At 39.9% G+C, this 224,528-nt stretch overlaps 1 protein-coding gene, 1 non-coding gene and 2 pseudogenes across 40 annotated transcripts; 3 read left to right on the top strand and 1 right to left on the bottom strand.

Annotated features, from left to right (window-relative positions):
* Nucleotides 1–10,172: 10,172 nt before the first annotated feature.
* TRNAK-CUU (transfer RNA lysine (anticodon CUU)) lies at nucleotides 10,173–10,245 on the top strand. The gene has a single exon. It is a non-coding gene; the product is annotated as a tRNA-Lys (tRNA).
* A 12,883-nt stretch (nucleotides 10,246–23,128) lies between these two features.
* SLMAP (sarcolemma associated protein) lies at nucleotides 23,129–177,538 on the top strand. Of its 39 annotated transcripts, none has more exons than XM_036071439.2 (25): nucleotides 23,129–23,227; nucleotides 23,433–24,743; nucleotides 90,436–90,583; nucleotides 107,218–107,290; nucleotides 111,958–111,994; nucleotides 113,633–113,695; nucleotides 117,169–117,264; nucleotides 117,518–117,589; nucleotides 118,897–119,037; nucleotides 120,152–120,289; nucleotides 121,581–121,749; nucleotides 121,835–121,885; nucleotides 122,368–122,418; nucleotides 126,965–127,027; nucleotides 140,531–140,590; nucleotides 145,739–145,819; nucleotides 146,105–146,164; nucleotides 159,118–159,240; nucleotides 160,291–160,365; nucleotides 163,030–163,350; nucleotides 163,796–163,913; nucleotides 168,001–168,172; nucleotides 172,057–172,191; nucleotides 174,162–174,251; nucleotides 175,633–177,538. In XM_036071439.2, exons 2-24 carry the CDS (start codon nucleotides 24,546–24,548, stop codon nucleotides 174,243–174,245), a joined length of 2,529 nt encoding a protein of 842 aa, XP_035927332.1. In that variant the 5' UTR covers nucleotides 23,129–23,227; nucleotides 23,433–24,545; the 3' UTR covers nucleotides 174,246–174,251; nucleotides 175,633–177,538. The 39 variants fall into 39 exon arrangements, with proteins under 39 accessions (XP_035927332.1, XP_035927326.1, XP_035927340.1 ...); XM_036071433.2 differs by having other exon boundaries at nucleotides 90,436–90,589; nucleotides 140,531–140,644; XM_036071447.2 differs by lacking the exon at nucleotides 121,835–121,885.
* LOC118522432 (pyruvate dehydrogenase E1 component subunit alpha, somatic form, mitochondrial-like) lies at nucleotides 61,124–65,139 on the bottom strand (annotated as a pseudogene).
* On the top strand, nucleotides 91,740–95,923 carry LOC144382431 (rab GDP dissociation inhibitor beta-like; annotated as a pseudogene).
* Nucleotides 177,539–224,528: the final 46,990 nt, after the last annotated feature.

Raw genomic sequence — 224,528 nt, 5'->3', positions numbered from 1 at the left:
AAATCTTGGATGGTTCCCCACTGTTAGGGACAAACCTAGGCTTCTGAGCTTTGAGTTCAATTTCCTCTGCATTCTGCCCCAACCCTGCATTTCCAGTCCTATCTCTCACCAATATCCAGTTTTCTCATGCACTTTTAGTGCAGGTTACACCTACCGCTAGAGTATTTCCTATTTATAGGCCTCTTATCTAGTCAGTTCTTTCCTGGAATGCCTTTTTTCTAATCTGTTCTTCAAAGCCAAGTTTAAACATAATGATGATGATGATGATGATGATGTATCAACAATCTATTTACTTAGTCTTTACTGTTTGGTAGGTACTGCATTATCAGAATGAATTCCAACCATGACTCTGAAAGGTAATGATTATTATGATTGTCCATTCATTTATTTAGCAAATATTTATTGAGCCCCTAAGGTGTGCCAGACACTACTCTAGGCACTTTAAAAACTAGATAGACAAATTCCTTCCTTCAACAGGTTTACATTGCAGTTTAAGAGACAAATAATAAACATACAGTATGTCAGTGGTAAGTGCTGTGTAAAAAAAAAAATGAAGTAGGGCATGGGGATACTGGTAAAGGGAATGGTTTGAGCAAATGCCTGAATAAAGACAACTGCTACCCTTGAGGATAACTGGAAACAGAGAAAAAAGCAAATGCAAAAGGTTTGCTTGACATGATTTGCCAAGGAGAGAGTGACTGAAGAAGAAGATGGTTGGAGTTGAGGAGAGGTGGGGCTAAATCCTATAAGAGGGCTTTGTAGGTTAGTCTAAGAATTTTGCCTTTTCCTCTAAATTAGATCTAAAACCATTGTCCTTTTTCAAGGAGTTAGGGGCTATTGCCTTGAAAATTGATCACAGGGGAACAAGAGCAGAATCAGGGAGATCTGTTAGGAGCCTACCACAAAGATCTAGGTGAGACATGACAGAGGTGTGGCTCGGGTAGAAGCAGGGGAGGTGGGGAGGAGTGGTCAGATTCTGAATCTATTTAGAAGGTTCAGGAGGCAGAATATAGGAGGCAGGGAGAGAATGAGAGGGGCTAAAGACAGCTAGGTATTTTGGCCTCTACAATTGGTGGGATGGAGTTGCTATTTGTTGCTATCTTATAGATGAAGAGTTTGAGGTTTAAGGAGGTTCAATAACTCCTCCAACATCAACTGTCTAGTTGTCTGTTACAGGTTTATCTGAAAAGATTGAGTGGAAGTTCTCCGTTTTCCCATCTCATCAAGAAAATAGACTTCTTATGTAAAGAAGCACTGAATATAGGAAGAGGTTGTGGGATTTTATGATTTCCAAGTGTTTCCCTCTCCCAGAACGCCCAGCAAAGGACAGTACTCAGGTTGGGACAGTTCTGCAGGATGTCCTAGAAACAGGTTACAAAGCACTAAGACCCTAAATGCTGCGCTGCTTTGCCACCTGGAGTGGAAAAGACCTCTGGGGAGGGCTGTCTCTGGCCAGATGGAAAAGAATTAATAGCATATCCCCAATTCAGTGTCCCAGGACCATCAAACCCCAGAGGTCTTGTACAGTCCACTGCAATGGGGAAAAGAATACCAGAAATAAATCTTGCCTACCTTGATGAGTGGGGACTCTGAGCCATGTTTTATTTGAAGGAAGGAAGGAAGAAAGGAAATAATGAAGTATAATAGGGATGTTCATTATGGCATTGCTAACTAAAGGAAAACCTTGGGAACAAACTAAATGTTCAACAATGTGCGAATAGTTGATTAAATTATGGTATTTATATAGAGTATAATACTATGTATCTGTTTAGAGAGCTGGAACAGGTCTATATTTATAGATGTGGAAAGGTGTCCACAATGTGTTACAGAATGAAAGGATCAGTTTACAGAACAGAATGTAGAGTATGATTCTATGCAAGTCAAACCATGTGTACACATAAGCATACACAAATACATGAAGAGACGGTTGGAAGCAAGTTCACAAAATGTTAATAATGCTTATCTGTGGCTTGTGAGGTTTTTGTAATTTAACTTATTTCCTGCTTTTCTGGATTAACTGAATTTTTTTAAATGAGCATGTCTCAGTTATGTAATCAGTAAAAACATTTTCATTTTAGGAAAAATCTATTAAGATTCTGCAATTTTACCTTTAATTATGCTGTAAAACAGTTTTATCTAAAGCTAAATTTAAAATATTAATTAGACATTTTGTTCCTTGAAAAATTTTTATTAAGCCTCCATTTTTATCAATTAAATGTTGAAAAGTTAGGTACAGGGGTGCCTGGGTGGCTCAGTCGTTAAGCGTCTGCCTTCGGCTCAGGTCATGATCCCAGGGTCCTGGGATCGAGCCCCGCATCCGGCTCCCTGCTCTGCGGGAAGCCTGCTTCTCCCTCTCCCACTCCCCCTGCTTGTGTTCCCTCTCTCGCTGTCTCTCTCTCTGTCAAATAAATAAATAAAATCTTAAAAAAAAAAAGAAAAGAAAAGCTAGGTACATTAAGCGGTGTCTCTTCATGCTAACTGCTAAGCACTTTGGTAAAAACACTCAGCTCCATTTACTCATTTTTAGCATTACTTTCCCTGGGCTTCCTTGCTAGCAAAAATTAAGTGGTTATTTTTTTAAAACCACAGTTATTTCCACCAATAAGATGACATGAATTCCACTGATACTAATTTTTTTACCGAGGCAGAAATATTTTTGAAACAACCAAAGAAAAAAGTACTGTTCAAGGTCTGGGATTTTATCACATTTTTCACAATAGTTCTTCTTCCCAACCTGATTACAAGACTATTTGACCTGTAAGTTATTTTTCTATAATCCTTAAAATGCTAAGGATATGGACACTGCATTTATCTACATGATATTTCTAAATACATGGTTCTTGGATAAGTAGATCAGGTCAAATCAGGTGAACTGGTTGAAATCCAACTCTTAGAGTGTTAGGCTCAAGACCATAATTAGGGGGCGCCTGGGTGGCTCAGCCGTTAAGTGTCTGCCTTCGGCTCAGGTCATGATCCCAGGGTCCTGGGATGGAGTCCCACATGGAGCCCCACATGGAGCCCCACATCGAGCCCCACATCGAGCCCCACATCGGGCTCCCTGCTCGGCGGGAAGCCTGCTTCTCCCTTTCCCACTCCCCCTGCTTGTGTTCCTGCTCTCACTAACTCTCTCTGTCAAATAAATAAATAAAATCTTAAAAAAAAAAAAAAGACCATAATTAGGTGTTAAAGATGAAAATCACTATATTAGTTGAAAAACAATTTCAAAGCATTAAAAGGCTATTGACAATGAAATCAAGACCTGTACCATGCCTGAAAAATACTGAATAAAGGAAATCAAGCCACACCTGTTATATATTTAATAAAGAGAGACATTTTATTTTCTTTTGTTCACAAAAAACAGGAAGAAGAAAAAGGAAGTAGAAAATCATGAAACTGATACGAACTTACTGGTAAATAAACAAAGTAAACAGAAACATAATTAAATTTGAAAACACATTTACAACAGTGATACAGATGAGGCATAGACCAAAAGATATTAGAAGTGATGAAACAAGTAGATCTAAATAAAAAGGAAATTTATTTGGAAGGGCAAATAATAATTTTTTAGACTTTGCCCTATCCTTCAATCTCTATATCTAATCAGTCACCTGGGTCTGCTGATGGTTGAATTCCCAGCAAAACTGGAAGATATTCAAAAAAATCGTCTTCAAGGGGCTCCCACCTGGCTCAGCCAGTAGAGCATGCAACTCTTGATCTTGGGGTTGTGAGTTTGAGTCCCACATTGGGTGAAGAGTTTACTTAAAAATAATGGTCTTTGAGTTAACTCTTACTACCTGTACCTGGTTCTAACTCTCTTCCTTCAATCCTATCCCAGGTTCTTACTGTAGATCTTGTTTCTAAATAGCTTTGCTATCAGTGAAAACTAAACTTAAAACTCTGAATTTTATTGAGATTTTATTCCACCCATGGGCTTATTTATATTTTTATTAAGGGATGCTGGCATGAAAAAGCCTTCAAAACTTAAGTGTCCATCTTCAGCCTGACCTTGCCTTCTTTTGGGTTCCATGCCAGACCAGTGTTCCCAGTGGCCCACTGTACATACTTACCTGGACCACAGACCACTCAAACTCACCGACTCAAAACTTGCTTCTCCTCCTAGATTCCACATCTTCCTTCATCCCTCACATTCTAAAAATTATACCTCCTAAAAGCCCTCTAATCAATTCCCCCGTCTCTGTTCACAATGCTAAGGCCTTAGTTGAAGCACTAATCACTTAGTGCCTGGACTTGCAGTAGCTTTTTAAGTGGCCTTTCTGCCTCCAATCCACCTTCCATTTGACCATCACTCTAGAATGTACAATTTAGAATTGTAAATTTAAAAGTGATCATGTCAGTTACCTGCTAAAAAATTCTTCAATGGCTCTTCATTGCCTTCAGGATAAAAAGACACCTGGGCCTAGCATATAAGGTTCTTTGTGAACTGGTTCCTATCTACTCTTCTAATCTCTCTCTATCTCATTCTTTAAACATACTGCACCCCAGTCATGCTGAACTGATTACTGTTTTTCAAACAAGTCATGCCCTCTTATGTCTGGCCTTGTGGCCAGGCTGTTCCTTCGGCCTTAAATGATTCCCCTTTACCTTACATCCACCTGCAAGCTCCTACTCATGCTTGAAGACTCAACTCATGTCCCTTTTTCTGAAGACTTTTCTGATTCATTTAGGCAGAGTTTCATATAGACATTTATGAAATGTATAGTATAGTGTTTTATTTATTGCTGCATAACAAATTATTCCAAAACTTAGTGGCTTAAAACAATAATAAACATTTATTATCTCTCATACAGGTCAGGAATGTGGGAGCCACTTGGCTGGAAAGCTCTGGCTAGGGGTTTCTCATGCAGTTCAGTAGATGTTAGCTGGGGCTGCAGTCACCTGAGGGCTTGAATGGAGCTGGGCGATCCACTTCCAATGGCTTACTCACATGGCTGGCAAGTTGGTGCTGGATGTTGGTGGAGGTCTCAGTTTCTCCTCTTGTGGGCCTCTCCACAGAACTGCTTAAGAGTCTTCATATGACTGAATAAAAGGCACTTAAAGTTAAAAAATTTAAAAAAAAGAGTCTTCATATGACTGCTGGCCTTCCCCAAAGCAGGCAATCCAAGAGACCAAAGCAGAAGTTACAAGTCCTTTACAACCTACTCTTGGAAGTCACTGACTATGACCTCTGCCATAGTCTGTTGTTCACATAGACTAGCTCTGATTCACTGCAGGAAAAGACTAGTGAAGGACATGAATACAACAAAATGAGGATCATTGGGAGCCATCTTGGAGGCGGGTTAAGGCATACAGAGTAACAAATATAGATCCTATCTCACTAGCCAGTGATGACAAAATATCATACATACTTTTAGTGTTCAAATTATGATGGCAAAAACCTTCATAGAAACCTGTTCCTCTTCTGCATTTCTGATGTAGCTCTTGTGTTCCCAGGATCAAGCCTTTCTGTTCTTATGCCCCAAGTTTCTGGACCTCTATAGCCCTGCTGTGTCTCATCCCTATGAGGATGCAGCCCCGCTGGGCACCACTGTCTTGTACAGATGACTGTCACCATTGCTTCTACCACTAACTTTGAGAAACGCTTGATATTCCTCAGAGAAAGTGGAACAAACTTAAGGGCACAACTAAGAGCTGGCTGTGATGTTAACAAGTCCTTTTAGAAGGCTTGGGAAATACTTGAAAAGAAATGTAATAGAGTAACTTACACTGCTATTAGCAGGGGTAACTCTGAGAAGTCTACTGTCTAAACTTACCCTCAAATAGCACAAACCTAGGTCCTCTGGAAGCTCTATCACTGCCAGATGATGTTCTTTTGCCCTATGTTCTACAAAAGACAAAGGACAACATAATTTGTCACCAGTCCAATTCTTAAGGTCCTGGATTTTCAGTCTTTAAATAACACAACAGGTGGAACGCAAAATCCACACCATGGCATGCTGGGCCGAGCACTCTTTGTTTTTTGTTCATAGTCTCTCCTCCAGCACTGGCTAAAGGACATAAACCTGTGCCCTCTCCCACCTCATCCCACTTCCATGACCCTCACAAACAATTGCCCAAAGAATAGTTCTCTCAACTCTGCAAAGATACTCTGATGCACAAGCATTGGACAGTCTAAATTCACACTTACAGGAATAATAATCTGTAGTGGCAGAGAACTGCTAAGAGATGTCTTATTAACAGCTCAAAGCATCTACATTTGCTTTACCTTAATTATTCTGGGCCTTTCCCAAGAACTAGACATGGGTGAGTGCTTTACATTTACATAGCCCAAGAGATCACCTCAAGGTGTTTCCCAGAACTAAAGAAGAGTTAGTACCAAAGGGAAACTGGATCTTTTGCTCTTAGAGGGTAGTGTTTCCAGCTGCTTTACTCATCAAGGTTAAAAAATAAAACCCTGGCTACAGCCAGCCTGGTTATGTCACCTGCTGTAATTACTTCTTGGAAAGCATGCCTCCTCTTCATTAGAGAGCCCGGAGGTCAGACAACAGAAATAGGAGCTGAAAGAGATACTAGAGGAATAAGTGGTGCCTAGAGACAGAAAATAATGTCAAGCAGATTGTCATGTGGAAACAGTGGGTTTCAGTGAAATGATGAGAGATTTTGGAATAGGGCAAATGTAGGACCACATCACGGTGATGGGGTAACTCATACTTCTCTGAGCCTTGGTTTCTTCACCTATAAAATGATGGTAACAATTATACCTTCCAGGGTTGAAGATTAAATGAGAATATATATATGTGTAATCAAACCTTGGCAGGCAGCCAGGCTGTGCTCCAGGTACAGCACTGGGTGCTGGGAATAGAGTGGTGAAAGCAAGCCACTGTCTTCACTTAGCTTCCAGTCCGGAAGGGAAGACAGGCATTAAAAAAAGAACTACCTAATTACATGTGTGATGAATGCTATAAAGAAGAAGCCTAGGGTATAATAAAAAGAGACCTGACCTAAATTAGGGTGTCAGGGAATGTGGCCTTGAGGTAGTAATGCCAAAGGTGGGGAGTGTGGATTAGGGAAGATCATCTCAGGTTTCAGTAAGAGCATTCTAGGCTCAATAAATGGAAACCATTATTATTATTATTTATCCAATAAATATTTATTGAATATCTACCATGTGTACTGCACTACTATGTATAGTGAGGGTACAATAAATCTGTGAACTTGAGCAAATAATTAATTTCTCTGAGCCTCAGTATGTTCATCTGTAAAATGGGGATATTAATAGTACCTACGTCTTTAGTCCTTTTTTGAAGATTCAATGAGATCATGTATGTAAAGTGATTGACATAATGCTTGACATAGGGAGAAGATAATATGTGTTAGTGATATTATTATTCTTCATTAGTCAAGACTGGCTACATAATTTGCAGGGCCCAGTGCAAATGAAAACGCAAGGCCCCATGTTAAAAAATTGTTAAGAATTTCAATACAGCAATAGCACAGCATTAAACTAAGCGTGGGGCCCTGGGTGACTGTACAATGAATGCACTCATGAAGATAGCCCTGTCGCTAATTATGTCATATGTACATATATGTATTTATATAGCTTATCTATCCAAAAAGGTTGAGTTTTTCTTGGGGGCAACTTCCAGAACTCAATTTGCTGAATTCACTTTACAAGGAAAAAATATATACCTATTCCATATATTCTTAGATGATTGGTGCTTATATTTTTCTTAACATTTTATTATGAAAAATTTTCAAACAGCAAAATTATAAGAATTTTATTATGAACACATGTATACACCCCACCTAGATTCTACAACTAGTGTTGTATTATAGTTGTGTTATTAGGTATCTATCCATCTATCCATTCTTCAAGCCATCTATTAATCTATCTTGTTTTTGGTGCGTTTCAAAGTAAATTCCAGACATCAATATCACTAACGGAAATCCAATTTATTTATTTTTTTCTTTTGTTATAAAATTGACATACAGGGGAATGCACAAATCTTTTTTTCCCTCAATGTTAGTAGGAATGCACAAATCTTGAGTGAATTTGTTGAGTTTTGACAAACGCATATTATCTCTGTAACCCAAACCTCCAGAACATACCATCACCCTAACGTGTTCCTTCATACCCCTTCCTGATCAATCTCCATCCCAACCTCTCCAAGAGACAACTATTTTTCTGATTTTTTCCTGATGCTCAAGTTTTTAAAACTTAAAGCTACATTTAGTAACTACTTAACTTCAATATCTTCTCACATGGGCATATAGAAAATTCTGCAGACTGTAAAATAGGAAAGATAAGTCTAGGATACTCTGGTGTACTCAACAAATATTTATTGAATCAAAGAGTAAAACTAGGGAAATCACTTGAACGCTTTTTATTCTTTAATAGTTTCAGTTTTTGGTAAAAGTGATACAACGTGGGCTCCAGAAGAAAATGTAAATAATATGAAAAATACAGAGAGAAAATTAAAAATCACTCATCATAGAGGAATAAACATTTTTAGTATTTTGATAGAATTTCTCCCAGGTATCCATTTATATATAAATATAGTGAAATGGTCTATGTATGAAATTTGATAAAAATGGGATCATACACATGTACAGTCTATCACTTAACAATATCCTATAGATATCTTTCCTCATCAAGAAATATACAGTGGAGGGGCACCTGGGTGGTTCAGTTGGTTAAGCGTCTGCCTTTGGCTCAGGTCATGATCCCAGGGTCCTGGGATCGAGCCCTGCATCGGGCTCCCTGCTCAGCGGAGAGCCTGCTTCTCCCTCTCCCTCTGCCTGCCGCTCCCCCTGCTTGTGCTCACTCTCTCTCTCTCTGTCAAATAAATAAATAAAATCTTAAAAAAAAAAAGAAATATACAGTGGAATCATCATTTTTAATGGGCAGCCTAGATGGACATACCATTCTTTAATTAACCACTTATCTGCCCATGAACATTTCAGATTGTTTCCAGATTTTCAGTACTAACAGCAGCACGGCTATGAACATACTTGTGCATACATCTTTTTCTGAACTGTGTAATTATTTCCTTAGGATAAAATGCTAAGGATGGGATTACTGGGGTTACAACCTGAACATGTTTTACATGCTGGTTTATGATATCAAAATGCCCTCCAGAAAGGAGGCAGAAATTTACATCCACCGGCTGGCTAATCTTTAAATTCTTAAGAATACAAAATGAATATTTTATCTTTTTTCCTTTAGGATAGAAAAGAGGAAAACACACGAAGGGCTAATACACCTAGATTTAAACCAGCAAGTAAGAATGTATACAGAAGTGCCCCTAAAAGCCTACAAATCAATCCAATTAAACTCAGTTCAATGAAAAGATTACTGGGATGCCTGGCTGGCTCAGTTGGGGGAGCATGTGGCTCTTGATCTCGCGGTTATGAGTTCAAGCCCCACATTGGGTGTAGAGATTACTAAAAAAATAAATAAACTTAAAAAAATAAAAAAGGTTATTAAGTGACTACTATATGCAAAGATAAGGCTAGCTTTTGTGGGAGCAAAAAGATGAGAAGCCATGAACTCAGTATTCAGAATACTCACACCCTAATAGCACAAATTCCTTGGCTATTTATCTTCACTTAAGCCTATATGATAAGAATGGGCCCTAAGGATTTACTCTTAAAGGGGCAATGACTCCTACATTAAATTTGGTACAAAACTCAAAAGATGTTAAGTGAAAAGCAAGTCTCTCTCCCATTCTTATTCCCCAGTTCCATACCTTCACCCACTGCTCTTCTCTTCAGAGGTTACCATTGTTATTAATTTCCTGTGTATCTTCCCAGAAAATGCTCTGCATATGTATATACAGGAATATGCTGAGCAGGCAAAAACATTGTCCACTCATCGCTTACTCATTCAAGCAGATTTTTAATACAATAGTATTATACTCACACATGATTTTACATGTTGCTTTTAAAATTATACCTTGGGGATTGTTCCATATTCACTCATATAGAATTGCCTCATTTATTTTTAACCTGAAGATTGTTCCATAGTCACTTTAGGGAGCTGCTTCATTCTTTTTTACCATCAACACAATTTTTCATTGCATGAACGTATTTAACCAGTACTCTATTTAATGGACCACTAGGTTGCTCCCAACATTTTGCTGATATAATCCTGCAATGAATACCCCTCTAGATACTGAAATCATTTTGGAATAAGAAATGACTGTGTGGGGGGCGCCTGGCTGGCTCAGTCGGTAGAGCATGGGACTCTTAATCTCACGGTCATGAGTTCAAGCCCCACGTTGGGCATGGAGATTACTTAAATTAAAAAATAAATAAATGAAAAAAAGAAAGAAATGACTGTGTGAAGGTAGTAATATTTGGCTTCAGATCAAATTGGTAAGTACTTGGTAGAGACATTTGTTGGGTTATAAATGAGTCTTAAAAGAACAAAGCATTAAAGATATGCTGTGTCTGAAATATGTTCCCCCCAACAATTGTTACAACAACAGAAAAGCATAAAAGCCAACAGGAAATCTCCACCCACTTAGACTCCTCAGGCGGAGTAAATAGATAGGCCTTACCCAGTGTCTTCCAGGTCCACAGTGGAGCTTTGTCCCACTAACAGTGGGGACTCCCTGTAGAATCCATGTCTTGGCACTAACAACTTTCCCTAGAGAGTTTGGATCCAGCAATATGGACACACAAATATTCATTTGTCACACAAATAATTCATCAAAAGGCCTTTGGACATGCAAGTGGAGGAGCAGAGTTCCTTTTGCCCTCTCCATTGGCTTTTTTTTTTTAAACTTCATTTTGAAATAATTACAGTTAGAGAAAAGTTTTAAGAATAGCACAAAGAACTCCCACTTTATTCAAAGTCATTACTTTTTTAAAAAGATTTTATTTATTTATTTATTTGAGAGAGAGAGAGAGAGCATGTGAGAGAGCATGAACAGTGGAGAGGCACAGAGAGAAGGAGAAGCCGACTCCCCACTGAGCAGGGAGCCAGACCCAGGACCCTGGCTAGGATCATGACCTGAGCTGAAAGCAGATGCTTAACCAACTGAGCCACCCAGGCGCCCTTCAAATCCATTACTTATAAAAAGTTTGGTCACATTCTCCTCTTTTTACATATATGTATATATATTTTTTAATATATATATATTTTTTTTTTTCTCAATTATTTAAGAGTAGGTTGTATACATACTGCTCCTTTACCCCTTAATACTCCAGTGTGTGTTTCCTGGAAACAAAGATATCCCACTGATTTTATTGGGGGAAAGACTGACCTGGCTACTCCCATCTAAGAGCTAGAAGGAACCTAAAGGGGTCTACTTTATTTTACACAGGGAAACCCAAAATTGGCAAATAAGTCAGCCAAGGTCACATTGCCAATATCTGGGACGACACCCTCTCTTCTGGCTCTTTCCACTCTACAAGCCATTAGGAATCATCTGGTCCAAACTGTTCAATAGATTTTATAAATGAGGAAACTATGGCTCAGAGATGGTTTATGATTTGTCTAAGGTCACATAGGTTACAGGCAGCTAAACCTCTTTGCTAAGGGGCTCAAAGACAAGACTAATTTTCCTGAACGCACAGTCACTGAGTAAACTGGTAAGTGGACATCAGGAACTTTTGCCTGCCTAGCAATCCGTCCCCTTCTCCTGACCACAACTTTGGAAAACCATCCCTCTTTCATTGGATACAGAGTTAGTGGGATGGTCCTTCAAAGTGCCCCACCTTCTGGCCATGAAATGGGCATGTAACCTAACCTGGATCAGTGGTCTCTGTGGCATTTGGATCTCAAGAAGAGGGACTCAAGGACTGAGAAGAGGGTGAGTTGATTTCTCCTGAAGCTGGTGCTGAAGAGGCCTCCTAAAGACAGGCTGCCTATTGGCTCTGTTGCTGATTAGCTTTGCTTCCCATCCTTCCTGAGATTTGCTTCTTCAGCATTTAGTTCCATTCTCTGAGCTTCCCCCATGCCTTTCCAATAATTTCTATACGTTTAGGTTGGCCAGGGTTAGTTTCTGTTGCCTGCCTAACCAGCAACAGCTGACTAGGAAGGAAAAAAAAGTGCTTTCAGAAACACTTGCTCAAACAGAACTGTGACTTAGGTTGTATATAAAAAAAAATGGTGCCCGGGTACACCCTTCCTTCCTCAAAGCTTAGCGTGGAAGTACTTTCCAGGCTCATCACGCTGCTGTTCATTCTCACTAATGACGCTCCACTTTCACACCCGCAGAAGTGGCTGTTCCTGGAAAAACAGAGCAACCTTTCTGTTAGTTGTGGCTCTTAGAAATGTCTCTAGCAAGGGGGCTCCACTTAGCCGGTATTTTAACTCCAGTGCCCCCAGACTGCTCCATCTGGGTGTTTAGCATGGTGAAATACAATCTGACTGGAGCACCGTAGCCCAGGGTCGGCTCCCTGCCTGATGGACTCTAGGGCCTGCTGCCAGCCGGAAGTGAAGACACCACTCTTTGTCTTTCCTGACAATCTGTTCCTGACCTCCTAAGAGGACTTTTGGAAGGAACTCACACATACACAAGAACACACCGATGTCTCCAGAATGACAGACAGTGCAGTCTGAGTCTGTATCCAGGAAAGAAATCTCCATAAAAGCATAATCATTGGCAAAGAGGTTCCCAAGCTCATGTTGAAACACAGCTTTTTTTTTTTTTTTCTAAAAAAAAAAAGTTATTTTAATGTTATATATAATTTAACATTCTTTTAAATACTATTATGCAGAGCACTTTAGCTGCACATTAGCCACTCAAGAACCAGATCTTTCATAGCCAAAGATCCAATCATTTCGCAAATATGTTTGTCCTTTCTATGTGCCAGGCACTGTGCTCGGTGCTGAAAAAACAACAGAAAGCAAAATCTGACAGACTCCTTACTCTTAAAATGCTTACAGCCCAGAGGGAAAGCAAACATTAATGAAGATGTTATACTCGTACCCCATTACAAATTGTTACAAGTGCTATGGAAGGCAAGTACAAAGATCCAGGAAAGAGATTAAGAGTAAACTGTTTTCCTCAAAACAAGTAGTTTCCATAATTCCAAGTAAAAAAAAATTTTAAGTAAACTCTACACCCAACATGGGGTTCCAATTCACAAGCCTGAGATCAAGAGTCCCATGCTGTACCAACTGAGCCAGCCAGGTACCCCTCCAAATGAATTTCTTAGAAGGACTACAGAATAATCCCTCCCCCTATTACATTAGTCTGTAAATGGACCAGCCCAGCCCTTATCAGAATCACCATAGGAGATTTAGTTGTCCTCTCAGAGCAAAACCAAGGAGTTCTGCCTTTTTTTTTTTTTTAGTATTTTATTTATTTATTTGACAGAGAGAGACACAGCGAGAGAGGGAACACAAGCAGGGAGAGTGGGAGAGGGAGAAGCAGGCTTCCCGCGGAGCAGGGAGCCCGATGTGGGACTCCATCCCAGGACCCTGGGATCATGACCTGAGCCGAAGGCAGACACTTAATGACTGAGCCACCCAGGTGCCCCAGGTTCTGCCTTTATTTTTCCATTGCATTAATCATTGCCATTTTCAAAGCCAAATGGAAGAGGAAAATCACTCAGACAAAAATGTCCTAAAGAATAAAAGATTATTATTTCAAAGGCAAATACAAATGGGGATATGTATTCATTTTCTACTGTTGCTATAATGAATTGCCATACATTCAGTGGCTTAAAACAACACAAATTTATTATCTTAAAATTCTGTAGGTCAGAATTCCAACTGGGTCTCTCTAGGCTAAAATCGCAGCATTGTTAGAACTGAGGTCCTTTCTGGAAGCTTTAGGAGAGTATCAGTTTCCTTGCCTTTTTCCAGCTTCATTCCTTACTTCATGGCCCGCTCCTTCCTCCATCTTCAAAGCCAGCAAGAAGGTGAGTCCTCATGTCACATCTCTCTGACCTACTCTTTGCCTCCCTCTTCTACTTTTAAGGACTCATGTGATTAAAAGTAGATCCACTCAGATAATCCACAATAATCTCCCCAGCTCAAGTTCTGTACCCTTAATCATACCTGCAAAGTCTCCTATGCCATGTACTGAACATATTCATGAGTTCTGGGGATTAGGACATGGATATCTTTGAAGGACCATTATACTGCCTACCACAGAAAGCATGAAAAATGTTCTTGTGAAGGGTGAAAAAAAGTAGAGGTGCTTCATTCTGTGTGGACAAAGCAATGGGTACAAGATGATGCCATTTTTCTCGATAGCACCAAACTGCTTATAGTGGTTATCTCTGGGCACTGGAATTATGGGTGGTTTTTCTTTATGCTTATGTTTTCTCAGTTTTCTACATTAAAAATAAGATAATTAAAAAAAACCCCAACCTCATATATTGTGATTATTTAGGATAATGTCTGTATTGTTAGGAAATGCATGCTGATCTATTTAGGAGTAAAGTATATTGGTGTCTGCAACTTACTGTCAAAAAGTTCAGAAAAACACATAAATAGGTAAAGCCAATATGGCTAAATGGTAACAACTTTGAATCAAGGAAGGATATATATGTGTGTTCATTGTAATTTTATTTCAATTTTCCTGTACATTTGAAACTTTTTATAATAAAAAGTTATAATAAAGTGCAAAATTTTATTTTATTTTATTTTATTTTATTTTTTAAAGATTTTATTTATTTATTTGAGAGAGAGAGAGAGCACAAGAAGGGGGAGTGGGAGAGGGAGAAGCAGACTCCCTGCTGAGCAGGGAGCCCGATGCGGGACTCGATCCCGGGACTCCAGGATCATGACCTGAGCCGAAGGCAGTCGCTTAACCAACTGAGCCACCCAGGCACCCTAAAGTGCAAAATTTTAATGGGCAGAGATTCTATATTGATTCTATATTATTCTCATTATCATTTCCAGAATAACTTCAGAATCTAACCTAGAGTGAGAAGATAAGTTATAAAATCAAGGCAAGTTTTCTTCTGTAACCATCTTCACCACTGATACCAAGTTATATAGTTAGATCTCAGGAAATGGGGAGATGGACCTGTCTGGCTTCACTTAAAAAGGTCTCATTCCTTTAGGGATGCCTCTTCACTAATTTCTCCTACAGCGTTTCATGTGTTGTGCTAGTCAACATGCTAGACTTGTAGAGAGGAGACTGGGGGCAGGACCAGCTCCATAATTTGAAGGGCCTAATGCAAAATGAAAATGAGGGCCCCCTTTGCTTAAAAAAAAAAAAAGTATTAAGAATTTCAAGACAGCAGAGTCCTTCTAAGTGTAGTCCCTGTGTAAGGCCACACACCCATGAAATTGGCCCTGCACAAAGCCAGCAGACTCCACAAATGGTCTCCCCACCAAGCCTTGGGCATACTTGGTGGGAATGACGGTGGAGGAGAAGCAGGCATTCTAGATTCATCTTCCTGCATGGATCTCTTCACTCCATTTCCAACAGTGTTCTTAGGGCTGCTTAAGACCAAAGATCTCTGAGGAATCTATCAATTCCCCAAATTATAGCCATTTGGTAAGATGCTGTTGATCATTATCTGTGACAGTGTTGGACAGTAGTAGGAACAATGCATTTGTCTGAAACAAAAGCTCTAATGAAACTTATTAAAAGGAAACACAAATAATTATATTAAAAAACGGTGATTCAAAAGTCATAGTTTTCCCAGAATAAAGTATATACTTAAAATATTTTTTAAAAAATCACTAGGTGAACAAAAACACCACGTATAAAGAATCTCTGATATTTTAATTGGTAACTAAGCTATTTATTATTTTTTATTTTTTTATTTTTTTAAGATTTTATTTATTTGACAGAGAGAGACACCGCGAGAGAAGGAACACAAGCAGGGGGGAGTGGGAGAGGGAGAAGCAGGCCTCCCGCTGAGCAGGGAGCCCGATGCGGGGCTGGATCCCAGGACCCCAGGACCATGACCTGAGCCGAAGGCAGACACTTAACGACTGAGCCACCGAGGCGCCCCGGTAACTAAGCTATTTAAAAACAAACCCAGGGGCGCCTGGGTGGCTCAGTCATTAAGTGTCTGCCTTCGGCTCAGGTCATGATCCCGGGGTCCTGGGATCCAGCCCCACATCGGGCTCCCTGCTCAGCGGGAGGCCTGCTTCTCCCTCTCCCACTCCCCCTGCTTGTGTTCCTTCTCTCGCTGTGTCTCTCTCTGTCAGATAAATACATAAAATCTTTAAAAAAAAAAACACCCAAATATACCAATAAAAAGTCATAAAAAATGCCTTATGTTTCTGACCCATCCCTTTTATTCTTAAGCATTTGCTGCATTCAAAATACCATTCTTTTGGGGCGCCTGGGTGGCTCAGTTGTTAAGCGTCTGCCTTCGGCTCAGGTCATGATCCCAGGGTTCTGGGATCGAGCCCTGCATCAGGCTCCCTGCTCAGTGGGAGGCCTGCTTCTCCCTCTCCCACTCCCCCTGCTTGTGTTCCTTCTCTCACTGTGTCTCTCTCTGTCAAATAAATAAAATCTTAAAAAAAAAACAAGATAACATTCTCTCTCTTTTTTTTTTAAAGATTTATTTATGTTAGAGAGAGAGAGAGGGGCATGGGGGGGAGGGGCAGAAGGAGAAGGAGAGAGAGTCTTAAGCAGACTCTATCCTGAGCGTGGAGCCCATTGCAGGGCTCAATCTCACCACTCTGAGATCATGACGTGAGCCAAAACCAAGAGTCAGTCGCTTTAACCAACTGCACCATCGAGGTACCAGCCAAGTAACATTCTTAAATTGATAATAAAAAGCAAGAGAACACTTCAAGTAATCAAAAAGGGACTTACACAAGATTGAGAAAATAAACATTTCTTCCCTTCCTTACCCCCCACCCCCCACCATACAGGCTTTTTACTATTGATTTAAAGTATTTATCACTTTTAGGAATAAGGCTCCTAGTATTGCTGTTCCCATTTCTTTTTTTTTTTAAGATTTTATTTCTTCTAGAGAGAAATAAAGAGCATGAGCAGGGGGAGGAGCAGAAGGAGAGGGAGAGAGAGAATCTTAAGCAGGCTCCATGCCCAGCCCCAATGCGGGGCTCCATCTCACCCCTATTATATGGTACTCTTAAAAGGCCATGCAGGGGCTCCTGGGTGGTTCAGTCAGTTAAATATCTAACTCCATGTCCGGTCAGGTTATGATCTCAGGGTAGTGAGATCAAGCCCCACCTCAGGCTCCGCGCTGGGTGTGGAGTCTGCTTGGGATCCTCCCTCTCCCTCTGCCCCTCCACCCCCACTTGCATGCTTGCTTGCTCTCTCTCTCTAAAAAAAGGGGGGGGGAGCATGCGTTGTGTGGCTTAGAAAAATATCTGGAAGGATATAGTTAATAAACTGTTAACAGTAGTTGGCTCTAGACTGAGGATTTGTGATGATGCTAGAGAGGACTTTTATTTTCCTTCCTTTGCTTATTTGAATATATGCAATGAATATGTATTAATTTTATTGATCCAAAAAAATCAGTAAAGATATTTTTAAAAAGAAAAAGAAAAAAACCCAGCATGTACTTCACATTTAGCATTTAGGATCAGTCATTTAATCTTTTTGAGCCTCAGTTTCCCTATTTATAAAATGGGATTAATACCACACAAAGATGTCATGAGAAAAATGCCTTACCACATGGTAAATACACATTCAATACAAGTCCCTTTTCTGAGCCTCAGGTTCCTTGCCTGCAAACTTAGGGAGCTGGATAAGTTGTCCATGATCCTTTTGAAAGTTATTCTGATTCCCTCTATTTATATTCACAGAAAAAGATTGCTAAATGAAAAATAAATGTATTTATTTGTCATTAGGCAATTATTTTTCTTCTATTTTTCTTCTATTTCCTGAAGAACCAAAAACAGATGAGCAGTACCTCTGGAATGTCTGGGCCACTCCACCCTGGGCACCTGGGAAATGACAGGGTATTTCCACTCATTAGCATCTCTCTAATGAGGAGAGCCTTCCTTATTGAAAAGAGGATGAAACTTTACTTTTAATAAGCCATTGTGTGCCATAAAAAAATATTATAGACTCTCAATTTTAATTTTTGACTACTCCAGGCCTCCTCTTTAATTAGTTTGCCTACCGATATTTGCAATCTAGATACTCTGTTTAAGCAGTTATGCAAATTTTCCATAATTCATTATATCATGTGTCATTGGTTAAAGTCTAATTAGATCACTATCACTTGGGAGGGTTGTATATTAAGTCAGTTTACCGAGTTGTCTCCTACACGTCTGAAATACTAATAAGGGCCTATCTTTCATGGTACCAGGGTAATGATTTTACAATTCTGTCTTTGCTTTTCTAAGATTGAAAACTATCGGGGCGCCTGGGCAGCTCAGTCGTTAAGCGTCTGCCTTCGGCTCAGGTCATGGTCCCAGGGTCCTGGGATCGAGCCCCGCATCGGGCTTCCTGCTCGGCGGGAAGCCTGCTTCTCCCTCTCCCACTCCCCCTGCTTGTGTTCCTGCTCTCGCTATCTCTCTCTTTGTCAAATAAATAAATAAAATCTTTAAAAAAAAAAAAAAGATTGAAAACTATCACGGATCATGGATCATAGCAGTGGTAATAGTTATCAGTCTATTAAAAAGGTAAAAATTTTAAAAAAGAGAGAGAGCTACAACATTGAGAAATACTACCATTCCAAATTTCTCAAAACATTATATATATATACATATATATATATATATTTTTTTTTTTTTTTTTTAATGTAGGCTCCATGCCCAACATGGGGCTTGAACTCACAACCCTGAGGTCATGGGTAGCATGCTCTACTGACTGAGCCAGCCAGGCACCCCAAAACATGACCTATTTTTTATTTAATTAAAATATTGTATGGATACAGAATCAGAGAGAGGAACACCCACATGGCTTAGAATTCAAAATATCTCATGTATGAGATTTCTTAATTTAAGACTTTTCTGTGCCTGCCGAATACCAGTGGGTGAAGAATGCCTTCAATGTCATTTTGGCATTTCTAGTGCCCTGCATAGCTTGGTAGGATTCTTTACCCTTCCAGGTTACAGCAATCCCAGCTTTTCTCACAGAAAAAAACCCTATTCTTTTTGTTTAACATTAATTTTAAGAGATACTGTAGTAGAACTTAACATAAGGAGATACTTTTTATTTCTACATTTATGAACATGTTTCTCCATCTATGAATTAGGATAATACAACTTGCTCCTTACTGTACGTGGAAGGCTGGGGGAATTCTTACTAGTAGTAAGAATTAAAAAAATAACATTGATCTAAAATAACTATTTCTAGGCATCATGGAAGGATGGCACTTTGTCTTGCATTATCTTACTTAATCCTAACAAAACTCTGTGAGGTTTGTTTGTTTGTTTGTTTTTTAAAGATTTTATTTAGGGATGCCTGGGTGGCTCAGTTGGTTAAGTGTCTGCCTTCGGCTTGGGTCATGATCTTTTAAAAAAAGATTTTATTTATTAGAGAGAGAGAGAGAGAAAGCACAAGCAGGGGGAGCGGCAGAGGCAGAGGGAGAAGCAGGTTCCCCGCTGAGCACTAGATCCCAAGACCCTAGGATCATGACTGGAGCCAAAGGCAGACACTTAACCGACTGAGCCACCCAGGCATCCCAAAACTCTGTGAGGTATTATCTACTTTTTTCAAAGACTTAGAGAAGCTAAAAAAATTATGGTTTACAGTGCTGGTAAATGGTAATGCAAGGTCTGATTCTGAAACCTTGATTTTCATTACTCTACTTTAACTTAGGAGAAAGATAAAGATGTTGTGAAGTCCTTTATTTGCCCTCAGGTCCTTCAACAATTGAAACCCACTTCTGTGCGCCTCTTCTTGACCAATTCCCGCCCCTTCTGCTTCAGTAATATAGGCCCACATGTAATTTCTGTAAAGTCCTGTTCTCTTAAGTTTCTGGGTCTTTGTTTATGATGTTTTCTTGGCCTAAAATTTCATTATCCCGCTACTACCAGAGTAGCTGCCCTACTCCTACTCATTTTTCAAGTCTCAGTTTAAACTACTCCACACTGTTACATGGTCAATTAATCTTTGACAAAGAAGGCAAGAATATGCAATGGGAAAAAGACAGTCTCTTCAACAAATGCTGTTTGGAAAACTAGACAGCCACATGTAAAAGAATGAAATTGGACCACTCTCTTACACCATAACAAAAAAAAAAAAACCCTCAAAAATGGATTAAGGACCTAAATGTGAGACCTGAACCCATAAAAATCCTAGAAGAAAGAACAGGCAACAATTTCTCCAACATCAGCCGCAGCAACATTTCTCTAGATATGTCTCCCGAGGCAAGGGAGACAAAAGCAAACATAAACTATTGGGACCACATCAAAATAAAAAGCTTCTGCACAACAAAGGAAGCAATCAACAAAACTAAAAGACAACCTACTGAATGAGAGAAGATATTTGCAAATGACCTATCTGATAAAAGATTAGTATTTAAAATATATAAAGAATTTATATAACTCAACACCAAAAATGAAATAATCCAATTAAAAAATGGGCAGAAGACATGAACAGACATTTTTACAAAGAAGACATACAGATGGCCAACAGACATGAAAAGATGCTCAACATCACTCATCATCAAGGAAATGCAAATCGAAACCACAATGAAATATCACCTCATACTTGTCAAAATGGCTAAAATAAAAAACACAAGAAACAAGTGTTGGTGAGGATGAGGAGAAAAAGGAACCCTCATACACTATTGATAGGAATGCAAACTGGTACAGCGACTGTGGAAAACAGAATCGATATTCCTCAAAAAATTAAAATAGAATTACCCTACAATCCAGTAATCCTACTACTGGGTAAATACCAATAGTATTTACCCAAAGAATATGAAAACACTAATTCAAAGGGATATAAACATCCCTATGTTTATTGCTGCATTATTTGCACTAGCCAAATTATGGAAGCAGCCAAAGTGTCCATCGACTGATGAATGGATAAAGAAGTGATATATGTATGTGTATATATATATATGCATATACACACACAATGGAATATTATTCAGCCATAAAAAAATGCAATCTTGCCATTTGCAACAACATGGATGAATCTAGAGAGTATAATGCTGAGCAAAATAAGTCAGTCAGAGAAAGACAAATACCATATGATTTCACTCATATGTGGAATTTAATAAAACAAATAAAGTAAAAAAACTAAAAAACAGACTCTTAAATATAGAGAACAAACTGATGGTTACCAAAGGGGGATGGGTGCAATAGTGAAGGGGATTAAGAATACACTTATCTTGATGAGCACTGAGTAATGTATAGAATTGTTGATCACTATATTGTACACCTAAAACTAATATAACACTGTATGTTAACTGTACTGGAATTAAAATTTAACAAATAAACTACTCTGCCATGTTCCCATCACTCTTGATATACTCACAACAGCAAGTATCTTACTATGTCATCACCTAAATTGTGAGCAGCTTGAGGGAGTCAGGGTTATTTTCACTGTTGCAGGGCTTTTCAAAGTAGCTGTTTCCCAGTTGGCATTCAATTAAATATTGATAGAATGAACAAATGAAACTATGCACAAATAACTTATGAATTCATTCACAGAACTCATTAAGGATTTGTGGAGGGACCTGTATTACTTTATTCCACATAAGCCTAAAAGTGACCAGAAATGAAAACTTTTCATCCTCTTATATTAAAACTTTTCAACATATCTTTATTATTTTTTTTTCCAGAATAAAGTATCTGGAACACAGTAGTAGTTAAATACATATTTGTTGACTTAGTGAAGAGTCCTAGAAAAGTACACAAATATACAAAGTCTTTATAATCTAATGCATATTCTTCCCTCCAGACTCACTTTGTGCCATTTCTACTTTATCCTGTACTAATGAGTAACAGTATGTAATTTTCATTCATGCATCAAATATTTATTGTCACTATTATGTGCCAGGCACATTGGTCCACCGTTTCAAATAGCTTTGTTCCTTTCTTGCTATTCTCTCTTCCTGGAAACTTAAGAAGCCATTCAGCAAATACGTCATTTATTGTGGTTTCCCTACCTTCCTTCCTTAAGTTCAGTTAGTTACCTCCCCTAGAAGGCTGTCCCTGACATCTTTAGTACTCAGTGCTTGCTTCCATCTTAGCCCTCATTACATCAAAGTGAAATGATCTGTGTCTATGTTTGTTCCCCGCCCCCATCCCTATCCCACAATACCGAGGTATTGCTTTCAGAGGGCAGGGATGGAGGTTTTGTTCACCTATGTGTCCCCCGGGCCCAGCACAGAATTTAGGACAGGTAGGACAGGGCCAAAACCCTATATGTAAGTATTGAAAGAATTCCCACAATAAGTGAGTTATGTATTATCTCCAAATTATAGACGATAAAAGGAGGCTTGAAAGGGTTTAGAAAAGTTTTAGAAAAGCCCAAGTTCACACAGTGGTAGAGCCTGTTGTCAAAGGAATTTGAAGAATGAAGCCATCATTGGTTCTAAATGAATAAAACTCCTTCCCACCATCTTTTCTTGAAATTTTCGTTTAGATTTTGTATTCGTTCCTTCTATAGACTAATGACTCCTCGACCACCATAATATTATGAGTGGGGACAATACCCCCTTTTTTTTCATACTGAAAATTGTTTGACCTCTCTCTGGAAGCAACGTGATTTTAAACTTTCTGAACTCACACTCTTTCCGGGGTAGAATCTGCATTGGAGTCCTGGGGGGACGTGATAGGTCCCATGAGAAGGGTCATTCGAAATGGAATGCGGGGACTAAGAGTTTTTCTCTGGACAGGATTCACAGAAGTAGCAGGGGGAGGATGGATCTCATTTTTGATGCACAGATCCTGAGACTTGTGGGAATTCGGTTGTTCACACCTAAGGCGGCGGTAGGGGATTGTGTTGCCCACAGTTAAGATGACTGCAAATGAACATCTCCTTTGGATGGGTCTGTTCTCTTCGTTCATTGGTATTTTCAATGAGAAGTATAGTGAATAAAATTTAGTAAAAGTTGGTGTCTTCTTACCAAGATGGTAACGTAGGAAGTTGGCACGTTTTGTTTGGAAAACCTTCAACAGGTCAAATTTTCTCTTGCCCTTAACCAAAATGGTCGCAAAGGTTGTCCTATGGTTTGAAGCTTCCAGCCCTTAACTAACATGGCGTCTGGAGCCCGTTAAAAATTAGCTTGCCCTCTTTTATGCCCTTAACCATCATGGCCTCCACGGCGTCTAACACGTGACGACCCCGGACTACGGCGCGGGAGAGGGGGTAGGAGGGCCCTTGAAGGGTGCGCGTTCCCGTGGCGGTGCACCGGGTAGGTTTCAGTCAGAGTCACTATGGCGGCCGGCGCTGGCAAGGTAAGGTGAGGCGGCGGCAGCGGCGAGGGAGGCTGGACCCGTCGTGGTGTCCTGGCTCTAAATCCCCGCAGCTCGTCCGCGGAGAGGTTGGCCGAGGTCGTGGCCAGTCGCGGAGACTGGCGGGGGGCGGGTTGAAGGGGGTGCGGGCTAAGGCGGGCGGGCACCGGCGCCTGACGGCCGTTTGTTTTCATGTTTTCCCCACCAGGTCGGAAAGTTTCCTGCCTTGTCGGGCACAGCCTGAGCGTGTCCCACCGGCCGCGAGTGGTGGAGGCTGCGGCGGACCCAGCCCGGGGCCTCCAGGCCTCTCCCCTAATCTCCGGGCCAGCCTCCCTCCCCCACCTCCTCGTCCGCTGGGAGCTGTGGCTGCCGTCCCTGAGATGCGACCCTCGCGGGGGCGACCCTGAAAGAAGGCGGCCGGTGTGCTGAGCAGCAGCCAGGAGCCCAGGCGTTCAGGGACCAACTTCCTGCGGGCCGAGACCCCTGAGCCTCCCCGGGGTTGTGCCTCGCTCGGTCCGCACCGGCCTGCCGAGCCAGATCTCCGCCCTGGGCGCGGGGACGCCCGCCAGGTGCCCGGGAGTCCCGACTCGGCCGCTGCCCGCGCCTCTGCCTGTCCCCGCTCCTCGCGCCAAGGACCCCAGCTACCGCCGTCTCGGCTCGTGCCAGGGACCTCGTGCCACCTTCCGGGCGGCCTCCGCGCAGCAGGAGCGATGCAGACTGTCCCGCTGGCGGTCTAGACCCTCTTGCCGCCCCCCTCGCCTCTGCCTTTGCACTCCCCGAGGCCCTCGAAGAGGGGCGGTGGCTGCCCAGAGGTGCTCGGCTACACCTTCCTTCGGCCCGAGAGGACCTTCCTGGCCGCACGGAACCGACCGTTCCTTCATGCTGCAGTGCCGCAACATTTCCGCCACCGAGGGGGAAAAGCGGCCGCGATCCCAAACAAAACACAAGAATTGGTGTGTGACTCATCTGCTTGGATACCTCCAGTCCCCAAACTGTCTTCCAGGAGTTTTCTTGGCCGAAGCTGGCCGATGTTTGAGCCTTTTCTTCCCAGGGAAGAAGATGGACTGAAAGCTGCCCGCTGGGGACTTTGTGCGATCCGGGCGCTGCTGGGTTTTAAAGGAGGTGATGGGGCTTGCGCTGGCTTGTCTTCCCACTCAAGTGAAGAGTTGTTGATGTTCACTGGTTATGCTTAGACAATGCGCAGTTTGTTTTAATTTAAAATTTTGGGGGGGATAGGGGTATAGGCTTGTGAAGGGCAGTCCGGATCCGGTGGAACTCCGCTTTGTACCTTGGTAGGAGAGACACCCCCAGTCTGTCCTCGATGCCGTCAGCCTTGGCCATCTTCACTTGCCGCCCGAACTCGCACCCATTTCAGGAGCGCCATGTCTACCTGGACGAGCCCATTAAAATCGGCCGCTCCGTGGCCCGCTGTCGACCAGCGCAGAATAATGCTACCTTTGATTGCAAAGTGCTGTCAAGGAACCATGCTCTCGTCTGGTTTGATCACAAGACGGGCAAGGTAATGTCACTACATTATCTAACAATCTTTACTTTTCGTTTCCCTTTGCTCTTTTTGCATAATGTATGCAGGATCCCAGCGTTTGCACCCAGAGGAGACTTTCAGCAAGGCCATGGACCAACTTTTTGTGTGTCTGGTTCTATTGGAGATTAAGTTGAGGTGGTTGAATGGAAAACAGAGAAGGTATTGTAATTAAATGCCTCGGGAGGGCGATGGCATCTTGATAATGTGGTCATTCCCAGTGAAATCCCAAACCCTAATTCATTTAGGGAAAACTAGATAGTGAAACTTGGCTTCTTGCTTCCAGTCTTTTTAGAAAGGTGAATTTGCCGTTCAGTGCTTGAATAAGCAAGCAGCAGTTCCCAAAGCAATGCTGGGAATCTGTGGCGAGTATTACACTGGGGCTCAGGTGTCTCAGTGGTGAGATGTAGTTAACACAGCTTTTAGTTGAGTTCAGATCAGGGTCTTTCTAGCAAGGACAGTTGTTTGTGTAAATTTACAGTTTTGAAAGATTTGATACATATTTACCCATGAAGGAGTAATTTGCAATTTTCAAAGCCAATTTCATTAAGCATGAACAACTGTAACTTTACGTTTTCAGAGTTTTGTTTGCAAGTTGGGTGAACATGTATGTATTGCTTTTGAAAATCACTTTTTGATGTTCCCTGCAAGAACTTATTAAAAATACTTAATGCATACTTACAGAGGTGATATTTAAAAATCAGTGTTAGGAAATTAATTTACTTTCTGAAATTATATCCAATTCTATCAAATATTGCATTACCTAGATGTGATAGGATGAATTTAACGCCCTTTATTTTAAGTGTGACCCTTTTGCATTTTTAAGTTGGCACCCTAATTTACTATACATGTGGGTGCTTATATTTTAAGAATACAAGAAAAAAATTAAATAAGACCCTTTCAATTTTTAAAACCTTATGTGTGTGGAGAATATACTGAAGAACTCATTTTTGTGCTTTTACCTCAGGTTTTCATTGAGGTACTGAATCAGTTCCAACTTAGAGTAAGTTATGTAAGACTAATAGGAATACCTTGGGCTTCACCTCCTGACTTTTCGCTCCCTCTTCCTGAGTTAAATGATTAAGTCTTTTTTTAAAAGAAGAATTTAAGTTTTCAATAGTGGTATTTTGAAATGAAAGAAACCTGAACCTCAGAAAAAAGAGAGAAAGCAATACTTCTGTTGCTACAGAATTAAGGAATTATTACAGAAATCATTTTTCAAAGAAAGGAGGAAAAGATTGCACTTGCATAATACCTATGCCCTACTCTGTGTGTAGGATGAGAACTGAAAAATATGTTAATTTTTCTGTGTAACACCAGATGTTCATTTACCTATGGAACAGACCCTTTTTTTCTCCCTAGAAACTAAAGTTTGGGTGTCTGAAAGACTTCATAGATTACCCATAATCATTTAAAGTGAGTATTCATAGAACTCATCTTTCCAGCTATCGAATTCAAACATCAGTTAACTGCTAGTGCCTTAACTCAGCCAGCTTTGATCTTTTTGTCTAAGCTAAGGTCCAATTAATCAAATAACAGGTTTGCTTAAAGTACATAATCTGCAAATGCACCTGCTTTACTTTGGTACACTACTCAAAGGAGACTCAGACTTTTTTCTTCTACTTATTTAAAAAATAGTGATTACATGAGCAGTGCTTTTCATGGCTATACTAAAACCCCCACAGTAGGTTATTTTGAGATGGCTAAGGGTAGATCCATAGTGAGTATTGTATGAATTGAGATGACATGTTAAAATTTTGAATGGAATTTGTAATTAGAAAAACTTATCTTTAAAAGATACACAGCTCATTTCTACCATTTTCACTTTTTTTCTGCTTTAGCTAAAAACAGGATTTGAGGCCATTACTTAGGTAGAGATATAATTATTGATTATTGCACAACCTAATCTAGTAAAAACAAATCACCTGTCAGATTTTGCCATGTGATCAAATTGTTTTAGGAATAAAATTATTTAAAATTTAGGTTTGAACAGACAGGTTTTTATTGAGCACCTATTATGTGCCAGGTATCCTGAGGCACAATTCCAAAGAAAACCCACAGATTGACCAAATATCACTTACTGTTTTCTATGTGTGAAATTTCCAGTTTGAGGATTTCTGCTATAATTGTCTCATGACAAGTCATTGAGCCTAATATATATTCCCAGCAAATTCCTTTATACAATAATATAATCCCTTCCTATAAGCATCACCTCAGGCAAGTTTTTATTTTTCAAACATCTCATCTCTAAGCTTTAGTTTTCTGGGGATAATAGTGGTACCTACTATTGTTTTGAGGATTGAGATAATCATGTAAATTACTTAGCACCCTGTTTGTGGCCCTTATTAAGGGCTTAGTCCTTAGGGAGGAGGGTGTTTGAGGTGTGGGGAAGAGCGAACCATCTAGGCAGCTCTTCGCAATTTCTCTAGTGCTGTGGAGTCCTAGGAAGGTAATGAGAATTGTTTTTTCTTTCATGTGATGGCATATGTAGAAGTAATCTTTTAAATTGAAACATATGAAGTTGAAAACTTTGTTCAAATTGGCACTTTCCCTGGGCGGTGGAGAATTGGAGTAATATATACCCTTTGGTTGACTTTTACCTTGTGATTTTTGCATTCTGCACTGGCCATTAATAGGAGACCCATTAAAAGCTGGAAAAAGTAATAAACACTTGAAACTTTCTGATTATTCAAGTAATACATATTCATTGTAGAAAATCTGCAAAACATAGGCACATGGAAATCTAGGTGACACTTTTTTTTAAGGTTTTTTTATTTATTTGACAGAGAGAGAGACAGCGAGAGCAGGAACACAAGCAGGGAGAGTGGGAGAGGGAGAAGCAGGCTTCCTGGCGAGCAAGGAGGCCGATGCGGGGCTTGATCCCAGAACCCTGGGATCATGATCTGAGCCCAAGGCAGACACTTAACGACTGAGCCACGCAGGCGCCCCTAGGTGACACTTTTTAATGCTAAGTTTGTGGAGTGTGTTATGGTACTGAAAACCTGCAGGTTGGAGGGTGACAGGTTTGCCATAGAGTGGAATTTAATACGTTTTCCCAAATCATCTACTCAGGGGTGTAGCAGTCCGTTATTGCCCTGCTTGGATGCTGACCCTGTGTATCATACTTCACTTCTCTTTGGAGGTCAAGCTCTTCAAATTAGATGGCATATAATAGAATGGTTATTAATCCTTCTTTTGACCAAGGTACCACTGAACAAGCAAATCTACCCATATGGTGGTTACATAGGAGTAGTGAGTGGACTGCCTCCTTCTGATTTGATTTGAGTCTCTGTGGACAGGTGATAGTCTAATGGTTGATACAGTAGTCTATTTCCACTCTCACTATAGTTTACTTAGTAATTAGGTATAAGTGATAGTAGTATTCTACTTCCATTTTCACTTTTTTTACTTAAATTCAATGCATATTTTTGAGCACCTGTTCTATAATGATCTGTTTTAATGGAGGGCACAGTGGTGAGAGGGAAGAAAACAACTGGTTAGAAATTGTTATTCTTTCTGGGAGCTTATATTTTGGATACAGAGGGTGACTATACACCTTAATAACAGTTGATTGAGAAGGGCGCCTGGGTGGTGCAGTCTGTTAAGTGTCTGCCTTTGGCTCCAGTCATGATACCAGGGTCCTGGGATCAAGCCCTGTATCAGGCTCCCTGCTCAGCGGGGAATCTGCTTCTGCCTCTCCCCCAGCTCATGCTCTCCCTCACTCTCTCTCTCTCAAATAAATAAAATCTTAAAAAAAACAACAACAGTTGATTGAAATAAAATAGTATTAAGTAAGTTTAAATGGCAAGGGTGATGGTGTTTGAATTAGACTTTACAATAGAAGTGGATAGGTACACCTTAAGAAAAGGTCTTTTTGGGTGGTTTTTGTGTGTTTTGGGTGGACGAGAGTAGAATAAAACAGACAAAAGCAGGTAATTTTGAATGAGTTTGACATCTTCCAGTCACTGATGAAGTTGATTTTGTTGGATTGGAGTTTTTTGGAGAGTATCTATGTGTGAACATCCATTCTGTGTGACGTTTTTATGTTTGTATCTCTTTTTTATAAGTAGTTGTCAGACTCTGGAAGAGAGGGTGTCTGCCTTATATGTCTGTTTCTTATTTTGTATAAAGCAGATGCTGAGTAGCTTAAACTGAGGAGATAGTTGTGAGTGCCTTGATTACCAAGCTAAGAGCATGGACCCATGTACTGTGGAAGGCCAGGGAAAGTTCTTTGCAGGGGACTGACACAGCAGAACCACCATTTAGAAGTGATAGAACAACAATATGTAGGGAGGCCTTGGAGCAAGGACAAATGGGTAACAGCTTAATTAATACTTGTTGTGCGCTATGTACCATACCCAGTTCTGAATGCTTTACATGTTAACTTAATCCTTAAGTAACTATTTAAGATAGCTGCTTATTTTTCCCATATTAACCTATGAGGAAATTAAGGCACAGAGATATTAGATTAGATTAACTTGCCCGAGTTCACATAGCTAATAAATGGTAGAGTTGGGATTTGAATGTTGGTATTCCAACTTTTGACTCTTAAGAGTCTAGAACCCAAGCTCTTAACTACTCTGCTACTGCAAGGCTTTTAACAGTTTAGATCTGATGTCATATTGTCAGGGCATTGACCCTATTCACAGTGGGAATAAAAATGATTAAATGCCAGAAAGTGAAAAAAGATAAGAATATTAACTTGCTCATTAGGACTTCAGCAAAAAGAGAGGTTCTGGGGGCGCCTGGGTGGCTCAGTCGTTAAGCGTCTGCCTTCAGCTCAGGTCATGGTCCCAGGGTCCTGGGATCGAGCCCCGCATCAGGCTCCCTGCTCCACGGGGGGCCTGCTTCTCCCTCTCCCACTCCCCCTGCTTGTGTTCCTGCTCTTGCTATCTCTCTCTCTGTCAAATAAATAAATAAAATCTTAAAAAAAAAAAAAAGAGAGGTTCTGTAAGTACTGGAGATTTTAGGATGGTTCATGGATAGGATACAATTTAAGTTAGACCTTACTTAGGACTTTTAAAATAAGGCAGATGTAAATAGAGTCAGTCAGGGGAAGGAGTTTTGGGTGGGAAGAATTGCTGAAGTAAGGGTATGAAAGCAGGAATGATATGTCACATTGCAAGGAAGTCATTGCAAAGGAAGAATCTTCAGAATTTGTCAGTCAAGATAGTTTTTTTCTTCCCCTATCTAAACATGACAGCAAAGATCCTGGCCTCAGCTTTTGGGACAATAGCAGATTATTGATTTTATTTGTTTGTGTATTGTTTTACCAAATTTTTTTTGTTGATAGAAGTAAAAATGTCATTAAGAGGTGCTGGTTTTTGTGAGAAAGTAATATAATTGACAAATGTTATGTTTAAGGCACATTGATGTAAACATGTTCAGAAGGCCAGGTTGTATATCCAAAGCACACTTTCATTTCATACTTTTCACAATAGTGGAAAATTAATGAAATCTTTTACCTATTCAAGTTAAAAATGTGGATGGTGTATATACTTAAAGCTCTTTTTTTTTTTTTTTCCTGCTTAGATATTTGACTTTTCTCCTTAGGTTGAATTTACTCTGCCTTCTCAGGCTCCTATTTGGTTTTCTCAAGTGGTATTTATGTTAGAGCTTAGTATCTATTCTCTTTGGTAAATAGGGAGGAGAGTGTCTGTCATTTAGACTTTTAAGTGAAAAGACTGTGAGATTGGTTCTTAATGTGTTGTCAGTTACTTGAATCAAGAAAAATGATGGCATTTGTTAGCTATGGAAATGTTCTAAGGACTCTTCCTGTGCATGTTTCTCTCACTGCCACTATAAGTAAATGAACAGTTTACGTCTGCCCCCAAATCTTGGTTGTTGCCCCATTAATTTTTAACATGATGTACAAACCCCTTCAAAATCTGTCTCTTATTTCCCTTTTTTCCAGCTCCATCTTCTATTACTTTTTTCCTTTGCCCCAAACTGTGCAGTAGCTGTGTGACAGTGCTCTCTGTTCCTAGAACAAGTGCCTTTTTTGCTGTTTTGTCTTCCAGAATGACCTTTCCCCTTCATCCCTTGAGGCCCAGTTTCAATGTGAAACCTTCCCTAACTCCCACTGACTAAAGAATTAATTGCTTCTTCCTTTATACCCCCATAGAACTTTGTATATAATTTCATTATGGGACAGACAACAAAATAACTATAATGCAAATGTGCTTGCCCTGCCAGATGTGAGCTCTTGAGAACAAGAGGATAGGCACTACATAAATGTTTGAATGAGTGAAATGTGGACAATGGAGTGGTCTGTACTTCTGCAAACCCTGAGGAGGGTCAAAGGGCAGAAGGTCATTTGAGTTAGTCCTTAATTTGAGATCATGGACTCAATTACCAATAAGTAGTCTTTGTAAAAATCATTACTTATTGAGAATTTGCAGTGTGCATGACAGTTTGCTAAGCATTTTGGGACTATAGATTATCTTGTGTTTAGTGACATTAATTTTGAGATATTACATATATATCTATTCTCATGCAAAATAATACTTTTATTTTAAGGGTTTTATAGTCAGAGTGCTTTCTTCTTTCACTTGATCTGTATAACACTCTTAGGAGGTAGGTAGAGCAGCTACAGGCTGGGTACCTTTTATCCAAAAGGAGTTGGATGTTTAGAGGTTATTTGTACAAGGTCATCTATTAATAACTATGGGAGTTGGGACCAAAATCTAGATTTTTTCCCCCTTGAAATGACAGCCAACTATTAGACATTTATTCTAAGCTATCTTATTATGGACTGAACAATTACTATAATGAAAATCTGTCTTTTGCTCTCTTGAAAGATAATCTAAGCTGTTATTTTCTGGGTGCATAACTAAAATGCTTGTCATATGACAGGCTTCCAAAGACTGCAAGAACCTGAGTTAATTATTTCTCTGAGTCAACTAGCATTTTTTTTAAACATACCTCTAATACTTCCAGCAATAAATATATTTTTTCTTAGGCTTGCATTCAGGCAACTGATTCGGATTTGGGTGTTTATGCAAATGAATGAAACAGCCTTGGAAAAACTTGCATCAAGACTGCTGTAAAATTATCTCATTTAATCCTCACAACAAACTTTTGAAGTAGATAGTGTTATTGTCCTGTTTACAGATAAGAAGACAGGTTCAGAGAGGTGAAGGAATTTCAGGGTAACAAAGATAGATAGTGGTGGAGTCAGGATTCATATTCCAGTCATCTAATTGCAGAATGCACACTTTTGGCCACTCTATTTTTTGCTACCTCAACACTCTTAGTCATTATTAATCTCATCACCAACCTGTTAGTGAAAAGTATATCAGAAGAAAAAAAATGCATTGAAATAAAAACCTTATTGTCTATGAACTCTAAGATATTTTAGAGTTGTTTTTCTTTCTTTTTTTTTTTTTAAAGATTTTATTTATTTATTTGACAGAGAGAGACACAGCGAGAGAGGGAACACAAGCAGGGGGAGTGGGAGAGAGAGAAACAGCCTTCCTTTGGAGCAGGGAGCCTGATACGGGGCTCGATCCCGGGACCCTGGGATCACAACCTGAGCCGAAGGCAGACGCTTTAACGACTGAGCCACCCAGGCGCCCCTAGAGTTGTTTTTTTTTTAATTTTTTTTAGACGATTTTATTTATTTATTTGACGGAGAGAGAGACAGCGAGAGCAGGAACACAAGCAAGGGGAATGGGAAAGGGAGAAGCAGGCTCCTCATTGAGCAGGGAGCCCGATGCGGGACTCGATCCCAGGACCCCGGGATCATGACCCGAGCCGGAGGCAGACGCTTAACGACTGAGCCATCCAGGCGCCCCTATTTTAGAGTTTTAATTGAAGATTAGTTCCTCAAACAGTATTTATTAATCTTTTAACATTTTACAGGTTGAATAAAAACACCTCTTTACATGAAAAGATATTGGAGTATCGCTGTTCAGATACTATAATATATGAAAAAAGATATTTTTTTCTAAGTTTAGTATGTTTGGAGGTTCTGTTTTAAGTAAAATGTGTGTATATATAAATACACGTATGACCCCCATACATAAAATCTAATGTAGAAAAAATGACTATATTTTGTTTTTTAATTGTTTATTGAAATACTAACTATATTATTAGATGCTAGTTATAAAATTCCTTACATTTCAAAAATTCGGGGATAGAAAATAAGACCATGCTGTATGTTACCAGTATAGCTATGGTAGTTATGCTTGTAGAAGAGACAAATTTATAGTTCTGAATTGTTTCAGTTTGCTTGGTGAAAAGGAATGTTATAGAGTTACTATATAACCCAGCAGTTTTACTCCTAGATATATACCCAAGAGAAATGAAAGCGTATGTCCGTACAAAAACTTAGATGTTTTAATGTTCATAGTAGCATTATTCATAATAATAAAAAAAGTGGAAAGAACCCAAATTTACCATCAACTGATGAATGGGTAAATAAATTGTGGTATACCATATAATGGAATATTATTCAGCAATAAAAAGGAATTAAGTACTTATACATACTACAATGTGGATGAACCTTGGAAACACTATGCTAAGTGAAAGAAGCCAGACACAAAAGGCCACATGTTGTATAATTCTGTTTGTCTGTTTGTTTGAAATGTGTAAGATAAGCAAATCCATAGAAAGTAGATTAGTGGTTTCCAGGGTTTGGGAGTAACAGTGAGTGTGATGGTTAATTTTATATGACAATTTGGCTAGGCCATAGTAGCCAATTTTTGGTTAAATGCCAGTTTAGATGTTGCTCTGAAGGTATTTTTAAAAATGTGATTAACATTGGGGTGCCTGGGTGGCTCATTTGGTTAAGCATCCGCCTTTGGCTCAGGTCATGATGTCAGGGTCCTGGGATCAAGCCCCATGTCAGGCTCCCTGCTCAGTGGGGAGTCTGCTTCTCCCTCTCCCTCTTCCCCTCCCCCTCCCCCGCTTGTGCTCTGTCTCTACCTCTCTCTCTCAAATAAATAAAATCTTTAAATAAAATAAAATAAAATGTGATTAACATTTAAATCAGTAGACATTGAATAAAGCAGATTACCCTTCAGAATGTGGGTGGGCCTCATTCAGTTAGTTGAAGACCTTAAGAGAAAAAACTGAGGTTCCTCTGAAGGAATTCTGTCTTTATAGAACCATCATACTCAAGACTGCAAGAGCAGTTCTTGCCTGTGTCTCTAGCCTGCTGGTCTGCCCTGCAGATTTCAGACCTGACAGTCATGTGAACCAATTCCTTAAAATAAATCTCTCTCTGTATATATACACGCATCCTGTTGGTCCTGCTTCTCTGAAGAACCCTGACTAATAGAGGGAGTGACTGGTAAATAGGTATGGGTTTTTTTTTCAGGTGATGAAAATGTTATAAAATTGATTGTGGTGATGGTTGCACCACTCTGAAATGTATACTTTAAATTAGTGAATTGTGTGGCATGTCAATTATATCTCACAAAAGCTCTTCTAAAAAAAAGAATGTTAGATGGAGTAATAGCTTAGTGAAAGCAGATTAGGGTGTAGGAAGTAGAAGTGTGCGGAACAACCGTTCAAATGTGGGTGAGATTAGCAGAGCCACTTTTGAACTACCTGTAGCTTAATATTTGTCACTACTTCTTAGTGACAAATATTCTTAGTATCTTATTGGTTAGATGTTCTAAAAAATTTAGTAGATGGAGAGTGTGTTTCCAATATTGAAATGTTTGTGAATAGGCACAATTTTGATATTACTGAGAAGCCGTAGTGCCAAGGTCTTAATGTGGGAGTTGGGAAATGGTGGAAAGATAGAGTTGAAAAGCCCCAATCTGAACCTGGGGAGCTTAAGATAATAATTTTATTCACCAGTGAATCTTTTTCTTTTTAATTGAAGTATAATTGACACACAATGTTACATTAATTTCAGGTGTACAACATAGTAATTGTACCACTCTATGTATTATGTTATGCCCACCACAAGTGTAGCTACCATCTGTCACCATACAATGCTATTATAGTACTGTTGACTATGTTCCCTTTGCTGTGTCTTTTATCCACATGACTTCTTCATTCCATAACTGGAAGCCTGTATCTCCCACTCCTCTTTACCCATTTTACCCATCCCTCCACACTCTTCCTCTCTGGCAACCATCAGTTTGTTCTCTGTATTTATGGGTCTGTTTCTGCTTTTTGTTTATTTGTTTATTCATTTGTTTTGTTTTTTAGATTCCACATGTAAGTGAAATCATATAGTATTTGTTTTTCTCTATCTGGCTTATTTCACTTAGCATAATACCCTTAAGGTCTCTCCATGTTGTCACGGATGGCAAAAGCTCATTCTTTTTTTTATGGCTGGGTAATATTCCACTGTGTGTGTGTGTGTGTGTGTGTGTGTGTGTGTGTGTGTGTGTGTGTATGTGTGTATATATGTGTACATATATCTTCTACATCTTCTTTATCCATTCATCTATCAGTGGACACTTGGATTGCTTCTATATTTTGGCTGTTATAAATAATGCTGTAATAAACATGGGGGAGTGTCACCAGTGAATCTTTTGGGTATGTAGGCACATAGAGGGTAGTAAAATATTATGAGAATGAATAATGTTGTCTTGACTAGCAAAAAGTGTTCACTTAAATTATAGTCGAACTTAAACTTGGACCATTATGCATTCCTACTCTTTAACAAGTATCTGAGTGTCACATGCTTGCATTGTGGTATAATGCCCAGTAGGTAGTACTGAAAAATAGAATTATAACACAAATAAGTCCAACAATAGAAGTATCCGTGAATCATTGTTTCAAAGTAGCTAAGGGAGTGATGTATTCCTTCCCCCAGGATTGGAGGCAGAAAATGTGGAAGGAAGGAAGAGGGCTTCACAGAGAAAGTTGTTTTTAAAAAACACTGCTGTTTGAAGAGTGAATAGGGTTTTGCTAGCTGCCTAGAAAAAGAGCAGGGCATTCCAGGGGTGCCTAGCTGGCTTATTTTGTGGAGCGTGGGACTCTTGGTCTTGGGGGGTAAGTTGGAGCCCCACATTGGGTATAGAGATTACTTAAAAATAAAATCTTTTAAAAAGTGGGGGGCAGGGCATTCCAGCCCAAGGGAACAGTATGTATTTGAGTCAGAAAAGCCTAAAAGAGAATGGTGTATTCTGGGAAATGCAAACCCAAAGTTAATGGAGTTGGGGAGGGGCAAATAGAACTATCACGTCTTTGGGGTAGTTGAGCACTGCTGGCAAGAGGGGCTAGGGGAGGCAGTGTGGCTAAAGGTTAAAGATTCTGGAGCTGGACTCCCTGAGTTGGAATCCTGGCTCCATTGCTTGCCAGATGTGTGACCTTAGGGAGTCTCTGTGCTTCACTTTCCCCCATCTGTGAAAGTAGGCTAATACTGGGATTCACCTCATAGAACTATTGTAGAGATTTAATGAGAATTCATGTAAAGCAGTTAGCAGAATGCCTGGCATAGAATGAGTACTCAATAACTTGTCGCTGTTGTAATTTTTCTTTATTTTAGTTGGTGTGTTTGCACAATAAGACCTGTATGCCTTTTTTCCGTAAGTGGGCTTTTTCATTGCTAAATAGTTTTCTCCTTTGAATGTCTGTCCTTAGAGTCTCCTGAAGTTGATACTCAGTTCTTTTGTCAGCTAAATTATTTGCAACCTTGGAACTCTTTTTAAGGTGTTAAAGAAATAGTGTGATATAATAAAAAAACAAATATTCGGTCTTCATCCCAGGTTCTTGGTGTACTACTCCTAAAACTCTTGCAATCTCTGGAGTGATGAATGTCTTTTGTATGCTGATAAGATGACTGGAGGCTGGGGGGATCCTAGTAGCTTCAGGATGGGGGCTGGTCACCAGAAAGACCATGTGATCAGAGGATTGGACCTTTCAGCCCCATTTAACAATCTCCAGGAAAGGGGGTGTGGGCTGCAGATTGAGCTCTATAAAAACTCTTAACTATTGAAATTCAGGGACCTTTGGGTTTGGTGAACAGTATGAGGTGCTGGGAGGGTGGTTTACCGGGAGAGGGCATGGAAGTGCCTTCCCCCAGACCTTGCCCTGTGCATCTCTTCCATTTGGCTGTTCCCGAGTTGTATTCTCTGTAATAAACCAGTAATAGTAAGTAAAGCACTTTCCTGAGTTCTTCGAGTCATTTTAGTGAGTTTAGTGAGGCGTGAATTAGGAATCCTCTGAATTTATAGCTAGTTGGTTAGAAGTATCAGTGACGACTTGGGACTTTTGACTGGCATCTCAAGTGGGTGCAGTCTTGTTGCACTGAGCCCTTAACTTGTGGAATCTGACATTAATTCCAGGTAGATAGTGTAAGAATGGAATTGAAGGACATCCAACTTGTATTGGAGAGTTAGAGAAGTGATATTAGAAGACACCATGCATTTAGTGTCAGAATTGTTGTGTATAAAAATAGTTCAAATATTAAAAGGGTGCCTGGGTGGCTCAGTTGGTTAAGCATCTGCCTTTGGCTTAGGTTATAATCCTGGAGTCCTGGGATTGAGACCCATGTTGGGCTCCCTGCTCAGCTGGGAGCCTGCTTCTCCCTCTCCCTCTGATGCTCCCCCTGCTTGTGCTCTCTTGCTCTCTTTCTCTGTCAAATAAATAAATATTTTTAAAAAATAGTTCAAATAGTCTTATAATTAATATCCATTATCCAATACTACCAAGTTTGTAGAGTTTCCCTGTTAATAACAATAAAAATCAGTAGCATACTTGGTTTGCCTTACTTGAAGATTTGAAATGAAAGGAGCTGAATAAGTAATATGATGAGAATCTAGTCAGTCATCAGGGAATATGTAAAAGAGCACATGTCCTGTATTAGGCAACGTGGGACATAATGAAGGATTAAGATGTTACTTCAGTCTTTAAAGAGGTTAGAGTTTAATTTGGAAGCCAAAACTAACTTCCATAAACAATTAGGAAAGAATTAAGTTCTAAATGGAATTAAGTGCTCTATGTGATTAAGGTAGGGAAGGCTTGTTTAGGAAGGGGGACTTGAACTAGATCTTAAAGATTTAAGGTAGAAAATAACATGTCCTGGGTGCATAAAGGTCTACATAAAAAGGCATAAGCTCAGAAAGATAGTCAGGAGACAGTTGTATTTTTTTTTTTTTAAGATTTTATTTATTTTTTATTTATTTGTCAGAGAGAGAGAGCGATATTAGGGTGATTGGAAAGTGGTGAAGGGCGCCTGGGTGGCTCAGTTGTTAAGCAACTGCCTTCGGCTCAGGTCATGGTCCCAGGGTCCTGGGATCGAGTCCCACATCGGGCTCTTTGCTCCGCAGAAAGCCTGCTTCTCCCTCTCCCACCCCCTCCCCCCTTGCTTGTGTTCCCTCTCTCGCTGTGTTTCTCTCTGTCAAATAAATAAATAAAATCTTTAAAAAAAAAAAAAAGAAAGAAAAGAAAGTGGTGAAGATTGGATTCATAGGTATAGTGAATAGGCAAGATTTAAAGGTTCCAAGGTATGAGTTCTTATTTTCAAGATTGTTTCTCTCTTGGCACATGAAAAGATTGCGCTGTGTGCATCGTTTTAAGGTGTAGTTCTTTTGTCAGTCATTTTAAATTCTGGAATACGTTCATTTAAATACCATTTCTGATTATGCCAGAAGTATAGATTTAATATTTTGAATGAACAATAAAGGAAGTTACAAAGATAATGATGAAAAAAATAATGCATGTGAATGTCAAAGTCAGAGGCAGGTGTAAAGTGATAGACCCTATATCAGACTTCCAGTAGAAATATGTTTTAAAGCATAAAACTTATGTGGAATTACTAGTCTTGCCATTTTAAAGATTTTAAAAAGAGAGAATGTGGGGGGGGGAGGGGCAGAGAGAGAGGGAGTTGGAAAGAATCTCAAGCAGACTCTGCTGAGTTCAGAGCCCAGTCTGGGGCTCCATCTCACAACCCTGAGATCATGACTTGAGCCAAAACAAGAGTCATACGTTCAACCTACTGAGCCAGGCACCCCTTGCCATTTTAAATTGATACTCTAAGCTGAGTTTTTGGTTCATAGTTGCCAGTTGTGTGGAAGTGGTTTTCAGAAAAGCATCAGTCAAGTTTATTGGCACTGTACTTGGTTTTAATAATTCTTCCCTCCCACTTCCCTCACTAGTGACCTGATTTGAGAATTGTATCAAAATTTTATCCTTTGTTTTAGCTGCAGCTATTTTGAAAGCTGATATAATGATAGGTAAACTGTTAATGTGTGAGAAAGTGACTAAAAAGCACTTTCAAATATTAGGTGTTGTGTTATAAAAATTAGTAAATATTCCTTCCTACTTTTACTAATTTTTATTTATTACTGCTTTGTCATTGTAGTGGTATGGAGGCTTAGTTGTGCTAGTAAATTATAAATTTTGAGAATTATTTTCTGAAATGAGTGTTTTGTTATAGGCCTGCTGATTAACTGTTACGTTCTATGCTTCATATATAAAGTAATTCTGATATTTAAGTCCTGCTTCCAAAATATTATTCCCCTGAAACAAAATATTTGTAGTGTTGGTATCTGAATGTTGGGGCTGGAGAAAAATTCTTCAAGTTTTAAGTTCAGTTACTTTTAAAAAGACTTGCAAGAAGAGGGTCCTCTTTCTTTTTTCTGGAATCAGTGTCATAGCTCCAGTTTTATGACTATATAATACTCTGATAGTAGCAGTTGATTCTGTTATCCAACTCATTTAAACTGCCAGCTGTCTTTTGCTTTTGAATTTTGAATTTTCTAGTTGTGTGCAGAGTTGCGCTGGTTAAATCTGATTTATGTAAGACCCTAAGCACTATAATGTTTATGTGTGTTTTACATTGTTACTTATATTTTCCATTTTCTGTTACTGTCACATGCAAGCTTGCATTAATTCAGACTTTGTGGTTTTTATCTGTTGGCTATTTTATTATTTTATTTTATTAATGATTTTTTAAAAAATACTTTAATCTCTATGCCCAGTGCAGGGCTTGAACTCACAACCCCAAGACCCAAGCGTCACATGCTCCACAGACAGGCGCCCCTCTGTTGACTATTTTATTTTATTTTATTTTTTTAAGATTTTATTTACTTAGAGCACAAGCCGGGGTGGTGGGCAGGGGGAGAGGGAGAAGCAGACTCCCAGCTGAGCAGGGAGCCCGATGGGATGCGGACTTGATCCCAGGACCCTGGGATCATGACCTGAACCGAAGGCAGATGCTTAACCAACTGAGCCACACAGGCACCCCTAAAATATGGATATGTTTGGTTAAATTCTTGTTATTCTAAGTCAGAATTATTAAGTGAAGGTTTAATGCTTTTCTTCATGTAATTTTACTGAATGCCACAGTTCTCACCGATCTATCCCTTTTCTTACTATTTTGAACGTTGATCATGTTTATCACAAAACTTAGCCCTTTATTATGTATTATTCTGGGTTAGCTCTTTAATTATTATTTAGTTTACAGTCTCCTTATAAGTAAGTGTAACAGCCTATGCTGCCTTATAACCCTACAATATAGGTGCAGTGCCTAGTATTTAGTAGGTAGTTAAAAAATTTATTGCCAACACTTTCTCCAAAGGAATTATAGAAGTACTAACTTAAGAAATTTGTCTTTTATTTTTTTAAGCCTCTTAGAGTATGGAGTATCTTTATGACCTTGGGGTAGGGAAGGGCATAAAGAATTCACAAAAAGTGCACATTGGAGTAAAAGATTGATAAATTCAAATATGTTAGAATTATTTTTTTCATTAAAATGAAAAAAGTGAAGAAGAAAAACAACTAGGGGAAGAAACTTGTAAAACATATGACTTGCAAAGGATTAGTGTCCAGAATATAGAAAGGATTTGTTCAAATTAATAAAAAATGCAACCCAAGGGGAAAAAATGGCTAAAAGACGCAAAAAAGAATTTCACAGAAGAAGAAAGAAGAATGACCAATAAACTAACACCAGATGTTCAACATTACTAGGGGACTGTAAACTTAAACCTTCAGATACCGTTTACGCTCACTTACAAAGTTGAATAGGGGCACCTGGGTGGCTCAGTCGGTTAAGCATCTGACTCTTAATTTTGGCTCAGGTCATGATCTCAGGGTTGTGAGATGGAGCCCCAAGTCGGGCTCTGTCTGTTGGGCATGGAGCCTGCTTAAGATTCACTCTCTCCCTCTGCCCCTGCCCACCCCCTGCTCATGCGGGCTTTCTCTCTCTCTCAAAAAATAAATAAATAAAATAAAACAAAAAAAGTTGAGTAATATTGGGGTGCCAGGCTGGCACAGTCAGTAGGGCAAGAGACTCTTGATCTCAGGGTCCTGAGTTGGAGCTCCACGTTGTATGTAGAGATAACTGGAAAAAAAAAAAAACCAACACCTTAAAAAATTGGATAATATCAAGTGTAGATGACACTGTAGAGCAATAGGAACTCATGTGCTCTGTTGTTGATTTGATGAGTTACAGTGATTGATTTTTGAATATTAAACCAACTTTACATTCCTGGGATAAACTCCACTTTTATTTTTTTTAATATACTGCTAGATTTGATTTGCTTATATTTTGTCAAGGATTTTTGCATATGTGTTTATGAAGGATTAGTTTTAAATACTTGGTAGAATTCACTAATGAAGCCATTTAGGTCTGTTTGTATTTTATTTATTTTTGTGTGGAAAGTTTTAAACTATCAATTGAGTTTCTTGATAATCGGGACTTTTCAAGTTACTTATTTCTTCTAGAGTTAACTTTGGTAGTTTGTATCTTTCAAGAAATTTGCCTATTTCATCTAAGTTTTTGGGTTTATTGGCATAAAATTATTCATAATGTTACCTTATTATTCTTTTTTTATGGTTTTTTTAAAAGATTTATTTACTTATTTGAGAGAGAGAGAGAACACACGAGCAGGGGGAGGGGCAGAGGGAGAGAGGAAATCCTTAAATACACTCCCTACTGAGCACGGAGCCCGATGTGGGGCTTGATCTCTGGACTCAGAGATCATGACCTGAGCCCAAATCAAGAGTCGGACGCTTCATCAACTGAGCCACCCAGGCACCCCTTATTATCCTTTCAATGTCTATGGAATCTTTAGTGATAGCACCTCTGTCATTTCTGGTATTGGTAATTTGTGTCTTTTCTCCTCTCTTTTTTTTTTATCACTTTGGCCAGAAGTTTATCAACTTTATTGATCTTCTTAAATAGTACGTTATTTTAAATAGAGCTTTCTCAGTTATTTTTGTTTTCTATTTCATGGATTTCTGATCTTACCTTTATTATGTTTCTTTTTTTTTTAAGATTTTATTTATTTGAGAGAAAGAGAGCATGGGGGCGGGGGGGGGGGCATGGGCAGAGAGAGAAGGAGAAGCAGACTTCCTGATGAGCAGGGAGCCTGATGTGGAGCTCGATCCCAGGACCCTAGGATCATGACCTGAGCCGAAGGCAGATACTTAACTGACTGAGCTACCCAGGCACTCCTATTATGTGCTTCTTTCTGCCTGTTTTGGGTTTAATTTCCTCTTCTGTTTTCTTTCTTTCTTTTTTTTAAAAGATTTTATTTTTTTGAGAGCGAGCGAGCAAGAGAGAGCATGAGCAGGGGGAGGGAGAGGAAGAAACAGACTCCCCTGCTGAGCAGGGAGCCCGGTGTGGGGCTCGATACTAGGACCTTTGGGATCATGACCTGAGCTGAAGGCAGACACTTAATTGACTGAGCCACCCAGGCGTCCCCCCCACCATCCGTTTTCCACTTTCTTAAATTGGAAGCTTAGATCATTGATTTAAAACCTCTCTTCTTCTTCTTCTTTTTTTTAAAGATTTATTTATTTACTTAAGTAATCTCTACACCAAACATGGGGCTTGAACCCACGACCTCAAGATCAAGGGTCACATGCTCCATCAACTGAGCCAGCTGGGCACCCCAAGACCTCTCTTTTTTAATGAAAGCATGTAATGCTCTATAACCATTTTGATAAAAAAGCTGACATTGTTAATATGCTAAACTGTGTATACCTAAGGAGACAGTAGTTCTTCACCTAAGTGTATACTCTAGAAAAACGTTTTTATATCTGCATCAGGAGACATGTTCAAGCAGTTTTTAGTAGTATTTTCCATAATAGCAAAAAACTGGAAGTAATCCAGATGTCCCTCAACAAGAATATATAAATAAATACTTCTGTTAATTTATATCATGGAATACGGTACAGGAATGAACATGAATAAACAACAGCTGTGTATATCAATGCAGATGAATCTCAGAAATGTTGAATGAAAAAAGGAAGTTGTAAAGGAGTACTTAGACTATGATGCCAGTTAAAATAAAACTTAGAAATCATGATACTTATTCATATATATATATGTTACTTCATGCATAGTAATAGAATAATAAACTATTTCTTTGAGAGGGAAGCCGAGAGTGAATACAAAAATAGCTAAATTTTACATAATATATGCTGGAAAGTGTTTTAAATACTTTACAAATATGTATTTATTTAATTCTCATAATTAAATGAGTACCTGCTATATGAAGCAGGCACTATTATTGTTCTCATTTATGAATAAAGGAACTTATAAATAAGAGTGCAGAAAATCTTAACTACTCTAAATCACTCTGCTAATAAGAGGTAAATCCTGTAATCAAACCCAGGCAGTCTGGCTCCAAAGTCTGCAGTCTTAACCATTAAGCCATACTGCTTACCCTTATGGCAGGGGCAGGGGTCTTCTCAGGCTGGCTGCTAGGTACTTAGAAGTTTATTTTAATACTCTTTAGTTCTTATTCCTATGTTTCTGTTTATTTTTGTATGTTTGATACTTCATTAAAATTTTAAAAGAGGGCGCCTGGGTGGCTCAGTCGTTAAGCGTCTGCCTTCGGCTCAGGTCATGATCCCAGAGTCCTGGGATCAAGCCCCACGTCGGGCTCCCTGCTCGGCGGGAGACCTGCTTCTCCCTCTCCCACTTCCCCTGCTTGTGTTCCTGCTCTCACTCTCTGTCAAATAAATAAATAAAATCTTTAAAAGTAAATAAATAAATAAAATTTTAAAAGAAAAGTAACAGGCCAAGCTAACTGAAAACAATGTAAGAAACATAATCCCCTAAACTGTATCCCAAATGGAAGTTTAGGAAGTCAATATTATTAATTTTCTCTAACATATGTCCTAGATACTAATAGATCTTAAAATATTAAAAAATCAGGTAGATGATGTATTATTAATGTTTTATATCTTGACATGGGTGGTAGTTATAAGGGTGTGTTCACTTAGTGGTGATTCATCAAGCTATACACCTTTGATTAGTTCACTTCTTTGTAGGCATTCCATACTTCAGTAAACTCTTTATAATAAAAATGTCAGTTAAGAGTTTTTAAATTCCAAAGATTTCCTATTGCAGGTACATTATGTATGTCTTTGTTGGGATGATCGTAAGGGGATTTTAAGATGAGTTATAAAGTAAAAGGACTTACTTTTTGAGATTCTACTTCATTGAAGAGTATAAAAAGAATAAGATATATTGTCAGGTAACAAAACAAATAAGGCATAGCACAATATATACAATAATCTACCTTTTATGCAAAAGAGGGAAAAATAAGAATTCATATTTGTTATTTATGCATAATGAAATCAGGAGGGATATATAAAGAGTTAGTAACCTGGTTATCTGGGAGTGGGTAGGGTGGAAACTGGGTCAACATGAGATAAGGATGACAGGAAGACCTTTTTAGTAAACTTCTGGAACCTTGAAACTATACCTCCTACTCTTTAAACATTAACTTATTAATTTAAAAAGAAAATGGGACGCCTGGGTGGCTCAGTTGGTTAAGCGACTGCCTTCGGCTCAGGTCATGATCCTGGAGTCCCGGGATCGAGTCCCACATCGGGCTCCCTGCTCAGCAGGGAGTCTGCTTCTCCCTCTGACCCTCCCCCCTCTCATGCTTTCTCTATCTCATTCTCTCTCTCAAATAAATAAATAAAATCTTTTTAAAAAATAAAAATAAAAAAAAATAAAAAGAAAATGTATTCAGCATAGCTCTTTTAAGTAGATTCAGATTTATGTCCTTTTGAGACTCATATTTATTTATTTGTTGACTATAGGATATTTCCATTTTCAGGAGACTTGGTCTTGTATCTCTTGAAATAGAGAAATTTGGGGAATACTATACCATCAATAAGGGGTTATGTTCAGAGGACTTTTTCAGTTAAATTGCCAAAATCTTTTCAGAGTTCCTCCTTTTCCAATGTTACTTCAATTCTTTTTTATCTTCTGCCTTTTTTTGGATGTTGTACGTCTATAGGCAGAACTTTTTTTCTTTCCTTCTTTTTTTAAAATTATTTATTTACTTAGTAATCGCTATACCCAACGTGGGGCTTGAACTCATGACCCTGAGATTGATAGTCCCCTGCTCTTCCAACTGAAACTGCCAGCCGCCCGGCAGAACTTTTCTTTTAATGATAAAGCTTTTTGTTAATAATATGACCTTATATTTAAATAGTTTTGTAACTTAAAAAGTGCTTTGGTACTTTGACTTTGAGCTATTTGACATCATTTAATTTAAAGCAAAAAATAAGAAGAGTTAGTGTTTAAATGGCCAAAGTCTCCCTTTTTTTTAAAGCTTCACTTATTAAGACACATTTTATTTACTTATTTATTTTTAAAGATTTTATTCATTTATTTATTAGAGAGCGAGCGAGAGAGAAACAGCACGAGAGGGGAGAAGGTCAGTGGGAGAAGCAGGCTCCCCGCCGAGTCGGGAGCCCGATGTGGGACTCGATCCCAGTATTCCGGGATCATGACCTGAGCTGAAGGCAGTCGCCCAACCAACTGAGCCACCCAGGCGCCCAAGACACATTTTATAAGCATGACAAAAATTACTGTTTAAATCAAAATCCCCAGAAGTTGAAATAGGGATTAAGAGTATAAATCTATACCATTTTAAGGAAATGTTTAAAGCTACTCCCTTAAAATCTGGTCCAGAATTAAATTGAAGGAAAAAAATTGTTAGTTAATTTTTTGTAGGGACATTGAAAGAAAAAATTTACAATATGCAACCTCAGCTACATATTAGAATCATCTGGAGCTTTTAAAACACATTGATGCCTGGCCCAGTCCCCCAGAGATTATGATTTAATACTACTAAATCATTCATATTTTAAAAAATCTGTAAATTGTTAATATCTATGAAGATCATGTTGGCTGCATGACTATGCTATTTTGATGGAATATTGAGAAGTGAAAATACATTAACTTAATCATACACTTCTGTATTAAGTGGAATAAGGTGACAGTTTCTGTCATAGGCATTTATTTTCCTTTCAGACTGCTGATACCAGCTAAAATCCCCTACTTAAAAAAAAAGAAAGAAAAAGCCATATACAAAAGATCCTATGTGACTTTTGGTTAATGATGTTTGTAAACTGCCTATATAATGTTGTTATTGTGAAATTTACTTGTAAAATGAGTGTATAACTCATCTTGGATTGCTGTTATATAGTTTTAGACGCCTTAAAATAAAAATAGTATAAGTGTTTAGGAAAATCACAAAGATTGAGACTCTGTAGTATGAACTTTTTTTTTTTTAAGATTTTATTTATTTATTTGAGAGAGAGAGAGAGAACATGATCAGGGGAGGGGCAGAGGGAGAAGCAGACTCCCCCTCTGAGCAGGGAGCTGGACATGGGGCTTGATTCCAGGACCTGGGATCATGACCTGAGCCAAAGGCAGACGCTTAACCAACTGAGCCACCCAGGCGCCCCTCTGTAGTATCAACTTTTTTTTTAAAGATTTTTTTATGTATTTGACAGAGAGAGACACAGTGAGAGAGGGAGCACAAGCAGGGGGAGTGGGAGAGGGAGAGGTAGGCTTCCCGAGGAGGAGGGAGCCGGATGTGGGGCTCGATCTCAGGACCCTGGGATCATGACCTGAGCTGACGGCAGACGCCCAACGACTGAGCCACCCAGGCGCCCTACTGTAGTATCAACTTAATGTTAAAATTTCTGTTCCTATCACTGTGGGGTGTTTTTTTTTTTTTAGAGAGAGAGAAAGAGAGACCAGGGGGAGGGGCAGAGGGAGAGAGAGACTCTCAAGCTGACTCCACCCTGACTGTGGAGCCCTGAATCTGAATCTCAAGACCCTGAGATCATGACCTGAGCTGAAACCAAGAGTTGAATGCTTAACCCAGGTGCCTCTGTATGTGGTTTTTAATGCATGTACTCCAGTATAGAATAAAATGCTAGCAATATTTAGCAAACATAAGTGTTTACTTGATTTTGGGGGAATTTGAGGTACATATCAATCTAAATCAAATTTACAACTCAAATATATGGTAATAAATTAGGGATTATACCAATTAAAATTATGCCATTGTTTCCTGATACCCTGAGGGAATAAGTCAATTTAGAAAATAGGATTTTCTGATAAGTTGAAAGTGTAGACCTCTTCCAACCAAATCGTTTTTGGATGGAAATTTTTCTAAAGTGATTAATCATTTCCCTGTCACCTTAAATAGAGTAAAGGACAAAAACTTTACTTAATGACCTAATTATATTTACTAATAGATTTATGCACTTAGAGGTTATAAGTTTTTTACAACTCTGTGCTAGGTGACTTTATATTAGCATGTTTTAAAGTTACTGAATTATATATTTTTGTAATGTGTTCTTCCGGGTTGTTAATTTCAGTTTTCTAGGTCAGCCATTACTATAAGAACTGTTTAGAAACAAAATATATGTTTTAAATATATATATATATGTTTATATATATAAGTGTGTGTGTCTAAAACATATGTAAATATGGATCTGTGAGGAAACATGAATTTTGTAGTGCATGAACTTGGACATCTGCTCCCACACTTCTCTTCTTTCCTTCTGGTTATCAAGTGAATATGTTTTAAGTAAAGTGGTATTATTGGAATCTTTGATAAATATATTGCTGAAACCTTTAAGAAAAGTGTTAAGATATTTGACCTAGGATCAGGTAACAAATGGCCATGAAATCTCTTCAGCTTTTTACAATATAAGTTATTTGATCTCTTCAGCCTTTCTTTACAATACGTAATTTTTGTGTTACATGTTCAAAATTTTTGGTAACTGTATAGCTTCATTTATTGGAAAATACATAATGGGTACCTCTATAGTTCTTTCAGCAAATGTTTGTCAGTCTTCTACTATCAGGTGCTAGAGATGAAAAAACAAATGTCTGACTTCTTGAGATCATAGGTCTATTTGAATAAAACAATAAAAAACCTTTGAGTATATATAATATTTTTATAGTGATATATGCCTGGGTGTTATGATATTATAGAGGAGGAGCACCTAATTCAGTGGACCAGTTAGTTTATGCTAGTTATACTGTGGTAATGAACAATCCAAGACCTCAGTGATTTATTTTTTACTCATGTTATATGTTTAGGTAGATGGCAGCTCCATCCAGAGTTGTTTTCCTTTCTGGAATTCAGGCTAAAGGAGCTCCTCCTGTCTGGGCTATGTTTTAGTGGTAGAAGGGAAAGAGCTCTGCAGAGCCATGCAATTACAATTAAAGGTTCTGCTCAGAAATGGCACATGTCACTTCCATTTACATTTTATTACCCAAAGCAAGTCACATGGCCAAGTGTGACAAAATTGAACAGGAAGGTATAATTAATATTCATATAGGAAGAAGCAGTAGAATAATTGAGCAGTCATACATTTTACTACATTCAGCTTACTTCCTGACTCAAAGTGAAAATTATATAGCTTTGGGAACTATCAAATAAGAATTTATTTTAGCAAAAATAAAGTTGTTTTCTGGTCTCTTGTGAGCGTTCTAATATCCATAAGGTAAATGGTTTGTATTTCTCTCAGAGATAAGAAAATTAAGACATAAATTATAATTTGAAGTAGTGTTTTTGTTGTTGTTGTTGGGGTTTTTTTTTTTGGTTTTTTGGGAGAGATCGAAGACTGTATCATTGATAATACTACTTACTTCGGAGCTTTTGTGAATATTTCTGACAGCTGACATTGAATTATGGGATTTAGTCATAAGTGTTTTTTTCCAAACATCTCTTCAGTCTATCTTGCCTATTTGCTTTATCACAGACTGAATCCACATTAATCTTATTTTTAAGTAAAATACTGAGATATGTGAGTTCATAGGTCAAATATTAGAGTAGGTAGAGAGTGACATAAATTACATAGCATTTGCTTATTGAGCATCTCTTTATTAAGCATCTACTATATGGCATGTTTGCAAGCTGATAGGGATGTGGGGTGACAAGATGTGATCCCTGCTTTTAGTGATTCTACATAAGTGGACATGTATACCGATAATTACAATACAGTGAAATAATTGCTAAGAGAGATACTATTCAAATGAACTGCAGTAGAAATGGATGAGGATGGAATGACCAATTGATAAGGCAATGAAGGAGGGAACAGAATGTCACCAGAAGTGACATCTAGAACAAGTCTTAGAAGAAGAGCAAGATTTTAGCATGCAAATGAAGAAGTACATTTTAGGCAGCACCAATAAATAGCATGGCATGAGGGAGAAAAAATAGGTGGCTTGTTTGAGAAACTTTTTTTTAAAATATTTTTTATTTATTTATTTGACAGAGAGATGGAGAGCACAAGTAGGCAGAGAGGCAGACAGAGGGAGAAGGAGAAGCAGGCTCCCCGCCGAGCAGGGAGCCCGACGTGGGGCTCTATCCCAGGACCCTGGGATCATGACCTGAGCCGAAGGCAGCGGCTTAACTGACTGAGCCACCCAGGCGCCCCTTGAGAAACTTTTTTAAGAAAGTAATCTCTATGGGCGCCTGGGTGGCTCAGTTGGTTAAGTGACTGCCCCTTCGGCTCAGGTCATGATCCTGGAGTCCCTGGATCGAGTCCCGCATTGGGCTCCCTGCTCGGCAGGGAGTCTGCTTCTCCCTCTGACCCACCCCCCTCTCGTGCTCTCTCTCTCTCATTTTCTCTCTCTCAAATAAATAAATAAAATCTTTTAAAAAAAAAATAAAATGTTTAAAAAAATAATCTCTATGCCCAACATGGATCTCAAACTCACTACCCTGAGGTCAAGAGTTGTGTGCTGTACCAACTGAGCCAGCCAGGTGCCCCTTGTTTGAGAAATTCTGAGTAATTTTGTGTGACATAATATGGGGGAAGGGACAGAAGATGAGGCAGAAGGGGCACCGGGGTGGCTCTGTCGATTAAGCATCTTCCTTTGGCTCAGGTCATGATCCCAGGGTACTGGGTTCGAGCCCCATGTCGGGCTCCCTGCTCAGTGGGGAGTCTGCTTCTCCCTCTCCCTCTGCTCCTCCCCGCTCTGCTTGTACTTTTTTCTCTGCCTCTCAAATAAATAAATAAAATCTTTAAAAAAAAAAAATGAAGCAGAAAAGGTAGTTTAGGACCAAATCATGAAGGATTTTATTTTATTTTTTTTAAAGAGTTTATTTATTTATTTGAGAGAGAGAGAAAAAAAAAGCAAGCACAAGTGGGGGGAGGGGCAGAGGGCGAGGGAGAAAGAGAATCTCAAGCGGACTCTGTGCCGAGCATGGAGCCCGATGTGGGGCTCAATCCCACAACCCCGAGATCATGACCTGAGCTGAAACCAAAAGTCAGACACTTAACTGACTGAGCCACCCAGGTGCCCCCAAATCATGAAAGATTTTAATGTCATACTGCTTTTTCCTTTAGAACTGGTAGTAAGGAGTTCCAAAAGATTTTCAAAGAATCACATGGTTAGATCTTTTGTTTTTAGAGGAGCAGTCTTGGTGACAATGTGGAAGACATTGGAACTGTACCTAGAGTCAAGGAGACCTGGTAGAGTGATTTAGTAGAAAGGACAGTTAGAAACAGACTGGAATGCAACAAAATCATCTGCATGGAGGGAGACAGATTTGGGAGTCATCAACCAAAGTAGTGAAGGCTGTAGGAAATATATTCCCAGGGAGGTTTGTACATTTCTAAAAAAGTAGAGGCTAGAGAAGAACCCTGGGGATGATAAACATTTGAACAGCTGGTAGGGAAAAAGAAAACAGAGTTGGAAGAACAGCCAGAGAAGTAGGAAGACCAGGAAAGACCGGATTTGTGAGAAACAAGGCAGGGGAGAGTTTTTGAGAAGATAATTGTTAACAGCACTCAAATGTCACTTTATAAGGAGTGAAAGTAGTTTGGGCTATTCACCGGAGTAGTGAGTATGGAAGCTCACTAGCAGTGGGTAAAGGGCTATAAATTAGTGAGTGATATAGCTCTGAAAGTGCTTGAATAAGTGGATGCAGAGGGTAATTAAGAACATTTCCATGTAAAAGATATGTTTCTGTACACTTCTGTGATGGTAATTTTTTTTCTCCAGTTTTAGTTGTTGCTAATTCCATGGAGCCTGTGGTGGTTGCCTACATGGGTGGGGCAGGTGATGTGGAAGAAGAAAAGCCTTATAGGTTAGGCATTCCCTATCCAGATTAATTTTTCAATAGACTTAAATGTAAGTTGAGATCTTATTGGATTAAATATAATTTGTGCAAATGGGACATGAATCACAGATGTCAAAAATGTATAGGAATGTTAAAATGTTTTAATTCCACACATTAGAAATTCAGTAGCATAGATGATATTCTCTGGTACTTTTTTGATGTTCTGAATTTTTAAAGCTAGGAATTTATTTTTCCATTTCTCTTGGTACAAAAAAAGTCTTTCTCTGCAAAGTGTGTGTGTGTGTGTGTGTGTGTGTGTGTGTGTCAGCTCTTGCTGTGTCCAAAGTGTATGAATGAGAGACTCTTTGAGGACTCCTTAATCTGGGGATGATGGATAGTTATTTTATATTTGGCCAAAATGAAATTTTTAGCATAAATCCTATAATATTCAACAAAAGGGTTAAATATTTTTGCATCTACCCTGATGAACACTTAACTATTAAAGAATGGTTATAGGACCTTATAAATCAAGATTTAAAAAAATGAAACACTGATGAAATTTGGATATTTTTGCAGTGAGAGATATATTTGATGAATTATCAAATTCTTTTACATAATTTTATGTTACTTTGGTCACTTCTTTTCTTTTTTAATGAGTTATTTATTTATTTAGTTAGAGAGACAGTGCGCACATGCAGAGAAAGGGGCAGAGGGAGAGGGGGAGAATCTCAAGCAGACTCCCTGCTGAGTGTGGAGCCTGATGTGGGGCTTAATCTTACAAACCTGAGATCATGACCTGAGCCGAAACCAAGAGTTGTACACTTAACCGACTGAGCCACCCAGGTGCCCCTGGTCACTTATTTTCCATTCATATAATTTTATAATAGTTTTTAAATTTTGCATTCTTGTTGTTGTGGTAGGTGCTGAATATGTGACTTTTATTTTTTAGTTTTTGAGAGAGAGAGAGCATGCATGTGTGCATGCATGTGCAAGGGGAGAAGGAGGGAGAGAGAGAGAATCTTTTTTTTTTCTTTTTTTGAGAGAAAGAGAGGGAGAGGGAGAGCAGGGAGGGCAGGGAGGGGCAAAGGGAGAGAGAGAATCTTAAGCAGGCTCCATGCCCAGTGTGGAAATCATGACCTGAGCTGAAATCAAGAGTTGGTCACTTAACCGACTGAGCCACCCAGGCATCCCAATATATGACTTTTAAAAACATAGTTTTAACATTAAGTAAAAATGAAGATATCAAGCAATTATTAATTAAACATGTAAGACTAATAATTCCTCTGAATTTATACTATATAAAATGAGGTCCTGTATGTGAAAATGTTTTTATAAACTGGGTAGTTAGAAATTAAGTAGCTAATTTTGAATATAGGAGAAATATTTAAAATTCACTCTAAATTTAATAGAAAAACATAATTAAATTACTCTGGAGCAAAGGGGTCAAATGAAATATTTCCAGTTTCAGAGACTTTTATCCATGAATGTAAAGATAATAAAGATATACTGAACTATATTTTAAAAATACATTTTATAGAAGTTCTAGGATAGAAAAATTTATTTTGAGTGGGGAGGGTAGAAGAAGACGACTTTGGAGGAATGGCTTTTTTGTTAGTTTTGGTCCACTGTAAGTATATAGCAGCAGTCTTACTTAAAAAAAAAAAATGTACTATTTTATTTAGCATGTGTTGCAGTTCTAAACCTTAGTACTCTTACTTGCACAATGTTTTCTCTTGTAAAGCATGAATGTCAAAACCCAGAATCTGCACTGTCACTTCCTTGTTGTAAATCCGGCTCTGCTAATAAGATAACACTCCTGAAACTGAGTGTAAATTTCTCAGGGTCTTGAAAAACAGTTTGAGGGTGAAATAAAAGTTCAGGTATGATTAATTTCCTAAGTTATGGCTATTTAAAAGTTCATTTCAGTATTTTCAAAAAACTACTCCTGTATCAACAGAAAACTCCAGAAACTGCTTAAGTTTTTTGGCATGGCATCTAAATTTACTCAGATTAAGTACTCAAAAATTGTAATTATAGTTAGTAATAGAGATATCTTATACTTGAACCAATTTACGCTCTTTACTAAACTTTAGAGCTGAAACTCTGTAAAGACATTTCATCTCAAATTTTGCTTGATATTTTAGATTGTAAATAAAGTACTTAATTGAGATAAATCCAAAATAGTATTCAAATGTGAGAAGTATAACAGGACTTTTTAGTGGATTATCTTTTTGGTGTGTTCAGAGGGAATTGTTTGAACTTAAACTACAGCTTTAATTGCACATCTATTGCCTGCAGGTATCTTTTTTAAAAGGAAAAGCAAAGTAAACTAGTGACATTTGTCATTCTAACAATGGAGTACTTTGATTTAAGAAACAAAGTTTGTCATAATTGTGTTAATTAAATATTTAAATGCAAACTTGCTAGTGATATTTTTATATAAAATACCTTTTGTGGGTATTGATTTTATTATTTATGTGACAAGCCTAGAAACTTTCTATAAAACACCAATGCTTAACAATAGGATGTGGCTTATTTTATGCTCCATGTAAACTTGTAAGTAAATTAGCTGAATTGGTCATTGTTAGAAATTGTCCTCATCTCTGTTATGACATTATCGTTGTAGTTTCTTTTTGTCTATTATCTTGAATTGAATTCCTTTAAGGTGGGGAACTTTTGTCTTACTTCTGTGCTCCATGTTCTAGGTTTAGCTAGTATTGAATAGGTTTTAATAATAATTAGGGTTTATATTTTTTTCTTAGATCTTGTAGATACTGATTTTGTGTATTTTATTTTACTTAAATCATATCTTTTGTCTTTAGAAGGTTTTATTTTCGTATCATGTGTTTCTTTTCCTTGACTATGATGAATTCTAAGTGTCTATTGTTATTTTTGTCATTTAAATAGTTAATTCTTTAGAAGTGTATGTTGCCATTTATATTTTCCATCATACTGATGTTGTAAAAAATAAAGGAAATATATGACTATGTTTAAACATTTAACAACAACAAAAAACCAAACATTTAACAACAGCAAGCAAGTTATGTAGGTTCTTATCTGCCTCCAGTGTGGTATTTATTTATTTATTTATTTATTATTATTTTTTTTTTTTTTTAAAGATTTTATTTATTTATTTGAGAGAGAGAGCACAAGAGGGGAGAGCGGGAGAGGGAGAAGCAGACTCCCTGCTGAGCAGGGAGCCCGATGCGGGACTCGATCCCGGGACTCCAGGATCATGACCTGAGCTGAAGGCAGTCGCTTAACCAACTGAGCCACCCAGGCGCCCTCCAGTGTGGTATTTAAAGAGAAATTCTTTCCTTCCCTGAAACTCTAGTTTTACATCTCATATATCTCTGGCTTTTTTCATCCATTAAATTCCATTTCTAGATGTGTAGAATTCCCTAACCTAGATGTGAATTCCTAAAACATATGCATAATATTCTACAGATTTCGAAGTCCTGTTGATTCATTCAGCCATCATTATTGAGCACTTCCTATGTCCTGAGCACTATTCTAAACAAAACAAAGTCCCTGCCTCCATGAAACTGGCATTCTAGCATGCAGATACCATCAATCATCTTTCATTATCAACTCAGCCTATTTAGGACAAATGGGAGTGCTTCTGGTTTATTGACAGGGAATCCAACATAGTTCAGTTCATCTTGTCCTATAAATTAGCTGTGTGAGAGCAATGCTATCATATGGCCCCAAAGTATTCTGGGTTAAACTTGAGTTTTGTTCTCAATTATCTGCATTTGGTGAAATCTGTACATACCTCCTTTAATTTTATAAATTTATATCATATATGTATCTTGTTGACCTCTTCTATACTACCAGGTAAACCTTACTTAAATTATTTTTGAAAGTCATCAGGGTACTGCTTAGATGAGTCATTGAATGATTTTGTTTTGGTAGTTGTTTTTTTTGTTTGTTTTCTCTCTACTCTGAAACTCACTTTTCCATCTTCTTCAATATGATTTTTTTTAAGATTGATTTATTTATTTTAGAGAGAGAGAGAGAGAGTAGGAGCAGGAGGGGCAAAGGGGGAGGGAGAGAGAATCTCAAGCAGACTCAATGCTAAGTGTGGAGCCCGACTCGGGGCTCGATTTCAGGACTCTGAGATATGAGCTGAGGCAAAACTAAGAGTCAGATGCTTAACTGACTGTGCCACCCAGGTACCTCCCTCAATATAATGTTTACTAGAACTTTTATAACTTTTGTTTGCATGACATTGTACTTTTCTAGTTCTTAATTTTTTGATAGTTTTTATATTTCTATCTTTATTTCCATTGTCTGTGGTTTCCATACAGACTTTGTCTTTATTCTTTCAATTTCCCCACCAATTTTCTCAAAATTCACATACTTACAGTCTTAAATGACCACTTCTAAGAACTTTATTTCAAAATTTATTTATCATGAATTTCATAACCATATTTTTAATTTAAATTGTTTAAACTGTATACTCTAGTGGTCTATAGTGTACTCACAAAATTGTACAGCTGTTACCACTATTTATTTCCAGAACATTCTTATTGCCCTCCAAAGAAACTCTGTGCCCATTTAGCAGTCACTCTTCATTTCCTCCTCTCCCAGCCTCTGGCAGCCATTAATCTACTTTCTGCCTCTATAGATAGCCTGTCTGGGACATACTTCATGTAAATGGAATCATATAATATGTGGATTTGCGTATCTGGCTTCTTTCAGCATAGTGTTTTCAGGGTTCATCCATGTTGTAGCATGTATCTGTACTCTGTACCTTTTGTTGTCAAATAATATTCCATTGTAGGGATATACCACATTTCATTTATCACATTTACCACATACTCAGTTGATGGACATTTGGGTTGTTTCTATTTTTTGGCTACTATGAGTAATACTGCTCTGAACATACATGTACAAGGTTTTGTGTGGACATATGTTTTTAGTTCTCTTGGTGATGTACCTAGGAATAGAATTGCTGGGTCATATTGTATCCATATTTAATGTTTTAAGAAACCACCAAACTGTTTTCCAAAGCAGCTGCACTGTTTTACATTTCCACCAGCAGTGTACAAAGGTTCAATTTCTCTACTTCTTGGTCAACACTTTTTTTTTTTTTTTTAGAAGATTTTATTTATTTATTTGACAGAGAGAGATAGCGAGAGCAGGAACACAAGCAGGGGGAGTGGGAGAGGGAGAAGCAGGCTTCCCACCGAGCAGGGAGCCCGATGTGGGACTCATCCCAGGACCCTGGGATCATGACCTGAGCCGAAGGCAGACACTTAACGACTGAGCCACCCAGGCACGGTGTCAACACTTGTTATGGTCTTTTTTACTGTAGCCATCTAGTATGAAGTGATAGCTTACTGTGATTTTGGTTTGCATTTCCCTAATAACTAATGATGTTGTGAGCATCTTTTCATGTACTTACTGGATATTGGTTTATTGTTTTTTGAGAAATGTTCATATCCTTTTCCCACTTAAAAAATTAGGTTGTTTATCTTTTTATTGCTGAGTTATATATTCTAGATATAATTCCCTTATCAGTTGAATGATTTACAGATATTTTTTTTTTCATTCTATAGGTTATTTTGATGGTGCCCTTTTTTGTTATTACAGTAAAATATACATTACATAAAATTTACTATTTTTTAGCATTTTAAGTGTACATTTTCAGTGTACAATTTACAATGTTGTGCAACTATCACCTTTATTTATTTCCAGAACTTTTCCATCATCCCAGACAGAAACTCTGTACCCATTAAATAGTAACTCCCCTTCTTTCTTCTCCCCCAGCCCCTGATAACTGCTGTTTCTACTTTGTGGTTCTATGAATTTGCCTATTCTAGGTGCCTCATATAAGTGGAATAATATATTTGTCCTCAAGGTGTCTTTTATAGCACAAAAGTGTTTAATTTTGATGAAGTTCAACTTACCTATTTTTTGTATTTGAAGTAATTTTTAATAATCTTAAAATTCTTCATTTATATTGTCATTTGTGCTTTTGATGTCATATCTAAGATGCTGTTGCCTAATCCAAGGTCATGAAGATTTATTTTAATCATTTTTGAGTACTTGCTTATTTGGCTTTTTCATCCATATTCAAAACATCAGTATAACTATCAAAGGTTTTATGAGAATGGTTTATTAAATAGTCTTTTTAAAAATTTTTAGATTGGGGCGCCTGGGTGGCTCAGTTGCAGGGGCACCTGGGTGGCTCAGTTGGTTAAGTGTCCAACTCTTGATCTCAGCTCAGGTCTTAATCTCAGGGTCATGAATTCAAGCCCCATATTGGGCTCCATACTGGGCATGGAGCCTACTTTAGAATAGAATAGAATAGAATAGAATAGAATAGAATAGAATATCTAGATATTCTTACCTAAACTACAGGTTCCTCAGAGGATTTGTACAAAACATTTGTACAAAATCCAATTTTGTACATCTGTAGTAAACTTGTAGGAGACTTCATTATGTTGAAAAAGTGTAGAAGTAAAATAGGCCAGCATAGTGATTAAGGGCCGGAACCTGACTACCTGGGTGTGGATCCTGGCTGTCCTTTTCTAGCTGCATGATCTTGGGCAAGTCGCTCATTCTCTCTGGACATTCATTCCCTCTCTTATTGGGTCCCTTGCTCTCTCTGTTGCAAGGATTAAACAAGCAAATATCTGCAAAGGGCTTAGTCAATTTGGTAATAGTGTTAACCACATACATGTTAGATACTGTCATACCCTTTAACTTTAGTAATGTCATTTCTAGGGACTTAATCTAAGAACATTATCAGAGATGTTGCATAAAGATGTAGGTATAACAGTTTCATCACAGAAATTAATTGCAAGAATTTACCATATGTACTCTAAATTTATGAAATTTATGAAATATCATTTGCTCTTTTGTCATATTTTCAAAAAATATTTAATGCCATGAAAAATAATGATGTAAGCGAAAAAGGCAATTACATATACAATGGTATATAAAGTATGTCTCTAAACTTCTTTGAAAATATGGGGCAGGGAAGCAGAGTGTTGGTCTTACAATACATATAAAGAAGTATGTTAAACTGTTGATCGTGGTTATACTTGGAAGCTTAGGAGGAGTGAATTTAATTTTCTTCTGAACTTTATTGAAGTCTCCTGCCTTCAACAATAATAAGTACTTTATATTCAGAAAAACAATTATTTTTTTAAAAAGACCAAATATGGGGGAAAGCCCATTGTAAAATGGGAAAAATGACAGGAAAATAGGAAAAGCCCAGTGTGAAATAGGAAAGCATAATGTAAATAGGAAACCTGAGTCCTCCTACTAGTATTGCTATTAAATAGTTTCAGGCCTTGGGGCGACTGGCTGGCTCAGTTGGTAGAGCATGTGACTCTTGATCTTGGGGTTGTGAGTTTGAGCCACACTTTGGGTAGGCAGATTACTTTAAAAAAAAAAAAAGTTTTGAGCCTTGAATGAATTTTCTCTCTTCCTTGGGGGACACAGTTTCCTCATCTGCAAAATGAGGAGTTGGGATAAAATTAAAAAGACAGTGTGCAGAGTGGTTAAGAGCTGGGAAGTGAGAGAGGAGAGTTAGGGACTACAGTTGAAGAGAGATCACTGTGGGTTCATGTCCTGCTTCTTCTTCCTGTTCACTTGGTGACTTCTGGCAAGTAATTTAACCTCTCTGTGCCTCAGGTTTCTTGTTTATAAAGTGGGGATGATGATGATTATTATTATAATACCTCATGGGGGATTGTGAGAATTAAATGAGTTAATAATACATGTAAAGGACTTAATAATATAGAGTCTGACACACAGTAAGGACTCAATAAATGTTAACTGTTTTTACTGGTATATAAGATTCTTTCTAATGGAGTCATTTATTTCCAATAATATTGTTAGTCGAGTGAGTGATTCTTAAATTTGTCTATCATTTGGAAATTTAGCTAATTTTTTATTTAGATATTTTCGAGATGGTGGAGACTATTGATTTGTGAAATTGAATATTTTGAAGTCCCTGTTCCTCTCCCCCAGCTTTACTTGTCTTGTGTCTTATTACAGGCAACTTCTTTGGGGCCCTAAGTTATCTCATCGTTGAGATTTTGTAGACCTTTTCAGCAGTAAAAATCTCATTTGATTTTATAGAGTTTTTTTCTAACTCTTTTTGTTCTGAAGCTAATGTATGTGGCTTAATATATTTGTAATTAAGTTGTATAGGCTGTTAGGTTGTACCTGTATTTCTTCAACTGGTGTTTCAATTTTAAACTTAGGAAATGGCATAAAGCCCAATGGAATGTTATAGACTAGTCCATTCTAGGAAAAGCTAATGTTATAAAGTCAACTGGAAGTTGTTAGAGCATGACCTATAGTGTGACTGGATTGATGCATAGATGTTACTTAATTTAATCCCAGAAAAAAAATGTATCCAAATGCTTTAAGAGACAAATCCAAGTATGTGAAAATCACTTTCAGAGTCAGCAACCGTGTTAATTCATTTTGGAACTCTGAACACAGACTACAGAAATAGATGACTTTCATAATATATCATTTTCTTTCACTGACTGAGATACTTAATTAAGTCTTCGTTGAATAGTGACTCAGCTAGTCCATTGCTTTGGAAATTTTTGTCTGTGAGCAAGTCACTGTATGGTACCTCAGTTTATAATGGCAGTCATAATGAAGATGATTACATTTTTTCCATACTGGGGATAAGAATGAAAGCTGTATTTTAATACATTTATTCTTAGATCTTTAGAAGCTCTCCCCTTCTCTGCAGGGTTGTAGCTGTAGTAGGCAGCCCTACTACAGAGGTCATTATTTCTGTGTTAGAGAACAAATTAGTGAGTAACATTGCCAGGAAACAAAAGGCAAGAGTTTGACTTCCACAGTTAAGGGATACAGTTTGTTACTTAAAACAGATTAATTATAATAACTTTTGTTTATAAAACATACCTAGCTAATTCCCATAGCAGGAGAAAAGTGCTGTGTCTAGATAGACAAAATCGGTTCAAGACAGCTTTGTGACTCACTGACGGAAGAGGGGAGAGTTCTTTTTGCCTTAGGGATTGGATTTTAGTTTAGGATGAATTCTTTGTCTAAGTACAGATATGAGAGAATTCCCATCCTACATGTCAAGTATCTTATTCTGTCTTCCTGAGATTTAACTCAATGCCTCCAAGTTCCCCAAGTGTATACTTTTGTAACTTCTGCTACTTGGTTCATGTTAATTACATAGTTTTTATATTTCTCCCTCCATATTTCTCTTCCTGAATGTAAGAATTTGTGAACTTTTCCTTTAAACATTTTGAACTGTGTTTTTGTGTTTGTTGGTTTGTTTCAGTTAAAAAATCCATTTTTTCATATAGAAGAGACTGGTAACCTGTTTTCTTCTGTGGAGGAGAATTAGGAAAACTGTGGGACATAGGAAAGAAGTTGTACTTTTCACTGTACCACTGGACCTTTGGAACCCATTACATTTTTCCCCCAAAATTTTAAACTTAATTTTATAGCATGGCATAAACATTCATAAAATTTTTGTTTGTTTTATGGGTTTTATTTCTTTTAAAGTTGAGACCACAAAATTTCTTAAAGTTGATCATGAATGTTCCATTGAAGGCATAATGATAAATTTACAGTCTTCCTTTAAATGATCCCCTTAAACTTGATTCACTGATTTGCACCATAATCTTTATTTTTTTTTTAAAGATTTTTATTTATTTATCTGAGAGAGAGAGCATGAGCGGTGGAAGAAGCAGATGGAGAGGGAGAGGCAGACTCCCTGCTGAGCAGGGAGCCTGATGTGGAACTCAATCCCAGGACCCTGGGATCATGACCGAGCTGAAGGCAGATGCTTAACCGACTGAGCCACCCAGGCACCCCTGCACCATAAACTTTGAAAGGTGGATTGTTGGGGCGCCTGGGTGGCTCAGTCAGTTAAGCGTCAGACTCTTGGGTTTTGGCTCAGGTCATGATCTCAGGGTTGTGGGATTGAGCCCCAAGTCGGGCTCCACACTCAGTGTGGAGTTTGCTTGAGAGTCTCTCTTGCTCTCTCTCTACCCCTCTCTGTTTGCCCCTCCCCCCGCTTGTGTGCTCACACCGTGCTCTCTCTCTCGCTCAAATAAAAATAAATAAATAAATAAATATTTAAAAGGTGGATTGTTGCTGTAGATAGATGTCTAATTCTTCTAAAATTGGTTCATAATCCACTGCTGCAAACTGAACTGTATTTTCAGTTTTTTTACCCACCTCAACATCAGTTTCCTTTAATTCTTCAACACTGACAGTATTGCTGTCTACTATTCTATCTTTGAGAAGCATAATGAGGTCACTCTTGAATTTCTTCTTGGGTATGATAAGTGACTCCAGGATCACTCATACTGCGTCCTTGATAGTGGTGAGTCTGCAGCTCCATCAGCATGGCCCCCTTTACAGATCTGTAATAGGCAGCTGCAATCTTTGTTGCTTCCTGGACACATAGAACATACATTCCATCTGCTCTTACCCCAGGAATAAAATTGTCTCTCTTGTAGTAATCAGTGCTGGCTGCTGCTCTCTCAGCAGATGCTCCCATTCCATAGCGGTTATTCTTACGATGAAAATAAATGGTGATTTCCACAAAACTGCCATATCGTAATTTTCAGATATAAAGTCAAGCAGAACTCCTCTTTTCCATTGTGATTATAGGCCAGACCAATACCAGCAACCAGGGGGACCAGATCTCTGACGATGCCATTGCCCCAGTAGCAGTTCTTGGTGTACGTGTGCCTTGATCCTTCCTTTTCTTTAGTACAACCTTCTCTTTGTCCTATAAACTCTATAGATTTCTGGGACAGAAGGTCCACAAGTAAAGTTAAAGCAGTGAGCCCAGTAAGGCTGAGATGAGATGGTCCATGATATTTATCCAATCTCAAGTTCCCCACAACCTTCCTGACATTTCACAAGTGACAACAACCAGGAATAATGGTCTGTTAATGCTCTTGGCAGACAGTCCGTATCATTCTGTACTATTTGACTCCCTTTTCCCTGCCGAGCACTGTTGTGATAGGAGGGCCCTCTTTTAACCCATGAAGGTCACATTTCTTGATTTCAAATGTAGCATCATTTGCAAAGTTATAGGATATGCCACTAGCAAGCACTCTGCTAGCCGTGCCAGGCAGGAAATAGTGAGTATCTTCCTCTTAGAGCATCTTCCTCTTGAGTGCAGGCTGTGGTGGTAGCTGCAATGGTGGTGATGATGTCCTTCTCTACACTGGGCCATAGGACCACAAACATTTTTTTAAGGGTGTACAATATTCATGAATGGGCTGTAATTTTCTTAACCATTCTTCCTCTGGTGAATAACTGTGTAACTACATAGTTTCAAGTTTTTGAAACTATTATAAATTTTGCTTTGCTGAATATCTTTATACTTAGATCTTTATTCATATTTTTTCTTTAGACTGAATTTTTAGAAGTAAATCAAAAGGCACATTTTAAGGGGCGCCTGGGTGGCTCAGTTGGTTAAGCATCTGCCTTCAGCTTGGGTCATGATCCTGGGGTCCGGGGATTGAGTCCCGCGTCGCTTCTCCCTCTCCCTCTGCCCCTACCCCCTTCTCATGTGCTTGCTCTCTCTCTCTCTTTCTCTCAAATAAATAAATAAAATCTTTAAAAAAAAAAAAGAAAGGCGCATATTAAGAGCTTCCTTGTATATTTTGCCAAACTGCTTTCCAGACTGGTTGTGCCAATTTATACTCCCATGATCAGCTTGTGAAAATGTTTCTCTTATGTCACTCTTGGAAACACTGAATATTTATTACTTAAGATACTTACTGCTACTTTTATCAGTAACAAATTGAATCCCTTAAATTTTTATATTTCAAGGTTATTTAATATGTGTGTGTATATATTTATTCTTCTTATCCTTCCTTTATTCATTGGCTTTTCAAAAACAGCCTTATTAAAGTATGATTTACACTCCATAAAATTCTGCCATTGTAAATGTAAGTTGAGTGTACCTGAAGTTAAAGATTTTTAGTAGATCTATAGTTTTGCAACCATCACCATAATCCATCTGTAAAACATTTTCATCACCCAAAAATTTCCCTTTGGCCCATTTGCATTCAGTCCTTGATCCCACACCCAGCTTTAGGCAACCACTGATATGCTTTCTATCTCTGTAAACAATTTGCATACTCTAGAAATATCAGATAAACACAGTCATATGCAATCCTTTGTGAATGGCTTCTTTCACTTAGCATTATGTTTTTGAGGTTCATCTATGTTGTAGAATATATCAATAGTTCATTTTTTTATTATGTTATGTTAATTTTTAAAAATTTTACTATGTTAGTCACCATACAGTACATCATTAGTTTTTGATATATCTTATTTATTCAGTAGTTGATAGGCATTTGGTTTGTTTCCAACTTTTGATTATTATAAACAATGCTACTAGGAACATTTGTATACATTTCTCTGTGTCTTTCATTTCTCTTGGGTAGATACCTAGGAACCCTTTAAATTTCACATCATTACTTAGCCACAAAAATGTTTTTTCAAAAGGATAGTAGCACTAGATTTGAGAAGAAACACAGTTATATAAAAGAATTAAAGTGGAATGATTGGCATGGGCAAGTGAAAAGTTCAAGACATATAGTATGACTATGTAATAATGGAAACCACTTCAGGATTTTTTGGTGGATGAGCAACTATCAGAACCTAAAGCCAAGTGAAGGCAAATAAAATCAGTGGGCGTCAAAATAAACATTGAAAACTTTGGCTCCATGAAAAATGAGAAAAATGGAAATGGGACATCATTTGCATTCATTATGAGAGAAAAATGAAAATATGTAACACATAAAATACCCTTTTTAACATAAAAGAAGGCCATTAAGTAAGACTATTGTAGATAAACAGGCCAACGAAACAAGCAGTACATTCATTCAAGATAAATATACGTAGCAAATAAACATTCATTCTTACTAGTGATCACAGAAATAAGTATTGTACAAATAGATTATATTAAGTTAGCAAAATTGATAGTGCTAGAAAGATTATGGTAGTAATGTTGCTTCGTACGTTGATCTAGTTCACGTGCAAAGCAACGTGGAAAGCCTGTCCAGATCTTTGGAATCGTAAGATTTTGAGTTAACTTTCATTTTAGCTTCCTTGAATGTAATTAAAAGTTTTTAATAGTAAATTACTAAGGGAGGGAATAAATCAAAAGGTAAGAAAACAGCCGCAGATTTTCCCCATGTGCTGAAGTTGAGTCCGGTTGTGCTTTCCTCTCCACTCTGTGTCTGGGACTCATTCCAACTCTGGAGGCACTAACCCAACTCAGCTTTTTGTCTTTCTGGCCCAGAGAGCGCATGTTTGCTCCACTGTAGTCTGAATCCTGCTTTTACAGCTTTGGCTAAATCCTGGATCCAGTTGTTCTTTAATCCAATGACTCACACCTTGGGAGTTCCCCACCCCACTGCAAGAGAAAATGCTATAAACTTTCCCATTTGGAGTAAATCTATCACGTTCTTTCTTAATTTTACTGATTTTGCTTTAGGCTCTCATATGAAAATATGCTTCCTGTTGATTTTTTTTTTTAAGTTCCTTGTGGAGTTCTTCTGTATGGGTGGGACCAAACACTTGTGTCACTCCCAGTTAGTACACTATAGTACAGTTATCCAACAATATGTGATTTTTTAGTTTGACAAATTATCTACCTAAAAGTGATAAAATCAAGAAATGGAAATTGACCCTTGCTCTATTTATTTTCCCCCTGCATCTTTCAAGTTATCTTTTTTCTTCCAACATCAAAAATTCTTTCCATTTCTGGTAAGTTTATTTATTGCATTGATAATATTTTTCCCTAATTACTGACATTATAGGTTTCTATGTCATCTATGCTTATAAATACTTTTCCTTGTTATATAAGGCTGTAAGATTTTTATATTGTTGGTTGAGCTTATGTGAAGTCATAGGTAATGTGTAACAATCAAGAAGTTAGGAATGATAAAAAGCAAAAAAAAATCTTAATCATTTTATTAATGCTTGACAGTGATTTTGGTTTATTAAGAAATATATTACCAATTTTCTGTATATAGAGCAACCATAAATACTCTTCTACTACAACTGGAATAGTCTCTTCTGTAGGTAGTGGTGTAGCTGTGTTTAGTCTCTTTAGGCATTTCCACTCAAATTGGCTTGACTACTTAAGGATATCAGGAAGAGAGGGCCCTGTAGGTTCTATTAATTTTTGAAAAATTAATGCAACAGAATCAAAAAGTTCAGACTGTTATGTGATTTGACTTCTTGATCTCTGGTTTCTGCCAGCTTATTTAGGTCACTTATAGCGTCTCTTGTTACATTGGGAGAGGTATATTTCCCTAGCCTCTTGGATGTTTCTTTCCCTGATTTTTCTTATACCTTTCTGACTGTCCTATTTGATATTCCTTCAAGCATTTTCTTCATTAATTTCTCCTTAAATGCTTGTGTTCCTAAAAGTTCAGTCATTGTTTTCCCTGTAATTGTTACTTTTGGATCATCTCATACATCACAATAATTTTAATAACCACTCAAATGCTGATGCCTTTCAGATATCTTGAGTCGGAAGGTCCAAGTTTTCTATCTTCTGCCTGCTTACGTTTACTCACTTGGATATCCTATGGAAACTCCAAAAGCAATAGACCCTAAACTGAAATGAATCATTCACTCACCCCCCCCCCACATATTTCCAAATATAGATAATGGCATTATCATCTGCCCAGTAACCCACACTAGACACTGCTGCCTTCAACACTGAGCCCATAGGTTCTATCACTAAACCCCTTTTACTACTAACGCTGCCCTAGTTTAGAACATTATTATTTCTTTATTTTAGTAGCCTCATAACTGGGCTCCCTGCCTTCAGTCTAGTACCCCTCAAGCCATCCCCTCCCCGTGTGCAATGTCAGTTTGATCCCAGTACTTTCCTTCCTAATCCCTATAGTGGCAAGTCCCTTATCATCATGCAATAAAAGTTGGTCTGCTATATATGTCTTAAAAGGCTTGGTGACTGCTTACCTCTCCAGCCTCAGTCCTGTACTTCACATGCCAGGCCCCCTCCTCAGTCTCCCCCCACTCCGTGTTGTTTCTTACCTCTCTCTGCTCACTGTGTTTCAGTCCCTTCTCTACTCATCTTGACTCACTCTTACTCACCTTCATGACTCAGGATGGACAGCTCCTTTAGGAAGTCACTTCTGAATCTTCAGGGTGCCCTTCCAAGTGTCCTTCCTCTCTACTGGATTATTATTTGCTAGTATATGAAACTGTGATTTTTCTCTTATTTAAAGAAAAAATTATCTTGACTTCACTTTCCCTTCTAGCTATTGCTCATTTTTTTATAAAATTTTTTTTTTATTGAAGTGTAGTTGATACACAATGTTATATTAGTTTCAGGTATGCAACATGATGAGTCAGTATTTGTATATATTGGGAAGTAATCACCACAGTAAGTCTAGTTAACATCGATCATCATACATAGTTAGAGAATTTTTTTCTTGTGATGAGAACTCTTAAGATCTCTTGTAGCAACATTCACATATACAATACAATAGTCACTATGCTGTACATTACATCCCTGTGACATATTTATTTTATAACGAGAATTTTGTATGTTTTGACACCCTTCATCCATTTCTCCTGACCCCCAACCCCTGCCTCTAGCAACCACCAGTCTGTTCTCTCTATGAGCTTGTTTTTTTTTGTTTTGTTTTTAGATCCCACATGTAAGTGAGATCGTATAGTATCTGTCTTTCTCTGATTTATTTCACTTAGCATAAGTGAAATGTGTGTATCACATTTTCTTATCTATTCATCCATCAGTGGACACTTAGGTTGTCTCCATATCTTGGCTATTGTAAATAATGCTGCAATGAACATGGGGGCACATATATCTTTTTGAGTTAGTGTTTTCGTTTTCCTCAGGTAAATATCCAGAATTGGAATTCCTGGATCATATGGTAGTTATATTTTAAGTGTTTTTGAGGAACCTCCATACCATTTTCCATAGTGGCTGCGCCAATTCACATTCCCACCAGTAGTGCACAGGGATCTGTTGTCTCTGCATCCTTGCCAACACTTTATTTCTTGTCTTTTTGATAATAGCCATTGCAACGGTATGAAGTGATACCTCATTGTGGTTTTGATTTATATTTCCCTGATGATTGGTGATGTTGAGCATCTTCTCATGTACCTGTTAGACATCTATATGTCTTCTTTGGAAAAATGTCTGTTGAGATCCTCTGCCCATTTTTTAATCAGATTGTTTCTTCTTCTTTTTTTTTTTTTTTTGTCTTGTGTTGGATGAGTTCTTTATATATTTTGGATATTTACTCCTTATTAGATAAATGATTTGCAAATATTTTCTCTTATTCAATAGGTTGCCTTTTTTGTTGATGGTTTTCTTGGCTGTGTAGGCTCATTTCTTTGCTTCCCTTTAGAGCAAAACTTCTTCTTTTTTTTTTTTTAGAGTTTATTTATTCATTTGAGAGAGAGAGCACGAGCAGAGGGGAGGGCAGGGGGAGAGGGAGAAGCAGACTCCCCACCGAGGAGGGAGTCTGATGTGGGGCTCGATCCCAGGACCTGGAGATCATGACCTGAGCCAAAGTCAGATGCTTAACCATCTGAGCTAGCTAGGCATCCCTAGAGCAAAACTTCTTAAAGGATTTGTCTATATGTGTGGTTTCTCATTCGTCTCATTTATTTTCTCTTGAATCATTCTGGTCAGGCTTTCTTTCCTTTTTTTTTAAGAGAGGGAAAGAGAGAGGTGGGGGGAGGGGCAGAGGGAGAGGGAGAGAGAGAGAATCTTAAGCAGGCTCCACGCCCAGCATGGAGTCCAGTATGAGGCTCCATCTCACAACCCTGAGATCATGACCTGAGCTGAACTCAAGAGTCAGACATTTAACCTACTGAGCCACCCAGGTGGCTCTTTCCGGTCAAGCTTTCATTCACTGCTACTTCCATACAGTTCTTGTCAAGGTCATTAGTGGCTTCCAGGTTGCTTTTCCAGAGGACAGTTTTTGTGTTTTTTTATCTTACTTGATTTTCCAGTATTATTTGACATAGTTGATTTCTCCCATATTCTTGGAAAACAATATTCACATAGTTTTGGGGACACACCACTTTCCCTTGGTTCTTCTCATATTTAACTGGCCAACTTTTTTATTGTTATGTTAATCACCATACATTACATCATTAGTTTTTGATGTAGTGTTCCATGATTCATTGTTTGTGCATAACACCCAGTGCTCCATGCAGAATGTGCCCTCTTTAATACCATCACCGGGCTAACCCATCCCCCCACCCCCCTCCCCTCTAGAACCCTCAGTTTGTTTTTCAGAGTCCATCGTCTCTCATGGTTTGTTTCCCCCTCTGATTTCCCCCCCTTCATTCTTCCCCTCTGCTATCTTCTTCTTTTTTTTTTTTCTTAACATATATTACATTGTTTGTTTCAGAGGTATAGATCTGTGATTCAACAGTCTTGCACAATTCACAGCGCTCACCATAGCACATACCCTCCCCAGTGTCTATCACCCAGCCACCCCATCCCTCCCACCCCACCCCCTACTCCAGCAACCCTCCGTTTGTTTCCTGAAATTAAGAATTCCTCATATCAGTGAGGTCATATGATACATGTCTTTCTCTGGTTGACTTATTTCGCTCAGCATAACACCCTCCAGTTCCATCCACGTCATTGCAAATGGCAAGATCTCATTCCTTTTGATGGCTGCATAATAGTCCATTGTATATATACACCACATCTTCTTTATCCATTCATCTGTCGATGGACATCTTGGCTCTTTCCACAGTTTGGCTGTTGTGGACATTGCTGCTATAAACATCGGGGTGCACGTACCCCTTCGGATCCCTACATTTGTATCTTTAGGGTAAATACCCAGTAGTGTAATTGCTGGATCGTATGGTAGCTCTATTTTCAACTTTTTGAGGAACCTCCATACTGTTTTCCAGAGTGGCTGCACCAGCTTGCATTCCCACCAACAGTGTAGGAGGGTTCCCCTTTCTCCGCATCCCCGCCAACATCTGTCGTTTCCTGACTTAATTTTAGCCATTCTGACTGGTGTGAGGTGGTATCTCATTGAGGTTTCGATTTGTATTTCCCTGATGCCGAGCGATGTTGAGCACCACCTTTTCATGTGTCTGTTGGCCATTTGGATGTCTTCTTTGGAAAAATGTCTGTTCATGTCTTCTGCCCATTTCTTGATTGGATTCTTTGTTCTTTGGGTGTTGAGTTTGATGAGTTCTTTATAGATTTGGGGTACTAGCCCTTTATCTGATATGTCATTTGCACATATCTTCTACCATTCTGACGGTTGTCTTTTGGTTTTGTTGACTGTTTCCTTTGCTGGTGCAAAAGTTTTTTATCTTGATGAAGTCCCAATAGTTCATTTTTGCCCTTGCTTCCCTTGCCTTTGGCGATGTTTCTAGGAAGAAGTTGCTGCAGCTGAGGTCGAAGAGGTTGCTGCCTGTGTTTTCCTTTAGGATTTTGATGGACTCCTGTCTCACATTTAGGTCTTTCAACGATTTGGAGTCTATTTTTGTGTGTGGTGTAAGGAAGGGGTCCAGTTTCATTCTTCTGCATGTGGTTGTCCAATTTTCCCAACACCATTTGTTGAAGAGACTATCTTTTTTCCATTGGACATTCTTTCCTGCTTTGTCAAAGATGAGTTGACCATAGAGTTGAGGGTCCATTTCTGGGCTCTCTATTCTGTTCCATTGATCTATGTGTCTGTTTTTGTGCCAGTACCATACTGTCTTGATGATGACAGCTTTGTAATAGAGCTGGAAGTCCGGAATTGTGATGCCGCCAGCTTTGCTTTTCTTTTTCAACATTCCTCTGGCTATTCGGGGTCTTTTCTGGTTCCATACAAATTTTAGGATTATTTGTTCCATTTCTTTGAAAAAAGTGGATGGTATTTTGATGGGGATTGCATTGAATGTGTAGATTGCTCTAGGTAGCATTGACATCTTCACAATATTTGTTCTTCCAGTCCATGAGCATGGAATGTTTTTCCATTTCTTTGTGTCTTCCTCAATTTCTTTCATGAGTATTTTATAGTTTTCTGAGTACAGATCCTTCACCTCTTTGGTTAGATTTATTCCTAGGTATCTTATGGTTTTGGGTGCAGTTGTAAATGGGATCGACTCCTTAATTTCTCTTTCTTCTGTCTTGGTGGTGGTGTATAGGAATGCCACTGATTTCTGTGCATTGATTTTATATCCTGCCACTTTACTGAATTCCTGTATGAGTTCTAGCAGTTTTGGGGTGGAGTCTTTTGGGTTTTCCACATAAAGTATCATATCATCTGCAAAGAGTGAGAGTTTGACTTCTTCTTTGCCGATTTGGATGCCTTTGATTTCTTTTTGTTGTCTGATTGCTGTGGCTAGGACTTCTAATACTGTGTTGAATAGCAGTGGTGATAGTGGACATCCCTGCTGCGTTCCTGACCTTAGGGGGAAAGCTCTCAGTTTTTCCCCATTGAGAATGATATTTGCTGTAGGTTTTTCATAGATGGCTTTTATGATATTGAGGTATGTACTCTCTATCCCTATACTCTGAAGAGTTTTGATCAAGAAAGGATGCTGTACTTGGTCAAATGCTTTTTCTGCATCTATTGAGAGTTTCATATGATTCTTGTTTTTTCTTTTGTTAATGTATTGTATCACGTTGATTGATTTGTGGATGTTGAACCAACCTTGCAGCCCAGGGATAAATCCCACTTGGTCGTGGTGAATAATCCTTTTATTTAATTAATTAATTAATTAATTTATTTATTTATTTATTTATTTATTAAAGATTTTATTTATTTGATAGAGAGAGACACAGTGAGAGAGGGAACACAAGCAGGGGGAGTGAGAGAGGGAGAAGCAGGCTTCCCGCCAAGCAGGGAGCCCGATGCGGGGCTCGATCCCAGGACTCTGGGATCATGACCTGAGCCAAAGGCAGACGCTTAACAACTGAGCCACCCAGGCGCCCTGTGAATAATCCTTTTAATGTACTGTTGGATCCTATTAGCTAGTATTTTGGTGAGAATTTTTGCATCCATGTTCATCAAGGATATTGGTCTGTAATTCTCCTTTTGGATGGGGTCTTTGTCTGGTTGGGGGATAAGGTAATGGTGGACTCATAAAATGAGTTTGGAAGTTTTCCTTCCATTTCTATTTTTTGGAACAGTTTCAGAAGAATAGGTATTAATTCTTCTTGAAATGTTTGGTAGAATTCCCCTAGGAAGCCATCTGGCCCTGGGCTTTTGTTTGTTGGGAGATTTTTGATGACTGCCTCAATTTCCTTAGTGGTTATAGGTCTCTGGCCAACTTTTAAATTTATTTTGCTTGGTCTTTTTCTCCCTGACCTGTAAATTTTAGACTGCTCCAAAGCTCTGTCCTTGGTCTTCTTGTCTGTTTTCTTGCTGTCTTGGTGATTTTATCCTGTCTCTTGACTTTAAATTCTTTGTATTTGCTAATGACAGTCAAATTTTTATCTCAAGCCCAGACTTCTTTCCCGAGCTGTAAGCTCATATCCAACTGTTTTTTGACATTTCCACCTGATGTCTAACAGATACCTCAAATTTAATATGTCCAAAGCCAAAGTCCTAACCCCTCCTTCAACATCAATAAAAAAACAAAAACAATGGGGTGCCTGGGTAGCTCAGTTGTTAAGCGTCTGCCTTTGGCTCAGGTCATGATCCCAGGGTCCTGGGATCGAGCCCCGCATTGGGCTTCCTGCTCTGCAGGAAGCCTGCTTCTCCCTCTCCCACTACCCTTGCTTGTGTTCCCTCTGTCACTGTATCTCTCTCTGTCAAATAAATAAATAAGATCTTTAAAAAACAGCAACAACAACAAAAAACAAAAATAAGAAACAAAAAACAAAACCTCTCACCTTCAGCCCTTCCAACTCACATAGAGGCAACTGCATCCTTCTAAGTTGCTTGAGTTAAAAACTTTGGTATTGCTCTTGACTCCTCTCTTTCATATTGTACACCCGATCTGTCAGGAAATCTTGTGCTGTACAAATTGCATTTCATTGTACAATTACAAATTGTACAAATGTGCTGTGTTGTGTAAAAGGTTAATGTTATGCTTTTTCAGCTTTACAACACTTTTATTTTAAGGGCAGGAATCCTGAAGACCATAGTTTTACCAAGTCTCTTAGTTTGAATTACCCCAGGTAAAGAATTCTGGTGGGTTGCTGAAGCTATTCCATTCAGAATTGAATCCTATAATATGAAAGAACAAAAAGGAAGTGAACTGCAAAAACTCTTAAATACAGTTCAGAAGTCAGTGATTTTACCTCCGAAGTCTATTCTTCACGTGTGCAAGATATGACTAGTTTACTAACCCTTTTGAATTTATTGAACTTCTTTCCTCTTTGATCTCCCTTGATTGTTTAATTCTTTTCTTTCTAGCAGATTCTGTTTTTCTCTCATGTAGTTAAGTGTGTATCCCTGGTTTTTTTTCCTTCTTTTCATCTTCCTTTCACTCTCTTCCCCTAAATGACTATAATGTGGAATTGAAAATTTGCTAGACTTATTTAATAAAATTTTATATCTTTCTTAATTTTAAAGTTTAACTATTCAGGGTTCTTTTTGTTGAGATAAGCACTATGAACATTTTATATACATTCTTTCAGATTTTTGTTTTCTAATGGTGTATTACCATTAGAATCTATTCATTCTTTTTGTAAAAGTATATATCATTTTTGTAAAAAGGGATCACTGTACATCATGATATATTTTAATTTCAGTACCAATAACTCTACCTCATTTTTTGATGATTGTGATATTGTGATTTTGATGTCTGATATTTCATCAGATCAGCATAATGTAGTTTGGTTAGGTGTTAGCTATTTCCAATTTTTAACTTCTATTAAACCTTGCTTAGTAAACATGCTTATGCATTTGCCATTGTACATGTGTGTGTGAATATTTCAATGTTTCTATAGGTTTTATTTCTGGATGTGGAATTACTCAAAGAGTATAAGCATTAAAAATCTTCATAGGTATTGCTGAATCATTTTCCAAAAATGTTGTAGCAGTTATTCTCATCCCAGTGTGTGAGACTGCTGTTTCTCCACATTCTTGCCCGAGCCAAGCATAACACTAGTTTTAATTTTTGCCAAACTGATATTGACCACTCTGTTAATTGCCCATCTTCCTGAGCTTTTAGGTCTTTTGAGAGTTTTGGAGTTAAACATGCTTATTTACCCCTTCCCATACATGTCTCTCTCTCTTTTTATTTTATTTTATAAAGAGATTTTTATTTATTTATTTTAGAGAGAGAATGCGAGGGGGGGGCTGGTGGTTGCAGGGAGAGGGAGAGAGAGAATCCCAAGCAGACTCCTGACTGAGCACAGAGCAGGATGTGGGGCTCAATCGCACGACCCTGAGATCAAGAGTCAGATGCTCAACTGACTGAGCCACCCACACAACCCCTTCCCCTTTTTAAACAGAAAATTCAAATAGTATAGGAGGGTGTAATGGAGAGACCTCTCCGCCCCGGTAGTTTAAAGGGTGTCCAAGTGGCATTTTGAGTTTTGAACTGAGTGAGTTACAGCCTTCTATTTGCATTATTCTATGACTTGACTGTGTTTCCAGCCTGTGACTCAGAGCCAAGAGTATAGTAGGGCTCTTGTTTAGAAATGGAATTATGACATCTGCTAAATATCTTGTGGCTTAACTTATTCATAAGTTAGTTCACAATGTTAGTTGAATTGTATGTAGATTGCTAATCTATGTAATATTTTCTAAGTTTATTTACATATACCTGAGAGTAGTATTTTCCTTTTGATTTAATTTTGATTAGGGAATTCCCTGATCCATATTGTGATATGTGTTTTACATTTTTCATAAAATGTTTTTAGTTTACGCTGTGAGACAAAGATTTAGCTGCTTTCCTTCTGTGCACAGGTTGTCGTTATTTATGGTAATAGTCACATGTAATGGGGGCAATGGCATTCTATTTTTAACACCTGTATGTGTTAGAGTTCAGCTGTTACTGATCTATTTATATCTCTATCAGCTGTTTACTATTTAATTAATTGACAAAGAACTTTATTTTTAAGAACTTTAACTAATAAAGGAAAGTCTTGCATCAGTTCCTTTGACTAAAGAAAGTAAAAATTGACTACATATTTATGTATCTTCTGTGGATTTAATAGTAATAGTTGCCATTTGTTTATTTTTTTATAGCTTAAATATGATTTAATGTGGTATATTAATCTATAATTATCAGAACTGATCTGGCTGGTTGACAATGTTTTATATGTATATTTTTTTCCCTCCCATTTGTTTAGTGTGTACAAATACTGTGCTTAGTGCTTTACATGCTTAGCATAACACTTAGCAAACACTCTGAGCTAGGTACTGATATTACCCTCAATTTATAAATAGAGACTTTTTATAAGCATCTTTTTATAACTAAAGGGTGGCTCAGAAAGGTTAAGTAACACTAAGTAATACTGAAGGTCACACAGTAAGTTAGAAAATGATAGAGGTGGAATTCAAATCTTTCACGTATGCTCTGTTTTCTATAGCATGTTGTTATTTGGATGTAATACAGTTTGGCCTATCCTATGTAAATCAAAACTTTTTAGCTTCCATTGTAGAGTATGAATTATTTAATGTATTTGTTCTACATTTAAAAAAATCATTTGTGACTTGTGCCTGTGGGAACTTTCTGACAGGCAATGAATGTTATAGATTAGAAAAGATGGGATAATAGTGCTATTCCAAGTGTGATTTGGACATGAAGGTTTGGGAGTTAGCTGCTTAACTTAGAATAAAGCCTCAAGTCTCTAATTTAGGTGTTTATTTAGTGAGAAATGTTATCTGAGCAAAATCTTATTTGTTAAAGTGTTTAAACTGGGCTTCAGAAAGAAAAGGAGGCTTTTAACAAGTGAAGAGTGTGGGTGGGTGGAAGCAAGGGCTCTTCAGGTCCAAGAACAGCATAAGCAAACACACAGAGGCTTAGGGCTTGTGTGGGGAATTGCTAGTAGTTAAGCAAGGCTGGAATGAATAATACTTTTTTTTTTTTTTTTTTTTTTAAGTAGGCTCCACATCCCATGTGGGGCTTGAACTCACTACTCTTAGATCAAATGTCACATGCTCTACCAACTGAGCCAGCCAGGCGCCCCTGGAATGGATGATACTTTTAGGGAGAGTGGAAGACCAGGTTGGATAGAGTGATTGATGTCATTTTGAAAGTTATCACAGCTCTTGGATTTGATTTTGAAGACAGTAGAGGGTCAACAGCCCTTTTATAAAGGGAAACAAAGTGATCAAGTTTGCATTTTAGGAAATAACTCTAGCATCAGTGTGAAGGATGGAGAGTGTAGAATCACAGTCCTCATCTTATGGGCTCAGGTTATGGGCCTGGGTTAGAAGGACGGTAATGAGAAGGAAAAGGCAGGGTGGAATTGAGAGATTGTTCTGAATCACAATTCGTAGGAATTGGTGACATATTAGATGTCTTACGGGGTTATTGGTATTATTTATTGTTACTAATGGTATTTGTTATTTCTACTGTTTTGTATTTGCTCTAAGTGGCTTCTGATAGTCACATTTACTCTATTATTAGTAGGCTGATGGCTGAATTCTTGTCCAGAGGTGCTCAGGAAATGGTGGGTAAATGATGGAATGACTCTGGGGTGTAAATATTACATTCATGAAATATTGATTTAAAATACAATTTGGTGTTGGGGCACATGGGTGGCGCAGTTAGTTGAGCCTCTGACTCTTGGTTTCTGTTCAGGTCCTGATCTCAGGGTCATGAGATCGATCCCTACATCAAGCCCTGTGTCAGGCTCCATGCTCAGCGCAGGGTCAGCTTGAGATTCTCTCTCCCTCTCCCTCTGCCTTTCCTGCTCGTGCTCTCTCTCTCTCAAAATGAATAAATAAATCTTTAAAAAATACTATTTGGTATTTATTCAGCAGGCATTTTGTTAATGTCTAGGGATATCACTGAGAAAAAGGGATACCACTGATCCTGATCTTCACAGAATTTGCCAGAGTGATGAGGAGTCTAATAGAACTTATTTGCTGTTCTTACTTTCTGTGTAATCCTTGGGCATATGATTTAACTCCGGATCCCGTCTGATCATGTGGGATACTACTTATATCATAGTGTTCTGAAGTTTTGATGAGGTAATGTGTGTAAAGTGCCTAGCATAGTCCCTGGCATAAGCAAATGCTTGTTCTCTTTAATCTCCCTTGGACACAGAAGCTAGGAAACACAATTTATTAGGATTGTTTGTTAAGTGAGTGATAATAGGTAGCAAATGCATTTTTGAAAGAAATTTTACCTGTCATGATGATTTGGTATCATAAAACCTAATTGCTGTTTTATTTTCTCCACTATAAGTATAGATAGGTCACTTGGCTTGTGTGTCAGCCTCGATTTGCTGATCTATAAAATGATCAGAAGCATTCTTATTTCACAGGGTGATTGGGAGAAATATTAGATAGTGGATATGAAATTACCAGTCAAACGTAAGTACATAGCTGAATGGGTGAGGTCAAAGAGTTTAAAATGTACATCTCTCCCAGCTACTAGCTTGGGAGGCCCTTTGGCAAGTTACTTAACCTCTCTTAGTTCTAATTTATCTGTAGTACAGGGATAATAAAACATGTATCTCTATAAGATTGTAAAGATTAAGTGAAAGAATGCATAGGAAGTAGTTTATCCAAGCACATGGTAAGCACTCAAAAACTTGTGATTATTGTATATTATGTGGTCTCCTTTTGACACTATTGAACAGTGAACTCTTCTTTGTTTGGCTTTGCTCTGTAGTTGAGATTTCTATATAGCTGAATTCTGAGTATAAGCATGTTACCATTCATGGTAGTGAAAGAAATCAATGATCCTTTTCAAAGTAAACTTCACTTTGGCCCTAAAAGTTTCCTAGGGAAAAACATTTTAGGCCCTGTGTTTAAGTCATAAATGGAGGTAGAATTTGAATGTGATGCTAAATTTCAGTTCAAAATAAAAAAAGAATTAATAACTCTTAACTGGGGCATTACCTACCCATTTCCAGGAGCATGGATGTCATGAGGGATATTGGGAGTAGATGGAGTTTCAACATCTGAGTCATGTGACAGCAGACAAACTAGAGCCTCTGGATTATACTCAACCCTGTAAGGGGTTTATTTTCTTCGGTCCCAATATTATTTCCCATCTTAGTCAAAATGATTGTTCCATAAATTACATTGTTCCTATTTCTATTTATTCACTTAATCCTCAGTTAGTGACTTTGTTTTCTTTTCTCTTTCCAAGTAGAATTATTATAATTTTTAAAGAACTCAGCTGCGAATGTGTGACTTGTCAAAACCTTGAGGCGATAAATCTCTGGAAGAATTAATTATCACTAAAAATGAAGAGACAAGGGAAACAAATAATGCAATATATGTTAAGAAAGAAAAAAAAGAAGAAGAATGTAGCAGGAGGGGAAGAATGAAGGGGGGGAAATCGGAGGGGGAGACGAACCTGAGAGACTATGGACTCTGAGAAACAAACTGAAGGTTCTAGAGGGGAGGGAGGTGGGAGGATGGGTTAGCCTGGTGATGGGTATTGAGGAGGGCACGTTCTGCATGGAGCACTGGGTGTTATGCACAAACAATGAATCATGGAACACTATATCTAAAACTAATGATGTAATGTATGGGGATTAACATAACAATAAAAAAATTTTAAAAAAAATGAAGAGACAAGGGGCATCTGGGTGGCTCAGCTGGTTACGTGTCTGCCTTCTGCTCAGGTCATGATCCCACCATCTTGGGATGGAGCCCCACATCAGCCTCCCTGCTCTGTGGGGAGTCTGCTTCTCCCTCTCCTTCTGCCCCTCGTGTGTGTGTGTGTGTGTGTGTGTGTGTGTGCGCGCGCGCGCGTGCGCGCTTTCTCTCTCTGCACTCTAGGTCTCAAATAAATTAAATCTTTAAAAAAAAAATGAAGAGACATGATTAAAGACCAAGGTGTTCTGACCGTTGTAATTATATGCCAGGGCACCTGCTCAGTTGGAAGAACATGTGACTTTTGATACTGGGGTTGTGAGTTTGAACCCCATGTTGGGTGTAGAGATTACTTAAAAATAAAATCTTTAAAAAAGATTATATGCCAGTCTGAGTGGCTGTGTCTAAAGGATGGAAAAGGCCATCATGGTTATTTTCATTACCTTATTAAGCATTTTAAAAAGCTATAAATGGGGGTGCCTGGGTGGCTCAGTCAGTTAAGTATCTGCCTTTGGCTCAGGTCATGATCCTGGGTCCTGGGATTGAGTCCTGCATCGGGCTCCTTGCTGAGCAAGGAGCCTGCTTCTCCCTCTGCCTGCCGCTCCCCCTGCTTGTGCTCTCTCTGACAAATAAATAAGTGAAATCTTTAAATAAAAATAAAAATAAAAAGCTATGAATGTTCTTTTGGGGGGTAGATGTGTTATTTTATCTTTCAACATTTCCATTGAATTTGTTTGCCAAATAAAGTGTTTTATGTGTGGGTAGTTTTATATATATATATATATTTTTTTTTTTTTTTAAAGTAAGATCTAGATTCCTGTATTTTCCAATTTTGCCAGTCTTTAATGGAAACTTTTTTTTTCTTAGTTTCTTCCTCTCCCCCACCTCTTATGACTATATACATTAATGTCAGCTGTCCTTAGACTGAGCCTATTGTGTGCATTATTAAATAATATAAGCCTACATCCTTTAAACCTAGTGACCTTGTTCAGTGTTTCCCACAAATGTGATCACAGTGGTTTACTTTTGTGGCAAACAAGGCTGTTATTCTATGGGTGAGGTTTTTAACTATCAGAGATGAAGAGTGGAGGTGCAATTATTTTGTTGTTTCAGCTGATCTCAGGGTGATTTAAGGTAACATTTTGTGAGGAAAATAATGACCTATAAAATATAATCAGAGTATTGTGTATTTAAAATATCACAATATCCCCTTGTTCTATCTCTACTATGCTAAAATACATGTTTTTGTTTTTGTTTTAAGATTTATTTATTTGAGATAGATCGAGCACAAGTTGGGGGAGGGGCAAAGGTAAGGGAGAAGCAGACTCCCAGCTGAGCAGGGAGCCAGAGGATGTGAGGATGTGGGGCTCAATCCCAGGACCCTGGGATCAGGACCTGAACTGAAGCCAGATGCTAAACTGACTGAGCCACCCAGGCACCCCCATGGTATTTTTTATAAATACCTACTTATTTTATATTTTAAAAGATCTCATTTATTTATTTTAGAGAGAGAGAGAAAGAGCTAGCATGAGTGGGGGAAGGGGCAGAGAGGGAGGGAGAGGGACAAACAGACTCTGTGCTGAGTGGGGACCCTGATGTGGGGCTCAATCTCATGACCCTGAGACCGTGACCTGAGCTGAAACCAAGAGTCGACGCTTAACCAACTGCGCCACCCAGATGCCCCAATACCCACTTATTTTAAATATTGAAATAAAGAATTTGATTTTTTTTGAGGTAATTGGAGGCTTCTTAGGGTCTAAAAAATTGAGTTTGGGATCAGTATCTGTTCTTTAATACCAATTACCATAAGTAGGAGCCTCAAAGACAAAGTTGAATGCATCTTGCTGGGATTAACATACCATGAGAGGAGAAAATAATCAGGATTTGCTTGTCAACCTATCAGTTTTGGGATGTGGGAAATAGGTTAATCTCCTTTGGATTAGAATTTGTTGTAGGCTTTCAAAAGCCTCACCTCTCAGAACTAATATGATGATATATTTATTTTGTATCTTCCTGAGCTTCAGAAATCTAATTTACTTTGTCCTGAATTCTCAGTGAAGGATCGTCACAATTTGCATATTTAAGAAGGATGTAGTCATTCTAGCTTTATTTTGTATGTTTTGTAATGTTCTCATTAAATTTTTAAAAATTTTTTCCTTCCTACCTTCTCTGTTTGTTCTTCATAATCTTATCTCTGTTCCTATGTAGAGAGATAGAAATATTTTTTCTTCTTTCTCTTTTGTGAGCTGTCTCCATAAGAAGAAATTATTGTACAATGAATGTGACTGGAATACCACTTGGAGATGAAAAATATCTTGGCAAGTTCATAACATTTGCAAGACGTTTGGGTTGGGACAACTTCATTCTATTTTTTTTTTTTTTTTTTTAAGATTTTATTTATTTGACAGAGAGAGACACAGTGAGAGAGGGAACACAAGCAGGGAGAGTGGGAGAGGGAGAAGCAGGCTTCCTGCGGAGCAGGGAGCCTGAAGCGGGGCTCGATCCCAGGACCCTGGGATCATGACCTGAGCCAAAGGCAGACGCCCAATGACTAAGCCACCCAGGCGCCCCTGGAGAAGTTCATTCTAGTTTACATGTGAGATTTCATTTTGGTGGAGAACATTTTGCCACTTTTCTATGTGTTTTCCTATAGCGTATGAATAAAACTTTATATTTCCCCCTTCAGTGGCACAACTTAAAAATTTCAGCCACTGAAACATGTGGTTCTTTGCTAGTCAGGAAGCCAAGAAGGTTATATAAACAAAAAAATATATAAAATATATAAACAAATTCATATATAACATCCATTATGTATTCTAAGAAGTAACTAAATTGTTGGTGGCAAAAAAAAATGTATAAGTCATGGATCTCCCTATTTCTAGTTACTCCCGCTACAAATCATCCTACACACAGCTGCTAGGTTATCAGAGCTGTTAGAATAATCTCCCTAAAACAATATTTGCATCAAATCCTTTAGTAGTGGCTTCTCTTAAGAAACCTCAACTCCTTAGTACAGTGTGGAAGGCCCTCTCTTACAGCTTCACTTGATCTTGCATTTCCCCACTTCTTACTTTGTTTGATTTTGTTACCCTCTGGGGCTGGGCATTAACTATATATAAATGTGCTGTAATACCTGTTCCTCCTCCACCTCCTCTTTCTCCTTGCCTTTAATTCAGATCACCACCCCCACTTGTAAGTGCCTTCTTACCAACTAACTGTGCCTTACTGTTCTTTTCAGCAGCCTCTCAGGATTTTGGTACTTAATTCATACCCTCTTATTCTCAGTGTAGAGGTGCTCTGCATTTGATTTTATGGATTTGCAATCTTTCCAAGACAGGTGCCAAGTAAATGATTTGCCTTAATGGTGAAGTTAGAGTTGACATTTATAATAATAATAAAATAATAAATAATAATAAATTCTTATTATTCTAATTGCTTCAGGAAAACTTCATAAACAAAGTGATATTTCATAAGTTTGTACTCAAAGACCAGAGAGTGTTTAATCTAAGTAGGAGAGGAGGAAGACAGCGTGGATGTTTTAAAGGAATAAGAATGTCAAATCTGCAATAGCTGTGAGACCATGGCAAGCTACTTAATATACCTGAGCCTCAGTTTCTTACTCTATAAAATGGAGATGCTAATATCTACTTAGTAGGATTGTTGTAAGGATCAGAAGTACCTGCACATAGCAGGCAGTCAGTAAATAGTAGCTATTATTATAGATTAAGGATCTGTTTGACTTGGCCCTAGAAAAAATTAATAGATTGAACTAGAGCTAATTGGGGTGACGTCATGGAAAATGGCAGAGAAGGGAGCTCCAAAAATTGGTTCTCTCACCAAGACAGCTATTAAGCTAGCTTGCAGCTATTAAGCTAGCTTGAACTGTCCAAAGCAATTATTTTAGAATTCTTCAGTCTAGTCAAGCACTTGCAGCATCCAGTGGAGTGCTTAATGAAGAAAAAAGATGGTAAATTTCTGAGAATTTTGGTGTTTTGTGCAGTGACTACCATTTTCTATCCCCCAGCCTTGTGGCAGGCAGCTGGTGGTAGGGTGGCCCATGGTTCCTGATGTGACTTCCTTGCCCTTCAAAAATCATGGTTGTATGTTTTGACTGCTTCTTTTGATTGCTGAGGGGCCAGCACAGAGACTGGCCATTGTTCCAGACCTCACAGGCTAAAGTGGCTTCCCTGGCATCTACCAAGGGAATTTAAAGAGACGAAATACCCTTTTTTTCTGATTGAATCCTGGCATTTAAGGAAATCTCTGTCAGGACTCTGGCTGACCACAGAAATAACAGAACAGACTTCCATGACAACACACAACCAAGGAATATAGACTTCGCAAAAAAAAAAAAAAAGGTTGGAAGTCACTAAACAGACAACTGTATACTTCATCAAATAATAGCAATCCCTAGAAGAGAGAACCTAATTTCTAGAATTACCACATTACAATATTTAAAATGTCCAATTCTCAGCAAAAATTACAAAACATATGAAGAAATAGAAATTATGGCCCATTCACAGGAGAAAAAAGAAATCCCTGAAGAAGCTCAGACAATGTACTTAATAGACAAAGAGTTTAACTACTTTAAATGTGTTCAGAATGCAGAATGGACAAAGAACTAAAGGAAATCAGGGAAACAATGTGTAAAAAAGTGGGGAATATAAATAGAAATTATAAATCGTATAAGAGCTGAAATAAAAATCAGTGGCAGGTTTGGTGGCAAATTTGAGCAGGCAAAAGAAAGAATCAAAAAACTTGAAAATAGGGGCGTCTGGGTGGCTCAGTCGTTAGGCATCTGGGTGGCTTAGTCGTTAAGCGTCTGCCTTCGGCTCAGGTCATGATGCCAGGGTCCTGGGATCGAGCCCCTCATTGGGCTCCCTGCTCGGCAGAGAGCCTGCTTCTCCCTCTCCCACTCTTCCTGCTTGTGTTCCCTCTCTCGCTGTCTCTCTCTCTGTCAAATAAATAAAATCTTAAAAAAAAACAAACAAACTTGAAGATAGGGCCATTGAAATACCCTGTCTGAGAACTAGAAAGAAAAAGATGAAGAAAAATAAACAGTACCTAAGGGACATCATCAAGTGTACCAACATGCACATTATGGAAATACCAGAAGGCAAAGAGAGGGAGAGAATGGAACAGAAAAATTTTTTTGAAGAAATAAAGGATAAAAATAATTTAATGGTTTAGCTCTTATATTTAAGTCTTTGATCCATTTTTGAGTTAATTTTTGTATATGGGATAAAGTAATTTTATTTTTTTGCATGTGGTTATCCAGTTGTCCCAGGTCCATTTATTGAAGAGACTATTCTTTTCCCATTGGATGGTCTTGGCACCTTTGTTGAAATTCAGTTGGATGTAGATGTACAGTTTTATTTCTAGACTCTTAATTTTACTTTTACTTAAGTATGCCTGTACTTATGCCTATACCACACTGCTTTGATTACCATAGTTTTGTAGTAGGTTTTGAATTCAGAAAGTGTGGATCCTCCAACTTTGTTCTTCTTTTTCAAGATTGTTTTGCCTATTCAGAGTCCCTTGCAATTCCATATGAATCTGAGGATTGACTTTTCCACTTCTGCAAAAAGGCTGATTTGAATTTTAATAGGGGTTGCATTAAATCTGTAGATCACTTTGGTTAATATTGACACCTTAACAATATTAAGTCTTTCAATCCATGAACATGGGATGTCTTTCTATTTCTTTAATATTTTGTAGTTTTCAATGTATAAGTCTTTTACCTCTTTAGTTAAATTTATTCCTAGGTGCTTTATTTAGGTGCTCTTATAAATGGAATTTCTTTCTTAATTTCCTTCCTGGATTGTTCATCGCTGATGTGTAGAAACACAACTGGTTTTTGTGTGTTTGTCTTGTAAGCTGCAACTTTGCTGAATTTATTAGCTCTAGTAGCTTTCTTGTGGGTTCTGTGGGATTTTTCCATATATAGAATCATGTCATCTGTGAATAGACATAGTTTACTTCTTCCCTTCCAATTTGGATGCCTTTTGTTTCTTTTTCTTGTGTCTGGCTAGAACTTCCAGTACAGCATTGCATAGCAGTGGTGAAAGTAGGCTTTCACCTTTCCTCATGTTCCTCAGGTTCCTCATCTTAGGAAGAAAGCTTTCACTCTTTCACCATTGAATATTAGGTTAGCTGTGGGATTTCCTTTATCATGTTAGGAAGTTCCTTTCTAATCCTAGCTTTCTGAGTTGTTTTTTTTTAAATCATAAAAGGGTGTTGGTTTTTGTCATGTGCCTTTTCTGCATCAGTTGACATGATTGTGTGGGGTTTTGTCTTTCTTTCTATTAATGTGGTATGATACATTGATTGACTTTCTTATGTTGAACCACTTGGGATAAATTCCACTTTTCAGCCAGTCTCTGCTTTTCCAACTTGGGTGAATTGCAAGTTAGGCTGAACAGAGTTAAGGGCATTGCGTCAGTCCTTTAGGTAGCCCCAGTCAAGTTAGAACAGATAGAACAGATAATTTTTAATTTAGGTCTACTGTGCTCTCTCTGGAACCAGGTACCAGGGTCCCACACTAGGAATGTAAGTGTAAGACTTCTGTTGTACTGGGGAAAGGGATGGGATAAGAGTAAATAATGCCACAGAGATGTCCTACCATTTTTAAATTGCCTTTTTCCTGATTCATTGTTAAGTTGGTTGTTGTAAGACTGTTTTCCAGAGTTCTAATTCTAACAAAGTTGGTTCTGACAGTTTCTACTTGTTTTTCAATGTTTCTGAAGGGGGATGGGAGCTCGGAGCTGCCTACTCTGCCATTTTGCTGATGTCACTTTCTTCATTTCTTTTTGATTTTTAAAAATTTCTTCCTTTTCACCTTTTATTTCTCTTAATGGATTATTTGTTATAGTTAGTCACTTGTGTCCAAATTTTATGTTCATTTCTGAAATGATTCTTTTCCTTTTCTTTAGTTCTTTCACCTTTTCTGGAGTTTTGTAATTGTGATTTATATTTCTTTTTATGTCTTTTTCATGTCTTGAATTATTTTCTTAATGTCTCTTAGCTTGTTTTGAAATAGAGTAATTTTGATCTCCTTTCAAGGTTTGCCATTCATTATCTGTAGGGATGTTATTCTGTTCTTTGTCTCATTTTTCTTAAAATAACTGTATGGGATGGGACTTTGATATTTTTTTGTTGCTCATTTTTATGTGAAATTTGTTTTCCTGAACTTTTAGAAGGGGGTCATAGTTCAGGAGAACTTTTCTAATGTCACAGAGCTCCCTCTCCTCTTGTTTTTGTAAAATATTCAAAAAATGATGGCTTCCTTTCCCCTTCTCCATTTTTATCTGGATCTTTTCTTTGTCTCTGTTGTCCCTGCCTTGCTCAATTTTGGTTCCACATCAACTTCCCTCACTGTGTAGCCCTATCTTGGAAGGCAGTTTTTATTGGTAGGTTGATTTTAAGAATTTATATGGCTCATACCGCTCCAGTCTTTTTCAGAACTTAACTCATGCTCACTTGTTATTGGATTGGGCTAAACCTTTTCCATTTTCAACTTCTCCTCTCAAATTGGCCATCACACTGTCCAGTGAATACCTCGTGACTGTTTTGATGTTCTCTTCAAGTCCCTCAAATGCGCCATTGCTTCCCTACGCACCTCCTGTGCAGGTGCTAGTTTCATGTATGTCTGGTGGCTATTGATGTTTTCCTCACTCACTTTTATTTTGAGATTCATGTGAATACCTTGTCACCTGCTTTTGTTGTAAATATTATCCATGGAATTTTGGTTTTGCTATTTTAGTCAGTCTGTTTGGTTTAAAAATCTGTGACGTAGCATCTGCCATCTAGAGTTCATAATCCATTCTGTGTTCACATTTTAAAAACTCTCCTGTATGGGCTTAGAATTTCTGGCCCCTGGGCTATGGCATGTCTAGTATATAGTGCTTTGTTCTGAAGTTTTAGTTCAAATGTGTTTGGATATTGCAAAACCTATCAGTGTAGAAGCGGTCAGAAAAAAGCAGTTTAACTACTGGGTATTTACCCCAAAGATACAAATGTAGGGATCCGAAGCGGTACGTATGTGCACCCCGATGTTTATAGCAGCAATGTCCACCATAGCCAAACATGGAAACAGCCAAGATGTCCGTCGACAGATGAATGGATAAAGAAGATGTGGTGTATATATATATATACCATATATATATATATATATATATACACACACAATGGAATATTATGCAGCCATCAAAAGGGATGAAATCTTGCCATTTGCCATGACGTGGATGGAACTGGAGGGTATTATGCTGAGTGAAATAAGTCAATCAGAGAAAGACATGTATCATATGACCTCACTGATATGAGGAATTCTTAATCTCAGGAAACAAACTGAGGGTTGCTGGAGTGGTGGGGGGTGGGAGGGATGGGGTGGCTGGGTGATAGACGTTGGGGAGGGTATGTGCTATGGTGAGCGCTGTGAATTGTGTACGACTGTTGAATCACAGACCTGTACCTCTGAAACAAATAATACATTATATATGTTAAAAAAAAAAAGAAGAAGAAGATAGGAAGGGAAAAATGAAGGGGGGAAATCAGAGAGGGAGACGAACCATGAAAGACTATGGACTCTGAGAAACAAACTGAGGGTTCTAGAGGGGAGGGGAGTGGGGGGATGGGTTAGCCTGGTGATGGGTATTAAAGAGGGTACATACTGAATGGAGCACTGGGTGCTATATGCAAACAATGAATCATGGAACACTACGTCAAAAACTAATGATGTAATGTATGGTGATTAACATAACATAATTAAAAAATTTTTTTAAAAAGCAGTTATTGTAGTGGAAATGAAAGTATTTACAGATTTTAGTAAAGTTGAAAATGATGCAAAATGTATTTGTTTATGGAATGAAGAGCAAGAACTTTTTGAAGGCCAAAGAGCAAATTATGCAACATGTGGAGTATAGTGCCTGTGTCATTGAAAGTAATCAGAATCAACAAGAGATGGGGAAAAGTGTTGGGGGCAGGGAGAACCTTTTAGTTCAAGGACAACTATCAATGTCAGATTTCTGGGAGCTTAACATTTATTTAGGGAAAAACAAGGGGTTAGTCAGAGATTGAGTCTGAAAACAGTGTAAATTGAACTTTGGCCACAGACTACAGAGGGTTTTATAAGTTCAGGGCTACTTAAACACCTGCTCAAAGTGAATGAATGCCTGGTGGCCAGTGCAAACATTAGAGCTACTTGGGCATTCCTTACACTACTAGGAAATAAAGATAGTTAAAGCTTCAACGGGATTTGAAAAACAATTTTAGAGTAGCCAAAACTGATCTCTTTTAAGGGAAAAAAAAGAAGAAGAAGAAGCCTGATGGAAGGTTTATCATCATAGAGGAGAAAAATATTTCTGGTTTAAAAGTGACAAAGGACCAGCTAACGTATCTACTTATGGGAAATGCATAAGCACAGTAAGCACAGTCCCTTGCAAACAAATAGACTTCTTTATACCTTCAGGAACCTAACCCGTACATAGAATAGCTTCTGTACAATTTAGACCGAATAATAGCAGATTGTTTCATAGAAGATGCACAAACATCACTTTTAATATCAATCTTCAGAAGGTTAAAACATATCAATAAAAACAGTTTTGCAGGGAAGTAGACTAATGTGGTCTAGCTATACACAAGTGCAGAAGCTCAGGCGCATGAGTGGGCGTTAGTGTGGCTGAGAGGGATGAGTTTAGAAGGTAGTGGAAGTTAATGAGTTTGGAGAGGGAACCAAGAGCAAGATCATGTAGGGCCTTATAGGCTATAATGGTAAGAACTTCAGGTTTTATTCTAAGGTGTTTGGAAGCCATTAGCAAGTTGAGAGCAGAGAAAGGGTGAACAACTACCATAAATGATACGTTCATGCTAAATGGAGGCTGTGCTTTGGGCAGTGATACACATGTGTCAGAATGAAAAGAATCTGGGTTAATGTTGACTTTAAATTTTTTTAATTTGAAAATTTGTGGTTGTAGAGTTATGTAAGAGGTACGTAAGAGGTGTTGAAACACACACACACACCTTTTTGTTTTCCAAAGTTTGCTAACAGTACTGAAACTCATTTCTTATATTCTTATTTCTATTCTGTTCTTTTTACAGTTTAAATCAAAATGCTAGCCACAGACTACTACATGACTTCATAACACACTGATGAATCAGAACTTGAAGTTTGAAAAACACCGTAAATCTAGTATAATTCCTTTATTTGGCTTGTCAAGGCACACAGTACTACAAATGACCAAGCCAGAATCAAGATATTGCCACATTTCCTATGAATATGTTCATTAAGAAATAAAAACCAAATTCCTCTATACAGTGTAACAGTAGGTTCCAGGGTAGAAAAAAATTGTGAGGGTAAGTGTTCCTACTTGAGTGTATTACCTGTCCTTCTCTCCCTGGTGTGAAATGGTAAGGCCTATGAATTTCAAATGGACTTTTAAAGTATCAACACAATTTTCATCATTAACGGTCTGTAATTAAGTATACAAATTGCTAGCCAAAGTAACAGTTGGTTTCGAATTACAAACAGAGAATAAGTCATTTATAGACAGCTTGGTGGCCTTTAAATTGTCACCTAGAAATTAATGAAAAGAAATTCCGCTTTCATATTTTCTTCAAGTTGTATATTCTTTTGCTGTGTTTCATTTTGGAAAAGAGCTTGTGGGAGGAGTGAAGGATAAGTGAAACATAAAGGTCAGTGTGAAGTAATGGGGAAAAAATGGCCCTTTCAATTCTATTATATGAATCCTTGCTTTGGATCTTTGACCTTTGGAAGATACTTGCCTGTGCCTCATTTTTCTCATTTACATATGGAAATAATATCTGCATCATAGCTTTAATGTTAAGATTAAATGAGGACCTGGTGGTGTAACATATATTTTAATAAATATTAGTTTTCTTCTTTCCTTTCTTCCTTAGGAAGGAATTCAGTGAAAATATGTTGCTAGAATAAGCAGGGCTGGAGAGTGTAGAAAAATGCAAAAAGAAAGGTACATCTTTTTTTTATTGGTTGTTCTCTTCCTAGTAAGTCTGTTGTGCATGATCCCAATTGTTCCTAATTTCTTTTAGAATAGGTAGGCTTTCTGTGCTTCTTGCTACCCCTCCGCTTTTTAAAGATGGAAGTTACCCAAGTGATGAAAGGCAAGTTTAGGAGGCCAGAAAATAGTAGCTTCATAGCTGATTCCAGTATTTTAGTTCCTAGTGTCTCCAATTTGCTTTATTACAAAGAAGTTACTGAAGATATGTCATTCCTGATACCAAGTATGTTAGTTAGCTGATAGCTGTTAATTATAGGTGTTACCTAAAACCAATTGCCCTCGCCTGTGCAATAAACACTTCCTTTGATTTAACTCAGATATCTTAGGAGCAAGACTACAAAGAATGAGATGGAAAGATAGAATTTTGTCTAGCTCGCTTTTTTTTTTTTTATATTTTATTTGTTTATCTGACAGAGAGAGACACAGTGAGAGAGGGAACACAAGCAGGGGGAATGGGAGAGGGAGAAGCAGGCTTCCCAATGAGCAGGGAGCCCGATGTGGGGCTCGATCTCAGGACCCTGGGATCATGACCTGAGCGGAAGGCAGATGCTTAACGACTGAGCCACCCAGGCGCCCCTAGCTGGCTTTTTTTTTTTTTTAAATAACAGCTTTATTGAGATATAATTCACATACTATAAAATTCACCCTTGGGGCGCCTGGGTGGCTTGGCTGGTTAAACGTCTGCCTTTCGCTCAGGTCATGATCCTAGGGTCCTGGGATTGAGCCCCGCATTGGGCTCCTTGCAAAGCAGGGAGTCTGCTTCTCCCTCTGCCGCTCCCCCTGTTTGTACACCCATGTGCTCTCTTTCTCTCTCTGTCAAATAAGTAAATAAAAATCTTTTAAAAAATTCATCACTTTAAAGTGTACAATTCATCGGTTTTTAGTGTATTCACAAAGCTATGTAACCATCACTATTGTTTAATTTTTAGAACGTTTTAATCACCCCCAAAAGAAACCTGTACGCATTAGCAATCATTCTCCACCATCATTCTCCACCACGACTCTCCTGCCCCTTTACCCTTTTCCCCTGGTATCTCAACCCCTTGCAACCACAGATGTGCTTTTTGTCTCCATGGATTTGCTTATTCTGGACATTTCATATGAATGAAATTATATAGTATTGGTCTTTTGCGACTAACTTTTTAGTGTAATATTTTAAAAGTTCATCCATGTTGTAGCACAAATCAGTATTTCATTACTTTATATTGCCAAATAATATAATATAATATGAATACACTGCATTTTGTTATCCTGTTCATCAGTTGATGGACACTCAGGTTGTTTTCACTTTTTGGCTATTATGAATAATGCTGCTATGAAGTTCATGTACAAGTTTTCTGAGGTCATATGTTTTCAGTTCTTTGTGTATATACCTCAGAGTAGAATTGCTGGGTCATATGCTAACTTTTTGTTTAACATTTTGAGAACTTTATATACTGTTTTCCAAAGTGATTGCACTATTTTGCCTAGCTGGATTTTAAATCACTTGGTGTCCAGGTTCTAATTTCCTATATATTAAAGGAGAGCCTTAGCTGAAACAAGTAGTTTGAATTGATAGGGGAAAAAAAATCCACCTGTAGTAGTTTGCAAAGGTGGAAGTCCTTTTTCTTAAAGTAGGTTTGGAATTATTAGTATTAATCTTTGTTCTTTCTTTTTTTTCTTTTTTTTGCAGTTTTATCTCCAAGACACTAAAAGTAGTAACGGTACCTTTATAAATAGCCAGAGATTGAGTCGAGGCTCTGAAGAAAGTCCACCATGTGAAATTCTTTCTGGTGACATTATCCAGTTTGGGGTAGATGTAACGGAGAACACACGGAAAGGTACGGGTATGGATCGATTTTTCCTATTATTTGTCTTTTTAAGTTTAAAAAAAATTCTGTTTAATGTTATAAAACATTTCATGTTTGTAAAAGTATTTAAATATAGCATTATATGCAGTGAAAAATTAAAAATCTCTTACTTCCTCTTTTGCTTTTCTAAAGTTTTAAATTCTGAAATGTTAATAAGTGAATTTATAATTTTTATCACAGTATGAAAATACAGGACACTCCTGTGCTAGTTTAGGAAACAGTTGGCTGCAGTGACAGCATACCCAACCAACAGGAGCTTAAATCGTAAGGATATTTATTGTTAACAAGAATGCAGGAGGGTAGGTCCAGACTTTGTTCACTTGACTCAGTGGTGTTATCAGGAATCCAGGGCTTAACATGTTGGTTCCTTATGCTTTTGCTTATCTTAGGTTTTTGCTTGCCGCCTCATGGTTAAAGAGGGATGATTGCAGCCCCAGGCCTTATTTTCCTCATGCCAGTGTACTTGGCAAAAACTGCGAGGCAGGGACAAAATGTCTTCCTGTATGGCTCTTTTTTTTATGTTGAAAGCACAGTCTTTTGTAGAATTCTCTCAGCAGATTTACATTCCTCTTGTCTCAGTGGCCACATACATACCTATCTATGGCTACAAAGAAGTCTGGGAAGTTACTTACCTTGCAGAAGGGATCAGGACATCCATGATTGTCATATGTCAATTATGACTTATCCCTTCCAGTTGTGCATACATGTTGTCCCAAACAAAATCAGAGTTCTGTAGGCAGTTAATAGTACATATCAAGATATAAAATTTCACCTCTCATAGTTTTTGAAACTAGAAGTTCTTTAGCTAAATAAATGTAGATTGTCTTCAATTTTACAATTCTAAAGCTTCCTGGCTTTACCTGCTTCACTGTCTACTTTATGTCCATGAAATTATATGGCTGGATCATAAAACTAAGTGAATAGGAACCGAAAGTATGCAGCTCCTCTTAGTTTAATATGGACAGTGGAACAAATTGACAGGTTTCTCCTTTTGCTTCTCTGAACATACTTTGATCTGGTGATGACCTAAGTCATCAGTATGTGACATTTTGCACAGTAGACATGGGGATGCGGTTGGGCGGGCAGTGATGCTGCTTCCATGTGTGTGCATGTGCATATATGTTTATATACTTTTCACTGGTTGTTGGAACTGCAGTATTACTTTTACTGGGTTTTGATGGCCTTCTCAGGGAGTTAAATTTTGATATTTGAGTTTGGGTAGGATCATACTCTTAGGAATTTCCATTCACAATTGTAAAATAGAAAGTTTGTATTTTGATGCAAAATATTGAGTACTCCTTACTAAGAGAGCTCACCTTATGTGTGACCATACTAAGAATAGCCCTGTTGGACACTGTAGCATCTGTTGCTGCTCGCACCACCTCTGGTACCAAGTCATTCAGCAAACACTGAGCCCCAGCTGTGAATAACCCACAGAGAAGACAGAGAATTTGATTACATGTTTTCTCCAAGGAATGTCTGTCTTCTTGGCTTGCATTTCCCAAAGAGAATTAATGGGTGTTAATTAATAAAAGAATGAGGTTGTCAAATACACTTAGGAAATGCTTAGTTAAGCAAAGGTAAACAGGACTTTTCAGAGTCCTTAATATGCTAACATATATGCAGATCTCCAGGGAGGTGACTGTTCTAGAATGCAGCTCTTTCCAAACTCCTTCCCACTCTTCTTTCCCATCTAGCTGTGAGAGACATTCTTTAGAACATGCTGTAGGAAGAAGCTAAGAGGACAATCCTGAAATTCAGGGTTATTATTAGTGCACTATTATTTTAGCAACATTTGATTCTTGCAGGGTTCTTTGAATATTTAACTGTCTTTTATGCCAACTTTAAGGAAATTAAGTAAAGAAAAATTTCTTCATCATTTAAAATGTTTCTTTTGGTATTTATTGCTTTCAAAAAGTTGACTTATGCCTGGGCTCTTGGAATATAGCTCTATCACTAGCTGAGGACTACCTGTTTAAGCATATACCAGGGAAAAAGTTAGACTTTGTCCTATGCTAAACAGTACTGTGATAAGCTTTACATCACTTAAAATCCTACTGAAATTATACAACACTACAGGTTAACCCCTGGTTCAAAGAAGAAATCAAAAGGGGAATTTTAAACTATGTAGAAAGGAAAAGAAAGGAGACTTTTATACCAAAATGCAGTAAATCCTTTACTCAAATAAAAATTTATAATCTTAAATTCCTTCTGTACTAAAGAAAAAGGACAATGAAGGAACTTGGCATTTAGGAGAAATTAGAAAAAGAGCAAGAAAAAAGAAGCTGGGAAATAAAAAGCAGAAATTAATGAAATAAGCAAAAAAAAAAAAAAAAAACCCATAGAAGGAATAAACAAACCAAATGCTGATTCTTTGAAAATCATCCAACCAACAAAAAAACAGGTAATTCATAAGCCTTGATTCCCTTATTAGGTTAAAAAAATACTAGCAAAAATATACAAGATAAGGAATGAGAAAGGAGACATAAACAAAGGTACCGGATATACTAAAAGAATTTTGAGAAACTAGTGCATGCCAACCTATGACAAAGAAAAAAGCTGGAGTAAATTGTTTTCCCAGCAAAATTATCCCAAGATGTAGAAAACTTGAGTAAATTGATTTCCTTAAAAGAGACTAAGAAGTTATTAAAGATTGACGAGAAGCAGAGGCATTCATAGCTGAATATGATCTTATTTTTAAAAGCAGATAAATCCAGTTATTTAAATAATCCAAACATCCATAAAGGTGGAAATCTGTCAGAATCCTTTAGAGAAGCCAGCAGTATATCATTAATGCAAATTCTGTTAAAGACACAGTTCAAAAATAGAAAACTAGCACTAATTTCACTTGTGACAATAGATGAACAATTCTGATTAAGGTATTAGTAAATTAACTTCAGAAATGAAGCTATAATAAACAAAGTAGGTTTTAGGGGCGCCTGGGTGGCTCAGTCGTTAAGCGTCTGCCTTCGGCTCAGGTCATGATCCCAGGGTCCTGGGATCGAGCCCCGCATCGGGCTCCCTGCTCCACGGGAAGCCTGCTTCTCCCTCTCCCACTCCCCCTGCTTGTGTTCCCTCTCTAGCTGTCTCTCTCTCTGTCAAATAAATAAATAAAATCTTTAAAAAAAAAAAAAAAACAAAGTAGGTTGTATTCTAGGAATGCAAAAATGATTCAGTATTGGGGAAATCTATTAACATCATCCACAAACTAAAAATGTTACATGAAAAACATGTTACTTTATAACCAGTAGGTATTGAAAAGGCATTTGATCCTTCTCTTCCCATCTGACATGGCAACCAGCCTCCTTCCTCTCCAGCTCTGGCTTCCTTTTTCCATCTAGCCAGCCTGAGCTCTTCCCCTGTTCTTCAGGTTGGCCCTATAGCCTCTGGTCCCTAGAGTCCCTGTGCTTTCTCCTTTCTTGGGGCTTAGGTCCTCACCCTGCCCCGCTATGAATGAGGAGTATGCAGTGCTCCTACTGGGCACAAGCCTGACTGAATATATCCTGTCAAGTATAATATCAGTGAATGGAAAGAAAGTTCTTCACATGGATAGAAACTCATACTATGGAGGAGAAAGTTCATCTATAACACCTCTGGAAGATTTATACAAAAGATTTTAAATACCAGGAGCACCACTACCATCAATGGGGAGAGGAAGAGACTGGAATATTGGCTTAATTCCCAAGTTCCTTATGGTCAATGGTCAGCTGGTTAAGATGCTGCTTTATACAAAGGTCACTTGCTATCTGGTTTTCAAAGGACTGAAGGGAGCTTTGTCTGTAAGGGAGGAAAAATCTACAAGGTTCCTTCCATTGAAGCAGAAGCCCTGGCATCTAGCTTAATGGGACTATTTGAAAAATGTCGCTTTAGAAAATTCCTAGTGTGTGTTGCCAGCTTTGATGAAAAAGATCCCTGAACTTTTGAGGGCATTGATCCTAAGCAGACTGCAATTTGGGAGGTGTACAAGAAATTTGACTTGGGACAAGATGTCATGGATTTTGCTGGCTATGCCCTGGCATTTTTTTTTTTTTTTTTTTTTTTTTTGGCAGAGTGAAAGAGAGATCACAAGTAGGCAGGCAGTCAGAGAGAGAGGGAGAAGCAGGCTCCCCGCCGAGCACAAAGCCCGATATGGGGCTCGATCCCAGGACGCGGAGATCATGACCTGAGCCGAAGGCAGACGCCCAATCGACTGAGCCACCCAGATGCCCCTTTGCCCTGGCATTTTATAGAACTGATGACTATTTGGGGTGCCTGGGTTGGTTAAGCATCTACCTTCGGCTTAGGTCATGATCCCGGGCTCCTGGGATCGAGCCCCGTGTCGGGCATCCTGCTCAGCAGGGAGTCTGCTTCTCCTTCTCCCTCTGACTTCCACTCTGCTCATGCTCTTGCTCACTTGCTCTTTCTCAAAACGAATAAACAAAAAATCTTAAAAAAAAATAATAATTAAAAGAACGGATGACTATTTAGATAAACCATGTTGTGAAACCATTAATAGGATTAAACTTTACCACAAGTCTCTGGCAAGATATGGCAAAAGCACATACCTTTATCCACTCTATGGTCTTAGAGAACTTAGCCTGGGATTTGCAGGGCTAAGTGCTATTTATGGTGGTACGTACATACTCAATAAACCGATTGAAGAAATCATTGTGCAGAATGGAAGAGTGATTGGTGTGAAATCTGAAGGACAGGTTCCTTACTGTAAGCAGCTCGTTTGTGATCCCAGCTATGTAAAAGACCAGGTAGAAAAAGTGGGCCAGGTGATCAGTTATCTGCATCCTCAGCCCACCCCATCAAGAACACCAATGATGCCAATTCCTGCCAGATCATCATTCCCCAGAACTAAGTCAGTCAGAAGTCAGATATCTATGTCTGCCTGAGCTCCTCCGTACACAGTATGGAAGCACAAGGGAAGTATATCGCCATAGTACAACTGTGGAAGCCAAGGAACCAGAGAAAGAAATCAGACCAGCTTTGCAGCTTTTGGAACTGACTGAACAGAAATTTGTTAGCATTAGTGACCACCTTGTACCAAAAGGCTTGGGAACAGAAAGCTAGATCTTTATTTCCTGCACATGCAATGCTACAACTCACTTTGAAAAGAACTTTTGATGACGTTAAAGACATCTGTAAGAGGATGACCGAATCTGAGTTTGACTCTGAGGAAATGAACATAAGAAAAATAACATCTATGGGGAAGACTAACAGCAGTACATTTTATTATCTAATTAGGACAAACTTAACTTTTGGCAAATGATGTATACTGTATAAAATCAATATTATGATCCCAGGGTCCTGGGATGGAGTCCCACATTGGGCTCCCTGCTCAGCGGGGAGTCTGCTCCTCCATCTCCCTCTGCCCCTCCCCTGGCTTGTGCTCTCTCTTGCTTACACTCTCTGTCAAATAAATTTAAAAAATCTTTTTTGAAATCAATTTTTATAAGGCCTGCTTTTGTAATCAAAACTGAGATTGCCGAGCACTATACCAGTAAATATTCCTTCCCTTTCTAACATCATGTATTAACTTGTTTTCATGGAGTGGCTATTCAAAATTGGCAGGTTACCATATTCTGTTCAGTTTAACCAATACTGGCTTTTTTTTCCCCAGTGAAGGATCAGTTTTAAAAAAACACTGTGACACTGATACAGAGCACTTGATACAGTATTTGTATCTTTTATTTTTTTATTTTTTATTTTTTTTAAGATTTTATTTGCAAGAGAGAGAATGAGAGACAGAGAGCACGAGAGGGAGGAGGGTCAGAGGGAGAAGCAGACTCCCCGCTGAGCAGGGAGCCCGATGTGGGACTCGATCCCGGGACTCCAGGATCATGACCTGAGCCGAAGGCAGTTGCTTAACCAACTGAGCCACCCAGGCGCCCCAAGTATTTGTATCTTTTAATCAGTGTAGCCTTTGCAGTCCTGTGCTTCTGCTGTTCAAGAGCTGGATCAGTACAATTTTTCATGCCACTGTCCTCTTGACATTAAAGAAATTAGGAATTGAATATTCCACAATTTGGGAAAGAATCCCTACATTTTCCCTACACCTTTACATTTTGTGTCCTGTCAGGTATTATGAGTGTCCATGTAACACAGCTATAAGTTGGGGTTATGTGGGCCTAAAATTCTAACCCAACTCCAGACTATGAGAGTCATTTTGGAGGAAGCCTGTGTGCAGTGTTTTAACCTTATAAAATTGATGAGAGCAAAGAGAAAGAAACCTATCATAAACCAGGTAAATGTAGAAGCTTCTTTTGTTTTCTAGATGTGGCTTCTTCAGTGGACCAAGCTATATTACGGTATTTGACAAAGCCTCCACTTCAATGATGTCTGTCTCAAAATGGCCCCAAATGATTTCTTTTTTTTTTTTTTAAGATTTTATTTATTTATTTGACAGAGAGAGAGAGAGAGAGCACAATCAGGTGGAGTAGCAGGGGGGTGGGGCAGGCCCCCCGCTGAGCAGGGAGCCCGATGCGGGACTCGATCCCAGGACCCTGGGATCATGACCTGAGCTGAAGGCAGTCGCTTAACTAACTGAGCCACCCAGACGCCCCTCCAAATGATTTCTGTACTGCAAAATAAAGCCAAACTCTGGAAACAAAAAAAAAAAAAAAGGAAAAGAATAGGCATTTGATCAAGTTTAGGAGTTTCCTAATAAAAATTCTAGATAAACAGGATAATAGAAAAAACTAAATAAAATAAGAATTCTAATTAGAATAAAAAGGGGCATCTGGATGGCTCAGTCATTTTGGTGTCTGGCTCTTGATTTTGGCTCAGGTCATGATCTCAGGGTTGTGTGATCGAGCCCCGAGTCTTGCTCCACGCTGGGCATGGACCCTGCTTAAGATTCTCTCTCTCTCTCGGGACGCCTGGGTGGCTCAGTTGGTTAAGCATCTGCCTTCGGCTCAGGTCATGGTCCCAGGGTCCTGGGATCGAGTCCCATGTCGGGCTCCTTGCTCAGCAGGAGGCCTCCTTCTCCCTCTGCCTGCAGTTCCCCCCTGCTTGTGTTCTCTCTCTCTAAGAAAACCTTAAAAAAAAAAGATTCTCTCTCTCTCCCCCTCTCCAGCCCCTCCCATGCTTGCATTCTGTCAAAAAAAATAAATAAATAAAAATAAAACAGAATAAAAGCACAAATACTATACAGGTGTAAAAATGTATGAACTAAATTTACATATATCAGTAAGGATAAGTCTCAAAAACATCTCAAGCAAATTACAGATGGATGTGTGTGGTACAATACTATTTACATAAAGCATGAATTAATGCAAAACAGTACTACATAGTGCTTTTGAATACATTTATAGCAAGAATATAAAATCAGACACTTGAAATGACAAAAAATAGTTTCTGAGGATGTATGAAAGGATTTTTTTTTTGCATCACTGTGCATAGAACAAAAACAAAGGAAGCGTAATTTTAAAATTACCCATTGTGTAGCTATTAAAAAGAATAAATTAGGATTATATGAATTGCAGGGATTTCTATAAGATATACTGCTGAGAAAAGAATTACTATTAATAATTTCATTATTTTAAAAAGTCTCACCAATCCCTATAAATGTACACATACATGTATGTGTTTGTATATGATTATATGAACACGGAGAAAAAAGCATGGAAGGATGCATGCTAAATCATTACTGTGACTTATCCTGGAGTGGGGTGGAGGAGAGGAGTAAAAGAGAAGAGGGAGCCAAATTAAAAAGGGTGGGGCTAATAAGACTACAATTAAAAACCTTCCACTATCTGTGTCATTTATGTATTTCTGTGAAATAATGTATGTGTAAAAGGAAACTTCAAAAAAGAATATATAATACATAAAAAATTTTTTTGTGTATGTGTATAAAATGATTTTGTTAAAAAGGTGATAAGACCCTGATGTCATTCAGCATATCCATTCATATTAGTGACTCTTCTACTCTAATCTCTCCAAAACAAGCTGATTTTGATTTTGATGTTTGGCTTTCTACATAGTGCGACTCCAGGGAGAAAACTCACTGGTCAGTACTATACAAATAACCTACCCTATAGATGTAAAATATCATGGTAAACAAATAGGATGATAGTCTAATAGATTTTTCTTTTTAAGGAAGTGAGGAAGAGAGAAAGCCAACCTATCAGATCCTCCTGGAATGGGGGCTTTAGGAACCCAATGCTATCTACTCCTCTGTTCCCAAGCCCACAAACTGCTCAGACAGGGCATGAGTTTCCTGGGTCACAGAACATTACAGTAATCCTCTGCTGCAAAACTTGGGACCAGCTAGTTCTATAAACTTGACATATAACTCCAGTCAGTTCATCACTGAGGTCTGCTTTACCAATATCTGTTCCTAGGTAAGCCCTATGAACAAGGGGCCTGTTATGAGCAAAGTCAGTGATATCTTCCATTTGCATTGTGCTCAAACTGCCTTCAGTTACTTTTACTTCCCACAATAGATCTTGTCTTTTCTGGTCTTCAAGCCCTTGCACATGCTTTTTCCTTTGGCTAGAAACTTTTCTAGGCTGGAAAAGGTGCCTTTCCATGTCCCTATTGCACACTGCACGCCCCTTTATGTGTTTGCCTCCCTCACTTGAACTACCAGCTACGCAAGAGCAGCCAGTGTGTATGTCTTCATTGTAGAATCTCCACACTCAACCTGGCACATACTGGTTAAATAAATTTTAAAATGTCTTATGAATCTTCCTCCACAATGTTATAAAAGTTCTTTCTGCCACCTTATCTCAACTAAGATTTTGACAACCTTCCTTCTAATCCAGAAGCTTAATATGAGGATTGGAAACTGGCAACCTTCTTGTTCACCACCACCCTTTTTATTTTGCTGTCATTCAGTTACCTCTCCTTAACCTGTCTAAACTTTAATTTGTTCATCTAATAAAATGGAACTCATGATACTACTACCTAATTCAAGGTTGATGGTATGATGTTCAGTGTTCACATTGCAGCACGATGTTCTATGTGAACATTGATACAGTGTATACAGAGTTCTCATCTCAAGGCCAGTCATTTGTACCTTCTTTTCTTGCCATTAAATTTGCTCCTCTTTCACAGTAGCTTTAGCCCCAGGCTCCTTTACCTGTGTATCCTTTGGAAATTATCATTGGCCGTTTCAAAGGTACTCTCGCTAACTTCTAGACTACTTCTTGACTTTTGGCTTTGCTGTCCTTGCTCATTCCTAGCTTTTGGTAACTTTCACCAGAAGCTTTACTTTCTTCCACTTTCTAGCTGCTAGGGAAAATCACAAAGCTGATTCAGCACAGGCTGTGCCAATTTTGCTGGGGTGACTAAGAGAATCTTTCTGATAGCATGGCAGTTTTTTGTTCTTTTAAAAAGTGGATTCTTGACCCAGGAATTATCTGCAGAATTTTTGAAACTACAGATGTCTGGATCCCACTTTTCAGTCCTAAGGAGGAGATTTGCAAGGTGTGGGGACTGAACACACCTATTTTTTAAAAACTTTGGTTGTTCTTTGGGAAACTAGGCTTAAGAACCCTATTCAATTAAGTTCCTGGCAGCAGCTGTTTTATATGCTTTCCCTGTCTTCAAGCCCCTTAAAATTACTCTGTACAAAGCTTAATTTCCCCTTCAAACTGGAGCATTCTACTGACTTCCCAATTTCTTTTATTGCTCCATCATTCTCCCATACACTAGCTCAGAATCCTGAGCTAGGTGTTGTTTCTGACTCTTGTCTCTTCTTTACCTCTAGTCATCCAGGTCATTGGTCTCCTTTCCTTGCTCCTGCTTGTTTCTCCTTTGTCAACGTAGAGCATCATACTACCTCTCCACTTCTGGCCACCATACGCTGCCAACCCACTATCTCCAGAATATTCTTCTGTTACAGCTTTGTTATTCTCCTGCTTTTAGAAGGCTGTACCATACTGCAGAATAAAGTCTGAAATGCTTAGTTGTATGCTTGAGGCCCTCAAAAATGTGGACTCAGTTCAAACTTTTGATTTTGTTTCCCATTCCTTTCCTTAATATATGTTAAGCTGTTAAGCTAGATTAGAGGTAAGATGGTGTATAGAAAAGATTCTTTTGAATCCTAGCATTGCCAGTTGCCAAGGGTATGATCTCAGGCAAGTTACTTTAGCCTCTTTGACCTTGTCTTATCTGTCTCATCTGTAAAATAAGACATAAAAACGACGATTTAGATGGTTTATCATAAGTAGTTAGTTAACATATATAGTGTGATTAGTGTCAGGCCTGGCACCTAGAAGGCCTGGAAATATATTCTTTACCTGTTCTCTCCAGTCTTCCTCCAGCTGCCCTCCTAAGATGTGCACTCTCTTATATCCTTCTCTTTCTGTTTCTTCGCTTATGCCATTCTCTCAGCCTTTCCTTCCATTTCCAGCTTTTGAAATCTTACTCTTTTTTTTTACCCTCTTTATAAATCCTTCCCCTGCCCGTGTCCATTCCAAATTCCCATAGTGTTTTGTACCTTTTGTAGCATTTGTGAAAAATTTCCTCCTTTGTTGTTATGTTAGGTATTTCTTGTTCTCTCTACAAAATAAATTGAAATCTCCTCAAGGACAAGGACCTAGTCATAATCATCTTGGTTTTCTTCATCTTTACCAGCATACTGCTTTGTAGCCAGCAGGTTCTCAGTGAATATTTAGCAAGCAGGTAAACCAAAGAACCACTACTCCTTGTGCATAAATCGAAAAATAAGCTAACAAGCAGTATTGCTCCATTGTATGCTAGAGAAATAAAGTAGCAAATGAATTCACATACCTAGAGAAAGGATTCCTCCCACTGAATAAATAGCTAGGAACAGGATTCCTGGGAGAAATAGCTAATTCTGAGTCTAGGCAGGAAATGTACAGGTTGAGCCTAGAAGATTTTGTCATAGTATATATAAAGCAATGAAGCTATCTAAGACTGATAGGGTTCTGTCAGAAAACTCACAAATTAACATGAAGTTCTAGTTGATCAAAGATGAGACAGTTTGAGGATCAATAAAAACAACAGCAGTGGATTGAAATATATCAACTGTGCTTAAATCCATGAACTTAAATGATACTAAAATGAAAACAAAAAGATTTGATCACCCTTGGAAGAACCTAGATAAACCATCCTGAAAACATGTAAGTAAAGGGAAAGAATAAAGCATTTATGCTACCTTTCCTGGAGGGAATTATTCCTGACGTAAACAAGTAGTTGAGGAGGGAAAGCTTTTTATTACTGAACTCCAGCTCATAAATGAAGACAATGATAGAATATCAATACAAAAACATTTTTTTAGAATTAAAATGTATTTGTCTATTCATTTAACTTTTCCTGCCTCTTTTCTGACTTTAAAAAAAGAAAAGGGGGGGCACCTGCTTGGCTCAGTTGGTTAGGTGTCTGCCTTTGGCTCAGGTCATGATCATGATCCCAGAGTCCTGGGATCGAGCCCTGCATCGGGCTCCCTGCTCAGCAGGGAGTCTGCTTCTCCCTCTGCCCCTACTCATGCTCTTTCTCTCTCTCTCTCTCTCTTAAATAAATAAAATATTTAAAAAAAATAAAAGGTCTTTGAGGAGCGCTTGGGTGGCTCAGTCAGTTAAGCATCCAACTCTTGATTTCAGCTCAGGTCTTTGATCTCAGGGTCCTGAATTCAAGCCCCACATTGGGTTTCACGCTGGGTGAGGAGCCTACTTAAAAGAAAATCGGGGCAGCTGGGTGGATCAGTCAGTTAAACGTCTGCCTTTGGCTCAGGTCATGATTTCAAGGTCCTGGGATCAAGCCCTGGGTCAGGCTCCCTGCTCAGTGGGGAGTCTGCTTTTCCCTCTGCCTCTTCCCTCGCTCACGCTCTCTCTCTCGTAAATAAAATCTTTTTAAAAAATTTAAAAAATCTTTGAATCAAAAGCTTTATGAAATGAAAAATTCAGGGATGAAAGTTTGGTAACTCTTTTATCTTAGATTGCAGTCAAAAGACAATTAAGCAAATAATTTCCCAGTTTGGAAATGTTAACACCTCTCATTGAGATCTTGGTTTTTTAGATGTTTCTTGTGCTTTTATGGTCTTACTCATTATACTTCCTATTACTGCCAGTCATTTCAAGGGATCCTTCAAACTACTCAAATATAGAGTAGTGTTGACCTTCCTACTCAATGCAGGAACAGAGATAGAACCAGACTGCGACATACCCCAGAAGTTTCAGTCTCCCAGTCCAGGGCCTTAAATAGCTTTTAAGCTAATCACAGTGAACATGGGTCCTTTAAGTAATGTTTATATGAAGAGGCAATAGAAAAGACTGACTTCATACCATGAAGTAAATATATTAACTCAAAAGCAAAATAAATAACCTGTATAAGATAATAGAGGAAAAAAACCAAAAATGACAGCTTGGGTAGTCATTTTTATTTTTAATAAAGTCTCATAACTATAAGTAATTGCAGATTTTTCTCCATAGATACCTTGTTTTTTTGATTCAGACATACCTGTTCTTAATGTGTAAACATTTCTGAAATTTGCAGGTAGCTTACAATGCATGTGTACAGGTTTCCTTGCTGTCAGAAAGTAGATCATTCCTATGAAACCTTTTTTTTTTTTTTTAAGTAGGTGCCATGCCCAGCATGGAGCCCAACGCAGGGGCTCAAACTCAACGACCGTGAGATTGAGACCTGAGCTGAAATCAAAAGTCTGATGCTCAACCGACTGAGCCACCCAGGTGCCCCCTATGCAACCTTTTAAAATTGGTGTAAAGTGAAGAAACAATTACCATTAATTTATATGGAAAATTTTTTTAGAGTTCCTAGACCCAAAAAGTCACCTCTCTTAGGCTTTTCTGATACCTAAGGACATATCTTGCTAATGGATACACAAAATAGATCAAAATAAAGCACAGATGCTCACAAACACAGTTCAAAGCCATAGCGGCTGGATGCTGAGATGCTGAGTGCAGTTTGTGGAGGAGGAACTTGGCGGGGCCACTCTTAATGCCTTTGTAACAGCTCGTGGCAAAACACACTGAATGCTATTTGCGCTTTTCACCTTTTTTCATAATAAGCAAAAATCCTCTTCGGATTTCTTCTGGTTAGAAAAACAGGTACTAATGTAGGTCTTTCATAAAAGTGAAGTGATGTAATATAAATTTTTAAAAAGCAAAGTGGGGGGCACCTGGGTAGCTCAGTTGGTTAAGCCTCCGACTCTTGATTTCAGCTTAGGTCATGATCTCAGGGTCTTGAGATCGAGCCCCACATCTGTGCTAGGTGTGGAGCCTGCTTAAGATTTTCTCTCTTCCTTGCCCTTTGCCCCTCCCCCTCTCACGCTGTCTCTCTTTTAAAAAAAAAAAAAGCGAAGGGTACCTGTATTTAATGAGGCAGTGATCCTGCAGCCTTCTTACCCTGCCCAAGAAACTTATAAATTGTGTGTTTTACAATCAGTTTTGTCTTTGAGTCTTGGAAATATGGTAAATAATGTTTCTGGGTAAATTTTGAGAGCAAAATTTGTTTACAGAGTGACTCATAGAATATTTGAGAGCAGTATTTTCCGAAGCATTTTTTTCATAATACCATATATATCATGTATATAATATGGTACTATCAGTTCCTGTGTTAGTGTTCTGAAAACGGGACAGAGATGCTCAATGGTTAAACAAGTTTGGAAAATGCATCTTACTTTTAGAGCCTCATGATGGATAAAAAGCCCATTAGGCTCTGAGAAAGACTGGTTTAAAAAATCAAAACTCTTTCAAAAATCTCTTTTAACCAAGTATTTTCTAAACTTTTCTGACCCCCAAATCTTTTTTCTGTTAACACTTGCTAGCACTCCATTTTGGAAAATACTGCTAAGTATTAGAACAAAACATTTTTATCAGGTCGTTTTAAATACTTGCCCATTGCAAATTAAAAAGACAACTAATAATTCTCTGCATCTGTGTATCTAGTTGTCACAAGAACCTTTTCAAAGGCAGGGCTGGCTAGACTAGATTGTCAGCTTAAAGCTGTGGTCTTTAACTGCCTTCAGTAGTAGAGCAACCTGTGCTGCCCCGTCAGTATTAGCCCTTGATTCATTTCACAGATTTGTACATCAGTCCAGTTGCTGGACTTTGGAGTCATGTATCTGAGCAATGGAAATTCTGATGTAATATATCACAGCTTGTCCATTCTGGCACTGCAGTTTTATTCTGTAACTCACCGCACCTACTTTTTTAGACTTTATTATCAATTTAAATACATTGGTCAAGTGTCAGAACTGCTGGATCTTCTTGTACTGTTCTCCTGTATTTATTATAGCCTATTTATAGTAAATCTCTGGGGGAGTCATAGAGCTGGGATAAATCTGCCCCTTCCCTGTGTTCTACTGGGGAAAGGAGGGAGTTAGGTAGTTCTTACAAGTGTAGGTGAACCCTACTGTCCTCAAAGTAAAAGACATCTTCACCTTGGGTAATGGAAGCTGTAAAATATTAACCAGACATGTTTTTTTCTCACATTCAGTAATTCATTAAATGCCTAGTTTGTACCAGGTAACTCTTCCAAGTGTGGGATTTAAAAAGTGAAAAGCAGGGCACCTGGGTGGCTCAGTCGTTAAGCGTCTGCCTTCGGCTCAGGTCATGATCCCAGGGTCCTGGGATTGAGCCCCACATCAGGCTCCCTGTTCTGCGGGAAGCCTGCTTCTCCCTCTCCCACTGCCCCTGCTTGTGTTCCCTCTCTCTCTGTGTCTCTCTCTGTCAAATAAATAAATAAAATCTATAAAAAGTGAAAAGCAACCAATCCTTTCCCCTCTCACAGAGTTGACTCTAACTGGTGAGACACGGTTGTATAAATGATAAGTATTCACAACGCAGTGTGCTTACTATTTTTTTTTTTTTTTTTTTTTAGTGAGTAAAGCGATAGAAGTTTATTAAGTGAAGATACAGAAAAAGCTCTCGAGTGAGGGTTGCCCGCAATGTGCTTACTATTATAAGAAGTAGATATAGGAGGCTCTGGGGACCCGTAACTCAGATAATGAGTTTGGTGAAGTAAGTAGAAAGTCTGAGCCTAGAGGGTAAATAGCATTTGGTTATGCAGGCGAGAGGATAAAGGACATCACTGACATAACAGCTTGTACAATGCACGGAGTTGTGAAAAGTAAAGAATTTGGAAGTGCAGGTAGCTTGGTCTTGCATAGGGTATTTATGGTAACAGGATAGAGGATGAGGCCTGAATGGAAGGAAGGAACCCAGTGGTTCATGGCTGTAATTGCTGTGTTAGGCAGAGTTTAGAAGACTGTCCCAGAGATGGTTCTTGATCTGTGTTAACACTTTTCAAATAATAAGTTAATGAAAATTGAGTAAACTTCACTAAATTCCTTAAGTTTACTGTGTATTTCCAGATGACAGAATAATCATATTACTTCATGTTTATAATCTCATTTTGATGATTCATGGGCCTGATCACTTAATAAGTTACTCTTACATAACGCATTTAGCTCTATTCCTTTTTTTAAAAGTTATTATTTATTTTTAATCTGAGAGAGAGAGCGCGCGTGCACACAAGCTGGGGGGGGGGGGGGAGGGACAGAGGGAGAGGAAGAAGCAGATTCCTCGCTGAGCATGGAGCCCAACATGGGGCTCCATCCCAGGACCCTGCGATCATGACCTGAGCCAAAGTCAGATGCTTAACCAACTGAGCCACCCAGGCACTGCCCCAGCATTAGCTTATTCTTAATCAGTTTTATTGAGATATAATTTACTTGCAACACCAGTTTTATATGTAGAACTCACTGAGTTTTGACAAATGTATAGTCACATAACCACCACTCTTCTAATCATGAGATAGTATATTTTCATCACCCTGCATTAGCTTTTAATTAGATTTTGATAAACTAAATAAATTAACTCTTTGAACCCTAACCCTGGAAGATATAATCTTGGAAGAACAGAGAAATAAAAAGCCATCAACCCATAAAACCCAATCATAAAGAGAAGCTCTGTATAAACGCTCCTTTTGGGGGTTTTGTCTCTTGAAATCATCAGAAGGAAAAGGAGGAAGTAAGAAGCAATAGTAAGAAGTTGTCTACAAAGTGATTGGTGTAATGTCATGTAAAAATGTTTGAGGGTGGAGGAAGAAAAAGCACCAAGAACACAAAACCACAATTTTAAATACTGAACTGGAAATCTCAGACTTGAGTTCTAGCATACAGCTCTGACACTTAATAGAGTTCTAGAAGCAGTTTCACTTTTCTGAGGTCTTGGTTTTCTCCATCAAATGGGGGACTTGAACAGCATATTCCAAGCTGTATTATGCAGAACTAGAGTTTTGTGAGGCGTGGACAGGAGAATTAGGAATTAGGGCTAAATATTAAATTGGGGAATAGTTAGGTTTTGATGCCAGCAGATAGGGGAGAAAGTGCATTTCCTCTCCTCAATTGTATTTCCATATATTCAACTGACCTTTTATTGATGGATTGCATTGAAGGTTAGGACACTTTTGAAAAACTATTCTATCTGTAATTTTGCCTTGCAACTGTGATTCAGTATGAAGAGGGATGACTTTCTCCAGGGGAGTGAATATTGTCATTAAACCACCAGATTTCTTACCTGGAAGTTACTGCATTTAGGAGTAAAATATATGTTGGATATGAGAGATATGAAGGTTTGAATTTTTAAACAATTATTTAATCCATCTTATTTGTTTGTTTTAACCAGTTACCCATGGGTGTATTGTTTCCACAATAAAACTTTTTCTACCAGATGGTATGGAAGCCCGACTCCGCTCAGAGTGAGTATAATTTAGTGCTATGAACTTTTTGTATTAATTACCTTGGTTAATAATATTCTAGGTGATGGTATACTGTTACACTTCAGGATTATTCTAATAATGGTAGAAAATTGATGCAGTACTTTTAGAATATAATATACTTCATTTTAATTCTTTTTCACATTAGCTACAATTCTATTAAATAATAATGTATAATGAGGTACAGATTATTTTGTTTCCAAATTTAACTTTACAATTTATATTTTGATGGATAATTAGTTGTTTTTCAAAATATTTAGGGTATGTAAGTTACTGGTGAGTGATAACTGTATTTTGATCTGCATTTAATATAGGACTTCTTAAACTGTGATTCCCTGTGAAGTTAATGCCGGTGTCATGATCTTTTAGGACCTTGAGGATGTTGATACAGTTAGTAGCCTGTTTTGGTGGGAGTTTTGGAGGGATTTTCCAAGGCTGTATTTTTTTTCCCCCTGAAGCAGTGGAAAGATCACTTAGAGGAGGACAAACTTGAAAAGGAAGAATTACTCATAAAATGTAAATGTTAAAATCTAAATATAAGTACATTTTAATCTTGTGCTTTTCACAGATTATCATTATGTAGTAATTACTAATTAAACCTAAGCATTTTTTATTTGGGGGGCAAGAAGCTTGTTTCTATACCCAACATAATATTTTTTATCCTTAAAAAGTAAAGACAAAGATCTGAGGGTGGGAGGTTAAGATAAGCAGTAAGTTTAAGGCAAAGTAGAACAGTGAGTAGAAAAGAGAGAATGAAAAAGAAAGCAGAGAGAGGCCCTCCTATTACTATGATAGTCTGTGCTTTCGTTAGGCTTACTATATATTTTGCTTCAGTTAGATGCTACCAATTTTTTTTTTGGCTTTAAGCATATCTGAAGCAAAGCAAAAATTTTTAAACATTTAAAGGTAAAACAATCTGTTTCCTATTCTGTATCATAGTTTAATTATTTTTTTTCATAGTTTAATTATTAAAAATACAGTTAACTTTGGGAACTTTAATGTGACTCAGGAGTCAAGGGTTTTTAAAAATAAGAGTAACTACTAATCAACTAATGATGTGTGGCTTCTTAAAGACCTTGATGTTTGTGTGTGATAATGAGATTTTTCTTTCATGGAGTTAAAAGCTTTGAGCAGTTATATAAAGGGTTATCTGTGATCTCAGGTTCCATCTAGGAGGACATGTAAATTTTTCAAAGTCTATGTTAGTGAATTGTGTCCTTATCCTTCTTGTTTCCCCAATGCTTTTCATCTTTGCCCCGTTTCCTTCTCATTGTTTGGTTTTTCCTCATGTGGTTAAATATTAGTATTATTTAAAATTTTGCTGCCAATTTCATTTTACATAGTCTGGCTGACTTTCTGGAGAAGATGAATTTTGGACAGACAGTTCTCTAGAGCTGGTAGAAGATCAGAATGGTCTTTAGAGGTGGATAGTCTAATTCAAAGCCCAACTCCACCTATTCTGTGTCTTGAACAGGCCTCCCTTTTCTCATTTGAAAAATGAAGATAACAATAGTACCTACTAAGCAGGAATTTTATGAGGAGGTTTAAGCAAGGTTATGCACTTAAAGAGTTCTGTGTGGTACCTGGCATATATTAAGCACACAGTGATCATTGGCTGTTTCTGTTACTGCAATCTTTTTTGGGTATGCCAGAATGCTTAGAATTTCACGTATATTATATACATAGCATTTAATACTTTTAAGATCCTCACTAGCTAATTCAAAAAGCTAGTTCTTTTTTCTTCCTTGACTTTATTATATTGCACAAATAATTTTTTTTAACTTATCTCTATACCCAACATGGGGCTCAAACTCACGACTCTGAGATCAAGAGTCACATGCTCTACTGACTGAGCCAGCCAGGCGCCCCTGCACAAATAATTTTTAAATGATAACAGAGAAAAATTGCCTATAATCCCACCATCCTAACATTAAATAATGGTTTTCCTTTTCTGTATTCCCTTGTTGCATATGAACTTTTTCTATAATTCAAACAAAATACACCTATATCCAGGATAGTATCTGTAAAATACATATATATATATATATTCCTTATGGAATGTTTAGCTAGATTTTTAGCCTTTTGTTAACCAAATTTTCATAAGAACAGAAAATTTTGTACTTGGGTCACTAAGAAAACTGGATTAAAAATAACATGAATACTGTTTGCTTCTATTTAGATTTTAAGTTCATTTGCCTATATGTGCATATCTACAGAGAAAAATATATCTCAAATGGTTATCTCTAGGTGCTGGCATTAGGTAATTTTTAGTTATTTCCTCATGCTTTACGTCACACATTTTCTATAATCAATATGTATTGCTTGTAGAGCCAAGAAAAAGAAGGTTGTGTTCAAACTGTCTATTCCATATTTATAGGGTAGAGAGAAAAACTAAAGTTGGTGTAAGTTTTTAAACCTTCATTAGGTGCCAGCTTTGCTAGGGCCTTGTGATAGGTTCTCGGGATCCAGAGGTAAATTGGTCACAGTGCCTGGCTTCCTTAGCTGCTCTGTTCTCATGGGAGTGGTAGTAGGATCAAGTGCTACTATGTCCTAGGTACTGTTGAAAGCTATTTCTATTAACACATTTAATGCTCACAGTTACCCCATGGGGTTGTTTTTGTGATTACCCTCATTTTATGGATGAGGAAGCTGAAGACCTGTAGTGCTTAGGTAAACTTGCCCAAGATTACACAGCTGGTAAGTAGAGCCAGAATTTGGGGCCAGTCAGTATGGCATCTGAGCCTGCATGCTTAACTGTTATACTACACTGCCTGTCTGTCATTAGTACTTTATAAGGCCCAAAAAGCAATTAGTACCAATTATACTGTTTACTGCTTAGTTTTAAAGAGGTATACCGAGTTTAGTTTCATACCTACATCTAAGCTTTCAGTAGTTTGTGAGGTGGCTGAGTAGAGAGCAGTAATACTATTTGGTTAGCTAAAGTTGTTCTCCACTAGAACAAGTTTCCAAATTATAGCTTTCTTTCTAGTAGAACTTTGGTTTTTAAGACTTTGTGTATAGGAATCTTTAATTTTAAAAAGACATAATTTGCACATTCCAAAATTAAAAATGGATAATTTAGGAGTGCTTCTTTTCTATATAGAAATTCTATAGCCATGGAATTCACCAGAGCCCTCATTAAATAGTGGATCTTCAAAGGGTATTTAATACATTTTGAATTTTGAATTTGTGTTTAGAAATATATTATGTGTATGACTTATTTCGCTCAGCATAATACCCTCCAGTTCCATCCACGTCGTTGCAAATGGCAAGATCTTATTCCTTTTGATGGCTGCATAATATTCCATTGTATATATATACCACATCTTCTTTATCCATTCATCTGTTGATGGACATCTTGGCTCTTTCCACAGTTTGGCTATTGTGGACATTGCTGCTATAAACATCGGGGTGCACGTAGCCTTTCGGGTCCCTACTTTTGTATCTTTGGGGTAAATACCCAGTAGTGCAATTGCTGGATCATACGGTAGCTCTATTTTCAACTTTTTGAGGAACCTCCATACTGTTTTCCAGAGTGGCTGCACCAGCTTGCATTCCCACCAACAGTGTAGGAGGGTTCCCCTTTCTCCGCATCCCCGCCAACATCTGTCATTTCCTGACTTGTTAATTTTAGCCATTCTGACTGGTGTGAGGTGGTATCTCATTGAGGTTTTGATTTGGATTTCCCTGATGCCGAGCGATATTGAACACTTTTTCATGTGTCTGTTGGCCATTTGGATGTCTTCTTTGGAAAAATGTCTGTTCATGTCTTCTGCCCATTTCTTGATTGGATTCTTTGTTCTTTGGGTGTTGAGTTTGATGAGTTCTTTATAGATTTTGGATACTAGCCCTTTATCTGATATGTCATTTGCAAATATCTTCTCCCATTCTGTCAGTATTATGCTGAGCGAAATAAGTCAAACAGAGAAAGACATGTATCATATGACCTCACTGATATGAGGAATTCTTAATCTCAGGAAACAAACTGAGGGTTGCTGGAGTGGGGGGTGGGGTGGGAGGGATGGGGTGACTGGGTGATGGACACTGGGGAGGGTATATGTTCTGGTAAGCGCTGTGAATTGTGCAAGACTGTTGAATCTCAGATCTGTACCTCTGAAACAAATAATGCAATATATGTTAAGAAAGAAAAAAAGAAGAAGAAGAATGTAGCAGGAGGGGAAGAATGAAGGGGGGGAAATCGGAGGGGGAGAAGAACCATGAGAGACAATGGACTCTGAAAAACAAACTGAGGGTTCTAGAGGGGAGGGGGGTGGGAGGATGGGTTAGCCTGGTGATGGGTATTGAGGAGGGCACGTTCTGCATGGAGCACTGGGTGTTATGCACAAACAATGAATCATGGAACACTATATCTAAAACTAATGATGTAATGTATGGGGATTAACATAACAATAAAAAATTAAAAAAAAAAAAGAAATATATTATGTGTAAAAGGTAGATTTGTATATTTATTACCTTGTTTTGTAAGAATTCTATGTATTTATGAAGAATTAAAAAGTAATTCACAGTCTTTTAATTATATGACAGCAAGTGTATCAACTTTGGGGTTTAAGATATTCATTCTGGTACTGTCATACTGTTTCCTCTATTGTCAGGAAATTAGATAAAAAATTCTAAATTTTACTTTTCAGTGTCATCCATGCTCCATTACCAAGTCCTGTTGACAAAGTAAGTTACTAATGATTATTTTTTCTAAACTAACTTGGTTATATTGCTTTGGAAAATGTTTTTGTTTGTTTTTAAGACGCTCTTCCTAGAAACTTATTTTTCTTCTGTAACAAATTATATACAGTGTATGTAGGTATTTGGTTATTGCGGTCTTCTGGAGAATTTAGGATGGATGTTTCTGAGGAAGAAACCTTTATTATCTCAAGTAAATGGCCGATTGTATAGACTAGGAGCACTTCCTTTGTGCCTAGCCAGAGAAGAAGTGTTAGTTACTACTTTTTATTCTGGAATACAATTCTGTTTAGAAATATCTATTGAAGTTTTCTGCCCAAATAGTTCACCCAACATACACTACACATAGAAATAACAGAAATACGGGTTTACAGAAATTGCTCTTTTATTGTCCTTGAAAATTAGTTTTAACCTGATTTGGTCAGAAAATTTGCAGTAATTACTTGTTAGTATTTTTCCCTTTGTTCAGAAATAATGGTGTAATAAACTGTAGATATCATTGCTAAATAGCAAAAAAATACATCTATATCTTTTGACATTAATGTGAATGGTTTTTCTTAGTGTACTAATTGAACTATTGGAAAAATATTTTACATTTTTTTCTTCCATTTGGATAAAGACTGAAAGCCTGCCAAGTGGTTGATCATCAACCTCGGTAATACCAAGAATTATTTCAGAAGTAAATAAAGGCCTTGCCAATTTAAGACTAACTTTTAAAAATAATGTCACTTCTCTGAATTCTAGTTAGCATATGAATAAAAATATACTTTCTGAACTTAATCAGGAATGATGCTATTAACATCATTAATGTTAATACATAAGGCTTGGTAGTATTGAGGATATGGGTAATCATAGTTTCTTCTTTTTTGGGGAGGGTGAATAATGCCATGGTTTTATGTTCCACACTTGGGAAGAACCCCTTATTGAAAGTATTTCTTCTAATACGCTTGAGTTCTAAGTATTTTTTCTGTGATTTGTAATTTAAACACCATTATTTCCCATCTTTTTCTTCTTAAACCTACCTGTAGTTTAAAGAAGAAAAAAAAAAGAAAGCTATTTGCTTGCTTGCTTTCTCTTTCTTTGTTTCTACCTTCCTTCCTTCCTTTTTTTAAGACAAATCTATTTTCATTGCCTCTGGCCATTGGACAAAGTGTTATATTTCATGTCCTGTCTCTCCCTGCACCCCCACATACAACTCCCATTTTGAGGATGGCTACTTCTAAAAGAATTGTGACTTGTTGGCCTATTGAAGAACTATTTAACAATGAATTTTAAAGGGGATAAATATATGTTCATTGATTTAGGACGTATTATTTCTGAATTAAGAAAGGGCTGTATTGCTGTTGTGCTGTGTTTGTGATTTGGTTTATCAAGGAATGTTTGCATGAGTGGTACTCGTTCCACCACCCTGCTTATAAATCTCAGACTGGTCAGCAAAAAATAATACCATTTACAAATTCTGGACATGAGACAGAAATATTTTGAAAACGGAAGGAACTCATTAAGCTGAACAATAATTTTTGTTTTGCATATTTCAGTAAATAGAAATTTCAAGGACTTGGTTTGGCTTTAATGTCTTTTATAAACGTTTGTGTGACTATTGGTACTTGTGTCATTTGTTTCTAGGTTGCTGCTAACACTCCAAGTATGTACTCTCAGGAACTATTCCAGCTTTCTCAGTATCTACAGGTAAAAGTAAATCTTAAAAATTCTTAGTTTTTAAAAGTAGAATTAAACAACTTAGATTTGAATTTGCTAGTTCACAAATATAGCTAAAGAAATATTGCCTGGATACAAATACAAAAGAAGTATCTCTCAAAGTTAAAAAAAGGATTTAAACTAGGTCTTGTGGGGGCTCCTGGGTGGCTCAGTCGGTTAGGCGTCTGCCTTCGGCTCAGGTCACGATCCCAGGGTCCTGGGATCGAGTCCCATGTCGGGCTCCCTGCTCAGCAGGAAGCCTGCTTCTCCCTCTGCCTGCCGCTCCCCCTGCTTGTGCGCGCTCTCTCTCTCTCTCTCTCTCTGGTATATAAATAAATAAAATCTTTTTTAAAAAAAAAGAATCAGGATTATTAAGTCTAGTAAAGATAGGGGTCTGTACAAGAGAAGTTTTTTTTTTTACTCAAATATGAGGAAGTTTCAAAATAGTTCTTTATTCATAGATGACTTTTAAATAAAATTAAACCTGGAGAGATCTTGGGTGCTTAGTATAATATTAATAGCAAATGGTTATATAGCACTTACTATATGCCAGACTCTAGTCTAGCACTTTACCTCTATTCATTTAATCTTCAGAACAATCCCATAAGGTACATATTTTATTTCCATTTTTATAGATGGAGTAACTGAGAGCCTGGAAGGTTAAATAATTTACATAGTATTACACACCTACTCTGTGGTAAAGATGGGATTTGAACCCAAACAGTCAGACCTCAGAGTCCATGCCCTTAACACTATGCTATGCTACTGATCTGATGGAATGGGCTCCTGAAGAAGTTAATGCTGTATTTAAAGAGCCATAGAAATCTCCAAAAAGGAAATAAGTGGCTTTTTTTTTTCTTCTTGATTTTGGGAGATTTGCGCTGGATTATGGTTCTTATTATTCTGGTGAGGGAGCATGGTGAAGAAAAACCCTAGATCAGGAATTTAGAGATTAAACTTTTTATCTTGGCTCTGCTGCTGAGTTCTGTAACTTTGGGTAGATCACTTTACATGTGTAGATCTTCAGTTGCTTTATAAAAACGATAGGACTAAACCAGTGATCCTGATTCCTACATTCTTTTATAGGAATCAGTCATTAAGAGCAGTTCTCCCTCAGTTAAGAATGTACAAGTCTGAAAATTGTTAGAGTATTAATCAGATCCTTCCTTCCACTGGTCATTATGTAATGATGCATAGAAAAGCCGTTTTACACATTTGCAGTTTAGTAGAATGTCTAAAAGCATAGACTCTAGCCGGAATTCCCTGGACTTGGTCTGTGGCTTTAACGTCAGACCTTTTCAGACCTTTAAATTCAGAGCCTCATTTTCTTCATCTATGATGTGGGTATAATAGCATGTCCCTCACAGAATTGTGAATCAATATATGTAAGGCACTTAGAACAGTGTGTCACATACATGTATGCCATACATGTTAGCAGTTGTTTACCACTCAGTAGAAAGGCACACTAGTTGACCTAGATCTCTCTTATTTTTAGAGGTAGAAGAAAACTTTGAGATTGATCTTGTCTAACCTCCATTTTTTTTTAACCTCCATTTTTCTATGAGAAATATGAGGCTTATTATAGGTAAAATGATTTCCTGAGTCTATACCCTGTATAGTTACCAGTCATCATGGACTGTGGGTCTAATGCCCTGACTCACTCCAGTACTTTTTCCAATTTTGTCAGTTCTTTGAATATTCATAGTGGGCATCATCTTTCACTGTTCTTTTCTGGTTTTTGAGAGATTATACTGTGCTGTCTTTTCTGTATACATCTTTTTGAATTGCTAAAGTTCTAATGTAAATCTTTTGAGTAAAAACTGGAATAGATACATTTCATGCCTTAGAACTAAAAGGTATTCCTGGAAGTATTAGATTTCTGTTAGCATGTGGCTCATGGAATTATGAAACTCTAAATGGAATTGAGTTTAAAAAGGTGAAATTACACCATCTAGTGGAAGTAGTGATTGTTTGGTGGTTTTGTTTTTCAGTAAAACTTTTTGCAGCATTTAATGTTAATTTCCTGGATATTAGTAGTGTTTTAAGAGCTTAAAATAAACTTGGCAACCAGTCTCTTGTAAGTGTAAGCTGTGTTTTATGGCTTTTGTTAGATTCCTTAATCTATACTTTTAATTTGTTTGTTTATTTTAAGGATTTTATTTATTTGAGACAGTGAGAGAGGGAACGCAAGCAGGGGGAGTGGGAGAGAGAGAAGCAGGCTTCCCGCTGAGCAGGGAGCCCGATGCAGGGCTCGATCCCAGGACCCTGGGATCATGACCTGAGCAGAAGACAGACGCTTAACCAACTGAGCCACCCAGGAGCTTTAATTTAATTAAAATTAAATTAAAATTTAATTTTAATTATAAAATTAAAAATTTTATATTTTTAAATATAAAAAACGGTACCTGTAACTCTAATTAGATCGGATTTTCTTTAATCATTATTCACCAAGGATGTGGAGAAAAATAAATGCATACTTTAAACCTCAAGTACTGTCTTTGAAGCATATCCTTCTTTTTTGAGGTGGCTCCAGAGGTATTAGGGTAGTAAGTGTTCTTCTTTGGCTAATGACAGGAATAGAAGAAAGTGAAATTTAAAGATGTTCCATAACCACAGCTCAATGCTGTGTGAGCATTTTCACCTTGACTTCTAGTGAAGGAGACCCTCTTAACAGCTATCAAATGTTAACAAGTGACCTAGAGATAAGGGTTTGCTTGCTAATGTCCTTCTCTGTAAAAATATCCCTTTGGAGCTGCCAAATGGTTATAGAACTCCTTGACCCCTTATTACATTGGTGGACTCTTACTTATTTTTGGCATATTTGATTGCTGCTAAGTGGTATACAGTCACAAAGAATCAGAACACCTGAAAATGCAAGAGATTGTGAAACAACAGTCTCTCTCCTTAAATATATATATTTTTATATATGTAACATTCTTAAAAGGAAAAATTAAAAGACATTTCTATTTTAGATGTCATACTCATGCAGCTAAGCCATTGAGAAATATCTTTGCTACTGACCAGATTGTTTGGCTTAGTTTGAAATGAGTTTGTTCTGAAAAATATGTATATATTTTTTAAAATTTACATATATACATATATATATAATTGGAAATGGAGGGTTTTATATAGATATATAAAATGTAGGGTTAAACATTTGTTGGATTCTTCTATTCTGGGTTTCCTTTTTTTTAAAACTCTTGTGAATTATGACTAAAAGGAAAACAAAAACAGGGCACTTGTTTTCTGTTAATAGGGGAAGGTGCAGCTCAGTACCCCTAACAGTCCAGGAAATGAGACTAAAATGACATGGCTTATATATATTTTACAAGGTAGATTTATCAGGTTTGAAAGTAAGATACAAAGTGGGATATAAGATGAGAATATTTTCAGAATGTACTTTGATTTCTCTTCAAGGATCATGCTGAGTTTATTAGAATCTCTTTTGTGATTTGTACTATTAGGAGGCCTTACATCGGGAACAGATGTTGGAACAGAAGTTAGCCACACTTCAGCGGCTACTAGCCATCACCCAAGAGGCTTCAGATACCAGTTGGCAGGTATTCCAGTTGCCTTTATATACAAGAAGCATTTAAGTGTAGTTTAATATCCCTTAGATGTTGATTAAAAGTGAAATTTTTTAGCAGGCAAAGGCAAACTTTTAATGACCAAATATTGAAAATTTAGCATTTTACAGTGGATGTTGGTCAGTTTTATGATTTCATATCTTTTTTTGGCAGTAGCAACCTTTTTGATATGTGTAATTTTTTAATTACCCTGGGATTTTATTTATATTTAATTTTTCTTCAACAGGCTTTAATAGATGAAGATAGACTCTTATCACGGTTAGAAGTTATGGGAAACCAATTACAGGCATGCTCCAAAGTAAGTATTAATCTCAAGTAAAGATCCATAAAGAAAAATGCATTAACTATGCATGAAAATGCATAGTTTTTTATGTAGCTTCATTTCTTTGACTGTCATTTTGAGTACATGCTAAAACGTTTATATGTTTTCACCATTCTTTTAAATTTTTTGTCATTAGAGGAAATTTCAAACACACATTAAGGAGAAAGAATTGTATATTGAATACCCATATACAACTCTTCCTTTTTTTTCTATCACAGTTGATATTTGCTGGAGAAACTGGGTCATTTGTCCTCTATAATTTCCCTAAATCTGGATTGTTATTTACACATTCTTCTAGCTCTCCTCCCACACCATAAACTGGTAGTTTGATCTAGAGATTTGATCTGATTTAGGTTCAACTCTTTTTTCCAACAGTACTTCATGAATAGTATTGTGTACTTTCACCAGAAGGCACCATAATATCTAGTTGTCTTTCTTTTTGAGATATTAGCAATCTTTGATGATCCTTGCCTAGATCCATTATTAAGGCTTGCAAAAATGGTCATGTTGTAGTTGTTATTTCTTCATTTATTAGCTGGATTACTTCTATAAATACTTCTATTCCCCCTCATAAACCATTTTGTTACCCTGAAGTCATTTTCTTTAGGAAAAGGATAAGTGATTTTCTCCATTTATTTACTGGATTTCAAAATAATGAGTTGGTTCCTTCTCATCTACCAAAGAATGACCATGAAGTGTTTTTTTTCTCCAAACTTAGATTTAAATATATTTCATGTGTTTCAGCCTGTTCCATTTGTTGTGGTTATTGATGCTCAAATTATCCCATCTTTGGTTCCTAAGTCCTTTTGGTAGAACCCCAGCAAACTTTGATCGCCTCCTGCTGTCATTTTAGACAAGGTGTTCCAGACTCATCTTGTACATTTCCTGCCTCAGAGCTGGAGTCAGCTTTTTCCTAAGGGTGCTCTTACTCCTTTTGGTTTAACCATTGTTTTAAAATGCTTGGCCCCTTTGAAAGTAAGAGATTATTTTTACCCACAAATGTAAATATTGTGGCTTACAGAGAATATGACAGAGAGGAGACTTAATTCATTTTGTACATTTGAAAGAAATTCTCAATTTCCTTTGACATTTTTTTTTCTATCAGAAGTGTGGATTAATATATTTGTGAAGGCATAATTTACAGTGCAATTTTTAAATACATCATTTGTATTTGGAGGTACCTTAATGTAGAATTCAAAGAACATCATAATGTGTTATTTTTTCAAATGGTAAATACTTAAAAAAATTACTTGGCTATAATTATAAATATCTTCTAATCCTAGAATCAAACAGAAGATAGTTTACGGAAGGAACTTATAGCATTACAGGAGGATAAACACAACTACGAGACGACAGCCAAAGAGTCCCTGAGGCGGGTTCTTCAGGAGAAAATTGAAGTGGTTAGAAAACTTTCAGAAGTTGAGGTATTTCATTTTAACAAATACAAAATGGTAGTATGATTTAAAATTTTTAGCCTAAAATTGCTAATATTTTAGGACATTTTAAACTTGAGTATTATATAGTTAGGAAATATTTCCTGTCTATCAAATGGGAAGGGATAGTAGGCTGTTTTCATTGTTAGGAATTTTCATTGTAATCATGTGAGTCTGGTGCTTGTGGTTTCTACTCGGTGACTGAGCAAGTAAAAACCTAATCAGAGGGAGTCTTAACCATGTGCATTCTGCTTAGGATTTGGCCTCTCACACAGTGGACTGTGATATGTGCCAGGGAATTGATCTCCTGTCACCTAGTTTTTGCTTTTCTTCCAATTGAGAGGATAGTTAGTGGAAGGTGGAGAACCTTACCACTGTTCTTATTTACCCATCCTCTAGAGAAGAAAACTGTGTCTAACTTTGGAGGTCAAAGGGCAAATATCTCTGAGGTCCTTTCTTGGTCTTTTAGGAACAATCAAAATGTGATTCTCATTGCTTTAAAAACAACTCATTGATATTGTAGGTCATTCGTTGAACCACTGCTAAATTACCACAGAAGTTATTTGTTAATGGATTTAGTTAAAATGCCCATTGTAAACAATAGTAAAAATACTATAGTATATAGTATATACTCTAGAATATGGTATAGTAATGGTTTCTATAATAGCCTCATCCCATAGTAACTAATTCAGTGTTGTGTCATTAATTTGACATGCAAGGAAAGAAAATTGTTAGCTGTCTTCTAATTTTCTTATTAAGTTGATTGTGCCTATTAGTAACTTGCTTTCAAGAATTGATAAGCTTAAAATATTTTCAAGTCTAAAAGTCATACCCAGTGGCCTTTTAAAAGAGTAGTTATGTAAAAGTAACATCCTTTCCTCCCCTGCTCCCTTTCTGTTGTTTTGTTTCGTTTTTCAAATTTTTTGTTGTATTTTCTGTTTTAGCATGTACCTAAAGTAAATTAAAATTCTTATGTCGTTTAACTCTTATATAAAGGCCAGGGCAGATGTTAATTTTGAACAGCCCATAGAATTAACACTTTTTATAAGTTGAATTTAGAATGTGCATTTATTCTAAATCAGTTATCTGTAAACTTGAATTACAGCGAAGTCTGAGTAATACTGAAGATGAATGTACCCATCTTAAAGAAATGAATGAACGGACTCAGGAAGAATTAAGAGAATTAGCCAATAAATATAATGGAGCAGTTAATGAGATTAAAGATTTATCTGATAAATTAAAGGTATGTATTTACTCAACCTGAAAGTGTGTTAATAGTCCCTAACACACTGGATAGATTAAGAGGTTAGGTATTGCGGAATAGTTGTTGATGTAAAATTTGGTAGTAGTTGAAATTTGTAGTAAAAATAAGGTGTCATTTAGCCCAAACCCCATTGCCACAGATAATTGAAAGTCTGTAAAAGCTGACATATTTTCTCTAGATGGAAATAAATAGTACTTTGCAACAGGCATCTTTTAATATATAACAGGAAGTAGATGTAAATCAGCAAACCGGGGCGCCTGGGTGGCTGAGTCATTAAGTGTCTGCCTTCGGCTCAGGTCATGATCCCAGGGTCCTGGGATCGAGCCCCCGCATCGGGCTCCCTGCTCAGCGGGAAGCCTGCTTCTCCCTCTCCCACTCCCCCTGCTTGTGTTCCCTCTCTCACTGTGTCTCTCTCTGTCAAATAAATAAAACCTAAAAAAATAAAATAAAATAAATCAGCAAACTCCAAGATATTTAGACTTTTTAAAAACTTGAATCTGCTTAACCGTGGGCAGCCCCAAAGGCAGAGTCCAACTACTTTAGTTCTGGATCAAGGCCAGAAGTAACCTTGGAGTCATCTGTATGGACCCTCGTAGCCTCCAGGGATGCTATTAACTGCTTCAGCTGCAGCTCCCTATAGCTCTAGGGCATTTAGGATAAGGACAGGTGAGGCCATACGTAATATCAAGTTGGTCCTTTAAATGTTATCACTGAGTTTGTGAAGACCCATCTTTAAATAATTCAAACCATGGAATGAGTGGCTAGAAGACACATATTTGTTAGAGAAGACCAGGGCATACCTCCCTCTGTGTGGTTGGTGAACCTGTAATAGTTTTAAAGGTTGGTCTTATTAAAAGGAGGTCATTTTGAAAAGTGCTTATTATCATCATTCCTTCAACTAAACACAGTTTTGTTTAAAATATCAGAGTAAGTTACATTTTAGAACTTACAGGCTAATTTAAACAATAGTAATTTCAGGGGAAAACCTTACATATTTCCCTCTTGAAAACTGTGGAGTTTTTCATTTTGACCCCCTTATCTGTATGTATTAGGCCTGTTTGCCTGCTGCAAGTTTTTTTCCCTAGGTGATAGGGAAGCATGACTTCAGTGCAGACCACTTTTGACATTATTTTGACATTTACAAATATGTTCTATAATACTGAATATTCTCCTTAGAAGTTTATGGTGAATAAAAGCAGTCCTGCTTTAGGCCTCTGAAAGCAAGTTCAGACTTTAGGAAATAACTGAAATTTTTTTTCTTTCTCAACAGGTAGCAGAGGGAAAACAAGAAGAAATCCAACAGAAGGGACAAGCTGAGAAAAAAGAATTACAACATAAAATAGATGAAATGGAAGAAAAAGAACAGGAGCTCCAGGCAAAAATAGAAGCTTTGCAAGCTGATAATGACTTCACCAATGAAAGGCTAACAGCTTTACAAGGTAAGTTGCTAATCCAGAAGTTGATTTGATTTGATTTTTTTTCTTTTATCTGTGAAATATCTTTTTCTTGGACTTTTATTTACAGTACGGTTAGAACATCTTCAGGAGAAAACTCTTAAAGAATGCAGCAGTTTAGGTAGGTGTGTTACCCGGTTTCTTATTTAAAGCTGAATTTTATCATTGGACTTTTGATGTTTACTCTCTCATGGGGTACTTATTTTAAGAGGGATATTTTATGTTTTAGGTATAAAGTATCTACAGTCTTTCAGAAAATTTCCTTTAAAAATATGCTTCATTGCCACCAGTGGGCACCATTGTTTAGTCCTTGAGATAAATGAAATTTCTGCATCTGAGATGCTCTATTTAGAGATATTTAAATAAGAAAAATAAATGCACAGCGGGATCCTTTTTCTTTTGAGGTTCGTTGGAAGGCAGTTGTAGCTTTTTCTCTGAGTCGATAGAAAATGTCCAGTTGAACCCTTCTTTTAAAAACAAATTTAAAGTGTGCTATACTGTCTTAATGTTAAGTAGGAATACAAAATGCCATGGTTACACTTGAGACCAGTTTTAAAGTAACACTTTCTTTGATCAGGCAATGATACACTGTCTTAATCCTAGGGATACAAGTTGATGACTTCTTACCTAAAATAAATGGGAGCACAGAAAAAGGTAGTGTAAAAAACTTAAATGTTTTTCTTTCATGATATCCTTTTACTATTTAAGCAGGATAGAGAGATCAGCGTTTTAAGGTTTTAAGTGTTTGGAATGAAAAGCATGCAGTTCATAGACCCTTGAATCCCAGCTTTTAAAAAAAAAGCTTCCCTTTATTTTGTAATTCTTAATGCTGTGATTTTTGTTTAGATATCCCTTATTATGTGGAAATTTTAATTATTCAAGTAACAGGAAAATGATAAAGTTCAACTTTAGCGTTGGTTTATACAGCATAGTATAGCTTTCTCCCCAGTATATTTTTCAAAGAACTCGACTACAATTTTCTTCCATCAAGTACTGTTTCCTGAGGATATTGGGCCTCCATTTTTAATGTTTGTATCCCGCTGCATTCCCGGCCAAGAGTTTACTTAACAGCGCATTGAGCTCTTGGATATGTCATAGAAACTGCTTTCTTTACACTGTACATCTGTTTCTTTAATCAGAAAAAACAGGATCAGTCATTTCTGCTGTCTGAAAAGTCATTTTTTAGTTAATGATTAGTTTATTGGGACCCTTCTTTCTGGATAGCTTGCATTATCTCTTGCCAAAAATGTATAGCTACTCTTGGTTTTCCTGTTACTGACTGCATGGGGTACTTTTTACCCAATGGCTTGTACATACCTTCAGTTGTGAAGATCCCCATTCATCCTCCCCCATTTCCATCCATCCAACATTAATTGAGCACTAGCTATGTGCCAGATCCTGCATTAGATTCTTTAAGTACAGAATGAATAAAATTATTTTCTGTGTTTACAAATCTATGTACCTCTCATCTTAGTTTTTATACGGAAGTTAGTAGAAGATATCAAGGTCAATACTCAGAACTTCTTATTAAATATTTTTTTCATGTATCAGGGGATATCTTTATAGTTCTTGGGGCAGCAGCCAACTCTGATAAAGTTAGGAGGTGCTTTTTTGTTCTTGTTTTTGTGTGGTTGGTTTTCAATCAGGAACCGGCAGGATAGGCTCAAGTAATCATGTATATGTGAGCTGTAAGCTCAAGACCTAATATTACATATATTCTATAACAAATCTTGAAACTCTAAATTAAAAGTTATTGTCATTCATCATTGTTACTTGACTATTCTATATGTGTTTTATAAAATACATCTACATTTTAGAATTCCAGTTTGAGTTTCAATTCGAGAATTTTTTAAAGGTGTAGTTTATATTCATTACTAATATTACTAATTTCTGTTTATTAATTATATTTAGCAAACATATATAAAACGACTTAATCCTCATCTTCTAAAAGCTTGTCATTGTTAAATGAATTTTTATTTTTTGTTGTCATTATTTGCTTTTTTTTTTTTCTCTCTTTCTGGCACGAGCACTTTTTATCCCAATTCATCACCATTTTATACTCTGGTTTCTCTTCAGATCGCATAAATCTTTCGCCTTTTACCAATTCATCACCATTTTGATTTAAGCATGTATTTATTAATAATGTATAACTCAAGCTCGGAACATGCTTTTCCTTCAGTTAAGAGAATCCCTTTATATACACTAAATCATCTTTATACTATTTTAGAGTTGTGAGATTACTGCTTAAAATTTTTTGCCAATTCCAGTTGATTTAGATGAGAATAGTTGTAGACAACTCCTTGATTTAAGACTGAATATTTTGGATACTTTAAGGTACTTCTTACCATGATTGTTTTTTCCCCGCTGGTGTGTTTGGATTTTTAGTGGTGATAAATTGAGTGGTGTGAGAGTGACCTACAGTATATCTTTAACAAAACGGGATAGTAAATATCTTGATAATGCATAAAAACTTCATTATACCAGATTTAGTACAGAGTGACTTTGGAATAAGATGAGTCTGTTCTGAATCATTTGTTATATAATAACAAACCAGTTATCAAGCATTCCAGTATTACCAAAGCCCATAGCCACAGTATGCTATCAGATATGACTTTATCTAAAATTACTCTTTAAATAGTAGAGAGAGAACCAAGTATAGTTTTAAGAGAATATTTTAAAAATATCTGGAGATGTTAAGATTAATGCTGTTTCTCTAGTAAACTCTATTTTTGAAATTACTTAAATCTAAAGTAGCTGCTATAAGCACAGGTTTTATACTATAAATTTTTTTGTATCTTATCTGATAAGCATAATTTGAATATGTCTTAGTATAGAAAAGCACTGTCTAATAGAAATATTATGAGAACCAATATATATAATTTAAAATTTCTGGTAACCACATTAAAAATATAAAAAGAAACAGGTAAAGTACTTTAGTTAATAATGTATTTTAATAATGTTTAATAATATATTTACTTTAACCCACTATATCAAAAATATTATTTTAACATGTAATCAATAAGTATTTCACATTCTTTTTTCCTTAGTAACTCTTTGAAACCAGTATATATTTATTTTACACTTACAACATATCTCAATTCAAACTAGCCATTTTTTCAGGACTCAGTATCCACATGTGTATCGAGCATGTGTATTGGACAGCACAGGTAGTATAGAAAATCAAAATTTATAGGAAACTCGTGTATAAATAAAACACATTTTAAGTATCACAGTTCTCTCTTTTATTTCTGTATCTGTCTTTTCTTTACATTTCCACAGCCCTATTTGGGATCTTAGACATGCCTCCACCTTCCCCCCTACCTTAAGTATCTGATTCTTTTTGCATTATCAGGGACATCTTTTATAGTTGGCAAAGTGAATTCCCAAGGGGCTGAATTCAAGTAATGAAGTATTAAAAGTGTCATGATCCAAATCTTTTACATATACTATCTGAAAGACTTTTCTCTCATATCTTAGAAAATGCCTTTGTAGAAGTCATATATATATTTTTGTATTAATCTTGCATTTTATCTAAACTAGTATTTTAAATATTTTAATCTAGGGTCCAGATATTAAAATCAGAGTAGATAAAAGGGTGATTTGGGGCTTAGTGAGTGATGGTGGGATGTACTGCATTAATAAATGTCATCTAAAGTCCTGTGATGATAGTCTGAAATTTTTGTTTCAAATAAGTTCTATTAAGTCCTTTAGGTTAAAATTTGGTTTCAAATGAGTTTTCTTATTTAACCATATTGTTGTATAGTTGGAGTCTGAAAATATTACCATAGCTTAGGTAGGATTTATATAAAACAACTTTTGATCATGGTAATTACTATTTAACTGAGGGCTCCTGTTTTGGATTTCTTGGCTCCAATCAGCAAATGCTATTTATTAGATTTTTTTTTTTTAATTACTGTTGCAGATAGCCTTTTTTTCCTTTTTCTTTTTGGGGCTATATTGTATCTCTGTGTAGTGTAACTATATACAAATATATACAACTATACACACCATATTACATGTGTGTGTGTGTATATATATATATATATATGTAAAACTGTTGACTGGAGGCTCTGTACACCATGTAAATAGATAAAGGAGAATGACAGATTTCAGTAGGAAGGTAAAGGAGGTGGCATTAATAAGGATATCAAGAGAAGTTGTAATGTGATCAGAGTAGGAGATGCCTGCCTCTCAAACAAAAGTTGAGATGATGAAGGGTGAGGTGGGTTGAAATGAGGAGAAAAGAGGCTTTCACAGTCCAAGTGGTACTAACTCATGTCCTCTTTGACAGCTTTTAGTGCTTTCACACCATCCAGATAGTCATCCTGGGATATATTTTTAACATTGAACTTCCAAAGTCTATTTAGTAGTTTTGAAAGATCCAGAGTTATAATTGAAGGATGTTATCCAGATTCAGAAGGTAACTCTTTGGATCAATGTAAATAAAGATTATTGTAAGAAAAGGGTTGAAACTTTTCTTAACTCCTGTTAGGTTTTGATTCTCTCCCCTCATTAAAACAAAACAAAACAAATTCTGTTTGACCTGAGCAAAACCATTTTCCAGGCTCTTATTTTAAAATGTATAGGCATTGACTTTAATCATTTGGGTGGAGATAAACAATGTAATATTTTGAGAGTATATAAAGTACAGATTAAATGACTCAAAGGGAAAGGTTATTTGTGAAATGAAAGTCTAAAAATTGAAATGTTGCATCATTGTCTTAAAAATTTTAAGGCATTATTTTATGGTATTCTTAAAATATTTATCTTTTGCCTCTTAAGAAAAATAGCTTTGAAGAGAGACTTTTAGAAAACAGTTATCAGTTAGAACAAATAATAAAATATAAACATTATTTACAGGTATTTATTAAGCTGTCATGGAGAAAGGTGTATTTTAAAAGTGGGAGAAGCTTTTTAAAGCAATATATCTATGGTTTTCTTGAGCTCTTTGGATAGAAACTGTACTTTTAAAAGCTAACCATTCAGAGTACAAATCAATGATTATATAATAACAATTTTCATTCATTTAGCTTTATTTAACTCCTAAATATGTCTGCTATTAATATTAAAAATATATTAAACTTTTATGAATCTTATTCAGAGTTACTTATGTTAATACATTTCAGTTTTCCTACCTTTGCTGTTGGTTTTCAAAAACAGCAACAAACTATATCCTTAAAGGTGTTTCTTTCTTTATTAGAGCACTTGCTTTCAAAGAGTGGCGGGGACTGCACTTTTATTCATCAATTCATAGAATGCCAGAGTGAGTACAGAGTATTTTTCACATTGATTTTAATGAAGCCAGGGGCAAAAATTGAAAAATGAGAGGAAAAATGAAGATCTCAATGTGTTTGTTATGGTAGAAGTGCATTGAGGGCCATCTTCAGACAGCAGCGATACTTTTCATACTGTTTCGGCTTCTCTCTTTGGAGAAAATTATTATTATTTTTTTAAAAGATTTTATTTATTTATTTGAGAGAGAGAATGAGATAGAGAGAGCATGGGAGGGGGGAGGGTCAGAGGGAGAAGCAGACTCCCCGCTGAGCAGGGAGCCCGATGTGGGACTCGATCCCGGGACTCCAGGATCATGACCTGAGCCGAAGGCAGTCGCCTAACCAACTGAGCCACCCAGGTGCCCCCTGGAGAAAATTATTTTTGTGGCATTTGCCTTCAAAGATGGATTTCATATTGCCCACAAAAAAGAGGAAGTTTCAAGCTTTTAAATAAAAAATTGTTGTTGAGCAGGGAATAAAATAGAATGTCAAGCACCTAAACTTTCTGTGTGGACACTTAAGAGGTAGTAGTAACGTTAGCCTGTTTTATTTAAGTTCTAGTTCTATCACAGATTTGCATTTGAAATTCTTAAATAAATTTCTTAAATGATTAAATGAAGTCAGGAAAACAGTGGTTTCGTTTGGGCACTCAGATCTGAAGATGGCCCTTAGGGTAGTAGGACCTTTCTAGGGAAAGAGTAGCAATAGATTGTCCTACAGTCTGACATCAACTGCCTACCCCTGGAAGGCTGTCTTTAATAATAAGGATAGATAGGTTGGCTTTTGAGGTGATTTGGACCTCTGCTGAATTCTGAGTGAAAGTATCATGAATTCCCTCTTACTTGAAAAATCACGTGACTGCTTATTTTAAATCATGAGGTTGTGATAATTCTTTTGGTCTTAGTGATAATTAAAGGTCACTATGTGTAATAAAGATTTATTGATGACATCTGTACTTTTTCCTACCAGACATACAATACACTTTGTTGAGCATTTTTCTCTCCCTTTTCACTCTCTTTTTGAAATGAGTGACTTCCCATTTTTTATGCTCATGAGTTCATCTTGTAGACAGGCAAGCATATGTGGTTCTCTCTCCTCCCCACACACACAATCTCAGGAGCACTTGAGGCTTGTAAGTGTCACACCTGGTAATTATAGCAGACAAACTCAGTAGATCAAATGTTACACTCCTTAGAGATGCCTTAAGGAAACCTGGAATTTCATTTAATAGTTTTAGAAGAGCTTCTGTTTTTGTCCATTTTAGAGACTATGATGTTGAATGTCAGTTTGATATTATTTTGAGGAAAACTATTTAATAAATATGGCATATTTCTTTGTCTTTTAAAATTTTTTCATAGAGCAAAGATTAATCCAAGTTTTTGTTACCTTCTGATTACTAAATTTCACTTTTATGGGAAATTGGCACAGGGATTTGGATCAAAATAACTGGTACCCACTGAAACCAACTAAAAACAGAATATAGAGTCTAAAATATAAATCTTTAGGAGAAGGATTTTATATTAGTTTTATTACATATGACCATTTTTTAGTAAGTTATTTTTATATTAAATTTTTGTGACTTGTATTTTGAGCCCAAAGAAATAAGAACAGAGAACTATCAAAAAAAAGACTAAGTTACAATTTGAAAAAATCATTTAAAATATTATTATAAAATATGTAAAATATTTAGCTGTAGTTGTAATATAGAACGATATTTGTTTTACATTAAGAAAAAGATATTTGGAGGGGCACTTGGGTGGCTCAGTTGATTAAGCGTCTGCCTTCAGCTGAGGTCATGATCTCAGGGTTCTGGGATGGAGCCCCACATTGGGCTCTCTGCTCCTCAGGGATCCTGCTTCTCCCTCTCCCTCTGCCTGCTGCTGCTCCTGCTTGTGCTCACTCTCTGTCTGTCTCTGTCAAATAAATAAAATTTAAAAAAAAAAAAAAGAAAAAGATGTTTGGAGATTTTTATTGTGTCATAGTTATGAGAGGCAAATGGACCAGTAAACATTCAGATACAGAGCAGGAGTTATGTAAATTATAGCAGTCCCCTCAATGGGGATATTAACTAATAAAATTATGTTTATAAGAACTATGTAATAGCATGGGAAAAATGTTAAATGTGGTACATAGGGAAAAATTATAATATAAAATCCTTTTCTTGTGGATGAAGAATAAACCAAAGAACAAAAAATAAAATTAGAAATAAATAAATAAAATTCAAGTATTCCTGATGTCTGAATCCATTGGGTCTCTAAGTGCAAACAGAGGAAGTTTGGACTATAAATTCATATAGCTAGGGATATAGCCCATTATCTGAATCTGTTCAGTTCCTGAGTTTTGGTAACAAGTAGCAAGGGTTTGGTTAATGAGGTTACCAGTTCTATCTCAGAAATTTCCAAATCTGTTGGCTCCTTAAATTTGGATAGCCAGAGTTGGCATACTAAGAGTTAACTCTGATTTGTTGTCAGAGGGGATGTTTTCATTATTTTATAACAAGCTGCTGGTATAGAAATTGTTTTGTTTAATAAGTATTATGGCGAGCAAGACAAATTCAGCAAAAATCATACTCAAGTGAACTTTTGAAACAACTTTGGATTATTTTTTGATAATCTCACACAAATTTTTTTGCCATTATTTTCATTGATAGCCATCTTGAATTGATTTATAATTTTGACATGAAGTTTATATTCAATGAGCAGTGACACTTCATATTCTTATTTCCAGTCTTTTGTTTATTTTTTTTTCAAGATTTTTTTATTTTTAAGTAATTTCTACACCCAACATGGGGCTCAAACTTACAACCCTGGGATCAAGAGCTGCATGGTCTACCGACTGAGCCAACCAGGTGCCCCTTATTTCCAGTCTTTTAAAAAGCAGATGTTAAGTACCTAGATTTCATTACTTACGGTGCTTGTTGTATAACCCAGTTCACCTTGTTTTTTTAAAAATTAGAAAGCAGGGGTGCCTGGGTGGCTCAATCGGTTAAGCATCTGACTCTTGATTTCGGCTCAGGTCGTGATCTTAGGGTTGTGACATTGAGCCCCTGTGTTGGGCTCTGTGCTAGGTGTGAAGTCTGCTTCAGATTCTCTCTGTCCCTCTCCCTCTGCCCCTCCCCCTCTCCCTCCCCCTCTCTCTCTGTCTCTCTCTGGAAAAGAAAAAGAAAGCAAATAATTCACTTCATAGGATTCATAATGTCTATTTTTAATATAGTAACAGATTTTTTCAGTTTATGTGTATGAATCCATAAGAGAACGGTTTAGTTGTTGGCTGTCTCCATTTATAAGGTGATTTTGACGAAGTTAAATGAGTTGGAACACATTTCAATTTGTTTTCCTTTTATAGTAAAAGAGACTTTTTTTTTTTAATTCTCTTTTAGGAGAAAAGCTTTTAATCCAGGCAGAGAGATTGGATTTTGAACAGATTAAAATACAACCTTTTACATAATTCCAGAACTGTGAAGTAAATTTTCTTTGTAAAAATATACCATATAAAATCTAGAATTAACAATTAACTTTAATAAAACTTGCTAAAAAGCTCTAGCAATATTTTCTCTTCAGGGATTTGGGCATGAAGTTTGATTTAAGCAGAATTCCACATTCCATGTTCCCTGCAAATTTTAGTTATTCAAGGTTTACCATGTAAACTTAACAAATAGTTGAGACTATTGTGTTCTGCTAAAGGTGCTTTTTGAGTTAACAAATTGTGCACCTCTAAATCTGTTTCATATATATCCTGTGAACTCTGTCACTTGATTGACTTATATGCTGAGTGCAGAGATAAAGGATAAAAGGTGGAGAATCTCAGGACATGGAGATTCACCTCATGGGCATAGAGTGGAAGACTCCCTTCTCTGGACTGCTGTCTGCACTTTTAATTCCTTTTGCTACTGTTTGGGTGAGGGCAGAGGCATCACAGTTGGGTACCAAAGAAACTTTCTTCTGAGGTTTGCTTTGTACAAACAAACTGTCTCCACCCCAACGGGTATCTTCCTTTTGATGATTGAGTTAACAAGTGCCCTGAAAGAAACCTCATGTCTTCGTATTCTTAATCCATGGTTACTATGAGATTTAATGGTTTTTATTATTAGGCAAAAGTCTAATTCTCTTAATATTTCATGTCTTACTATTTTTTTTCCTGATTTAAAAAAAAAAAATCCTCTCCCCGCCTCCAACTCCCCTTTTGAAATTACAGTCATTATCTGTATATGTTTGTCTCATTCCCTCCTTTCTCTTAGGGCTTTGCTCTCACATAAAAATTGCCTTATTTGGAGTAATGCATTGAATCAGTGTTGCTCTGTGACTGTTTACTTTTCATCACTCTATGAGATCAGCCTCTGAACAATCTCAGGAATAAGCCTGATTACATATTCTACTTGAAACAGATTTTTAAATTTTCATCTTTTAAACTTTTATTTCTGTAAGCCAAAGCAGTTTATTTATAACCAAGAATAAGAAACACTTGGTGTGGTTCCCTGCTCTTAGTAATTTATGTCCCCATTATAGGAAAATTCTTTTTTTTTTTTTTAAGATTTTATTTATTTATTTGACAGAGAGAAAGCACAAGTAGGCAGAGCAGCAGAGGGAGAGGGAGAAGTAGGCTCCCCACTAAGCAGAGAACCTGATGTGCGGGGCTCAATCCCTGGATCCTGGGATCATGACCTGAGCTGAAGGCAGACGCTTAACCGGCTGAGCCACCCAGGAACCCTATAGGAAAATTCTTGAATTTAAACTAGATGTTGCTAATTCTTTATTTCTTTGAATTTGGAGTCGTTGACCAATCTAAGATATATGGGAGGGTTTTTGTTCGGTGTTTATTTGTGCCAGTCATTTTTCCCAGTCGGCTAGCTTTCCAACATTTCTACGAGGTTTTCTCCCAGCATAACTGCACAGAAGATAGTCTTAAATTTATGCCAACAGTGTTCTGACATGTAGATTGTTCCTTTCTTTAAAAAAGATCTGTTTCTGTATTCTTGAAATTGGTTCGTTTCCTTTAGTTTCAGTCTGTCCTTAATTCTCAATTTTTTTTTTATAAATACCCCGCGCTAACCGATATGGACATTAAGGAGGGCATGTGGTGATGAGCACTGAGTATCATATAAGACTGATGAATCACTGAACTCTACCTCTGAAACTAATAATACACTGTATGTTAATTTATTGAATTTAAATTAAAAAATCTACCTGTCACTCTAAAAATAATTCCCAATTTTTTTTCTTTCGTTCTTCCTTATTCTCAGGTTTTAGAACAAGTAGCTTCTGAAACTGTTTTTATGAAAAGGTAGACTATCTTCTATAGCAGGACTTGCTTTAACTAATTTTATTTTGATGCAGAAACGAATCACCTTGTGAAAGTCTGTATTATTAAAGTTAGGCCTCCCCTCTAAGGTTCTAAAGTTCTATTTCTACTTTTTGAACTACTACTCTGTGAAGGAAATAAATAGTTGGGTTGATGTTGAATGCTGATTGTTAATTTTTACTTTGATTGTATTTGATGTTAATTCTAATCTCAGTTTCTTTGCCGTATTTCCTTTTAATGACCTTTTAGGCGACTGTAACTCATTTTCATCTATGATGTTTAGAATTGGATCAGAGGATTCTTGACATAAATTCCCATTTGGTCCCTCACTGGCAGTAGGACTCTGGGCATTTTAACCTCCTTAAACCTCATTTTCCAGGCGCCTGGATGGCTCAGATGGTTAAGCATCTGCCTTCAGCTCGGGTCATGATCCCAGGGTCCCAGAATCGAGTCCCACATCGGGCTCTCTGCTCCTTGGGAGCCTGCTTCTCTCTGTCTCTCTCTCTCTGTCTCTCATGAATAAATAAATAAAATCTTTAAAAAATAAATAAATAAAATAAACCTCATTTTCCTCAATTGTAGAATGGGATGGTAGTACCTATGAAGTAGGTCAAGATAGTAGTTACCTTTATGGGGTTTTCATTGGAACAGGAATTGTAGGAAGCTTTAGGGGGTTGTGGTTAGGTTCTGTTTCTTGATTTGAGTTGTAGCCATATAAATATTTGCTTAAAAAAAATTTTATTAACCTGTACCTCTGTGTTATGTGTCCCTTTCTGTGTGTTATTTTTCACAATAAATAAGTATGGTTTAGGGCCCCTGGGTGGCTCAGGTGGTTAAGTGTCTGCCCTCAGCTGGGGTGGTGATCTCAGAGTCCTGGGATCAAGCCCTGCCATCAGGCTCCCTGCTTAGCTCTGCCTCCCCTCATGCTCACACGTGCGTGTGCGCTCTCTTTTTCTCTCTCTCTCTAATAAATGAATAATTTTTTTTGAAGTATGGTTTTAAAATAGCAGAAAATGAATAATTATCTCTCTAGAATATCCCTCAAAAAGAGGGAGTTTTTAAAAAGAAAGAATATCCTCTACTTTATCTTTCAGTTGTGCCAAGCCAAATAGCTCTTTCAAGACCTGCTTTTATCATTACATGGAGGTTCTCTTCTGAGTCCCAGAGTGGCCTCTGACTTTTAGTACTCCCAAAGAATTGAGGTGTCCACCCCAAGTTTGAGAACCAGTGGTTAGAAACTTTTTTTTTAAGTAGGCTCCATGCCTAGTGTGGACCCCAACGCGGGATTCGAACCGACAACCCTGAGATCAAGAGTCAGGCACCTAATTGACTGAGCCACCAGGTGCCCCAGAAGCTTTTTATAAAAGTGTTCTTTTCGGGGTGCCTGGGTGGCTCAGTCATTAAGCGTCTGCCTTCGGCTCAGGTCGTGATCCCAGGGTTCTGGGATCGAGCCCCGCATCGGGCTCCCTGCTCGGCGGGAAGCCTGCTTCTCCCTCTCCCACTCCCCTGCTTGTGTTCCTGCTCTCGCTAACTCTCTCTCTCTGTCAAATAAATAAATAAAATCTTAAAAAAAAAAAAAAGTGTTCTTTTCCTCAATTATTTATTTTTTTAAAAATATTTTTAGAAGATTTTATTTATTTGAGAGAGCGAGCACAAATGGGAGGGAGGGTCAGAGGAGAGGGAGAAGCAGACTCCCCACTGAGCAAGGAACCTGACACAGGGATGGATCCCAGGACCCTGAGATCATGACCTGAGCCAAAGGCAGATGCTTAATTGACTGAGCCACCCAGGTGCCCCTTTTCCTCAATTATTTAATTACAGGCCACTAATGCTTCACCAGATTTGAGAATATAACCTTAAATAACTTCAATAGTGACAATAGCAGAAGGTAATTATTATTTAGCACTTTGATATTAGTACTGTGCAAAAACATTTTGCATATTTAATTCTTAGTTTTTTAGAATGAGGAAAACATTCAAATAATTTTTCCATATTTGATCCCTTTAAAAATGTTCAATTCATTCATTCCGCAAATCTGTATTAAGCATCTGCATTGTATATACCAGGCCTTCTTTTAGGTGTTGGGGGTATAGAAATGAACAAGACAAGGAAAGCTTTGCCTTGATGGATTTCACATTCTTTGGAGCAAACAAAAACTAATGAACTAATAACATGTCAGGTAGTAATAAGTCCACTGAAGAAAAATAAAAGAATGTAAGACCATAGGTAGCCAAAAGGTACCATGTGGGATTTGAACAGATTTGGGACTAAGCTGAGTAAGGTGTACATGTGTCTTGGGAAGGAGTGTGTGAGATAGAAACTACGAAAACCGGGACTGGTCTCAAATTGGAGCTTTAGAACAATAAAAATGTCTTTTGTGTGTGTGTGTGTGTGATAAAGGGCCAGATAGTAAATATTTTAGGCTTTGTGGGCTATAACGTCTCTCTGTTACAACTACTAAACTCTGCCGTTGTAGAGGAAAGCAGCTGTGGACAATACGTACATGAATGGACCTGGCTGTGTTCCTCTAAAACCTTATTTACCCAACAGGCAGCAGGCTGCATTTGGCCCTGTGGGATTGTAGTTGGCTGACCCCTGGGCTAGATCATGTAGACTTTGTAGGTCATGGTAGGGACTTCAGATTTTGTTCTAAGGGTGAGCATTTTGAGCAATAAATTACTCCTAAGGTGTGGTTAGAATTTTTTAAACAAGGTGGTGCTTAGATCTTCAACATACTAGAGAAAGATTGTAATGGCTTTCAAAGTCTGCATTTATATTATTTTATTATTTGCTATATTCATGTAACAACATTTGTAGAACCTGTTTTATGTGTCGGCATTGTGTTGGGAATTAAATTATTGATGAGATACCTCCCAGCTTCCACTAGACTCTAAATTCCTACATTTAACACGTTTATCTTGGTAATAATCCATGAGGAGTACCTAGTATTTTACCTGTACAGAGTAAATATTTGAAGGAATGAGTGTATTCCTCAAAGAGTTCATAGTATGTTGGGAAAGGTAGACAAAAATAGATAGCTGCAGTGTAGCTTATTAGAGATAGGAATGATGGACTATGAACGAGAAGAGATACCAAATCCATCCAAGAGAAAGGAAGAGAAATTCCATTTTAGACATGGTGAGATGAAGTTCCCAAGGGATTTCTGGATGAAGATGTTTGGGAAGTAGTTAGACAATAGTGTTCTGAGACCTAAGAGAGAGAGCTAGACTAGACATCAACATTTAGAAATTATGCAAATGTAGTTAATACTATTTAAAATGAATTTTTGTTGTTGTGACAGAGATCTGGAAGATTAATACTTTCTTTTTTCTTGGTAGAGCTATAAAAATTTTGTATTCCACTCCCTCCCTAAATACAGACAATGCTGCATTGAAAATCTTTGTACAGTTGTCTCTTTCCTGAGTAATACACAGAATAGGGGCTGTGGGTCAGAGGACATGTGCTTTCAACGTTTGGATAAGTTCTGTCAAAATTGCCCTCTAAAAAAAAATGATACCAATTTACACTCCCACCAGAAGGACACAAGATTACTCACTCACCCCTCCTGGTATTGAATGTTTGCCAAACTGATGAGCGAATAATGCCACAGCATTGTTTCAGCGGATAGACCATAAATTTCACATTTACTGGACATTTGCTTTTCTTGGCCTGTGAATTCAATGTTGTTATTCTTTGCCCCTTTTCCGCTGTGTTGTTTGACTTTTTCTCATTCATTTTTGGAGGGCCTCACATCTTTGCCATCCACATGCTCCCTTTCCTTCTTCCGTGCTTTATTTTTCTACATAACCTCCATCTGATATACTACTTGTTTACTTCTTTATCATCTCTCCCTCCTCACCCATTAGAATGTAAGAACCAGGAGGGCAGGAATTTTGTCATTTGTTCATTTTAATGTTTCTAGCACCTAGGAGAGTATCTGGCACATAGTAGGTACCCCCTAATTAGTTGTTCAATGAATGAATAATAACCTTTTATCTGCTCTTTATTCTTTAAATATTTTCTCATTTGTCTGTCACTGGCCCTTTACCTGTGTTGATAGTGAGTTTGATAAGAAAATTTTAATTTATATGAGGTCAAATCTGTCTGTCCTTTCACATATGGCTTTTGTGTTCTGCATTATGCTTAAGGTCTTTTTTTTTTTTTTTTTAACCTTTTGATCCCCTTCACCCATTTCTCTCACCCCCATGCCTCCTGCCTCTGGCAACCACCAGTCTGTTCTCTGTATGTATGAGCTTGTTGTTTTTTTTTAATTCCACATATAAGTGAGATCATATGGTATTCGTCTTTCTGTGTCTGACTTTTTTATTTCACTTAGTATAATATCCTCAGGGTCCATCCGTGTTGTCCCAAAAGGCAAGATTTCATTTTTTTTATGGCTGAGTAATATATATATTTCTTTATCCATTCATGCATCACTGGACACCTAGGTTGTTTCCATATCTTGGCTACTGTAAATAATGCTGCAATGCACATGGGGGTGCATATATCTTTTTGAGTTGGTGTTAGAAAAGAAAGTAGAAGAAATATTCCAGAAAATATAACAAAAAAGACAAGAGTTAGCTTGAGGTTTTATTTAAGAAAAAAAAAGGGTGGGAAATTTAAGAAAATTAGGGAATTGGTCCTGGAGCTCTAACATCTGAATAATAAGATTTCCAGGGTGTGGGAAGGGAGAGAGTAGGAAAAGAGGAGGAATGAAAAAGAGAAGAATTTGTCAGTGAAATAGAATAGAAGGTAATTCCCCGGGATTGAAGATAATGAGCTTCTAAACTGAAAGGACGCACTGAACGCTCAACACAATATATTTTAGAACACACACACTAAGCCAGACACAGAAATTCACATATTGTGTGATGGTATTTATATGAAATATCCAGAATAGGAATTCACAGAGGGAAAGCAGACGAGTAATAGCTGGGGCTGGGAAGGGAGGATGGGAAGTAAATTCTTAATGAGCATGAGGTTTCCTTTTGGGGTGGTAAAAACGTTTTGGAACTGGATGGAGGGTGTGGTTGCATAACATTGTGAATGTACTAAATGCCACTGAATTGTTCTCTTTAAAATGATTATTTTGTAAGAGGACACGTATTGAATGGAGCGCTGGGTGTTATATGCAAACAATGAATCATGGAACACTACATCAAAAACTAATGATGTAATGTATGGTGATTAACATAACATAATAAAATAAAATTTAAAAAAATAAAATGATTATTTTGTGTTATGTGAATTTCACCAAAAAAAGAAAAGAAAAAGACCATGTTCTGAGTATATGAAATTTAAGAACACCAGGGATAGGGCGCCTGAGTGGCTCAGTTGGTTAAGCGACTGCCTTCGGCTCAGGTCATGATCCTGGAGTCCCGGGATCGAGTTCCGCATCAGGCTCCCTGCTTGGCAGGGAGTCTGCTTCTCCCTCTGACCCTCCTCCCTCTCATGCTCTCTCTCTCTCATTCTCTCTCTCTCTCAAATAAATAAATAAAATCTTTAAAAAAAAAAAGAACACCAGGGATAAAGAAACGATTCTGAAAATTGCCAAAGAGAAACAAAGGCTCTCATACTCTATTAGTCATAATAAACTAAATTATAATATAGCAATAAATAAGCTTCTGAAATCTGAATGGCTTAATTCCACAAATATTTTTTTGCACTTATGCTACATGTCCATGGTGAAGGAGAGAACACTGTTCCATGTTGTTATTCAGGGATCTAAGTTCATGGAGGCTTCACCATCTTATGATAAAGAATTTTGCCATCTCAGCACATGGTTTCTAGAATGGAGGGAAGATAGAAGTATAGAAAACTTCTACTCTTTCTTAAATGCTTTGGCCCTGGCTAGAACCATGTGGACCTTCGTTAGTGCTAGGGTGTTTGGAATATTCAGTCCCCCAGGTGCCCAGAAAGGGCAGGCACAACAGGCTTTGCTGAACACAGGAAGTCTCTACCATGCATACTGAGGAACAGGACTCACCTTCTCATTTGAAGCTAGAAGACAGTGGAACAATGCTTTCAAAATTTTGAAGGAAAATTATTTCCTGTAGAATTGTGTATCTAGTTAAACCATCAGTCAAATGTGAGAGTAGAACACTAACATTTTCAGAGGAACAAAGTCAAAGCATTTACCTTCTGTCAGCCCCCTTTCAGGAAATTAACTGAGGATATGTTACACTAAAACAAGGGAATAAAACAGGATGAGAAAGATTTGGATTCCGGGGGTAGGGGATTTTGGATACAGCCCAGACTGGAGCAGGAATATTAAAGGGCTGGGGGAAGGGACGGACGGGGCTATATAATGTGATGGATTACCTGGTATGTTTGACAGTATTGAGAGTTTTTATGGTTCTATAAGAACTTGGGCAAAAGAAAAAAAAACCAACTTGGGCTATGTTTGAGATAGATATATAAAAAGTTAACAAAATAAAACAAGGTATTACAAGGTATTGCAAGCTCCAGAATCACTACATATTGTATAAGAAGGTACAAGCAGAGAAATATAATTTTAGCATATTATATGACTCAAACATAAATAATAGTCATATTATACATACTGAGTATAGATGGACAAAATGTAACTCTTAGGAGGATGATAGTAAAAAAGGACTTTAAGTCCTTTTTTAGTCATCTGTAAGAGATTGTCAGTAAATAGTGTCTAAAATGGAAAAGTGAAGAAATAGCAGTATTTTACTTAGAAATATAAATATGAATACCAGAAGAAATGGCTTGAAGTTAAAAGTTGTTGCTTAAAAAAAAAGAAAGAAAGAAAAGTTGCTTCTCTGCGAAGTGAATTTCAAGAATGGAGTAGAGTAGGACAGAAGATGGGAAGGACAGCTTACATTATACATCTTGTAGGACTGCCTTTTAAAATTATCTAAATCTATTACTTTGACTTAAAAGAAAAAGATTTAAGGAACAGGGGCAAACAGTGCCACATACTGCAGAGAGCCTATACAAAGTAAAAATTATGAAAAGGAGCCATGGCCTTTGGCAGGGAGGAGGTTATAGTGATCTTGGAACAGTTTCGGTGGTTGAGTGGGGGGCATAAACCAAACTGCATTGGGTTGAAGAGTGAAGGAATAGAGAAATGACTTCACATACTGCAAAAGTGTAAATTCAAGGAGACCAACCGACATACAGGATTAAATAAGGGGATATACAGAACAGATATCCTTCTCAGTAAAATATAGAATATGGAGATCTGAATTTAAATGAATTATAAAGAAGCTACATTATACATTTACAGAGAATCCCCTATAAAACAAAACAAAACAGTATTTGTTTTAATATCTTTACAAATGATTCATTTTAAGGGTGCCTGGGTGGCTCAGTCGTTAAGTGTCTGCCTTCGGCTCAGGTCATGATCCCAGGGTCCTGAGATCGAAACCGTGCATCGGGCTCCCTGCTCGGCGGGAAGCCTGCTTCTCCCTCTCCCACTCCCCCTGCTTGTGTTGCCTCTCTCGCTGTGTCTCTCTCTGTCAAATAAATAAATAAAATCTTAAAAAAAAAAGATTCGTGGGACGCCTGGGTGGCTCAGTCGTTGGGCGTCTGCCTTCGGCTCAGGTCATGATCCCAGGGTCCTGGGATCAAGCCCCACATCGGGCTCCCTGCTCCGCGGGAGGCCTGCTTCTCCCTCTCCCACTCCCCCTGCTTGTGTTCCCTCTCTCGCTGTGTCTCTCTCTGTCAAATAAATAAATAAAATCTTTAAAAAAAAAAAAAAAAAAAAGATTCGTTTTACTGAAGCAACTCATATGTGCATCTCTGCTGAATTGTATCAATAGGGAAAAGTAAACTATTGGTATAACATAATTTATATTACTTCTTTATTTAAATAAATACTTTTTCAGAATTCCTTTATTTCAACTTCATATCCTTGATTTAAAGAGGATTTCTTTGTTTATTCTGAGTCCTTTTTTAAAAGGTCTAGGCTTTTTAGATAAGGTAAAAACTAATGAAAATTAAAGGCAAATTGTCCCCCTACCCCCAGATTTCTGCATTAATCTCATTGCTCTATTATAGTTTGAGTTTTCTTAGTTCTCCTTCCAGCTTCAAGTTTTTGTCCAAGCCTAGTCATGGGAGTAATATTATCATCTTTAAATTTGGTCATGGAATGTGTTACACTGCCCCCGCTCAGGGAAATGCTACTCGGTTTGGGCTTGGATAGTAACATTTGTTTTCTTTGGCAGAGAAGCTGATCGTCGAGGGGCATCTAACCAAAGTGGTAGAAGAAACAAAGCTTTCAAAAGGTTCGTTTTCTGTTGGTTTTCTGTGGGTTTTGACCACTCTTTTGGATAATGGAGGTTAGTGTACATTTCCAAGGTCATAGTATTTTAACCATCAATTTATTTCTTATAGCTCACCAGATGGCAATCCAGTAACAGTATTAATATAAAATAGTTGGAGTTCTGTCTTAAGAAGGATATCTTAATTAGAAAGTTTCTTTTTAAATGGGTATATATATGTATTTTTTCTTAAAAGTGCTTGAAATATGTTTTGTTAGGTTTTAAAAGATTTGTTCTGATCTGTCTCACTTCTAGCATTATTTTCAGCTTTGATATTTGGTATTTGTTATATTTGATAAAAAATTTTAATTAAACACAATGTAAATCTTTTTTGAAACAACAGGTGAAAAATGCTTGCCGTTCTATTTCTGTGATTTTCATACCTTTAACGTTCCTTATGAAATTTAATATTATCTTAATTTTTGGCATATCAATTTGATTTAAACAAAAGTGATTATGTAGCGTCTTCTTATATTTATAATGGGTAGTCTTAAAATTGCCTGAAATAGTTTATTCTATTAGTTCTCTTCTGTTACAATTGTCAGAGAAGAAAAGTGTGTTTTAAAGCATTATATTGTCAAGTCACTCTTATGCATTAGGGAAATTGGACAAATAAATTTGGTATGATATGCTCATTATAATTTTAGGACTTTCATCAGAACCTACTAGCATAAAGTTTATAAGTAGATTCACAATCTTTTTGGTCAGTTAAAACAATGAGTGATAAAAGTTTGGAATACTCCATTTCAGTACATTCTGTTTTATGAAACTAACTGGATCCATTTTGGCTTTTAACAATATTTAAAAGGAGAATGTTATTTCAAGTATCTGGTGGCTTCCATTCTGAATTATGTGCATGGCAGATGCCATATTTGGGGAAAGAATGCATAGAATATGCATCACTAATATTGTTCTGGCAAACAGGCATTGGGTTTCAGAGCAGTGAACTATTTTTAGTACATGTGGCAATTTATTTCATCTAATTAAAGTGAGATGAGAACAGATTTTAACATAGCTTTTACTTCACCACCCAAATGCCTATGCAGATTAGTTGAGTAGCCAGCACACTGAAGTGGAAGTAGAGCCTTAGAAAAAAAATCAGTCCTTTAATTAAAGAAAAATATCTTGCTACTTTAGTGCTTCTATTTAATGCATTCTGAATTAAAATATATTCATTTGAAATTATGTGATGTCATTATTGAAAAAGATTTGTGCCATCTTTACTGATTTACTTTTGAAACCTGGATATAAAATATGTGTTAAAAGCTTTAAAGAGCATGCATTTTGATCCAGCAATTCCACTTCTGGGTTTTTATATTAAGAAACAAATTGGACAAATATGCAAGGGTATTTGCTTCAGTGTTTTAAAAGCAAAAAGAGGAAAACATAAATGTCGAGTAATGAGGGCATTTATTAAATAAATAATAGCAAGTAAGTCCATGCAAGTGAATAAAATACATCCTTTAAGAATGATAATACAGATCCAAGTTTTATATACCCAGAGATTTTTCTGTCAGCAGTCAGCGTTTTTTACAAGCATTTCTCAAACTTAGCATGCAGAGGTACACTAATCCTTGTAATAAACTAGATGGCTGAGATAAGTTACATTTTAAATGCTTTGTATCTGGCTATAAAGTATTTCTTTTGGATTTGTCTAAGTTGTTTTATTTTTAAAAGCCTTTCATGGGTGATGTTTTTGATAGAATTTCTTTTCTGGATTGAAAATAACAGTTGCTACAGATAGCCAATTACCAGGTATTATAAGTCTTAGTATTTCAGATATTTCACCTAATGCAAAATGTAATCATAGGTTGCATGTGCTTTCTGTTTAAACCCTCACTCAACTAGCAGTCATTGTATGTTTACTGAGGCCTTAGGGTAGAAGTAGAAAGAATACTAATAGGTAAAACAGATGTTTTCAAATCCAGGTTCCACAACTAACTAGCTATATGCCCTCAGGCAACTTACGCTTTAAACTTCAGTTTCCTCATTTGTAAAATGGAATTGACAATATTTAACTTGGGAATTCCTGGGAATTTAATGAAATGTTGCTTTTATAAAGCAAGAAGCATTATTCTGGTATTTGACAAATGTTAATTCTCATTTCCCTTCTTGCTTTCTTTCCAATTAATGGTTCCATTGGTGTAGGAAGTGGTCTGTGGCCAGTATGTTTGTTTTGCCCATCCATCATTATGTGTTCTCAGAGATACAGTGAAAATACTCACGTTGTTTTAGACTTTCCAGTTTGGGAACAGTTTTGGTATTGATGTTGGTAGCTATTCTTCTGTTTCCTTCTATATATTATTGGTATGTATCTTAATGATTAAGTACTGCATAGAAAATCAACCAGTAAGGATTTTTTTTTTTTAATTTTTTTTTTTTAATTTTTTTTTTTTTAAGATTTTATTTATTTGATAGAGACACAGCGAGAGAGGGAACACAAGCAGGGGGAGTGGGAGAGGGAGAAGCAGGCTTCCCGCATAGCAGGGAGCCCGATGCTGGGCTCTATCCCAGGACCCTGGGATCATGACCTGAGCCGAAGGCAAACGCTTAACGACTGAGCCACCCAGGCGCCCCAAGGACTTTTTAATACTAGAAAGTTGGGTGCCACTTCATAGCTAAAGAATTGATGTTTTGAAAAGGAAGAGATACTCTACCTCTCATTTGTTGTGTCCTGTGTTTCATTCTTGAATGGATTTGGTTCGCCTCCATATAACAGTTATAATTTCAGGACATAACAATGATAGGCCATGATTTGACTTGTCTTCTTACTCAAAATAGATTCTTGCCTTCAAACATCTCTTTTTGGAGCACCTACTATGTACTATGTACTGTACACTGTTCTCTGCAATGAGGATATAGCAGTCAACAAAACAGACAAAAATCCCTGCCCTCATGGTACTTATATTCTAGTAAGATCTTAATGGAAGATTTGGTCCCACCTTTAATTTTACCTTTCTGGCTAATACTCTAAATATAAAATAAAAGTTCCTCCTAAGCCAGAAGAATCCTTTTGAGAACATATTCTTCTTGGTTTACCTCAATATCTTGATCATAAAATTGCCAAGAATATTAAAATCAGAAGAGAGTCATTTTTTTATTCTCTGAGAATGGTTCCTTTTCCATCTATGTATAGATTAGATGTATTAGCCTGGCTTGTTTGAGACTGTAACTTTGTGATTAAAACTAGAACATTCAGAAATGTCTGATTATAGCACACTGAATGCGCCAGAGGTCACAGATTGGATTCCCATGGGTCTCCATGGTCAGTGACTTCACTTCTAATCTAAGCTCTGTGTCTCTCAGCAGTTGGCCTTTGACTAGAAATGGCAGTGAAAAAAAGAAGCAAAAGGCTTCTTGTAATCTATCACCTACTTCAAATTCTAGGGATGTTCTTAATGAAATAGCCATAAGAAGTTATATTTTAATATTGTATTAAATATATTTTAATATTAATTAATGGTTTTAGATACGTTTCTGATTACTTTCAAAATGGAAAATATCTCTTGATTTAGTTGGTTATAAAACAATATATATTAACAATTTTCAAAAATGTATGACAATATGAAGTTAGTAAATATCTGCCATGTCCCCACCTCCAGAAATGACAATTGGTATCTCTGTTGTGGATCCTTCCAGACTTGAGTAAATATGCACAGCTGAAAATTCATAGCTAAATATATACCTATTTTCAATCTAAATGGGATCACATTATACATACTGTTCTTTAACAACCTTTATTTTTACTCAATAGTAAGGAATATATCTCGAGTATTTTTCATTCCATAATGAACAATGCTGCAGTGAACATCCTTATATATACTATATGTAGTCTGTTTTTCCTTTGGAAAAGTCCTAGAAGTGGATATGCATATTTAAATTTTTGATGTGTGTTACACAAACAACAGCCATAAATTATAAAAAATAATCATATACTCAATGAATTTATAATCTAAAGAAACAAGATACATAAATACACATAGAATGATATAAAATAGAACATGATTAATTACAAAATCATAGGACACAGAGAAGATACAATAAAAAGGAGCAGCATGCTGGAGAAATGAAGACTCCCTTAGAGGTGAAGGGGCTTAAGCTGTATCTCACAGATTGAATAGGCCAAGTAGAGAGAATGGTCATTGAGTTTAGTGAATTATCAACTCAAGCAAAGAATTGGAGATCATAGTGAGCCAGCATGTCTCAGCCCTGTAAAGAGGCTAGCCTGACTGAAACGGAGCTCATGTGTGAATTAATTCAGGGACCAAATTATAGCTAAATCCTGGGATGTAAAGTTTGGCTGAGCCTTGTGGAGAATGGGGAGATGCTGTAGGATTTTGGTCAGAGAAATGACCATCTCTGTAAATGCTATTCTAATGCATGCCATAATACACACAGGTGTGCAATTGTAGATAAGGATCAACAGCCTAATTAATTGTCAGTCATCTTTAATAAATTGTTGGGCTAATAGTTAGGATATTTGAGAGCAGCTTGTTGAAAACGAGGCCTAGGATGTCTTCATCTGCTAGGCAGCGCACCACTTGCAAATAATCCCAAAACTTTTTTTGAGTCTTTCTCAATGTGGTTCAGGTACAGTTATATTTTTTTAAGTTAAAAAAGGTTGTGATTTTCTTGTTTGAAATGTCATTTTTATAACAGTTGTGATTTTAGAGTTTTATATAAATATAAATATTACCAAGTATAACTATTGCTAAGGCAACCTAGCTAATGTTTTTATATAAGAGAGCCATTTCCTTGCATCATCTTCATACAGTGTCCACATTGTCTTGGAATTTTGCTATATTTGTTGCAGTTCTCTGAATACTTTAGCAAAGCTTGCTTCATTTTTGTTTCTGGTTGGCCAGTGGACAGCCTTGACAAAAGCCCCAGCCCTCTGCACAGCAGACATGATCCACATTATAATTTAATATGAGCCACGTGTAATAACCAGCATTCCATTTTGGACTAGAGTGATGAAGAAGTAAGAGACTCAGTGACCTCAGTTAATTTTAAAAGTATTTTGCATATCAGTAGATTTAGAGCACTCAAAGCCTAAAGCAGTTTTATTGATACAGTTGTAATGAGATTCTACTTCCATTTTTTTCTTGGTAGCAAATCAGGCAAGAGCAAAAGAATCTGATTTGTCAGATACTCTGAGTCCAAGCAAGGAAAAAAGTAGTGACGACACTACAGGTGAGTTGTAAGCGAATATTTGCAAATCTTACAGATGTTACTGTTACTGGCTGAGCAGTTTAGATACGCAGGTTAATGTGGGTGGAGATTTCAAAGTTTGTGTTTGGGGGGGGGGAACAGTCTCCATTTTCTAAGTTAACTCCCTTGAATCTTGGATATATTGTTAAAATTACTTTCAACTATCCAGGTACGATAGCTGTATAAGTTTCAGTTGTTTATTTTGATAGTGATAGCTTGAGGATGGAGCTAACTACTGTTTGTAATTATCTTTTTTGCCCCCTGCAGACGCCCAAATGGATGAGCAAGACCTAAATGAACCTCTTGCTAAAGTGTCCCTATTAAAAGGTACTTTAACATGTTTTTATGACATTTTAAGCCAAGACATCAGATTCACCCTTTGCCACATGTATAATGTGAAGTTTTAAATTTAGTTAAGAGATTGACAGGTTCTCTAAAGTAGCAGGAATTAAAATTTAAAATGTTGGTGTTGGTGCCAGTGCTTCAAACAAAAATATTTAAATTGTAAAATAATTTGGATCAATCAAGGTTATAGAAGGGCAGATTGGTAAGTGGTAGAACATGAAATGCAGCTGTGATTTTTTTTGTGTTTACCTTGAAATCTCTGATAGCGCATTACCACTTTTAACATAAATTAGAAAAAAGTGAAAATTCTAATATTCTTGAAAGAACTGCCTGTTTATTCTGTTGTAATATGGTAGCAGTTGTAAATTTCCTCATTTTCTGGTCCTCCTCATCCTCCAGTAAATATCCCCAGGTTCTTAGGACACTCTTCTAGAAATAGGTGGGGCTAAGATAAGCAGTGCATGTAATAAACTTTTACTTGTATCACTTCTAAATGAGAACTACATTTATTACTTGATATTTACTTGTTGAGACTGAAATGGGTAGTAAATAAATCAGCATTTATAGAAGTGTTTTTAAAATAAAGTACATTGGATGGCTTATTGATAAATTTGTGATTGTCAGCATTTAGTCTCTTTTATGTTGCCTTTTGTACACAAGGTAAGTTGACATAAAAGTTCAGCCCAGTGGTTGAACATGTTGTTAGCAGTAGAATAACACCAGGCAACTGTCTGGAATCAGCAAAAACAACCTATGGAAGTTTCTCTATGTAGAGATGCCTATGCTTCTGGCTGGGCTTTTAAGGAATCTCTTAGTCCAGACCCCGGGTTTTGGATTATGTAAGAAGGAAGCCTTAGTTTCACCCTGCATGACCCTGCTGCTGGCCTACTTGTCAATGATGGGAATTGGGGGAGAATCCCAGATTCTCTTAGAGGTTCTTAGTCTGGGCATCTTGGCCTTCTCTTCTCCCCATGGAAACTGAAGCTTACATGGCTCTTTGAGCCACCTTTGACTGAATTCCATTACTAAGGGAAGCACTGAGCATTACTGGCCCAGGCAGCGCAATTGTCACCCTGTCTTTAAGTATGATCATGGTTTCCAGCACTTTTCTAGCACTCTTACTGATCTGCACTCTTCCCAGGTGACTTTTGGTGTTGATGAGGCATGCTTTTTTTCTAGTATTTTAATAGTAAGTCTAAGTTAATGTTTGCATAGTCCAGAAATCTCATCTTGGAGCATTTCTGATTCTTCTCAGAAATGCAATATGTTACTGTTTAAAATGTTACTGATGCTGAAAAACTGTCAGAACCCCTGGGCCTTTGTGGGAACATAGAGAAACAAGAGGGGAGGTGAATGAGTAATGAGCACCTGTCATTCAAAGTTAGCTGTTTTTATGGTCTTTCTTACTGTAGAAATCTCCCAGAAATCTTCTCAGCAGCCAAGTTCAGATTGATTTATAAGTAACATTTATGCTTGTGTTAATTATATTCAACTGTTATTAGTGCTCTTGTGATTTTATATGTCAGTCTGTTTTGGATTTTATTTTTATCCCATTGCTTACCACAATGCCAGATGTTCAGTAAAACTCAGTTATTTGTTGAATGAATTAATAATAGACCTCTTACATCAAAGTTATAAAACCATAAGAGCATTAGGAAAGTAACACACTCTATGGGGCGCCTGGGTGGCTCAGTTGTTAAGCGTCTGCCCTCGGCTCGGGTCATGATCCCAGGGTCCCAGGATCGAGCCCCACATCGGGCTCCCTGCTCCACAGGAAGCCTGCTTCTCCCTCTCCTACTCCCCCTGCTTGTGTTCCCTCTCTCACTGTGTCTCTCTCTGTCAAATAAATAAAAATCTTAAAAAAAAAAAAAAAAAGGAAAGGAAAGTAACACACTCTAGCCAAGAAGCTAAAAGTCTGAGAGCTCTGGGTTCAATCCTGGCTCTGCCATTTATTTATAATTTGCCCTTGGGCAAATTGCTTAACCCCTCTATGCTTCAGTTTTTTTTTTCATTTGTCATATTGGGGCCTATTGTGAGGATTAAATGAAATAAAGCATGTAAATCACTTACTGCACATAACATGTTATGCATCATAATGAACACCCTGCTAATAATAATGATGTTGGTAATTGATAAAAGCAGACCTATCCATTAAAGAGTAGCTTTTCATTAATTAAATAAAATCATGGAGTTTAAAAAATATATTTCCTACTATATCTTTTAGGGAAAAGCAGTTGTTGGTGGTGGATCTTTTCCGATTAATAATGTATTTGTTTGTTTACTCTGACAGATACCAGGGAAAACTTTTTAATCCTTGAGTCCCACAGGAAGGCTAAATCGTATCTATAAAAGTGCCCATGCTATAGGCTGAGGAGTCAGACTCAAGGAAAAGGGAATGAGAGGGGGAGTTGTGGGAGGAAAGAAGACTAGAAAATATGGGGTGCCTGTGGAAGGAGAGTGGATGGACGGATGCTGCTAGTGATTGCTTGGGTGCCATTGGTGAAAATGGGTCAGAGTTTTCCTAACCTTACTTGAAGTTAAGGTGACAAAAACAAAAATGGAACCCTAAAACCTTCCTTACATTTCTATATGATTGCAACTTTTGTTAGTGAAGTAGTATCTTTACCAACACCCCTTAAAAGATTTTGCAGCTTGGGGCGCCTGGATGGCTCAGTCGTTAAGCGTCTGCCTTCGGCTCAGGTCATGATCCCAGGGTCCTGGGATTGAGCCCTGCATCGGGCTCCCTGCTTGGCAGGAAGCCTGCTTCTCCCACTCCCGCTCCCCCTGCTTGTGTTCCCTCTCTCGCTGTGTCTCTGTCAAATAAATAAATAAAATCTTAAAAAAAAAAAAAAAAGAAAAAAGATTTTGCAGCTTGATTTTAAGAACAGGCTGTTAAGTCAGTCAGTGATTAGATATAAAGAAAAATCACCCATTAGAAACAGGCATATTTCAGGGGCGCCTGGGTGGTTCAGTGGGTTATACATCTACCTCCAGCTCAGGTCATGATCCTGGGGTCCTGGGATCGAGCCCCACATCGGGCTCCCTGCTCAGCAGCGAGTCTGCTTCTCCTCTTCTTCTCCCTCTGTAATCTCTCTCGCTCTCACTCTCTCTCAAAGAAATAAATAAAATCTCAAAAAAAAAAAAAGGCATATTTTAGAAGAGTCTCCAAGAAACAGTCACCATAGCCTTAAATGGTTGTTTTTCTAGTGTTTTTCTTTTTAAAGATTTTATTTGAGAGAGAGACAGAGCATGAGCATGAGCAGGGGGGAGGAGGCCGAGGGAGAGGGAGAAGCAGGCTCCCCACTGAGCAGGGAGCCTGATGTGGGGTTCGATCCCAGGACCCCAGGATCATGACCTGAGTCGAAGGCAGACGCTTAACCGACTGAGCCACTCAGGGGCCCTGTTTTTCTTTTGTAAGAATTGTATAAATTCTTAAAAATAATATATTCACTGGCACTTATTAGAAACACTTGGGTTGTGGTTGATTGTGTGTGGTTATGCATTGTAATCTCTATAATTAGGTTCAGTAGGCTGATAGAACTTTTCTCTTAAATGAAAAATATCAATTATTCGCCACGGTGTTAACCTTGAGAGTTGTAGAAAGTAGCCCCTTTATTTTCCTCATTTAAACCCTGTGCCTGACTTCTTGAATCACTGTTTTTAAATTTTATTTTCCCTTTTAAAAAACAGCCAATCTTTGGGGCACCTGGGTGGCTCAGCCATTAAGCGTCTGCCTTCGGCTCAGGTCATGATCCCAGGGTCCTGGGATCGAGCCCCGCATCGGGCTCCCTGCTCTGTGGGAAGCCTGCTTCTCCCTCTCCCACTGCCCCCTGCTTGTGTTCCCTCTCTCACTGCGTCTCTCTCTGTCAATAAATAAATAAAATCTTAAAAAAAAAAAAAAACAGCCAATCTTTATTTAGAATTACAGTGTGCTACTTTTCATGTTAGTCATCTAGGATTAGGAAAAGAATCTGAAATAGATTAAATATTCACCATGAGATATAAATAAAATGATGATAGCAATAGTATCTTTTTCCTGAAATATTAGTTATGTTCAATTAATGCTATTTTTGAAGGAGAATCAAAGATGTGGCTTGAGCCACAGGTTTTTTATATGCTTAATCATTTCCCCAAAAAAGGTAAAAAAGAAAACTGGAGTTCAGTCCAAGTAGTACCTAATGCAAGTTTGCTCTATTTAAGGAACTGTGCCAGGGACTCCTGTGGTTTCAAACTCTGATAAGACTCTCCTTGGGGTTTGAGGAGTTTCTAGTCAGATTGGTGATAGGAGAGGTATAGATAGTAAGCTGCTTTGTGGTTGTTGCCATGAGGAGTTCAAGAAAGGAGAAAGAATGTCCAGTTTTTATGTTTCCTTTTGTTTATCTTGGAAGATGGGCAGGAAAGACAATTTGAGCCTCATGAAAGAAGTATCATTTGAGATGACCTGGAAAGTGTGTCATACCACATACGGCCTATTTAGTGACAAACAATCCTGAATCTGGTTGAGAATCTAGATCCAACTGCCAACTTGCAGGATGTGTAAAGAACTAGAGACATATTCTAAATGAAAGTGATGGAGATACAACAGCAAAATCCAAAAAGCGGAGAATTTTATAGAGCACACAAAAGTAAATTGCAGGGGGGGGTGCCTGGGTGGCTCAGTCAGTTAAGCGGCTGCCTTCTGCTCAGGTCATGATCCTGGGGTCCTGGGATCGAGCCCCACATCCGGCTCCCTGCTCAGCAGAGAGCCTGCTTCTCCCTCTCCCTGTCTGCCACTCTGCCTACTTCTGCTCTCTCTATCTCTCTGTCAAATAAATAAATAAAATCTTTAAAAAAAAAAAAGTAAATTGCAAGGTTTGTGAGAAAAAAGGAAGGAGGATGGGGAAACCTATCAATTAGAAGAGACTTAAAAGATGTTTCAACTAAATGCAATGTGTGAACCTTGTTTGGGACTTCATTCACACAATCCAGCTCTAAAAGAGTTTAAGACAGTGAGAAAATTTTAATACTGACTAGATACTTGATATTAAGGAACTGCTCATGATTTGCAATGTGAAAATAGCATAGCATTACAGTTATTTATTTTTTTTGTTTTTCTTATCTTTTAGAGATCATCTAGATATAGATAGATTTTTTAAGTAGGTAGGATTATAAGAAGATCGAGATACATTCTTAGAAAAAGGAAATATTAAAAACCACAAGCTTAGATAATATTGGTTGTGTTTGACAAGTATAATGAAAGTCTGTTCACATAATCATTTGAGTGTTTTGTAGGTTGGGGTGACTCTTTTGGCAGAATTCTGTAGCGTCTGAGTGCAGAAATGATATGGTCAGACCTGGATTTTGGGGGTGATTTGTCGGATGAACTGGAATGAGTAGAGGCTGGAAGTAAGGCAACCAATTAGGAGGCTTAGGTAATCATTGAGAGTCTGAGCTAATAAGATGACTGCTGTGGAAGTTTAAACAGAAGAACAAAATCCAATTTGGGTCCCTGTTGTTCTGTTCTTTATCATCTTTCCTTTGGTAATCTTATCTCAAATCCATAGGCCTAAGGAACTGAATATGAGAGATAAATGGAAGTTAGATATAATTCCAGCCTTTGACATGGAGTTACTGAAAGGATGGTAGTGTTACTAACAAAAATCGTATTTCTGGAAGAGTGGGTGTCCTGGTGGGGAAAGTGATGGTTTAAGTTTGGCACACTGTTGAACAGGAAGGGTGACTTGACCATAGGTTCTGGTTTGCCTGGAACCATTTATGTCCATTGTCCCAGCACAATTATTAAAAGCACTTTCTTTCACATTCAAAGGTGTCCTAGTTTTGTATTGTCATCCTAGGGACCAGAGATGCAGTTGGAGATGCAGGACAGAAAGTAGGACTAGAAAGTCATTTTCATTTATTTCTAAGACATTTACTGACCCAGGAGATACAGAGATAAGACACAGGAGGAAGCTGCAGTCTTCTGGAGAAAGGAGATATGTGGATAGTGTAGTTAAGTGTTTTAATGGGTGTGGTAGAAACTTTGGAGAGCACAGCTAACTTCCTGGCTAGGGGCAGGGATGGGGTAGAGCAGTAGTCAGGATGGATTCCCAAATGGGGTGTTTAAAGATAAGTGAGAGTATGCCAAGAAGGGAGAGGGAGCCATGCATTTCTTTAAAATACTACTTACATTTATAAGTAGGAATAATGTTTAAAGTCGGAATAGCATCAGGGAGCCATGCATTTGTTTAAAATACTACTTACATTTGTAAGTAGGAATAATGTTTAAAGTCGGAATAGCATCTGTCAGGGAGGAAGTGTACAAGAACACAAGTGTGATGGAGCACAGACTGTGTGGGACAAATGTGATGAAAGGTAAGACTTGGTCAGACAGAAGGCAGTAACATGTTTGGGAATTCTGTGCATAAGGGTAACAATGATAGCAGGGGGAATTTATGGAGAAAGAAAAGGACAGTGGGGTGGATAGAGGAGCCAACAAAAGAACCAGTTGTCAAGAACCTGGCTGGTCAGAAGGAATGGCAAAGGGGTGAGAATCGACAGTTAAAGGCTGCTGCCAAAGTTAAATTCATAGTTAGGGTGCCACCTAGAACTATCTCACATGACTGCATATACCTATGATGGAAAAATGGTCCTTCTCCTCTGTGATGGTTATTCTCATCAACCAAGCCTGCAACTACCAGACCTTCCAAAGGGAGGAGTGGTCGTAGTAGCCTGCCTCAGACAGATCACTTCTTTTTTAAAAAAAATAATAAATTAAATTCATTTAGCCAACATATAGTTCATCATTCATTTCAGATGTAGAGTTCAGTAATTCATCAGTTGCATATAACACCCAGTGCTAATCACATCACATGCCCTCAGACAGATCACTTCTGTTAGTTGATGAGGTAACATACATGGCTACAATCAACCTTCAACAAACATGCAGGTGTAAAATAAAACAGGAAGAAGTGCTTTGATTTGGCCCTTTTCCAAATGGTTCAGAGTATCTCAACCATGTTTAGAGCAAAGGTCAGAATTTAAGTTAAACCTCTAGTCACTTTTCTGAGGAAGTAATGACACGAAATTCAATTTAGGGTATCTTGTAGGGGGACACCTGGGTGGCTCAGTCATTAAGTGTCTCCCTTCGGCTCAGGTCATGATCTCAGGGTCCTGGGATCAAGCCCCGCATCGGGCTCCCTGCTTGGTGGGAAGCCTGCTTCTCCCTCTCCCACTCCCCCTGCTTGTGTTCCCTCTCTCGCTGTGTCTCTCTCTGTCAAATAAATAAATAAAATCTTAAAAAAAAAAAAAAGAGTTTAGCCTTATTCTGAGAAAAGCTGGCCCGTGGCCGAGACTGTATACACCAGGCAGTTGTAAGGATACAGCATTTATGTTAAGGATAAAACAGATTCTGTTTATCTTAACTGCTTATCATGGTTCCTAAAAACCATTTATTTCTGTGTGACTTGCACATCTAAATAAAATGGATTTAGCTCAGAAAGGCTTTTACTTACCTTCATCTAAACACTTTCCACCAGTACTCATCACAACACTTTTCCCAAGATTGTGAAGTAGTTTGATACAGAGATTCCCTTCCCATGACAAAAGTGAGCACCGTGAGAGTAGACCCAAGCCATAGTAAAGTAATGCATTTTCCCACATAGCCATATGAAATACAATGTGCCAACCTTAGCACAAAAGGATTTGCTCATCGGTCTTGGATAAAAAATTAGCACTTGGTTTTCTGAAAAGAGGATCTGCACACTAACTACTTGATTAGTTTGAATAGTAATTGTGTGTATTAAATTTAATTTATAAAGATTTTTGGCCAGTATCTTCATTTCTATGATCAAACACTATGTAGAGTTTGTGTGTGTCCATTATTTGATTTATGGCATCTTATTTGCTCTAATTAAAATGCTGATCCTTTTTATTATGTGGTACAAAGAACTAATTTGCAAATAGTAAATCTCTACGTTATCACAATTTATTAATGCCTAGATTATATTTTGTTTCCTGAAGCATAATTACTTACCATAAAATCTGTTCCATTGTTTTTAGTTTAAAAAGCAAGTATTAGTTTTGCTTCATAACATGACTGATCAAGGGAATTGTTCTGCTGAAGAATTGTCTGCTTTCATAGACCTTAAAGATGGATTATATATGATTCTTCATTTATAAAAGGATCCCCTTCCTCAAAATAAAATAGTTCTGTAGTTATTGTATTAATTCATTTGTGATTATTATGTTTATTTTTTAAATCTACACATTTTAGATGCAAATCTTTGGTTATCTTGTTTATTAATCAGTTAAGTGCTCACTGTATGTCTAGCATTGTATTAGATGGAGTATAGTGTGTCCCATGTAGTATGGAACATAAGTGTGAAACATATATGCTTTTAACATTTGTTACTAAAAAGAAATCAATGATAGGAATTCTCTTATTTCTGGAGAAGAAGTAAGAGTTGGTTGTTAGGAAAGTATGCTAATTAAAGCTAATTTCTATCATATAACTAAGAAGTTACTATGATTTATGGGGAAGACAGTTGGGCTAGAGTGAGAATTCTAGTCCTATCTCTACCACTTTCCAGATGTGTAAGCCATTTCAGATCTTTGAACCTTTGTTTCTTCATTCATCAAATGAAAGGAGTAAGCCTTCCAAAATTCTGTGTATCTATATGGGTTCATGCTCCTTTTAAAAATAAAGCTAAATGCTATTGAACAATTAGAGAACTTGCAAAGAGCTTACTGGTTTGCTTGGGTTTGACTATCAAGCTCTAGAAATCAGGCAAGAGACCAATGTGTGCTACTGGGAGTTAGATGCAGTCAGGGGGTTAGATGCAGAGACTTCAGCCTGGGCTTTAAAGGATGGGCAGGCTTAGAGGAGTAAAGGAGATGGCCTGAGCAAAGATACATGAGGAAAGTAGTCTGGTGACTACTACAGAGCTACTAAGGAGACTAATAGGAATTGAGTGTATTAGTGAGTGAAATATTAGTGAAAATAAGTAATGACTGGATTATGGAGAACCTTAAAAAGTCAGATAAAGATGTCTGCACCTGTCATAAGAGGGAGTCAAGATAGGTTCTTTATTATTTTTTTAATTCAATTAGCCAGTATATAGTACGTCATTAGTTTCAGATGTAGTGTTCAGTAATTCATTAGTTGCATGTAACACCCAGTGCTCATTTAGATCAGTTCTTGATCTGAGTTAAGAGAATTGCTTTAGTATTCCAATATAGGATAGAATGCAGAAGGGCAGGCTAGGTTAAGGGCAAGAATTTAGACAGAAATGATTGGGGCTTATTCTAAGATTGTGACATTGGGATTGGTAATTTCAAGAGACCTTTTTTAATTATGAAAAATTTCAAACACAAGAAAATTTGAAGAGTACCAAAAACACTCATATATGCCTACCACCTAGATTCAACTATCGTTAGTATTTTGCCATATTTTCTTTCTTTATATGTGTACCTACGTAGAAATTTTTCTTTTAACTTTTTATTTTGATACAATTTCAGACTTAAAGTTGCAAGAATAGAACAGAGAATCCCATATACTCTTCATCTAGATTCTCCAAATGTTAACCTTTCACTCCATTTGCTGTTACTATTTTACAGAATTTCATTTATCCATTTCCCTCTCCCTCCTCCATGTGCCTTCCTCTCTCTCCCTGAGCCATTGAGAGTAAATTGCAGACCTGATAGCCTTTACTCCTGAATACTTAAGTGTAGATTTTCTGTTTCTCTTCAATAGCCACCATACAACTCTCAGGGTTAGGAAAGTAACAGTAATGTATTACATTATCACATCCACAGACCTCATTCCCATCTTGTCAGTTGTCTCAATAATGTCTTCTATAAAAGAAAAATAATGTCATTATAAAAGAAAATCTTGAGTCATACAGTGTATTCACTTGTCACATGTCTTTGGTCTCCTTTAATCTGGAACTGTTTCTCAGTTCTTTGTTTATCATGATATTGACATTTTTGAAGAGCACAGTTATTTTGTAAAATGTCCCTCAGTAATAATATTGGACATCATATCAGGAGGCAACTGATGTTGAATTGTTCTGTCACTGGTAATGTTAACTCTGTATAAATATCCTGTTACTTCTCAAATTTTATCTAGTGTTAGCATCTATGGAGGATTCTTGCTTGAATCAGTTATTACTATAATAGTTGCCAAATAGTGATTTCCTAATTCTATCATTCCCTCTACATTTGTTAGCTGGCCTTCTACCATTAGGAAGGGTTTTCTTGTGCCCTCCCTCCCTCATTCCCTTCCTTCTTTCTTTCCTTCCTTATCTATATCATTGTGAATTCATGGATTTATGTGTTATTCAGTGGATTATAACCTTTCACTATCATTATTTATTTTGATGCCCACATTCTCCCACATTTGGCCAGTGGGAGCCCCTTGTATCTTTTCAACATGAACCATTCTTTTAGCCCTTTGTTACTTTCTGACACAAAAGGTGTTCTACATTCATTTTGTGCTTTCCCACCCTTAGTTAGCACTGAAATCAACAATTTCTCCAAAGAGCTCTAGTTCTTTTTTAGTGGAGAATAGTATTTAGAAACCAAGATCTGAGTATTTGGTGTGCTTATTACTTCTAGGCCCACTCAGTAGACATTTAAGAAATAGATGTACACATATACTTATGCTCATACATATATGTGTATCTATATACAGAGTCTCACATACCTATATTTAATTTCTACATCTGCATTTGTCTATACGTTCAGATCTATTAGAGTTCATACTCTAATCCTACCCTATACCACAGGATTAATTCTGTCTTCCCTATTTCCATATAGTTAATTCTGTTCTCCAACAGTAAGAAACCTGTCTCTCTTTATCTACAATATATTTATTTATTTGATCACTTTTAGAATACACAAAAAGCAGTTTCAGAGCTACTAACCAGTGCTTCTGTGGAAAAGAGGTCTACATACAGATTTTTTTTTTCTTGGTTATCAAATTATTAGCCTGGAACAGTAGTTCTCAACATGGAGCAGTTTTACCCCCAAAGGGACATTTGGCAATATATGGAAACATTTTGGTTGTTACAACTCAGAGGGAGTGCTGCTGGCATCTAGTAGGTAGGGACCAGGGAAACTTCTAAACATGCTGGAATCCACAGGACAGCCCCCAGAACAAAGAATTATTCAGCCCCAAATGTCAAAAGTGCCAAGGTTAAAAAAACACAAATATACTACTAAGAAATTATCTATTGAAGGATGTTATGTATGTATGTTTTGTTTTTTTGCTAAACCGCTTGAAAATAAGATGTAGGCATCATGACACTTACTTCCTAAATACTCCTGATAATAAGGACATAATGACAAATCCAGAGGTGGGCAGCTAGGACTTTTGCAGACTCCAATGTGTGGTGTTGGAAGAGAAGTGTTGTAGTTGCTGTGACAGTTCTCCTGCCACTGGAAAATCTCTCTCTCTCTCTCTTTACATGCCTTCCCCCTTACCAAGAGACCATTTGAAGGAAGAATTGATAGGTTGACTACAATAAATGAAACCAGAGTCAAATTTACTTTTTCCTGCAGGAAAAAGTTAGATTTAGTCTGAGTATGAAAATATGTGTATGTAACATCTAAGACCTGCTGTGATCATATTGTGAAATTTTATTCTTAGCTCTTTCTTTTAAAGATTTTATTTTTTTTTTAAGATTTTATTTATTTGAGGGCGCCTGGGTGGCTCAGATGGTTAAGCATCTGCCTTTTGCTCAGGTCATGATCCCAGGGTCCTGGGATTGAGTTCTGCATTGGGCTCCCTGCTCCTTGGGAGCCTGCTTCTCCCTCTGCCTCTCTCTCTCTATGCCTCTCATGAATAAATAAATAAAATCTTTTTTAAAAAAAAGATTTTATTTATTTGAGAAAGGGAAAGAGAGCATGAGTTGGGGGAGGGGGAGAGGGAGAGAATCTCAAGCCAACTCCTCACTAAGCCTGGAGCCCGCGACAGGCTCAGTCTCACAACCCTGAGATCATGACCTGAGCCAAAATGAGGAGTTGGACGCTTAACTGATTGTGCCATTTAGGCACCCTTAAAGATTTTATTTTTAAGTAATCTCTATAACCCAACATGGGGCTTGAATTTACAACCCCAAGATCAAGAGTCACGTGCTCTACCAACTGAACCAGGCGCCCCTCTTAGCTCTTTTGTAATAAAGTTGTTATGCCTGAGCTACTTGTAAACCAAAGTAATAGTCAAATAGAATGCACTAGAAGAATATGGCCTAACTGATGATATATTTATTTCAGGCAGTGTTCAATAGCAGAAGATATTAATACAGTGAAAGATGAGGGGAGTTACAAGAGAGTAAAGAAAGACATTAGGGGAGGGGGCATTTTTGAGATGTAATGTTGGATCTAATTTATTTAGGTCACATTATTTAATAATTGAGCAAATATTTGTTATGTGTTTAGTGTTGGAGAAATACTGATGACGAAGTGAGCATGGTCTATTTCAGCCTGGTTTTTATTTTGTTCTCCACAAGGGGGAAATAACGCTAAAACACTTTTTCCTGAAGAAAAGTTTGTGTTTGTTTTTCCATTTCCAGTTAAGTTCCAAGTGAATTTTTTTCTAACTTGATATCAAGCAATTTCAAAATTGATGAAGAAGAATGCCATATGCCCATTTTACTGAATGTCAAGGCTTACATAAGCTCTACATGAGTGCAATGTATAATTAGTATTTATTAATATATATTTAATAATACCATTGCCATGAATTACTAATATATATTTAGCTGTACTTGTGTTCTTTCTCCAGGGTAAAATGACTAAAATGCTTAATATAATTTGCTTCTAAATTTTATTTAACTCAGTTGTGCTGTGTTCTTTAACTATGCATGTCTAAACATGAAAGAGATGGCTAATATTTGGTTGCAGAGATTATAGTGTGATACTAACTCTTGCTTTTAAAATAAACGTATTTTTGTCAGATGACTTGCAGGGTGCACAGTCAGAAATTGAGGCAAAACAAGAAATTCAGCATCTTCGCAAGGAATTGATTGAAGCCCAGGAACTAGCTAGAGCGAGTAAACAAAAATGCTTTGAACTTCAAGGTGAGATCAAGATTACATTGATTCTTTAGGGGATGCGGAAACAATGTGACATAACTGAGTCCAGAGGCATAGTATCTTGTTCAGATCCACAACTTTATTAGCTATGTGATCTTGGGACATTCACTTACCCTCTCTGAACATATGTTTCAGACAATATAGTGGGGAGAGTTACAGTTGCTCTACTTCCTTCACCTTGTTGATGTGAGTGAAGATCAAGAAGGACCTGTACCAGTGAAAGATCTTAACAGTTAATTACATATTAAATACAACAAAAGGAAAAAACAATGTATTTCAATTTCTAAGTTTTAGTTACACCTGATGTTGCTCCTCAGTATAAGATGACGGAAATTTATATGCCCTGTGATTTTATAGTGTATTCTTCGGTAAATGGAAACAACCAGGCAAGGTAAAGGTATAGAATCTTGAAGTTTCCCAACCACTTTCTTTTCTAGTAGTTTACTTATCCATAGTGTCATAGACTAGTGGAGTTGGTGATATTTATTCCCTAGAGCTTACATTTCCATATCATTCACAGTAACTACCTAGTTGCAGTCACTTGGTACCGTACAAAGTCTTAGAACAAGGAGAAAGTAAATGGCCTGTGGAGTCCTCCTGTTCTCTAAGATGGACAACCTTCCTGATCAGGAGGAAGATTCACATCCCCAGGAGGAACTGGGAACTTTCTGTTAGTTAGTACTCACTTGGCTGTAAACATGAGGGTTTTAAGTCTGTTTTTAAAATTTAAGGTCAAAATGCTGATTAACAACTATCAAGAATGCTCCTCATGTAAAGAATAACACATATAATCTTGGTGATATAAGGTCTAGAAAACTCTGCTACTTGATTGAATAGATTGATTACTTACTACTGTTTTGTGCTCCTAAAATCTTTAAACTTTTAACTGCTAATACTGATAATATTTACTGCTTAGCTTTTGTTTCCTTCAATAAGCTTTAGGTGAGAATTTCTTAGAAATTTCCACCCGCTCAATTCTGAATACTTCCATTAACTCACAAAATTAGATATACTGTATTTTATTTTTATTTTTAGCTCTTTTGGAAGAAGAAAGAAAAGCCTATCGAAATCAAGTTGAGGAATCCAGTAAACAAATACAGGTTCTTCAAGGTATGGAACACCCCAGGGCTATTTGGGATTATTATTGTTTGTAGTGATTCAAAAGGAATGGAAAGTAAGAGTATAGAGAGTTCCCATTTTTCATGTCTTTGGTTTGTCCCTAGAATCTGAGACTATAACTAGGCTCTTGGTGGGCTTTTTGTTTTGTTTTGTTTTAAACACAATTCCCTAGTACTCTGATAGTGGACACTTGGAGTGGGAGGAGCATGGGTGAAGACATGGTTTTGGTAAGACTCTGGGTTATACAGTGAGTTGCTACAGAGGGGGCCTTTAGACAGGAAATCAATTTGAGCTACTCTGTGCATCAGCACTTTTAACTTGGTGACATTATTTCTAATGCTCATAACATACTGCATTGAGGGGCACCTGGGTGGCGCAGTCGGCTGAACGTCCGACTCTTTGTTTCAGCTCAGGTCCTGATCGCAGGGTCATGAGTTCAAGCCCAGTGTTGGGCTCTGCACTTGGTGCGGAGTCTGCTTGAGATTCTCTCTCCCTCCTTCTGCCCCTCCCACTCGTGCTCTCTCTCTTTCAAAGTAAATAAATAAAGCTTTAAAAAAACAAACATACTTGCATTGCAACAAAAATTATGTATCACATGGAATAGAATAATAATCCCTGCAGTGCCTTCATTGGTAGAGGCTGCTCTTCATACCCACCATTTTGCTATCCCTTTGTGTGAGCTATCACAGGTTCATTGCAGAAAAGACCAGAGAGATCCTTGCCTGCCAAGGGTTTACTTCAAATCATAGTTCTGGTACTGTTAGGCTCGAACTGTGAGAGCCCTAGGGGAGATCTTTCTTTCCCAGGCTATTGTAAAATTCCTAAAGCAAAATTAATTTGTCTTCATTGTCAAAGAAGGAACTAATGTTATTTTTAAATTGTAGTTTGAGATGTAGGGTGAGAAGAAATTAAATAGACAATCTCAGTTCAGAAAAAACGGGGAATCATTGTATGAGGCCTATGATATTTGCCCTAAAATATCCCAGAGAAAAAGCAGTCTTTGGTGTTTTCTTTCTTATTTTTGAATGGGACATATGAGTTATTTATATATTTATTTTTAAGAGAGCGAGAGGGAGGGAGGGAGGGAGTGAGAGTGAGCCCGGGAGTGGGAGGGAGAGAGAGAACATTAAGCAGGCTCCATGCCCAGCATGGAGACCAACACAGGGCTTGATCTCATGACCCTGGGATCATGACCTGAGCCAAAATCAAGAGTCAGACGCTTAACCAACTGAGCCACCCAAGCTCCCCTACGGACGTTTGAGTTATTTAAAAATTTAAATTTTATTATGGTCAAGTTAGAATTTCTGGGGTATATTATATATCTTTTTGAAGAGAAAATTCTTTAAACTCTTATAATTTAATGCCTTTATCCATTAGCTTATGTAAATCTGATTTCAATCTATATTTGCATTCTGTAGTGCGTATGGGCAATTTTCCCTGAAGGTTCTGTAACATAGGGCTGCCTTTTATCTTAAAGCGGTCTTATCTAGGCATCATTGAGTGCCCCCTAGTGCCAGCATGTGTGTTTTATGACTTTATCCATAAGTGTATGGTCCTGTTAATCTCCAGCCATTGTGTCTTCAGATTCTGAACTTGTTAACCTCTCAGTGTTTCCTGCAAACTGCAAAGGCCTCATATTTTTTTTAACGCTTATTTATGGAGCAGCCTTCCCCTTTCTCAGCCTTAAATTCTCTTAATTATTTTAATTACTCTTTTCTACCTAAGGAACTTTTCTTACCTATAGTTTTCTTGTGTTATAGTAACCAAGACTGTTTTTCTAGTTCTGAACCAAGTATTTTATACAAATTGTTTCCAGCTCAATCCTTGAGGGCACAGGACCAGATCTGTTAAAAATACACCTCCTTGATTAGGCATTATTGATTAATGTTGTCAATTCATTAATTCAACCAGTAATTCTTGGTTGTTTGCTAGTATTGAGGATAGAGTATGCATGAGATGTACAGTCAGTGGAAAAGATAAACCACAGGCAAATATAAAATGTGGTGTCCAATAAAGGCAGAGTAATGGGCTAGAAAACGAGATGGCTATTTTTAGATAAGACAGCAGAGAAAGCTTCTTTAAGGAACTGACATTTAAACTGCAAATTGAATCAAGAACATCAAAGGTTTTACTAATGCATACCATCTGACCAAGCAATTCTGTGTCTAGGAATTCACTCTAAGAAAAAAATCAGGATTGCATTATAAGCAGTACTTTTTATAGTAATTAAAAACTGAAGAGCCTAAAATGTCTAAAATAAAAGATTAGTCAAAGAAGTAACAGTGTAATTTTTTTGTTATTAAAAGATATTCATCACCAGGAGGATAGAGAACATTATATATATTACAATCCCTCTCTGTTTTTGCTTTTATATGTGTATAAAATGCATATAAAAAATCTAGAAGAATAAATTCCAAATGCTAGAAGCAACTTTCTCTGTGAGGGAGAAGTAAAAAGATCACTTTGGTTTTTTACTCTTTGTGTTTCTGTGTTTTGACATTTTCTGCATTAAACATGGATTGCTTGTACTATTTAATCAAAAGCAACAAACAGCTCCTCCAGCCTGGTCTAGGCAGTAACTATAATCCCATTTGGGCAGTTCATTTATTTGTAATTGCTTTGGACAAAGAGTGATGGACCAATATACTTTTATAGCCCAACTACAGAGGTTACACATCAATATTGAGAATCTCCGGGAGGAGAAGGACAGTGAAATCACAAGCACTCGAGATGAACTGCTTAGTGCCCGAGATGAAATTTTGCTCCTTCATCAAGCAGCAGAAAAGGCTGCTTCTGAGCGGGACACTGACATTGCCTCATTACAAGAAGAGCTTAAGAAGGTGCGAGCTGAGCTTGAGCGGTGGCGGAAAGCAGCGTCTGAATATGAGAAAGAAATCACGAGTCTGCAAAATAGTTTTCAGCTTCGATGTCAGCAGTGTGAGGATCAGCAGAGAGAGGAAGCAACAAGGCTACAAAGTGAGTGTGCATATTTTACATAAAGCTCTTAATTCTTGACAATGATAACTTTATAGCTTGCACAAAATAACGATTTGGGCTGTTTTTCTCTTTGATAACAGTTTGGTTGTATAAAGCAATGTTTTTATATTGGGGCTATAAACATTCTTCAGGTCCACAAGTTCTACAATAAATTGAAATTTTTTACAATTTTATATTTTATTTTAATACTACTGAATTGTTTTATAAAAGTGAAGTGGGAAGAAAATATTGCTGAAGTTCAAGGTGATGGAACTTACCTGAGGTATAGAGGCCAAATAAACAGAAACCAAAGAATAGTCATGTAAAATCTACATGTTTTTAAGGGGCGGCAAGTATGTTTTCCTTTGAAATATTTCCCTTATCCTTTGAATTATTATGGAAGTTATGTTCCTATATTAATGAATATGTTTTGGGACTATTTTAGGTGAACTAGAGAAGTTGAGAAAGGAATGGAATGTATTGGAAACCGAATGCCATTCTCTAAAAAAGGAAAATGTTTTGTTATCATCAGAACTGCAGCGGCAAGAAAAAGAATTGCACAAGTATGCAAGAACTCTTTTAGCTTCAAAATACTTCTTTATCTTAAATTTTCATCTAAATTAAATTTAAATTTGATACTTAAATACCTTTTTAAAGCAAAATGTTCAGCCAGACTTTTTGGCTGTTTGACAGGTTAAGCACACTAACAATACTTCAGCGGGGGTTTTTTTTCTTTTTTTTTTTTTTTTTTTGGACTTCCCCCATCATCCTACATGTCCTTTCCTTTTGGTGTACTCAAGGAATACACATTCGTGGACTACAGCACCCCCACCAAAGCCCTAAACAAACAGCAAAGATCTATTAGTGATTGAATTTGTCCTATAAACTAAATGATAAAAATTTCAAATATAAGTTGTTTTTCTTTCGTGTCAGTGATTCCATCTGTTAGGGTAATCAGGAAATGACTATAATAAAGAATTTATACCATTGAAAGATACAAATTCAGCTTTTGAATTTCACAGAGTTATATAAAGAGTAATAATATATAAAATCAAAAACTCTCCAAAACCAGTTATGTCTTTCTAATATCCAGTACCTTACAAGCATACCAACGAATGCAATAAATTTAGACCAGCAAATTTAGCCGAGTCCTGTTTTCCCACCAACATTTGTTGTATAGTTTAAAATTGATTTTTTCCTTAAAAATTTGATCCATTCCATATTTTTATTTGAACACTATGTTCTAATTCAGAATATGAAAGTAGTACATGTTTATTATTGAAGCCACTCTTTTTTTTTTCCCATTACAAAACAATCCACTTTTATTTTGGAAAATATGAAAAATTTTGAAAAGGATAAAAAGCCAATATCACCCATAATCCCAAAGTGTTGTCTGTGGCTCTTTCACATCCAAGAAAGTAAAAATAAAAATATTCTCCTCGGATACATATAGAAATGTTTATAGATATGTGTATATACAGAGCTTAGTATGCACATATATTTCCTTATTTTGTCAGCTGAGAAGGCCTAAAAGTAACAACATTCCAGTAACCAGGAGCACACTCAGCACCCAGAGCTTGGTTTCTTTCTTTTTTTTTTCCTCAGAAACTTTATTGGTTATTTTTCTTTTATTTTCTTATTTGAGAATTATTTTTCCCTTTTTTTTCTTTTTTTAATTATGTTCAGTTAGCCACTGTATAGTACATAATTAGTTTTTGATGTGTTCAATGATTCATTAGTTAAGTATAACACCCGGTGCTCATCACAACACGTGCCCTCCTCGATACCCATCACCCTGTTACCCCCTCCCCACACCCTCCTCCTCTCTGAAACCCTCAGATTGTTTCCCGGGGTCCCTAGTCTCTCATGGTTCATCTCCCTCTCTGATTTTTCCTCCTTTGAATTTCCCTCCCTTCCGCTATGGTCCTCCGTGCTATTGCTTATGTTCCACATATGAGTGAAACCATATCATAATTGTCTTTCTCTGCTTGACTGACTTCACTTAGCATAATCCCCTCCAGTTCCATCCATGTCGATGCAAATGGTGGGTATTCATCCTTTTGATGGCTGAATAATATTCCATTATATATATGTACCACATTTTCTTTATCCATTCATCTGTTGAAGGGCATCTCGGCTCCTTCCACAGTTTGGCTATTGTGGACATCACTGCTATGAACATTGGGGTGCATGTGCCCCTTCTTTTCACTACATCTGTATCTTTGGGGTAAATACCTAGTAGTGTAATTGCTGGGTCGTAGGGTAGCTCTATTCTTAACATCTTGAGGAATCTCCATACTGTTTTCCAGAGTGAAGCCACTCTTAATTAATCCATTTCCCTCCCCACAGTACACCAGAAATGGGAGTCTTTACTCTCTTGTTAGCCTCTGTTTATACTCCTAAAGAGCATCAGGGTTAGCAGAAACTCAGTGAAGGTCAAGGTCAGTTCCCATAAAAACAAGCTTTAGGAGGAAACAAAGGACTAGATCCATCAGAAAATAGTAAGCCTCATTATCTGCTTAAAACAATAAAATTGTAATAGATTATACATTTTTAAAAATCAACTAGTTGAGGGTGCCTGGGTGGCTCAGTCGTTAAGCGTCTGCCTTCGGCTCAGGTCATGATCCTGGGGTTCTGGGATCGAGCCCCGCATCGGGCTCCCTGCTCCACGGGGAGTCTGCTTCTCTCCCTCTCCCTCTGCCACTCCCCCTGCTTGTGCTCTCTCTCTCTCTCTCTGTCAAATAAATAAATAAAATCTTAAAAAAAAAAAAATCAACTAGTTGAAAGAACAAGGTGCGCTGATTTTTTCTCTGAGATGCCTTCTTATAATACCATGTATTAACAATATTTATTGTGTCCTGTTTTTCCAGTCTTCTCATACATTTATGTGTAGTATGTTTTAAATGTTTAGAGATAATTAGTAACAAAGAGTAAACATGTTTGTAACATGTAAAATTTTGTAACAAGAATTCCAGAACCTGAATAGGACAGAATAAAGGCCCAAACACAACTGTATACACATGTGAATGTATATGTATGTACCAACTGATTGTGTTGACAGCACATTTGGGCAAATTGTTTGGTTTAAAATGAGTGTAAGATGATGCAGACATTCAAATTCTTCATATTTGGAATCTTAGGGAATCCATTTAGTTTGATATTCTATTAAGCAAGAAATAGTGATCTTTGATTACTAGTATTGATTATCTTACATTATTCCTGCCTTGGGATTATTGATATTTTAAAGATTTAAACTTGATCCTTCTTTTTTGAGATGTAATTAATTAGAATCTGGCAGGTTGTTAAATGCTGCATTTTGAATTACTTCAGATTTGTTGAAGTGTTGAAAAGCAGCAAACTCCTTATGAGTTAGAAGCATACAGTTTAAAAATATTAGGTCCCAGAAGGGTGGAATATATTATATCCTTAGTCAAAGTTGTCTGCTTAAACTCACATAAACTGTTTAAGACAAATTCTGTTTCCTAAACTTTTCTGGTTTAGTGGCACTCTAACTTTATTTGGCAAGCCTCCTCAGCATTTAAGTAGTATTTAGAAGTTAGTCTTTCTTTACAGAGTTTCCTATGCCATTTGTATATTGGACTGACGTCACACCCCTTAAGAATTTGCCTGGCATACAATCAGAATGGGATTTATACTCCATAGTTCCTTCGCTAACAATATTGAGTCTGAGTCTTATGTTCCATTCTGAGAAGCATAAAACTGTCATCTTGAAAACTTTATTCTCCTTTCTATTTCTGTTGTAGATGGGATCCACATTCTTTCAAACAGCTACACTATGTAGGTCTTTTGTTTTTTGTTGTTTGTGATGTAGAAGGAATTGAACAAAGAATTCTATTCCTGCCTATTAAGCTATTTTCCTAGTGTGTAAATTGGATTTTTTTACATCAAGTTATAAAAGTAATTATAGAATTTAAGCCAAAGATCAGCCTCAGAAATTACTGAATTCAATCTTCTTACTTGACAATGGAGGGCACTGAGACTCTCCTTGTGTTATTTGTTTCTGTGTAACATGGTGCCTGGCACAGATCTCCAAGCTCAGGAAATGCTTCCTCAGAGAAGGAAACTGAACCAGTTAAGTGACTTGCTCAATGTCCCACAACTGAATAGCGGCAGCACTGGGGTCTAGAACCCCGCCTCCTGGTTCTTTGTTTCATGCTTTTCCCCCAATTTGGTGTGTCTTTTCATTTGAGTAGGTTTATCTTTACTTGAATAGACAGTGGCTCCTAAGCTTTAAGTTTTTGTCCCCCATCCTATTTGTCAAATACTTAAACTAAATAAGAAAATAGTTGAAATATGTGCTGATTTCCTGGGGAAGCCCCACTCTGAATCTTTTTATGAAACAATTAATATAATGTGATATAACAAAATATACAATTAGTCATCTACTTCCACTTTTAAGATTTCAGTCTCTGTGCATATTTCAATCTGAAAATAGAACACAGCTTTAAACATGTAATTTTTTAGTATTTTAATGCTTTTTATTTATTGAACATATCTTATTCTCTTTTATGTATTTTTCCCTCCTCTGTAATTTACTCCATCCCTCCTAGTGAAATGTATAAGAAATTAGACTTCCTGCTATGTCTAGTTTCTACATGAATTGAATAACTGTCAATATTTATGTTGCAGTTCTCAGAAGCAGAGTTTAGAGCTTACCAGTGATCTCAGCATTCTTCAGATGACTAGAAAACAGCTTGAGAATCAAGTGGGATCCTTGAAAGAACAGCATCTTCGGGATTCAGCTGATTTAAAAACTCTTCTCAGTAAGGCTGAAAACCAAGCAAAGGATGTACAGAAAGAGGTAAAGCGAAAAGACATTATGAGCCCAATTATGGTTGGACTTAAAGCCAAAAGCAAATCAGATATTCATGCTAGTTAGAAATAAAGGGAAGCAGAAGTCACATTACCTGTCACAAAGTTGATACTTGGAGCATCTCTGCTTGATGATTTCTAGCTATGTATCATGGTCCATATATAGAGAATTCATCAGTAGGATTTGGTCTCAAAAATACAAATATACAAAATTACATTAAAATTTTTTCTCTACCAGTTAGTTGACCTATATGAGAAGCCCTTTGTATACCAGATTACTCAATTCATTGTTTATCTTTCAAAGACAGTATCATATTTAACTTAGAATACTTTCGAAAAGCAAACTGGGGCCACACCATAATGCTGTCTAAAGCCCTCAGTAACACTGGCCTGAAACGTAAAATTTACCTCATAGCCAGCCAGCCAAACACAAGTTCTGTGACCTTTTACTTTCTTCTCCTGCACTCCCACCCCATTTTCCCCTTCTTCTCCCCTTCTTCACAAATATGCATGCTCACTTTTCATGTCATTTTGCTTAAAACCTTGACTTGGGTGGCTTTTAAAAAAAATCATGTTAAAAATGGTGAGGGCTGATTTTGGAGTAGAGACCCCACGCAGCTTCTTCTGAGCAAAACCTTGAAGTTGACAACGGGGCAAGGAGAGCTGCGTTCAGTCCTGCTGCCTTATCCTACTCCCTGCATTGAGTCCTGGCCAGCTCAGGGGACAGAGAAGGCTGGTGCATCTTGACCTTCTGGTCGGGGCCCATCCCAGTTGTAGACTCTCTTAAATGAAGGATTCATTATACATAGAAGGAAGTTGAAGACAACTTTTTGTCTTTAATAACAAATTTCCCCAAAATTATTTTTAGAAAATCTGTTCAGTCAATGCAGTTTTTCTTTGCACTTCCCTTTCCTTGTAGTATCCTGAACGTGGACATGATTATTGTTCTTCTGTCTTCATGTTTGTTCTTAACGAAAGAAAAAAAAAAAAACCTGTAACATTTTTTATTTATGTGTGGCCATATTGATTTTGTAATATGTTCGTTTCTATCTTCTTGCTAAGGATATGCGTTCTGGGAGCAATCTCATTTTATTTAGTTGGAACACAAATTTTGTGCCAAAGTAAATATCCTAGTATTTAATACTGTAAGCACTTTGTGTCCTTCCAGTCCGTATGCCATATTTCTTTCAAAATCTGGGAAGAATGCTGTGGTTGGAAGATGATTCTGTTGTATGTTACTCTGAATGCATTGGCCGTTTTGTTGCATTATTTGTTTGCCTGTTTTTGGTCACTGAGCAATCAGTGAGAAACGCTTTAACTGCTTCCACAAATGGGCAGTGGCATGTTGTCACAGCGTCTAAATTGTTGATAGCTTTGGATTGCATTAAATGCAGCACATTTAAAAATATGTGTGAACTTGTCAATATGTTTCTTTTCTACTTTCTTGTTCAGTGTTTTCCATTGTGAAATGATGTGTAGTCATCACACTCCTTTGTAATGTAAGATTGCTTCTCTTTCTGTTTGTCCTGATGTTAACTATTGGATACTAGTCTGTAACTAAAATGTTCTTTAATGAGGTTCTTATATCTGTGTAATCCACTGCAAATGAATTACTACCTTTTATTAATGCACATATATTCTCTTTCAACATTTCCCCTTTGTTCTCCTTTCTCTCATAGAATCATGCTTAATGTGCACAGTATCATGTATCTTCAGCACTGTAACAGGCTAAAATATTACAAGCTAAGCAAGCCAGATATGATTATTTTTATGAAGAAGAACCAAAGGTGTTGGTAATATTGTGTGGTATTTTCCTCTTAATCAGAACTGAGCTCATTTCTCACCTTCGAGTTAGAAAGCAAGATGGGGCAAAATTGCTATCCAAGCCAGGTGTGAAACTAAGGCTGCAGAAGGTGACCTTTTGTTCCAACAATTAAATTTTATATGTATGGCAACTTGTATTTGAACATTTAACCAAAAAAAAGTACATGAGAAAGTAAATTTTAATCCTCAAGTATTAAGAGAAAAATAATGGTATATCACCTTTATATCTGACTTAAGAAAAGCATCTTTATACTTTAGTAGGTATATCTATAATTTAAGAATTCATAAAACGTTGGTACACAAGTCCACGGTGCAAAGACTGACTCAGGAAAGCTGTCTGGCTTCACCACCTTGCTGTGGGCCCAGAGCCCCTCCCACCCTGCTCACAGGCTGAAGGTAAACAGCAGGCTCTTCCTGACTGAGCTGTCTTCCTGTCACTCTGCTTCACAGCCACTGGAACAGAGAAATGATTAAGTGCTTTGGTGTAAAGGGCAGGCTGGATGTAAGAATAGTGGAAAAGGAAAGTAAGGGAGCATTTAGGTCAGCAAAGCAGTTTTCACTTACCCTTTATTAGTCACTGTTAAGAATCAGATCATTGAGAACTGATTATGTTCTAAGAGACTAGTCTAGGCACACTGAATTTGTTTTGGCAGCCTGCTGGCAACCTTCTGCCTTCTGGAAGGAAGTCCACAGACCCCAGAAAAAAAGCTGTCATAAAGTCCATGAATCTTATTCCATAGTTCATTGTCTGGCATACTACCCAGACTTGTTCTGGGAACACTATTAGGTAACAGGGAATTCCTTTTACATTTTACCTCCCTCTCAGTACCCGTATCTTTCTTCCCACTTACTGGTGGTCTTTCTGCTGATGCTAATCCCCCTGCTCCCACCTCTTCTGATTAATGTTTTTATACATTCGCATCCTCCTTAGTACTTCTCTTTGGAGTACATAATGATGAGCTCCTAATTGATCTTTCCAGAGTATTTGCATTATTCAGAAGCACCACGTAAAGGTGTCCTCTACTGAGAAATTTCTTGGAGATAGACTGAAAGAGGAAAAACCTTTGTGGTACGCTGGTCCCATGGTATATTTATATTATATTCAGTCCTTGTCTTTCTTCCTTCTAAAACCTTCAGAGGTGGCAGAGTGGGGCAGTGGAGGCTGAGACAGAGGCATAACCAACGGCAGAACAGTTTTTGCTCTTTGACTGAGAGCCCAGCTTGCATGTAAGATGCAGTATCTAGAAATAGAACCAGTCAGAATTCCTGCCTCCTCAGCACTTAAAGTAGAGGCAAGCCGTACTATGTCTTGCATTGACCTCACCTGTATTCAAAGGAGAACTTGTCTGTCTGAACGTCAGATTATATTCAATGAACAGTTTTTCAGAGCAGGAAGTTTCATGTTTCACTCTAGAAAAATATTTGTCAGGAACAGATTCGTAAAAATTACTTACTGATGCTTATAAGTTTTAGGTCGAAAAATAGAAATGTCCCAATCATAGTGGTTAGTACCTTAGATATATTTCTTTACATCATTTGGCTAGAAATTCATTTATCTGGAACACTTTACTACCCAGTGATGCCTGGGTGAAGAAGAGCCTGATGGGAGTTAGTTAGTACTTCTTACTTTAGGACTAAAATAGCTTGGCGGACATTTGTTACCAGGATATAAACTCAGACTTCATAACCTTGCCATTTAATTAGCTTACAAAGTTTTTCTGTACTTGCTTTTCTTTTCTCAGTTTGAAAATTATTTTACTTTTCTCCTCTAACTCACTCAATGGAAAGAGTGACCCTTTATATTAGAAACAGATGACACAATGGTGATTTCTCTTTTTTTTTTTTTTTAAACTCCAGGGCCAGAAAGTTCTTACATAGAATAAACTTAACATTAAAGACTTCCTATTATTAGTACAAATGATTCTTACAAAAACGTTTGACTTTGGTGTTGCAGGTGGCTAAATAAGGTCTGGTATTAAGCCTGACTAGAACCATAACTTCATACCCATTTTAAGTTGAGTCTGCACACTCTTTTTTCTTTGCCTTTAGTATGAAAAGACACAGACTGTACTCTCAGAACTGAAGTTGAAGTTTGAAATGACTGAGCAGGAAAAACAATCAATCACAGATGAGCTCAAACAATGTAAAGACAACCTGAAGCTGCTCCGAGAGAAAGGAAATAATGTAAGTCTTTGCAAACTTGGCTTAGCTTTGACTGAGAGGCAGGTGAGAGCCCTGAAATGGATTTTTCAGAGGACTTTATTGCTGATTTGAGAAATTAAGGCCTATAGTACATGAACTGAGCTTTTCATTATGAAATTCCATGATGGAATCATTGTGCTGTCAAATTTCTGAGTAAGAATTTGCCCCTTTAACTTGTATCCCTAGAAGAGCCTGAGGACTGCCTGGAGGAAGAGCCTTGTTTGCAAGAAAATAATTTACCTAAGAACTGTCAGATTTTCCCAGATGAATCTGAAGTTCTGTCACTAAGCCATTGTCTGGCACTTCATTTCTCCTGCTGAGAAATGAAACACTAAACCACCAGGGACCCACCTAAGAAAGAGTAGTACACGTTGATTCCTTAACATTTGGCTGTATCAAAAATGGAAACTTAATTATGGTTTTCATTTTATACTAATAATGTTCTCACTAAGGCATATTCCTAAAAAGCTTAGTGTCTTTTTGACCTCCTATAAATATTTGGGAGTATTTGTTGAGTTTCTGTAGGGCTGTGTGTGTGTGTGTGTGTGTGTGTGTGAGTGAAATTGGAACATTTTCATATAAATTGAGTTTACTATTTGTTTTTCATTTATTAGAAAGGCAGATGGTCTTTAAAAAGATGTTATACTAAATAAGTGTTGTGTTCTACGTTTTGGTGATCATTGCCTTTGTGGGCCCTAACTGATGGCTGTTCAGTGTAGTTGGTTGTGCTCTGACTTATTTCAAATCCCTGTCATGGCTTGGACACTGCAGTGGCGTAAGCCATACTCTTCCTACAGAGGAAAGCACTCTGCTTGACTTTGCCGCACAAGTACAAAAGAGTGATGTTGCATGGCCATCCAGTTACACAGTTGCACACAGAATGCTCATGAGTTGTGTCCAACTGTCCTTCACTAAAGAAAGTCTTAGTTTTTTAGAAAATGAAGGCTTGTTGCTTAGGTGGAAGCCCTTCAGAAGTTGATAAATTGGGTATGGAGGCTTTATGCTATAAGCAAAATTGATTGTATTTATTTTGAAAATGTAGATTACAGAACTCTTCTGAAATCAGATCATAATGGTTTGGTTACTTCTCTCTTTTGTGTTAATCATATCTTTCTGAGTATGGAATTTCAGTCCACCTTCTACTAAATTAACCTATGAAGACATCTAGCATAATCAGAATGGATCCCTCTGTACTATTTAGAGCCTTTCAAAAGTAACCTGGCTATTATTATTTATAGTTGTACCAATAATTGACCTTAAAGGTGAATTTCCTTTTTCTATGGTATTAGACTTAAGGTACTAAATTTTTCTCTGTAATAAAACTCATTGTAGTAACTCCTTCCAATTTTAAAAAATTAATTATATTCTGGTAACATAACTAAAAGCCCTGAGACTCAGCTGCCTGTCTTTATATATCAAATGTTTATCACACATTGTGTCAGATCTCTTGCTTGGTTTAGGAAGCAGGTATCACAAGGCATTTTATTTTTAAGCTTGAAAGCAGTACCATCTCAGGCAAGAGAGTTTTGGTTTAAAAAAAGGTTTCAGTAGAGGGATAAAATAAACTTTAGCCATTTCCAAGGGACTACATTATCAAGTAATGGATTCCAGCTATGGAACAAAAGTAATGTAAGGTCAAGCAGAGCATCAGTGGTGAAGTGCTGCTGTTGCAATGTCTTAAAAGTGCTACATTTCATTAGGGTATTAGGGGCACCCACATTGTCCACTGCCTCCAGCTGTCCCTTTTAAACTGGTAGTTACATACCACAGTCCCATCATTCTGGATTGTATTAGATGTCTTTAAAATGTTTGAATCAGTGCAAAACCTGAGTGCTATTACTTCTGTTACCTCAGTCTTCTTACCCTCCTTCCCACCCCCCTGGGGTCTAAATCATCTTATCTGATTTTTTTTTATAGCATAAAATGATTTTAATATCCCTTCCCTTCTTTAGCCTTCCATATTACAACCCGTCCCAGCCGTATTCATCGGCCTATTCCTGGCTTTCCTGTTTTGGTGTTTCGGTCCATTGTGGTAGAGAAAGGTACAAGCACTACTGTTGAGTCCTTGTCTGTTTGTCCCCGTCACCTGTTTGTGCCATATTTGTAATATAGTGCATGGCAAAACCACACAGGTATTTCGTTACCTGAAGCAAACCCTTCATTTAGTATGCCATGTATTGTGTCATACGAATGAATTGAACAATCAACTAATCACATAACATTTTGTCTTGTTTCCTTTGTAGTGCTGCTAACCATGAATTAATTCCAACCTAATCAGTTGTTAATGTGCTGCCTTTAACTGAGTCTTTGTCTCTAGCAAACTGGAGTAAACTAAGAATTGCTGCAATATTAGTACCCCCCTCCCAATTACATGTTTAAATGGATTTGAATGAGAAATGAAGCGTTTGCCTCTTTGAAGTTTTCAGCCAGCTTTCTTCCACTCCTCCTCTCCTTCTTCTTTTCCATAGTGTAGAGCTTCTTTTTTCAACCCTTCGCCTATATTTACACTGTGGCTATGAAGATGAAAAAGGATGAGATTAGCATAATGGGCCATTGGCTCACAATCTCAACCCCAATGTGCATTTACTTATGAGAGTATAAACCTATCCCATATCTCTCTGAGCCTTGATCTGCAACATCACAATATTTCTTTAAAAGCCAGTTTTCTAAATAAGACTCTCAGTATACTAGTGAAAATAAAGCTATCATCCAGAGCACGTTGATTTTATAATGCCCTCTGAAAGTTAACAGCGAATCGCCCGCCCATGCTTGCCTGCAACAGGCATGCGTGTCAGTAGAACATATGAGATAATCACATGACATTACTACATTGGACATGGTCTTTACCAAAAGTATCAAAGAGGCAAGGTCCTAATAGCACTTCTCTATCTTAAACCCCATCTGATCTTGTCTTCTGTGGTTTCACATTAGAGAATCAAAGCTTTGGCCATTTTCTTTGTTACCCTACCCACCAGCTCCTTGTGTAAAACTACCCCAACATACAAATCTGGTTTTTATCAAGAAATAAACATTTTATGCAGACATGTATTCCAGGCATCCATGTACATCAGTTAGTTGTAATGTATGGATACTGGAGTAAGTAAAGCAGGCTAAGCCCACAGGGTTTCTTAGAAATCACTATTAGGTTTCAACTGTAACAAAATTGAAAACTGCCCAAGACTTTTCTGAGCTGTATCAGGCTTCCACACAACCATCCTCGAAAAGCGTTCCTGCTGTCATGGCTCTCCTCACACCTGCACTCCCTCACCTTTCTTTCCTTTCTTTTTAAAATGTATTCTTATGCAAAGACAAGGTTTTTCTAATATTCTGTTAAATATTCAGGACTCTCTGGAACCAAGGGGTTAATAGGTATGAAAAGAGAGGGAAGAATGTGATATTGACTCTTGGTTTCTTTCCACACAGAAACCCTGGCCCTGGATGCCCATGTTGGCTGCCCTGGTTGCGGTGACAGCCATCGTGCTGTACGTGCCAGGTCTGGCCAGAGCTTCTCCATGAGAGCGTTTCTTGAGTCCGTACACCGTCCTCCCTTTAGAAGCTGGCATCACACTCATGCTGGGGACAAACAGAACCATTTTCTTCCTTTTTACCTCTTAAGACAGCAGAAGTGCAAGAATACAGCTGTAGGGTCATTGCTTTAAATTATATAAAATGTATCTATCTATAAAGAGGATATAAAATTGTGACTTTATTCTACTGTAAGCAATAATTTGCTTGCAATTTTTCATGTAATTTTTAAATTAGTATGTTGAGATTCTGAATATTATGGTGGCCTAAAGTAGGCTTCTTGGTACACCAAATTATTTATAACATTAAATTTATGGGTATTTTACTCTGAATTCTAATGGCCAGATAATTCATTTTTCTGATTCGATAACTACCCAAACCAAACAACCAATACATACATGGGAAGAGAGGCCCTGTGTGCTCAGTGCCTATCAGTTTGAAATATATACACATATATATATATTTTTTACATATTTACGCCATTTTTACTTGTTATAAAACCACTGAGCTATTGGGAACAAGACTTAGAGACAACTATTTGCGTGGACTTTTCTTTCTTTCTTTCTTTCTTTCTTTCTTTCTTTCTTTTAAGGAGAAATACACTTGGAAAATATTCTGTTCTAGTGATAATTTGGGGAATATGTGCACGCTTGTTCAGCCTTAATGTGACTTGACGATGTGGAGGACATCAACTTTGAAAAACTTTCCAGGAGAGTGTGTATTTTCTTGAGCAAACTGAAGTATTTCTGGGAGCAAAAACAGTAATTCTACAATTTCAGTGCAGTAAACCAAACTGTTGAGTCAATTGGAATGTAATTTATTAAACCTCATGTATTTAAAGAGATATTTTCTTTAAAAGCCAAGTTACTTTCTCATATACAGCATTTTAGGAAGCATGATTTTTTTTTCTATCATCTCTTCCTCCAAGCATGTTTAATTGAAGAAAGAATTAATATCTCTTTAGATAAGCTTTTACTGACTTAATTTGGTTATGATATTTCAAAGCTAATTCATGTTCAAGGTGAGCTGTTGTTACCTACCAACAGATTTCCTGGTCGGGTATGCAAATGGTTATTTTCTTTTTACTGTTGTTAATTGGGACTTTCTGTTTATGAGAAGCATTATTCCCAAGATTAATAGTGTTCCATGCACAGTGAAGCACCTAAGCACTGCTTGATGTTATAAATTTAAAACACAGAAGTGAAAGTTTAGCTATGGTTTTGTGCGGCACCACAGTTATGTCAATAAAATTTATTTAGGTCATAGAATATCCTAAAGTATCACATAGTTAAATTTTTCAGTCAATGAAGACTGGGAGGGAATGTCAGTGAATTGGCTTGAATGTTCTGTGGCAATCCACAGACCTAGCCAAATATTGAAATAGAAGTTTAGGATATAATTTGCCTTGTGATGTTTGGCAGTCGTTGTTTATACTTTAAAGGTTATATTTTAAGCTATTTGGGATTTGCTGTTGGGAGGATCACTAGATTCATGGAGGAATTAGTCACAAATGACTTGTAGAAAATGCTGTCGTATAGTTCATTTCATCATTTTCTGTTGCAGGAAGCCACTCCACCACAGAATGCTAATATGCCAGTGGTACCCAGTACCTCTTGTATATAGGTTATTGCAAATATTGTTCTGAAATGCTTAACTTCAGAATTACATTTTTTAAAGTAAATAATTGTTTTAAATCTATTTTGTAAAGATATAAAGTACAATAGAATTTCTGGAGTACAGATTAAACTATTTGCACTAACACACGTGATGTGCATGATTTAATAAAATAACTTTACTCTCCCTATGCATTTTTGAGTTGGGTATCATTGAAATTCTTAGTGTTGACTCTACTATTAGATTGTTAATAATCTTTTCTTGAAATGACTCCTAATGCAACATAATATATATTTGGTGTTCTTCAGGGTTTATTGAGCTGTTTCCTTCAAGTTTTATTAGCCTTTTATTTAACTTACTGCTCTAATTTTTTTCCCCTTTTACGATGGTTATTGTTAAAACATGACTCACTTGCCAGACAAGTCTCTTTAAAAGTAAAGTCTAGTATCAATATTTACTTTATTCAAATTGAATTAATGGGTTTTTGTAGTTACTGCCGTTTTTCTTAAGAATATAAATGAGCCTATTCATAAGCAATACCTCCAGTTTCATTCAGTTCACTTCCAGGTTAAATAAAGAGTACGATTATTCACTGCTACGTAGTGATAGTCATTAAGAAATTTTATTGTATTTTATTTTAGATTATTTATTTATTTGAGAGAGGCGGAATGAGAGAGAGAGAGAGCACAAGCAGGGGGAAGGAGCAGAGGCAGAGGGAGAAGCAGACTCCCTGCTGAGCAGGGAGCCCGATGCGGGACTCGATCCTGGGACTCCAGGATCATGACCTGAGCCGAAGGCAGTCGCTTAACCAACTGAGCCACCCAGGTGCCCCCATTAAGAGATTTTAATCATAGTAGTTAAGATTGAACAACCCTATAATGATACATTTAAGAATTACCCAGAGGTGCTACATGGCTGGCTCAGAAAAGGAAAGGAACGTGGCATGTGAAGCTAAACAGATCCTTCCTGGCATCCTGGCTGTGCCTGTTAGCAGCGTTTGCCTCGGGCAAATCCCTTATCTTCTCTCAGTCTCCGTTTCCTCGTTTATAAAATGGAGAGAGTAATATCTATATGTATGAGAATTAAAAAGGTAACATATGTGAAGTGTCATTCGAGTGGTAAATAAGTGTTTATGAGAATGTCACACTGGAAAAACTGCAAATATTTAAGTTTTAGGGGAACCAGTACAGCTGTTTAAAATGAATTGGTTGACTCAACTGTTGAGACTTTCTACTTGTGTGAATGAGATGTAACTGCAGTATAATGAATCCCGAGAAAGCATCATCACCTAGCTCTGTTCGTCCCCTTCATGATTGTGTCTTTGGAAAGTAATATGCTTAGTTTGATAATGAGCCAAGGCTTACAACAGTTTGGCATTCTTGTTGCAACTGCCTTCAGAGTCACTCTGGGTCACATGTGAAAACCAGTCACACTGCTGAATAGTCAGAGGCTTGTGACTAAAAATAGTATTGCCTCGCTTGATCTCTCACTTTAATCACCAGATTCGACCCCCAGTGATTCTCGGCTCTTTCCAGTGATTATATCTACTGTCAAAAGGATGGAAATCTGCTACATACAAACTACATACAAATCAACTTTGATAAAAATGTACAGCCTTGTTTGAAAAATTCACTTCTGGAAATTTTGAAAACATAATTGTGTGCACTAAATTTTGACTACCAGGACATTTAATGTAGCTTTTTTTTTTTTTTTTTAATAATAGTAATGGGTAAATAACCTGAATATCCAGCAGTGGGTCGTTGGTTAAATAAATTAATATTGCCACCCTACAGATTACTGTGCTTGCAAAGTATATGGGAAGATATTCATAAGGTATATTAAGGTAAAAAGGTTGCCGGTGTAGAATAACCTTGGTTTTAAAGAAAAAATATAGACATATAGGATATGTTTATAGCAGGAGGACTCAGATTTATACTCAGGCTTAAATAAGTAGTGCTTCTGTCAGTATGATTGTGGGTCGGTTATCTTCTCCTTTTATAATTTCTGATTTATTTTTAGTAGTAAATATATGTTGCTTTTGTAAATTTTTTTAAAGTTTTTTGGTTTTGCTTTAAATTAGAAACAAAAAGTATTTTGCAGAATTCCAAATTGGTTTCCATAATCAAATGAGTAAGTAACTTGTCAGTACCTACATTTAAAGGGACTGGTGTTCATTTGCACTTAATGAATTCTGGTGTGTTCATTTCAAAATCAGACTTATACTTTTAAACATGCTTTGTGCATATGTGTACATAGAATTAGAATCCTAGAAGAGGCCTTAACTATCCATTCTCACCTTTTTGCCTATCAGGGAAAAAAATCCAGGGAATTTTTGACTCAGAGTAAGAATAATTGTTATAAAATTGAGAATTAAGATGATTACTTCGTTTTTTGCTACGCCACATTGTATCCCAGGCTTCGATGGTTTTATATCCATTCATTTAGCAAATACTTACTGAGTGACTGGTATGGGGCACTGTGCTAGGTCCTGACATTACTCCGTCCCTGTGGTCACAGAGCTTTTGGTACAGAGGAGAAATAGAGGCAAGGAAGTTGGCATTTACAACACTGTGTAGTAGAAGATGACATAGGAGCCAGTGGGACCATAGAAAAGGGATACATTTCCTCTCACTTTCAGCCACCCAACCACCCAAGCCAGAGACATCTGGAGCCAAAGGTAAGTTTCCCTTCTAGGAGGACAGGGTAACAGGACTGGTTTCTCTCAAAGTACCTGGCTTTGCAAACCATTAAGATCTGAGATTGATTTTCCTAGAAAAGACATTGTGATTGGAAAGCATTTTTTAAAGATTTATTTATTCTTAGAGAGAATCTCAAGCAGACTGCTGAGCACAGAGCCCGACATGGGGCTCAATTTCACGACCCCAAGATCATGACCTGAGCTGAAGTCGAGAGTCAGACGCCTAACTGACTGAGCCACCCAGGCGCCCCTGGAAAGCATTTTTAAGGCATTATGGTCTGTCTTGGAGTTTTGCCCTGTTAAATGGTCTGAACTATACCTTGCAAGTAACAGGTTAGAATTAAGGTTTTTTTGTTTGTTTGTTTGTTTGTTTTAAGCCAGTGAAGTGTCATAACCAGACAGGTTCTTTGAAAGGCATCTCCCATTAATGGGCTGAGACATGGATTGGATGGAGCCCAAAATCCCTTGCACATGGAGGCACATGTTCACCATATCTTACTGCATGTGTTTACAGTGCTGCTCATCCAGGAGATTAGGCAGCTGCATATTTCTTCCTGAAAAGCATGTTTCAGGACGCCTCGGTGGCTCAGTCGGTTAAGCATCTGCCTTTGGCTCAGGTCATGATCTCGGGGTCCTGGGATGAGCTCCGCATTGGGCTCCCTACTCAGTGGGGAGCCTGCTTCTCCCTCTCCCTCTGCCTGCCGCTCCCCCTGCCTTGCACTCTTGCTGTCTCTCTGACAAATAAATAAAATCTTTTTTTTTTTTAAAGATTTTATTTATTTATTTGACAGAGACACAGCGAGAGAGGGAACACAAGCAGGGGGAGTGGGAGAGGGAGAAGCAGGCTTCCCACCGAGCAAGGAGTCCGATGCGGGGCTCGATCCCAGGACTCTGGGATCATGACCTGAGCCGAAGGCAGACGCTTAACGACTGAGCCACCCAGGCGCCCCCAAATAAATAAAATCTTAAAAAAAAAAAAAGATTAAGCATGTTTCAGCCCAGATCTTATAATACATCGTTTACTACCCCTGTCATGCAAGGACACCAGATCAAGTCTATGAAAAAGAGAACATTGAAAATAAGTAAAAGCAAAAGTGTCTGGGGGTGGAGGGTGGGGATGGAGTAGTAAAGGAATTTTTGCTGGTAATGCTTCTGCTGTCTACAGATGCTGTTGACTTCATCTTTTCATTTTGACTTCTTGAATTGGCCCAAGTACATCTAGGTAGCCAGATTTCATTTAGCAGAGATTCAGACTTTCACTCTATGAAATTACAGACTAAGGGTTTTTTTATCCTGCATTTTTATGTATGTCCCATCATCTTGTTCCACGTAGAATTTGAAGCAGGGCTGCCTGCTTGAACAGCATACCTGTCCCTCTTAAGTTGGCAGGGATCCATTTCTGCAAGACTGAGAACACTTCTTGGTGGCAGGCTCTTCAAGCATCTAAGGAAGGGGCATCAAAGGCACGAAAAACCTCAGCCATTTCCACTTCTTGAATCCCAGGTTTCTGTTGTAAATTACTTCACCGTTGATCAGATCTTTGCATAATTATGCCATTCCAGTTTTGGCTGAAAACTTACTCTGAGATAATTAGCCTATGCTTATTTAACCACCCCCATCACAGAGCTGTCCCCATCCCCTGTCATGTACTCCATAACTAACTTTAAAGAGTTAACATGTTTTGGATATTTGTAACCAAATTTTTATTTTCCTTATAAAGTCAGTGTATGTAAAGCTGATCACATTTTCTTCTACGAACTAAATTTGGAATCGTTTTAAAGTTGGACAGTCTATCTTAGCACTTCATGTAGTTAATAAAATCACATTTAAAAAAAAACATGAGTGGACTTGTGGGAGCCAGTGCTTGTTGGAGGGGCACCTCTGCTCCTCCCCACAGCCCCATTTCCCTCTTAGATGATCCTAACACACCAAGGGTTTTTCTTCTCAGTGCTTCAGCATGTACATGTTTTCATCCACGCAACACCAGCTAAATGTTTAACCCCCAATGTCAGTTAATGGTCTGACTTTCAACAAGACCATATTTAAGTTTCAAGCAGTTTGAGATGAGTGTTCAAATTGTACTTGTGGGGGCACCTGGGTGGCGAAGTCAGTTAAACATCTGACTCCTGGTTTCGGCTTAGATAGTGATCTCAGGGTCGTGAGATCCAGCCCCGAGGCAGGCTTTGCACTCAGCGTGGGGTCTGCTGGAGATTCCCTCTCCCTCTCTCTCTGCCCCTCCTGTTCATGCTCTCGTGCTCGCTCTCTCAAGTAAATAAATAAATCTTTTTTAAAAATTGTACTTCTGGGGGCGCCTGGGTGGCTCAGTCGTTGAGCGTCTGCCTTCGGCTCAGGTCATGATCCCAGGGTCCTGGGATCGAGTCCCACATCGGGCTCCCTCCTCGGGGGGAAGCCTGCTTCTCCCTCTCCCGCCCCCGCTGCTTGTGTTCCTGTTCTCGCTATCTCTGTCTCTGTCAAATAAATAAAATCTTTAAAAAAAAAAAAAATTGTGGGTTAGTGCTCCGTTTGAATGTGTATGCCCTACCCTGGAGCCTGTCCCTGACCCTCCCAGGCAGAGATGGGCACTTCTTCCTGGGCTCCACCTTTGTGCCTTTTGTACCATGGCTTGCTTCATCTCTTATCTGTTTACATGCCTGCCTTTCCTGCTGGGTCTTGACCTCTTCCACAGCAGAGGCCGTGTTTTGTTTATCGGTATATCCCTGGTGTGCAGCACCATGTCTGGATCTTAAGGGGAGCTCGATAAACATTTGATGCAAAAAAAACCCCACAAAAACCAAAACCATGAGATGTTTATCCTGTTATTTTCTCAGAATATTTCTGTCTCTCCATCTCTCTCTCCGTAAATATAAAATGGTTTGCTTACGAGGTCATTTCTAGGATTTCTAACTCTGCAGAAAGAAACTAAGGTGTCAGGTAAGAGTAGGTAGATAGTATGATGGGGTGCTCATTGTTCTGAAATAAAATCAATTAGTCACAGCAAACATTCTGTTACCATGGATGTAAATTTGTGGAAGAAGACCTTCGTTTTTTTTTTTTACAGATTTTTGGCCTTTTTTTCAAGTATACACTTAAATGCTACAATGAGAAAAGCTGGATCTTGTTTTCACCAATTACCAAGTAGAAAGGTACTGAATACGCATTTATTCCCTGCTTTGTCTCAGTGAGGCTTTAAAGTGGCCTATACAGATACCTAAAATATGGAACAGCGTGGTTGAAATGAGTACGGGAGGGGGAAAGAAGAAAAATAAGAATGAGGATAATAAAGTGGAGTGGAAACTGAGAGAGAAAAAATTATTCTATGCCACCCTGCACATATGGCTCTAAGCTCTCTGATAACCAAGACAAAATCCTAGTCAGTTACTGGACAGTCCATGTCCATAAGATTAATAATAAATTATTGAGATGTATGAGCACTTAATAGGAATTTCTCTCAGGGCTTTTTAAAAAATGCATGGTATGGGGGCGCCTGGGTGGCTCAGTCGGTTAAGCGTCTGCCTTCAGCTTAGGTCATGATCTCAGGGTCCTGGGATCAAGCCCCGCATCCGGCTCCCTGCTTAGCAGGGGGCCTGCTTCTCCCTCTCCCTCTGCCACTCTCCCTCCCACGAGAGAGAGCTTATGCTCTCTCTCTGTCAAATAAATAAAATCTTTAAAAAAAAAAATGCTGTGAACCTAAAATTGCCCCAAAAAATAGTCTTTAAAAAATGTATTCTATATGATATAGGGAGTCCTGGGTATCTTCTTTTCAAAAGTATTCAAAGTAGATGAAAAAGAATAACACCATTTGGGGCGCCTGGGTGGCTCAGTCGGTTAAGTGTCTCCCTTCGGCTCAGGTCATGGTCCCAGGGTCCTGGGATCGAGCCCCACATTGGGCTCCCTGCCCCGCAGGAAGCCTGCTTCTCCCTCTCCCGCTCCCTCTGCTTGCGTTCCCTCTCTCGCTGTGTCTCTCTTTGTCAAATAAATAAATAAAATCTTTAAAAAAAAAGGAAGAATAACACCATTTTTCAAAACTGGAAAGGGTAAGCAGAGATTTATTATACTATTTGCTCTATTTTTATATATGTTTGAAATTTCCCACAGTTTTTTTTTTAAGACTTATTTATTTATTTTAGAGAGAGTGCAAGGGACAGAGGGAGAGAGAGAATCCTTCAAGTAGACTCCCTGCTGAGCGTGGAGGCCGACTCAGGGCTCGATCTCACGACCCTGAGATCATGACCTGAGCAGAAGAAACTAAGAGTCAGATGCTTAACCGACTGTGCTCAGGCGCCCCCACGATAGTTTTTAAAGTGTGTTTTAAAATGTGCAGCAATCATCATACTTAATGGGCATTTTTTAGTAGCATTTTTATTAAAGTCAAGAATTGGACTTAATATTCATTCTCACCCCAAATCCTCAACATTGTATTAGCTAATGCTATACGGGATAAGAAATATAATATAGGGCTGGAAAGGAAAAGATAAATTTGTCATTTTCAGATCTTTTAATGATCTGTACAGAAAACCCAAAGCATCTATGAATTATTAGGATTCTCAAGCATAGAATAAAGGTTGCTCAGTGTAAAATAAACATACAAATATCAAGAGTGTTTCTAAATACCAGTAACAATTAATTTTAAAATATAATAGGAAAAAAGAGAGCCTATGTATGATAGCATCAGAAACTATGAACTGGGGTGCCTGGGTGGCTCAGTCGTCAAGCGTCTGCCTTTGGCTCAGGTCATGATCTCAGGGTCCTGGGATCGAGCCCCGCATCAGGCTCCCTGCTCAGCGGGAAGCCTGCTCCCTCTCCCACTCCCTCTGCTTGTGTTCCATCTCTCGCTGTGTCTCTCTGTCAAATAAATAAATAAAATCTTAAAAAAAAAAAAAACAAAACTGTGAACTACCTGGAATAAAGGTTTGAATTAATAGAGAAATATGCTATGATCATCAAGGGTAAAGCTCAGTATCCTAAAGATGTCAGTTCTCCCGAAATTAATTTATAAATATAATGTAATTCCAATGGGATTTTTCTTTGACAATATAAATAAAAGAACTGATATATTTATGAGGAAATTTAAAGTTTCAAGAATTGCCAAGAACTTCTGCAAAAGATAAAGGACAGACTTGCTCCATCAAACTTAAAGGCTTCCAAGAAAGCTATAATGATTTATTATTACTTTTTAAGATTTTATTCATTTATTTGAGAGAGGGGAAGGGCAGAGGGAGAAACAGACTCCCCGCTGGGCAGGGAGCCCATGCAGGACTCGATCCCAGGATCCAGAGATCATGACCTGAGCTGAAGTCAGATGCTTGACTGACTGAGCCACCCAGGCGCCCCAAAAGCTATAATGATTTAGAACATAGTATTAGAGCAGAGATAGACACATACATCCACATACAGCAGAACAAAAGAGCACAGAAATCAATCCAAGCACGTGTGGAATGTTGGTACGTTGTAATATAGATCTCATTACATTATAAGTCATGGAGAAATAATTAACAGTTTGAGGACAGTTGGGTTTCTGTATGGAAAAAATAAAAGCCAATCTTCTATACAAAAAAAAAATGAAGGCCAAGTAAATTAAAGACAAATTATTAGGGGAAAAAAAGAGGATGGGACAAGTAATTGTTTGACCTTGGTGTTGGGTCAATTTACAAAGGTAAAAATAAATTCAACTAGGGTGCCTGGGTGGCTCAGTCGTTAAGCATCTGCCTTCAGCTCAGGTCATGATCCCGGGGTCCTGGGATCGAGTCCCGCATCGGGCTCCCTGCTCAGCGGGAAGCCTGCTTCTCCCTCTCCCACACCCCCTGCTTGTGTTCCTGCTCTTGCTGTCTCTCTCTCTGTCAAATAAATAAATAAAATCTTTAAATAAATAAATAAATAAATAAATAAATAAATAAATAAATTCAACTATATTAACATTAAAACTTATACAATGAAGGGCGCCTGGGTGGCTCAGTCAGTTAAGCGTCTGACTTCGCCTCAGGTCATGATCCCAGAGTCCTGGGATTGAGCCCTGCATCCGCTGGGCGGGGAGTCTACTTGTCCCTCTCCCTCTACCCAACCACTGCTCATGCTCTCTCTGTCTCTCCCTTAAATAAATAAATCTTTTTTTTAAAAAAGTATGCAATGAAAAGTATTTAATAGACAAACTGGAAGATATTTGCACCATATATATAAATATATATAACAAAGGACTAGTATCTCAAATTTATATGTAGCTACAACCTGGTAAGAAAAATCCAAAAGAAAAATAGTCGAAGATATGACCTAGCAAGTCTCAGAAAAAGAATCCAGATGACCGATAAAATATAGAAAGACCATTCAGACAAATACAAATTAAAGCACCAAAGAGATATCCTACCGTAAAAATCACCATGTTTATTTTGCTTGTTATTATTCCTTTTTAAAACTTTAGATGATTTACATGCATCTTCACACTGAAAAAAAATGAAGGCCTGACAATGCTAAGTGTTTGTAAAGGTGTAGGAAAACGGTATCATTCATTGTGGGTGGGACTGTAACTTGATAGGGCCACTTAGGAGAGCAATTGAACAATATTTAGTAAATGTTGAAAATGTGTAAGACTGGGGCACCTGGGTGGCTCAGTCGGTTAAGCATCTGCATTTGGCTCAGGTGAGGATCCCAGGGTCCTGGGATCAAGCCCCGTGTTGGGCTCCCAGCTCAGCGGGGAGTCTGCTTCTCCCTCTCCCTCTGCCGCTCCCCCTGCTTGTGCTCTCTCTCTGTCAGATAAATAAATAAAATTTTCAAAAAAAATATGTAAGACCAGCAGTCCCCCTTCTGACTATATATATTAGGGAAATTCAGATGTGTGTATGCGAGGATCCTTGTTCATGGAAGCATTCTAGATCATAGCAAAAATTGAGAAACAACCTAAATGTCCATGAATAAGGACACAGATAAGTTGTGGTATGGGGCTGTGTGAAGGAGCACTATCCAACATTAACTGTTAACAACTAATAAATGGGTTTATATGTATCAGCTCTGCTACAGTTCAAACAATATTGAATGAGAAACAACCATCACTCTTGTCGATGTAGGAAAAGTGTAACTGTGACAGTAGGAATACTAACTTGGTGTATTTGCTTCTGGGCTGGTGATGGAAGGGAAATAAGACTTAAGTGCAGGAGAAACAGAGAAAGGACACCAGCTCTAACTGAAATGAGCGCTTTATTTCTTTAAAGAAAAAAAAGGTTCATTTTTGATGATGGGTACATGGGTGTTTTTTATATTGTCTTCCAGGCTTTGCATTATAAGAAGAGTTCCATCTGTTTCCATTGAGCAGACTGTCCCTGTAAGAAAGAGAAGTGTATTGTCCCCGTGCAACTGCTAGCTAGCTCTGGCGGGGCAGGCGTAAGCTGAGTAACCAAGACTCATTCTCTCGCTTGATACTGTGCCTTTTTAAAAGAGGTGTTTTAAATGCACTAATACCATCTTCTGAAGCTGTTTCTTCAGAATACTGCCATCCTTATGGACGTAGGACCATATTACACACAGACTTTCAGCAGCTCAGCCTCAGGCAGGCTGTGACAAGATTCCTGAGAATTGCAGCTTCCTCAGGAGTTTCTGTGAAAATGAGAAGGAATTTCTAGTCAATGCAGGAGCTCCCTGAGCCGGGCTAACTGCTGGAGGTCCCCTCTCGCCCCGGCGTTCCCTCCTCGTGTCGTGTGGAGGTATTGGCTGGGACCCGGTCCTGCACGGGGCTGGTGACCAGCTCTCCTAACCAGGAAGGGCCGCCCAGGGCAGTGAGGCTAGTTGCACATCCCAGTCCGTAGAGAGGGCTTGGCTGGAAAGCATTTCTCGGCTCCAGCCATGCAGGACTGCGGTCAACATCCTCTGCATTTTCAAGAGACACCGACAACTGGCTTCATGTTCCCTTCCCAGATTGAAGGGGAGGGAAGTATGCCCCGTGTGAGGCAAACAAAACACGTCTAGAGGCTCACTTGGGCCAGTGGGGCTCCCAGCTGGCAACCTCTGTTCTAATCAAAACTAGATTTATAAAGAACCAGAAGTGCCTTATGCCAGAGTCAGACTTCACAGAACAATAAAATGTTCCAGAAATCTTGCAGCTAGGCATAGGGTGCCAACTTTTTATTTTACCAAGCAATAACATTTTTTGTTTTGTTTAAAGAAAAAAAAAAGCTACTCTTGACTTTAACTATTTCATTAAAGAAAGGCCATTCTACACCTAAAAAGTAGGACGCACCTACCTAATAGTGGTCCACAATTCCTTATGAAACTCTGGAGGCCAAATGTGTTTTGGGATCAAAAGGTTTTTTTACATTTTTGAAAGGTAGTATGGTACATGTAACAATCCATAATAAAATGTAAAATTTCTGCAGTGAACCATATGAATATTAAACGAAAGGAATAAGTAAAGGCTATATATAACCATATGTCAGTTCAGGACAGGATTTCCTGCCAACTGAGTTTTGATGCCAAACCAAAAAACTTGGTTTCAGAGCTTTTTGGATTGTGGACTTGTATCAAAAAAAGGAAAAGTACTTTAAATGGACAAGCTTTATGAAAACCTCAGCATGTTGCCCTGATTTCTCTCAGGTCACCCTAGACCACTGGAGACTGCTCTACTGGTTGGACATTTGGGAGCTTCTGATGGAAGCCAAGACAAATCTTGACATGCCTCCCCACCTTCATCTGGCTCCCTCCTATGGCAGCATTTTATAATGGCAAGTGCTTCTTGCCACTGGATCGTAGGTCCTTGTATCTCTGACTGCATTGGTCCTTGTTCTGATCTACCCAGGACTCCTCCTCTCATGAGGGCGCTTCCGTTACCGGAATGCACCTCTCCACACTGGCACAAGGCCCCGTGAGCTTGGCTCCCTCCGTTCTCAAGTGACAAAGTTGCCCTCCATATGCTCAGTGCCTTCTGAAGCAACAGTGGTCTGTCGGGGTTTTCAAGGATGGTTCCCAGAAGGATCTGAACTGTAGAGCATAGTGGGATTGGTCAGTTCAAAATAGCTTCCTGTCCACGCACCCTGAGGGAACGTTACCTGTTTGAAAGACCAAATCGTACTGATGGCTCCCATTGTTTCAGGAACAAATGACTTCTCTGGAGAGCAGCTTGAGATATTGGAAGGGGGCAAGACTACGCAGACAGGCTTGAAGGGCAAGAAAGCTTTTACTGGGGGCCATAACAGAAAGGCATTGCAAGGGGAAGGCAGGAAAGCGTATGAGTAGGTTCATGTAGCCTGGAGCTTCCCTGGAAGGAGAGCTGGGTTTGGGAGCACACCAGGAAGAGGGGATTGATTTCAGGTGGCTGAAGTGGCTGAAACAGAGGGACCTGGGTGTGGCCCTGAACCATGCACAGGTCGCCCCACCTTGGGGGAGGATTCATGCTTTTGGTCGTGAGGAGCCAGCAAACTGGCCTCAGCAGAAAGGGAATTTATCATGAGGCCAGACCACAGGGCATTTGTTTCTGCTGCTGTGTCCCTGCCGGTCTCCAAAAATCCCCTCGGCAGGCGCCTGGGTGGCTCGGTTGGTTAAATGTTCCACTCTTGCTCTCAGCTCAGGTCTTGATCTCAGGGTTGTGAGTTCAAGCTCTGAGTTGGGCTGCACACTGGGCGTGGGGCCTACTTAAAAAAAAAAAAAAAAAATCCCCAGGCAGCATTCCCGCTCTCAGCCCCTGAGGGACTTTTTCTGTGACCCTCCTCCTCCCCCAAGCACTTCCCATCCCAGGAGTCACCTGAGTGTAGCTTCTTTCCCTCCCAGGGCAGGGCTGTGCCTCCCTCACCGCCCTCCAGCCCCCACGGCCCCGGGAAGCATGTCCTGTGAGTTGCAGATTTTCTCCATGTTGGCCCTGCCTTGGCATCCCCATGGGGAGGTACCCAGGTTCCCCTTCCATGTTGTCTCCCATAGTCCCTTGCAAAGATCCAGCCTCAGGTGGGGCATGATCACAGCTCTTTGTCCAGGCAGGATGTTTTCCATTCCAGGAAGCTTAAGAGGGTTCAGAGTGACCCATGGGAAGAAGAATGAGGTGATCACAAGTTTCTCCAGTTCTTGGGTGGTTCAGCACAAGAAAAGGAATTGGACCCTTTGCTTGGCTTCTCCGGACACCAAGATGAGCGCCGTAGTTGACTAAGCACAGGTGTACTTCCTTTTCTTTGCACCTTTTTATTTTGATGGGACTTGAGACTTAGAGAAACGTTGCAAGAATAGCACAAGGAGGGGCTCCTGGGTGGCTCAGATGGTTAAGTGTCTGCCTTTGGCCCAGGTCATGATCCCAGGGTCCTGGGATCGAGTCCTGCATCGGGCTCCCTGCTCAGCGGGGAGCCTGCTTCTCCTTCTGCCTCTCTCTCTCTCTGTCTCTTATGAATAAATAAAATCTAAAAAAAAAAAGAATAGCACAAGGAACTCACATCACCCTTCACCCAGACTTGCCAATTGTTTACATTCTGCCCCATTTGCATTATCACTCTGTTTTTACACACCCTTTTTTTTTTTTCTGAACTGTTTGAGAAAGTCAGCTCCTTCACCGTGTTTCCTTCCCCCAGTAAGCTTTAGTGTGTATTTTCTAAAAACAAGGACATTCACTTGGCTTTTGTACTTCTTACCAGGAATGTGGTTTCTTGGCTCTGACAGGTGTTCACTGAGAAATGGGGGGGTGGTTCTCACGGATTTGAGGAATTCAGTTGCACAGTTGTCACAGTGGTCCCTTTCCTCCCGACTAGACCCTTCAGTGACAGAAGCCCACACCAAGGTGTGGGGCCGGAGCATCTTCGTGACTTGGAAAAGTCTGCCCGTTGTTTCTGGGTGAAAACCGGAGCCTCGGCACAGCACGGAAGCCGGCCGTGACTAGGGAAGGTGGCAGCGCTCAGCAAGCCGGTCTCGGCCCCTGCAGCGCGTTTGCTGTCCGGGCAGGGCCGGAGGCCGGGAGGAGGGGCTCAGCTGCTCTGGTGGAGGCAGGTTTCTCTTCACCTCAGCCCTTGCCGCCTCTGCTGGTCCGTGTCGTCCTCTCGGCCTGGAAGCTGTCTTCCTGCCGCCCTCGTCTATAGCCGGGGCTTCATATCCCCCCTGCTCTTAACCAGGTTCCCAGAGATTCTGGGGTTCAGAGGCTCCTGGGAGAGCTGTGGGCAGCCGCCAGACACCAGAAGTACAATAGTAGTTTTAGCATCCCCACGTTTTGCGTGATGCCTGGTAGATACATGGACAGACAGATCAACCTTTTCTCTGATTATAAAAGTGATACCGGCTTATTGCCAAAAAAAAATTCATAAATGTAGAAAAAGAGGAAGAAGGGACACAGGTCACCTGTAAGCCTATTGTAGTTCTGGTGTCTGTCCTTTGAGCGTCCTGGTGTCTTGGAACAAATGTGTGTAGCTAGGAATCCACACGCTGGGGTTGTCAGAACTAGACCTATTTCTGGCTCTGCCGTTACTACCTGAGGAAGGGGACCAACCTTTGAGAGCCACTTTCCTCATCCATGACATGGGGTAATAATAGTACCTGGTTCAATAAGAATGCACGTCAAGGGCTTAGTCCAATGCGTGGCACAAAGCAATTGCCAACAAATGTTCATGCTGGCCAACCCAGAATGACTCATGCCATGCCGCTGAGTGGCAGCCAGCTCTTTTCTCCTAACAGTGGTTTATTCATTCAACAAATATTTTTCTGAGCACCCACTGTATGCCAGGCATAGTGCTAAGTACTAGCCAGTTAACCAAACAAAATCCTTGCCCTCATGGGATTTGCGCTCTAATGGGGAGAAAGCGAGTTAACAAACTGGTATATATGATAAGGTATGTCATGGTCCAGTAAACCATCTAGAGGAAGGTTCGGCGTGGTACTGCAGCTGGGGACGCCATTAGCACGTTGCTATTTTGTATCAAGTGGCCAGAGAGGGCCTCTTGGAAAAGGCAGCATTTGAGCAGAAGTCTGAAGGAAAGCGGGGAGCTGCGTGAATTATCTGGCAGTGGGAATAGCACGTGCAAGAGCCCTGGGGCGGGAGCATGCTTGTCATGTTTGAGGGCAAGCGAAGAGGTCAGTGTGGCCAGGAGAGTGAGTGAGGAAGAGAGGGGCCGGAGAGGAGGTCAGAAAGGTAGTGGGGGCCCAACACAGTTGGCCATTGGAAGGATTGTAACTGTTCCTCTGAGATGAGGACCCAAGGGAGAGTTGAGGGAGAGGAGTGCTATAATGTGACCCTCAGGAGATCTCAGTGCTGTGTGTCATGTTAAGGTGAGCGGTTGCACACCTCCCTGGTCTCTGCCAGCCCCCCAACCTGGAGCACCACTCAATCCACAGCCTGCCTGATGTGAGCTGCCTACCCCCCACCCCTGACACCCCACATCCTGTTTTTCTGGCTGGCACTTACATCTTGGCAACATCCCCCACTGCTTTCAGGCTAAGGCATATGCCCAGCCTTACCGCCCACCTCTCACTAGCGGTGCAGTGAATGGCCCACCATCGCTTGAGGTCTCGCCGGAAGCCAGGCGCCCCCAGCCCCGCAGGAGCTCGTCTGGCCCCCACAGCCATCCTGCCGGGCCGCCACTCTCATTCTCCCTTCTGAGGCTGGCACCACGATCCAGTAACTCACACGGTCCTGAGCTAGCGGGCACGGGGGCCAGGACCCCAGCTCAGTCTGCCAAACTCCCAAGGACGGGGACAGTGATGGGCAAAGCGGCAAAACTGCAGTGCGCAGCACACCACTACCACCAGACAGCGAGAGGAGGCTGAAGTGTTCTTTGTCCCTCCCCAAGTGCTCGCTCTGCTGAGAAAATGTCTGAGAAAGCATTTTGCAAGTTTGTGTAAAGCATTACACAAACAGGAGAGCAGTTACAAAGATCATTAGAGCCTAAAATCCCAGGTTCTGGTTGGGCTCCCGATTTTTCTGACAGCAGCCTCCTCCTAGGCGTTGGCATGTCGACCCCAAACGCCTGAACGCCCCCAAACCTGAGCATATCCCCCAGCTTCTCCTTTGCTTTCCTTGAACAAAGCAGTCATTTATAAAGCGAGGGGGGGTGTGTGGCAGCCTTGCTTTGGGGGAACATGCTTTCACCTCCTTCCAGTTCATTGTTTTCATACAGAATTCCAGACGCACGGGGCAGGCAAACAGAAGTCTCATTCATAGCCCGTGGGCCCCCAGGCTGCTGTGTCTCCCGCCTCCCTCCCCTCGCCTCTCATTTCAGTCTTCCAGGGCAGCTGTAATCTGCGGAAGGCCGCGGAGCTAGACTCAGGGCAAAGCAGATTTTGTTCACCGCTGATGGGGGGCGGGAGGGCCTCCCCGGGAGGGCCGCGTGGCATAGTGGGAAGAGCCCTGGATTTGCTTGCCGGTAGACTAGACCGGGCACCTGGCCGGTTCTGCTGATCACTAGTCAACTGACCTTGGACTGGTCACTTTCCCCTTCTCCTTTGAAAAGTGTGGTTCTCAGACTCTTTCCCTGCTCAGTGCTCCCGACAGCCGCCCCCTTTTCATCAGAGTTGACGAGTGCTTCTCATGCCACTCTGCGTCTCCTTTTACCCAGTTCAGCTACACTGGCGTAGAGCTGAGCATGAGGGCGCCTTGGGGCTTCTGCTAAATCAGATCGTGGGTAAAAAAGACACACGTTTGTGATTTGCCATGGCTTTCCCTCTTCAGGCCCCACACCTCCCTGATTTTTGTCACTTGCAAGTAGTAAAATTACAAGCTGCACCGCACATACCTTAAAAAAAAAAAAAAAGCTTAAGTCACTGACTCTCTGAGCCCCCACACCTTGTCGTCGTCATCGTCGGCACAGGGCACCGTGCTCCAGACGGGGCTGGGCGGCAGGGGAGGCGCCAGCCACGTGGAGTGGGGCCGGGGGTAGAGAAGGTGTCTGATCCCGAAATCCACACTTGTAACGTGTTGCCGGCTTTAAGTGAGCGTTAATTTGGCTCTGGCGCACTGGAAGAGGTGTTGGCGACTGGTCAGGGGAGATTTGCTAGCAATTAAAGGGAATGAAAACAGCAGTGGGCCCTTTCACACAGCGTGCCGTCTTAGGGCGCGGGTGTTTTCTGGAGAACGCGGTGCGGGGGACCTTTATTATATATACTTCTGTGTGTCTAAACTTTACACAATGAGCACATACCAATTTCACACCACATTTCATAAGGCTCAGATGCCGTGGATTGAAAGACACCATTATTTTATACAGTACCATAAAGGAAAGCTGCTACCAATTAAACTATAACCTGTCACCAATTAGTAAGACATCTGGGTTTTTGAGATGTTAAAATGTAAAAACAAAAAACAAAAAACAAAACTTAGAATTAAAGGAATGTAGTAGTTTTTTAAAATTAAAATATATTTTCCATTTCTGGAAAAAAAAAAATAACTTCACTTGCTTTCACTTCCCATCCTCTTGCTCAGTGGTTTACCCCCAGAAGCCAAGGGAGTTGTGTTTGAGAAGGACTTAATGTTAATTTTTTTTCTTTTTTGCATTAATGCGCCAGTTAGATGCCAGGCCCTGTGCTGGGGGCTTTCTCATCCCTGAGTCCATGGAGGCCTCCTGGGTACTGGTGGGAAAGGTGGGCACCTTCCAAATAAGGCAGCCAATGGCCAGACTCTTGTTCCTGATCACACAGTGAGTGACTGAGGGAGATGAGGTAGCCAGCCCGCCCGCCTCCCACCGCATGCCTCAGGTCGGAAGGGGTCCTGAGAAAGGAGACCGATGAGCACCTGGGCCTTCACCCAGAAGACTTGGTAAGCTCGGCGAGGAAGGGCCAGGCGCCCCCTCCCAGGCCCACTCTGCACCCCGCTGGTTTCTGGTTCAGGGGAAGCTGACTTCCTCCTTGCTCGCTCCTCTCTGCCAATCTGAGTGAGTCAGCTTCAGAATGACCTCACTGTCCTCAGTGGGCTGTTTGGCTGTGTGTTTTGTGTCACTGAGCCCCCAGCACCTCTGGTGTGGGCTTGTAAGTGTTTTCTCTGCCTCACTCCTCAGATGTGGCTAGATTGGAAAAGGTCATGCCTGCCCTAACCCTCCTCCACCCCTCAGCCTTCTGTTGCTGGCTGGCTTGGCCCTCGCGCCGCTAAAAATGACCAAGGCCGGAGGGCTGTTTTCCTCCTGCTGCCACCTGGGTGGCCCACGATCCGTGGGGAGCCGCGGGCTCAGCCCGGCTCTTCCCAGTGCCCGGGACCCCGGGGATGGGCAGCTGGGGGACACCGCTTACCAGAGGAAGCTGAATAACAAACAGCTCTGGGTCTGCTGTGGCCAAGTACACTTTTCAAAAGGATTCTCCTGCAAAGAGTGACTACGCGTCAAAGCTGGGTGAAGGAGTTGGAGAAAGTGACTATATTAGTTTGCTCAGGCGGCCCTAGCAAATTACCACCGACTAGGGGGCTTACACCCACGGAAATTTATTCTCTCCCAGTTCATGAGGCCAAAAGTCCGAAATCAAGGGGTGGGCCGAGTTGGTTCGTCCCGGCGGCTCCACGGGAGACTCTGTTCTCTGCCCCTCTCCTTCCTGCTGGTAGCTGTTGACAATCCTTGCTACTCCTTGGCTTGTAGACACATCCCTCCCCGCTCGCCTCTGTAATCACACAGCCTTTTCCTTGTATGTGTATCTGCAGTTTCCAAATCTCCCTCTCCTTATAAGGACACCAGTCATTGGATTCAGAGCCATCCTAATCCCGTATGACCTCATCTGATTGCATGTGCAAAAGAACCTATTTCCAAATAAGGTCACATTTCCAGGTACTGGGGGGTTAGGACTTGAACATCTCCGCCCCGGGGGACACAGTTCAACTTGTCACAAGTACTTCACCACGTTCGGTTCTCATTATTCAGCATCATGAGGCAGTAAGGGGCCCTGGAAGGAGCAGAGGTGCGGGCACCTTGGGCGTCAGCTGTGCTCTGGTGTTCTAGGATGGGCTGTCCGCCTATTAGCAAGGCTCGGGGAAAGGCAAGGCGTCTCCGGGACGGAAGTCGGTGCTGTGCCAGGGCATAAAGAGAGTCAGCTTTGAGGGTTCTGCCTCCAGCTCCAGGCCCCTCCAGGAGTGTGGGACTCCTGACATTTCTTCATGTCTCTGGGCCTGGGTTTTGTCATCAGTGAAATGGGGGTGACGGGGGTACATACCCCATAAGATAGTACTTAGAACAGTACATAAGAAGCTGTCAATGTTCACTATTATTCTATTTTTTAATTTTTTTAAAAAGATTATTTATTTATTTGAGGAGGGAGGGGCAGAGGGAGAGAGTCTTAATAAGCACAGTCCACACTGAGCATGGGGCCCAACCTGGGGCCTGAACTCACGACCCTGAGATCAACACCAGAGCTGAGATCAAGAGTCGGATGCCTAACGAACTGAGCTATCCGGGTGCCCCCATCCTTGTTATTCTAATCACTCCCACTCCCAGACTGACAGCTTTGCTCTTCTTTGGGTCAGAAAGGCTGCCCCGGGGCGCCTGGGTGGCTCAGTCGTTGAGCGTCTGCCTTCGGCTCAGGTCGTGGTCCCAGGGTCCTGGGATCGAGCCCCGCGTCGGGCTCCCTGCTCCGCGGGAAGCCTGCTTCTCCCTCTCCCACTCCCCCTGCTTGTGTTCCCTCTCTCGCTGTGTCTCTCTCTGTCAAATAAGTAAGTAAAATCTTTTTAAAAAAAGAAAGAAAGGCTGCCCTACGGGAGGTACTGGAAAGTTCCCTTTCCCTCCTGGGCCTCGTCATTGCAGAAAGAAAACATTTATAGGCTGCCTCCAGTCTCCAGGAAACACAGTAAGTCCCCGATCAGGACAATGATGGCCCCTCCCCGCTTCCCACCCGATTTTCATCTACCCAGGTGATTTGTAGGCAAAAGCCAGACCAGCCCCCAGCCTTGCTTCCCAAAATTGCCCTGCTTTTGTGAATGAGCTCTTTTTTGGCTGCTTACTCTGGGTCTCCTGGTCACTTATACATCAGTTCAGGTAGTGATTTCCTTTCTGAACACTCATAACTCATAGTAAGCTTGGCAGCGGTGGGGGTGAGGGGGGCGGGGGGGAAGGGGGCGGGGGCGGGGGGGGGGTTGGGGCCCAGAGGCAAAGGTTGGGAACCGGAGTCTTTCTGGCTAGAACTAGAACTGGCTGGGCCGAGAGAGCAGCGCGCCCCCTGGGCCCAGGAGGCCACGCTAGGGGCCTGTGCAGACACACCAGGCCCGGCCTTCGCCATCCAAGCCGGGTGGGGCAAGACTTGTCTGCGCTGAGTGAGCACCCCACACGCTGGTCCTTGGGGAGCACTTGCATCCAGACCTATCCTTTCTTCTTGGGTGGGGGCCAGGCCGGGCCCTGAGTTGCAACCATTGCTGCTGACACTTTGCTTACCCTCTGAGGAATGAGGGCTCGGGCAGGACCATGCAGGCCCTGCCCCACCCAGGCCTCTCTGACCCAGAATTCTCCTGGGAGTTCCCGGAGTTCAACCAGGAGAGGCCAGGCCCTGCATGCATGGACGCATCTCCAGGCCCCCTTGTGGACACAGCCATTTTGCCCTCAAAGTCTTCCCCTTCTCAGGCCTGGGAGAGAACCCTCAGGCAGGGTTCTTCCTGGGGCTTTACTTTTTTTTCCTCTTTGTTTTAAGAGGGTGGGGATTTATAGAAAAGGCAAAATTATAGAGACGGAAAGCAGACCAGTGGTTGCCTGGGGCTAGAGGTGGAATTGACTGGAGATGGGCAAATAAGGTGATGGGAGTGTTTGAAAATTGGTTTGTGTTGGCGGTTGGACTGCTGTGTAAAATCACTAATCAGGGGCGCCTGGGTGGCTCAGCCGTTAAGCATCTGCCTTCGGCTCATGTTTTGATCCCAGGGTCCTGGGATCGAGCCCTGCATCGGGCTCCCTGCTCCGCGGGGAGTCTGCTTCTCCCTCTCCCGCTCCCCCTGCTTGTGTTCCCTCTCTCGCTGTGTCTCTCTCTGTCAAATAAATAAATAAAATCTTAAAAAAAAAAAAATCACTAATCATACAGTCTACTTACTGTGGGTGGATTGTGTAGCAGGTACATTACTCTTCAATGAAGCTGTTAGAATACATACACACACACATATATATATAATGAACTCTCTTAAAACCACAATTGGTGAGAGAGAACTATCTTCCAGGTTCTCTATAGATAATGTCCTCTGTCAATGGTTGTGAACTTGAAACACTGGGGGAGGAGCTGAATTGGAAGCCATGGCCTCCAAGATGAGAGGGGGCCCGTGCTCTCACAGCCCGCCCCGGCTGGCTCTCTAGGGGCTGCAGAGCCTCGGCTCATACCAGGCACCACTGTGAGCTTTGCTTTTGCCACAGAGCACCTCTGCTTTCCTGTCTTTGTGCAGAGAATTTCCTCCCACCAGCAAGGAGCAAACATGCAGCCAAGAACAATTGGAAAATCCGGGTTGGCCTGGCCTCTGGGTTCCCTGCCCGCCCCCTGCTTCCCCGACCCTGGCCCTTTCCCTTGACCCAGACCCAGAAGCAACCAAAAGACTGACCCAGAGAAAACCCCCTCACAGATCAAATGGCTCAAGCACTGGGCATTTATTTATACACTTTGCAGGCTTTCCTCTCCCCTGGCAGCCCTGAAAGGTGGTCTCAGCCTGCTTTACGGGGGAGATCAGGGATAGACACTTGTCCAAAGTCACATAGCTGATAAGTGCTGAGTTTCCTGCTCTTTCCACAAGAACCCAGTGCCTGGAAAGAAGCCAGGCTCCTTGCTCAGGTGGAAGCTGGGTGAATTGTGGAGTTGTTGGCTTATTTGGGAATCACCTGCCTTCCTCTCCTTCTGCCTCTCTCGTTCTTGCCAAAATACCAGGACAGCTCAAATGCCACCTTCTCCAGGAAGCCCGCCCTCATACCTCCACCCACCTGCCCAGGAAGTCCTGACACCCCCCACCTCTGGGTCCCGGCAGCAGAGACCCAGAAGTGTGAGAAGGTCCTTTCTAGGAACTGCGTGAGTAGCCCCATCTGGAGCATGACAGGAGTGAGGCTTTGGGAGTCAGAAGAAAACCTGACCTCTCCCCCCAGGGCAGTGGGGAGCTACAGCAGGGTTCTGAGCAGGGTTGGAACAAGCAGATGTGGCTTAAAAAAGGATGGTTCCAGTTGCTGGGTGGAGGATAGTCGGACCAGAGTGGGGCTGGGTGGGAGGCTGAGGGGCCACTGAAGGGACTGCCGATGGAGCTCCTCCCCATGGAGTGCTCCAGCCAGAGGGCATGGGCCCACCCCTCCCTTCACCTTCTCCTTCCCTCCTTGCACTGTTCCTGCCCCCTGCCCCACTCCCAGGGCCCCAGAGAGCCTGCCTATCTGATGAGCTGCAGGAGTAGCCCACCCGCCGGGCCCCCTGCTGCTCGGAGATCCTTTTCAGCCTGTTTCTTCTGCAGCTGCAGCTGCGGAGCAGCCTGGCTGGGAAGGAGAGGATAGAAGCGGAGGGGCTTGAGCCCCCAGGTTGGGCTGGGAGCAGGCCTGAGGCCAGGGGAGTCATGCAACAGCTACTCCCCGCTGACTCAGACCCTGTTGCCCTTCTTATCAGGCCTGAGGAGTGATAAGGGGCTAGTTCCTGGACTTCGGGGTCTAGGCTTTTGTTTGGGGCCGCCAGGAAGTGACTTGTGGGTTGCTGTGCCTTAAGGAGTGGGGCTGACTCACGGGGTGGGGGGCTGGGTGTGCCGGGGGGAGACCCCCACCCCAGGCCCTGCACCGCCGAGCACCAACTGGCCAGGGAGGGAGGCCCCCGGGGGGAGTGCGTCGGGCCTCTACACCCACCTCCTGAGGGCCGGAGTGCCCCACGAGCTTAGGACAGGAGGGGTGGCCCAAGGCGGCTCTTCGTCGTTACTTTTCAAACAAAATATTTCCAGATTATGATTCCCTCAAAGTGTTGCCTGCCTGCGACGTGGCAGACACTAAGGGCTTTGCCTGTACCCACTCCTTTAATGCACCCAGAAACGCCCCTGGGGCTCACATCCACATTGTGCAGATGAGGAGACAGGCTCAGAGGGAGGAAGTGCACTGCTCAGATTTACTCAGCCAGGAAGCAGCAGATTCAACAAAATTCATCCACAGCTCCCTTGAAAAACCAAAAGAGCAATGTAAGGGCAGGAAGTGGACGTTGGGAGTGTCATGAACCCTGAGGGAGCGGTCTCTAGGTTACACCAGGTCCTCAAAGGAGCCCAAAGAGACCACTGCCCCAGGGGATCCTACGGGGTGGACGTGGTTCTTTCCCAGCCGCCCTTCTCTCATCCGTGTGATGGGATGAGACACTTGGGTCAGGTCGTCCCCACCAGCCAGACAGTAGGTGAGTAACCTGACTTCACAAATGAGTGGCTGGATGACCCTGCGGTGGGGTCACTGGGCTCTCTCCCTTTCTCCGAAGGGGAGGAGGCCAGGCGTGGAGCTTGGGTCAGAGATAAAAGAACAGGAAATTCCCACCCCAGTGGGAGAGACAGGGCCTTATTAGTCAAGACCAAAAGCAATTCCAAAAAAGGGAAGGCTCTGAGTCACTCCCTGAAGCATCCATTTGTCGTCAGCACTCTGCTCCCCTCAGCATTGATCAGCAGGTCTGCAGGGTTCTCCACCTGTCCGCATCCACCAGATGCCCCTGTCCTGCCCCTGTCCTGCCTGCTCTCGGGCCCTCCCTGAGAGAGTCTTTGCAGAAACATCCCAGAGAATATTCTGACTGGCTCACCTCAAGCCACGTGCCTCCCTGAATGCCTCAGCGTGGCCTGGGGAAGGGGGTGTTCTGACTGGCCAGGCCTTGCCTTTCTTGCCCGGCTTGGCCTTGGATCTTGTGGGGCTGGGAAAGCGGCAGAACCGCACGGAATGGATGGGAGGTCGAAGGGGAAGAAGTGGAGCCAGGCAAAAGCCCGGGGATGCCAGGGTCTGGGGCCCTTCCCAGCTAGCCTTCGCACACCCAGGCTCTGGGAGGCCATTCCCGTCAGGCTAGGATGCTAGAGGGTTATCACCAGCAAGGGGCCACTCGGTAGCTTAGCTCATAGTCAGGGAGTTTCAACCTCAGCACTCTTGACATTTGGGGCCAGATAACCCTTCACTGTTGGGACCGTTCTGTGCATTGTAGGGTATTTAGCATCTCTGGCCTCTGCCCCCAAGAAGCCAGTAGCATTTCCTCACTCTTTCAGTGTGACAATCAGCAATGTCCCCAGACCGTGCAGATGTCCCTGGGGGCAAAACCACCCCTGGTTGGGACGATGATGAACCTGGTTTAGATGATCCCAGAAGCAGATCTTGAGGTGAGGCTCTCAGGAAGTGGAAGCAGGGGTGGGGAAGTGGGACAGGGAGGAGATGGTGTGTTAATGAGCAGGTTATCACTGGGGGCAGCCGGGGACCCAGCAGCACTGCTGGGATGGCGTGGCTCGGGCAGACGGAGGGACCTGGGAGCTGGACTTTTTATCTCCATCTCCCTTCCGTGCCCTTGAGGGCACCGGGATGGAGGGGTGTTAATTCCAGGGAGCTGACAGCAGGCACTGAAGTGGTAAGGGGCCAGGGGATATGGGGGCACACTCAGTAACCCCAGAGTTTCCTGCTCCGTCTTCCCTTGCTTTTCCCCTTCCGTCAGTTAGAAGCCTGACCCTGCTATGTCCAAGCTGGGTGACCTCAGGGAGATTTCTTAACTTCTCTGGGCTTGGATTTCTCCTGTATAAAATGGGACCTGACACATGCTTTAGGGGGTTATGAGGTTTACAAGAAATAATGTGGTGACACACTGGTTTCAGTGTCCCTCCTCTCATTAGTGACTGAGGGAACCTGGGGGCAGCTGTCCCCCTAGGCACTCGTACTGGAGCTCACAAGCACCTCCTGTTCAGGGAGGATGGCCACAGGGAGGAGGGCTGAGTCAGCAGCCTTCGGACAGGGAGTCAGAAGCCCTGGGAGCTGTTAGCTGATGGAAGCACCCGAGGCCGTCGTCCCAGCCTGAGCATTAGCATCAGCACACCCCGATTCTTCATCGGAGCTGGGGCGGGGGGCGGGGGGGGGCGCACTGATGGCACAGCCTGAGGACCCTCAGCCAGGCCTTTTCTTGGCGGGGCTTGGGGGGTTGTCCTCCACCTTTTTGTGCTTTTTCCTTTCTGAAAAATGGAGACAATTAAGAGTTTTTTGCCAGAGCTGAGCAAGACCATGACGAAACCTGATATTTATTAAGGACCTGCTGTATGCACGTTTGTTACCGAATCCCGACAACACAAGGCAGGCGGCCCCTCCTGCCTATTCCTGTTCCACGGACACCTCAGCTGAGGCTCAGCGCAGGCGAACTGTCGGCTCCTCGCAGGCGCCTGAGAGTCGGACTCTGGCATCACCCACCCCGCCGAGCAGCAGCGCCGCGCGGCCCCGGCAGCCAGCCCCCCGCCCCCCGTGCTCGCCGTGGCCGGGCACTGTGCTGAGCGCGCGGCCTGCCGGCCTTGTTTCTAAAGCCTCCCAGAGATACTGCGACGTCAGTTCTACCGACATCCCGTTCTAGAAAAGAGGAAACAGGCTCAGCAGGGCAAGCCGATGTCATGCTTGTAAAGGAACCGCTGTAGGACTTGGACCCAGAGCCACACCAGCCATCGGGCAGCATGAGCTGACCAGTCTCGGCTCCGGCCCAGCCAAGGAGGAGCCAGTGGCCTCGACACGGAGAAGCCACCCTCTCTGTCAGGATCTGACACTTGGTCACTGTCCCTGCCCAGAAAGTAAACAGCAGCTGGGCTGGGTTTCTGCCACTCAGGAGGCTCAAGGCATTGTGTTCCCCTGACTCATCGCCTGCTTGGCTCAGCCGAGCGGCCAAGGCCAAGGTCTGGGCTGAAGTACCAGCTAGGACAGCCACACAGGGGCAAAGCAGACTGTGGGCACGGCACCACCTCCCTGTGAAACCTGCCTCCTGCTGTCGTGGGAAGGTGGCTGCACTGCTGAACCCTGGCTGAAGCCCTGGAGAAGGTTTATGGGTTTAAGCTACCACCTCCATGAAGCTCTACTGGACTGTCCCACTGGCTGAGCCCCTCCATTCTACTCCTACTAGTACTTAGAATACCCAGCTTGCATGGAAATCGTCCGTGCCCATTACATGGATGTGTAAGTTAGTTTGGTGTGTGACAGTTCTGTCCTCCTAGAATGACCTGGTACGCTTAGAAAGGCCTGGGGTCTTTTCACTGGGATTCCCCGTGCCCCCCCGACCCCATCCCCTGCACAGGGCTCATTCCACACACAGAAATGTTGACAGACCGATGCATTACCCCAGCAGGTGTTAAATATAGAAAATGATAATCCCATTGTTTCTCTTCACTCATGGAACGGGGGGCAGGGTACGCCGGAGGCTGGCACCCAGGCTCTGGTATGAAATCGCCACTGGCCAAGTCTTAGCTCTGCCTCTTCGCTGGCTGGGTGACCGTGAGGAAGTTACTGGACTCTTGTGTGCCTCAGTCTCCCCACCCGTAAGATGGGAACCATAATATTATCTAGGTGGTAATTATCTAGGTGATAACTAGACAGTGGATGTAAGGCCTGGAAAGAGCTCAGTGCTTGTGAGCTGTTTTCATCCTCCGGATTCAGCTGCTCCTGACGTGCTGCGTGTCATCGACTCCAAAATGTTTTCGATCATAAGAACACATCATCATGTCCTGTGCCGCTAAGAAAAAAAAAACCCTGCCAATTAAACTGACAGAAAGCTATTCTCACTTAGGATGTTTATCTTTTTCCTCATTGGAAAAGTTCCTTTATCTCATGACCTATCATCTCTGTGTACATAAAAAGAAAGGTGTAGTTGAAATAAATGGATCAAGATATTTTTCAGGCAATGACAATTTTATCACAACTGTCACCTTGCCGACAGCAATTGGGAGATTTATTGACCCAATTGCAGGTGGTAAAATGTGGAAAGTGTACTTCCTATGATGGGCAAAATACGAAATACGGTAATACAAGAGAAAAAAACCAGGGTGATGTTGAGAGAAAAGGCTATATATTTTCCTCCTTTTGTTCGCTCACTCACCCATTTGACAAATACTTGCTGAGCACATACTCTGCCAGGAACCGCCCCCGAGGAGACCTAGGAGCTGTAAAGCAGGAAACCCAGGGAGCGGGGTGGGGGTCCAGAGTGTGGACCCCTGTTTCCGGAGCCCTACACCAAGGTCTCTCCCAGTCATTGGTGCCTAAGGTGCTGGGGAGGAAAAAGTTGCTCTAGGTAGGTCCGCTGGTCCATTATGCACAGGGACAGGAAAGTCTAGTGCCTGCCTGGGTCTCCCCGATTCTTAAACCCCGCCAGGGCCCAGCTCCCAGCTCCGGGGAGGCAGCAGAGCCCGTGGGTGCGCAAGAACACAGGGCTCAGCCTCAGACACGTCAGGCCTCAAGTCCCAACTCTGCCCGTGTCCAGCAAGCGACGCGGCCTCCCTGCGTGCCTCAGCTTTCCTATCTAAAATGAGGACGAGAATAGTATGTCATTACTTTGGTTGATGTGAGGAGACAGTCGCATCCCATGTGAAGGACCTGGCACGTGGGAGATGCCCACGGCATGTTGGCTGCCATTCTGTTTCTGACTGAGCCGCCCCCGCCCCTGGGTCCCCCGCTGGGTCCGGCCGACTCCCCTGCTCCATCACGCGCCCCCCCAGCTCCAGACTCTTCTGCCTCCATCCCGCCAGTGGGCATGCACTCTCCTCCGGTGGGTTTAAGGTGACCTTCCCCGTATCATTCCCAGAGTGGGAGGGGGCTGCCGTCTGCCCTCTTCCATCAGGAGACAGCGCGTGGGGGTTTTCAGGCTCCCCCCCACCGAGGCGCTGGACACCTGCACACGCATGTGCTTCTTGTGCGAAAGTGCCTTGTGCCATTCCGCAAGACGTGGCTCTCGTCACACCAGGCGCTGGGGCTCCTTGGGCTCCGTCCGAGCGAGGCCCGGGCCGCCTTCGGGGGGAAGGAGGGGATGCAGCGGGGGGAGCCCGTGGGCAGCGGCAAGGGGAGAGGCCAGCTGGGCGTAGCCGGCCCTACAGGGAAGCGGGCGGCCCTGGGTCACACAGGCCTGGGGTCAAGGGCTGGCCCCTCCACCGATGGTCCTGGGGCCTTGGCCAGGTCTCCGTTCTCCACCTGTCAACACAGTTAAAATGATAGCTGTGTGGCCAGGACTTGAGGTCCCCACCACGCCCCCGGTCGCTCCTCGTGCACACCGGCCAGAAGGCCTTCCCCGGTCCCCTCGCAGTGTGTGACGTGTGGCTCGCACCGCCCCCGGAAAGTGAGCCCAAGTCCCAAGTGCCCCTTCCAGGCCTGGCCCCAGATACACCCACACACGAGCCACATCCTCTTCTGTCTCCTGCTGGCTCGCCGAGAGCGTCCGGGGGGCTGGGAGAGGTGCAGCCCCACGGTAGAAGGAGCCCTAGGCCTCTGGGCAGAGCCCTACCCTGGACCATGAGACCATGATGTGCGCCAGACAGAAACTTCTCTTCTGATGAGCCACGGGGACGGGGGAGGGGGGCTATCATCCTTAATGAGACAAATAGTGACAATAATACGAAGCGGAGCGCTTCGTTGGTGCCTGGCACCGTCCCCTGGGTAAGTAGTAACTCAGGCGTCATAGCAAACCCTTCTCTATGGTGGGGGAGACGACCAGAGAGAGGCAGACGCTGCTCAGGCTGGTAGAGCGGCTCCAAGGACGGCCAGAGCCACGGAAAGCACCCCACAAACGTTTGCTGCTGCTGGATGTGACTGCCACTGTTAATGTGGCCCTGACGAGACCAGATGCTCTAAGGTCAGCCACATTTGGGTTTGAGCTCTCCCTCTCCCTTCGAGACATGGGACCTGGGAGAAGGGTCCTTACGTGTCTGTGCCTTGTTCCCTCCCGTGTAAAATGGGGTCCGTAATAGTACCCATCTCACAGGGCCGTGGTGAGGGTTAAATGAGCACACACAAAAGCTCAGTACAATGGATCATTGCTCTATCATTATTGCTGTTATTATTGTACTATTATTACTATTTTTACTTTTATTAGTACTACCGTTGTTGGCTGCTATTTGAATCGAGGAGATTCAGTTCACTTCCCCAACCTCGTGTTCCTCCTCTGCAGAACCAGGGTACCAGGGGAGGTGAGAAGTTAGCAGTAGCAGCCACACGATGCTGGGCACGTGGTGACCACCTGGTAAGTCCTCCTAGTCCCATGTGGGCGAAGTCACCCTCCTGCCTGGCTTCCAGCCCAATGCCCAACTGGTCAGGAAGGAGCTGATCAGAGTTTCGAACAGGGTCTACTTGCCGGGGCATAAATCTCTTGGGTGGGTAAGAAACTAGAATGGCTTAAGGGAGGAAGGAGGGGGTTGTGCTGGTCTCTACCCATGTGCTAAGCTAATCATGCACCCCACATCTAGAAAAATCTGGAAGAGCAATGCCCCACACTTCCAGCGGCTGCCCAGCTCCATTTTTCTGGAACTCTCTTGATTTCAAATATTCTCTCTCACCATCTGCATAAATCTTCCCAATGGCCTAGAAATCCCAACCCCTTGGTATCCACACCTGTGTCCTCACTACCATTTTTTACCCATATGTGGCACCCACCACACACCTGAAATCGTACTGTTGATACCTAGATTGGAAAATGTGGTGGCCATCAGGAAGAGCTCTCCTTGGGTTTGGTTTTGGTTTTAACTGAGATACAATTGACATAACATTATATTAGTTTCAGGTATACAACATAATAATTCAATAGTTGTATATCTCCTTGGTTTTTATTTTTTTTTAAAGATTTTATTTATTTATTTGACAGGGAGAGACACAGCAAGAGAGGGAACACAAGCAGGGGGAGAGGGAGAAGCAGGTTTCCTGCTGAGTAGGGAGCCCGATGCGGGGCTTGATCCCAGGACCCCGTAAGTCCAAAGTAGGTGTATCACTTTTGGATCCCAGGACCCAAAAGTCCAAAGTAGGTGTATCACAGCTCGGAGCCCAGCTGGGGACCTATCTGTAGTCAGTCAGTCTCAGGGGCCTATTCCAGATCTAGCCTCTCTCCTGACCTCCTCTTACTCTGATTTTCATTTCATCTTCTCTTACATGCTTAATTTTAATTTATTTTATCTTGTTCAATTTCATGCAGGTATATTTTCAGATTGCCCTAAATGATTCATAAACTGATTCATTTAGCCAATATTTACTGAACCATCCAGTACAGGCCAGGCACTGCTCTAAGCCTAAGGATACATGGGCGAACAAAGACTCCAGCCTCTATGGAATTCATAGTCTAATGGAAGCAGACAGAAGAAAAGTAATACACATAATAACCTTTGTAGTAGAGTAGAAAGTGAAAAATAGCACAAGGTTTGACTGTGATTACAAGGAGCTGCAGATATAATTTTTAAATCCTCCAAGGAAAAGAGAATATTGTTCATTGTATTAAGTGTGATTAATACAATTGAGGTTACATGTGAAGATGTTCCCCCGCTTTGTGAGAGATGAGTGCTGATGTAGGGATGAAATGACATAATGTCTGGGATTTGCTTTAAAATACTTTTAAGGGGTGCCTGGGTGGCTCAGTCAGTTAAGTGTCTGCCTTCAGCTCAGGTCATGGTCCCAGAGTCCTGGGATCGAGCCCCGCATCAGGCTCCCTGCTCCGTGGGAAGCCTGCTTCTCCCTCTTCCACTCCCCCTGTTTGTGTTCCCTCTCTCGCTGTGTCTCTCTCTGTCAAATAAATAAATAAATAAAATCTTTAAATAAATAAATAAAAATAAAATACTTTTAAAAAGGGGCGCCTGGCTGGCTTAGCTGGAAGAGCTTGCAACTCTTAATCTTGGGGTCATGAGTCTGAGCCCCACGTTGGGTATAGAGATTATTTAAAAAATAATAATAAAATAAATAAGTAAAAAGTAAAGACAAGCTTAAAAAAATAAAACACTTTTAGAAAGAAAACAAGAGAAAAGAAGGGTAGATGAGGCAAGTAGGGCAAAAACCTTGATGGTTGAGGGGCGCCTGGGTGGCTCAGTTGGTTAAGTGACTGACTTTTTTTTTTTAAAGATTTTATTTTTTATTTATTTGACAGAGAGAGACACAGCAGAAGAGTGAACACAAGCAGGGGGAGTGGGAGAGGGAGAAGCAGGCTTCCCGCTGAGCAGGGAGCCTGACACGGGGCTCGATCCCAGGACTCTGGGATATGACCTGAGCCGAAGGCAGACGCTCAACGGCTGAGCCACCCAGGTGCCCCTAAGTGACTGACTCTTGATTGAGCTCAGGTCTTGATCTCAGAGCCCTGAGTTCGAGCCCCGCATTGGGCTCCATGGTGATCATGGAGCAGGGCCACCTGGGTGGCTCAGTCGGTTAGGCACCTGCCTTCAGCTCAGGTCATGATCCCGGTGTTCTGGGATCAAGCCCTGCATCAGGCTCCCTGCTTGGAGGGGAGTCTGCTTCTCCCTCTCCCTCTGTGTGCTCTCTCTCTCTCTCTCTCTCAAATAAATAAATCTAAAAAAAAAATTTGTTTTTAAATAAAAAACTGAAACAAAACAAAACCCTTGAGAGTTGGAGCTCGGGGAGGCATATATGGAAATTCATGGGAACATTTTTTCTATTATTGCATGTATTTGAAATTTTTCATAATGAATTTATTTTCTTTTTTGTCTTTTAAAAAAAATGTAGTAAAGGATAATCCTTATCATTTTAATCCTTCCTGAGTATAGTAGAATTGAGTCCATTCACGTTGTTGGGTGACTATTACCACCATCCATCTCCGGAACTCTTTTTAATGAACTCTTTTTAAATGAAACAACCAACCAAAGAAGGTTGTTTATAGAAGCCGGTATCCAGCTGAGATGATTTGGGGCAGGGATAGGAGGGGGCAGAATAACGATGCCAAATCTGTAAAAAAACCCAAATTAGGGAGGGAAGGGGCCCCAAATGTAGATGGGATGCCCCCACCATCATGCTCCAGCTTGGGGTCTCTGCGTAGTCTCAGGCCATTAAGGTGGCCAGGCCTAGAGGGGAGGATCCTGTGACGTCACCTTGTCCAGCCCTCAAATTCCAAGCCGGGCAACACCTAAGCCGGGCCCAAGGCTGACTCACCCTCTGCTATTCACTGGAAAGTTAAAGCAGCTCCTTCCTCATCCTGCCGTCTAGGAAAACCCGCCTTTCCGGAAAACTGGGGGGGAATTAGAGCTTGCCTCTTCTAGCCTGAGGGTTGGGGGGCTGGATAGAGGGTTGGTAGGAGGTGCCAAGGGGCGGGGGCAGCTCACTCTGACCTCATCACAGTCTTGGAGCCAGGGAGAAGGTAGACCATCTCTCTTTCAGCCTCCCAAAGTCCGCTGCTGCAGTGATTTATGAACTGGCTTCCAGACAGAAGGAGAGCCCAGTGGGCCCCAAGGACCGGCTGTTGGAAGGGACCTGTCTGCTTCCATGTGGGAAGGAGGGCCACCCAAACCTGGGGTCAAGTCCCCACCCTGCCATGTCCAACGTGTGACCTTGAGCAACTTACGTAAAAGCTGTCTGAGCTCAGTTCCCATCTCTGAGTTGAGATGGAGGTAACAATGAGAGCCTGACTCAGGGCTGCTTTTGAGGGTAAAATGAAACGCTTTCTTTTTTTTTTTTTAAGATTTTATTTATTTATCTGACAGAGAGAGACACAGCGAGAGAGGGAACACAAGCAGGGGGAGTGGGGGAGGGAGAAGCAGGCTTCCTGCCGAGCAGGGAGCCTGATGCGGGGCTCCATCCCAGGAGCCCGGAATCATGACCTGAGCTGAAGACAGATGCTTCACTGACTGAGCCCCCCAGGCGCCCCTAAATGAAACACTTTCATCTTCTGCATAGTACCTGGGGCGTGGGTTTTGCTCAGTAAATATTAGCTACCTGGAAAGCTAAAAGTATTTATTTATTTATTTATTTTTAAAAAGATTTTATTTATTTATTTGAGAGACAGAGAATGAGAGAGAGGGGGGAGAGTCAGAAGGAGAAACAGACTCCCTGCCCGGCAGGGAGCCCGATGCGGGACTCGATCCAGTGACTCCAGGATCATGACCTGAGTGGAAGGCAGTCGCTTAACCGACTGAGCCACCCAGGCACCCCAAGCTAAAAGTATTTAAAGACAAAGGGCTTTGGGGCACCTGGGTGGCTCAGTCAGTTAAGCGTCTGCCTTCGGCTCAGGTCATGATCCCAGGGTCTTGGGATTGAGCCCCGCATCGGGCTCCCTGCTCAGTGGGGAGCCTGCTTCTCCCTCTCCCACTCCCCCTGCTTGTGTTCCCTCTATCGCTGCCTCTCTCTGTGTCAAAAAATAAATAAAAATCTAAAAAAAAAAAAAAAAGACAAAGGGCTTTTTCCTTGGGCAGTGGGGGCTCCCAGCACTGGGGCAGGAGGGGCTGGTGGCGGTCGGCCCAGGCTCTGGGGACAGGGGCAGTGTGGTGGCGGCTGAGGGCTAGCGCAGCTAGTGGGTACAAGAGCTGCAGCCAGGCCGCCCACATGCAAATTCCAACTGCACCTTAATGTGAGCAGATCACTTAATACCCTGCTGAGGATCTCCGGTTCCCCTCTATATAACGGGGAAAATAATAATCCGAGCCTCACAGGGTTCTCATGAGGATTACATGAGTCCCTCGTGGAGCACCTAGAACACTGCCCGGAGCACCGTAGGCCCTTGGGGGCTATTACCTACCGCCGTGGTATTTGTGTCTGTCCAGCGTCGTCCTCATCCATCCTGTCAGTCACAACATTAACATCAGCAGCCACAGTTTGTGCTCCCAACAAACCCCGGACACCATCCTCCCCTTAGAGGAGGGGAAACTGAGGCTCAGAAACTCTGGGTGAGGTGCCCAGGATCACCCTGGTGGAGCCAGGATTGGAACTCGGGTCTCTCTGACTCCAGCACCCACACCCTTAGCCCTTTACTATGTTGTACTAACGGGCATCACGGAACTTTCAGGGGAGGTGGACACCCAGTACATAAACCCTCGTGAAACAGACCTTGAGACAGTGGCCTGGCGAACACCCACTGTGCTGTCGTCCCGCAAGCTGGAAAAGCCTGCACAGGAAGAGGTCTGACCTTGGCCCCTGAGGACTAGGGAGGATTTGGACTGGTGCTTTGGGAGGGGCGTGCTTTCAGGTGGGGGCAAAGGTGTGGTGGTGGGGTGCTGGGTGGGGCCCAGTGGGCTTGGCTAGAGGCCGTGCTGGGACAGTCAAGGGCAGGGGAGAGCCTGGCCGGCCTCCAAGTGGAATTCAGGCCCAAGGCAAGAGGGCTGAGGCCCAGGCCACGATCCAAGCCCTCTCCTTTTCCTGTTAGCCAGATGTCCTTCCTCAGGGATCCACAGCTGGAAACTACCATCCCTGCCTCTCCAAATCCGAGGATTTGGAGACGCGAAGAACTAACCGATCCCTCCCGCTCAGGCTCAGCCTGGAATAGGGAAGAAGAGAGTGGGTGGGGACCCTTTCAGCTCACTTTCCTGGTTCGCCCCTCTCTCAGGGTGAACACATCCGACACGGCAGCTGGTGGGCAGTGCAGACCCAGTTGAGCTCTTGGCCTTCCTCCCCGGCAGGACGAGGCGTGGGACGCAGTCCTGACTCAGACCCACTCTCCCTCCAGAAACAAATCCATCCCACTGCCAGAAATGGAAGTTCTACTGAAGGTTTCTTAATTAATTAAAATTATTAATTTTATATTTTATTTATTAATAATAATTAATGAAAAGGCAAGGTTCCTAGTATAGGAAGACTTCCTGAGAATCCTACCTCCCCTCCCAGCTCTTTCCCTCAGAATTCTTCCCCCCTGGAGGCCACAGCCTCCTCTCTGCCCCTCTGCCGCTCCTTCCCTCCTTGTCCTCAAAACCCCAGGTGGCTTGCGGCTCTCGCACACACATACATGCTGAGTGAATGCCATCAGCAGGACTGGCGACATAATTTGCAGCGCCTGGTATAAAGTGAAAATGCGGGGCTCCTGGTCCAGAGACTATGAAGAATTTCAAGATGGTGACAGCAGAGCATTAAATCAAGTTCTGGGCCCTTCTGAGCACAGAACCCTGTCACCTGCATGGGTCGCATGCCCGTGAAGCTGACCCTGGCCCTTCGTGCATGCCTAACATGGACGAGATGTCAGGTTGTCATGAAATCTGAGATCCCATCTCTACCCCAAAAGCATATCTTGAGGACGACTGCTCTGGATTACACCCACCCCCACCCTCAGCCCCTCACTATCCATCCTGCCCTTAGGCCCACGGTAGAAAAGTTTGAGGTCTTGTATTGGAACCTACCATACCGTTTGCAAAGTGCTTTCACATGTTCTTTGAGAGGGAGAAATTATCCCATTTTACAGCTCGGCAAACTGAGATCCAGAAACTCCCCACCGAAGCTGGCACCTTGATGGCCATTAGAATCTGTGACACCAAAACTCTGGCCTCTAGACCCCCTCCGTCTGGAGCCATTTCCACCAAAGAAAGAACCCGGACAACCATCTGAATGCACAAATGATTCAAACCTCAACATCAAGGGAATTTATTTTATTTATATTGTTGTGACAGCAATTTCTCCTGTTGAAACAAACTCACCAAACCCCCAGACAAACACCAGGCCCGAATCGGATCCCCATCAGTAAATGTCTCCATTCTTCCCTGACTCAGCACACCCAGTGCTCCTGAGACCACAGACAGAGAAGAAAAAAAAAAGAGGACCCAAACTTTTCTTCCAAAAGGTTTATGGTAGGGCCACCTGATTCGTTTTATCCCTCATGAGAACTTGGGAAACCTTTATTTTTTTAAGTGAACTTCAGATTTTGGAATCATTTTAGATTTACAGAAAAGTTGTAAAGATAATATAGAGAGTTCTTTCACCCATTACTCCCCTCAGTATTAACATCTTACAATGTTAATATAAGATTAGCATTATTCCTCAGGGGCGCCTGGGTGGCTCAGTTGGTTAAGCGTCTGCCTTCAGCTCAGGTCATGAGCCCAGGGTCCTGGGATCGAGCCCCGCATCGGGCTCCCTGCTCAGCAGAGAGCCTGCTTCTCCCTCTCCCACTCCCCCTGCTTGTGTTCCCTCTCTCGCTGTGTCTCTCTCTGTCAAATAAATAAAATCTTAAAAAAAAAAAAAAAAAAAGACCACCACAGAGGTGAGGTGCCTTCTTATCACATCCTGTCAAGAGGCTGTGACATGCCCATGACACCATCGGTGAGCTTCACCTTGAACTTGTGGTCAAGGTGGTATCTGTTGGGTTTCTCCACTGTGAAGTTACTATGTTTCACCTTCCAAACTCTACTCTTTGCAAGTGAATCCATAAGCCCATGCAGGTGGGAGAGGGCAGCAACTGGTCTCCGCCTCCAGGAGGACACCTTGATTTTTATTAAAATGTGAATTTAATTATCCTAAAAAAAATTCACACCCCTGGGCGCCTGGGTGGCTCAGTTGGTTAAGCGACTGCCTTCGGCTCAGGTCATGATCCTGGAGTCCCGGGATCGAGTTCCGCATCGGGCTCCCTGCTCAGCAGGGGGTCTGCTTCTCCCTCTGACCCTCCCCCCTCTCATGTGCTCTCTCTCTCTGTCAAATAAATAAATAAAATCTTTAAAAAAAAAAAATTCACACTCCTGGTTTAAAATGCAAAAGATGCCAAAGGCTACACGTGCAAAGTCTCTTCCCAATCTCCCTCCCCAAAAGTAACAATGTCACCATTTTCTTGTGAATCATTCCAGAGGTATTTTATGCACAGACAGGTAAATATATATATACTTCGCTCCACCTATTTACACAAAGACCGCACACCAGCCACACTGTCCGCACCCGACCACAGCGTTGCTTGGGCTAGTGAGACCCTATAAACCACCCAGTTGTCTGACAGTGACGGATGGGTAAGTAAATCGCATTACTGTGTAGCAAGGGCCTGGCCATGGCCACCGGCAGTTATACAAATAAATAGTATCTGGTATCATGGAAAAGTAACATGTCAAGTGAAAATCAAGTGCAGAGTACATATGATTTCTATTGGGTGGATGTTATCTTTCAGGGGGATAAAGTTCAGAAGAGGTCACAGGAAGCTAGAAACCCCTGAGATAAAATAGAAGACTTGTGAGTATAATGTTTTGCTCTCTATATAAGAAAAAATAAAAAGATGGGGCTGTGAACTTTGGGGGAACACAGTCTCGAGGATCCTGAAGCCAACCACAGGTGGATGGCGAGAGCCCGTCACTCTCTTTCTGGTCAGGAAGGGAAGGGCTGTTTGACTTTATAGAATCTGTCTCTCTGGACGAAGGGTGTTTTCAGTTAACTGCATGGTAGAAGTAAGAGTAGAACAAACACCCCACCCAGGGCAGAGACAGGATGTAGATTCTTCAGGCCTGAATTGTCAGGCTTGAGGCCGCACACTTATGGATGCCCCACACCCCACCAGGATGCAGGATGAAGTGTTGTTGCCTTTCAGTCTGGCACCTGCTCATTCATTCTTCCTTCCATTTATCCATTCATCCATTTATTTATCCATCTACCCATCCACCCATCCACCCACCCTCCCACCCCATCCACCCATCCACTCATTTGTTCCCTTCATTCACTCAACATTTACTGTGTGGCTGACCCCAGGGCAGGTAGGGGGATGCAGCTGTGGCTGAAATGGACGTATGCCCCTCCTTGTTCTGACCTGGAACTGAACCAGTGTGGGGAAGGACATCTAAACCCTGGGGTATTTCAAGGACACAGAAGAGGGGACCAAGCCAGCCTGGGGCACAGGGCTGTTTCATGGAGGTGGGGACAACCAAGCTCAGTGGGAGTTAGCCAGGCTTGGGGGGCTGAGGGGAGAAAAGGGACACTCCAGGTGAAGAGGACAAGAAAAGGCCCACAGACAAGCACCAGCCCCAGTTACCAAGCCCTTGTTTCCGTCTGGGCCCTGTGCCAGGCGCTGGGTGGTCAAGAGCTCATTTCATCCCACAGTAGCCCCTATGAGGGAGATATTATGAACTCCATTTTTTCCAGACCTTCATTGAGATATTGATATACAACATATATAAGTTTAAGGTGTACGATGTGATGATTTGATACACGTATGTACTGGGGAATGGTTACCACATTGAGGTGATTTAATACCTCCATCCCCTCACATAAGTACCATTTTTTTCTTTTTTTGTGGTGATAACATTGAGGATCTACTCTTTTAACAACTTTCAAGTAGATAATACAGCATTATTAATGATCGTCACCATGCTATACACTAAATTCCTGAAACTTACTCATCTTATAGCTGGAAGTGTGTATCCTGTGACCAATATCTCCCCATTTCCTCTACTCCCCAGCCCCTGCCAACCACCAGCCTACTTTCTGTTTCTATGAGTTCAGCTGTGATCGATTGTACATATAAGTGAGAACATACAGTATTTGTCTTTCTCTGACTTATTTCACGTAGCATAATGCCTTTAAGGTCCATCCATGGGGTCACAAATGGCAGGGTTTCTTTCTTTATTATGGCTGAAAAATATTCCAATACAGATTTTCTTTATCTGGTCATCAGTTGACGGACATAGGTTGTTTCTATGTCTCAGCTATTGTGAATGACGCTGCCGTGAACATGGGGTGCAGATACCTCTTCAAGATAGTGAATTGTGTTCACTTTGGATAAATACCTGGAAGTGGGAATGCTGCATCACAGGGTAGTTCTATTTTTAGTCTTTTGAGGAACCTCCATACTGTTTTCCACAATGGCTGCACCAATTCACATTCCTACCAACAGTGCACGAGGGTTCCCTTTTCTCCACATCCTCACCAACACTTGTTGTTTCTTGTCTTTGTGATACTAGCCATTCTACCATGTGTGAGGTGAGAGCTCATTGCAGTTTGAGTTGAATTTCCCTGATGATTAATGATGCTGAGCATGTTTTCATGTGCCTGTTGGTCATTTATATGTCTTCTTTGGAAAAATGCATTATCTCCCTTTTAGAAATGAGGAAGCTGAGTTGAGAGAGGCTGGGTGACTACCCCAGGGTCACAAAGGAAGTAGACAGGAGAGACAGGACTTGGGCCAGGAGCGTCTGGTTTCAGAACTTATATATATATATTTTAAAGATTTATTTATTTATTCCAGAGAGAGAGAGAGAGGGAAGGAGAGAGAGAGCATGAGTGCACAAGTGGGGGGAGGGGCAAAAGGAGAAGGAGAGAATCTCAAGCAGACTCTCCAATGAGCACGGAGCCTGACGCAGGGCCAGACCCCATGACTCATGAGATCATGACCTGAGCCAAAACCAAGAGCCAGATGCTCAACGGACTGAGCCACCCAGGCGCCCCCAGAGCCTGTACTCTTAATCTCCATGGTGTTCTGCCTGACATTCGCAGGGGTTTTCTTCAGCCTCCACTGATCTCCTCGCTCATTACTCTCAGAAAAGAATCCTTAGTAGTCCCTGACCATTTTTTTCTCCCCTCCACACCTTCATCCGTGCTGTTTCCTCTGCCTCAAATGCGCACACTCATTTCTGCACCGTTTAAAAAGTCTCACCTTTAGTTGAGGGCAATTTCAGACGTAGATTTGAATCGCAGTCCCGGTCCAAACAGTTCTCCACAGCTGCCTGGCCTCAGGAGGTCACTGCTCCTCCCAGAGCTTCATTCTTCTAGTCTCGGAAGTGGGCCTGGGAGCAGCACTGACCGTGTAGGGTGTTGTGAGGATCCACTGAGGCTACGGTACTCCTGCCCAGGTCATAGCTCAACATGTCGCGGACTCTTACTCCACTCTCAGCTGTAACTTCCTTGTCTTATTTTATTCATCGATTCAACAACTATTTCCTGGGATCCAGGTTGAACCAAAAAGGTGAGGTCCCATAGGTAATGCCCTGTGTACCCTAGACTTTGTTGGATTTATTCTCACTGCAAGACTGTGAACTCTCCAAGGACAGGGCTGAGGTTTAGCTGCTTTTCTCGGTCTCTCCCCGATGCCTAGCCCACGGCCTGACCTACAGAAGGCACTCAAGAACTGCAGACGGGACAGGATGGCATGGACTGGACTCGATATGTTGGATCCCCGCATTCCTGGGGAATCATGAATATGGCCCCGAAACCCACCACCCACAGCTTCCTGGTCTGTAAAACAGGAATGCTTTTGAAATCAACATTTTTAAAATATTTGTGTGCTGTGCTGGGAAAAATAGCAAACAAGGTAGTGTTCTTGGCTCAGGGAACTTCTAGGGAAAGGTCTGAAAAGTTAGCAGAAAGTTATCATCTATTAAAGCAAGGTGGTTTGCTCTGATGGGACATACAGGGGGCTGGGCAGGCACAGCTTGGGGTTTCAGAATTAAATATTAGGTGGAGAAGTCGACGGTTTCCTCTATGCCGGGTACGGCTGAGTGGTTGACAAGAACTAACTTGTCTAGTCATCATAATTCTATCAGATGGCTACTATTACAATCAGCCATTTACTGGGAGGGGTGCCTGGGTGGCTCAGTTGTTAGAACATGCAACTCTTGACCTTGGGGTTAGGAATTCGAACCCCATGTTGGGCATAGAGTTTATGTAAAAAAAAAAAAAAGAAAAAAAAGAAAACGGGTGCCTGGGTGGCTCAGTCGGTTAAGCATCTGCCTTCAGCTCAGGTCATGGTCTCAGGGTCCTGGGATTGAGCCCCATGTCGGGGTCCCCATTCAATGGGGAGCCTGCTTCTCCCTCTCTGCCCTGCTCGTGCTCTCTCTCATATAAATAAATCTTAAAAAAAAAAAGGGGGGGGGTGCCTGGGTGGCTCAGTCGTTAAGCGTCTGCCTTCGGCTCAGGTCATGATCCCAGGGTCCTGGAATCAAGCCCCGTATCGGGCTCCCTGCTCCATGGGAAGCCTGCTTCTGCCTCTCCCACTCCCCCTGCTTGTGTTCCCTCTCTCACTGTGTCTCCCTCTGTCAAATAAATAAATAAAATCTTTTAAAATAAAAATTTAAAAAAAAAAGTGTTTAAAAAAAAAGAGAGAAATCAACCGTTCCCCAAGAGAAAGGTCGTGAAGGCTCAGAGAGGTCAGGTAACTTGCCCAAGGTCACATAGCTGGTGAATGGCAGAGCTGGAATCAAGAATCCAGGCCTTCTGACCCTTGACCACAGGTTCTCTTGAATCAGGGAGACTAACAGGTAACACTGAATTTTCCTCTTCTACCTCTCAGAGGACAGATGAGGTCATATCTACAGATTGTGGGGTCTGGGGAGTGAGAGTGTGGGGGTTCCAGGGTTCCAGAAGCACCTCAAAAAAAAAAAAAAAGGCCTCTTTTTGGAATCTCAAACGAGGTCAAGGTCTGTCTTGAGTCCCGAGCTCTGAGCAGTTGGGCACATCGTATCCGCTGGGCTCCTGCAGGGTTAGAGCAGAGAGGGGACTGGGAAGACGCAGGGCCTGATGTCCATGCTGTTCCTGTGGGCTCAGCTTCTGCCATGAGATACCTGCTGGTTCCCTGAAATGGGAGGCGACCTTCCTCCCTCACCGCAGAGGGGAGGCCTGTTTGGGGCATTAAGTGGCAACTGCTACAAGGTAGCTGGCCCGGCCCCGTCTCTTGAGATTTCTCCCCACTTTCTTTTGTATGTCCACCCCTGTAACCGAGCATTATTCATGTCTGAAATACCTCAGCAAGTTACAACAGCCCTGCCCTCCACCCAAGACGACACAGCCTCTTTTAGAAGGTCATCTTCCTCCCTACCCTCACCGTTTGACCTCCCCCGCACCCCCCCCCCCCCGGGCCGTCATACCCCCCTGCTGCCCTGGAGAAGGCAAAGCCATGACCAGTGTTCCGGCCTGGAGGCGCGCACCGGGAATTCACCCACAGACTCCGTCTTCCTGTCAGCCTTTGGGGCCCCGGGCTGCCCAGCCCATCCGTCAGCCTCGAGCCTTCAAGACCTCCCCCAGAACTGTGGGGATCTGTTAACGTTGACACTTCAGTCTGCCCTGGACAACACCTGCATTTGGGAGAAAGTGAGCGATGGTGAGTAAGAGCCTCTCCTAACGGCCCTGCAGGGCCCAAAAGGCTCAGGCCTCAGACCTGGCCGGCCCATTTCCAAGGCGGAAGGAGCCACACCCTTCTGGGGAATGCCTCCTCGTGGACAGTCCCAAGGATCCGGGCTCTTTGGGGGAGATGACCTTGTGCACACACTGGGGCCCGCCCACGCCCCTTCAGCCTGGGCAAGTCCTGTTGCCCAATGGCTCCCTGGTCACCTGGTCACTGGGTGAGTGCTTATCATGAATGAAGTCATGACTAAGTTTAGTCATGACAAGCCCATGTTCTGCCGGCACACGTGGTAGGCCAGAAGGCCACAGGGGAGCGCCACCCCCCACCCCCCAGCCCCGCCGTGGACCTGGTAGTAACACTGAGGGCACGTCCCCCAGCCCCTCCCCCTTCAGTGCAGGCAGGGGCAGCCCCCCCACTAACATACCGTCCGGGGGCTTCCTTCCTTGCCTGTCTCCCCTCCCCCGTCCTCTGCCCAGGATCATTTCCTGAGAAAGACTGTCTTGCATTTGAATTCTGAGTCTGCTTCTGAGGAAACTCAACGAAGACAGCAGTTAACTGCCAACGTTTATCCAGCACTTTCTCTGTGCCAAGCCCCCTGCTCAGTACTTCCCATGTCTTGACTCAATCCCATGACAGCCAGGGCTGTGAGGAAGGGACCGTTACCCTCTGCATTTTACAGACACAGAAACTGACTCAGAGCTGAGGCTTGATGCCAAATGACTCCTCCCATGACCCGTCCGCTAGCAGCCTGAAGTGCTCTCAGTTCCTCAAACTGTTCACCTCCTGCCCTCTGTGGCACAGGGAGGTTCTGTCCCGTGGTCCCACAGCAAGTTAGAGGTTAAACCATCCTCTGGTTCAAGAGCAGGCCCCCAGGCCTCGAGCCCTCACACTTCATCCCTGCGGTAGGCCGAACAGTAGACCCTCTCCACGTCCCCATCCAGAACCTATGACTGATCCTTTCTGCGGCAAAAGAGGCTTTGCAGATGTGATTAAGTTAAGGATCTTGAGATGGAGAGGTTATCCTGGATTATCTAAATGGGCCCGATGTAATCACAACAGTCCTCATAAGAGGGTGTCCTCCTGTCTCTTTCAGATAGACGATGAAATGGTAACGTCACAGAGGGACAGAAAGAGATTCAAAGATGCAGCACAGCTGCCTTTGGAGATGGGAGGCAGGGCCATGAGCCAAGGGGTGCAGGCGGCCTCTGGCACCTGGAAAAGGCAAGGAAACAGGTTCTCCCCTGGAGCCTCCAGAAGGAGCCAGGTCTGCCGACACCTGAACCTTAGCCCAGCAAAACTGATCTTGGATGTCCGGCCTCCAGAACTGACAGAGGACACATTTGTGCTGTGTCAAACGTCTGCTTTTGGAGTGCTTCATTAGAGCAGCCAAGGGACCCAGGGGACCAACCGCTGAGCAGCGCGTCCCCCACCGCCTGCCCAGCTGCGGTGCGTTCCTGGCGACAGCAGCGACCAAGCCACCTCGTGGGGCTGTCACCTGGCAGGGGACATCATCAGGCTGCAGGTGAGTGTGACCTATCACAGGGGACACCCCGGGGCTGAGGGACGGCGAGGGGCCCTGCTCAGTGTGAGGGGTCAGGACTTGGCCCCCTGCACGAGCTGCTTCAGCAGAGGCGGGAGGGTGAGGGGGAGTTCACCGGGAGGGACGGGAAAGGCCGGCGCCCGACAGAGGAAGCCGTGCCTGCCAAGGCCAGGGGACGGGAGACGGCTCAGCCATTTGAGGAGCTGAAGTGATTCAGTCTGGACAGAGGACACGGGTGCAGGGAGAAACAGTGGGCGCCATGTGGTGCAATGGCGGGGAGGGTGGGCTCTGTGAGCCTCGCTAGCTCCCAGCTGTGCGATTAGGGCAAGTCACTTGACTTCTCTGTGCTCCAGTTTCCTCGCCTGCCTGATGGGGATGACACATACTACAGACCTCACGGGGTTCTGTGAGGTTTAAATGCCTGTCCAGCACCTGGAACAGTGTCCCGCACACAGGAGGGGCTCAGTACATCTGCTGTTTACGCCTCCTCACAGCAAGGGCTCATGCAGGGTGAGCCTGCAGTCCAGGGCCGGCCACTGCGAGCCCACATCCCTCTGACGGTGGGACTGGGACGGAGCCACCAGAGCCAGCTAGCATCAGCTCTGGACTTTGGCTAGAAGTTCTGGGAAAGCAGGTCAGCCTGGAGGGGCTGGGGGGGCGTCTTTATCACCATGTGGGGTGGGCCTGCCTGAGAAGGAAGCCAACAGAGGGAAAGGCAGGGAGTGAGGCAGATCGTGATGGCATCACCTAGGGCCCCAAGGCCAGACATGCCTGAACCACCCCCTGGCACTGTCTGGTTACAGGGTCCAATCAGTTCTCTTTTTTGCTGTAGGAGTTTTAGCTGAGTTTCTGTCACTGGCCTCCAGGAGAGTCCTGACTGATAGATGCGTGCTCAGTGAACACACATTCACCGACTGAGTGAACACTGAGGGCTCTGGTACTCTCTATAAGTTTGGGGGTGATTTTGTGATAAGGGCCCCCCTTCCCTGTGGGCCCATAGGGACGGGGGAAAGCACTCTCTCTGTTCTCCCCACCTGCAGGCCCTGGCAACCACGTCTAAGGTTCCCTCCAAAGGAAGATGAGGCTCTGCTCAAGGCAGGGGTGCACCCCACCCAGAAGCTGAATCCCTGTTTTCCTCTCCCTGACTCAAACCTCCCCCAACAGGGAAGCTCTCCTGCCTCACTGAGAAAGGAACAGGAAAGGGACCCGAGTGCAAGAGTCCTAGGAACAGGCCAGGGGGTCAGTGCCTTTATTAGTCCCATTTTATAGATGAAGACACCAAGCCCAGGGAGGTTCAGTTACCTGTCCTCAAAGCTCAGGCCCACTGAACAGAATTCTTTTCTTGCCTCCAAACGTTACTTCTGCTCCCTTAGCCATTTTCCATCTGGTGTCCTCATTTTTTCTGGCTTTCTTGCCCTCTCAAGTCTAGATTCTCTAATTCATTGCAATTATTCATTCCTCACTCATAAAGAAGAATGTTTGGCCACCCCTGGGTTTGTGTATTTGCTCCATGTGGTAGAAGCTGTGTGTCCTTGGGCCAATGTCTTTACCTCTCTGGGCCTTCGTTCCTTCAACCATGGCAGTGGAGATGGCAAAACATGCTCTTAGGCTGTTTATAAGAACTAAGTAAGTCAATACATGTGAAATGCTTAAAACAGTAAGCCCTTCAGAAGTACTCAATAAATAGCAGCTTTCTCATTCATTTCCTTCAGAAATTAAATCATGTTGTATGTCTTGGAATGAAATAGAGAGAAAGAGCCCCCAAATAAGTAAATAAATGACACAACTTTGAAAATTGCGATTTCACCTAATTTTTTCTTTTTTTTTTTTAGGGGGTGTGGGGAGGCGAGGAGCAGAGGGAGAGGAAGAGAGAATCCACACCCAGCGTGGGGCCTGACGTGGGGCTTGATCTCATGACCCTGAGGTCATGACCTGAGCCGAAATCAAGAGTCAGACACTTAACTGACTGAGCCACCCAGGCGCCCCCTAATTTTGAAGTCTGTATCCGTGTTGGCAGAAGGGCAGCAACAGGAGGGTGGGGTGGGGGTGGGGGTGCCGTGCCTCCTGCTTGTCCCCCTGGCAGGTGCATAGTATCAGGTCAACCTTCCCATTGGGAGCACCTAGAAAAGGCCCAGAAAGAGGCGCCTGAAATTGGGAGTTGCTTTCCCCTCAAGCCCTCAGGGAGTGTGCTGACTACAGCAGGTAAGAGGCTGAAAAGCCGGCAGAGTGTTGGTGTCACGAGGCCTGGGGCCACAAAAATCGGAGTCCACCCCCCTCCCCCCTCCCCCGTCGTGGTCGTGGTACCTTGATAAACCCCCCAGGCTCGAGGTGCAACTCTAATAACTGGGAGGAACACATTCAGGAAATTGCATAACAAGAATTTCAGCAGAAAACTGGAAAATATAAAAAAGAATCGAACGGAAGTCCCAGAACTGAAAGATACGATGCTGAAATTGAGATCTGCAGTGGTTAAGGTCAAAGGCAAGCTCTGAGGCACAGCCCAGGTTCTGGTCCTCAGTCAGCCTTTGCCACTTACAATGCCGGTCCTTGTTCCTTTTTGCATTGAGGTGAAAGCCACACAACATACAACGAACCTTTTTAAAGCACACAATTCAGTGGTGTTTAGGGTGTTAATGATGTTGTGCAAAAACCGGCTCTCTCTGGTTTCAAAAATTTTTCATCACATCACAATATACCCCATGCCTGTTAAGTGGTGACCCCCCATCCTCCCCAGTCCTTCCCTGGCAACCTCAAATCTGCTTTCTGTCTCTAAGGATTTGCCTATTATGGCTATATCATATAAAATAAACCATAGGGGCACCTGGGTGGCTCAGTCGTTAAGCGTCTGCCTTCGGCTCAGGTCATGATCCCAGGGTCCTGGGATTGAGTCCTGCATCGGGCTCCCTGCTCCACGGGAAGCCTGCTTCTCCTTCTCCCACTCCCCCTCTTGTGTTCCCTCTCTCGCTGTGTCTCTCTCTGTGAAATAAATAAATAAAATCTTTTAAAAAAATAAAAATAAAATAAACCATAGAGGATATAACTTTTGTGTCTAGCTTCTTTCACTGAGCGTGTTCTTGAGGTTCATCTGAGTTGTAGCACATGTCAGTATTTTGTACCTATTTATGGCGAATTATATTCCATTGTACGGATGTACCACATTTTGTTTATCCATTCATTTATTTATTTATTTTTTTGGTTTTATTTATTTGAGAGAGAGAGAGATAGTGAGAGAGCACACAAGCAGGGAGGAGAGGGAGAAACAGGGTCCCTGCAAGCAGGGAGCCCGATGCGGGACTTGATTCCAGGCCCCTGAGATCATGACCCAAGCCGAAGGCAGACGCTTAATCGACTAAGCCATCCAGACACCCTATCCATTCATTTATTAATGGACATTTGAATTGTGTCTGCCTTTCAGCCCCAATGAATAATGTTTCTATAAAATTTGCATGCAAGTTACTGTGTGCACATTTTCATCTCTCTTGGGTATATCCCTAGGTGAGGAATAAGCCCTTGTTTCTTAACTTCTTGTTGCAGTTTCCTTGTCTATAAAATGAGGCTGGTGGTGGTACCGAACTCATAGAGTTACCTGAGACAATTAATGCAAAGTGCTTAGCTTGATGAGTGGCTGCTATGGATCAGAGCTGTTACCCAATGAGGTTGTAAGTATTTGTTGACCTGTCTGCACTGCTAGATCACAGGTTCCTGGAGGGCAGGGGCTTTAGGATGCATGTCTGCACCCCTCAGAGCCTGGCATCCTGCCTGACATGGAGCAGATGCTCAGTAACTGTTTCTGGATCATTTGGAGCCGATTCTTTCCCATACACGGCCTTACCCTTCCCTTAGGCTCTGCCAGCGCCCTTGGGAGCACAGATGTTATGGCCCTTTCCAACCACTGAGGAAAATGAGGCTCCTGGAAGCTGAATACCTTGATTAATGTTACAAGACTGAAGAGAAGCAGAACCTGAACTCCAATTTAAAACCTCAAGCAAGGGTTCATTCATTCACTCAACATCAAATATTTACTGAGCACCTGCTCCGTGCCAGGCATGTTCTAGACAGTGGTGTCTTCATGAATTATTTGGAAAGAATATAAATAAATAAGTTATATAGTGTATGTAGGTGATACACTATATGCTTGAAGGTGATCTGTACGAAGGAGAATAAGACAGAAAAAGAAGGTAGGGAGTT

This window comes from Halichoerus grypus, chromosome 1 (assembly GCF_964656455.1).
Source record: "Halichoerus grypus chromosome 1, mHalGry1.hap1.1, whole genome shotgun sequence".
Lineage (NCBI taxonomy): Eukaryota > Metazoa > Chordata > Mammalia > Carnivora > Phocidae > Halichoerus > Halichoerus grypus.
Note: the sequence above shows the minus strand (reverse complement) of the source record. Positions and strands in the feature narration are given on the sequence as shown.

Bases quoted from the DNA above. Each gene is read 5' to 3' on its own strand.
- SLMAP (XM_036071431.2), top strand. From the start codon at position 24,546: ATGCCGTCAGCCTTGGCCATCTTCACTTGCCGCCCGAACTCGCACCCA. The intron at 122,419-126,964 runs GTAGTGTAAAAA...TTTCTTTATTAG, and splicing joins AAATGGGAGCACAGAAAAAG to AGCACTTGCTTTCAAAGAGT. The intron at 172,192-175,632 runs GTAAGTCTTTGC...CTTTCCACACAG, and splicing joins TCCGAGAGAAAGGAAATAAT to AAACCCTGGCCCTGGATGCC.